At 43.1% G+C, this 245,186-nt stretch overlaps 2 protein-coding genes across 3 annotated transcripts; one reads left to right on the forward strand and one right to left on the reverse strand.

Annotated features, from left to right (window-relative positions):
- Positions 1–9,016: 9,016 nt before the first annotated feature.
- On the forward strand, positions 9,017–67,212 carry LOC115144070 (E3 ubiquitin-protein ligase rnf213-alpha-like). Its single transcript, XM_029684761.2, has 68 exons — positions 9,017–9,105; positions 11,302–11,416; positions 12,526–12,683; positions 16,366–16,814; positions 16,909–17,115; positions 17,364–17,573; positions 21,071–21,238; positions 21,484–21,689; positions 21,858–22,150; positions 22,426–22,682; positions 22,804–23,025; positions 23,330–23,519; positions 28,387–28,442; positions 28,659–28,812; positions 29,355–29,510; positions 29,655–29,753; positions 29,835–29,957; positions 30,317–30,506; positions 31,815–31,988; positions 33,831–33,983; positions 34,122–34,720; positions 34,824–34,983; positions 35,108–35,325; positions 35,565–35,702; positions 35,932–36,093; positions 38,921–40,211; positions 40,480–40,664; positions 40,756–40,911; positions 41,301–44,903; positions 44,997–45,127; positions 45,231–45,326; positions 45,467–45,591; positions 45,721–45,843; positions 45,976–46,433; positions 46,561–46,705; positions 46,991–47,126; positions 47,258–47,449; positions 47,538–47,668; positions 48,342–48,499; positions 48,968–49,177; positions 50,165–50,352; positions 52,740–52,860; positions 53,471–53,571; positions 53,799–53,978; positions 54,064–54,230; positions 55,196–55,298; positions 55,430–55,544; positions 55,660–55,846; positions 56,512–56,708; positions 57,606–57,728; positions 57,874–57,984; positions 59,472–59,714; positions 59,939–60,032; positions 60,806–60,840; positions 60,931–61,034; positions 61,142–61,298; positions 61,615–61,789; positions 62,192–62,286; positions 62,462–62,710; positions 62,860–62,989; positions 63,136–63,216; positions 63,412–63,592; positions 63,825–64,026; positions 64,140–64,217; positions 64,328–64,525; positions 64,774–64,866; positions 65,140–65,318; positions 66,152–67,212. The coding sequence occupies exons 2-68, from the start codon at positions 11,314–11,316 to the stop codon at positions 66,300–66,302; spliced, it is 16,023 nt and encodes a 5,340-aa protein (XP_029540621.2). The 5' UTR covers positions 9,017–9,105; positions 11,302–11,313; the 3' UTR covers positions 66,303–67,212.
- Positions 67,213–73,729: 6,517 nt separating this feature from the next.
- On the reverse strand, positions 73,730–146,947 carry LOC115144076 (eyes absent homolog 2-like). Of its 2 annotated transcripts, none has more exons than XM_065004125.1 (17): positions 146,507–146,947; positions 118,542–118,610; positions 113,877–113,917; positions 113,420–113,544; positions 111,429–111,542; positions 107,720–107,796; positions 104,827–104,992; positions 104,202–104,323; positions 102,704–102,721; positions 100,901–100,984; positions 86,782–86,871; positions 83,685–83,743; positions 82,432–82,592; positions 82,099–82,213; positions 76,722–76,843; positions 76,070–76,170; positions 73,730–75,699 (listed from the first exon to the last, which is right to left on the reverse strand). In XM_065004125.1, the coding sequence occupies exons 4-17, from the start codon at positions 113,520–113,522 to the stop codon at positions 75,619–75,621; spliced, it is 1,413 nt and encodes a 470-aa protein (XP_064860197.1). In that variant the 5' UTR covers positions 113,523–113,544; positions 113,877–113,917; positions 118,542–118,610; positions 146,507–146,947; the 3' UTR covers positions 73,730–75,618. The 2 variants fall into 2 exon arrangements, with proteins under 2 accessions (XP_064860197.1, XP_064860194.1); XM_065004122.1 differs by having other exon boundaries at positions 118,474–118,610.
- Positions 146,948–245,186: the final 98,239 nt, after the last annotated feature.

A 245,186-nucleotide genomic window follows, 5' to 3' on the forward strand; every position in this document is an offset into this window, starting at 1 on the left:
GCACTTGGCTGTACTCAGTCCAGACCAGGAATGGCTGTTCTGCTCCTTCCAGCCAGTGCCTCCACTCCTCCAACGCCATCTTCACCGCCAGGAATTCTCGGGTTGCCAACATCGTAGTTCCTTTCAGTAGTGGCCCAACTCCAACATCCGAAGCATCCACTTCCACCACAAATTGACGCTAGGGGTCCGGATGGATGAGGATGGGTGCTGTTGTGAACCGATGCTTCAGGTCCACAAAGGCTTTGTCGACAGCTGGAGATTTGAACGGTACCTTGGGAGAAGTGAGTGCTGAGAGGGGGGCCATTGTGGCCAGAGACTCCTCTATGTACTCCTCCATAGCTTTGGTCTCCGGGCCAGACAGAGAATACAATCGACCCCGAGTTGGTGTAGTGCCTGGGAGAAGATCAATGGCACAATCCTAAGGATGGTGCGGGGGAAGGGAAGTAGCACATGCCTTACTGAACACTTCCAGGAGGTCATGGTAGTCTGTGGGGATAGCAGAGACATCCGCAGTCTTGCTAACATCCAGAGGAAGACGACTTGAGGAAGTCTGTGCTGCTTGAGGGCAGTGGGAATGGCAAAATGGGCTTACAACCCAGGATGGAGCTTGTGGTCCAATCAATCATTGGATTGTGCTTTAGAGGCCAGGAAAATCCCAAAACAACCAGAACATGGGGAGATGCAATGAGGAGGAACTGTATTGTCTCACTGTGGTTACCAGAAACCCGTAATTGAACGGGCACAGTACTATGGGTGACTTGCCCTATAGAGAGGCTGTCCAGTGCCCTAGCATCCATGGGCACAGAGAGAGGCTGCGTGGGAATACCAAGCTCAAATACCTTTCTCACTTCTGCCATGAATTCCTCCAGATGACCACAAATGGCAGATTGTTTCTCCCAAACTGCCGTAGCCCAGGAGAGCGCCCTTCCCGACATTAGTGTAATAATATTCGCTATCTTCGATCTGTCTGATGGCAACGAAGATGGCAGTAGCTCAAAAATAAGCGAGCACTGAGAAAGAAAACCCCGGCAGGTACCAGGATTCCCCGAATATCACTCCGGAGGTGGTAAGCGGGGTTCTCTGGGAGCCGGGATAGGCTGTACAAACTCACCACAGATAGGGGAAAACTTACGGGGTGATTGGGTTTTTCAGAGGTGGAAGGTAGCCTCTGAGCTAACTCCCTGATTTGCTCCATAATAGCCTTTAACCCATGATCGTGGCGTTCCGTCAAGGAACTGAGCCCTTCCAAAAGGCCCTGTAGCAACTCCTGATGTCTCCCAATGGTGGCTCCCTGCAGGGAGACAGCGTGGCGGAGCTGGTTCAAGTCTGCTGGGTCTGTCATGGCCAGTTTGTACTATCAGGGCACAAGGCGAGACCCAGATGCAGACACAGGAGGCAGATGGTTGGAGTCTTACAATGTTGAATAATCCAGAGTGGCAGAATGGCAGACAGGCTTGTGGTCAAGGCAGGCAGAAAGGTCAGGCAGGCAGGTACAGAGTCAGAAACAGGCAAGGGTCAAAACTGGGAGGACTAGAAAAAGGAGAATAGCAAAAGGAGTACGGGAAAAACACGCTGGTTCACTTGGCTAAACATACAAGACGAATTGGCACAGAGAGACAGGAAACACAGAGATAAATACACCGCTTCAAGTTCCATGGTGTCCACATCACCAACAAACTATCATGGTCCAAACACACCAAGACAGTCGTGAAGAGGGCACGACAAAGTCTATTCCCACTCAGGAGACTAAAAATATTTGGCATGGGTCCTCAGATCCTCAAAAAGTTTTACAGCTTCAAATCAAATAAAATCTAATCAATTGTATTGGTCACATACACATGGTTAGCAGATGTTATTGCGAGTGTTGTGAAATGCTTGTGCTTCTAGTTCAGACAGTGCAGTAATATCTAACAAGTAATCTTAACAATTCTACAACTACCTAATATACACAAATCTAAGTAAAGGGATGGAATAAGTATACATACATATAAATATATGGATGAGTGATGAACAACGGGCATAGACAAGATGCAATAGATGGTATAAAATACAGTATATACATATGAGATGAGTAATGCAAGATATGTAAACATTATTAAAGTGGCATTATTAAAGTGACTAGTGATCCATTTATTAAAGTGGCCAATGATTCCAAGTCTGTATGTAGGCAACAGCCTCTCACAGTTAGTGATGGTTGTTTAACAGTCTGATGGCCTTGAGATAGAAGCTGCTTTTCAGTCTCTCTGTCCCAGCTTTGATGCACCTGTACTGACCTCGCCTTCTGGATGATAGCGGGGTGAACAGGCAGTGGCTCGGTTGGTTATTGTCCTTGATGATAATTTTGTCCTTCCTGTGACATCGGGGGCTGTAGGTGTCCTGGAGGGCTGGTAGTTTGCCCCCGGTGTTGCGTTGTGCAGACCGCACCACGTTCTGGAAAGTCCTGCGGTTGTGGGCGTTGCAGTTGTCGTACCAGGCGGTGATACAGCTCAACAGGATGCTCTCAATTTTGCTGTTAAAATACAACAATAATAGTTATTCTTAACGGGAACAAACTGATTGAAGCAAGATGCTTTTTGAGGCAAACACACTCACACAGTTCTGGGTTGCTCATCTACAGCAGGAAGTGGTCTCCTACCTGACTGATAAAGCAGTAGATGTTCTGGTCCAGTTTGGCACCACATACCTATGTGAGTCAGGGTTCTCAACTCTGACATACTTAGAAAACAAGAACAGAAACAGTTTCAAGGCTGAGCATGAAGTCAGTGTTGTACTGTCAAAAACAGAGCCCAGAATATACATGCTCTCATTAGGACTGTGTGTATGTGTTTTCTGGTCCACATCTGTGTGATGTGATCAATCAGTTAATTCCAGTTCAGAATAAAACATATGTATTGTATTTTAACAGCAACAATTCCAACATCGACTTTCTTTCAACAATAATGTCTACAGTAAATATACAGTAGGCCTGATCATTTTTCATCTGTACTGTTATTTAGGGTTGCACTATCAAAAAGCCTGTGTGTGTGTTCTGTTATTCATCTGTGTGATGTGATTAATCAGTTTATTCCAGTTCAGAATTTAAATTATTTACTGTATTTTAATAGTTCCAACCTAGACAGATATGTAAGTGTTTTTAATGGGGGAAAATAAACATGAATAGATATTTAATTTAATTTTTATTTGTTTATTGCGTTACTTTTAGGCATAAGGGCAATTTTTATTAGGCAAGTCAGTTAAATAAAAAGTATTATTTTCAATGACGGTGGGTTCAGAGGTTGAACGACAGAGTTGTACCTTGTCAGCTCGCGGTTACTAGTCCAACGCTCTAACCACTATGCTACGTACGCTACCGCCCTGAAATGTGCTGATATTTATTGTATGTATAGTTGCATATAAACTTGGGTCCGATGGAAAAACAGAATTTCTCATGTGCGTCCCAGGCTGAAAAAGTTTAAGCACCCCTGATATACAGTGCCTTGCGAAAGTATTCGGCCCCCTTGAACTTTGCGACCTTTTGCCACATTTCAGGCTTCAAACATAAAGATATAAAACTGTATGTTTTTGTGAAGAATCAACAATAAGTGGGACACAATCATGAAGTGGAACGACATTTATTGGATATTTCAAACTTTTTTAACAAATAAAAAACTGAAAAATTGGGCGTGCAAAATTATTCAGCCCCTTTACTTTCAGTGCAGCAAACTCTCTCCAGAAGTTCAGTGAGGATCTCTGAATGATCCAATGTTGACCTAAATGACTAATGATGATAAATACAATCCACCTGTGTGTAATCAAGTCTCCGTATAAATGCACCTGCACTTTGATAGTCTCAGAGGTCCGTTAAAAGCGCAGAGAGCATCATGAAGAACAAGGAACACACCAGGCAGGTCCGCGATACTGTTGTGAAGAAGTTTAAAGCCGGATTTGGATACAAAAAGATTTCCCAAGCTTTAAACATCCCAAGGAGCACTGTGCAAGCGATAATATTGAAATGGAAGGAGTATCAGACCACTGCAAATCTACCAAGACCTGGCCGTCCCTCTAAACTTTCAGCTCATACAAGGAGAAGACTGATCAGAGATGCAGCCAAGAGGCCCATGATCACTCTGGATGAACTGCAGAGATCTACAGCTGAGGTGGGAGACTCTGTCCATAGGACAACAATCAGTCGTATATTGCACAAATCTCGCCTTTATGGAAGAGTGGCAAGAAGAAAGCCATTTCTTAAAGATATCCATAAAAAGTGTTGTTTAAAGTTTGCCACAAGCCACCTGGGAGACACATCAAACATGTGGAAGAAGGTGCTCTGGTCAGATGAAACCAAAATTGAACTTTTTGGCAACAATGCAAAACGTTGTTTGGCGTAAAAGCAACACAGCTCATCACCCTGAACACACCATCCCCGCTGTCAAACATGGTGGTGGCAGCATCATGGTTTGGGCCTGCTTTTCTTCAGCAGGGACAGGGAAGATGGTTAAAATTGATGGGAAGATGGAGGGAGCCAAATACAGGACCATTCTGGAAGAAAACCTGATGGAGTCTGCAAAAGACCTGAGACTGGGACGAAGATTTGTCTTCCAACAAGACAATGATCCAAAACATAAAGCAAAATCTACAATGGAATGGTTCAAAAATAAACATATTCAGGTGTTAGAATGGCCAAGTCAAAGTCCAGACCTGAATCCAATCGAGAATCTGTGGAAAGAACTGAAAACTGCTGTTCACAAATGCTCTCCATCCAACCTCACTGAGCTCGAGCTGTTTTGCAAGGAGGAATGGGAAAAAATGTCAGTCTCTCGATGTGCAAAACTGATAGAGACATACCCCAAGCGACTTACAGCTGTAATCGCAGCAAAAGGTGGCGCTACAAAGTATTAACTTAAGGGGGCTGAATAATTTTACACGCCCAATTTTTCAGTTTTTGATTTGTTAAAAAAGTTTGAAATATCCAATAAATGTCGTCCCACTTCATGATTGTGTCCCACTTGTTGTTGATTCTTCACAAAAACATACAGTTTTATATATTTATGTTTGAAGCCTGAAATGTGGCAAAAGGTCGCAAAGTTCAAGGGGCCGAATACTTTCGCAAGGCACTGTAAATAAATGTGTGACACTGTCACGCCTTGGTCATTATATTTTGTGTTTTTGGTATATGTTTGGGTAAGCCAGGGTGTGACATGGGTTTCGTATTGGGGTTTGTAGTAATTGGGATTGTGTTGATTAGGGGTGTGTCTAGTTAGGCTTGGCTGCCTGAGGCGGTTCTCAATTAGAGTCAGGTGCTTCTCGTTGTCTCGGATTGGGAACCGTATTTAGGTAACCTGTGTTCACGTTGTATTTCGTGGGTGATTGTACCTGTCTTTGTGTATTCACCAGATAGGCTGTATAGTTTCACGTTCCGTTTGTTGTTTTGTACTCTCAGTTATTTCATGTATCGCTATTTCCTTTATTAAAGCACATGAGTAACCTACACGCTGCATTTCGGTCCGACTCTCTTCTTTCAACAGACAAACGCCGTTACAGAATCACCCACCACTCACGGACCGAGCAGCGTGGTAACTGGCAGGAGCTAAAGGACGACGTTATGGACAGCAGAAGTATGGATTATACGACGTGGGAGGAAATCGACAGGTGGGCGGCCGACCCAGAGCAAGTGCAGGAGCCCGCCTGGGATTCCCTACAGCAATGCGAAGAGGGCTATAGACGTATGGAGTCGAAAAGGAAAGCACGGAGGCGCAGAGCGAAAACCGAAAGTAACGGGGAAAGCGCAGAGAGAGAGTGGCTGAGTCAGGAGTCAGACCTGAGCCTACTCTCCCTGTTAATCGTGAAGAACAGTTGCAGTGGGAGAGACTGCACCATTTGGAGATTTGGACATGGGAGGAGGAATTAGACGGTAAAGGACCCTGGGCGCAGCCGGGAGAATATCGCCGTCCCAAGGAGGAAATAGAAGCAGCTAAAGCGGAGAGGCGCAGGTATGAGGAAGCAGCACGGCGACTCGGTTGGAAACCGGAAAGTCACCCCAAAAAATGTATTGGAGGGGGGCTAGAAGGGAGAATAGTTATGCCAGGTAGGAAACCTGCGCATACTCCCTGTGCTCACCGTTGGGCTAGAGAGACCGGGCAGGCACCGTGTTATGCTATGGAGCACACGGTGTTTCCAGTGCGGGTGCAGAGCCAGCTGCGACACATACCAGCTCTTCCTATTGGCCGGGCTAGAGTGGGCATCGAGCCAGGTAAGCTTGGGCAGGCTCGGTGCTCAAGAGCTCCAGTGCGCCTGCACGGTCCGGTCTATCCAGAGCCACCTCTACACACCAGTCCTCCGGTAGCAGCTCCCAGCACCAGGCTTCCTGTGCGTGTCCTCGATCAAATACCACCAGTTGTTCAGCACAGCCAGAGCCTTCCTTCCCTCCTATGCCGCCAGTGCTCCCCGTCTGCCCAGCGCTGCCAGTGCTCCCAGTCTGCCCAGCACGGCCAGTGCTCCCAGTCTGCCCAGCGCAGCCAGTGCTCCCAGTCTGCCCAGCGCGGCCAGTGCTCCCAGTCTGCCCAGCGCCGCCAGTGCTCCCAGTCTGCCCAGCGTCGCCAGTCTGCCCAGCGTCGCCAGTCTGCCCAGCGCCGCCAGTGCTCCCAGTCTGCCCAGCGCCGCCAGTGCTCCCAGTCTGCCCAGCGTCGCCAGTCTGCCCAGCTCCGCCAGTGCTCCCCGTCTGCCCAGCGTCGCCAGTCTGCCCAGCGTCGCCAGTCTGCCCAGCGTCGCCAGTCTGCCCAGCGCCGCCAGTGCTCCCAGTCTGCCCAGCGCCGCCAGTGCTCCCAGTCTGCCCAGCGCCGCCAGTGCTCCCAGTCTGCCCAGCGCCGCCAGTGCTCCCCGTCTGCCCAGCGCCGCCAATGCTCCCAGTCTGCCCAGCGTCGCCAGTCTGCCCAGCGCCGCCAGTCTGCCAGGATCCGCCAGAAGTGCCAGACAACCAGTCTCTTCCAGATCCGCCAGACAACCAGTCTCTTCCAGATCCGCCAGACAACCAGTCTCTTCCAGATCCGCCAGACAACCAGTCTCTTCCAGATCTGCCAGACAACCAGTCTCTTCCAGATCTGCCAGACAACCAGTCTCTTCCAGATCTGCCCGACAACCAGTCTCTTCCAGATCTGCCAGACAACAAGTCTCTTCCAGTTCCGCCAGCCAGCCAGGATTTACCGGAGCCTACTACCTGTCTGAGCTTCATCTCAGTACTGGGATTCCTCACAGTCCCGGGCTTCCCCTCGGTCCCGGGCTTCCCCTCGGTCCCGGGCATCCCCTCGGTCCCGAGCTGCCTCTGCCCCTCTGTCCCGAGCTGCCCCTCTGTCCAGAGCTGCCCCTCTGTCCCGAGCTGCCCCTCTGTCCCGAGCTGCCCCTCTGTTACGAGCGGTTCCTCAGTTATGTGGGGATCTGGGTGAGAACTATTAGGCCATGGTCGGCGGAGAAGGTGGATTATCCCAGGACGCGAAGGGGAGGAACTAGGACATTCATGGAGTGGGGTCCACGTCCCGAGCCAGAACCGCCACCATGGACAGACGCCCACCCGGACCCTCCCTATGCTCTTGAGGTGCGTCCCGGAGTCCGCACCTTAGGGGGGGGGGTTCTGTCACGCCTTGGTCATTATATTTTGTGTTTTTGGTATATGTTTGGGTAAGCCAGGGTGTGACATGGGTTTATATGTTGTGTTTCGTATTGGGGTTTGTAGTAATTGGGATTGTGTTGATTAGGGGTGTGTCTAGTTAGGCTTGGCTGCCTGAGGCGGTTCTCAATTAGAGTCAGGTGCTTCTCGTTGTCTCGGATTGGGAACCGTATTTAGGTAGCCTGTGTTCACGTTGTATTTCGTGGGTGATTGTACCTGTCTTTGTGTATTCACCAGATAGGCTGTATAGTTTCACGTTCCGTTTGTTGTTTTGTACTCTCAGTTATTTCATGTATCGCTATTTCCTTTATTAAAGCACATGAGTAACCTACATGCTGCATTTCGGTCCGACTCTCTTCTTTCAACAGACGAACGCCGTTACAGACACAAAAAAAGGAAGTGTAGAACAACATTGCCCATCCTGCACTGCAATAATATATTTCAAATGATTGTTCCGAAGTTTGCCCCCACAAAAAAAGTATTTTCCTATGAATGAAGTCGTACAATTTTCTTGGTCATTTTCTACGAATTAAATCGCACAAAAATGTGTCTTTTCACACGAATTAAGCCACGTAAAATTGACAAAAACGCACGAAATCTACTGAAATACACGAATTGAGTGTGAGATTGTGTTGCAACATAACATAGCTGGCACTCTGCTATCATCGTCTTTTCGTATTTCACCAACTCTCCATTTTGCAGCTGTTCTCTTATTGAATTAAACACCAATATTATTACTTTTGCCTCAGGGGATCGACTTCTGCTCGTACCCAAAAGCATATGGTATGTGGCTATTTGGCAAGTATACCGTTTTTTAAACAGTTTTTTAAACCCTAAAGTTTACATGATGACCAAACCATGGTGCGCATGTTGGTTTTGTCTATGCCACCAAGTTCTATTTTAGCGCCAACTGTAGTTATATGTTACACTACGGCGCTATGCAGGCGACTGTTGATGCGCGCGAGTAGTTTGGATGAAATGATTGAGAACGCATATGTGTACATTTATTTTGCAATGATCGTGCACGCAACCCGGGCGGTCAGGTTAGCATATTAGGCTTACACACTAATGCCATATTATGGGGGTATTACCTAAAAATAATGTAAGAAACACCTCGTTGTAGCCTATACATTGCACATGAATGATACATTTATGTGTTTTTTTCATGTACAGTTTTATCTTTATTGAACCCGTCCTCAACCCACCCGCACAATATTTCATGACCCTACATCCAGTCAACCTGGCATATCTACAATAATAGCAGGGCGTAGTTCGTTTAAACCTATTTCTCAAGAAGAATGCACGGAATAAATCAGTTACAGGGAAATGAAAGTAGTCGTGTAGTTCTCGTCACCTTCTCTCCGGAAAACGAAACTTATTCGAATGTATTGGTATATATTCAGCACAGATTGTTCAGTACGGACTACGCAGACACTGATATGGCAGCTTAATGAGTCGGTAAACCGGTAAGATCATGCTTGTTGGAGTGACTATCTGATAACTTCCCATGTAAAAAGTGAATGTACATAATTGTATGTTATTAATTTGTCAATAACATTGGACGTGAGTGGGCAACAATGTGTGTTAAAAAATATGTTATAACGGGTGTGGCCGGGAGCAGCAGTGTTGACATTAAGTTAGTCGTTAACCAGATCTTGGGATAAATGTTAACATTGGTAAAGCTCCAACCTTCCACAAAAAAATATTGTTTTATTGCACTAGTAGTTTGGTCACAACCTTGTTGTTGACAGTATAGAAGGAGACAATAGTTCATTTTTAATAGTAGCCATAGCCCCTAGATTAGCCTAGTTGATAGTTGTGCGTCGCGCACGCCATCGCGCTCTTGATGAAGGCATTTTCATTAAATAGTACCCTCAAAACCCCAATCTTAGCGTCAACAGTGAAGAGGCGACTCTGGGATGCTGGCCTTCTAGATAGAGTTCCTCTGTCCAGTGTCTGTGTTCTTTTGCCCATCTTAATATTTAATTTTTATTGGCCAGTCTGAGATATTGCTTTTTCTTTGCAACTCTGCCTAGAAGGCCAGCATCCCGGAGTCGCCTCTTCACTGTTGACGTTGAGACTGGTGTTTTGCGGATACTATTTAATGAAGCTGCCAGTTGAGGACTTGTGAGGCGTCTGTTTCTCAAACTAGACACTCTAATGTACTTGTCCTCTTGCTCAATTGTGAACCTGGGCCTCCCACTCCTCTTTCTATTCTGGTTAGAGCCAGTTTGTGTTATTCTGTTAAGGGAGTAGTACACAGCGTTGTACGAGATCTTCAGTTTCTTGGCAGTTTCTCACATCGAATAGCCTTCATTTCACAGAACAAGAATAGACTGACGAGTTTCAGAAGAAAGTTATTTGTTTCTAGCCATTTTGAGCCTGTAATCGAACTCACAAATGCTGATGCTCCAGATGCTCAACTAGTCTAAAGAAGGCCAGTTTTATTGTTCTTTAATCAGTACAGCAGTTTTCAGCTGTGCTAACATAATTGCAAAAGTGTTTTCTAATGATCAATTAGCCTTTTAAAATGATACATTTGGATTAGCTAATACAATGTGCCATTGGAACACAGGAGTGATGGTTGATGATAATGGGCCTCTTTACGCCTATGTAGATATTTCATAATAAATCCGCCGTTTCCAGCTACAATATTAATTCACAACATTAACAATGTCTACACTGTATTTCTGATCAATTTGATGTTATTTTAACAGAAAATAAAGTGTTTTTCTTTCAAAAACAAGTACATTTCTAAGTGACCCCAAACTTTTGAATGGTAGTGTATGTTCGTATTACCAGTAAAACTTAATCAAAACCTATTTCTTTCACTTACTTGCTGTGCTGTTTCGTTGTTCATTTGTTCAGTCTCAACCAGGATTTCATCATACATGTCAAGCAGTGAAGTTTCAGCTCTGTCTGTCCGTGGCCTCTCTTCCTCGGTGTGCACTGTCACTGTGTCTGTTTCCTTCTTGTCCAGCTCTGTCTGTCCGTGGCCTCTCTTCCTTGGTGTGCACTGTTACTGTGTCTGTTTCCTTCTTGTCCAGCTGTGTCTGTAACATGTCACATAAACCCTGTTTCTTCTCGAAATCCTCGTCAACCCACTGTACTGTCAGACTCATTCATAATGCTCATGGGACTGACATAGCTGGTCCAAATGTCAGTCGTTGAAGCTAATACCAGTGACTCCCATAGCAAGTAGCTTGTGGATGTGCGTGTCAACAACACCGTGTAACTCCGGTAGGGCAACATCTGAAAAATAGCGGCCCCCCCAAAACTCTTAGTCTAACCATAACTTTCTGAATGAGGAGTAATTGAAAGTGAAAGAATGTTTGTCTGACTGCTGGGGGGAAAAGGGATACCTAGTTATTTGCGCAACTGAATGCATTCAACCGAAATGTGTCTTTTGCATTTAACCCAACCCCTTTGAGTCAGAGAGGTGCGAGGGGCTGAATTAATCTATGTCTACATCATCAGCGTTGTTGTTGGGGGTTAACTGCCTTGTTCAAGGGCAGAACGGCAGCTTTTTCTATCTTGCCGGCTTATGAATTCAAACCAGTGACCTTTCGGTTACTGGCCAAGAACTCTTAACATATAGGCTACCTGCTGCACGTTATATGATAATGGTTTCTCATAGTGATCATGTTTATTATTTCAAACAGATAGGGTTCATCATGATGAAGTGCCCTGCTTGTGGTCACATGCTGGCAGAATCTTTTAAATTCTGCTGTGACTGTGGATTTAAGTTACCTGTCCAATCCCAAGTTTGCACCTCAGGTAATATATTATTTATATATGATTTATTTTGAAATATTAATAATCATGAATCAATATCTATTATTTGTCATTTGTTTGACCATCTTTACATTATTTATGTATTCATAATCATAATATTTGGATGTCATTCAGGAATATCTAACCATTCAAGATGAGCAACTGCACCCCACCCCACAGTAGGCTAGTTACAGCACAAATGTTTTATTACAACTGCACCCCACCCCACAGTAGGCTAGTTACAGCACAAATGTTTTATTACAACTGCACCCCACCCCACAGTAGGCTAGTTACAGCACAAATGTTTTATTACAACTGCACCCCACCCCACAGTAGGCTAGTTACAGCACACAATGTTTTATTACAACTTGCACCCCACCCCACAGTAGGCTAGTTACAGCACAAATGTTTTATTACAACTGCACCCCACCCCACAGTAGGCTAGTTACAGCACACAATGTTTTATTACAACTTGCACCCCACCCCACAGTAGGCTAGTTACAGCACAAATGTTTTATTACAACTGCACCCCACCCCACAGTAGGCTAGTTACAGCACAAATGTTTTATTACACAGGGAATACAAAGTTCACTTAATCTTGATAAACTACAATTGTATCCTAGTAAAAAGCCAACTGCATATCCTGCAGGTCTACAGCATGCATGTATTTAGGGCCAGTGATATGCATGCTTTGGACCATGGCCATATTCCCCACTGGGCGCAAAGGGCACATGCCCAGGGACCCTACATCCAGGGGCCCCCACTGATTTTGTTATAATGTTTGAGTCACTCAGATAACATAAGAACACAGCATAAGCCATGGACAAATGTGTAGAATTACAGGAAATAAACTTTAAAACTACAAACGTTTCTCTCTACAGCCAAGAGGGGACCCTCTAAAGTGATCTATCCTAGGGCCCCAGATTTGATTAGTCCAGCCCTGCCTAGGACCAGGAGTTTTAACTGATTATGTGACCTGACCAAGAAAAACCCTGGCCCTATGCATAATATATGGAATTGTCCAATAGGAAATAAATCCAAACTATTAAATGCAAGATAGCTTGAATGTTCGTATCATGTAGTTCACCAAATGAATGTGTCTTCAATGTCAGGTAACTGCCAGGTAACCACTGCAGAGCATCAAACCTCTGCGGCGGTCAGTGAAGCAGAGCCCCAGCATGAGAATGAGCCACTGACATTGTCCGCGAACAAAACTGACACACCTCTAAAACACTCCAGTGAAGATCCAACGGGCAATGTCAAGGAAAAGGTGCCTGTATTACAATTGTAAATGTTGAAAATGGAATTCATGTTTCATTACAACAACAAAAAAATGTGCCAAATATCCAGTAGATTATAGAGTATAGAATGTATATGCAGTAGAGTATAGAGTGTATATGCAGTAAAGTATAGAGTGTATATGCAGTAGAGTATAGAGTGTATATCCAGTATAGTATAGAGTGTATATGCAGTAGAATATATAGAGTATAGAGTGTATATGCAGTAAAGTATAGAGTGTATATGCATTAGAGTATAGAGTGTATGTGCAGTAGAATATAGAGTGTATATGTATTGGAGTATAGAGTGTATATCCAGTAGAGTATAGAGTGTATATGCAGTAGAGTATAGAGTGTATATGCAGTATAGTATAGAGTGTATATGCAGTAGAGTATAGAGTGTACAGTGCCTTGCGAAAGTATTCGGCCCCCTTGAACTTTGCGACCTTTTGCCACATTTCAGGCTTCAAACATAAAGATATAAAACTGTATTTTTTTATGAAGAATCAACAACAAGTGGGACACAATCATGAAGTGGAACGACATTTATTGGATATTTCAAACTTTTATAACAAATCAAAAACAGAAAAATTGGGCGTGCAAAATTATTCAGCCCCCTTAAGTTAATACTTTGTAGCGCCACCTTTTTCTGCGATTACAGCTGTAAGTCGCTTGGGGTATGTCTCTATCAGTTTTGCACATCGAGAGACTAAATTTTTTTCCCATTCCTCCTTGCAAAACAGCTCGAGCTCAGTGAGGTTGGATGGAGAACATTTGTGAACAGCAGTTTTCAGTTCTTTCCACAGATTCTCGATTGGATTCAGGTCTGGACTTTGACTTGGCCATTCTAACACCTGGATATGTTTATTTTTGAACCATTCCATTGTAGATTTTGCTTTATGTTTTGGATCATTGTCTTGTTGGAAGACAAATCTCCGTCCCAGTCTCAGGTCTTTTGCAGACTCCATCAGGTTTTCTTCCAGAATGGTCCTGTATTTGGCTCCATCCATCTTCCCATCAATTTTAACCATCTTCCCTGTCCCTGCTGAAGAAAAGCAGGCCCAAACCATGATGCTGCCACCACCATGTTTGACAGTGGGGATGTGTGTTCAGGGTGATGAGCTGTGTTGCTTTTACGCCAAACATAACATTTTGCATTGTTGCCAAAAAGTTCAATTTTGGTTTCATCTGACCAGAGCACCTTCTTCCACATGTTTGGTGTGTCTCCCAGGTGGCTTGTGGCAAACTTTAAATGACACTTTTTATGGACATCGTTAAGAAATGGCTTTCTTCTTGCCACTCTTCCATAAAGGCCAGATTTGTGCAATATACGACTGATTGTTGTCCTATGGACAGAGTAATTTTGCACGCCCAATTTTTCAGTTTTTGATTGTTAAAAAAGTTTGAAATATCCAATAAATGTCGTTCCACTTCATGATTGTGTCCCACTTGTTGTTGATTCTTCACAAAAAAATACAGTTTTATATCTTTATGTTTGAAGCCTGAAATGTGGCAAAAGGTCGCAAAGTTCAAGGGGGCCGAATACCTTCGCAAGGCACTGTATGTGCAGTAGAATATAGAGTGTATATGTATTGGAGTATAGAGTATAGAGTGTATATGTGGTAGAGTATAGAGTGTATATGCGGTAGAGTATAGAGGTAGAGTATAGAGAGTATAGAGTAGAGTATAGAGTGTATATGTAGTAGAGTATAGAGTGTATTTGCAGTAGAGCATAGAGTGTTTATCCAGTAGAGTATAGACAGTATATGCAGTAGTGTGTGGAGTATAGAGTGTATATCCAGTAGAGTATAGAGTGTATATTCAGTAGAGTATAGAGTGTATATGCAGTGGAGTATAGAGTATAGAGCGTGTATGCAGTGGAGTATAGATTGTAGAGTGTATATCCAGTAGAGTATAGAATGTATATGCAATAGAGTATAGAGTGTATATGAGGTAGAGTATAGAGTGTATATGCAGTAGAGTAGAGTGTATATGCAGTAGAGTGTATATAGTGTAGTGTGTATTCTGTAGAGTATTGAGTATAGAGTTTGTATGCAGTAGATTATAGAGTGTATATCCAGTAGAGTATAGAGTAGAATATAGAGTGTGTATGCAGTAGTGTTTGGAGTATAGAGTGTATATCCAGTAGAGTATAGAGTGTATATTCAGTAGAGTATACAGTGTATATTCAGTAGAGTAATGAGTGTATATTCAGTTGAGTATTGAGTATAGAGTGTGTATGCAGTAGAGTGTAGAGTATACTTTCAGTAGATTATAGAGTGTATACCCAGTAGAGTATAGAGTGTATATCCAGTATTGTATAGAGTGTATATGCAGTAGAGTATAGAGTTTATATGCAGTATAGTATAGAGTGTATATGCATTAGAGTATAGAGTGTATGTGCAGTAGAATATAGTGTATATGTATTGGAGTATAGAGTGTATATCCAGTAGAGTATAGAGCGTATATGCAGTAGAGTATAGAGAGTATAGAGTAGAGTATAGAGTGTATATGTAGTAGAATATAGATTATAGAGTGTATTTGCAGTAGAGCATAGAGTGTTTATCCAGTAGAGTATAGACAGTATATTCAGTAGTGTGTGGAGTATAGAGTGTATATCCAGTAGAGTATAGAGTGTATATTCAGTAGAGTATTGAGTATAGAGTGTGTATGCAGTAGAGTATAGAGTATGGAGTGTGTATGCAGTAGAGTATAGAGTATGGAGTGTGTATGCAGTAGAGTATAGAGTATGGAGTGTGTATGCAGTAGAGTATAGAGTATACTTTCAGTAGATTATAGAGTGTATATCCAGTAGAGTATAGAGTGTGTATGCAGTGGAGTATAGAGTGTATATGCATTCGAGTATAGAGTGTATATTCAGTTGAGTATTGAGTATACTTTCAGTAGATTATAGAGTGTATATCCAGTAGAGTATAGAGTGTATATCCAGTACAGTATATAGTTTATATGCAGTAGAGTAGAGTGTATATCCAGTAGAGTATAGAGTGTATATTCAGTACAGTATAGAGTCTATATTCAGTACAGTATAGAGTATAGATTTTATATTCAGTAGAGTAGAGTTTATATGCAGTTGAGTATAGATCGTAGAATGTATATCCAGTAGAGTGTAGAGGGTATATGCACAGTTTTTTTTATTTGTTTTGTTTGCCTGAAATGTGTTATATTTGAAAATACAATTCTATAACACTTTTGTTTGTACATAGAGTGAGTATAGGGTGTATATTCAGTAGTGTATACATTATTCAGAGTGTATATGTAGTTGAGTATAGAGTGTATATGCAGTAGAGTAGAGTGTATATGCAGTAGTGTGGAGTGTGTATGCAGTTGAGTATAGATTGTAGAGTGTGTATCCAGTAGTGTGGAGTGTGTATGCAGTAGAGTATAGATTGTAGAGTGTGTATCCAGTAGAGTGTAGAGGGTATATGCAGTAGAGTAGAGTGTATATGCAGTAGTGTGGAGTGTGTATGCAGTAGAGTATAGATTGTAGAGTGTATATCCAGTAGAGTGTAGAGGGTATATGCAGTAGAGTATAGATCGTAGAGTGTATATCCAGTAGAGTGTAGAGGGTATATGCACAGTTGTTTATTTGTTTTGTTTGCCTGAAATGTGTTATATTTGAAAATACAATTCTATAACACTTTTGTTTGTACATAGAGTGAAGACTCCCCCAGCAACACTGAGCTGACAACAGACACACATCAGAAAGAGGAGTCGTCTGGGAGTGAGAGCTGTGCAGCGGTGGATGTCCCCCCTACAGGAACTCCACCTAAGAACACTGCCACTCCTGCTGCCACTCCAACTGTACCCTCCAAACTTCCAACCTCTCTTACCCCATCCCCGTACCAGACAACCACGGAAGACCAACCCGAGGGTCCATCAAAGGTAAATGAAAGTGAACCGCTGGACGAGTCAAACACAAGCCAAACCCAACCTAGTTCAGTAAAACAAGACTTGCCTGAGAAGAATGCCTCATCCACACATGAGACAACAGATCAGAACACAGGACCTGCCTCAGTCCCAACTCAACCAGTAAGACAGCTGTCATATAAAGAAGCTTTGATGGGAGAAACCACAGAGACAAAAACAGTAACGAGGAAGCAGAGGTAATCAATATCTCTCTATTGGATTATGATTTATCATATATATTTATATATTGAACTGCATCTTTTGAAACACGTTTGTACTTTTATCAATAAGCGTGGAGAATCAAGACAAGAGGCTTCCAAGCAAACATAAGGAACCAGAGAAGCAGAGTGATTATGGTGGTGGTGATGCTTCTAAGTCATCTACTGCTGATTTCCCACCTGAAAAGGAAGATAGTCCACCAAACCACAGCAATGACGAAGACTTCCAGCAGGTGGAATCGCCCAAAAATAAGGACAAGCAAAAAAAGCCAACCCAAATGTAAGTTTATATATTCAATTGGTCCTTTCAATTAAACCATGTTACTTGTCAAATCAAATTAAACTATTCAATGCACATTTTACATTTCACAACAGACTTCATGGGAAATGTAAGGAACAAGTAATGCTCAAACTATTACATTTGTTGGGGGAATTAATATTATAACACAATGTAATTATGAAAGCAGTTTGTTTTAGATGTTTTGAAGTTCAGAATATTTTGACATTTGGGAACCTCCTGCTTTCCAGGAGCCCTGAAGGGAGCAAGGATGCTGGAGTCATGAATGAACAACAGACATCCAGTAACCAGAGTGACAAGTGTACCAAGGATGAAGCAAACTCACAGCCGTGTGTTGACCAATCCCAAGTATCAACTGATGACCCAACAGATAAGTCAAACACAAGCCAGGAAGAAACAAAGAACGAAAACACGGAAAAGCAGTCACAGCCTCCCCAATTGTAAGTGTCTGTCATAGATTGAATGTGTCTAATACAGGCCTACTGGCTGTGACCATACAGTCGCATTTGACCACCCTTTGACTTGACTGATTTGGTCAAACGGTAAGGTGATTTATCCTCATGACTCCTGTAATGAAAGTGTCTGTCCTGTGCCTGTTTTACACTGTTTAATGATCGAGATGAATCTTATGGCTTTGAGATAAATACAGAGCAAGTATCAGAGACGAAGAGGCTGGTAGTAGGAAATCAATTACATGTATTGAATTAGAAAATGAATGAATTTTCCCAAGTTGATATAATAAGACATGAACCGAATGCATCAGTAATTATTATTTCCTGTAACTTTCTAACGAGGCAATGAGATGGGACTGCCCCGGTCTCATCTGTGTGTGCTGTAGCCGTTAGGGATGCTAATGATTTTTGTCTTCTGGTAGATGGAGAAAGGCTTTCCCAAAAACTAGAAAGTAGCTAATACCTACCTGGCAGAATTATATCATGATTTTTTTTTTGAAATCCAGTGGGTATTTGTCTTGCAAACTCTATCATCACATGTGCACTACAAAAACACAGCTAAACAACAGCCTCTTGCTAGGTGTGCACTGGAATTAAAGGGTAACTACTGTACACTCAGGGTTGAAAGTAAGGCGGTACGGTCGAGTACAAAATAAATAGTGGGGGTATGCAGTACCGGTAAAACATGAGGCTATCACAATTAATTATAGTAAAATGTCAAGAAAACTGTAGACTTTACACCATTATTTATCATTGCCGCATGATAGAGGCATGAAACATGTGTGAATGGACTTGAAAACGGTTGGTATAGGCTATGCTCCAAAATGCAGTGTGATTTGATGAGAACGATGACACTTTGCTAAGACAGAGATGATTGGCTGACACTGAGACGTTTGCAGACAGCAGTGGACACATCCATTCTGGTCTAATGACAATTTGCAAATGTCTTTAAACTTTTTGGTGTTTTGTATAAAAGATGTCTCTTTTGTCTCTTTTGGGCAATTATTGTTTGACAATCAGATGAAGACATATGGTTCTGTTTCTGCCACAATAAAAGGTAATACATTTTAAAAGGATAAATGAAAAATCTTTACGACTAGGCTCACACGCAAGCGCGTGCACACATACTTTAGGAGGTCCCGTATTGGGAAGAAATTAAATCTACTTTCACCCCTGACTACACTCCAAAATCAAAATATCTTACATTTTTCCAATACCTCAAATTGTCTCCTGATGTGGTGTAAGCATTGTTGTTTTTCTAACAAAAAAAGCGTGATTTCTAGAAATAACTGAAAATCAAAACCTGGTATAACAAAAACACCCCAATTTTTTTGTTGTGAAAAACTAAACGGAATTTGGAAAAAACCCAACATAGATTTGATAGAGTTCCCACTTCCGCAGGTGGTGAATTAGCAGCAATTGAATTAGGCCAATATGTCATGTTAGTGCAGGTAAAGATGAAGGCAAATCTCTATTGAACCCCACAAAATCATTCTTTAGGCCTATTTTATAACAATAATAGCCTAATTGTCAACCCAAAATTCATGACAATCACTGGATTAGGTTGCATATCAAAATATCTTAATATGGATATAGATGTAACAACTTATTTATTGAATACCATCTCGGTAGTTTATTACACTTCTTATTAATCATTGTGAATTACCTTATAAGATTACAAATTTTTCTATTGTGTGACGCCACAATAAAGGTTTTCGAGTGCCACCAAATCATGGTCGAGTGCTACCAACTGAAAAAGCAGTGCTACCAAATCATGGTCAAGTGCTACCAACTGAAAAAGCAGTGCTCCCAAATCATGGTCAAGTGCTACCAACTGAAAAAGTAGTGCTACCAACTGAAAAAGCAGTGCTACCAAATCATGGTCGAGTGCTACCAACTGAAAAAGCAGTGCTACCAAATCATGGTCGAGTGCTACCAACTGAAAAAGCAGTGCTACCAACTGAAAAAGCAGTGCTACCAACTGAAAAAGTAGTGCTACCAAATCATGGTCGAATGCTACCAACTGAAAAAGCAGTGCTACCAAATCATGGTCGAGTGCTACCAACTGAAAAAGCAGTGCTACCAACTGAAAAAGTAGTGCTACCAAATCATGTTCAAGTGCTACCAACTGATAAAGCAGTGCTACCAACTGAAAAAGTAGTGCTACCAAATCATGTTCAAGTGCTACCAACTGAAAAAGCAGTGCTACCAAATCATGGTCGAATGCTACCAACTGAAAAAGCAGTGCTACCAAATCATGGTCGAGTGCTACCAACTGAAAAAGCAGTGCTACCAACTGAAAAAGTAGTGCTACCAAATCATGTTCAAGTGCTACCAACTGATAAAGCAGTGCTACCAACTGAAAAAGTAGTGCTACCAAATCATGTTCAAGTGCTACCAACTGAAAAAGCAGTGCTACCAAATCATGGTCGAGTGCTACCAACTGAAAAAGCAGTGCTACCAAATCATGTTCAAGTGCTACCAACTGAAAAAGCAGTGCTACCAAATCATGGTCGAGTGCTACCAACTGAAAAAGCAGTGCTACCAAATCATGGTCGAGTGCTACCAAATCATGGTCGAGTGCTACCAACTGAAAAAGCAGTGCTACCAAATCATGGTCGAGTGCTACCAACTGAAAAAGCAGTGCTACCAACTGAAAAGTAGTGCTACCAAATCATGGTCGAGTGCTACCAAATCATGGTAGAGTGCTACCAAATCATGGTCGAGTGCTACCAAATCATGGTCAAGTGCTACCAACTGAAAAAGCAGTGCTACCAAATCATGGTCGAGTGCTACCAAATCATGGTCGAGTGCTACCAAATCATGGTCAAGTGCTACCAACTGAAAAAGCAGTGCTACCAAATCATGGTCGAGTGCTACCAACTGAAAAAGCAGTGCTACCAAATCATGGTCGAGTGCTACCAACTGAACAAGTAGTGCTACCAAATCATGGTCGAGTGCTACCAACTGAAAAAGCAGTGCTACCAAATCATGGTCGAGTGCTACCAACTGAAAAAGTAGTGCTACCAAATCATGTTCAAGTGCTACCAACTGAAAAAGTAGTGCTACCAAATCATGTTCAAGTGCTACCAACTGAAAAAGTAGTGCTACCAAATCATGGTCGAGTGCTACCAACTGAAAAAGTAGTGCTACCAAATCATGGTCGAGTGCTACCAACTGAAAAAGCAGTGCTACCAAATCATGGTCGAGTGCTACCAACTGAAAAAGCAGTGCTACCAAATCATGGTCGAGTGCTACCAAATCATGGTCGAGTGCTACCAAATCATGGTCGAGTGCTACCAACTGAAAAAGCAGTGCTACCGGGGGAAAACATTAGTCTGGAACCCTGCTAATATTTTAAACTGTCACAGATACATCTTCACCAAACATTAGTTCAAACTACCCCTCATTCTTTACTCAAGTCTTTGTTATGGGAACCTTGATATTTACTGATACTGGGTTTTGTCTTTTTTTTCTCCTTACAGCCCAACCAAAGTGCATCATGGTCCTGGTAAGGATAACCTTACCATTTATTTTCACGCTGTTGTATCCAAGCGTTTCAAGTTGGACCCATCAAAAGACATAGTTTATTTGAGATCAGGAAGTCTTTTTGAGACCTGGAATACAAATGGTTTGAAAATGGAAATCACAGGGTAAGGATTCATTTTTTTCTCCCTTTGTTGACACCAATGTATTTCATGTCTAATAATTGATGTGACTTTTCATATCATTAACTCTGATTGGTATGTCTTAGACAAGTCATTGTATTATATGTTTCTGCGACTAGTTTTTGGAGTGATAGTGTGAAACAGTTGTCCGACAATAAACATTGTAATTTCTTATGAGCTGATAACTTCATTTCGAAAATGTTGCTTATTTTTCATCATCTACTTTAAAGGAATTTAGGAGAGAATGGATTTCTTGTTGAAGGACGAATGGTGACCCCTAAAAAGAATGTTGGTGTCTCCATACCTTACAAGTATGTTGTCTGCAAGAGAAAAGACAACTCATATGAGTATAAATATGAGCACATCTACCTAAAGGATGCAAAGCAACATGTCAACAGGTGCCTGTTCGTCAAAGAGGATCTTTTGACACATGACGGTAATGTTCAACTATTATATAACTAACAAGACACCACACACACACACACACACACACACACACATACACTATGCTAATCAGGGTGCCTTTTCCACATCTATGTGGAATGTATATGAAATGACATTGAAGCCATAAATACTATACTGATCAACAAAAAAAATCTCATAGGGGAGTGGCACCAATATGATGATATCATACGCACAGAACCTGACCAAAGTTGGATATCACACTTCAAAAACAAGTTTGCATGGTGGGATGTCTACAAGGAAAAGGTAGTGACGGGCAGACAGCTGGCTGGAAAGGTGATGCTGGGAAACATTTTTAATCTCCTTCAAACATGGAGTGACGTGAACATTAGGAACTTCTTTACTCAACTCCAGCAGTTCTTCACCAATTACAAATCCCCCTTCCTCCATGTTGATGGTCCAAAGAAATGGGATCTGCCATATGGAGAAGAACAGGTAGATTTGCTTTCCTATTTTGAGGAACTGTCATTAAGTAGCTTTTGTGAACGAAATTGATATATAACTTGTGTTCATAAATGCTTTTATATTTATTGTTAACTGCATATTATGAAGACACACAAATTAAAATTTCTGTTACCTTGCTGTTGTTTCAGCTATTCTGTCAGCCATATTGTTATTTACATGTTGATGACTCAATCGCAAAATACTTGGGAGTTGTTATCGTATGAATGTAAATGTAAGGACTCTTTATTGTATATTCCTTTTTTCAGGTGAAAACCCTTTTGAAAGAGTTCATGCAGCAAGCTTTAGATGGTGGGAACCAAAAGGGGAATGAGAAGCGTGAGGATGTTTTTTCTGATCCTCTGAAATTAGGAGTTATTATCCTGGTTGTCCACATCAATTACAGTTTAGATGTCAGTGGACATATTTCTAAACTGTGTGAGTTACTCTGCCTGCCTAAAAAGCCAAGAGAAGTTTTCCTTGCATACTGGACAGATTTCAAACAAGGGCTACCAGGTGACATCAGGTGAGAAATCATTTTCTTTCCTCAGCCACCGAAAGTAAAGACCTTCCTAATGTTTCTAATCTAATGAACAAAATGTCAATATCTTGAACTGAAGATGGATGTTGTCTACTTCCTCCTTCAGAGTTTCGGAGGCAATTGAGACTCTATTCAACTTTGCAAGAAAACATGGAGTTGGAAAGTGGATCTTGGTTATCCCCCTCCTGCATCTGCTTAGAGGGGACAGCAAGCCTTTTGAGGCTGCTCCTCTGACCATGAATCCAAAATGTGATATCTGGGCGGGGTTGAAAGGGATCAAAACACCAGAAGGCTACACAGACTCGATGTTTGAAACACAGGGATTGAGGTAATTGGGAAGGCTTCACTTAAGATTCAATTGGAATGAATGGACAATAAAATTGTTAAGTCTAAACCAATTACAACAACAGGTTGAAAAAAATGTATACTAGTACTATTAGTAGAAATTAAAATCAAATCCTATAAGTATATCTGGAATCATATCTTTCACATTGCAGTCCAGATCTTAATTATAGGTCTACTTTATTCTGTGCACTTAACCAACAATTCTAATATTTATTTCCTATGACACTGTATTAGTTTTGTCCATGGTGCTGTTTTAAATCTCTGAGTTTTGCCTTCTTGAAAATTAGGGATTCCATCCAAATCATGGAAAAACACAAGCATCTTGTGGCGATGGACTGTCTCGTTACTCGCTCTTGGATGTGTCTGTTGGGGCTGGATAACTTGTTCAACTATGCATCAATCATCCCTCTTGATGTCTTGGACACACTTCAACACCTCCAGTTTAGTCTGACTTCCGGGGAGAACTATAAATATGAGGTACATATTTCCCTCCCTTTTGAAATGTTAAAAAGTGTTTTGTATTTCTTTGTTGTACGTTAGTTTTATGTCATACTCAACAGTAGGAGTTCATGTGACTGCACTAAAAAGCTATGCTATAAATGGACATTTGATTTATTAGATCCTACATCTTACAACATGCTATTATGAACTTACTACGTGTGTGTGTGTGTGTGTGTGTGTGTGTGTGTGTGTATATACAGTCGTAGTCGGAAGTTTACACTTAAAACTCGCTTTCAACCACTCCACAAATGTCATGTTAACAAACTATAGTTTTGGCAAGTCGGTTAGGACATCTACTTTGTGCATGACACAAGTAATTTTTCCAACAATTGTTTACAGACAGATTATCTCACTTACAATTCAATGTCAGAAGTTTACATACACTAAATTGACTGTGCCTTTAAACAGCTTGGAAAATTCCGGAAAATTATGTCATGGCTTTAGAAGCTTTTGACAGACTCATTTACATAGTTTGAGTTAATTGGAGGTGTATATGTGGATGTATTTCAAGGCCTACCTTCAAACGCAGTGCCAATTTGCTTGACATCATGGGAAAATGAAAAGAAATCAGTCAAGACTTCAGAAAAAAAATTGTAGACCTCCACAAGTCTGGTTCATCCTTGGGCGCAATTTGCAAATGCCTGAAGGTACCAGGTTCATCTGTGCAAACAATAATATGCAAGTATACACACCATGGGATCACGTCATACCGCTCAGGAAGGAGACGTGTTCTGTCTCCTAGAGATGAACGTACTTTGGTGCGAAAAGTGCAGATCAATCCCAGAACAACAACAAAGAACCTTGTGAAGATGCTGGAGGAAACAGATACAAAAGTATCTGTCTATCTAAAGATAGCGAAGGAGTCAGGCGCAGGACACAGATAAGAGTAACAATCACTGATTTACTCATCCAAAACGTAACAAAATCCCGTTCCAAACAAGGAACAAAACAGGACTCAAAATACAACACACCGGAATACACGAAAGACAATCACATACAAACAGAAAGGGAAACCAGAGGGTTAAATAAGGAACATAATTATGAGATGGGAACCAGGTGTGTAAACAGACAAAACAAAATGAAACATGGATCGGTGGCGGCTAGAAAGCCGGTGACGTCGACCGCCCGAACAAGGAGAGGGAACAACTTCGGTGGAAGTCGTGACAATATCCACAGTAAAACGAGTCCTATATCGACATTACCTGAAAGGCCGCTCAACAAGGAAGAAGCCACTGCTCCAAAACCGCCATAAAAATACCAGACTACGGTTTGCAACTGCACACAGGGACAGATTGTACTTTTTGGAGAAATGTCCTCTGGTCTGATGAAACAAAAATAGAACTGTTTGGCCATAATGACCATCGTTATGTTTGGAGGAAAAAGGGGGAGGCTTGCAAGCCGAAGAACACCATCCCAATCGTGAAGCATGGGGGGTGGCAGCATCATGTTGTGGGGGTGCTTTGCTACAGGAGGAACTGGTGCACTTCACAAACATAGATGGCATCATGAGGTAGGAAAATTATGTGGATGTATTGAAGCAACATCTCAAGACATTAGTCAGGAAGTTAAAGCTTGGAAGCAAATGGGTCTTTCAAATGGACAATGACCCCAAGCATCCTTCCAAAGTTGTGGCAAAATGTCTTAAGGACAACAAAGTCAAGGTATTGGAGTGTCCGTGACAAAGCCCTGACCTCAATCCTATAGACAATTTGTGGGCAGAACTGAAAAAGTATGTGCGAGCAAGGAGGCCAACAAACCTGACTGTGTTACACCAGCTCTGTCAGGAGGAATGGGCCAAAACTCACCCAACTTACTTTGGGAAGCTTGTGGAAGGCTACCTGAAACGTTTGACCCAAATTAAACAATTTAAAGGCAATGCTACCAAATACTAATTGAGTGTATGTAAACTTCTGACCCACTGGGAATGTGATGAAAGAAATAAAAGCTGAAATAAATAATTCTCTCTACTATTATTCTGAAATTTCACATTCTTAAATTAAAGTGGCGATCCTAACTGACCTAAGACAGGGAAATTTTACTCAGATTAAATGTCAGGAATTGTGAAAAATAGAGTTTAAATGTATTTGGCTAAGGCGTATGTAAACTTCCGACTTCAACTGTACATACATAAATACATACTAACATACAGTACCAGTCGAAAGTTTGGACACGCCTACTCATTCCAGGGTTTTTCTTTATTTTTATTATTTTCTACATCGTAGAATAATAGTGAAGACGTTAAAACTATGAAATAACACATATGGAAACATGCACTAACCCAAAAAATGTTAAACGTATCAAAATCTATTTTATATTTAAGATTCTTCAAAGTAGCCACCCTTTGCCCTGATGACAGCTTTGAACACTATTGGCATTCTCAACCAGCTTCATGAGGTAGTCACCTGGAAATAATTTTAATTAACAGGTGTGCCTTGCTAAAAGTTGATTTGTGGATTTTCTTTCCTTTGTAATGCGTTTGAGCCAATCATTTGTGTCGTAAAACGGTTTTGTGGTAAAAGACCAAGTCCATTTTATGGAAATAACAGCTCAAATAGCAAAGAGACACAACAGTCCATCATTACTTTAAGACATGAAGGAAAATGTTTATAACTTTGAAAGTTTCTTCAAGTGCAGTCGCAAAAACCATCAAGCGCTATGATGAAACTGTCTCTCATGAGGACTGCCACAGGAAAGGAAGACCCAGAGTTATTTAGAGTTACCAACCTCAGAAATTGGGAATTAACTGCACCTCAGATTGCAGCCCAAATAAATGCTTCACAGAGTTCAAGTAACAGACACATCTCAACGTCAACTGTTCAGAGGAGACTGCATGAATCAGGCCTTCATGATCTAATTGCTGCAAAGAAACCACTACTAAAGGACAGCAATAAGAAGAAGAGACTTGTTTGGGCCAAGAAACATGAGCAATGGACACCAGACCGGTAGAAATCTGTCCATTGGTCTGATGAGTCCAAATTTGAGATTTTTGGTTCCAACTGCAGTGTCTTTGTGAGATGCAGAGTAGGTGATCTCCGCATGTGTGGTTCCCACCGTGAAGCAGGGAGGAGAGGGTGTGATGGAGTGGGGGTGCTTTGCTGATGAAACTGTCAGTGATTTCTGCACTGATACGCCATCCCATCTGGTTTGGGCTATTTGACCAAGAAGGAGAGTGAATGAGGGCTGCATCAGATGACCTGGCCTCCACAATCACCCGACATCAGCCCAATTGAGATTGTTTGGGATGAGTTGGACTGCAGAGTGAAGGAAAAGCAGACAACTAGTGCTCAGCATATGTGGGATCTCCTTCAAGACTTTTGAAAAAGCATTCCAGGTGAAGCTGGTTGAGAGAATGCCAAGCATGTGCAAAGCAGTCATCAAGGCAAAGGGTGGCTACTTTGAAGAATCTCAAATATAATATATTTTTTGATTTTTTTGGTTACTACATTATTCCATATGTGTTATTTCATAGTTTTGATCGATTCACTATTATTTTACAATGTAGAAAATAGTACAAATAAAGAAAAAACTATTGAATGAGTAGGTGTATCCATACTTTTGACTGGTACTGTACACTTTTTCCACATTTGTTACGTTTCAGCCTTATTCTAAAAAGTGTTAAATAAAAACAATTCCTCAGCAATCCACACAGAATACCCCATAAATACAAAGCGAAAATATATTTTTATAAATGTTTGCAAATATTTGCAAATTTACAGAAATACCTGATTTACATAAGTATTCAGATCAATGATACTCAAAGTTGAGCTCAGGTGCCTCCTGTTTACAATTTTCATCCTTGAAATGTTTATACAACTTGATTGGAGTCCACCTGTAGTAAATTCAATTGATTGGACATGATTTGGAAAGGCACACACCTGTCTATATAAGCTCCGGCCCCAACGTTTACAGTGCATGTCAGAGCAAAAACCAAGCCATGAGGCACAGATCTGGGGAAGGGTACCAAAAAATGTCTGCAGCATTGAAGGTCCCCAAGAACACAGTTCTTAAATGGAAGACGTTTGGAACCACCAAGACTCTTCCTAGAGCTGGCCTCCCGGGCCAAACTGAGCAATCGGGGGAGAAGGGCCTTGGTCAGGGAGGTGACCAAAAACCCGATGGTCACTCTAACAGAACTCTAGACTGGTCAAGATCGAGGGAAAGATGAGCAGAGCAAATTACAGAGAGATCCTTGATGAAAACCTTCTCCAGAGCTCAGGACCTCAGACTTGGGTGAAGGTTCACCTTCCAACAGGACAACGATCCTAAGCACATAGCCAAGACTACACAGGAGTGGCTTCGTGACAAGTCTCTGAATGTCCTTAAGTGGCCCAGCCAGAGCCCGGACTTGAACCCAATCGAACATCTCTGGAGAGACCTGAAAATAGCTGTGCAGCAACGCTCCCCATCCAACCTGACAGAGCTTGAGAGGATCTGCAGAGAAGAATGGGAGAAACTCCCCAAATACCGGTGTGCCAAGCTTGTAGCGTCATACCCAAGAAGACTCAATGCTGTAATCGCTGCCAAAGGGGCTTCAACAAAGTTCTGAGTAAAAGGTCTGAATACTTATATAAATGTGATATTTATTTTATTTTAACAGGGCTGTAACGTAACAAAATGTGTAAAAAGTCAAGGGGTCTGAATACTTTCCGAATGCACTGTATAGATTTGTGTGTGTGTGTGTGTGTGTGTGTGTGTGTGTGTGTGTGTGTGTGTGTGTGTGTGTGTTTACATTGTTATTTGTACTCCTGTGAAAAATGTTGAAGCATAAAAGCGGCCAGCATCCTGAAACAGTTTTGGATTCATGCCATTCTGTCATACCATCTGCCATTCTTTTTACTGACAGGCTGTGAAGGATTTGTTGTCACGGCTCTTCAGCAGAGTTAAGGAACAACAGCACAGGTAACAACACCTGTCTCAAAACAAACATAATATTTAGAGTTGTTCTCAATTCCATCTGAGTAGCAAAGGAATTCAAATTGAAATACATGAATTGATAATTGTCTGTTATTTCCTAGAAGGATTAGACACACCAGTCTTGCACATCCTCACCATGACATGTTTCAAGGTTAACATTAAATGCTTGTTCACCATCACTAACCAGCGTGTTGTTTTCAGCCATGACAACAGATATGGAGACTTTTGCCTTAAAGCAGCTGTGAGCCTTCTGGAGACCATTTGTAAGAATATGAAAAGTAATTTGAACCATGAGATTAATTTGGTTTGCCTGGATCTTGTCAGTCTGATTGCAGAAACGGCCTTCCATCTCCAGGTATATCCAAACACAACCATGAATTCAATCTTTGCCTTTGCTTTTACAGTGCATTTGCACTTTTACAGTGCATTTGCACTGTTACAGTGCATTTGCAAGATCTTTACTCCAGGTGGACATACAGTGTTACAAACTGATGTAAATCTCACAATGTGCTGCACATATAAACATATATATAATTCAATATCGTGCAATAAATGGTAAACAAGATGGCCTTGCTTGAAATGTTAATAAGCATTTAATATTGTAATGTACCTATTTGAATCTCTCAAAGCCATTTTTCGAGTAGAAGTTGTATGTCTCTAAAACCCTATACTGTACATAACTTGAATTATATAGGTTTTTTAGAAGGAAAGAGTCAACATTGTGGTTCCTAAAGCAAAATGGTCTGCATTTATTTTCAATACAGTCTGGCTTCGCTTAACAAAACAGATTTAATGTAAAGGCAGGCTGAACTGAATTGTAATATAATGAGTGATTTGTCCAAGAGATAAATATTTGATGAGTCTGAATATTTTTGTTATGAATTACTATTCTTGTAGACAAAGGAAGTGACAAATAACCTTTTGGAAAACACGCGCAAAGAGAAGTTAAAGGAGACCATGGCCATCATAAAGGAATGGCTGCGAATCACATTCAAGAACAAATTGGTTAAAGATCTCAATAACATTGATTTTGCATACATGTATGAGACTAAGGTAAGAGTTTTTGTTTTACCAAATTAAATAATTGATACAAATAAATATTATATTTGTATTATTATTATTGCAGAACAGTTGGAATTGGAATTGTAGTGTTTGATAAAAGGAAAACTGAAGTGTAGTGAAAACCTTTTCCTGTAGGTCTGGAACAAGCTGATCTCACTTAAAATTGGTTCAGAAGAATTCACCCAATATTGGAGAAATACATTCTTGAATGATTTTGAAGGAAAACTCAAACAGGTGAGAGGGGTACATCTACAGGTTCATCAATGAAAAAGATATGTATGTACATAATTCATTCATATTTTGTATGGCCATCAGGAAACATCCATGCATCAAATTGAAATATATATCAATAAGATTGAGGAAGTGAGCAGGACTCTGCCATTCTTGGAGAACTCATTGGAGAAATGTGCTTTGGAAGCAGTCACAGTCATTTGTCAGGCAAGATGAATAACATCATTATTTTGAAAACTTTCAAATCAAATTGTATTGGTCACATACACATGTTTAGCAGATGTTATTGTGGGTGTAGAGAAAAGCTCTTGTAGAAATGAAGTTTCACTTTCAATCTGGAAATGTACATTTACGTCATTTAGCAGGCGCTCGATTTACACGAGACATTAGGGTTAAGTGCCTTGCTCAAGGTCATGTTTTTTTTTTACCTAGTCAGTTGAGGGATTTTAACCAGCGACCTTTTAATCGCTAGGCTACTTAATCATTAGGCTGTGCATTGAGTTTGTCGGGAAGTAATGATCAAACAAATGCTTTTTTTATCTCCAATTTTCATTTGATATGATCAGGGGATTTCTCAGGAGGCTCTCTTTGAACGGTTGAAAAAACTTGACTTTAGCAAGTTTGAGAGGCTAATATCTACTATTGTGATGAAGTCCTGGCCCAAGACTGGCAATGGAGAATACCTGGAAGGGGAGGACTGTGTAGTGGAACATCTTCTCAACTGGTCCATGGCCAAAAGTGTCTTTCAAGTCCAAGGTGAATTTTCTCAAGAAATTCCACTGCTCTAACCATTTCCACATACAATCAAGGCTAACATTGGGTGGGAATGTTCAACACAGTTGTATATGGAAAAATTGATATACAATGGCTATTAAATGTAAAACTGTCACTTCCAAATGTTCCTTAAGAGCTACACTATACAGTATATACAAAAGTATTTGGACACCCCTTCAAATGAGTGGATTCGTCTATTTCAGCCACACCCGTTGCTGGCAGATGTATAAAATTGAGTACACAGCCATGCAATCTCTATAGACAAACATTGTCAGTAGAATGGCCTTACTGAAGAGCTCAGTGACTTTCACCGTGGCACCATCGTAGGATGCCACCTTTCCAACAAGTCAGTCCGTCAAATTTCTGCCCTGCTGGAGCTGCCCTGGTCAACTGTAAGTGTTGTTATTATGAAGTGGAAATGTCTAGGAGCAACAACGGCTCAGCCGCAAAGTGGTAGGCCACACAAGCTCATAGAACGGGACCGCTGAGTACTGTAGCTCGTAAAAATGGTCTGTCCTTGGTTGCAACACTCACTATTGAGTCCCAAACTGCCTCTGGAAGCAACGTCAGCACAAGAACTGTTCATCGGGAGCTTCATGAAATGGGTTTTCATGGCCGAGCAGACGCCTAAGAGCGCCGCCATTGGAAGAGCGTGTTTCCAGAAGTGGAAACGCGTTCTCTGGAGTGATGAATCACGCTTCACCATCTGGCAGTCTGACGGACAAATCTGGGTTTGGCAGATGCCAGGAGAACGCTACCTGCCCCAACGTATAGTGCCATTGGTAAAGTTTGGTAGAGGATGAGTAATGGTTTGGGGCTGTGTTTCATGGTTCGGGCTCGGCCCCTTAGTTCCATTGAAGGAAAATCTTAACACTACAGCATACAATGACATTCTAGATGATTCTGTGCTTCCAACTTTGTGACAACAGTTTGGGGGAGGCCCTTTCCTGTTTCAGCATGACAATGCCCCCGTGCACAAAGCGAGGTCCATACAGAAATGTTTTGTCGAGATCAGTGTGGAAGAACTTGACTGGCCTGCACAGAGCTCTGATCTCAACCCAATCAAACATCTTTGAGATTAATTGGAATGCCGACTGTGACCCAGGCTTAATAGCCCAACATCAGTGCCTGACAGCAAAGGGGGGACCAATTCCATATTAATTCCCATGATTTTGGAATGAGATGTTCGACGAGCAGGTGTCCACATACTTTTGGTCATGTAGTGTATTTACATTTTGAGTGCATTTTCCAAATGTCCACTTAAACATACTAACTATGTTTGGATTACAGGTGAAAATCTGAAAATGATTGACCATTTGTCAGACGATGCTAAAGAGCGGATGGTTGTGGCAAGCTCTGCGTTCAGTTCTGTCTCAGATAAAGTCATCAACGGCAACATCCAGATGAAGACACTCAGTAAAGTCCTCTCAAGGAGAACAACATTCATTGAGCTTTTGAAGATAGGTGATTGTCAGAAGAATATACCAAATTAAAACATTTAAGTATAAATATTGCTTTAATCCTACTGTAGTAGACAAGAAAACCTCCCCAGATCGATAGTTTAATAACATCCAATAAAGAGTTAATCTACTGTGTCATTGGGAGGTTGGTTCTGTTTAAGGCCCAAATTATAGGAAAAATATTCATAGTATTATAAAACTGACTTTTTTAGTTTTTAGTCTTGGTTTGGTTTCAGGTCTTCATCACTTCACCTTACATCAAAATAAGTCCCCCAAATGACTTTCCAGCAACTCTTGTATAAACAGTGCATCCGGAAAGTATTCAGACCCCTTTACTTTTTACACATTTTGTTACGTGACAGCCCTATTATAAAATGGACTACACATTTTTGTTCCACCTCATCAATAAACCATAATGACAAGGTAAAAACAGAAATTTTGCAAATGTATTAAAAATAAAAACAGAAATACCTTATTTACATAAGTATTCAGACCCTTTGCTATGGGACTCGAAATTTAGCATCCTGTTTCCATTGATCATCTTTGAGATGTTTCTACAACTTGATTGGAGTCAGCCTGTGGTAAATTCAATTGATTGAACATGATTTGGAAAGGCACCTGTCTATATAAGACCCCACAGTTGACAGTGCATGTCACAGCAAAAACCATGCCATGAGGTTGAAGGAATTGTCCGTAGAGCTCCGAGACAGGATTGTATTCTTAAATGGAAGAAGTTTGGAACCACCAAGACTTCCTAGAGCTGGACGCCCGGCCAAACTGAGCAATCAGGGGAGAAGGGCATTGGTCAGGGAGGTGATCAAGAACCCAATGGTCACTCTGACAGAGCTCCAGAGTTGCTATGTGGAGATGGGAGAAACTTCCAGAAGGACGACCATATCTGCAGCACTCCACCAATCAGGTGGAGTGCTGGTAGAGTGGCTAGATGGAAGCCACCCGTCAGTAAAAGGCACATGACAGCCCGCTTGGAGTTTGCCGAAAGGCACCTAAAGGACTCTGTGACCATGAGAAGCAAGATTCTCTGGTCTAATGAAACCAAGATTGAACTATTTTGGCCTGAATGCCAAACGTCATGTCTGGAGGAAACCTGGCACCATCCCTACGGTGAAGCATGGTGGTGGCAGCATCATTCTGCTAGGATGTTTTTCAGCGGCAGGGACTGGGAGACTACTCAGGATCGTGGGAAAGATGAACGGAGCAAAGTACAGAGAGATCCTTGATGAAAACCTGCTCCAGAGCACACAGGACCTCAGACTTGGGTGAAGGTTCACCTTCCAATAGGACAACGACCCTAAGCACACATCCAAGATAATGCAGGAGTGGCTTTGGGACAGGTCTCTGAATGTCCTTGAGTGGCCCGGCCAGAGTCCGGACTTGAGCTTGTAGAGTCATACCCTAGAAAACTCAAGGTTGTAATCTCTGCCTAAGGTGCTTCAACAAAGTACTGAGTAAAGGGTCTGAATACTTTTGTAAATGTGATATTTCAGTTTTTGTTTGATAAATTAGCAAAAATGTCTACAAACCTGTTTTTGCTTTGTCAATATGGCGTATTGTGTTTAGATTGATGAGGGAAAAAACGATATAATCCATTTTAGAATAAGGCTGTAACATAACAAAATGTGGGCACGTCACTTTCCGAATGCACAGTTTATTGCTAAGTATGCATGCTTGCTCTCAATGCCAAAATGGGACTTTTATTTAGATCTGAGGTTAAGTGGTTATTACTCAAAACGTCTGTGGAGGTTCTCCTGGTTACTCTTTAATAGAACCACAATGAGCTCAAAGTATCGTCTTCATTGTTTGTTTTTTATTATATATTTTTTTACAGATGGCCTGTGTGAAGATGGTCGTTGTAAGGACGACACCACTATGAACAGATTACTGAGATTTAGAGAAGAAGAAATGGAGAATGTGAACAGTTACAAGAAGATGGTTGAGGGCCTAGTTATAATTTGTCTCCAACTCCAGGAGCATCTGAAAGGTGAGTTAAATGATATTTGATAAGGGTATACATTAAAGCTTATGTTATTGGTACTGTTTATCAAATATTTGTTAATGTATGACTGCATGATGTAACAGTCTTGGTCATGGTTCTCATTGATGTCATATTAATCCACAGTCAATGTGAAAGAGCTGGAGCTCAAAAACCAAGAGAACATAGATCAGATGACGCTGGATGAATTCATGGAAGTTCACAGACTTGACGGGCACACCTCTGACGTAACTGGGGAGGTTACATACTTTAACCTCTGTAATGCCACCAGTCAGATGGCATTTAAACTAAATGCTGTCAGGGAAAGCTTCATTTTTGCTGGGTGCTTGGAGGATAAAGCCAAAGAACTTTCCCACAAACATATTGACACTGACGAGATTGAGGTGTACACTCTTGATGTGATCCACACCAAAATATTCCAGGGTTGCTATGATAATTACAAGAGGATCTATGAGAGTTTGAAATCTGGCACTTTATCATTGGAGGATGTGGATAGGATCTTTGAAGTCTACAAAGACAAGTACGATGAGATGAAAAATGATCTGGAGATCATGTGCAGAATCAACTTGTCTGATGATCAAAGATGGATCAGGAGGCGAATCAAGCAGATCCAACAGTACCATGACCTTCATCAAGCATTGGATTCAGCCAAGGTCATTATGGATGTCAGAGACACAATCTGTCCTCAAGGGGACTTCAAAGTGCTACAGAGTTTGCTGGATGTGGTGAGTAAGGAAAATTCTGTTCAATCAATGCACCTTTGCCAGCATTAGGCTACTACTGTATATTTATATATACGTATATATATATATATTACAATGTTTCCAGAGTAATGCAGACTTTAAGGAGAAGAGTCTGAATCACATTGATGACAATTTGATGGAGACTAAAAAGGTTCTTGAGGACATCACAGAACCTCGCAGACTGTGTCTTCAGGAGCTTGGCCTTTGGGGGAACTTTGTCAAATGGGTCAAAGAAGCTCTTGAAGGTAAGGTCATATCAAGACAGAAAGAGCAGCACCAGTAGTAGCCACCTAGGTTGTTTACCATTACTAATTCAAAACGTTTTTTACATGGAAAAAGGGATAAATGTTTAATGTTTTGCCATTGCAGATATCAATGAGCTGAAGGTGTTTGTCGACCTGGCCTCCATCTCTGCTGGAGAGAACGACTTGGATGTGGACCGTGTAGCCTGTTTCCATGACGCTGTTCTTGGTTACTCCTCGATGCTGTATGGGTTACCCCAAAATGCTGACTTTAATGCCTTCAAGGAGGCTTTGACAAAACTATGGAAGGCGCTTGGAAGTGACAGCAACATACCAAATAAGCTGGTAAAATGTTCTGACAATTATGACATATTTAGATTTAATATTTGGGGAAAAGCTTGTCGAACCAGAAAGACTAAGGCCACTATTTGATTAATTGCGCAGTGGATTTGCAGAGCAGCATTTACTGGCCTGAATACATACACATCTAAATGATATAATCCTTCGCAATCTTAGCATGCCATTGGGCTTGGAACTTGAACTCATGTTTTAAACCACATTCTATTATTGTTTCCTCCCTGCAGCGGGATACTGCACGCCATTTGGACTGGTTGAAAACTGTGAAGGACAGCCATGGGTCTGTGGAACTCTCTTCTCTTTCCCTGGCCACGTCCATCAACACAAGAGGCATCTATGTTATTGGTGCACATAACCAGAAGAAGGTCTGTTCAATCATTTTTTAAAAATAATTAAAATGTTTTTAGACACAATTGAATGATTATTTTACATTTGTTTGTTTAAATATTGTCATTATGGAGTCAATGTCTATATTTGTACTCATACAATGTCTTCAATTTATATTTGCCATTGACAAATATCTGTAAGCACTCTCCTGAATACCTGCAGCGGTAGATTGACATGTTGGATCTTGTCCATTGTTTTCTCCTTTAGCTGAGTTTAGACACTGCCCTGAAGCTACAGGTTCCAGACCAGCAGGAGGAAGGTCAGATGCGCAACTACTCCTTAGAAGACCTGAGAGATCTGCAAAACAAGCTCATGCTGATGTCTGGAAAGGGGGTGCAAAGCCAGAGTGAGGTGGATCACTTTACTGAGGTAAGGGGATTGGACACCAAGTGAACCATCACAAAACTGAAATGATATTTTACTGAAATGTTTTATTAATTAGATTATCATGCTACCGCAGGCTCCTTACGACATGCATTGACATATTACAATACATATGGTTCTCTTTCAATTATTCACTTCAATATCTCACATGTCAGGATTCACTAGGAACACCTATTCTCGAAATAACCTATCAAAAGCATCTGATGGAGACAGACAGGTAGTGGGGAATGAGGTGAGTCCCTCACCTTCCTTAAAAGCCCTCCTGCCCTCTGGTTACTCTTCCTCATGAAGATAATTACTCTCTAGCTCTCCTCAGATTGACTGGATCCCTGTTTTGCTGCTGAACTGCTCACAAGTGAACTGTGAATGATATCAAGCATAGGTCTTCAGACCCTGTCGAGAGGTTGACTACTGACCTGAAAGATGTTTTGTTTTGTTTAGAAATTCTCTTTCTACTTCTCAATCTATGTTGGTAGATAGCTTCTTGGCTAGCTATTGAGACTCGGTTAGCCCATGTTGCGATGCTAACCTAGCTAGCCTGATGAGAGGCAAGGGTGGAGGGACAGTCTCTATTGTTACTAATGCTCTCAGCTGTAAGGACACATGATTTGGCGACTCTGGGTCTTTTGAGCATCATGCTCTACTGTTTATATGTCAGCCACCAGTGCTGGCAATAACCCTTTATTGGCCACTAAAGCACTGCCCCACTTTCTTTACTGATTTCCCTGAACTATTGTCTATTTTCCTTGAGAACTATGATACAATCATTGTGTTGGGTGATTTTAATATTCATGTTGACAAACAGACTTGACTCCAAGGCCATTGAATTTCTGAATCTTTTGAGCTCTATGGACTTATCCAACATGTTACTGGGCCCACCCATAACCACAGCCATACTCTGAACCTGGTTATTACCAAGTGGCTTTGTGTTGACATATCCTCTGTTGTTGATGTTGCTTTATCTGATCGCCACTGTGTATTTTTTACTACCTTGTTGCCCATAGCACAGAGCAATACTGAACGCATTGTTAAAAAACACTATCTATCTCAGAAGTTGCTACAGATTTTATTGAGTGTATGAACAGTACTCCAACACCTATTCTGCCTCCTCTTGTGATGATTTAGTTGATAACTTTAATAGCAAATTAAGGGCAACCATTGCTCCAGTAAAGTTGAAAAAGGCCACATCCAAATGGAGAGCCCCTTGGATGAGTGAGGAAACAAATACATTAAAGAGAAATTGCAGAAAGGCAGAGCGGAAGTGGAGAAAGTTGCAGGTCCATTATGATATTCTGAGGGAGCAATTTGGCATATATAACAAGGCAATTAGAAAGGCCAGACGGGCAAATGTTTCTAACTTCAGAATGATTTGAGAGTGCTCTTCCCGATAAATATTACCCCCGGTTATTTCAGAGATAAGATAACAAACATTAGGCTGGGTATCAGTCAAGCAAGACCTGATGAGAAGTTTGATGATATGTGCCCTAGTCTACCACGCAAAGGCACTATGGAGTTATTCTCCCTGGTTGACACAGACATGCTCAGGAAAGTGAGGAAAGTGATATCACAACTTAAGTACCTGCCTTCTCAATCCTATCCCCACCACCTTCTTCAAAACTGTTTTTAGTTGCCTATCTGAAGAAGTGCAAGCTATTGTTAATCACTCCCTGTTCACAGTCACTTTCCTCACTGTACTAAAAACTGCTATGGTGAAACCCCTTCTGAAGAAAAGTTATCTAGATTCTTCTGCTCTTGAAAATTTTTGGCCAATTTCCAACCTTCCATTCTTAAGCAAACTTCTGGAGAAATTGGTTTTCAAACAACTAAATGATTTTAAAAGTGCCAACTGTCTTTTTGAAAAATTCCAATCTGGTTTTCGGGCCCACCACAGCGCAGAGACAGCCTTAATTAATGTGGTAAATGATCTTAGAGCCAACACAGATGCCAAACAGCTCTCTGTCCTTGTCCTCTTGGATTTAAGTGCTGCATTCGACACTGTTGACCATGATGTCCTTCTGGACAGACAGGAGAGGTGGGGTGGCCTCTCCGGTCCAGTTCTAAATTGGTTTAGGACCTATTTAACCAGTCAAGAGTTTTTTGTCACCGTTGGTGAATATAACTCAGAGAAAATACTTATCACGTGACGTTCCACATTGTTTTATTTTGGGTCCGGTAAAGCACATCAAATTTTACATTGCACATTTTAACTCACGGGCTATAAATATAAAACACCAGGTAAAAAACCTAGGTGTTATTTTAGATTCTGAACTCAATTTCGAATCACACATTAGGAATGTGACCCAAATACACAGATGCCCTTCCTCACCTTCTTGGTGAGTACTCCCTCGATTTCGGGCCTCTGAGGGTTGCTGATGTTGGGCCTACGGAGAGCATGTCTTTGCGATATGGGAGTTGGCTATATCCCCAGATGTCAAATATAGAAACAAATAATTGAAAGAGAACATAAGGTTACTCGCGTAACCCTGGTTCTCTGAAATTATGAGTGATATATCGCACCGCATTCCCATGCTTGCAAGAGCGCAAGGAAGAAACACATGCTTGAGAATAATCAGAGGACTGGAGAGTGGCTCCTTTTAAGGAAGGTGAGGGGCTCACATGATTCGCACTCTACCTCTACCTGTCAGATGCTTGTGCTAGGTTCTTCAGAGAGTAGGTGTTCCTAGCGAAACCCCACATGTGAGATATCTCACTCATAATATCAGAGAACCTGGGTTATGCAAGTAACCTTACGTTTCATGTGCAGAAACTGAACTGAATGTTTAGACACCAAATTGCCATCTTATCTTCTCAGGTTTTTGACAGTGTTCAGAGGCTAGCTGTAGCATTTGTAGATCTTTATGCTGCTGGGAACCCACTTTTTAGGGTTTGGGAGGCCAAGATTCACTGCAATATGGAAAGTGACACTGGTGTCACAATGGACTTCAACCTTGGCAACATCCTACGAAAGATCATGGTGGAGGGCAATGCAGTCAAACAGCTTACAGACCTGTGCAGGAAGATAGAGATGTGTTTAGATGACTGGAATAGATTCATGGACAAACAGAGATCTCAGCACTATTACCTCAACTATTACACAGCAGAGCAGATAGTCTACCTTTGTAATGTTTTGACCGAAAATAATCTGAACAATAAATTGGAGGAAAACGTCTTGATGATGCTCTCTTTCATCAAACCTGACTGCTCTGTGTCAGAAGTGTGGGAGTCATGGATGACTTTTCAGAACCACGCCATGAATACAGCTGGGCAAGAGGAAGACACCAGTTGTCAGACTTTTATTAACCTTCAAAGTGACATGGAAAACTTAGATTCCTCTTTTGCAAGTGACAGAAAATATACCATTGATGTTCTACAGAGCGTTGTAGACCAGGCTGTTGGTTTGCGAAAACTGGATCTGGTCTGGGATGCCTACATGAAAGACATGAGGAACATTATCCAGTACTCTTTAGACATCAGAAGCCTTGGCAGTCTGCTAGAGGTGTTGGCCAACAAACAAAGCCAGGAACAAGAGGAGGAAGAGGAGCTTTTAGAAACAAGTGAGAATACAGTCAGTAGAAAGCTCCCGAAAGGCTTCTTCACTGGGCAACCTAATCTCATTATCTGCCCACAAGATAAAATCTTGACTGTAAGCGTCTGCTTATATATGACCAGTGATGATGAGCAGCTGCCTACTTACGATGAAGTTCTCCTGTGTACCTCTGCCACATCATATGAGCAAGTGGAGCTTTTCTTCAGACGATGTCTCACACCAGGCTACATGGGGGAGAAGATCTATGCCTTGCTCTTCGCAGACCAGTTGAGCTATGAGGTGAGCTATGCAGTGGAGAAGTTCTTTCAGAAACTGAGTTCATGCTTTCGGAGCAGCTATAGGCTGGTGATCATCTGCAGCGCAGAAAGAGAGCACAACTACATTCCCTCTGCCTTCAGTCACTTCAAACGGGACATTGTCCCTCAGGAGTCTCCTGGACGGATACAGAAATACCTGTCCCGGCACTACACTGTCCCCTCACACCAGGCCAGTGCTGCATCTGTGTTCAAAGGTAGACACTTTGTTGGGATTGTGTCTTCCAAGAGGGCTGGAGTTGGTGAGTTTATTGAGTTTTGTCACTTTACATGATCCTATGGTGTCTGATATTGGTTTTCCATTGTAATCTTGGTAAAAAATAATATAATTTTTTAAGTGATTTTTTTAAATCCGAAAATTATTTGATATTTTCACGTGTTGAATTTCATGAACAATAATGCATTCATACTTACAATACTACTATGAGTTTTCAAACAGAAATTATTCAATGACCGTACATTTGACCTAAATCTTTGAAGAGCTGAATCAAATGTTTTATTTATCCGCAGGAAAATCTCTGTACATACAAAGGTTGTATGATAAACTGGAGGGAACCATGAGAATAGGAACCACATTCCACAAATGCATTCGCTTAATTGAGCCCAAGGTTGATGAGCATATCATTCTTCGGTCCTTGTTTGACACACCAGAGAAGACGGAACACAAAGTCTTTCATTTTGATGTCACATCCTCAGTAAGGATACTTGGTATTGTTAAGATATTGAAAATGTTTATATATTTTCTGTTTCAAGTGCTTATATATGCTTGCTATTTATGTTATTCAGGTACAGAAAGGACTGCATGAATTTCTGTTCAAACTGTTCTTCCTGCGTTACCTGGCCGATTCGGATGGGCTAATGTGGAAATGCAGCAGCAAGGACTTGTATGTCATGGAGACACTACAATCCACACATGAACTGCCCAGATCTGCCTCAAGAGCTGTAAGTGACAATCTATTTCCATTTTGTCATGTCATGTGAAACGGTTGGATGTATACAGTTAAATGTCCCTACCAAACCACCAGTGGCTAGCGTGTTAACATTAAATTATAACTCGATATTGAAGGGGATACATCACCCAAATTACGAAATCACGTAATCTTTTCTTTACCTTGAATGTCATCCCTATGGGGTGGAGTTCTATAACCAAATATTTGGCTTTGTTTACTTAGATACGGTCACCTACGGCTAGCATTAACATGGTTTTCACACAGCAATTGTAGTATATCGTAAAACTAGTTATTATATACTTTTTGTGTTAGACGTCCCATTTGTGTTGTGTAGGGAGGGTTTGTCAAAATACTTAATATGGCATGTATTTGTCGGTCTAGGATCCGATGGGACACGTTCCTCTCTTTGAGGTCTTTCCAAAGGTCTTCTGCCGTCCCCCAAAAGAGGTTATGTGGTTGGAAATGAGAAATGGAGATGATCCAGAGCTGAAAAGTGAAGACCCACTCATGGATGCCCAGTGTTTTAGGAGCGAGGCCTTTCAAAGACCATACCAGTATTTAACACGGTTCCATAGGGGTGAGAATCTTGACAGCTTCACCTACCAAAGAGTTGAAGGAACTCATGCAGAGTGCCTTCAAATGCTCTTCATCTACTGTGGCATAAGTGATCCGTCCTGGGCAGAGCTGAGGAACTTTGCCTGGTTCCTCAATCTTCAGTTGCTAGACTGTGAGACATCGGCCTTCTGCAACTTTCAGTTCATTGGAGACACTCTTAGGGGATTCAGAAACTTTGTGGTTGACTTTATGATCTTGATGGCCAAGGACTTTGCCACTCCATCTCTCTGCATCACTGACCAGAGCCATGCGAGGCAGCAGATGGACCTCAATGGACTCAACGAAAGGGATCTAGCCCCGTTCCTCATTCGAAAGAGATGGGAATCAGAACCGCATCCATATATCTTCTTCAATGATGACCATGCATCCATGACCTTCATTGGATTTCACCTACGGGAGAACAAGAAGAATGGGGTTGATGCCATTAATCCATCAACAAATGTGGTGATCAAGAGAAACATTATGACCAAAGATCTGTACAATGGCCTCAGACGTCAAAGAGTTCCATTTAACATTGACTTTGACCAACTTTCTCGGGCAGATAAGATTGTGCGTCTATGTAACGTGCTGGGGATCAAGTGGCCAACAGACCCTGATGAAACATATGAACTCACCACCGACAACATACTGAAGATGATGGCAATTCATATGAGGTTCAGATGTGGCATTCCAGTCATCATAATGGGGGAGACTGGTTGTGGGAAGACACGACTCATCAAGTTCCTGTGTGAGTTGAGAAGGAGTGGAGCGCCCACCGAGAACATGAAACTGGTCAAAGTTCACGGAGGAACTACATCTGACATGATCTACACCAAAGTGCACGAGGCAGAGGCTGTTGCGGTTGCCAATAAGGAGAAACATGGTTTTGATTCTGTTCTTTTCCTTGATGAAGCTAATACCACGGAAGCTATAAGCAGCATTAAGGAGATCCTGTGTGACAACACTGTGCAAGGACAACAACTTGGCTACCAAACTGGACTGCAGATCATTGCTGCATGCAACCCTTACAGGAAACACACAGATGAGATGATCAAGAGGCTGGAGAAAGCTGGTTTGGGTTACAGGGTCCGAGCTGAAGAAACTGAAGAAAGACTTGGATCAATCCCTCTTCGGCAGCTGGTGTATAGGGTCCAAGTGCTGCCCCCGAGCATGATTCCTCTGGTGTGGGACTTTGGACAACTCAATGACCACACAGAGAAAATGTACATCCAGCAGATTGTGCAGAGAGTTGTGGGAACAAATTCAATCAAACGAGTATCCATCAAGTTGATCACTGATGTACTGTCGTCATCGCAGAGATTTATGCGACAGAGGAAAGACGAATGCAGCTTTGTCAGTCTCAGGGATGTGGAGCGCTGCATGCAAGTTTTTGTGTGGTTCTATAAGAACCACTCAATGTTTTCTGAAGAGTTAAGGGCACTCTTCCAGAAACAACCCCGGGGGGAGAGGAACAGGCGTGACCAGGTACCCCCACCTGCTAGTGATCCAGTTGATTGGTCGCTGTTGATGGCTGTTGGTGTGTGTTATCAAGCCTGTTTAGAGACAAAAGGTGAGTACCAGAAAGAAATCTGCAAATTCTTTCCCCGTGTCCTCCCCCAAAAAATGAAGCAGGAAATCTCACTCATGCAGGATCTTCTCCTAAGTGGGGTCCCAATGGGAGAGACAATAGCGAGAAACAAGGCTTTGAAAGAGAATGTCTTCATGATGGTGATCTGCATTGAGCTACGAATCCCCCTGTTTTTGGTTGGCAAGCCTGGGAGCTCCAAATCTCTGTCCAAAACTCTGGTTGCAGATGCCATGCAGGGCCAAGCTGCACATTCCGAGCTGTACAAAAGACTGAAACAAATTCATCTGGTATCCTTCCAGTGCAGCCCTCACTCCACGCCAGAGGGAATCATCAATACATTCAAGCAATGTGCCCGTTTCCAAGAGAGCAAGAATTTGGAGGAGTACATCTCTGTTGTTGTGCTAGATGAGATCGGATTAGCAGAAGACTCCCCCAAAATGCCTCTGAAAACACTGCACCCCTTACTGGAGGAAGGCTGCATTGATGACGAGCCATTGCCCCATAAGAGGGTTGGATTCATTGGTATCTCCAATTGGGCCTTGGACCCTGCTAAGATGAACAGAGGCCTCTTTGTGTCCCGTGGTGACCCAGACCAGAATGAGCTATTCGAAAGTGCGAAAGGCATATGCTCATCTGACAAGATGATTCTGGAGAAGGTTAAGCACCTCTTCAAACCCTTTGCCAAAGCATATATGAAGACTTGCAAGAAAGGCAAAGGGTTTTTCGGCTTACGTGATTACTACAGTCTGGTCAAGATGATGTTTGCCATCACCAAGATCTCTAAGCAGAGCCCTGGTGTGAACCAAATCATTGAAGCAGTCCTGAGGAACTTCAGTGGAAGGGATGATGTGGATGCAGTGTATATATTCACCAAACAGCTGTGGGGCAAATCGAATAAACCTGATTTGGATGGGATCAGCACTATTGATCTAGTGAAACAAAACATAATTCCAATTTGCCAAGACGAGGAGTGCCGATACCTTCTTGTCCTCACCAAAAACTATGCCGCCCTCCAGATTCTCCAGCAGACATTCTTCTCAGACCAGAGCCATCCAGAGATCATCTTTGGTTCCAGCTTCCCAAAGGATCAAGAGTACACTCAGATCTGCAGAAATATCAACAGAGTGAAGATCTGCATGGAAACTGGCCAGACTGTTGTGCTTCTGAACCTTCAGAATCTGTACGAAAGTCTCTATGACGCTCTCAACCAATACTATGTTTCACTTGGGGGTCAGAAGTATGTCGATCTTGGATTGGGAACCCATCGTGTGAAGTGCAGAGTTCACAAAAAATTCAGGCTTATTGTCATTGAAGAGAAGGAGGTGGTCTACACACAGTTCCCGATTCCCTTGATAAACAGACTGGAGAAGCACTACCTGGACATCAACACTGTCCTCAAGAATGAAGGGAAGGAGATTGTCAAACAACTTCAGGAATGGGTCAAAGTGTTTGTCTCTTTGAAAAGCCAGAAATCCAAGACAAACAGATATCTTCCAATGGATGTCTTCATTGGCTACCACTCAGACACATGCTCCTCTGTAGTCCTTCAAGTTACAAAGAAGATGAAAGATGAATCTGACATTTCTGACCCTCAAAGAAGAGTCCTGGATGAAGCCAAGTTCATCATGCTGAACTGTGCCACTCCAGATTCTGTCATTCGTCTGGATGGGACCAAATTGTCTGATGTTGAGATAGAGAAACTGACACAAATATATTTTGAGGAGCAGAAGCACAAATCCCTGGCTGACTTCATTGCATCTCACACACGGCTGGAGGAATGGTGCCATGCCCACTTTACAGAGGTAATTCACTTGACTATTTTATCTTTTGAAGAATATGGATTGCATTGAATGCATCTTGTATTCTTCTCACATATCTTTTGGCTCTTTGTGAAGGTCACAACGTTTTCCCGGCAATTGACAGCAGGAGATATAAAACAGCTCCAGAATATCACAGAGCTTTGCGACATCAAGCTGCTCTCACTGCAACAGTTTGACACAGAGCACTCCTTCCTCAAAGAAATCAGGTCTGCTTCAAAAGTTCAGCTTGTTTTTTTACATTTGTATTAGTGTTACTGTGTAGATCATTCTTGAGAAAGATATTAGAAAATAACTTTGTTCCCTCTCTAGACAATTTCTTGACTCTACCTCTGCCGACAAAGTCCTCATCATCCAAACTGACTATGATGAGGCTTCCCAGAGCATGAACATTCTTGCATCTGCCAAGTGAGTCTTTTCTTTTTGGACTTGTCATCACAACTATTGGATATTAACTAGTGGGATAGATTTGCAAGATCCTGTTATATATATAGTGTAGTTTTTTGTGTCCTTTTTTAAATTGAAACTTTTTTGGTTTTTATCTCTAGGTATTCATCCATAAATGAAATCAACAAACCAAAAGCTAATGGTGGCAATGGAAGGGTGTTTGTGTACTTCGTTACCAAACTGCCTCGAATTGAAGGTGGAACCTCCTATGTTGGATTCCATGGAGGTGAGATTTAAATGTTGTATAACATCCTGATATGATAATATGACCTAGCACTCCACAGAGAAAAGGATATCCATTCTGAAATGTTTTCAACGTTAAAGAGCAAGTTCCATCCACTTTGTTTTTGCAAAGGACCCTGGAAATCAGTTCACATTGATGACCTTAGAAGATCCAAAGAGTTTGTATCAGATGTCCAGTTCCTGAGAAACCTACCCATCAGCCAGCTGTTTGAGGACATGAAAGAGCCCTGTTATGGTAAATTAACTTGAATTGCTATTACACTCATTAGCACTAATGCCATAGTTAATAACAATTCTTTTCAATTAGAAATAACTGAAAATAATTGTTTGAAAGTAACAGTTTTCATGACTTTCTTTTTTGATGAAGCAATGCAACCCGATACAGACACAGACTTCCAACCACCTGCACCAGAGCACTCTGTAAGTATAATGGTGGTGTTTGATGAAGCAATGCAACCCGATACAGACACAGACTTCCAACCACCTGCACCAGAGCACTCTGTAAGTATAATGGTGGTGTTTGATGAAGCAATGCAACCCGATACAGACACAGACTTCCAACCACCTGCACCAGAGCACTCTGTAAGTATAATGGTGGTGTTTGATGAAGCAATGCAACCCGATACAGACACAGACTTCCAACCACCTGCACCAGAGCACTCTGTAAGTATAATGGTGGTGTTTGATGAAGCAATGCAAACCGATACAGACACAGACTTCCAACCACCTGCACCAGAGCACTCTGTAAGTATAATGGTGGTGTTTGATGAAGCAATGCAACCCGATACAGACACAGACTTCCAACCACCTGCACCAGAGCACTCTGTAAGTATAATGGTGGTGTTTGATGAAGCGATCAAAAACATGGATGTACTAAATGTTGCATAAGTTTGTATAACGTTTATAGGTATGGGTGAGTGTTATTCATCTGAGCATGTTGTTGTTGTTATAGGCTGTGTTTGAAGTCACAGATCTAGTGCGAAGCTGTGTGCAGAGTGCAGTAAGCATGCTCAGAGATCAGGAGGACAGTGGAGCTCTCAGCACCAGGAGGGTGGAGATCCTGCTAACACTTCTGGAAGATAGTGAGGACCTGAAAGGTTAGGAACTAACCCACAGTATTCCAGTGTTTTACTGTAGCTCCAAGACCCAAGCACTGTTTCAATGGTCCAGATCTAGAACTTTTATTACAAAATGTTATTACTTTTATTACAATATTCATTTTATTACATGAGGGGTTCTAGATCTATGTGTTGAATTTTGTTTAGATATTTTTGGCCCGAGACAGACTTAGCTCAGATCGTAACGGCAAGCCAATAATATAGCCAAAGTTAATTGACTTTTACATGTATTGATATACTTGATCTCGGTATTGTGCCCTAAAGCTGTGTTCCTGAAAACCCTGAGGAGCCGCCTTCACTCTCTTCTGGAGAACCACGAGAGAAACATCCCCTCCCCCAAGAACTGGGTGTTAACAGAGGCATCCAACATCAATGCTCTTCAAGAGGGGGGAACTTTCACGTATGTTAATCAATGATACTGCACTGTTAACTCAGCTCACATAAAGTCCATCATTTCATTCATGTTCAAATGATAATTTGTTCTCATCGTTTAGGAGTATAGTCTGTCCATATGCTGTATGTGTTCCACAGACAAACTCTGTGGAAGAAAATCCAAGCAGTGGTCACACCCGTTTTGGCTCAGTTGGTCTCAGTTATCGACAGGGACTGTAATCTGGACCTCCTCCTAGACGTCAACTGTGGGGAAGAAGTCAAGAAACTGTGGCTGGAGATATTCGGCAACAACGAGATGCTTGATATTCCTCTTGTCAAAGTGGATTCCAAGTAGGTGGTTTTGCTCATGCGCGATGTAGCAAGAGTATTTATGTGTTACCACGAGGTCCAACACACTGTATTTGTGTAATTCCTACAGTTCTGAGTCTAAGACCATTCTGGTACAGAGCCATATCACAGCTGAGAGGACCATGCACTCCAGTATGCCCTTCAGCTGGAGGATCAGAGATACCCTGGATGAACTAATGATGCAAACTCAGCAGTACGAAAGTAAATAATCAAATTCCTTCTTTTTTTTCTGAAAGATACATTTAAATTGTTCTTAAATGCAGTTATCAAAACTTACCAAGGGAGACTCAAATGATAAGTGTGTCTTAAAGTTCTTAATTTGCTGTAGTATGTGTGTTAATGTGAACTGGGTGGATCAAGCCCTGAATGCTGATTGGTTGAAAGCCGTGGTATATAAGCACTCCCAAGTGGCGCAGTGGTCTAAGACACTTTATCTCAGTGCAAGAGGTGTCACTACAGTCCCTGGTACGAATCCAGGCTGTATCACATCCGGGCGTGATTGGGTGTCCCAATTGGGTGTCCCCGTTTGTGATATTTGCCCAAAAATACCACGGCTAAGGGCTGTTGCGTCGTGCATAAGAACATCCCTTAGCCGTGGTCAATTGGCCATACCTACTCCTCGGGCCTAGTTGGTGGTCAATTGGCCATACCTACTCCTCGGGCCTAGTTGGTGGTCAATTGGCCATACCTACTCCTCGGGCCTAGTTGGTGGTCAATTGGCCATACACACCTCCTCGGGCCTTATTGCTTAAACAATGATCTGAAACATTAGAAAGGTTTTCACTACGTTTGTGTGTTTCTTAACTCTGATCACTCACTTACAGTATTTTTAGTTGCAGAACTTGCATAAACTTCACAACATTTTTCTCTGAAGGACACAGTCCTAGGCAGTTCGAGGAATTCTTTCCGAAAATCCCCCTTGGTCAGTATATGGCTACGATGGATGAAAAAATGCAGAGGGAATTTTTTCAAAGGTACCTGCAGGATTTCATTGCCATGACGATGAAAGTGTCTTCAGCGGGGGAGTTAAAGGTATGTTATTGCACAGTTCTTTAACATGTTCATACAAATAGTAAATCGAACAAAGCGCTAATGCTGCAATTAGACGAGGGATGCAAAAAAATAAATGCAATATTAGTCGGCATAGCAGGACAAGAAAGCAAATAAGAGGGTGACAGCAAAAGCAAGCCAGCACAACGCTCTGCATTACTATTGCGATTGCAGTAAACAAACAGTGCAAATCAACATCCGGTAGAAGGCAATACTACGGCAGATGGCAAAAGATTCCTGTCTACCGTGGCTGACGGCGTTCACTGCCAGTGTCAACGGCATTTATCTCATAGAAAACAATGACATCCGGTTTGCTGTCTACCTCCTACCATCTAAACACAGTATTAGCCTCCATTTAGGAATGGGTAATTCATATTTATAGTCAGATTTGATATAATATGCCTACACATCAATTAGGTGATCTTAATGAATATGTAACACTCTTCCCAGCTTCTGTGTGACGCCCTGAACAGCTGTGTGAATGAGCTCCGGAGGCGACGAAAAGCTCCAAGTGAAGAGATTCCATCCATACCCCTGATCCACTCGGCCTACCACATGTACCGCACCCGCCTTCAGAACCTGTCCAGGATGATGTCCCTGCAGCCACAGGTGGCCCTTCACTTGCAGCGAAACCCACAAGTGAAGGATAGCCCAGTGATGGTAGGTTCAGAGATTTTCCACACACTGCTACATTTAGTTATGTGAAATCCGTGTTTAGGGGCAAAATGTTTGTGTTTATGAGTGCATGATAGTAGTTGAACTTTTACCAGTGTATTGAAAGGAGGCTTCCTACATGCTATTAGAAATGTCATATTATGAAATGGTTCGTTCCGGCCAAGCAATCTGATTGGTCAAATGTGTGTTCCAGCCGTGTTGTTATTGAGCACTTTATCACTTTGTGATCAGTCCGCCTGTGGCTTGTTCCTAGTGATCGACCGCATCACGTTGTGATCAGTCCGCCTGTGGCTTGTTCCTAGTGATCGACCGCATCACGATGTGATCAGTCCGCCTGTGGCTTGTTCCTAGTGATCGACTGCATCACGTTGTGATCAGTCCGCCTGTGGCTTGTTCCTAGTGATCGACCGCATCACGATGTGATCAGTCCGCCTGTGGCTTGTTCCTAGTGATCGACTGCATCACGTTGTTATCAGTCCGCCTGTGGCTTGTTCCTAGTGATCGACCGCATCACGTTGTGATCAGTCCGCCTGTGGCTTGTTCCTAGTGATCGACCGCATCACGTTGTGATCAGTCCGCCTGTGGCTTGTTCCTAGTGATCGACCGCATCACGTTGTGATCAGTCCGCCTGTGGCTTGTTCCTAGTGATCGACCGCATCACGTTGTGATCAGTCCGCCTGTGGCTTGTTCCTAGTGATCGACCGCATCACGTTGTGATCAGTCCGCCTGTGGCTTGTTCCTAGTGATCGACCGCATCACGTTGTGATCAGTCCGCCTGTGGCTTGTTCCTAGTGATCGACCGCATCACGATGTGATCAGTCCGCCTGTGGCTTGTTCCTAGTGATCGACCGCATCACGTTGTGATCAGTCCGCCTGTGGCTTGTTCCTAGTGATCGACCGCATCACGTTGTGCCAGACCTGCTCTTGTGTTATTGCTTTAGTAACCATTTCTCTGCCTCACTCTAACAACAGGTTCTGGACGTGTACGCAGCAGTTGCCTGTGTTGAGCAGCTGGGGCCTCCTGTGTTGGACTCTAATACCCAGTGCCAAGACTGGCTGACGCAGGTGAAAAGACTGCAGGGGTCTATGGAGCTGGTCTGCTCCCAGGGAAGCCTGAGGCAGTATGGAGAGAGGAGCCAGGAAATGTTTAACTACATCCGGTGAGAGAAATGGCCATTTGAAAGATTAGAGAGAGGCAAACATTAGACTTTTTGAAAGTAGACTTTTTATTTTATTATACAATTCTGAAGAAAAACTTTTTTGATGCAATAACGCAAGAACACATGATATTCAAAAAACAAGCAGCAGCAGGTCCAGTCCTTCAGAAATGATTCCCACCCCTTGACATTTTGTTGTGTTACAGCCTGAATTTTGAATTTTGTGTCACTGGCCTACACACAATACCCCATAATGTCAAAGTGGAATTATGTTTTTAGAAGTTAATTTAAAATGAATAGCTGAAATGTCTTGAGCCAATAACTATTCAACTCCTTCATTATGGCAAGCCTACATAAGTTCAGGAGTAATTATTAGTCACATAACAAATTGCATGGACTCACTCTGTGTGCAATAATAGTGTTTAACATGATTTTTGAATGACTTCCTCATCTCTGTACCCCTCACATACAATTATCTGTAATATCCCTCAATCGAGCAGTGAATATCAAACACAGATTCAACCACAAAGACCAGGGAGGTCTCCCATGCCTCGCAAAGAAGGGAATCTATTGGTAGATGGATTTTTTTTAAAGCAGAAATGAAATATCCCTTTGGGGATTGTGAAGTTATTAATTAGGCTTTCGTTGGTGTATCAATACAACCAGCCACAACAAAGATACAAGCGTCCTTCCTAACTCAGTTGCCAGACTAAAAGGAAACCGCTCAGGGATTTCACCATGAGGCCAATGGTGACTTTAAAACAGTTACAGAGTTGAATGGCTGTGATAGGAGAAAACTGATGATGGATCAACAACATTGTAGTTACTCCACAATACTAACCTAAATGTGTCGTGGAAATTCATACTGAGAGAGACTTTGTCATTTCTTCAAACAATCATCTTTATTTAATATCGATTAATTATTGCAATAATGAAACTAGTCAAACCAACACTCTTGACTGTTGGGCCGAGCAGCCTAACCTTTACAGAAATGCAGAGTTTTTTATATAGCCGACACTAAGAAGGCTTAGTCATGGCTGGTTCCACCCCTCCCATTCAGATCAAGAGGCATCATAAGCCAATCTGGGTTCATTCGGTCGTTATCTGCAGGGGGTTGTTGTCTTAACTCCACCCTGGCTTAGTTTCCCAGTTGCAAGGATGATTTTGAGACAATGAGGGATTGTTCTACTCCTAAACTATCCCTAGTAAAACACATTCTTGTCTATGCAATGCAGTCATTAACTCATTTGCCATCTCTAGTGACCATGCGCCCAGATTAGCTGCAGGGAACTAGAGTGGAGACCATAAAAACACAGCATTTGTAGGACAGAAATGTCTTACAATTAGTTACATATTAATTGTTAACAATTAATATCAAATAAATCACGAAAATACATAATTATTCTATCACAATTGACAGAGTGAAAATAAGTAAGTAAAACATAATTAAAACAATTGGCAAAGAAATGAACTTTATGTCCTCAATACAATGCGTTATGTTTGGGGCAAATCCAACAAAGCACATCACTGAGAACCTATCTTAATATGTTCAAGCATGGTGGTGGCTGCATCATGTTATGGGTATGCTTGAAATGGTTAAGGACTGAGGAGTTCTTTAGGATAAAAATAAATGGAATAGAGATAAGCACAGGCAAAATCCTAGAGGGAAACCTGGTTCAGTCTGCTTTCCACCAGACACTGGGAGACATTCACCTTTCAGCAGGACAATAACTTAAAACACAAGGCCAAATATACACTGGAGTTGCTTACTAAGAAGACAGTGAATGTTCCTGAGTGGCTTGGGACTACAGTTGGGACTTAAATCAGCTGAAAATCTACGGCAAGACTTGAAAATGGCGGTCTAGCAATGATCAACAACCAACCAACTTGACAGAGCTTGAAGACTTTTAAAAATTATATTGTGTAAATATTGTACGATCCAGGTGTGCAAAGAGACTTAGCCAGAAAGACTTACAGCTGTAATTGCTGCCAAAGGTGATTCTAAACATGTATGATCTCAGGGGTGTGAATACTTATGTAAATGAGATATTTCTGTATTTCATTTTCAAGATTATTTTTAATGTTTTATATTTAAGTCATTATGGTGTACTGTGTGTAGATGAGGGAAATAAAATCATATTTAATCCATTTTGAATTCAGGCTGTAACAGAACAAAATGTGGAATAAGTCAAGGGGTGTGAATACCTTCTGATGGCACTGTATATGAATACCTGTATTCATTTGTGAGTTTGGCCGATAGGTTGCGTCTTTGACCTTTCTTTTTGATGTAGACTGTATGATAAACTTTTATTACAATGTAATTGTACTTATCCCAGATATGTCTAATACCCCCAGAATTAATAACGATTTGTCCTTGTTTCTGTTTCCAGTAATAATTGGAACCACATCTGCATCCTCTCTCTGTTTGTGGAACACATGCTGCTAGGCTTTGAGTTTGAGGAGAGGGAGCTCAAGCCTCTGGTCCTTGATCACACTCGTACCTTAGGCAAAGTAAGTTTATCTGGTATATTTTGTTTTGACTAACTTAACATGCTACTGAACGATATTCTATATCACCATTTTCGCATTTGTACTCTAAGTTTTTTCTTATGTATGGTTTATTTTCATCCCATATTTGAGGTTTCACACCCTTCAGACTTCATTTGCCCTATGTGATCTTGAGCTTTGTAAACAGTTCTATCCAAATAAACATTGTGCTTATTTTAACTTGTGGGCTAAATCAGGCTCACACAGAATGTTTATTGGTAGACTTAAACAAATCTACTGGTCATGGGCTTACAAAACAAATACACCTGTACCATGTCAGATATAGAGTTGAAATGTATACACCTCACACTCATGGTTATGGGCTTAAAGAAAGTTCAGATGTATTCAATTTTGAGTTTGCATCCCAATATTACTCTGTATATACATCACAGAAGACTGAAATATAACAAAGCTGTTTATCATAGAAACACCGGATTTCCGGCGTTTATTTAAAAAAAAGTTTATTCATTATGAAAAATATGAATAAGATTCCACCCATGAGGCCGCTAGGTTATTAGACTGCAGGAAAGGGCTACTTCATTTATTGGACTGCTATTTGTATCTTGTATGACAGATTCTGTCAAAAGATTCGGACGTGAAATCTGAGGAACCCTTTGCAGCCGTCATTAAAATACTGAAGTCATGCAAGAAAGGAGCACGTGATCTCATTTACAAGTTGGTTTCTTTATTTTGTTCTAAATGGTATTCATATCATTTCTCTATGTTATTGGCTGTCGCTGATAAGCTGTCCCTTACGGAAAGAGCACATGAATTTTACATGTGAACACATTTAAAGTTTTCCAAAAACATTTGAAATTAGATTTTCCACATGTGAAATCATGTGGTTTTTCTGTAAGGGATATACAGAATTTGATGGTATTACCATATGTTGTTTCACTTAGGTTTGATCTCCAGTGCCCTGTGTGTATGGGGGAACCAGAGGACCCCGTGGACCTGCCCTGTCACCATATTTTCTGTCTGACCTGTGTCAGAAGACGTGTCAACGTGGGCCAGATGTACTGCCCCATGTGCAAACAGGAACTCCCAGATGACTTTGAGGTGAAAGTGTCTGAAGACGTACGGTGGGTGTGTTTTACAGTTTTGACTATGGATACCGGGACAGTACTTTCTCAGTGAGTGTCTAATCTGTCTCCTATGGCTTTGCAGAGCTTCCATCACCCTAAATGGCCAGTTCAGACGGAGTTGCAGTGCGTTTTTCATAAACCTCGTCACTACTGTGTGCTTCAAGGACAACATCCCCCCATCAAAGGGTGTCATCCTGCAGCTGTTGTCCTTCCTCATGGTCGAGACAGACCCGATTCCACTCATCAGAGGTACCCCCCCCAAACACACACACGTATATACAGTACCAACTCAAATCAAATTGTATTGGTCACATACATGGTTAGCAGATGTTAATGCGAGTGTAGCGAAATGCTTGTGCTTCTAGTCCAACAGTGCAGTAATATCTAACAAGTAATCTAACAAATTCACAACGACTACATGCGTAATGTAGGATATGTAAACATTATTAAAGTGGAATTATTTAAAGTGACTAGTGATACCTTTATTAAAGTGGCCAGTGATTTGAGTCTGCATGTTGGCAACAGCCTCTCTATGTTAATGATGGCAGTTTAACAGTCTGATGGCCTTGAGATAGAAGCTGTTTTTCAGTCTCTCGGTCCCAGATTTGATGCACCTTTACTGACCTCGCCTTCTGGATGATAGTGGGGTGAACAGGCAGTGGCTCAGTTGGTTGTTGTCCTTGATTATCTTTTTTGTCCTTCCTGTGACATCGGGGTCTGTAGGTGTCGAACCCACAAATGCTGATGCTCCAGATTCTCAACTAGTCTGAAGAAGGCCAGTTTTAATGCTTCTTTAAGCAGGACAACAGTTGTCAACTGTACTAACATAATTGCAAAAGGGTTTTCTAATTATCAATTAACCTTTTAAAATGATATACTTGGATTAGCTAACACAACGTGCCATTGGAACACAGGAGTGATGGTTGCTGATAATGGGCCTCTGTACGCCTATGTAGATATTCCATTAGAAATCAGCCATTTTCAGCTACTATAGTCATTTACAACATTAACAATGTCTACACTGCATTTCTGATCAATTTCATGTTATTTTAATGGACAACAAATGTGCTTTCCTTTCAAAAACAAGGACATTTCTAATCTAAGTAACCCCAAACTTTTGAACGGTATACACACACACACACACACTTGACAGATTGGATTACGACTCAATAAGTGTTTGTAGCTGTGCTCTAATTTTATTGTCTTTGTACCAGCACAAAGTCAGATACACACCAAAGATTTCTCACCATTCGATGAGTCTCTGGACAAAAATCCTGTGGTGAGATCAGTGATACTCAAACTCCTGCTCAAGTACAGGTGAGTGAACCTGAAAAGCTGCTTATGTCATTGTAATGTTGTTGTAACCAGTAACGCAATTCAAGGTTTCAGAATAGGTATGGTGTTAACAGATTTTCCTGAATTTAACTCATTTGTGTTTTGTTTTTTAGCTTTGATGAAGTCAAGGAATATCTGCAGCAGCATTTGACATCGATAGAAGAGAGCAACATTGTCGATGCAGAAGATAAAAATGAACTGTATGCGTTGTACATTAACTGCCTTGAGGTATGATCTGATTGGGTGTCCATGCAGGCAGTCAAGACTGTTGCCCAATCAGAATAACAACATAGACCACAACTGCAGTATGACTATATGACTATTATACAACTTTCTTTCACAGGACTCATTGTTGGAAAGAATGCCACAAGAAAACACCTGCCTTCAGGAAGAGACTGAGTTCTTGCATCACTTCCTGGACTCTGTCACTGACTCGGCTGAGACGGTCACAATAGAGTACCTGCAGCAGATCGCTAGGGTCCGCCTGTGCCTGGGCAAGGCTGCACACCTTCTCCATAGCATGCTGTCTGGTGAGAAAATGTATTAAAAAGCTCAAATCAAATCAAATGTATTTGTCACATACACATGGTTAGCAGATGTTAATGCGAGTGTAGTGAAATGCTTGTGATTCTAGTTCCGACAATGCAGTAATAACCAACGAGTAATCTAATTCCAAAACTACTACCTTATACACACAAGTGTAAAGGGATAAAGAATATTGTATGTACATAAAGATATATGAATGAGTGATGGTACAGAACGGCATAGGCAGGATGCAGTAGATGGTATCGAGTACAGTTTATACATATGAGATGAGAGTATGTAGGGTATGTAAACATTAACCCCCGAGCCCCAAGTTCTGCTCCATGTTGGTTAAAAATTGGGCTTGTTGGTATAAATTAATTTAAAAAAAAAATTTTTTTTTACAATATAAAGATTATTGAAACCACTGGGCTCAGATCTGATGAGATTACCAAAATTAAAAATCAGATTTATTTTTCGAAGGTCCACACACCAAAAATGGACTTTAAAATGATTTTTAAATATAGGGAATTTATAGGCAATGAGAGCAAAAACAAACACTGTGGCTGTTAGGCCATCACAAGTGTGTGTCATGGGGAATGTTGAAAACACTTGCAATAAGTTTGTCTGACTGATCCAAGACATGTCTTGAAAGAAGTGTCTGGTCTTTCAGGGGTATGTGCAAGTCCTCAGGATGTGGTTGAGGAGTTTCTTCGTGCTGTTAGGAACCTGTGTGAGAGGAGTGTGAACGACTGGTACCGGGTCTACCTGATCCGCAACATCAGCAGACAGCAGGGTGTAGAGTGTGTCCAGGGGATGCTGAAGGAAGCCGAGTACAGGTGGCTTTTCCCTGAAGAGATACATCAACAGGTACATAGTAACATACGACTTTCTTAAATGTTTTATAAACCACATTTTTAACTGTTTGAAAAAGCCTGTATTTATTTTCCTTTCATTAAAGTACTTGTCAGGTACATATTAAAGTGATATGGAAGACTACGTATATAGCATATGACCTCTCTGTAAATGAAGCCCCGCAACGAAGAACCATATATGTGACTGGTTACAGGATCGGGAGCGTTTGACGCTCGTTCGCACTTCACAGTAGGACCTCGTGTCTGGCATGGTGGAGTTGACCATACGTTTACATGTATTTCTTAAAGAGACGGATGGGGCTAAGGCTTAAGAGGGTGTGAAAAATGCTGAATGGGAGTAAAAGAAGAGCTCTCTAGCAAGTGTGAAAATTGCATCAACATTTTTCAAAGGGCATTTTCTCCAACTTGTCTCCTAAGTGTAGCAGCATAACTTTACAAGGTTTTCTCCAACTGCAGTGTATGATATACCATTTCCAACTGCAGTGTATGATATACCATTTCCAACTGCAGTGTATGATATACCATTTCCAACTGCAGTGTATGATATACCATTTCCAACTGCAGTGTATGATATACCATTTCCAACTGCAGTGTATGATATACCATTTTGAAGCTCTAACATTTGAAATAACCCCCCTACAGAGAAATCTGGCCACATATATGTGCATTATGAAAAATTCCGATATTGTGAAATATTTGACATTTTCTATGTGTATATACCACATTGTGTCATTATTCAAGTCATCACACTTCTATCGTTTAATTATACCTGCCTGTTTTTTGATTTCATATTTATTTTCCATACTTTTTATAAGGATTCATGAAGTTGATATATATATATATTTTTTAACACATACTGTATATGGTTGTTAATCTGCGGGATTGTGTGCAGAATGAAGATGGTGGTCAGATGGACCAGTATCTGGTCTATGGAGAGCAATACCTGGCTGTACGGGAGGCTGTTGCCAAAGCAGTATTAGAGGGCACTGTGGAGGACATAGAGAAGAAGTGTGAGGTATTAGTGCAATTCCACTCAGCTCTCTAACAGTGTCTCGTGCATTACTATTACTAACCAGTTTGAAAGCATTTCTAATCATCTGAGGTAATGCATCATTGATAAGTGGATAATCCTCAGCTCTGCATCTTTGTCTTGTTTATAGAGATGTACTGCACCCCCAAAGAGGCGGACCTTGTATATCCTGCTGGCTCTTTTCAGAGAAGTCACCAGTCTGTACCGAGCAGCCAACACAGGCCTCCACCCCAGCCCTAAGGTAAGAACACAGGCCTCCACCCCAGCCCTAAGGTAGGAACACAGGCCTCCACCCCAGCCCTAGGGTAGGAACACAGGCCTCCAGCCCTAAGGTAGGAACACAGGCCTCCAGCCCTAGGGTAGGAACACAGGCCTCCAGCCCTAGGGTAGGAACACAGGCCTCCACCCCAGCCCTAGGGTGGGAACACAGGCCTCCACCCCAGCCCTAGGGTAGGAACACAGGCCTCCACCCCAGCTCTAGGGTAGGAACACAGGCCTCTACTCCAGCCCTAAGGTAGGAACACAGGCCTCCACCCCAGCCCTAAGGTAGGAACACAGGCCTCCACCCCAGCCCTAAGGTAGGAACACAGGCCTCCACCCCAGCCCTAAGGTAGGAACACAGGCCTCCACCCCAACCCTAAGGTAGGAACACAGGCCTCCACCCCAAACCTAAGGTAGGAACACAGGCCTCCAGCCCTAGGGTAGGAACACAGGCCTCCACCCCAGCCCTAAGGTAGGAACACAGGCCTCCAGCCCAGCCCTAGGGTAGGAACACAGGCCTCCACCCCAACCCTAAGGTAGGAACACAGGCCTCCACCCCAACCCTAAGGTAGGAACACAGGCCTCCACCCCAACCCTAAGGTAGGAACACAGGCCTCCACCCCAAACCTAAGGTAGGAACACAGGCCTCCAGCCCTAGGGTAGGAACACAGGCCTCCACCCCAGCCCTAAGGTAGGAACACAGGCCTCCAGCCCAACCCTAAGGTAGGAACACAGGCCTCCAGCCCAGCCCTAGGGTAGGAACACAGGCCTCCACCCCAACCCTAAGGTAGGAACACAGGCCTCCACCCCAAACCTAAGGTAGGAACACAGGCCTCCAGCCCTAGGGTAGGAACACAGGCCTCCACCCCAGCCCTAGGGTAGGAACACAGGCCTCCAGCCCAGCCCTAGGGTAGGAACACAGGCCTCCAGCCCAGCCCTAGGGTAGGAACACAGGCCTCCACCCCAGCCCTAGGGTAGGAACACAGGCCTCCAGCCCAGCCCTAGGGTAGGAACACAGGCCTCCAGCCCAGCCCTAGGGTAGGAACACAGGCCTCCAGCCCTAGGGTAGGAACACAGGCCTCCAGCCCTAGGGTAGGAACACAGGCCTCCACCCCAGCCCTAAGGTAGGAACACAGGCCTCCAACCCAGCCCTAGGGTAGGAACACAGGCCTCCACCCCAGCCCTAGGGTAGGAACACATTGGACTCTGTTGTTGATGATAGAAACGGGGCAACTAGTGACATTTCAACGTTAGATGTTCATATCATGTTGCTAATTTAAGTTAAATGTGACCTTTTCGTAGATTCCTAAAAAGTCCCCCCAAATCTCAATCAAGCCATCTTGATTGTCCCAGAAAATATGGTTGATTGTCCCAGAAAATGTTAGGATGAAATGTCTCATATGCCTAACTGAACCCTCAGTCCATACACAGAGGTTATATTTAACCATAATGGCTGTCCTCCCTCAGAAATGCCAACAACTTGAGTACTTCATCCAGGGTTCAAGGTACCTAGATCCCAAGCCAGTGAGGGACTTTGCCATGGCATTGGTGCAGAACAGGATGGGAGAACTGAATGTCCATAATGGCCGTCCCGGTGCAGAGCACGTCCTTATAGAGCTGACTGTCCACCTGGCCGCTGTGTTGCTCACTGGGACAGAAGGGGTGCTTACACCTCTTCAGCAGCTTGGCCTGACTCCTAACAACATGCAGGTATGATCCATCTCACCATCTCATACTGGCTGCATCCCAATTGTCCACCCTTCTCCCGAAGGGATTAAACAATGGTGGGATCTCACTGTAGCCAATACGTACACCAATCCAATGCTTTTTCAGCAGAAGGGTGGAGAATCGAAACGCAGCCATTGTTCTCATAAACATGTTATTCCAAGTTGAATATGGGAGTTCTGTCTTTATCGGACTGTCTATTCCAACAGAGAGCCTTCATTCCCACGATGCCTGAAGACATGCTGGCTATGGCCCAAAGGGTTTTAACACAGACTGGAGGCCTTCAAGCACTCACCTGGTATTGTAAGTACAGTGCCCATATAAATGTTGGTGTGCCCTATAACTATAAATTCTGCTTTCTCAATTCACCTGTGGCATTGATTTTGTTAACCTTTTACTGCAGTGGGCTAAATCAGTGTTTCTTGGTAGTCTTAAACAAATCTACTTTGAAACAAATGTATACACCTCACACTCATGGTTATGGGCTTAAAGAAAGTTCAGATGTATTACATTTTGAGTTTGTATCCCAATATTACTCTTTATATACATCACAGAAGACTGAAATATAACAAAACTGTTTATCATAGAAACACCGGATTTTCAGCAGTATTTTTTCGGTATGTTTATTAATTATGAAATTATGAAACATATTCATAACATTCCATCCATGATGCCACTAGAGGGCGATTTTGTCATTTGACTGCAATATGCTACAATATGTAAAGCTTGCCTGAATAATAACAAATGACTTATAGATTTACAAAACACTTTCTTAACTTCTGTATATTTTGTTAGAGCTCACTTCATCCACTACCAAGAACAGCTTTCAGGTTGCAGTAGTGTCCTAATGTAGAAGTATCTCATACTGATCCCTACTAAACAACAGCTATTGAAAAATTGCAGCATAGAACACATATTCTAAGCATTATAGTAACACATTATAATGACTCATACATGCACATGACAAGTATATAAAGCATTATACCTGTTGGTAAAGTGTTACCGAATAATTCAATGATGAGTTGTGTTGTATACTGAGTAAAACATTGCAAAACTTTGACCTTTGTTCTCTACAGCCTGTCCTGAAGGACACCCTTGTGCTGTTGGTGAGGTAAGCACAGTTCTTAATGTATAATTAAATTGACAAACATTCACAATGTTAAAAAACTCCACAGCAGACTAATTCACCCCCTCTTTACAGTGTGGTCGCCCCACCCAGCTGGCACGCTGTCTAGAGTGTGGGGCAGTAGTTGGAGGGAAGAACCATGCTCCTGTCAGAGGTTTCAGTGCTATGGGACTGCAGCGGTAAATTTGTTCCCTGTGGTGCTTACAAAAAGGGCTTCCTGTTCATATTGTTGCTAAAGCATCAGATTGACAGATCCCATGTTGAATGACTGAACTTGTCCTCTTAGGGGAGATCTGACAAGGACTGGTCACATCCTAGGAGATCCTCAGAGGAGGGACAACCCAGACTCCCAGGACACCAAAAACATGTCCCTCACCCCCTTCACCCTCGTCAGGCTGCTCACCCATCTAGCCATGCTGCTAGGGGCCTCAGAGCACCCACAGGTACGCCTGCTTGTCTGCCAATGCCAGCCCACTCATACCAAACTACAAAATAGTGGTTATAGAGTTATATAGAGTAATATAGAGTTGTTGTTTATCATTCAAGTTCAAGTCGTTTATTTGCCATTATCTACTCAATTAGTGTATAAATAATTAAGCTTATCTACTAATTATACGGTTTTGATGTTAGTAAAATACAAAGGAGATGTAAAAAAAGAAGACATATAGAAGATGAAAATACTAAAAGACAAAATATATAAAAGATGACAACTGCGGACTGCAGTATTTCACAATAATAAGATATCTCTCTTCTTTCTAGTCCGTCCAGCAGATCATCCAGCCTCCAGTTGCTGACCCCTGTGGATTTCTGGTCCTTCACCTGCTAAAGGATATGGATCATGTGACCAAAGCCCTGGGGAAGGGAACAGATGGCACGGTCACCGCCATCCACCTGATAATCAGATCCATCCTGGAGTCACCACAGACCAATCCATGTAAGGCCTTTCATTAATGCTCTCATAAGCCCTCTGACAGGTATACTTTATTATCTGATTTTAACTCAATCAAGTTTTTAATTGTATACACACAATCATATTTGAACACAATCAAGTATTTAAGTGTATATTCACAATCATATTTTAACTTGAATAGGCTAATAAAGTATCACATTTGTTACTGTGAGCGAGAGTTGCACTTTTTCCTTTCAAATACCAATGTGATTTTTTGGTTGCATCTCGTCTCACTTTGGTTGAGCGCCTCCCACTCGTCTCCAAACATTTTGAAACAATGAAAGTCAAAGCAAGTTAATTGCTTGAAATGAAACAAAATCTAAATCACATACCTGCGTACTTATAACACAGATACGAGTAGCTACCTCATGGACTCTTTGTTTCTAGGGATGGCTGGCTGTGATTCCCAACTGTCAACTAAAGAGGCCAGAAATACCTGGGAGACAACCGTTGCTACCGACATCATCACTCCTCAGTTGAAGGTGAAACCTTTGGATAACATTTGAAGTTAGCTATAGTTTGATTAAAGATCTATTTGATAAAACATATATTCCAGCTATATTCCAAGTCAAAGATAAGATTGCACCTTTGAAGGGACAAAGAGTTTCACTTTGTGTGTGTCTGTATGTACATACCTGTGTGTGTTTGACATCACAGCATCTTGACCAGCGGCTGAGAGAGGTGAATGCCACAATCAGAAATGACTCGCGTGTCTCCTCTAACTTCATCATGAGGGTGACATTCGGGGATGAGTGTCCGTTGTCCTCGCTTCCTCGGGGCTCCCAGGTCCACTGTTCAGGAGTGTGGAGCTGCAGAGAGAGGGTGTCCCTACTCAGCCTCACCCACATCGTAGAGCAGAACGACGGAAAGGACAAGCTCCCTCTACTATGGAGGTTCCTACAGAAGGTAATCGTCATGAAACCTGTGTTCTTTCTTCCTATTGTAAATAGATTTTCTAAATCTTGCAGCTAGTTTGAATAGTTTCTGAGTGAGTCTGTGACATTTAACTCACATGATCTCCTGCCTTTTCCATATATTTTGGGGAATTTTCGCAGGAGGCAGAGTTCCGGCTGGTGAGGTTCCTTCCAGATATCCTGGCCCTGCAGAAGAGTCTGGTGAAAAGGTTCCAGAGGTCATCAGACTTGATGAATGACTCCATTAGAGAGTTCATCCAGAAACAGTCAGGTAACGTCAACTGTCCATCAGAATAATCCATCCTTCGCACTATGCAGCATAGTTATCATCATATTATTGCCGATTTTCCAATTTGAGACTAACTTATGAAAAGCAGAATTGAGTGATATAATTTATGGGGTTTTGTCTTCTAACAGCACCGATGAGAGTGTGCTATGAGAAACGAATCCAGATCTTCCTGAATACATGGAACTTGCTCAGATTGTCAGTAGCCACCAGTGAGTTACCCTTCTTTGACTACAGTCTTCTGTAAAGCAGGACAAAGTTGGCCGTACAACTGGAACATTGTCTGTGCCCGAAATGGCACCCTATTCTCTACGTACGGCCCCGGTTGGAAGTAGTGCACTATGTAGGCAATAGGGAACAATTTTGGACATAATCATTTTTTTCACTTTGTGTGTTTGGATGTGCAGGTGAAATAAAGATCCCAGAAGAGTTCTGGAAGGAGAATTTGGACCAGGACAGTGACCTCCAATACCTCCTGCCACGGCGCCAGGGTCCAGGCCTGTGTTCCACCGCTCTGCTCAGTCACCTGGTGGCCCTGCACAATGAGCTGCTTCACGCTGTGGACCGCCACACTGGGGAAGACACCAGGTACAGCACTGCCAAGGAACCAATCACCCCTCCCATGCCACCCACCCCCATCCCAAACAAACCACACCCACCCCCAACCTTCACTCTAAACACAATAATGAAAATATATTTTTTTAAGGTAGAATGGAAATGAAAGATATTTGGAACTAACACTGGATTTGTTTACTGCACAGCCGTCAGCCAGTTCATCCAGGGATATTAAAAGGTCTCAAAGTACTTTCTGCTCCAACAGCTACAAAGTGAGTCTCTCAGAGCTGACAGATCTGCATGTGATCCGCTATGAAGTGGAGAAGGACCTGCTGCCCCTGGTGCTGTCAAACTGCCAGTACAGCCTGGAGCGCGGCAAGGAGACCCTGTCTGAGTACGACCTTCCCAAGATCCAGCAGCAGGTCCTAACCCGCTTCCTGCAGGGCAAACCCCTCATCACACTAACTGTGAGTCCTGGCTTCTAATTAAGGCCCCAGACCCTCTGGTGCTTACAGATCTGAAATGACTGGAAAAACGAAAGCAATGCATCACTTACTGAATCCAATGTGTTGACTTTCAGGGAATCCCGATTTTGGTCACCAGACATGAAAGAGATTACGAAAGCATTTTGAAAACAGTGAAAGGAAAAGTGTCTCAGGTAAGTTTTACGGAAGCATTATTATTACTTGTATTTGTTGACACACCATTGTGACATCATGTGAATACATATCACATTTCAGCGGTACAATGTCATCGTTGTTTTCCCAGGAGCGTCTGCCGTCCCTGACCCTCACAGCCCTGTCCAGGGATCTGGAGTCGTACAGTGAGGTGTGTGATGCCCTGAAGGCTATGGAGCTGGCTCTGGGCTTCCTGTCCATGACTGGGGGAGACACCCACATGCCCTTGGTGCGTTACCTGGAGGACACGCTCAGGATGAGCGAGCAGACCGAACCACACTTCTTAAAGGTGACCATGTTTATTTGATATTGTGTGTCAGATTGATGAGCTAGAAAGAAATACAGTACAACCTCTAAGATACAAACCTAAGAGTTAGACTGCCTGGTCAACTGAACAGGCAAACTTCCCTTCTAATGTGTTCTTACTGTACCGAGATTCAATATATCTGTCTATTTGTATCCAGTGTACCAGTCATTGTTGCCAGTATTCCGTACATGTGTCTAACGTGTGTGCTCTGTGCGGCCCCATTTCCTTAGGCTCTGGGCAGATGCAGTCTAAAGCACTGTGTGGCTCTGTGGCAGCTCCTCTCTTCCCTCAAATCAGAGAACATGCTGAAGAGTCTGAAGAGGGTAACCAACAGCTTATCACACATACTGTAGTAATACGTGACACAATCATCCTAAAAACAACTCGCCGGCTCTATCATTGCAATCATTGCTGAGAGATGTTTCAGTGTTTTTCAACCCTAACATATTACTTTGGTCAATTTTAAGTAACGATTTGCACAGATGAGGAAGGGTGAATCTATAGCCATCGTTGGGGTTGATTCCCAATCATGCTGTATGGTACCACTGTTGGTCTGGATAGCTCTGAGATTCCTTCCTCTATCTTCCCTCCTGAAGGACCCATTCTCTGGGGTCTCGGCTGAGTACCAGAAGCACCTGGAGGAGGAGCAGAAGAAGCTGCTCCAAGGTTTCATCACCGTGGGGAACATCAACACCTGGCTTCTGGAGATGCACGAGTTCCTCCTGCTGAACCTGGGGAGCCCTCGTGCCTCGGATACCTATGGACCACACTGGAGGTGAGGATAGACAGCAAGTGTGGGCGGGAACAGGGGCTACTCCCGAGGAGAGACAGCAAGTGTGGGCGGGAACAGGGACTACTCCCAAGGATAGACAGCAAGTGTGGGCGGGAACAGGGACTACTCCCGAGGATAGACAGCAAGTGTGGGCGGGAACAGGGGTTACTCCCGAGGAAAGACAGCAAGTGTGGGCGGGAACAGGGACTACTCCCGAGGATAGACAGCAAGTGTGGGCGGGAACAGGGGTTACTCCCGAGGAAAGACAGCAAGTGTGGGCGGGAACAGGGACTACTCCCGAGGATAGACAGCAAGTGTGGGCGGGAACAGGGGCTACTCCCGAGGTCTTCCAATTCCAAACCATCATTGTAACTCTCATTTTTCATGAAAGGGGACATTTGCATTTTAAGTGCATGTGACATGCAGCTACCAAACACATACATTAGCCTTGGATGTGAAGCCACATTCACAATGGGAGGGCTAAAGTTGCAGATCGAAGAAAGGCAGATGTGACTTCACATATTTTGATGGTATTTGATCCCCTTGACTGAACAACATTGTCTTGTCTACTCCCGCTCGCCCTCTATGGTCTACTCTCCACCGGTCCTGGGAACACTCATTAGGCACACCTGGACTCCATCACTACCCCCTTTATCTAGCATCACTCTTCAGGCAGTATTGGTTCAGACGCTGCGCTTGTTTTTGTAACACTCCATGTTCGGTATTATTAAAATCACCATCTGCACCTGCTGACCTGCTTCCTGACTCCCTGCGTTACAGACACAGTTCCGAGGTCTGAAATCACAACCTGTTTTGTCTTCTTTCTCTCATTCTAGTGTCAAAGAGACTTTGGCTGCATACATGGACCGGAAAGAAGTACAAGTCCCTCCTGACGTGGAGGCTTCCTTCCCCGACGAGATACTCCTCTCACAGATTGTGGAGACCTGGAGATTTACTGTGACTTACAAACAAGAATGGATGATGTAATGGATTCCACCTGAAGGTGATTTGTAAAGGACTACACTGGATCACCGGGGAAATGTTAGAATAGAACACAAGTGCTTCTGATTGTATGCTGTATAGATGTATGTCCTTTCTCCAGTGATCTCACAGTATGTGCCACACTGACACACCATACTTAGATACTAAGAGGATTTATAACTGGTATGTGGGGAATCTTGCCGTTCTCCTTACAAAACCTGCCTTGAATGCAACATTTTCTCAGGAAAACATTCCAAATATCATTTTTTGCTCAGACTATGGGGTTGGTTCAATCCGTATCGCTGATGTTCAGGGCAATAGCGCAATTGAATATTAAAGGCGGTGTTACTGTGTTCACAGAGACAGCATTCACGGTAAATATGTCGGCTCAATTGGAAATTACCTTTACATTTTAAGCGCGCCATAGTGGTGGACTTCGGGTAAACGGATTGAATCAAGCCTTGTTTAAACCAAACTGTGTTTACATAATGTTTTATGCAATCATTTTTGTTACTAGATGTTTATTTTGTGGGAAATATTTTTTACATTATTTGAGAGACTAACTCCAGTGCCGTTTTTATGTTTATGTTATTGCTCTTATCTTTTACATTGTACTTTTAAATGGGTTTATATTTTGGGAGAATATTGGTGGTTGGTGTTATTTTAAAGTTAATATTTCCAAACATTGAGTTCAGATCAGTGCAATAAGCATCCGCTTGAGGGTGCTATTGGCCCACATTTTGTCATTTACAGTCCTGAAGATCTAAAATCAAGTTAGTTAAATACATGACCTAATCATTTTATCTGCCTGGTTTTAATGTATTCTGGTTGAATATGACTACATTATCTTCTTCCATTTGTTTAAAAAATGTGTCCAAATCATGGCATCTTGAAATAAAAGGGCTGGTGCTGTCAAGAGGGATGTTTGTCACTCCTTTGCTGGTCATATACTTAATGTACAAGCCTAGATAATACCCTCATTTCACTAACTTGCCATTGCCAATGGGTCATATTTAATTTATTTGAAGGTTTGCTTAGATAACTTATAACCTATTTAAGCAGACCTTCAAATTGTTGCGTAAAATTTTAATTCATAAACTGTTAATACATGATTACATGTAATTGGTTAATGTATTCATTTAGCATTAGTAAATATTTATATGTATAAACCATATTATAAATAAGTGTTATATGTACATCATTAATGACAGGCCTTGTATTAAATATTGTATAATTATTCCTCATTTAATGGTTAACAAACTGTCTAAGGGGAGCGATCAGAGAGTTCATGCAATCTGTCTTGAGATGTCCTCTAGAGACTGTAAACAAGGTGACTTTCCACCGAGTGCACAGACGTGGAGCTCGCAGCGACAAGACCAAGGGTCCCTGGCCGATCAACGCAAAAATGAAACACTACCAACAAAAGGAGCTGATCAAAAGCAGAGGAAGGGAGCTTAAAGGGACCAAACTCGGTCTGAATGATCCAAGAGGCTGTATCCTGTACAGAGGCAACAGAGGGAAAGGTTTTTAAGCGTGCCTTTCTCATTGTAGACAAACTCTTTATAGACGGACAGCTCTTCAGAGACAGCTCCATAACACCATGGTGGTACTAAATTCTATCGGGATGTCAGGTTACGGGAAAAATTATTGGGACTAAAAATATCTGAACACTATGAAGTTGATATGTGCACAAACACACTCTACCCGCTGGTTTACACATATGGACGCATACACACACACTTGATCTCTCTCCTCTCACTCTCTCGTTCTCTATTGTCTAGAGCGTCTTTTGTTTGTATATCTTTTGTATGTCTTTGTCTACATGTTTATCTATGTTTACAACAATGGGAAGATATCAGAACAGGGACGTTGGGAAATAATAGCATATTTTATGGGATACATTTGTACTGTAGTGAACCCGTTTCTATAATAATGCAAGGTCTCTTTCATAATCATGTGAAAAGTCAATTGCTATGAAAATACTCGGATGTGTTTTTCTATGAAAATTATGTTAAATGTAACTATGATGCAACTAACAGGCTGTACCTGTTGTGGAGTCCCAGCGTCGTCTGGGTTTTGCCGGTGTAAGCGTCATTGTAAATAAGAATTGTTCTTAACTGACTTGCCTATTTAAATAAAGGTAACATATATATATATATATTAATGATGGTGATACAGTATGGATTCCAATTATCATCCTGAATATTAAAGCTATACTCACTTCATGTTACGCACATAGACTCCGATCGCATTCTGTCTCCTATCAATACTTTAAAAAACTTTGATGAAAGAAAGAGACAGGAATGTAGTCAAGACGACTAGCTTGATTAAGTCTCCTCCATGTATATCTCACTAGGTCAGGGAATTTTAGTCTCCAAATATTCACTATTTTTAATGTGTCCATAATATTTGTGATTTCCTTAAGGCCACGGTGATGATAGTTTGTAGAGTGATGACCTTTACGGTCCATTGAGGTACTTAACACTGTGTTATAGTCTCCTACCATGATGATTTGATCATTTGTTGCCTGTAAGTTCAATAAATTGGTATAAATATTTTCTAAGAAGTATGGATCATCCTGATTTGGACCATATAGATTAATGAGCCAAGTCTATTTTTAACACCCACTGTCATATACATTTTTTGTTCATCACACACCTTTTGAGTTCCTTTGTCCATGACAGAAAATGATTTCACCACCCCTTTCCTTTTTCCACGCAACTTCATCTAAGGATGTAGAGTGAGTTTCCTGTAAACAGTATATGTTATATTCCTTTTCTTTTAGCCATGTAAAGACTGATCTTCTTTTTTTATAATCTACTAAACCGTTATAATTATAACTGGCTATACTTATTTCACCCCTTACCATAACTAGATTCTAGTCTCAGATTACATCCAATTGATTACAGCATTAACCTAAAACTGGAGGAGGCAGGTGGCAGTGGGAGGAGGTAGGGAACTGATCTGTCTGCCCAATTTAAAGGATCAAAACTGGAGGAGGCAGGTGGCAGTGGGAGGAGGTAGGGAACTGATCTGTCTGCCCAATTTAAAGGATCAAAACTGGAGGAGGCAGGTGGCAGTGGGAGGAGGTAGGGAACTGATCTGTCTGCCCAATATAAAGGATCAAAACTGGAGGAGGCAGGTGGCAGTGGGAGGAGGTAGGGAACTGATCTGTCTGCCCAATATAAAGGATCAAAACTGGAGGAGGCAGGTGGCAGTGGGAGGAGGTAGGGAACTGATCTGTCTGCCCAATTTAAAGGATCAAAACTGGAGGAGGAATACAAAATCGCATAAATAGGAAAGTATACCAGTTTCATTTGAGGACCAGGATGTTGACAGCTGTGCCAAACATATTGCAAAATAATTGGGAAGAGATTTTTGATGTACCAATTCCATGGTGCAGGGTGTATCTCAAAGTTGTTCTCACCTGAGGTGGAGTATCTTATGATAAGCTACAGACCTCACTATTTACCCAGAGAGTTTTCATCTGGGTTTTTTCGTAGCTGTCTATATACCACCACAGAGCGAGGTTGGAACTAAAACCACACTAAATGAGCTGTATTCTGCCATACGCAAACAGGAAACCGCTCATCCAGAGGTGGCGCTCCTAGTGGCCGGTGACTTTAACGCAGGGAAACTTAAATCAGTTTTACCGAATTTCTATCAACATGTTAAATGTGCAATCAGAGGTAAACAAAATTCTAGACCACCTCTACTCCACACACAGAGATGCGTACAAAGCTCTCCCTCGCCCTCCATTTGGCAAATCTGACCATAACTCTATCCCCCTGATTCCTGCTTACAAGCTAAAATTAAAGCAGGGAGCACCAGTGACTCGGTCTATAAAAAAATGGTCAGACGAAGCAGATGCTAAACTACAGGACTGTTTTGCTATCACAGACTGGAATATGTTACGTGATTCTTCTGATGACATTGTGGAGTACGCCACATCAGTCACTGGCTTTATCAATAAGTGCATCGAGGATGTCGTCCCCACAGTGACTGTACGTACATACCCCAACCAGAAGCAATGGATTACAGGTAACATCTGCACTGAGCTGAAGGGTAGAGCTGCCACTTTCAAGGAGCAGGACTCTAACCTGGAAGCTTATAAGAAATCCCACTATGCCCTCCGACGAACCATCAAACAGGCAAAGCATCAATACAGGACTAAGATTTAATCGTACTACACTGGCTCCGACGCTCGTCTGATATGGCAGGGCTTGCAAACTATTACAGACTACAAAGGGAAGCACAGCCGAGAGCTGCCCAGTGACACAAGCCTACCAGACGAGCTAAATAACTTCTATGCTCGATTCGAGACAAGTAACACTGAAACATGCATGAGAGCATCAACTGTTCTGGATGACTGCGTGATCACGCTCTCCGCAGCCGATGTGAGTAAGAGCTTTAAACAGGTCAACATTCACAAGGCCGCTGGGACAGACGGATTACCAGGACGTTTACTCATGCACTGACCAACTGGCAACTGTCTTCACTGACATTTTCAACCTCTCCCTGTCTGAGTCTGTAATACCAACATGTTTCAAGCAGACCACCATAGTCCCTGTGCCCAAGAACACTGAGGTAACCTGCCTAAATGACCACGGACCTGTAGCACTAACGTCTGTAGCCATTTAATGCTTTGAAAGGCTGGTCATGGCTCACATCAACACCATTATCCCAGAAACCCTAGACCCATTGCAATTTGCATACTGCACCAACAGATCCACAGATGATGCAATCTCTATTGCTCTCCACACTGCCCTTTCCCACCCGAACAAAAGAAACACCTATGTGAGAATGCTATTCATTGACTACAGCGCTATGTTGAACACCATAGTACCCTCAAAACTCATCACTAAGCTAAGGACCCTGGGACTAAACAGCTCCCTCTGCAACTGGATCCTAGACTTCCTGACGTGCCGCCCCTAGGTGGTAAGGGTAGGTAACAACACATCCGCTACGCTGATCGTCAACACAGGGGCCCCTCAGGGGTGCGTGCTCAGTCCCCTCCTGTACTCCTTGTTCACTCATGACTGCATGGCCAGGCACAATTCCAATACCATCATTAAGTTTGCTGATGACACAACAGTGGTAGGCCTGATCACAGACAACGATGAGACAGCCTATAGGGAGGAGGTCAGAGGCCTGACCATGTGGTGCAAGGACAACAACCTCTCCCTTAACATGATCAAGACAAAGGAGATTATTGTGGACTACAGGAAAAAGAGGACCGAGCACACCCCCATTCTCATCGATGGGACTGTCCACATCACCAACAAACTATCATGGTCCAAACACACCAAGACAGTCGTGAAGAGGGAGGGCATGACAAAACCTATTCTCCCTCGGGAGACTGAAAAGATTTGGCATGGGTCCTCAGATCTTCAAAAATGTTACAGCTGCACCATCGAGAGCATCCTGACGGGTTGCATCACTGCCTGGTATGGCAACTGCTTGGCCTCCGACCGCAAGGCACTACAGAGTGTGGTGCGTACGGCCCAGTACGTCACTGGGGCCAAGCTTCCTTCCATCCAGGACCTCTATAACAGACGGTGTCAGAGGAAGGCCGTAAAATCTGTCAAAGTCTCAAGCCACCCTAGTCATAGACTGTTCTCTCTGCTACCGCACGGCAAGTGGTACCGGAGTGCCAAGTCTAGGTCCAAGAGGCTTCTAAACAGCTTCCCCCAAGCCATAAGGCTCCTGAACAGCTAATCAAATGGCTACCCAGACTATTTGCGCCCCCCACGCTGCTACTACTCTCTGTTATTATCTATGCATAGCCACTTTAACAACCCTACCTGCATGTACATAATTATCTCAAATTACCTCGACACCGGTGCCCCCGCACATTGATACATTGACTCTGTACCAGTACCCCCTGTATATAGCCCCGCTATTGTTATTTACTGCTGCTCTTTAATTATTTGTTTTTCTTATCTCTTACTTTTTTTAAAAACTTTTTTTGTTTGTATTTTCTTAAAACTCCAGTGTTGGTTAAGGGCTTGTAAGTAAGCATTCCACTGTAAGGTCTGTTGTATTCGGCGCATGTGACAAATACAGTTTGATTTTATATGAGTTGATATATAAAAGGACACAAGATTCAATACTAAAATGATCATACAGAATTCTTGCCACCAAAACAATGTTGAATATTTGGGGCATACAATAATCGCAGCTCTGCAGATTTTGTTGTGAGGATACAGATTCAATAGACCATTTGTTCTGGTATTACCCTTATGAAAAACCATAACATTAATCTAAAATTGACCCTAGAAATAGCATTGTCAGGAGATCTGAAGAGACCTGGTCAGTTAATTATTGATATACTAATACTCTTAGTAAAAGTATTTATCTTCAACTCACAATCTGTGGATTCTATTTAATTAGATAGATTTAAATTGTATGTTAAACATCACAGCATAATTGAAAGATATATGGCGTGTATAAATCCAAAGAGGATGGCCAACAGAGATAGGTGGGATTGGCTGAGGTTTCGGATATGGAATTGGAGACAAATGGGAGTGGAGTTGCTGGGTGGCGGATAGAATGACGGTCAAAGATAAAAGTCCAAAAATAAAGTCCAAATAAAACAAAACAATAAGTACGTTTGAATGACACTGAGGGGCAGCGTTGGTACAGCTAATGACTGTTTGCTTGAGGCTGATACTGCGCAGGTGTTTGTACACATGCATGTACACAAACTCTCATTCAAATGCACACAAGTGCACATACACGGACACACACATGTAAAAAGTGTCAAACATGCACTCAAACATATTCAATTGGCTGTTATGATTTTTGTTGTCCTTGATGTCTTTAGTTTATTGAATTGTTGTTTTGTTTTCCATCGTCTTTGTTGGTGAATTTGGGGGGGTTCTAGGATGGTTGAGGGGCAGGTCACGGGTACTGTGGGGGGGGGGGTCTTGGAGGGCTGGTGGCCCAGCTGTTGAGAGCTTGGGCCGATGGCTTATACTGCAGGTCGCTGGTTCGGGTCCCCGTTTTTGACCTTGTGGGAGATCTGTCGACGTGCCCTCGAGCAGGGCCTTGACCCTGGATGCTTCTGTGTGTGGCTCTGAATGGGAATCTTTTGGGTGACTGGTGTGGTGTAGTTGTTAGATGACTGGTGTGATGTAGTTGTTGGGTGACTGGTGTGATGTAGTTGTTGGATGACTGGTGTGATGTAGTTGTTGGGTGACTGGTGTGATGTAGTTGTTGGATGACTGGTGTGATGTAGTTGTTGGATGACTGGTGTGATGTAGTTGTTGAGCGGCTTCACTGCAAGTATATTGTATGTTTTAATATTTAATTTAAAGATATATATAATAAGTATACCGTCCAAAGACCTATTACCTGAACATTCAGGAATACAGTTCAAATGTGTCGTCAGGGAGCCATTCAATCTGAATTAAGATACACTTTTCTCAGAATGTAATTAATTTATCTTTATTCATCTATTATAATTGTCCGTCGAAACAATAAAACCTTATATACAGATCATAGCTAAGCTGACAGTGTAACAGGCACATGCAAGTCCAAAGACTATCGTAGCATTTTCCTTACATACAAGTTATACATAAACATTCATGGAGAAAGATGACAACAAATGTACACCCAGCAACTTATGAAGCAGAAAATGTGTTCCTTAATAAAAAGATTCAATCGCTAGACTAAGTCCTCTCCAAGACAAATGTATATGCTGAAAGAGACGTTTCACAAGGTATGGATAGTTGATTTTTCCTGTGCTTTGTCAAAGGATTGCTTCGTTTCCATACTCATTTATTAAGATGTTGTTAGTTTTAGTAATGATGTTGGTCTCTGTCTGTCTGAACATCTAGCTGGCCTAGCTGCTCTTACCAATTTATATTTTATTTTCATAAAAGGGCACGGTATGGATAAGATAATTGACTTCTCATTTTTTGGTATATTAGATTCAAATGTCATCATCCAGAAGAGGTATGGCACCTTCAGTAGGGTTGGGAGTATGTGGTCCGGTTTATATAGACTGCATAAGAATGCTTGTTGCAAATGAATAGGATATTAAATTAAATGATTAATGACACATATCATAGGGCAATGGACTATGCATTAAATGTTATGGTGATGTTAGGAAAGGAGATGCTATCTCATCAAAAAATGATAATTGTCGCTGGGTAAGTTTTGCTCAAATCTTTTCCCATTATTACTTTTTTAGGTCTCAGCTCATAATATTAGACTATTAATTCATCAATAACCTGCTGAATGAGACAGATCTACTATTGGGGCTGTAGTTATACTATAAATTAACATTCTATCAAAAAAGCCATGTGAAACAATTGAGTCAAGGTAGGATCTAGCTATCTCTAATAACTTGCTGGTAATGTCCAATCCTCATTTTATACTGAATAAAAATATAAACACAACATGTAAAGTGTTGTTCCCATGTTTCATGAGCTGAAATAAAAAATCACAGAAATGTTCGATGCTCACAAAAAGTATCTCTCTCTCAAATTCATGACACGTGTGGCAAATCAAGAAGCTGATTAAACAGCATGATCATTACACAGTTGCACCTTATGATGGGGACAATAAAAATGTCCAGCACAATATCAGTGTCTACATACTGTATGTGAAAACAGTGCATTTCTACATTTTGTAAAAACAAATCAAGTTCTACCCGATGACATCATCAAAAGTTTAAACATTTAAAAACAGTGATTTTCAAACACTGTGAGATTCGCAGTGACATGGGGAGCAAGACAATATCCTCCCCCAGGCTAGAAGCACGTTGCAGGTTTAGAGAATCACTGTTTTCTTACTTTTAATCTTCGCCTGTGATGCTACAGATAATATTTTTTTAGGACCTTTCTTCTTAACTTTCAACCAGATCATTAAAAAAATAGGTTTTCACATATCTAGACTCTGGTATGGTGCTGGAGATAATGGAAATGAGGTTGAAGAGTGGCCTAATTGCCCTTTAACGATGTCCTCTTATCTATCCCATTCCTAATAAGAAAAGTGAGCACACAACACAACTATTCATCCTCCATATAAGGAAAAATGCACTTATATCACCTAGATTGTTATTTTCAGTGCAATGCTCTAAAGTTGAAAAGTGGGATACCTTTCATATGTAAAAGTCTCTGTGTAAAAGGATGAAAGCACATATAATATTTCCAGTAACAATTGCGATTCCCTGCAAGATACAAAGATTGGTCCCTTATTCTTGGCTTCTGTGTTGTGGTGAATTGACGCCGCCCTCAACCCCAAATTGGTCCATTGGACAGGAAGTGGCATCACCAGGCAGGAATTGGCTAAGGGCATGATGGGATAGTGCCCACTAGAGGTAGTCCAGCTCCAGTGCATGACTCAGAGCCTCCAGGTCAGGCCGACACGACACTCTCCAGAAGGGCATGTTTTTCTGCAAGACACAAATGGATATGTTGAAAATGTTGAACACTGGCTAAACTAGCTAGCTAATGTAACTAGCTAGCTAACATTGCTCAGTGAGCCACGCTCAAGTTACCAAAGCTCAGCGAGCTAATACAATCTTATGGTGTGTAGGAAAGGGTAGAAACCCACGTCACTGGTCAAACTAATACCAAACACAATTCCATGCTTTAGGATAGAAATATTATTTTTGTTTTTCAAATGATAAGCAAATGTTTGAAATAATATGTGTGGGGGGATATTAGATTTGATCTGACGTCTTTGCACTAGCATGAAAAATAAGGCAGAGGGAAATATATTGTGCACCCACCCACCCCTTTTCCTGGTTACACGTGTCTCACCTTCTTGGCTACAGACTCCTCCTCCACTCCATCCCCTATTACCACGTACACCACTCGCCGACCAAACCTCTGAGCCACACGCTCGAAGCAACTCTCCTTCCCTGGAGAATAGGTAAGGGTTGATATGATTAAGAGTAACACATAAGTGTGTTCAGATTGTTACAAAATGAAGTGTTAATTAAGACTTTGTGAAACTGTAATGTTGTATACTACGTCTCAAACACTAGGAACTTTAAAAAACAAGATTTTTTAATAGTAATTTTTTACTTTGGTAGGACTACGTATGCTGCAATTCAGCTTTTAGCTGCAAATGTGTACAATTCAAAATAAACCTTACATTCATATAAAGTGCTAAACGTAAGTGTAAACAAATTAAAATGACACTTTTGGTAAAAATGTCAGGAAAGTAAACAGATTGCACAATGCCAGCTGGTAGATAGTAAACAGGCTTGTATACAAATAGTTATACACTACAGTTTGTTCAACGACGGTGTGAAAACAAATCAACCCAGCTGTCAATCAACCCAGCTGTCAATCAACCCAACTGTCAATCAACCCAACTGTGTTCCTTCCCTGAGACGATCAGTTTCTCTTTTTAACTCTAACAACTGATAATCTATGTATCCATATCGAGTGCGGCACACTGCCTCACCTGTCTTGGTGGCACTGTAGATATTCTCTATAGGGAAAGCTGAGCCCAGTCCGTAGAGCAGGACCTTGGACAGGGCTGGGATCAGCTGGGTGGTAGTCACCAGCACATTCACACAGTTTGGTCTGAAAACAGAGAAATGTCAACACATGATATCAATATGTTATGCTAGCGTACCTGTAAATGTTAGCAACGGCTCGCAAAACTAACTCCAACTTCCTTCAAACTGCACGCAGAGTTAAAAATGGTATCCACAAGTTCATCTGTGTAACAATATGCGCCGAGAGTCGGGAAGCAAGTTCAGGGAGCAGAGTGTTTTAATAAATTAAACATCATAACACAAAACCAAGAACCTCGAACAACACAGACATGAAACAGAAACAGTGACGCCTGGGGAAGGAACCAGAGGGAGTGACATATATAGGGAAGGAACCAAAGGGAGGGACATATATAGGGAAGGAACCAGAGGGAGAGACATATATAGGGAAGGAACCAGAGGGAGTGACATATATAGGGAAGGAACTAAAGGGAGTGACATATATAGGGAAGGAACCAAAGGGAGTGACATATATAGGGAAGGAACCAGAGGGAGTGACATATATAGGGAAGGAACTAAAGGGAGTGACATATATAGGGAAGGAACCAGAGGGAGTGACATATATAGGGAAGGAACCAGAGGGAGAGACATATATAGGGAAGGAACCAAAGGGAGTGACAGATATAGGGAAGGAACCAAAGGGAGTGACATATATAGCGAAGGAACCAAAGGGAGGGACATATATAGGGAAGGAACCAGAGGGAGTGACATATATAGGGAAGGAACCAAAGGGAGGGACATATATAGGGAAGGAACCAAAGGGAGGGACATATATAGGGAAGGAACCAAAGGGAGTGACATATATAGGGAAGGAACCAAAGGGAGTGACATATATAGGGAAGGAACCAAAGGGAGTGACATATATAGGGAAGGAACCAAAGGGAGGGACATATATAGGGAAGGAAGCAAAGGTAGGGACATATATAGGAAAGGAACCAAAGGGAGTGACATATATAGGGAAGGAACCAAAGGGAGTGACATATATAGGGAAGGAACCAAAGGGAGGGACATATATAGGGAAGGAACCAAAGGGAGGGACATATATAGGGAAGGAACCAAAGGGAGTGACATATATAGGGAAGGAACCAAAGGGAGTGACATATATAGGGAAGGAAGCAAAGGGGGGGACATATATAGGGAAGGAACCAAAGGGAGGGACATATATAGGGAAGGAACCAAAGGGAGTGACATATATAGGGAAGGAACCAAAGGGAGGGACATATATAGGGAAGGAACCAAAGGGAGTGACATATATAGGGAAGGAACCAAAGGGAGTGACATATATAGGGAAGGAACCAAAGGGAGGGACATATATAGGGAAGGAACCAAAGGGAGTGACATATATAGGGAAGGAACCAAAGGGAGGGACATATATAGGGAAGGAACCAAAGGGAGGGACATATATAGGGAAGGAACCAAAGGGAGGGACATATATAGGGAAGGAACCAAAGGGAGTGACATATATAGGGAAGGAACCAAAGGGAGGGACATATATAGGGAAGGAACCAAAGGGAGGGAGATATATAGGGAAGGAACCAAAGGGAGTGACATATATAGGGAAGGAACCAAAGGGAGGGACATATATAGGGAAGGAACCAAAGGGAGTGACATATATAGGGAAGGAACCAGAGGGAGTGACATATATAGGGAAGGAACTAAAGGGAGTGACATATATAGGGAAGGAACCAAAGGGAGTGACATATATAGGGAAGGAACCAGAGGGAGTGACATATATAGGGAAGGAACTAAAGGGAGTGACATATATAGGGAAGGAACCAAAGGGAGTGACATATATAGGGAAGGAACCAAAGGGAGTGACATATATAGGGAAGGAACCAAAGGGAGGGACATATATAGGGAAGGAACCAAAGGGAGAGACATATATAGGGAAGGAACCAAAGGGAGTGACATATATAGGGAAGGAACCAGAGGGAGAGACATATATAGGGAAGGAACCAAAGGGAGTGACATATATAGGGAAGGAATCAGAGGGAGAGACATATATAGGGAAGGAACCAAAGGGAGTGACATATATAGGGAAGGAACCAAAGGGAGTGACATATATAGGGAAGGAACCAAAGGGAGTGACATATATAGGGAAGGAACCAAAGGGAGTGACATATATAGGGAAGGAACCAAAGGGAGTGACATATATAGGGAAGGAACCAAAGGGAGTGACATATATAGGGAAGGAACCAAAGGGAGGGACATATATAGAGAAGGAACCAAAGCGAGTGACATATATAGGGAAGGAACCAAAGGGAGTGACATATATAGGGAAGGAACCAAAGGGAGGGACATATATAGGAAAGGAACCAAAGGGAGTGACATATATAGGGAAGGAACCAAAGGGAGTGACATATATAGGGAAGGAACCAAAGGGAGGGACATATATAGGGAAGGAACCAAAGGGAGGGACATATATAGGGAAGGAACCAAAGGGAGTGACATATATAGGGAAGGAACCAAATGGAGGGACATATATAGGGAAGGAACCAAAGGGAGGGACATATATAGGGAAGGAACCAAAGGGAGTGACATATATAGGGAAGGAACCAAAGGGAGTGACATATATAGGGAAGGAACCAAAGGGAGTGACATATATAGGGAAGGAACCAAAGGGAGTGACATATATAGGGAAGGAACCAAAGGGAGTGACATATATAGGGAAGGAACCAAAGGGAGGGACATGTATAGAGAAGGAACCAAAGGGAGTGACATATATAGGGAAGGAACCAAAGGGAGTGACATATATAGGGAAGGAACCAAAGGGAGTGACATATATAGGGAAGGAACCAGAGGGAGAGACATATATAGGGAAGGAACCAGAGGGAGTGACATATATAGGGAAGGAACTAAAGGGAGTGACATATATAGGGAAGGAACCAAAGGGAGTGACATATATAGGGAAGGAACCAGAGGGAGAGACATATATAGGGAAGGAACCAAAGGGAGGGACATATATAGGAAAGGAACCAAAGGGAGGGACATATATAGGGAAGGAACCAAAGGGAGGGACATATATAGGGAAAGAACCAAAGGGAGTGACATATATAGGGAAGGAACCAAAGGGAGGGACATATATAGGGAAGGAACCAAAGGGAGGGACATATATAGGGAAGGAACCAAAGGGAGTGACATATATAGGGAAGGAACCAAAGGGAGGGACATATATAGGGAAGGAACCAAAGGGAGGGACATATATAGGGAAGGAACCAAAGGGAGTGACATATATAGGGAAGGAACCAAAGGGAGGGACATATATAGGGAAGGAACCAAAGGGAGGGAGATATATAGGGAAGGAACCAAAGGGAGTGACATATATAGGGAAGGAACCAAAGGGAGTGACATATATAGGGAAGGAACCAAAGGGAGTGACATATATAGGGAAGGAACCAAAGGGAGTGACATATATAGGGAAGGAACCAAAGGGAGTGACATATATAGGGAAGGAACCAAAGGGAGTGACATATATAGGGAAGGAACCAAAGGGAGGGACATATATAGGGAAGGAACCAAAGGGAGAGACATATATAGGGAAGGAACCAAAGGGAGTGAAATATATAGGGAAGGAACCAGAGGGAGAGACATATATAGGGAAGGAACCAAAGGGAGTGACATATATAGGGAAGGAACCAAAGGGAGTGACATATATAGGGAAGGAACCAAAGGGAGTGACATATATAGGGAAGGAACCAAAGGGAGTGACATATATAGGGAAGGAACCAAAGGGAGTGACATATATAGGGAAGCAACCAAAGGGAGTGACATATATAGGGAAGGAACCAAAGGGAGTGACATATATAGGGAAGGAACCAAAGGGAGGGACATATATAGGGAAGGAACCAAAGGGAGAGACATATATAGGGATGGAACCAAAGGGAGTGACATATATAGGGAAGGAACCAGAGGGAGAGACATATATAGGGAAGGAACCAAAGGGAGTGACATATATAGGGAAGGAACCAAAGGGAGTGACATATAAAGGGAAGGAACCAAAGGGAGTGACATATATAGGGAAGGAACCAAAGGGAGTGACATATATAGGGAAGGAACCAAAGGGAGTGACATATATAGGGAAGGAACCAAAGGGAGTGACATATATAGGGAAGGAACCAAAGGGAGTGACATATATAGGGAAGGTAATCAGGGAGTTGATGGAGTCCAGGTGAGTCTGACGAAGCACAGGTGTGTGTAACGATGGTGACAGGTGTTATATGAACCTACTGTTTACATTGTTTACTATTTTCTGAATTTAGCTCAATCATATATAGATTTATTTTATTTTATTTCACCTTTATTTAACCAGCTAGACCAGTTGAGAACAAATTCTCATTTACAACTGCAACTTGGCAAAGATAAAGCAAAGCAGTGCGACAAAAACAACAACACAGAGTTACACATGGAATAAACAAACGTACAGTCAATAACACAATAGAAAAATCTGTATACAGTGTGTGCAAATGAAGTAAGGAGGAAAGGAAATAATTAGGCCAATAGTGGCAAAGTAATTACAATTTAGCCATTTACACTGGAGTGATATATGTGCAGATGAGGATGTACAAGTAGAAATACTGGTGTGCAAAAGAGCAGAAAAATAAAAACAAATATGGGGATGAGGTAGGTAGTTGGTTGGAAGGGCTATTTACAGATCAGTAACCTGCTCTGACAGCTGACGTTTGATTTGATTAGGATCTATTTTAGTCTTCATTTGGAGTAATCTTCCAAGAGTCCTTAAACATTAAAATACAATTTATAATACGATCACATTTTCACATATAACACACTGTTACAACAGACCTAATACACTGCCATACTGACCAGATAAATACTCTGACAGTCTGAACAGATTGATTGGTTCCTTCATCTACCACAGTCCTGCAAAACCTTCACATTCATTATATTTAAGTACTAGTAAATAATTGTTTGAAGTTATATTGAAAGGTTTCTGGTTTGCTCAGAGAAATTATTCAATTTCTTTATTGCTCTGAATCGAAATGTTATTTTGCCTATTTCTCTTTTCTGCCAGATAACACATAGATGGTGGACAATCTATTCCTAGTATTTACTGAATGTCTGTCTCTAACCAACTGAATACGGTTGTGAATGGAGTTTGGCCGTTTTAAACAGTGTACATTGTGAAATAAAATAAGCATGTTTTTTCCAATTATCTTGTTGATTGATGACCACCCAAGAGCATTGTGCATGACTACAACAGAATAATCATATCTCCACCTTAAAACATGGAGTATCTAGGGCAGTTGAGAAGGGGGGTGTCCTAACCTGGAGTTTATGAGGGCCAAGGCCTTGAGAGCCTGAGTCAGCCACAGATCTGTTAGAACCTCCATCTCCCTCCGCAGCTGCAGCCACTCCTCCCGCTTGGGACTGCCCAGCAAACCTGACACAATCACAATCACACACCAATTATTCATTATGATCATGGTTATATAAAGCACAAACTAATTCAACTTACATTGTGAATTTTATATCAGCTGACCACCAGAGAAGATCACACCTACACCTACACACACACACACACACACACACACACACACACACACACACACACACACACACACACACACACACACACACACACACACAAACAGAACCCACCTCCCACGTTGTTCTTAAAAGTGTTGTAGATCTCCTTCACCCTCCGGTAGCGAAAGGCCAGTTTCCTCATCCAGTCAGCCCCACCGTGGACACCTGAGCCCAGGCACAGAGTACCGGCCCCCGCAGGGCTCTGGAAACCGTCTGTGACAAAATTATACGTGCTGCAAGAAAACAACAAAAAGAGAGCATTAAAGAGAAGCATGGCCCTGGGCTATGGGCAGATCAATGTACAACTCTGGTTGAGGGCCACAGTGTCTCCTGACCCCTCCTGTCTCAGCCTCCAGTATTTATGCTGCAGTAGTTTATGTGTCGGGGGGCTATGGTCAGATCAATGTACAACTCTGGTTGATTTTTGGTGGCTGTCTCAGTGGGACTTGACCAGTGCCTGTAGATACATGGAGGAGTATAATATAATTACTGAAGTAGCTGGTGTAAAGAATAAATAGAGGAATGCATTATGCAAAACCTTTTTCCAGTGGGAACCTGGACGGGAACAGACATATTATTTTTGACATCTAAAATCCTATAATAAAGAAAGTGAGGGTGAGACCATGCAAGGATAAAACAAGACTGAATTTGAATTTTACACAATACACAACAGATCAATATTAGACACCTGAAACCCCACCTCTTTAAGGAATACCTAGGATAGGATAAAGTAATCCTTCTCACCCCCCCCCCTTAAAATATTTAGATGCACTATTGTAAAGTGGCTGTTCCATTGGATGTCATAAGGTGAACGCACCAATTTGTAAGTCGCTCTGGATAAGAGCGTCTGCTAAATGACTTAAATGTAAATGTAAATATATAAGTGGGAGAACGTGTAGTATGCACATCCAGTTAGGTTAATACATATTGAAAAGAGTAACGTGCCTGAAAGCACTCAAAAATGGGGGAAGGGATGCACATATTGTTAGGCATTTGAGAAACATCTAGCACTTTCTGAAATATTCATTTGAAACCTATCCTAAAATTCTTCATCAATTTATGTAGTTACATTTCTGGAATGAGGGAGACAGAGAGAATGTGTTATTTTGATTAGATGTTGAAGAATGATGATATTGTTAACGCTGATATATTGTGTTGACGGAGAGAGAGTGAGAGAGAGAGAGAGAGAGAGAGAGAGAGAGAGAGAGAGAGAGAGAGAGAATATTATATATTTTCAATATACCTCCACTGATCCTTTTGTAAAGCCACTCAGTGCTGGTTTAAGTATGGGGCGAGCTAAATTCAAGATGAAAGCTGTACAGTACCTCAGGTCCTGCCCATTGTCGTCTGACGCCACGTCATCAATATGAACTTGGTCACATTCCTGGGAAAGGAGAGGGAAAGATAGTGGATATGTTAGAGAAGGAGATCCGTTTCAAAGCTGTGCATGGGCAGGTTTCTTCTTAAGGGAGCCTCAGGGAGCGATAGAACAAAAAAAAAGAAGAAAACAAAAGACAACAGGGAGGCGGAAATAAGCTGCTGAGACATTCAGGCGCCAGTATGGCAGCGTACCAACTCCACCTGACACCACCATACTCCACTAATAAACCCCACTAAGATTTACACCATATCAACCTCTTTTACATACCAACTGCCAAAGAACCTTCAGATCTATGTCCATTAAATACAGGATTTTTGTAGTATTAAATATACTGTAGTATATAATATTAATACTGTATACTACAGTATAGTAGTACATATACTGGATGTAAATGGATTTCTGGATCGTTGGTGTGTGGAAGTTGCTACAAGCTGTTACAAGGTACAAACTACTGTGGAAAAACAGCTAAGTTTCTTCCTCAGACAATTCTTGAAAACGACTTTCCCATGGTGCTCTACTACAATACACGCACTATCCTCCCACCTCTTCACTAAATCCCTTTGAATCTCCACTTCAGATCTGCTATTCTCATCTCTTCCCTTCTTTAATTCCCTGACTCCTACTTCAGTAACTACTGTCTCCTACCTCTTCTCCCACACGGCTACACCGGACTGACAGGCCGCGCTATCGCCTTTCAACCGGCCTGAGACACAGGAAGACGCTACCTCATCACGCTCTTACATCTCAGCCTCACTCCTTCCCCAATACTGCCGTAATGCTCCTCCAATGCTGCGACCCAGCTCCCCCAGACACAGAGGGAATTGTTAACACGACCCACAACAGGCTAAGCTAGGGTTTTATGAGGCAGCTCTAGAACCCAGTACATCTCAACACGTCCCAAGCTAAATTGATTTAACGACATGAATGGCCGTGGACAGAGTAGTACATATCTGGCTATGTAGGGCTGGGTTTCGATGATGAATATAGACAGAGCTATCTGTGCAAAATTAGAAATATGACATGTTTCTGACTTCTCACAGGAGCTAGTTAAATGAACTACTATTCTCTTCTGTTTCATCAAGAAGCAGGGCAACTGCGGTAGAGCTCTTATGTCTTCATTGCCTACAGCTTACTTAGCCTGTGGCATCTATCATCTCTCTATTAGCAGCTTCCAAACCTGTAGAAAGATTCCTCCATAAATCAACCACAGCACACGACTAACAAAGATGGCCGCCACTATAGGCGAACTGTATGCATGAGGAACTACAGCGGCGGGCAAAAAGAAGGACCTTTAAAAGAGGGGTTTGAGAATGGCTTGGTCAGCCGTCCTCCCCTCAGGTGTTTCTTCTCCCCACAACAAATGTTCCTTTCAGAGACAGACACACACCTACAATTAACAACTCACAGTGTTCCTTCTCCCCACAAGCCCAATTGAATCCTCGTCTTTGTCAGAACAAGGCAGTGGAATGCACAGAGAAAAGCTTACATGTCGTTCATGCTGGTAGAAAATACACAAGTTTAACCCTATCCCAAATTCACTTTAACAGTTAGGCTTTCAACTGGAATATACAATATATATCCAATTGTTCATTTGTAAATAGGGAGGTGCCGGGAACAAAAAGTGAGCTGAGAGGGGGGTGACCCGGGGGCCTTTGAGGTACAGGAATGTATATAAACATTTTTTTAATAAACTTTATAATAAAGCCTTGCACGCATTTACCTGAAATGAGCAGTAGAGTAGAGGCACTTGCAGAAGGTGCAAACATGAGGAAAACCTTTTGAAGCTTACGGTCCTGGAAAAATGTGTCCTTTAATGAACGCATTTCATGCAATTCCACATCATTTTAGATGACTGCTGTCTTTAGCAGAATCTTTTTTAATATCTCACACATTTTACAAACTGAGAATCTGAGATCAATAAAAACAAACTTGTCTTAAATCCATCAGTAGCCTAGGTGTGCGGAGACACATATTGTACAATATGAGGAGGATAGTCCTAAAAATGCTGTCCAGTTTCACTGACTCACCCAATGATGTGCAGCTCACTCACCAGAGATGGCCGATGATCTCGTGCCTATTTGATAGTTAATAACAGTCCTATTTGGTAGTTGATAACAGGCCTATTTGATAGTTGATAACAGGCCTATTTGATAGTTGATAACAGGCCTATTTGATAGTGGATAACAGGCCTATTTGGTAGTTGATAACAGGCCTATTTGGTAGTTGATAACAGGCCTATTTGATAGTTGATAACAGGCCTATTTGATAGTTGATAACAAGCCTATTTGATAGTTGATAACAGGCCTATTTGATAGTTGATAACAGGCCTATTTGATAGTTGATAACAGGCCTATTTGATAGTTGATAACAGGCCTATTTGATAGTTGATAACAGGCCTATTTGATAGTTGATAACAGGCCTATTTAATAGTTGATGACAGGCCTATTTGATAGTTGATAACAGGCCTATTTGATAGTTGATAACAGGCCTATTTAATAGTTGATAACAGGCCTATTTGATAGTTGATAACAGGCCTATTTGATAGTTGATAACAGGCCTATTTGATAGTTGATAACAGGCCTATTTAATAGTTGATGACAGGCCTATTTGAATATTGTCATAAGAGATGTCACTGAACCTTGACATATACTTGACATATAAGAAAATCCCTCTAGAACTGAGCTGTCTATCATTGTCTATATAAAACATATCATACTGCTTATAGTTAGGGCCAGGCATCTTTTCCAGACCATATGACCTGACCAGGAAAAACTGAGCTCTAACTGCAGCCTTGAGTTTGTGGGGATGAGGGATGGGGGATGGAGGGATGAGGGATGCGGGATGGAGAGATCGAGGGATGGGGGATGGAGGGATGGGAGATGGAGGGATGAGGGATGGGGATGGAGGGATGAGGGATGGAGGTGGGAGGATGGAGGTATGGGGGATGGATCTAATAAGCAATAATATGTATGATGGATGATGGCTAATAAGCAAGAGTATGGATGATGGATAATGTCATTCATTGGGTAAATAAATCTCACCTCCAGGTCGTTGAAGAATAGTCGTGAGTCGGCCAGGTTAAAGATCATCTCTTCCATCCACAGGCCCAGCGACACTGCCTTGGATGAGTCCTGACAGGAGACACATAGACATTAAATTACAAAGTTAATACAGCTGTATGTACCAGAATGTACTGTCATAACTCTACTTCCACGCTTTGTTTTCACTCAGGGCTCTATTCAATCTGTACTGTTGAAATGTAAAGGTCATTTCCTATTGAGCCGACATCTACAGCGGTTAACGTGAATGCAGTCTCTGCTAATGTGGGAACATTGCCGGCTATTTGCATTGTGTTCTTTTACGTTGCTGCTGCTCTCTGTTTATCATTTATGCATAGTCACTTTAACTATACCTATATGTACATATTACCTCACATTGACTCTGTACTGGTACCACCTGTATATGGCCTCGCTACTGTTATAGCCTCGCTACTGTTATAGCCTCTCTACCGTTATAGCCTCACTACCGTTATAGCCTCACTACCGTTATAGCCTCGCTACCGTTATAGCCTCACTACTGTTATAGCCTCACTACTGTTATAGCCTCGCTACTGTTATAGCCTCGCTACTGTTATAGCCTCGCTACTGTTATAGCCTCGCTACTGTTATAGCCTCTCTACCGTTATAGCCTCACTACCGTTATAGCCTCACTACCGTTATAGCCTCGCTACCGTTATAGCCTCGCTACCGTTATAGCCTCGCTACCGTTATAGCCTCGCTACTGTTATAGCCTCGCTACTGTTATAGCCTCGCTACTGTTATAGCCTCGCTACTGTTATAGCCTCGCTACTGTTATAGCCTCGCTACTGTTATAGCCTCTCTACTGTTATAGCCTCTCTACTGTTATAGCCTCGCTACTGTTATAGCCTCGCTACTGTTATAGCCTCGCTACTGTTATAGCCTCGCTACTGTTATAGCCTCACTACTGTTATAGCCTCACTACTGTTATAGCCTCGCTACTGTTATAGCCTCACTACTGTTATAGCCTCGCTACTATATATAGCCTCGCTACTGTTATAGCCTCTCTACTGTTATAGCCTCTCTACTGTTATAGCCTCACTACTGTTATAGCCTCGCTACTATATATAGCCTCGCTACTGTTATAGCCTCGCTACTGTTATAGCCTCGCTACTGTTATCGCCTCGCTACTGTTATAGCCTCTCTACTGTTATAGCCTCTCTACTGTTATAGCCTCACTACTGTTATAGCCTCGCTACTGTTATAGCCTCGCTACTGTTATAGCCTCTCTACTGTTATAGCCTCGCTACTGTTATAGCCTCTCTACTGTTATAGCCTCTCTACTGTTATAGCCTCGCTACTATATATAGCCTCGCTACTGTTATAGCCTCACTACTGTTATAGCCTCGCTACTATATATAGCCTCGCTACTGTTATAGCCTCTCTACTGTTATAGCCTCTCTACTGTTATAGCCTCACTACTGTTATAGCCTCGCTACTATATATAGCCTCGCTACTGTTATAGCCTCGCTACTGTTATAGCCTCGCTACTGTTATAGCCTCGCTACTGTTATCGCCTCGCTACTGTTATAGCCTCTCTACTGTTATAGCCTCTCTACTGTTATAGCCTCTCTACTGTTATAGCCTCACTACTGTTATAGCCTCACTACTGTTATCGCCTCGCTACTGTTATAGCCTCGCTACTGTTATAGCCTCGCTACTGTTATAGCCTCTCTACTGTTATAGCCTCACTACTGTTATAGCCTCGCTACTGTTATAGCCTCGCTACTGTTATAGCCTCTCTACTGTTATAGCCTCTCTACTGTTATCGCCTCGCTACTGTTATAGCCTCACTACTGTTATAGCCTCGCTACTATATATAGCCTCGCTACTGTTATAGCCTCGCTACTGTTATAGCCTCTCTACTGTTATAGCCTCTCTACTGTTATAGCCTCGCTACTATATATAGCCTCACTACTGTTATAGCCTCGCTACTGTTATCACCTCGCTACTGTTATAGCCTCGCTACTGTTATAGCCTCTCTACTGTTATAGCCTCTCTACTGTTATAGCCTCACTACTGTTATAGCCTCTCTACTGTTATAGCCTCTCTACTGTTATAGCCTCTCTACTGTTATCGCCTCTCTACTGTTATAGCCTCACTACTGTTATAGCCTCGCTACTATATATAGCCTCGCTACTGTTATAGCCTCTCTACTGTTATAGCCTCACTACTGTTATAGCCTCTCTACTGTTATAGCCTCTCTACTGTTATAGCCTCGCTACTGTTATAGCCTCTCTACTGTTATAGCCTCTCTACTGTTATAGCCTCGCTACTGTTATAGCCTCGCTACTGTTATCGCCTCTCTACTGTTATAGCCTCTCTACTGTTATAGCCTCGCTACTGTTATAGCCTCTCTACTTAGAGGAATGGACATTCAGATCAATAGAGCTAACAGAGGTGTCATAAGAGCTTTGGTATGTAATTATGCCCGTGTTTAGTCTGCCTATCTAACAGTCATTATTTTCTCCCTATGTCCAAACAACCTTCTAAAGACACTGGCAGTCCTTCTCTCTGATTGACAGGGCAGGTTCACTAAACTGCACCCTTCTCTCTCTCTCTCTCTCTCTCTCTCTTCTCTCTCTCTCGCACTCTCTCTCGCACTCTCTCTTTGTCACACATACACAGACACACAGTTCTTTAAGAATTCAGGAATGAAGAAGAGGCGCTTTACTAAATGATTATATATCTTCCGCAGAAGAAACAGAGAAGCAGTTTGCAAGAAAACATTCCTGTACAGTGTTGTTGTGGGGAGTGTCTGGGCACCGGCAGGGCAGCTTGCTGTGTGCTGTACTCGCACTGTGGCGGTGCGTCAACAGCTTGGCAGTGTGTCAGAAATGAAGGACTGAGGCGTCAGCCAAAGGTGAGTGTCAGATTAGGGTTTGGAAAGATGACAGCCTTCTTCCCACCTCCAATTGTGAATGAGGAGGCGAGGGGGCAGAAATAGAGGGACGGGAGGAGAATGAGGGAAGGTGAAGGAGACGGAGGAGGTGTTTCGTTCAAATGGAGTAATTATCCGTAATCACCCTCTCTGCTAAGCATAAGGCTTCTTGAATACTTCTTGAATGCGGAGGGAGGTAGCAATGAAAAACACAAGAGCTCCAGCTTTACTCTTCCTGCTAATCACAGGCAGGAATTCACAGAGAACAAGAACACATCAGAAAGGAGAAAAACATCCAATCCCACCCCCCGTTTGGGGACTTTTGTCTTCGTGCAGAGAGGAAATTCATACGCTAAGACAGAGAGAGAAAGAGTACGGCGCCGAAACCGACGTATGATCAATGAGATGCCGTCTGATCACTAACGTAGAGAATAAAATCTTAACGTGCTCTAGAGTTCTCCTCGGCTTTTCAAAGGCAGTGAAAACATTCTTTCAGCGAGACCATTTGTTTTCCACATCTTCCAGAGTCCAAGCGTGCCTTGCTTGCCTTAACACAGGCCCAACACTTGTTTACCTCGATGAGTTTGGTCGTACCACAATGACTGTCATGGGGAATGATTTATAGTCCGTCTGGACTAGACACTCCATTACATTTGGAAGATGAATTGGGGTCCTTTTTCTTCAAGAGAGGGAAACCTGAGCTAACATAAACATTGGTCGTTGTCTGACAGTGAGCATTATTGTGAGAAAGACGTTTCAAACTCGCTCCTACATAATTGAAAACCAATTCCTGGTTTGTACATAATCCCACTAGGCCTATACACTCTCAATTTTGGTCGAAATCTTTTTGGAGATTTGAGAAATTTTCCCCCTCCACCCCCTTCCTCCCCAAAAACTTTCTTTCCCTATCTTACATGTCTGAGTTTTGATGTCAGAGCATGTCGGATTAAAGTTCGCCGATTCAGCTGGGAAGCTGCTGGGTGGAATCAGGAATTTGGCACATCAGTCAAACGTCAAACCTTCCACCCTCTCCTTTCCCCCCGACGATACAAAGAAAAAGAAACAAGGTTGTGCAAAAATGGTGAAGCGCTTAGGTCTAATACTCTCTCCTCCTCTCACTACTCTCTTCTCCTCTCACTACTCTCTCCTCCTCTCACTACTCTATCCTCCTCTCACTACTCTCTCCTCCTCTCACTACTCTCTTCTCCTCTCACTACTCTCTCCTCCTCTCACTACTCTCTTCTCCTCTCACTACTCTCACATCTCCTCTCACTACTCTCTCCTCCACTCTCACTACTCTCTTCTCCTCTCACTACTCTCTCCTCCTCTCACTACTCTCTTCTCCTCTCACTACTCTCATCTCCTCTCACTACTCTCTCCTCCTCTCACTACTCTCTCTTCCTCTCACTACTCTCTTCTCCTCTCACTACTCTCTCATCCTCTCACTACTCTCTCCGCCTCTCACTACTCTCTCCTCCTCTCACTACTCTCTCCTCCTCTCACTACTCTCTCATCTCCTCTCACTACTCTCTCCTCCTCTCACTACTCTCTCCTCCTCTCACTACTCTCTCCTCCTCTCACTACTTTCTTCTCCTCTCACGACTCTCTCATCTCCTTTCACTACTCTCTCCTCCTCTCACTACTCTCTCCTCCTCTCCTCCTCTCACTACTCTCTCCTCCTCTCACTACTCTCTCCTCCTCTCACTACTCTCTCACTACTCTCTCCTCCTCTCACTACTCTCTCCTCCTCTCACTACTCTCTCATCTCCTCTCACTACTCTCTCCTCCTCTCACTACTCTCTCATCTCCTCTCACTACTCTCTCATCTCCTCTCACTACTCTCTCCTCCTCTCACTACTCTCTCCTCCTCTCACCACTCTCTCCTCCTCTCCTCCTCTCACTACTCTCTCCTCCTCTCACTACTCTCTCCTCCTCTCACTACTCTATCCTCCTCTCACTACTCTCTCATCTCCTCTCACTACTCTCTCATCTCCTCTCACTACTCTCTCCTCCTCTCACTACTCTCTCCTCCTCTCACTACTCTCTCATCTCCTCTCACTACTCTCTCCTCCTCTCACTACTCTCTCCTCCTCTCACTACTCTCTCCTCCTCTCACTACTCTCTCCTCCTCTCACTACTCTCTCATCTCATCTCACTACTCTCTCCTCCTCTCACTACTCTCTCCTCCTCTCACTACTCTGTCCTCCTCTCACTACTCTCTCATCTCCTCTCACTACTCTCTCCTCCTCTCACTACCCTCTCCTCCTCTCACAACTCTCTCCTCCTCTCACTACGCTCTCCTCCTCTCACTACTCTCTCCTCCTCTCACTACTCTCTCCTCCTCTCACTACTCTCTCATCCTCTCACTACTCTCTCCTCCTCTCACTACTCTCTCCTCCTCTCACTACTCTCTCCTCCCCTCACTACTCTCTCATCTCCTCTCACTACTCTCTCCTCCTCTCACTACTCTCTCCTCCTCTCACTACTCTCTCCTCCTCTCACTACTCTCTTCTCCTCTCACTACTCTCTCCTCCTCTCACTACTCTCTCCTCCTCTCACTACTCTCTTCTCCTCTCACTATTCTCTCATCTCCTCTCACTACTCTCTCATCCTCTCTCTTCCTTTCCTCCTCTCTCTCCTCCTCACACTACTCTCTTCTCCTCTCTCCCTCTACTCTTTCTCCTCTCACTACTCTCTCATCCTCTCTCTTCCTTTCCTCCTCTCTCTCCTCCTCTCACTACTCTCTTCTCCTCTCTCCCTCTACTCTCTTCTCCTCTCACTACTCTCTCCTCGTCTCTCTTCTCCTCTCACTACTCTCTCCTTCTCTCTCTTCTCCTTTCACTACTCTCTATTCTCCTCTCTCTACTCTCTTCTCCTCTCGCTACTCTCTCCTCCTCTCACTACTCTCTCCTCCTCTCACCACTCTCTCCTCCTCTCACTACTCTCTCCTCCTCTCACTACTCTCTCAACCTCTCTCTTCCTTTCCTCCTCTCTCTCCTCCTCACACTACTCTCTTCTCCTCTCTCACTCTACTCTCTTCTCCTCTCACTACTCTCTCCTCCTCTCACTACTCTCTCATCCTCTCTCTTCCTTTCCTCCTCTCACTACTCTCTTCTCCTCTCTCCCTCTACTCTCTTCTCCTCTCACTACTCTCTCCTCCTCTCTCTTCTCCTCTCACTACTCTCTCCTTCTCTCTCTTCTCCTTTCACTACTCTCTATTCTCCTCTCTCTACTCTCTTCTCCTCTCACTACTCTCTCATCCTCTCTTCCTTTCCTCCTCTCTCTCCTCCTCTCGCTACTCTCTCCTCCTCTCTCCCTCTACTCTCTTCTCCTCTCACTCCTCTCCTCTCTTCTCCTCTCACTACTCTCTCTCCTCTCCTCTCTCTTTTCCTTTCACTACTCTCTCCTCCTCTCCTCCTTTCTCTCCGCCTCTCTTCTCTTCTCTCTCTCCTCCTCTCACTAACCTCTTCTCCTCTACTCCTCTCTCCCCTCTTCTCTCTCTTCCTCTCAATACTCTCTTCTCCTCTCCTCCTCTCTCTTCTCCTCTCACTACTCTCTTCTCCTCTCCTCCTCTCTTTCCTCCTCTCACTACTCTCTCCTCCTCTCTCTTCTCTCTCACTACTCTCTTCTCCTCTCCTCCTCTTTCCTCCCCTCACTACTCTCTCCTCTCTCTCCTCCTCTCACTACTCTCTCCTCCTCTCTCTTCTCTCTCACTACTCTCTCCTCTCTCTCCTCCTCTCACTACTCTCTCCTCCTCTCTCTTCTCTCTCACTACTCTCTCCTCTCACTAATCTCTCCTCCTCTCTCTTCTCTCTCACTACTCTCTTGTCCTTACCTCCTTTCTTCTCCTCTCACTACTCTCTCCTCTCTCTCCTCCTCTCACTACTCTTATCCTCTCTCTCTTCTCCTCTCACTATGCTCTCCTCCTCTCACTACTCTCATCCTCTCTCTCCTCCCCTCACTACGCTCTCCTCCTCTCCTCCTCTCACTACTCTCTCCTCTCATATCCTCTCTCTCTTCTCCTCTCACTACTCTCTCGACCTCTCTCCTCCTCTCACTACTCTCTCCACCTCTCTCCTCCCTCCTCCACTCTCTTATCCTCTCAATACTCTCTCCTCCTCTCGCTACTCTCTCCACCTCTCTCCTCCCTCCTCCACTCTCTTCTCCTCTCAATACTCTCACTACGCTCTCCTCCTCTCACTACTCTCTCCTCCTCTCACTACTCTCTGCTCCTCTCAATACTCTCTCATCTCCTCTCACTACTCTCTCCTCCTCTCACTACTCTCTCCTCCTCTCACTACAGTCTCCTCCTCTCACTACTCTCTCCTCCTCTCACTACTCTCTCCTCCTCTCACTACTCTCTCCTCCTCTCACTACTCTCTTCTCCTCTCACTACTCTCTCATCTCCTCTCACTACTCTCTCATCTCCTCTCACTACTCTCTCCTCCTCTCACTACCCTCTCCTCCTCTCACAACTCTCTCCTCCTCTCACTACTCTCTCATCCTCTCACTACTCTCTCCTCCTCTCACTACTCTCTCCTCCTCTCACTACTCTCTCATCTCCTCTCACTACTCTCTCCTCCTCTCACTACTCTCTCCTCCTCTCACTACTCTCTCCTCCTCTCACTACTCTCTTCTCCTCTCACTACTCTCTCATCCTCTCACTACTCTCTCCTCCTCTCACTACTCTCTCCTCCTCTCACTACTCTCTTCTCCTCTCACTACTCTCTCATCTCCTCTCACTACTCTCTCATCCTCTCTCTTCCTTTCCTCCTCTCTCTCCTCCTCACACTACTCTCTTCTCCTCTCTCCCTCTACTCTCTTCTCCTCTCACTACTCTCTCCTCCTCTCACTACTCTCTCATACTCTCTCTTCCTTTCCTCCTCTCTCTCCTCCTCTCACTACTCTCTTCTCCTCTCTCCCTCTACTCTCTTCTCCTCTCACTACTCTCTCCTCATCTCTCTTCTCCTTTCACTACTCTCTATTCTCCTCTCTCTACTCTCTTCTCCTCTCACTACTCTCTCCTCCTCTCACTAGTCTCTTCTCCTCTCTCCCTCTACTCCCTTCTCCTCTCACTACTCTCTCCTCCTCTCTCTTCTCCACTCACTACTCTCTCCTCCTCTCTCTTCTCCTTTCACTACTCTCTCCTCCTCTCACTACTCTCTATTCTCCTCTCACTACTCTCTATTCTCCTCTCTCTACTCTCTTCTCCTCTCATTACTCTCTCACATCATCTCTCTCCTCCTCTCACTACTCTCTCATCCTCTCTCTTCCTTTCCTCCTCTCTCTCCTCCTCTCACTACTCTCTCCTCCTCTCACCACTCTCTCCTCCTCTCACTACTCTCTCCTCCTCTCACTACTCTCTCATCCTCTCTCTTCCTTTCCTCCTCTCTCTCCTCCTCACACTACTCTCTTCTCCTCTCTCACTCTACTCTCATCTCCTCTCACTACTCTCTCCTCCTCTCACTACTCTCTCATCCTCTCTCTTCCTTTCCTCCTCTCACTACTCTCTTCTCCTCTCTCCCTCTACTCTCTTCTCCTCTCACTACTCTCTCCTCCTCTCTCTTCTCCTCTCACTACTCTCTCCTTCTCTCTCTTCTCCTTTCACTACTCTCTATTCTCCTCTCTCCTCCTCTCACAACTCTCTCCTCCTCTCACTACTCTCTCATCCTCTCACTACTCTCTCCTCCTCTCACTACTCTCTCCTCCTCTCACTACTCTCTCCTCCTCTCACTACTCTCTCATCTCCTCTCACTACTCTCTCCTCCTCTCACTACTCTCTCCTCCTCTCACTACTCTCTCCTCCTCTCACTACTCTCTTCTCCTCTCACAACTCTCTCCTCCTCTCACTACTCTCTCATCCTCTCACTCTCTCTCTCCTCCTCTCACTACTCTCTCCTCCTCTCACTACTCTCTCCTCCTCTCACTACTCTCTCTTCTCCTCTCACTACTCTCTCATCTCCTCTCACTACTCTCTCATCCTCTCTCTTCCTTTCCTCCTCTCTCTCCTCCTCACACTACTCTCTTCTCCTCTCTCCCTCTACTCTCTTCTCCTCTCACTACTCTCTCCTCCTCTCACTACTCTCTCATCCTCTCTCTTCCTTTCCTCCTGTCTCTCCTCCTCTCACTACTCTCTTCTCCTCTCTCCCTCTACTCTCTTCTCCTCTCACTACTCTCTCCTCATCTCTCTTCTCCTTTCACTACTCTCTATTCTCCTCTCTCTACTCTCTTCTCCTCTCGCTACTCTCTCCTCCTCTCACTAGTCTCTTCTCCTCTCTCCCTCTACTCCCTTCTCCTCTCACTACTCTCTCCTCCTCTCTCTTCTCCACTCACTACTCTCTCCTCCTCTCTCTTCTCCTTTCACTACTCTCTCCTCCTCTCACTACTCTCTATTCTCCTCTCACTACTCTCTCTACTCTCTTCTCCTCTCATTACTCTCTCACATCATCTCTCTCCTCCTCTCACTACTCTCTCATCCTCTCTCTTCCTTTCCTCCTCTCTCTCCTCCTCTCACTACTCTCTCCTCCTCTCACCACTCTCTCCTCCTCTCACTACTCTCTCCTCCTCTCACTACTCTCTCATCCTCTCTCTTCCTTTCCTCCTCTCTCTCCTCCTCACACTACTCTCTTCTCCTCTCTCACTCTACTCTCTTCTCCTCTCACTACTCTCTCCTCCTCTCACTACTCTCTTCTCCTCTCTCCCTCTACTCTCTTCTCCTCTCACTACTCTCTCCTCCTCTCTCTTCTCCTCTCACTACTCTCTCCTTCTCTCTCTTCTCCTTTCACTACTCTCTATTCTCCTCTCTCTACTCTCTTCTCCTCTCACTACTCTCTCCTCCTCTCTCTTCTCTCTCACTACTCTCTCCTCTCTATCCTCCTCTCACTACTCTCTCCTCCTCTCTCTTCTCCTTGCACTACTCTCTCCTCCTCTCACTACTCTCTATTCTCCTCTCACTACTCTCTATTCTCCTCTCTCTACTCTCTTCTCCTCTCATTACTCTCTCACATCATCTCTCTCCTCCTCTCACTACTCTCTCATCCTCTCTCTTCCTTTCCTCCTCTCTCTCCTCCTCTCACTACTCTCTCCTCCTCTCACCACTCTCTCCTCCTCTCACTACTCTCTCCTCCTCTCACTACTCTCTCATCCTCTCTCTTCCTTTCTTCCTCTCTCTCCTCCTCACACTACTCTCTTCTCCTCTCTCACTCTCCTCTCTTCTCCTCTCACTACTCTCTCCTCCTCTCACTACTCTCTCATCCTCTCTCTTCCTTTCCTCCTCTCACTACTCTCTTCTCCTCTCTCCCTCTACTCTCTTCTCCTCTCACTACTCTCTCCTCCTCTCTCTTCTGCTCTCACTACTCTCTCCTTCTCTCTCTTCTCCTTTCACTACTCTCTATTCTCCTCTCTCTACTCTCTTCTCCTCTCACTACTCTCTCATCCTCTCTTCCTTTCCTCCTCTCTCTCCTCCTCTCGCTACTCTCTCCTCCTCTCTCCCTCTACTCTCTTCTCCTTTCACTACTCTCTCCTCCTCTCCTCCTTTCTCTCCGCCTCTCTTCTCTTCTCTTGTCTCTCTCCTCCTCTCACTAACCTCTTCTCCTCTACTCCTCTCTCCCTCTTCTCTCTCTTCCTCTCAATACTCTCTTCTGCTCTCCTCCTCTCTCTTCTCCTCTCACTACTCTCTTCTCCTCTCCTCCTCTCTTTCCTCCTCTCACTACTCTCTCCTCCTCTCTCTTCTCTCTCACTACTCTCTTCTCCTTTCACTACTCTCTCCTCCTCTCCTCCTTTCTCTCCGCCTCTCTTCTCTTCTCTTGTCTCTCTCCTCCTCTCACTAACCTCTTCTCCTCTACTCCTCTCTCCCCTCTTCTCTCTCTTCCTCTCAATACTCTCTTCTGCTCTCCTCCTCTCTCTTCTCCTCTCACTACTCTCTTCTCCTCTCCTCCTCTCTTTCCTCCTCTCACTACTCTCTCCTCCTCTCTCTTCTCTCTCACTACTCTCTTCTCCTCTCCTCCTCTTTCCTCCTCTCACTACTCTCTCCTCTCTCTCCTCCTCTCACTACTCTCTCCTCTCTCTTCTCTCTCACTACTCTCTCCTCTCTCTCCTCCTCTCACTACTCTCTCCTCCTCTCTCTTCTCTCTCACTACTCTCTTGTCCTTTCCTCCTTTCTTCTCCTCTCACTACTCTCTCCTCCTCTCACTACTCTTATCCTCTCTCTCTTCTCCTCTCACTACGCTCTCCTCCTCTCACTACTCTCTCTCCTCCTCTCACTACTCTCATCCTCTCTCTCCTCCTCTCACTATGCTCTCCTCCTCTCCTCCTCTCACTACTCTCTCCTCTCTCATCCTCTCTCTCTTCTCCTCTCACTACTCTCTTGACCTCTCTCCTCCTCTCACTACTCTCTCCTCCTCTCTCTTCTCCTCTCACTACTCTCTCCTTCTCTCTCTTCTCCTTTCACTACTCTCTATTCTCCTCTCTCTACGCTCTTCTCCTCTCACTACTCTCTCATCCTCTCTTCCTTTCCTCCTCTCTCTCCTCCTCTCGCTACTCTCTCCTCCTCTCTCCCTCTACTCTCTTCTCCTCTCACTCCTCTCTTCTCCTCTCACTACTCTCTCTCCTCTCCTCTCTCTTCTCCTTTCACTACTCTCTCCTCCTCTCCTCCTTTCTCTCCGCCTCTCTTCTCTTCTCTTGTCTCTCTCCTCCTCTCACTAACCTCTTCTCCTCTACTCCTCTCTCCCCTCTTCTCTCTCTTCCTCTCAATACTCTCTTCTGCTCTCCTCCTCTCTCTTCTCCTCTCACTACTCTCTTCTCCTCTCCTCCTCTCTTTCCTCCTCTCACTACTCTCTCCTCTCTCTCCTCCTCTCACTACTCTCTCCTCCTCTCTCTTCTCTCTCACTACTCTCTCCTCTCTATCCTCCTCTCACTACTCTCTCCTCCTCTCTCTTCTCCTTTCACTACTCTCTCCTCCTCTCACTACTCTCTATTCTCCTCTCACTACTCTCTATTCTCCTCTCTCTACTCTCTTCTCCTCTCATTACTCTCTCACATCATCTCTCTCCTCCTCTCACTACTATCTCATCCTCTCTCTTCCTTTCCTCCTCTCTCTCCTCCTCTCACTACTCTATCCTCCTCTCACCACTCTCTCCTCCTCTCACTACTCTCTCCTCCTCTCACTACTCTCTCATCCTCTCTCTTCCTTTCCTCCTCTCTCTCCTCCTCACACTACTCTCTTCTCCTCTCTCACTCTCCTCTCTTCTCCTCTCACTACTCTCTCCTCCTCTCACTACTCTCTCATCCTCTCTCTTCCTTTCCTCCTCTCACTACTCTCTTCTCCTCTCTCCCTCTACTCTCTTCTCCTCTCACTACTCTCTCCTCCTCTCTCTTCTGCTCTCACTACTCTCTCCTTCTCTCTCTTCTCCTTTCACTACTCTCTATTCTCCTCTCTCTACTCTCTTCTCCTCTCACTACTCTCTCATCCTCTCTTCCTTTCCTCCTCTCTCTCCTCCTCTCGCTACTCTCTCCTCCTCTCTCCCTCTACTCTCTTCTCCTTTCACTACTCTCTCCTCCTCTCCTCCTTTCTCTCCGCGTCTCTTCTCTTCTCTTGTCTCTCTCCTCCTCTCACTAACCTCTTCTCCTCTACTCCTCTCTCCCCTCTTCTCTCTCTTCCTCTCAATACTCTCTTCTGCTCTCCTCCTCTCTCTTCTCCTCTCACTACTCTCTTCTCCTCTCCTCCTCTCTTTCCTCCTCTCACTACTCTCTCCTCCTCTCTCTTCTCTCTCACTACTCTCTTCTCCTTTCACTACTCTCTCTCTCCTCCTCTCCTCCTTTCTCTCCGCCTCTCTTCTCTTCTCTTGTCTCTCTCCTCCTCTCACTAACCTCTTCTCCTCTACTCCTCTCTCCCCTCTTCTCTCTCTTCCTCTCAATACTCTCTTCTGCTCTCCTCCTCTCTCTTCTCCTCTCACTACTCTCTTCTCCTCTCCTCCTCTCTTTCCTCCTCTCACTACTCTCTCCTCCTCTCTCTTCTCTCTCACTACTCTCTTCTCCTCTCCTCCTCTTTCCTCCTCTCACTACTCTCTCCTCTCTCTCCTCCTCTCACTACTCTCTCCTCCTCTCTCTTCTCTCTCACTACTCTCTCCTCTCTCTCCTCCTCTCACTACTCTCTCCTCCTCTCTCTTCTCTCTCACTACTCTCTTGTCCTTTCCTCCTTTCTTCTCCTCTCACTACTCTCTCCTCCTCTCACTACTCTTATCCTCTCTCTCTTCTCCTCTCACTACGCTCTCCTCCTCTCACTACTCTCTCTCCTCCTCTCACTACTCTCATCCTCTCTCTCCTCCTCTCACTATGCTCTCCTCCTCTCCTCCTCTCACTACTCTCTCCTCTCTCATCCTCTCTCTCTTCTCCTCTCACTACTCTCTCGACCTCTCTCCTCCTCTCACTACTCTCTCCACCTCTCTCCTCCCTCCTCCACTCTCTTCTCCTCTCAATACTCTCTCTTCCTCTCTCCTCCTCTCGCTACTCTCTCCACCTCTCTCCTCCCTCCTCCACTCTCTTCTCCTCTCAATACTCTCTCTTCCTCTCTCCTCCTCTCACTACTCTCTCCACCTCTCTCCTCCCTCCTCCACTCTCTTCTCCTCTTCTCCTCTCAATACTCTCTCTTCCTCTCACTACTCTATTTTCTTCTCACTAATCACTCCCTGGTTCCTTGTTTACATCACGGCAAACCGCAGAGGGACAGTGAGAATTCAAAACACAGTCACGGCCAAAAGAAACATTACTATTGTTCCCGTCATCAGCTGCCTGTCCATTATGTAAAAGTGAATCAGCTGTCAATCAAACAGTGGGACGTGGGTTGGCCAAACAAGTCCACTGGGTTATATAAAGAGACAACAGGGTAGAGAAGGAAAACACCAAGCGTGTGAAAAGTCAAGGAGAGAGCAAAGGACAACAACACTACTAAAAGAGTTACGTTTCAACAAATTAATCCTAACTTCCACATGAGCAGAATTTCCGCTTAGTCCCATTGACATCAATGTGTGACTAAGACAACATTTCACTGGAAGTTAGAATTCACCTCGAACTGAAAGTGCATAGTTTATCTCATCAAGGATTAGTTCAATAAACCAGCAAATACTTTCAGGGTTATTTCATCTAAAAAGCGATACAGAGAGAATATTCACCATGTCACATGAATGTATGTTGACTGTTTTGTACCTTGCCAAATCGGGTGGAGAAGCTCCCTGTGAGCAAAGAGTGGAAAATGATGATGGTCTCGTCTAGGTCCCACACAAACACACGCTGGAAAATAATACAATAATAAAATAATACAAAAGACAATTTGCTGAATATTAACATCATATCTACACTGGGAAGAAAATGACAGTGAGGGTTAAACATACAGCCTGATTAATCAGAAGAAAATTAACTGGGAAAATGTGTTTGTAAAACTGATAGCATAAATGATAATGTACTGATGATCTCAGTGCAGTCGTGAAAGTATTACTCTACTTTTGTCCATCTGTCCAATTGTCAACAAACTTTGGCCTTAATGTTTTGTGTGTGTGTGACTTCCATGGAGTGTAACATTACCTCTATACCTGAGTCCAGGGGGGGCTGTAACATTACCTCTATATCTGAGTCCAGGGTGCTGTAACATTACCTCTATATCTGAGTCCAGGGAGTGTAACATTACCTCTATATCTGAGTCCATGGAGTGTAACATTACCTCCATATCTGAGTCCAGGGGGCTGTAACATTACCTCTATATCTGAGTCCAGGGGGCTGTAACATTACCTCTATATCTGAGTCCAGGGGGCTGTAACATTACCTCTATATCTGAGTCCAGGGGGGGCTGTAACATTACCTCTATATCTGAGTCCAGGGGGCTGTAACATTACCTCTATATCTGAGTCCAGGGGGGCTGTAACATTACCTCTATATCTGAGTCCAGGGGGCTGTAACATTACCTCTATATCTGAGTCCAGGGGGCTGTAACATTACCTCTATATCTGAGTCCAGGGGCTGTAACATTACCTCTATATCTGAGTCCAGGGGGCTGTAACATTACCTCTATATCTGAGTCCAGGGGGCTGTAACAGTACCTCTATATCTGAGTCCAGGGGCTGTAACATTACCTCTATATCTGAGTCCAGGGGGGCTGTAACATTACCTCTATATCTGAGTCCAGGGGCTGTAACATTACCTCTATATCTGAGTCCAGGGGGCTGTAACAGTACCTCTATATCTGAGTCCAGGGGGCTGTAACATTACCTCTATATCTGAGTCCAGGGGGGCTGTAACAGTACCTCTATATCTGAGTCCAGGGGGCTGTAACATTACCTCTATATCTGATGCCAGGGGGCTGTAACAGTACCTCTATATCTGAGTCCAGGGGCTGTAACATTACCTCTATATCTGTGTCCAGGGGCTGTAACATTACCTCTATATCTGAGTCCAGGGGCTGTAACAGTACCTCTATATCTGAGTCCAGGGGGCTGTAACATTACCTCTATATCTGAGTCCAGGGGCTGTAACATTACCTCTATATCTGAGTCCAGGGGGCTGTAACAATACCTCTATATCTGAGTCCAGGGGCTGTAACATTACCTCTATATCTGAGTCCAGGGGGCTGTAACATTACCTCTATATCTGAGTCCAGGGGGCTGTAACATTAGCTCTATATCTGAGTCCAAGGGGCTGTAACATTACCTCTATATCTGAGTCCAGGGGGCTGTAACATTACCTCTATATCTGAGTCCAGGGGGCTGTAACATTACCTCTATATCTGAGTCCAGGGGGGCTGTAACATAACCTCTATATCTGAGTCCAGGGGGGCTGTAACATTACCTCTATATCTGAGTCCAGGGGCTGTAACATTACCTCTATATCTGAGTCCAGGGGGCTGTAAACATTACCTCTATATCTGAGTCCAGGGGGGCTGTAACATTACCTCTATATCTGAGTCAAGGGGGCTGTAACATTACCTCTATATCTGAGTCCAGGGGGCTGTAACATTACCTCTATATCTGAGTCCAGGGGGGGCTGTAACAGTACCTCTATATCTGAGTCCAGGGGGGCTGTAACATTACCTCTATATCTGAGTCCAGGGGGCTGTAACATTACCTCTATATCTGAGTCCAAGGGGGGCTGTAACATTACCTCTATATCTGTGTCCAGGGGGCTGTAACATTACCTCTATATCTGAGTCCAGGGGGGCTGTAACATTACCTCTATATCTGAGTCCAGGGGGCTGTAACATTACCTCTATATCTGAGTCCAAGGGGGCTGTAACATTACCTCTATATCTGAGTCCAGGGGGCTGTAACATTACCTCTATATCTGAGTCCAGTGGGGGCTGTAACAGTACCTCTATATCTGAGTCCAGGGGGCTGTAACATTACCTCTATATCTGAGTCCAGGGGGCTGTAACATTACCTCTATATCTGAGTCCAGGGGGGCTGTAACATTACCTCTATATCTGAGTCCAGGGGGCTGTAACAGTACCTCTATATCTGAGTCCAGGGGGCTGTAACATTACCTCTATATCTGAGTCCAGGGGCTGTAACATTACCTCTATATCTGAGTCCAGGGGCTGTAACATTACCTCTATATCTGAGTCCAGGGGGCTGTAACATTACCTCTATATCTGAGTCCAGGGGCTGTAACATTACCTCTATATCTGAGTCCAGGGGGCTGTAACATTACCTCTATATCTGAGTCCAGGGGGCTGTAACAGTACCTCTATATCTGAGTCCAGGGGGGCTGTAACATTACCTCTATATCTGAGTCCAGGGGCTGTAACATTACCTCTATATCTGAGTCCAGGGGGGCTGTAACATTACCTCTACATCTGAGTCCAGGGGCTGTAACATTACCTCTATATCTGAGTCCAGGGGCTGTAACATTACCTCTATATCTGAGTCCAGGGGCTGTAACATTACCTCTATATCTGAGTCCAGGGGGCTGTAACATTACCTCTATATCTGAGTCCAAGGGGGCTGTAACATTACCTCTATATCTGAGTCCAGGGGGGCTGTAACATTACCTCTATATCTGAGTCCAGGGGGCTGTAACATTACCTCTATATCTGAGTCCAGGGGGGGCTGTAACATTACCTCTATATCTGAGTCCCGGGGGGGCTGTAACATTACCTCTATATCTGAGTCCAGGGGGGGCTGTAACATTACCTCTATATCTGAGTCCAGGGGACTGTAACATTACCTCTATATCTGAGTCCAGGGGGCTGTAACATTACCTCTATATCTGAGTCCAGGGAGCTGTAACATTACCTCTATATCTGAGTCCAGGGGAGGCTGTAACATTACCTCTATATCTGAGTCCAGGGGGCTGTAACATTACCTCTATATCTGAGTCCAGGGAGGCTGTAACATTACCTCTATATCTGAGTCCAGGGGCTGTAACATTACCTCTATATCTGAGTCCAGGGGGGCTGTAACATTACCTCTATATCTGAGTCCAGGGGGAGGCTGTAACATTACCTCTATATCTGAGTCCAGGGGGGCTGTGGGTCACTGACTCTTTTCCTGCCCCTCAGTTTCCCATCTGAGCTCCGTCTGGCTGGCACCGCCTCCGGCTCTTTCCCTGGGGTGGGGGGGCTAGGGGGGGGGTGGTACTCTCCTGGAACACACACGCACACACACACACAGACACACACACACGCACACAGACACACACACGCACACACACACATATACACACACACACACACACGCACACACACACACGCACACATCACATCAATGAAAAGGTCTAAAACACCAAACAACACGACACTAAGATGAATACAATGTTAAGAGGATGATAATACAATGTTAAGAGGATGATAATACAATGTTAAGAGGATGATAATACAATGTTAAGAGGATGATAATACAATGTTAAGAGGATGATAATACAATGTTAAGAGGATGATAATACAATGTTAATACAATGTTAAGAGGATGATAATACAATGTTAAGAGGATGATAATATAATGTTAAGAGGATGATAATATAATGTTAAGAGGATGATAATACAATGTTAAGAGGATGATAATATAATGTTAAGAGGATGATAATACAATGTTAAGAGGATGATAAGTCATTTTCCAACAAAGGGAAAGGGGAGCAATCGTCTTTACCTGTTTGAGACTCTGGGCTGTGATTGGGCACCACAGCGGGGTGTTCTGGATGCTGATAAGGTATGGATGTGGTGATGGCACTAGGGCTGAGGTACGGGCTGTTGTAGTGTGTGTTGTAGTACGGTGAGTACTGGCTTTGGCTGTAGCTGGAGTACCCTGAGAAGTCCTGATGGAGGGAATATGATCACATTTAAACACTTGTTGTAGTACCCTGAGAAGTCCTGATGGAGGGAACATGATCACATTTAAACACTAGGTTGGAGTACCTTGAGAAGTCCTGACGGAGGGAATATGATCACATTTAAACACTTGTTGTAGTACCCTGAGAAGTCCTGACGGAGGGAACATGATCACATTTAAACACTTGTTGTAGTACCCTGAGAAGTCCTGACGGAAGGAATATGATCACATTTAAACACTTGTTGTAGTACCCTGAGAAGTCCTGACGGAGGGAACATGATCACATTTAAACACTAGGTTGGAGTACCCTGAGAAGTCCTGACGGAGGGAATATGATCACATTTAAACACTTGTTGTAGTACCCTGAGAAGTCCTGACGGAGGGAACATGATCACATTTAAACACTTGTTGTAGTACCCTGAGAAGTCCTGACGGAGGGAATATGATCACATTTAAACACTTGTTGTAGTACCCTGAGAAGTCCTGACGGAGGTAACATGATCACATTTAAACACTTGTTGTAGTACCCTGAGAAGTCCTGACGGAGGGAACAAGATCAATATTAAACACGGAGAAAATACACAGAATATTACAAATGATCACATATTGGGCTTCACAGTTCAAAGGCTCCGGAACAGCTTCTACCTTTCTGCTTTTCTCCCCTACCGACAGTTGAAGTCGGAGGTTTACATACACTTGGTTGGAGTCATTAAACTCGTTTTTCAAACACTCCACAAATTTCTTGTTAACAAACTATAGTTTTTGCATGCCGGTTAGGACATCTATTTTTCTAACAATTGTTTACAGACAGATTATTTCACTTATAATTCACTGTATCACAATTCCAGTGGGTCAGAAGTTTACATTCACTAAGTCGACTGTGCCTTTAAACAGCTTGGAAATTCCAGAAAATGATGTCATGGCTTTAGAAGCTTCTGATTTACATCATTTTAAGTCAATTGGAGGTGTACCTGTGGATGTATTTCAAGGCCTACCTTCAAACTTAGTGCCTCTTCGCTTGAGATCATGGGAAAATCAAAAGAAATCAGCAAAGACCTCCACAAAAAAAATTGTAGACCTCCACAAGTCTGGTTCATCCTTGGGAGCAATTTCCAAACGCCTGAAGGTACCACCTTAATCTGTACAAACAATAGTACGCAAGTATAAACACATTGGGGCCATGCAGCCGTCATACCGCTCAGGAAGTAAACGCGTTCGGTCTCCCGGAGATTAATGTCATTTGGTGCGAAAAGTGCAAATCAATCCCAGAACAACAGCAAAGGACCTTGTGAAGATGCTGGAGGAAACAGGTACAAATGTATCTATATCCACAGTAAAACATGTCCTATATTGACATAACCTGAAAGGCTGCTCAGCAAGGAAGAAGCCACTGCTCCAAAACCGCCATAAAAAAGCCAGACTACGGTTTGCAACTGCACATGGAGACAAAGTTTGTACTTTTTGTAGAAATGTCCTCTGGTCTGATGAAACAAAAATAGAACTGTTTGGCCATAATGACCATTGTTATGTTAGGAGGAAAAAGGGGGAGGCTTGCAAGCCGAAGAACACCATCCCAACCGTGAAGCATGGGGGTGGCACCATCATGTTGTGGGGGTGCTTTGCTGCTGGAGGGACTGGTGCACTTCACAAAATAGAAGGGTAGGGAAAATTAGGAGTTAAAGCTTGGTCGCAAATGGGTCTTCCAAATGGACAATGACCCCAAGCATACATCCAAAGTTGTGGCAAAATGGCTTAAGGGCAACAAAGTCAAGGTATTTGAGTGGCCATCACAATGCCCTGACCTCAATCCTATAGAAGGATTGTGGGCAGAACTGAAAAAGCGTGTGCGAGCAAGGAGGCATACAAACCTGACTCAGTTACACCAGCTCTGTCAGGAGGAATGGGCCAAAATTCACCCAATTTATTGTGGGAAGCTTGTGGAAGGCTACCCAAAATGTTTGACCCAAGTTAAACAATTTAAAGGCAATGCTACCAAATACTAATTTAGTGTATGTAAACTTCTGACCCCCTGGGAATGTGATGAAAGAAATAAAAGCTGAAATAAATCATTCTCTCTACTATTATTCTGACATTTCACATTCTTAAACTTAAGTGGTGAACCTAACTGACCTAAAACAGGGAATTTTTACTGGGATTAAATGTCAGGAATTGTTGAAAAATGAGTTTAAATGTAGTTGGCTAAGGTGAATGTAAACTTCCGACTTCAACTGTATTTGTACATATTACCTCATTCAATCACCCCAACTACCTCACACCCCAGTACACTGACTCAGTACTCCTTGTATGTAGCCTGTATAAAGCTTCATTATTGTTATTTTATTGTGTTACTAGTTTCTTTTGATCTAATTGTTAATTGTCATACTTTAACTGCATTGTTGGGAAAGGGCTCGTATCAGCATTTCACAGTAAAGTCTACACTTGTTGTATTCGGCGCATGTGACAAATAATTTGTATTTTTTATTTTATTTGAAATAAGACTGGATTATCTGGATTTATCAACAAAACATTTTTTTTTACGATGTCCTCATGAAGGACATTATTGCAGAAAGTTTGAAAATGTGTGACACATACAATTGTAGGTTGCAGAAGTCCAAACTCATTTCATACTATCCCAGCTATTTGGATACTTTGTGTACTGCAAGAGAAAGCTGGTTTTGTTTGTAATGTCTTGCCTATTACATCTGGTACTGACCTGTTGTGTGGTGTTGAAGGGAGTTGAGCCTGTGATGGGGTTGGCTCCCTGGAAAATCCCAGATGAAATACTGTTACCTGGAAAACAACATTAAACCAACGTTAAAAACAGACTCACGTTGACAGATGTTGGACGTCTACTGAAAGTTGCAATGGAAAAATATGTTTATTGTTATTTTATCCCTTGAAAGAGATAAAACAATGCAAGACAGACAAAGGTAACTGAACAGAAATAGCAGACTTATCATTCGAGTATATCAGTCAATTGCCACTCATTTTGGGGCAACACAATAGAATTTGTAACTATGTATACTTCTACTGTGAGACAACATTGGCCCTAGAATGTTTTTTCAGAAATCCTGGTTGGAAGATTCACGGAATAAGAAGGGAATAAGCTGTGAAATCTGAAAGCCTCTGACCATAATGTTTGGAAAACATGAGAAAGGGGAAAGTTAGTGGACTTTTGAGCCCTAGTTGGCCTAACATATAGAGATATTGTCATAGAAAAAGAATCCTGCAGCAACAGGAATTTTACGTTTAGTCCATAATGTTGCTTGATCGGTGGTTAGATGAGGCTACATGTGCTATACCGTTAATATAACCATGTTTTAGTGCAGGTTTTCAGTGAATTTATGTATATCATGAAGCTCATCTTCATTTCCTGAGGCGCAGGAAAATTGTCAACAACAACATATTGAGCAAATGAAGATCCTACACCTGTATCATAATGTAATCAACTTAACACTTATCACTGAAGTAGCTTCACGACTTTAAAACACTGACTTGCCTCAACCCCTCCAGTGACAAGCCAGTCCTCAGGGAGTATTGATTGATGAGTCCCAACAACAACAATGCAGGCGGAGGAGCCCTGGTGCGCTACCTAGCTACTCCATCAGTGTTATCAACTCTGCTGAAGGAATGCTTTCCTCTGGGCTCTTTTCCCTGGCCACACTTGTTTGTTACCCCTCCATCCATCCATCCATCCATCCATCCACCCCAAGACTCAACGATAGATGAATGACTACCCAGAACCACCCGGGAGTCATCTAGGACCACACAACATAGTCTTCAAAGCAACAACAACACAAACCAGAAGCTTTCCAAATAAATAGTGGACTTTCTGGTTCTGATTTGGTTTCTCCTCTGTAGTGTAGTGTGTAGTGTAGTGTGTAGTGTAGTGTGTATGGTGTGTTTGTGTGTGTGTGTGTGTGTGTGTGTGTGTGTGTGTGTGTGTGTGTGTGTGTGTGGGAGGGAGGAAAGGTCTAGTGGTCTCGTACATGGAGTTGCCATGGGAGCTTGTGTCAAGTCACTCTAGATTGTGTTTACCTGTATTAAAAAAAATGACTTGACACAGCGTTTCCCCATGTATGACTTAACACAGCGTTTCCCCATGTATGACTTAACACAGCGTTTCCCCATGTATGACTTAACACAGCGTTTCCCCATGTATGACTTAACACAGCGTTTCCCCATGTATGACTTAACACAGCGTTTCCCCATGTATGACTTAACACAGCGTTTCCCCATGTATGACTTAACACAGCGTTTCCCCATGTATGACTTAACACAGCGTTTCCCCATGTATGACTTAACACAGCGTTTCCCCATGTATGACTTAACACAGCGTTTCCCCATGTATGACTTAACACAGCGTTTCCCCATGTATGACTTAACACAGCGTTTCCCCATGTATGACTTAACACAGCGTTTCCCCATGTATGACTTAACACAGCGTTTCCCCATGTATGACTTAACACAGCGTTTCCCCATGTATGACTTAACACAGCGTTTCCCCATGTATGACTTAACACAGCGTTATTAATCAGCTGTCATGATTTCAGACAGCTGGAATAACAGTGTTTCAGTCTTTCTTTCTGAAGGCAGCGGCAGCCATCGAAGCTGGAACAGACTATCATTTATTCCAAGCTTAAACTACAAATTACAGACCAAGACAAACACCATCCTCTTTGATGATGTATCAATGTGGATTCTAGAATCCTCTTCTGTCAACTGTTCAACTCGCCCAATAAGAAACGCTCATTTTTGTTTTTCATTGCAAAAGGTTTTGCTACGGTGTGTACTACAGTGGCCTTGCATCCCCTGTCAGTGGGTCCATGCAGTTCTTCCATTAGGCTCACAACATGCACCTTAACCTCTAGCCTCTGACGGAGCAGGGTCAATTTCACGCTGCTTTGAAATCCATCAAGTCCCACTGAGCCAAGCATGCTCTGGGCGCCAAATAACTGGGGAATGTGTGGAGCACAGACACACACATAGACACATGTACGCACTCACGCACGTGTGCAGACACACACACAAGCATACAAACGCACACATGGATGCACGTACACACACACACTTTCTTTGACTCTTTCTCTCTCTCTCTTAAACACCCACATGCCCCCTCACCATCACCCCCTCACGCACACACCCACATGCTGGTCTGAGCCCGGGCTGTGTGTTGTGGGTGTGGTGGGAGGAAGGGGGCTGACGCCAGGCACCCAGACCGCAGCTAATCGAGAACAGGTGTGGAGGAGGACAGACGGCACTGCTACGGACACCCACCTGGAAACGCCAGGACCTCACTCACTGGCCCGTAGTGATGGAGAGATCAGAGAGAGAAAGAAAGAGAGGGAGCGAGCGAGCGAGCGAGTGAAGGTATATGGACTGGCCATAGAAAAGAGGATATATCTCAGCAAGTGAGAGAGGCAGAGTGAGTGTGTGTGTGAGAGAGATAGAGAGAGAGAGAGAGAGAGAGAGAGAGGGGGAGATCAGAGAGAAATAGAGACAGAGAGGAGGAGGAGAGATCAGAGAGAAATAGAGACAGAGGGGAGGAGGAGAGATCAGACAGAAATAGAGAGATAGAGAGAAGAGGAGGAGAGATCAGAGAGAAATAGAGAGAGAGAGAGAGAGAGAGAGAGAGAGAGAGAGGGAGGAGAGATCAGAGAGAAATAGAGAGATAGGAGGAGGAGAGATCAGAGAGAAATAGAGAGAGATAGAGGAGGAGGAGAGATTAGAGAGAAATAAAGAGAGAGAGGAGGAGGAGAGATCAGAGAGAAATAGAGAGAGAGAGAGGCGGAGGAGAGATCAGAGAGAAATAGAGAGAGAGAGAGAGAGGAGGAGGAGAGATCAGAGAGAAATAAAGAGAGAGGAGGAGAGATCAGAGAGAAATAGAGAGAGAGGAGGAGGAGGAGAGATCAGAGAGAAATAGAGAAGAGAGAGAGGAGGAGGAGAGATCAGAGAGAAATAGAGAGAGAGAGAGAGGGAGGAGGAGAGATCAGAGAGAAATAAAGAGAGAGGAGGAGGAGAGATCAGAGAGAAATAGAGAGAGAGGAGGAGGAGGAGAGATCAGAGAGAAATAGAGAGAGAGAGAGAGGAGGAGGAGAGATTTGAGAGAAATAGAGAGAGAGAGAGAGGAGGAGGAGAGATCAGAGAGAAATAAAGGGAGAGGAGGAGGAGAGATCAGAGAGAAATAGAGAGATAGAGAGAAGAGGAGGAGAGATCATAAAGAAAGGACCAGAGAGAGGTGGAGAGATCAGAGGGAGTACTGACTGTGTGTGTGTGTGTGTGTGTGTGTGTGTGTGTGTGTGTGTGTGTGTGTGTGTGTGTGTGTGTGTGTGTGTGTGTGTGTGTGTGTGTGTGTGTGTGTGTGTGTGTGTGTGTGTGTGTGTGTGTGTGTGTGTGTGTGAGAGAAAGAGAGAGTGACTGACCGTGTGTAGAGTAGCCATAGAGAGCCTGGCTGGGGGGAGTGCTGCTGTAGTTTGAGTAGTTCAGGAGACTGTTCTGTCCTGGAGAGAGGCTAAGGCCATCCTCTGTCTTAATGTCTGCAGAGGAAACGACAGACATAATTATTATCCACACTAGATTCAGTTACTGACACTGGTCACACTGGGTTTTACAGAGAGGCATGCTGGAAAACTGGATCTAGTTTGAGGCCCTGGTGTAAATGCATGTGAGGAATGTGTTGCACACAGCCTGCAGGCCTCTAGTTTGAGGCCCTGGTGTAAATGCATGTGAGGAACCTCTTTAAGGAATACCTAGGATAGGATAAAGTAATCCTTCTCACCCCCCTCCCCCCCTTAAAAGATTTAGATGCACTATTGTAAAGTGGCTGTTCCACTGGATGTCATAAGGTGAATGCACCAATTTGTAAGTCGCTCTGGATAAGAGTGTCTGCTAAATGACTTAAATGTAAATGTAAATGTAGGAATGTGTTGCACACAGCCTGCAGGCCTCTAGTTTGAGGCCCTGGTGTAAATGCATGTGAGGAATGTGTTGCACACAGCCTGCAGGCCTCTAGTTTGAGGCCTTGGTGTAAATGCATGTGAGGAATGTGTTGCACACAGCCTGCAGGCCTCTAGTTTGAGGCCCTGGTGTAAATGCATGTGAGGGATGTGTTGCACACAGCCTGCAGGCCTCTAGTTTGAGGCCCTGGTGTAAATGCATGTGAGGGATGTGTTGCACACATTCTGCAGGCCTCTAGTTTGAGGCCCTGGTGTAAATGCATGTGAGGGATGTGTTGCACACATTCTGCAGGCCTCTAGTTTGAGGCCCTGGTGTAAATGCATGTGAGGGATGTGTTGCACACATTCTGCAGGCCTCTAGTTTGAGGCCCTGGTGTAAATGCATGTGAGGGATGTGTTGCACACATTCTGCAGGCCTCTAGTTTGAGGCCCTGGTGTAAATGCATGTGAGGGATGTGTTGCACACATTCTGCAGGCCTCTAGTTTGAGGCCCTGGTGTAAATGCATGTGAGGGATGTGTTGCACACATTCTGCAGGCCTCTAGTTTGAGGCCCTGGTGTAAATGCATGTGGAGTTGTTACACTTTTTGACTCATCACATTCGCTGCTGCTACTGTTTACTATCTATCCTGTTGCCTAGTCACTTCATCCCTACCTATATGTACATATGTACTGGTACACAGTGTACAGTATATAGCTGAGTTATTGTTACTCATTGTGTATTTATTCATTGTGTTATTATTATTATTTTATTTTAAGGGAAGTTATTATTTTTAATATTATTGATTATTTTGTATTTATATTTTCACTCTGCATTGTTGGGATGTAACTAAGCATTTCTCTGTTAGTTTAAGCATGTGACAAATCAAATGAAATACAATTTGATTCCTATTCACGATACCTATTCACGATATCTATTCACGATATCTATTCACGATATCTATTCACGATACCTATTCACGATATCTATTCACGATACCTATTCACGATACCTATTCACGATATCTATTCACGATACCTATTCACGATACCTATTCACGATATCTATTCACGATACCTATTCACGATATCTATTCACGATACCTATTCACGATATCTATTCACGATACCTATTCACGATATCTATTCACGATACCTATTCACGATATCTATTCACGATACCTATTCACGATACCTATTCACGATACCTATTCACGATATCTATTCACGATACCTATTCACGATACCTATTCACGATACCTATTCACGATATCTATTCACGATACCTATTCACGATACCTATTCACGATACCTATTCACGATTCCTATTCACGATACCTATTCACGATACCTATTCACGATACCTATTCACGATACCTATATTCACGATACCTATTCATGCTGCCTTAGAAGCTTTACAACTTTCAAGGTCCTATCTCCCCTCTTCACCCCCGTATTGAAGGAAATGTCTGTACTCACTGTAGGAGGGCATGCCGTAACCCTGGGCATGGTGAGTGTATGGTGGGTAGGGTCCCGCAGGCTGGAGGCCGGGGCTGTACTGGGGCTGTCCGTACGCCGACATGACAGCTCTCAGATCAGCTGATCTGGGAGGAGGAAGTAAAGTTGGTAAGCAACGTGGGGACTATATTTATTGTACAAATTGCCTAGTTTTTGAGAATGTTGGCTGCTGAGCTTATGCTATGCTATGCTTTGCTATGCTATTCTATGCTTTGCGATGCTATGCTTTGCTATGGTATGCTATGCTATTATTTGCGATGCTATGCTTTGCTATGCTATTCTATGATTTGTGATGCTATGCTTTGCAATGGTATGCTATGCTATGCTTTGCTATGGCATGCTATGCTCTGCGATGCTTTGCTATGGTATGCTATGCATTGCTATGCTGTGCTATGCCTAAGATGTCATCAACACTCACTTGCAGATAAAGTAAGAGTTTGATATGGAGTCTTAGAGGCCCTAGAGGGAAAAATACATGAGAGAACAGAGAAATGTATAAATACCAATATCAATTATATTTCATTGAGAAATTAGAATTGCAATAAATATGATGAGATATGATTTCACAGTGATATAAGGCTTTATAAAATTCCAATACTTAACCATAATACAATAGAATGAAATTTGATTGTAAGTTATATACGAGATCTGGGGCCTCATTTATAAAGGTGGGTTCTCACAAAAAATACTCTAAACCTTACGTGCAACTTTCCCCCACAAAGGATGGTATTGATTAGTTCTGAACTTGACGGGAAAGTGTGCGTATGTCCACGTAAATCTCAAACCAGCATGGGCACAACTTCCAGTGTCTGATCAATCGAATTGCAAGCAAATATTGTTATTTTGGGGGAAATGGAGGTGTTTGAGGCATGGGAATTATAATAATGGTAAGCTAATATGAACATTAAAACATTGGCCTAGTGATAAAGAAACCATGCATTTGCCGTTGGTAAATACAGTAGATTGCTTAGCAGCATATCATCTAATATATTTATTGAACTTTTATTATATACTGTAGATCTACATCTGAATCAAATTTGCAGGACATGTCTCTCCTTTTCTGAAATGACTGGGTTATTCTGTTACACAATGTCATGCCCTGACCATAGAGAGCCTGTTATTCTCTTGTTGGTTAGGTCGGGGTGTGACTAGGGTGGGTCATCTAGGTAATTATATATCTATGTTGGCCTGGTATGATTCCCAATCAGAGGCAGCTGTTTATCGTTGTCTCTGGTTGGGGATCATATTTAGGCAGCCATTTTCCCTTTTGTGCTTTGTGGGATCTTGACTATGGATGGTAGCCTGTTTGCAATATTATTAGCTTCAAGTTTAATTTTTCTTCTGTTTTGTTTGGTGCGTTTATCATTTATTAAACATGTGGAATTCTACACAATAGCCTTGGTCTACCCATTTCGAGGAGCGTGACACACAACAAATATGAGGCTACATTTTATCCATCGCTCATTCAATAGCCACACTTCCAATCTTTATCCATCTCTCATTCAATAACCAAGCATGCTACCATGTATCCATCTCTCATTCAATAACCAAGCATGCTACCATGTATCCATCTCTCATTCAATAACCAAGTATGCTACCATGTATCCATCTCTCATTCAATAACCAAGCATGCTACCATGTATCCATCTCTCATTCAATAACCAAGCATGCTACCATGTATCCATCTCTCATTCAATAACCAAGTATGCTACCATGTATCCATCTCTCATTCAATAACCAAGCATGCTACCATGTATCCATCTCTCATTCAATAACCAAGCACGCTACCATGTATCCATCTCTCATTCAATAACCAAGCATGCTACCATGTATCCATCTCTCATTCAATAACCAAGCATGCTACCATGTATCCATCTCTCATTCAATAACCAAGCATGCTACCATTTATCCATCTCTCATTCAATAACCAAGCATGCTACCATGTATCCATCTCTCATTCAATAACCAATCATGCTACCATTTATCCATCTCTCATTCAATAACCAAGCATGCTACCATGTATCCATCTCTCATTCAATAACCAAGCATGCTACCATGTATCCATCTCTCATTCAATAACCAAGTATGCTACCATGTATCCATCTCTCATTCAATAACCAAGCATGCTACCATGTATCCATCTCTCATTCAATAACCAAGCACGCTACCATGTATCCATCTCTCATTCAATAACCAAGCATGCTACCATGTATCCATCTCTCATTCAATAACCAAGCATGCTACCATGTATCCATCTCTCATTCAATAACCAAGCACGCTACCATGTATCCATCTCTCATTCAATAACCAAGCATGCTACCATGTATCCATCTCTCATTCAATAACCAAGCATGCTACCATGTATCCATCTCTCATTCAATAACCAAGCATGCTACCATTTATCCATCTCTCATTCAATAACCAAGCATGCTACCATGTATCCATCTCTCATTCAATAACCAAGCATGCTACCATTTATCCATCTCTCATTCAATAACCAAGCATGCTACCATGTATCCATCTCTCATTCAATAACCAAGCATGCTACCATTTATCCATCTCTCATTCAATAACCAAGCATGCTACCATGTATCCATCTCTCATTCAATAACCAAGCATGCTACCATGTATCCATCTCTCATTCAATAACCAAGCATGCTACCATGTATCCATCTCTCATTCAATAACCAAGCATGCTACCATGTATCCATCTCTCATTCAATAACCAAGCATGCTACCATGTATCCATCTCTCATTCAATAACCATGCTACCATTTATCCATCTCTCATTCAATAACCAAGCATGCTACCATGTATCCATCTCTCATTCAATAACCAAGCATGCTACCATGTATCCATCTCTCATTCAATAACCAAGCATGCTACTATTTATCCATCTCTCATTCAATAACCAAGCATGCTACCATGTATCCATCTCTCATTCAATAGCCACACTTCCAATCTTTATCCATCTCTCATTCAATAACCAAGCATGCTACCATTTATCCATCTCTCATTCAATAGCCAAGCATGCTACCATGTATCCATCTCTCATTCAATAACCAAGCATGCTACCATGTATCCATCTCTCATTCTATAGCCACACCTCCAATCTTTATCCATCTCTCATTCAATAACCAAGCATGCTACCATTTATCCATCTCTCATTCAATAGCCAAGCATGCTACCATTTATCCATCTCTCATTCAATAGCCAAGCATGCTACCATTTATCCATCTCTCATTCAATAGCCAAGCATGCTACCATTTATCCATCTCTCATTCAAATAGCCAAGCATGCTACCATTTATCCATCTCTCATTCAATAGCCACACTTCCAATCTTTATCCATCTCTCATTCAATAACCAAGCATGCTACCATTTATCCATCTCTCATTCAATAGCCAAGCATGCTACCATTTATCCATCTCTCATTCAAATAGCCAAGCATGCTACCATTTATCCATCTCTCATTCAATAGCCAACAATGCTACCATTTATCCATCTCTCATTCAAATAGCCAACCATGCTACAAGCATGCTACCATTTATCCATCTCTCATCCAATAGCCAAGCATGCTACCATTTATCCATCTCTCATTCAATAGCCAAGCATGCTACCATTTATCCATCTCTCATTCAAATAGCCAAGCATGCTACCATGTATCCATCTCTCATTCAAATAGCCAAGCAGGCTACAAGCATGCTACCATTTATCCATCTCTCATTCAAATAGCCAAGCATTCTACAAGCATGCTACCATTTATCAATCTCTCATTCAATAGCCACGCATGCTACCATTTATCCATATCTCATTCAATTGCCAAGCATGCTACCATTTATCCATCTCTCATTCAATAGCCAAGCATGCTACCATTTATCCATCTCTCATTCAAATAGCCAAGCATGCTACCATTTATCCATCACTCATTCAATAGCCAAGCATGCTACCATTTATCCATCTCTCATTCAATAGCCAAGCCTGCTACCATGTATCCATCTCTCATTCAAATACCCAAGCATGCTACAAGCATGCTACCATTTATCCATCTCTCATTCAAATAGCCAAGCATGCTACAAGCATGCTACCATTTATCCATCTCTCATTCAAATAGCCAAGCATGCTACAAGCATGCTACCATTTAACCATCTCTCAATCAAATAGCCAAGCATGCTACAAGCATGCTACCATGTATCCATCTCTCATTCAAATAGCCAAGCATGCTACAAGCATGCTACCATTTATCCATCTCTCATTCAAATAGCCAAGCATGCTACAAGCATGCTACCATTTATCCATCTCTCATTCAAATAGCCAAGCATGATACAAGCATGCTACCATTTATCCATCTCTCATTCAAATAGCCAAGCATGCTACAAGCATGCTACCATTTATCCATCACTCATTCAAATAGCCAACCATGCTTGAAAGTAAATAGACCGGTAGCCTTGATAGTCTGTGACAGTCTGGATAGGCTACATTATTTGCTGTGCGATTGAAGCGAGACATCATGGCCTAACTTATTTAATCTCAGAGCCTATACCAAGGCATGAGATAGAAACATAATCATCTATTGATAAATTAAATATTGACCAAGAATTTGTCTTTTGCATAGAAGTGTGGGATATAGCATTTACTTTTAAATTGCTTGAAAAAACAATGCGTTTTTTATTTTTTTTAAAGATTTACAAATTCTGCCCTCACCTCTACAGAAATGTAATCAAATTTGCTTTTGCGATTTCTTTTAGTAACTATCATGGCCCAGTTCCAACATCTCCAAATCATTCAGCAAATGATGACATTTTTATTACCATAAAATGTGGATGGAGGGTGTTTTCCAGGCAGGGTTTTAGCGCTAGTTCGCGAGCCCACAAATATACTGTAGTATGGCTCTGATTTATCAATGAAAACATGCATATATTTTGCGTGCAACAGTTTGATAAATCCCAATCATTTGCTGCGCACGGAAATGTTATAATGTCCACGTATTGAGAATTGAGTAAGACATTTACGAACGGTTGATAAATGAGGCCCCTGTTGTTTCTTCAAGGGAAAATATATGTTGTAAATGTCTTCACTGTTACTTGACTCTGGAGAGAGTGTTTTCTTCCCTGGTAAGACACAGTCACTCAAGGTCCTCGCCGTCAGCTTTCCTGTGAAAACAATAGTGAATAAGCATCAGAAGTATGTAGGGGATTGACAGATAGCAACATGCCTCGGGCACTGACTTGCTTGGAAGTTTGAACAGAACTCATATTTCGGTGAAAAGAGGGAGTGGATAATTAACCTACTCGGAATGTTAACAAAGTGATTTGGGTTTTGGAATGAATGGAGTTCCTGACAGACAGAGAGACAGACGGACAGACAGACATGCTACAAGTCGAAGAAAGGTTTATATAAGGATGCACCATTAGTGATGCCACTGTCAAATGCCTGCTGTAGTTTCTTCTTCCTCGGCAGTCAGAATGGCTGTTTGTTGGTAAGAACTTGACAGATTCCATAGTTTCCTGGGAAAGCACTGAAGAATGCCCCACTTCTCTGCTTATCTCTGTCTCGGCACCTTTTTGGCACCCGTACTGTACTACATCACATCAACATGACTTGGGAGAAGTAAACTAGGCCAAGTTAACCGCGTAATCACACAGAACAGAGTTGTTTGTGACCTAGAAGCACATATAAACTATAAAGTCAACTCAGGCATACTGTAACATTGATGTGAAATGCCAATAAACACGAAGCACCAATATATCCAGACTCAGTTCAGCAGAATCATGCATTGCAATTATTGCATAACCCTTAATATACATGTGCAATAAACTAAGACAATTAGACAAGCATTAAAATGGCTTCCAATAGATGAGAATGAGAGTCTGTGAGAGAGCAAAGGAGAGACAGAGAATGAGAGAGAGGGCAGGGAGAAAGAGAGAGAGAGATAAATAGAGTGATAAGAGAGAGAGATCGAGAGAGGTAGAGAGACAGAAAGAGAGCGATAGAGAGAGAGAGAGAGAAAAAGAATGAGAGAGAAAGGAGGAAGTCAAAGGTCAGTGGATCAGGGGTCACAAGGTCAATACCAACATTCATCATTCCAAACACAGGAAGTTGTCCCTGGAGTGTATCTCTTTCTACTCAGTAGACCCCAAGACCTACTGTTACTCTCTCTCTCACCCTCTCCCTCTCTCTCTCCCTCTCCCTCTCTCTGTCTCTCTCTCCCTCTCTCTCTCACCCTCGCTCTCCCTCTCTCTCTCTCTCTCTCTCTCACCCTCTCTCTCTCTCTCTCTCTCCCTCTCTCTCCCTCTCTCTCTCTCTCACCCTCTCCCTCTCTCTCTCTCTCACCCTCTCTCTCTCTCTCCCTCTCTCTCTCTCCCTCGCTCTCTCTCTCTCTTTGTCTCTCTCTCGCTCTCTCTCTGTCTTTTTATCTATCAATCGCTTTCTCGCTCTCTTTTTATTTCTCTTTTCTCTATTTTGTCTCTCTCTCTACCTCTTTCAGACTACTGTTCAATGAGAATCTCAAAAGGGGACATAACCAAAACAAACCATATGCTGACCATGTACTCTGTGTTTCTAACAACTGCTCAATCAAAACCAGTATCCAGGTTTCCTTGGTAAGAAAAACAAACAGATAAACAGAGTCTCAAACAAAAAGAAACGCACTGCATATTCATTTGAACAGGATCTCATCTTGTGGCTCAAGAAGATTGAATGACCTAACTTCAACATGTGATGAAATGCTAACTTCATGACAGAGTAGCTCCAACGTGTCGTCAGTCATTCTCCTGCATGTATTTGACATACTATGCGACTGTAAATATAACAGAACGCTGGTCACTTTTCCCCTCAAGTTTCATACCTACTTTACAGTGGCTTAAAAAGGGTTTATTTACATAGCAATTACATACGCTGACACATATCCATGTAGACACATACATTTGAAGTCGGAGGTTTACATACACCTTAGCCAAATATATTTAAACTCAGTTTTCACAATTCCTGACATTTAATCCTAGTAAAAAAGTCCCTGTCTTAGGTCAGTTAGGATCACCACTTTATTTTAACAATGTGAAATGTCAGAATAATAGTAGAGGGAGTGATTTATTTCAGGTTTTATTTCTTTCACCACATTCCCAGTGGGTCAGAAGTTTACATACACTCAATTCATATTTTGTAGCATTGCTTTTAAATTGTTTAACTTGGGTCAAACATTTTGGGTAGCCTTCCACAAGCTTCCCACAATAAGTTGGGTGAATTTTGGCCCATTCCTCCTGACAGAGCTGGTGTAACTGAGTCAGGTTTGTAGGCCTCTTTACTCGCACATGCATTTTCAGTTCTGCCCATACATTTTCTATAGGATTGAGGTCAGGGCATTGTGATGGCCACTCCAATATCTTGACTTTGTTGTCTTTAAGCCATTTTGCCACAACTTTGGAAGTATGCTTGGGGTCATTGTCCATTTGGAAGACTCATTTGCAACCAAGCTTTAACTTCCTGACTGATGTCTTGAGATGTTGCTTCAATATATCCACATACTTTTCCTGCCTCATGATGCCATCTATTTTGTGAAGTGCACCAGTCCCTACTGCAGCAAAGCCCCCCACAACATGATGCTGCCACCCCCGTGCTTCACGGTTGGGATGGTGTTCTTCGGCTTGCAAACCTCCCCCTTTTTCCTCCAAACATAACGATGGTCATTATGGCCAAACAGTTCTATTTTTATTTCATCAGATCAGAGGACATTTGTCCAAAAAGTATGATCTTTGTCCCCATTTGCAGTAGTCTGGCTTTTTAAATCGCGGTTTTGGAGCAGTGGCTTTCTTCCTTGCTGAGTGGCCTTTCAGGTTATGTTGATGTAGGGCTCGTTTTACTGTGGATATAGATACTCTTGTACCGGTTTCCTCCAGCACAAGGTCCTTTGCTGTTGTTCTGGGATTGATTTGCACTTTTCGCACCAAAGTACGTTCATCTCTAGGAGAACGCGTCTCCTTCCTGAGCGGTATGACGGCTGCGTGGTCCCATGGTGTTTATACTTGCATACTATTGTTTGTACAGATGAACGTGGTACCTTCAGGCGTTTGGAAATGGCTCCCAAGAATGAACCAGACTTGTGGAAGTCTACAATTTTTTTATGAGGTCTTGGCTGATTTCTTTTGATTTTCCCATGATGTCAAGCGAAGAGGCACTGAGTTTGAAGGTAGGCCTTGAAATACATCCACAAGTACACCTCCAATTGACTCAAATTATGTCAATTAGCCTATCAGAAGCTTCTAAAGCCATAACATCATTTTCTGGAATTTTCCAAGTTGTTTAAAGGCACAATCATTTTAGTGTATGTAAACTTCTGTCCCACTGGTATTGTGATACAGTGAATTATAAGTGAAACAATCTGTCTGCAAACAATTGTTGGAAAAATGACTTGTGTCATGCACAAAGTAGATGTCATAACCGACTTGCCAAAACTATAGTTTGTTAACAAGAAATTTGTGGAGTGGTTGAAAAACAAGTTTTAATGACTCCAACCTAAGTGTTTGGAAACTTCTGACTTCAACTGTATCCCAATTGGTACATAGGACTAAGAACTGTTCAACCGGTTTGTGGTCATTGAGTTAATAGACTTTCAATTGGTCAAGAAATTCAACACAATAGTGCTATTGTACTGACAAGTCCATGAGCAAATGTGTGTTTGTTTTCAACTTTCAACATAAGTAAATAGTCCTGACAAGGCAATTGCTGTGCCAATTGAGCGTCTTACAAACACAAAATAAGGTGTGAACCACTTCTCAGATTTACATGAGAATAAGTAATGGTTGAGAGAGAGTAAGGTTGACAGTAAGAGAGAGTAAGGTTGACAGTAACAGAGAGTAAGGTTGAGAGTAAGGGAGAGAAAGGTTGACAGTAAGAGAGAGTATGGTTGAAAGTAAGGGAGAGTAAGGTTGAGAGTAAGAGACAGTAAGGGAGAGGAAGGTTGACAGTAAGTTTGACAGTAAGAGAGAGTAAGCCTGACAGTAAGGGAGAGCACGGTTGACAGTAAAGGAGAGTAAGGTTGACAGTAAGGTTGACAGTAAGAGAGAGTAAGGTTGACAGTAAGGGAGAGGAAGGTTGACAGGCTGAGGAAGGTTGACAGTAAGGTTGAGTGTAAGAGAGAGCAAGGGAGAGTAAGGTTGACAGTAAGGTTGACAGTTAGAGAGAGTAAGGTTGACAGTAAGGGAGAGTAAGGTTGACAGTAAGAGAGAGAGTAAGATTGACAGTAAGGGAGAGGAAGGTTGACTAAGGTTGACAGTAAGAGAGAGTAAGGTTGACAGTAAGGTTGAGAGTAAGAGAGAGTAAAGTTGATAGTAAGTTTGACAGTAAGGTTAAGAGTAATATAGAGTAAAGTTGAGAGTAAGGTTGACAGTAAGGGAGAGGAAGGTTGACAGTAAGATTGACAGTAAGGGAGAGTAAGTTTGACAGTAAGGTTGAGAGTAATAGAGAGTAAAGTTGAGAGTAAGGTTGACAGCAAGTTTGACAGTAAGGTTGAGAGTAAGGTTGACAGTAAGTTTGACAGTAAGGTTGAGAGTAAGGTTGACAGTAAGGTTGACAGTAAGGTTGAGAGTAAGAGAGAGTAAAGTTGAGAGTAAGGTTGACAGTAAGGTTGAGAGTAAGAGAGTAAAGTTGAGAGTAAGGTTGACAGCAAGTTTGACAGTAAGGTTGAGAGTAAGGTTGACAGTAAGTTTGACAGTAAAGTTGAGAGTAAGGTTGACAGTAAGGTTGAGAGTAAGAGAGAGTAAAGTTGAGAGTAAGGTTGACAGTAAGGTTGAGAGTAAGAGAGAGTAAAGTTGAGAGTAAGGTTGACAGCAAGTTTGACAGTAAGGTTGAGAGTAAGGTTGACAGTAAGTTTGACAGTAAGGTTGAGAGTAAGAGAGAGTAAAGTTGAGAGTAAGGTTGACAGTAAGGTTGAGAGTAAGAGAGAGTAAAGTTGAGAGTAAGGTTGACAGCAAGTTTGACAGTAAGTTGAGAGTAAGGTTGAGAGTAAGGTTGACAGTAAGTTTGACAGTAAAGTTGAGAGTAAGGTTGACAGTAAGGTTGACAGTAAGGTTGAGAGTAAGAGAGAGTAAAGTTGAGAGTAAAGTTGACAGTAAGGTTGAGAGTAAGAGAGAGTAAAGTTGAGAGTACGGGTTCGTCATGGTTGAAGGAAAAAGGTAACAGCTCTTTCTACCCCTCTGATGTTGACAGTGTGCTCTGTGCCTTCAGGGCACCTCAATCTGCTCATGCAGAACCCTACTGCCTGACCTGTGTCCTCAACACTGACATCAGACTGACAGAGACAGAGGAGAGACATGACAGATAGGCGCAAGAGGGATATTAGCAACTGCAACAGAGAAAGAGAGGGGGATTGAGAGAAAGGGGGAGGGATGGAGGGATTGCGAGAAAGAGAGAGAGGGGAAAAGAGAACTCTTTAACTAGAACATTTGAAAGAGGATGAGAGTTAGGTTGTGAAGTCAAATGTTGAATAGGAGACATGACAAACAAAAGTCCGTCTGTACATCTACAGCTCTCCAAAATTAGTGGATTAGCCATAAAACCTGACTCCTGAGAATCCGGTCCTCTTATGTGTCAGTCACAAGCCATTTCAATTAACAACAATTCTTTTGACAGATACATTGCACATAATGATGAATCACATGTTATGGCAACTCCAGCTGACGCAGCCGACCTCCCAGCTTCTCCAAACACGGCGACGTGAGTCATTGCAGCACGGGCTGTTTTCATAGTAAATAATAGTATTCCTACTGTGGAGGGGCCAAAGGACTCGAAAAACCACTTATATTCCTGTTTTAATGACCGAAAGGGAAACATAAACACGGTCGGACATTAAAAGTGTCGGGGAGCCGGGGCGACGTATAGGCAGTCAGCAGTGTGACGTCAGTGGACAGCCGCACGGTCGGACATTAAAAGTGTCGGGGAGCCGGGGCGACGTATAGGCAGTCAGCAGTGTGACGTCAGTGGACAGCCGCACGGTCAGACATTAAAAGTGTCGGGGAGCCGGGGCGACGTATAGGCAGTCAGCAGTGTGACGTCAGTGGACAGCCGCAAGGTCGGATGGACACACTGGAGCAAAATATTAAAAACGGTGCCGCTTTAGTTTACAGCCCCGTTTCACCTGGTATCTTCCTGGTATTTACTGAGAAGGTAGGTGGTAACAATGTGTACTTTCTGGTGCTTCAAATAAATCAACATCATTTGTATCCATCTACCTGGTAGCAAATGGTTCATAATGGTACTTGTATGAATTGAATTCTTAATAAATCAACATCATTTGTATCAATCTACCTGGTAGCAAATGGTTCATAATGGTACTTGTATGAATTGAATTCTTAAAACCTAATTAGAGCCGGCTAAGTTATTATTATCTAATATTGTGTCATATCATTTCTCAATAAATATCAACTAAACAATCGACATGAAATAATAACCGGAAACGAAAAGCCTCACCAGCGAATCACAAGGCCACATCTGACCTCTCCCAGTCAGCTGACACATAAGAGTAATCCCACCACACCATACAAGGAAAACCCACTTGTTGACTCACGGCTGTACAAAGGCGATATAACACTAAGCGGTATGCACTATGAGGCAGACCGACCACGGCAGCGGGGAACTGAACATGGGAACCAGGAGCGCCCAGTCCGAGCCCCTGGACTTCCCCTCTCGTCCCTGTGATGCGCAGGGCGCTTCCTGGTAGAGTCCAGCGGAGCCCAGCGACGGAGCCAAAGGGCATGGGAACACAGGGAGATCTGTCCGGTTCCAGTTGAAACCCAAGCTAAAACAAACCTCAACAGGGCCATGGCCCCATCGGCCTCAGTCGGCCTCGGTTCACCTGCAGACTTTTGCAAGAGCTGGCTTTTTTTCACGGGTATCGGATTCTGCAGTACTGTAGGACATGTTGCATCATACATATATATCTCTCTCTGAGGTTTGGAATGACAATGGTTGGATGTTTTTCTTTGCCTGATTAAATGATAGTGTGTCTTCTTTTGTTTAAAAAATGTCTGTCTATGTACAGTGTTAGGTACTGTACTTACAATACTATAATGCATGTAGTCTACTCTGAAAAACCTGTGTGTGTTTCTACGCACATGTGTCGTCTGTGCGTCTATGTGTGATGGATGACAGGCAAGTTGCACAATGGCAATGACCTCTAAATGAGCTGACCTCTCCCTGCAACATAACGGCTGCATGTGACATGCATTACGGTGACTGACTACCTCATAATGACACCATATGGACCTCCACTTGGAACCCTAAGTTCTGCCCCAATGACTGCCTGGGGGGACTGAATACACTGTCGCACACAGACAGACCCCCTGCTCTCTCCTCAACAAAGGCTCCTGAACAAGACTTCAGTATTGCAGTCCTGACATGACTCCCTGCTGGAAGTTCGTGCCATCTGCTAGTGATGTCCTCTATGACCTTCTTCCGGCCCTTTGGCACAGAACTACAGCGCAGTTAGACAGAAGAAACACTGAGGACAGTACAGAACATTAAAGAGATAGGCCTACGTGAAAACAGATCTTGTAATACGTCAATTGTGCAGAATCTAGGTAGTCTGCAGTACATTAGGGAGGAACTAGGCATACATACCTAACTAGAGGCATGTACAAGCCATAAAGTAATGTTCAGCAGAGACGACACAACCACAGAGAGTTTACAAAGTGGACAGTCAAGTCACTGTATTGTCATTGAAACACCACATAAAACTCTGTCATAAACCAACAATCCCCTCAACCTCTGCATAGCCAAACCACATAGAGACTAGAATAGAAGAGAATACCACCGTTATTGTCCACACAAGGCAACTTTCCACATGGACACTCAAGTTTAAATTCTGTGGACACACACACACAGACGCACTCACTCACACACACGCACTCGCTCGCACGCACGCACACACACACACACACACACACACACACACACACACACACACACACACACACACACACACACACACACACACACACACACACACACACACACACACACACGCTCACTGGGCCTGTCCCCACACAGAGCCTGCGGCTTCACCCTGTCTGCAGCCTTTGAACCGCATGGCTCGTAAATAAGGCTGGCTGCCACACTGTGTGTGTGTGTGTGTGTGTGTGTGTGTGTGTGTGTGTGTGTGTGTGTGTGTGTGTGTGTGTGACAGAGACTGGGAGCAGATGTGAGAGGTTGATTACAGTCCAGTAATGGGCTCCTGAGAGCAAGGACTCCTACACAGGGATGACCTCAGAGCCCAGGGATTTCATTAACACTAAAACACTGGACACACACACACACACTGAGAGAACACGAGCCCCCCTAAAGTTGGGAGTGGAGGAGGTAGCCCCTAGATACTGACCTTGGGTCAGTTTTATTTCCCCTACCAACGGTTCAGGTTAGGATTTGAGGAGGGGAAGCTGATCCTAGAGCTGTAGCTAGGAAAAACTTTCTCCTAGTTTCTCCTAGTTCTCCTAGTTTCCCCAGTCCTAATCCCTGTTCCTAGGATTCAATTCAAAATAACCTGAATCATTGTAATTTTCCCCCCCAGGTGAGTTGTTAAGAAGTCATTGACATTATTTTACTATTACAACTTGGTTGATCAAGAAGTGAACATTCTTCAAAAAAGTGGCCAGGGAATCTTAGCCAGTGTAATTAGTAAGTCTGCTTTGAGACAGGCGTTATTTTTTGGTGTGGGTGAATACATTCAGAAAGATGAAAGTGTCTTAATGTCAGTAATGTCCTGGTTTTTATTGATTCATGTGTTTGTTGATTGATATGATCAGGACAAGCTCAGGGACTGAATACACCAATCAAAAAACACATATAGGCATCCATCCATATGGCTCAGGATCATCTCCTGTTTTGGCAAACCCGCTCTACATGACCACATATACAGCTGGGCGGAGCATGACAAGGCAGGCTAAATGTGTGAGGAATCCAAGGCTGCGTTTAGACAGGATGCTCTCTTTTGCACAATTATTGGCCAAAGAGCTGATCTGATTGGTCAAAAGACCAGTTAGTTGGAAAATATCAGAATTGGACTGCCTGTGTAAACAAAGCCAAAGATTCCTAAGTGAAGCATATATCTAGACTCACAAAGAACATGAAACGCACCAATAATATTGAAAGTGTTTAGTGGAATAATCTAGAAATAGTTCAAGTAATGAACCCATCGATTAATGTTACTCAGTTAAAACAAGCTGCAATTAGGCTCTGCTCCGTTGTTAATTAAAAACAACAAATTAACCAATTAAATCCAATGTAACAATCAAATGAAAAGAGAAAATGGCAATTTTCTCACAGTTCCTCCCTCTAGTACCTGTTGCTACTTGGTGTGTGTGTGTGTGTGTGTGTGTGTGTGTGTGTGTGTGTGTGTGTGTGTGTGTGTGTGTGTGTGTGTGCATGAGCGTGCGTGCATGTGTAACACTAGCTGAGAGACTTGGTGGCCTTTTCTTTTCCACTTGACGGAGTCTGAGCAACAAACCTGCTTTTATGCCAGCTGCACCCCCCTTACCCCCTGTAATCGAGCCCCCTTTCATTCAATCACGCTACCATGGCTCTCTTGGTGTCTGTCTCTCCTTCTCTCTCTTGCAATCAACCTACCCCTAATGTACCCCATTCTAAAACAGCCCCCCCTACCATCAGAGCCTCTCTTGCCCAGAATCAGTGCCCCAGGAAAGGGTCAGGGAGAGGGACAGCTTGCAGACCTCCCGGAAGCCTCCTTAAAACGGGTATGGGCCAAAGCTGTGGGTGACCCCAGTCAGATGGTGGTCTGCTCCCAGGTAAAACATCTGGTCTACTGATGGAAAGGGACGGGAGGGGAGTGGTGGTCACACACACACAGGCACACAAATACAGTCAGGCATATATGCATGCTTAAAAGCAGGGAAGCAGGCAGGCACGTAGGTACACAAACACACACACACGCACACACACACACACACTGAGCCGGTCTCTTTGTTAGTCATTTGGACAAAAAGTTCTGCCATCCACCCTTTCCCCTCCATCTACACAGTTGATGACAACGCCCGCCCTAGTTGGTAGCAGCTGTCCAGAGCTACCCAGCACACACACACACACACACACACACACACTGGTACGAAGCATACAGCCATTACCCAAAGACATGTCAGCATTAGTGCCTGGCTGAATGATCTACCTGTAGTTTCTTTGACGTGGCAGAACATGACCACATTAGGAGTAGCATTAGGAGTAACTGCACATTGTAACTGATCATAGTAACTGCACATAGTAACTGCCCATAGTAACTGATCATAGTAACTGCACATTGTAACTGCTCATAGTAACTGCTCATAGTAACTGCGCATTGTAACTGCTCATAGTAACTCATCATAGTAACTGCACATTGTAACTGCTCATAGTAACTGCACATTGTAACTGCTCATAGTAACTGCTAATTGGGGAAAATTCATTAGTTTCATTTTAAAATCTGAATGTGCCAAATCCCATGGTAAACAGTCCATTGAAACTCAATGTAATAACACAGATGTCAACGACAGCTATTTGAACTAATCATGTATAATATTGTATTGAATATGTTATGTTAGCTAGGTGTCAATGACAGCTATATGAACAAATCATGTATACTATTGTATATAACATTGTATGTTAGCTAGGTGTCAATGACAGCTATATAAACTAATCATATATACTATTGTATATAATACTGTATGTTAACTAGGTCAAAATGTATGATGCAGAGTAGAATTTGTGAATATCCTCAATTCCGGAGCTTCATTCTATTGGAAATTGTGAAATAGTAAAGGTACAGTACCTAGCTACACAATAGCAGTGGGAGCTGGTTGAACGCAACAGCATGGTTTTTTTGTGTGTGTGTGTGTGTGTGTGTGTGTGTGTGTGTGTGTGTGTATGTTTGGTCGTGTGTGAATGCCTCCATGTGTGCAGCTCTAAATGAAATAAAGAGTGTGGCGATAGCCAGAGGGACAGCTGTTGTCTGCTGACAGACCAGGGGTTTAGCTGGGAGAGGACACACACACTTGAGAGTTGGAACGCCGCAGGCCTCCCAGGGTGCTCCCTAGGGTTTAAAAGAATTGTATGTGTCTGTGTGTGTGTGTGTGTGTGTGTGTGTGTGTGTGTGTGTGTGTGTGTGTGTGTGTGTGTAGGTGGATAGTGTTACCCGAAGCCTCTTCACAAACTGGTCAAGCAGAGCCAATGAGACCCACCATCTCCCTCAAATCTCCCTTTCTTCATTTCAGAATATTCACTCAGTGTTCCCCTCCTTACACTCCCCATATTCACTCAGTGTTCCCTCCTCACACTCCACATATTCAATCAGAGTTTTCCCGCCTCACACTCCCCATATTCACTCAGTGTTCCCCTCCTCACACTCCCCATATTCACTCAGTGTTCCACTCCTTACACTCCCCATATTCACTCAGTGTTCCCCTCCTCACACTCCCCATATTCACTCAGTGTTCCCCTCCTTACACTCCCCATATTCACTCAGTGTTCCACTCCTCACACTCCCCATATTCACTCAGAGTTCCCCTCCTCACACTCCACATATTCACTCAGTGTTCCCCTCCTCACACTCCCCATATTCACTCAGTGTTCCACTCCTTCCACTCCCCATATTCACTCAGTGTTCCCCTCCTTACACTCCCCATATTCACTCAGTGTTCCCCTCCTCACACTCCCCATATTCACTCAGTGTTCCCCTCCTCACACTCCCCATATTCACTCAGTGTTCCCCTCCTCACACTCCCCATATTCACTCAGTGTTCCACTCCTTTCCCCATATTCTCAGTGTTCCCCTCCTTACACTCCCCATATTCACTCAGTGTTCCCCTCCTCACACTCCCCATATTCACTCAGTGTTCCCCTCCTCACACTCCCCATATTCACTCAGTGTTCCCCTCCTCACACTCCCCATATTCACTCAGTGTTCCCCTCCTCACACTCCCCATATTCACTCAGTGTTCCCCTCCTCACACTCCCCATATTCACTCAGTGTTCCCCTCCTCACACTCCCCATATTCACTCAGTGTTCCCCTCCTCACACTCTCCATATTCACTCAGAGTTCCCCTCCTCACACTCTCCATATTCACTCAGTGTTCCCCTCCTCACACTCCCCATATTCACTCAGTGTTCCCCTCCTCACACTCTCCATATTCACTCAGTGTTCCCCTCCTCACACTCTCCATATTCACTCAGTGTTCCCCTCCTCACACTCCCCATATTCACTCAGTGTTCCCCTCCTCACACTCTCCATATTCACTCAGTGTTCCCCTCCTCACACTCCCCATATTCACTCAGTGTTCCCCTCCTCACACTCTCCATATTCACTCAGTGTTCCCCTCCTCACACTCCCCATATTCACTCAGTGTTCCCCTCCTCACACTACCCATATTCATCCCACACAATAGACCCATTGATCTTGGCAATCACGGATTACAGTCTGCCTGTATTGTGTTCGCCTCTCTCTCTCTAAAGCCTGAATTAAATGATAATTGTAGGGTTTATTGGGTAAAGGGTAGCTGCAGAGACACGGTGAGACACCCGAGGTATGATGTTTTGATAACTATGAGATTATAGTAACATATTATAAGGGAATCGTAAATGCTTATGATAAGTTTTATAACACATTATAAATGCATCACCGGGTGTTATAATTTTTTTAAGTAAAATGTTACTAAGGTTTTAAATCAAAAGAGTGAAGTTTCTGAGAGGTATTTTAAAGGAGAACACTTAGTTTGTTGTATACATTTCTATTTTATTTGCTCATTAAGATTGAAATAGTTATATTTAAAACCCAAGAAACAAAAACATATATATATCTTTTTTTAAGCTATTCTTGTTTTAATTATTCATTGTGAAATCTAAAACAAGTGTCCCAGCAGACGGAAACTGTGGTCTGACTTCTTTGGTTGCAGCCTATGGATCGAAGGCTGAAACCCGGAGGACCGAAGGCTGAAACCCGGAGGACCGAAGGCTGAAACCCGGAGGACCGAAGGCTGAAACCCAGAGGCGTTATGCTGGTGGACAGTTTACACACAGTTCAGTCCAGTTCATTTCAATTATTTGACTGAGTTGCATTAAACTAGCCTCATGTTTTAAAATCATTTTAAAAATCCCCAATAAATTGACAATTGAATGTGACCTAAACATATCTGCTTTCATGGCCATTAGCTGTTCCCAGTAAATAGAACACAAAACCATGATGAACTACTTAATACACTTTTAAGACATCTGGGTTGCAGGTTACCAACCCAAACAAGTGATGCTACCCTTAATTCAATTATCATTAGATTATTGAGAACTATGCTGAAACAGTGTCAGCGCATTGCAAGGGACATGATAAAGAAAAACTAATAGAAGATAAAACTCTATTCTGGTTGACAGATTGAATCTGAAAATAAAGCAGCATCCTTATAAATGCATATCAGATAAGTACAAAATCTGTTAAATTGCAGTTCATAAGTCCCTTTCAAAACACATTATTTTGACTTATTCAAGATATCCGCATGTGCTGCTTTAGACAGTCCCAAATTTTTATATTTATCAGGAGTGGATCCATTATATTTATCAGGAGTGGATCCATTATATTTATCAGGAGTGGATCCATTATATTTATCAGGAGTGGATCCATTATATTTATCAGGAGTGGATCCATTATATTTATCAGGAGTGGATCCATTATATTTATCAGGAGTGGATCCATTATATTCATCAGGAGTGGATCCATTATATTTATCAGGAGTGGATCCATTATATTTATCAGGAGTGGATCCATTATATTTATCAGGAGTGGATCCATTATCAGGAGTGGATCCATTATATTTATCAGGAGTGGATCCATTATATTTATCATGAGTGGATCCATTATATTTATCAGGAGTGGATCCATTATATTCATCAGGAGTGGATCCATTATATTTTATCCATTATATTTATTGGAGTGGATCCATTATATTTATCAGGAGTGGATCCATTATATTTATCAGGAGTGGATCCATTATATTTATCAGGAGTGGATCCATTATATTTATCAGGAGTGGATCCATTATATTTATCAGGAGTGGATCCATTATATTTATCAGGAGTGGATCCATTATATTTATCAGGAGTGGATCCATTATATTTATCAGGAGTGGATCCATTATATTTATCAGGTGGATCCATTATATTTATGGATCCATTATATTTATCAGGAGTGGATCCATTATATTTATCAGGAGTGGATCCATTATATTTATCAGGAGTGGATCCATTATATTTATCAGAGTGGATCCATTATATTTATCAGTGGATCCATTATATTATCAGTGGATCCATTATATTTAGTGGATCCATTATATTTATCAGGAGTGGATCCATTATATTTATCAGTGGGAGTGGATCCATTATATTTATCAGGAGTGGATCCATTATATTTATCAGGAGTGGATCCATTATATTTATCAGGAGTGGATCCATTATATTTATCAGGAGTGGATCCATTATATTTATCAGGAGTGGATCCATTATATTTATCAGGAGTGGATCCATTATATTTATCAGGAGTGGATCCATTATATTTATCAGGAGTGGATCCATTATATTTATTTAGGAGTGGATCCATTATATTTATCAGGAGTGGATCCATTATATTTATCAGGGAGTGGATCCATTATATTTATCAGGAGTGGATCCATTATATTTATCAGGAGTGGATCCATTATATTTATCAGTGGAGTGGATCCATTATATTTATCAGGAGTGGATCCATTATATTTATCAGGAGTGGATCCATTATATTTATCAGGAGTGGATCCATTATATTTATCAGGAGTGCATCCATTATATTTATCAGGAGTGGATCCATTATATTTATCAGGAGTGGATCCATTATATTTATCAGGAGTGGATCCATTATATTTATCAGGAGTGGATCCATTATATTTATCAGGAGTGGATCCATTATATTTATCAGGAGTGGATCCATTATATTTATCAGGAGTGGATCCATTATATTTATCAGGAGTGGATCCATTATATTTATCAGGAGTGGATCCATTATATTTATCAGGAGTGGATCCATTATATTTATTTATCATATTTATCAGGAGTGGATCCATTATATTTATCAGGAGTGGATCCATTATATTTATCAGGAGTGGATCCATTATATTTATCAGGAGTGGATCCATTATATTTATCAGAGTGGATCCATTATATTTATCAGGAGTGGATCCATTATATTTATCAGGAGTGGATCCATTATATTTATTAGGAGTGGATCCATTATATTTATCAGGAGTGGATCCATTATATTTATCAGAGTGGATCCATTATATTTATCAGGAGTGGATCCATTATATTTATCAGGAGTGGATCCATTATATTTATCAGGAGTGGATCCATTATATTTATCAGGAGTGGATCCATTATATTTATCAGGAGTGGATCCATTATATTTATCAGGAGTGGATCCATTATATTTATCAGGAGTGGATCCATTATATTTATCAGGAGTGGATCCATTATATTTATCAGGAGTGGATCCATTATATTTATCAGGAGTGGATCCATTATATTTATCAGAGTGGATCCATTATATTTATCAGGAGTGGATCCATTATATTTATCAGAGTGGATCCATTATATTCATCAGGAGTGGATCCATTATATTTATCAGGAGTGGATCCATTATATTTATCAGGAGTGGATCCATTATATTTATCAGGAGTGGATCCATTATATTTATCAGGAGTGGATCCATTATATTTATCAGGAGTGGATCCACTGCATTTATCAGGAGTGGATCCATTATATTTATCAGTAGTGGATCCATTATATTTATCAGGAGTGGATCCATTATATTTATCAGGAGTGGATCCATTATATTTATCAGGAGTGGATCCATTATATTTATCAGGAGTGGATCCATTATATTTATCAGGAGTGGATCCATTATATTTATCAGGAGTGGATCCATTATATTTATCAGGAGTGGATCCATTATATTTATCAGAGTGGATCCATTATATTTATCAGAGTGGATCCATTATATTTATCAGGAGTGGATCCATTATATTTATCAGAGTGGATCCATTATATTTATCAGGAGTGGATCCATTATATTTATCAGGAGTGGATCCATTATATTTATCAGAGTGGATCCATTATATTTATCAGGAGTGGATCCATTATATTTAGGAGTGGATCCATTATATTTATCAGGAGTGGATCCATTATATTTATCGGAGTGGATCCATTATATTTATCAGGAGTGGATCCATTATATTTATCAGGAGTGGATCCATTATATTTATCAGGAGTGGATCCATTATATTTATCAGGAGTGGATCCATTATATTTATCACTGGAGTGGATCCATTATATTTATCAGGAGTGGATCCATTATATTTATCAGGAGTGGATCCATTATATTTTTGGATCATTTATCAGAGTGGATCCATTATATTTATCAGGAGTGGATCCATTATATTTATCAGGAGTGGATCCATTATATTTATCAGGAGTGGATCCATTATATTTATCAGAGTGGATCCATTATATTTATCAGGAGTGGATCCATTATATTTATCAGGAGTGGATCCATTATATTTATCAGGAGTGGATCCATTATATTTATCAGGAGTGGATCCATTATATTTATCAGATCCATTATATTTAGTGGATCCATTATATTTATCAGGAGTGGATCCATTATATTTATCAGAGTGGATCCACTATATTTATCAGGAGTGGATCCATTATATTTATCAGGAGTGGATCCATTATATTTATCAGGAGTGGATCCATTATATTTATCAGGAGTGGATCCATTATATTTATCAGGAGTGGATCCATTATATTTATCAGGAGTGGATCCATTATATTTATCAGGAGTGGATCCATTATATTTATCAGGAGTGGATTATATTTATCAGGAGTGGATCCATTATATTTATCAGGAGTGGATCCATTATATTTATCAGGAGTGGATCCATTATATTTATCAGGAGTGGATCCATTATATTTATCAGGAGTGGATCCATTATATTTATCAGAGTGGATCCATTATATTTATCAGGAGTGGATCCATTATATTTATCAGGAGTGGATCCATTATATTTATCAGGAGTGGATCCATTATATTTATCAGGAGTGGATCCATTATATTTATCAGGAGTGGATCCATTATATTTATCAGGAGTGGATCCATTATATTTATCAGGAGTGGATCCATTATATTTATCAGAGTGGATCCATTATATTTATCAGAGTGGATCCATTATATTTATCAGGAGTGGATCCATTATATTTATCAGAGTGGATCCATTATATTTATCAGGAGTGGATCCATTATATTTATCAGTGGATCCATTATATTTATCAGGAGTGGATCCATTATATTTATCAGGAGTGGATCCATTATATTTATCAGGAGTGGATCCACTTATGTTTATCAGGTGGATCCATTATATTTATCAGAGTGGATCCATTATATTTATCAGAGTGGATCCATTATATTTATCAGAGTGGATCCATTATATTTATCAGGAGTGGATCCATTATATTTATCAGGAGTGGATCCATTATATTTATCAGGAGTGGATCCATTATATTTATCAGGAGTGGATCCATTATATTTATCAGGAGTGGATCCATTATATTTATCAGGAGTGGATCCATTATATTTATCAGGAGTGGATCCATTATATTTATCAGGAGTGGATCCATTATATTTATCAGGAGTGGATCCATTATATTTATCAGGAGTGGATCCATTATATTTATCAGGAGTGGATCCATTATTTTATCAGGAGTGGATCCATTATATTTATCAGGAGTGGATCCATTATATTTATCAGAGTGGAGTGGATCCATTATATTTATCAGGAGTGGATCCATTATATTTATCAGGAGTGGATCCATTATATTTATCAGGAGTGGATCCATTATATTTATCAGGAGTGGATCCATTATATTTATCAGGAGTGGATCCATTATATTTATCAGGAGTGGATCCATTATATTTATCAGGAGTGGATCCATTATATTTATCAGGAGTGGATCCATTATATTTATCAGGAGTGGATCCATTATATTTATCAGGAGTGGATCCATTATATTTATCAGGAGTGGATCCATTATATTTATCAGGAGTGGATCCATTATATTTATCAGAGTGGATCCATTATATTTATCAGAGTGGATCCATTATATTTATCAGGAGTGGATCCATTATATTTATCAGGAGTGGGAGTGGATCCATTATATTTATCAGGAGTGGATCCATTATATTTATCAGGAGTGGATCCATTATATTTATCAGGAGTGGATCCATTATATTTATCAGAGTGGATCCATTATATTTATCAGGAGTGGATCCATTATATTTATCAGGGAGTGGATCCATTATATTTATCAGGATTGGATCCATTATATTTAGGAGTGGATCCATTATATTTATCAGGAGTGGATCCATTATATTTATCAGAGTGGATCCATTATTTATTTGGATCCAGAGTGGATCCATTATATTTATCAGGAGTGGATCCATTATATTTATCAGAGTGGATCCATTATATTTATCGAGTGGATCCATTATATTCATCAGAGTGGATCCATTATTTTATCAGAGTGGATCCATTATATTTATCAGGAGTGGATCCATTATATTTATCAGGAGTGGATCCATTATATTTATCAGAGGGAGTGGATCCATTATATTTATCAGGAGTGGATCCATTATATTTATCAGGAGTGGATCCATTATATTTATCAGGAGTGGATCCATTATATTTATCAGGAGTGGATCCATTATATTTATCAGGAGTGGATCCATTATATTTATCAGGAGTGGATCCATTATATTTATCAGGAGTGGATCCATTATATTTATCAGGAGTGGATCCATTATATTTATCAGTGGATCCATTATATTTAGTGGATCCATTATATTTATCAGGAGTGGATCCATTATATTTATCGGGAGTGGAGTGGATCCATTATATTTATCAGGAGTGGATCCATTATATTTATCAGGAGTGGATCCATTATATTTATCAGGAGTGGATCCATTATATTCATCAGGAGTGGATCCATTATTTTCATCAGGAGTGGATCCATTATATTTATCAGGAGTGGATCCATTATATTCATCAGGAGTGGATCCATTATATTTATCAGGAGTGGATCCATTATATTTATCAGGAGTGGATCCATTATATTTATCAGGAGTGGATCCACTGCATTCATCAGGAGTGGATCCATTATATTTATCAGGAGTGGATCCACTGCATTCATCAGGAGTGGATCCATTATATTTATCAGGAGTGGATCCACTGCATTCATCAGGAGTGGATCCATTATTTTCATCAGGAGTGGATCCATTATATTCATCAGGAGTGGATCCATTATTTTCATCAGGAGTGCATCCATTATATTTATCAGGAGTGGATCCATTATATTTATCAGGAGTGGATCCATTATATTTATCAGAGTGGATCCATTATATTTATCAGAGTGGATCCATTATATTTATCAGAGTGGATCCATTATATTTATCAGGAGTGGATCCATTATATTTATCAGATTGGATCCATTATATTTATCAGAGTGGATCCATTATATTTATCAGGAGTGGATCCATTATATTTATCAGAGTGGATCCATTATATTTATCAGGAGTGGATCCATTGCATTCATCAGAGTGGATCCATTATATTTATCAGAGTGGATCCATGCATATTTCATCAGAGTGGATCCATTATATTTATCAGGAGTGGATCCACTGCATTCATCATGGATCCATTATTTATCAGAGTGGATCCATTATATTCATCAGAGTGGATCCATTATTTTATCAGGAGTGGATCCATTATATTTATCAGAGTGGATCCATTATATTTATCAGGAGTGGATCCATTATATTTATCAGGAGTGGGATTCATCAGTGGTGGATCCATTATATTATCAGGAGTGGATCCATTATATTTATCAGAGTGGATCCATTATATTTATCAGGAGTGGATCCATTATATTTATCAGAGTGGATCCATTATATTTATCAGGAGTGGATCCATTATATTTATCAGAGTGGATCCATTATATTTATCAGGAGTGGATCCATTATATTTATCAGGAGTGGATCCATTATATTCATCAGAGTGGATCCATTATATTTATCAGAGTGGATCCATTATATTTATCAGAGTGGATCCATTATATTTATCAGGAGTGGATCCATTATATTTATCAGGAGTGGATCCATTATATTCATCAGGAGTGGATCCATTATTTCATCAGGAGTGGATCCATTATATTTATCAGGAGTGGATCCATTATATTTATCAGAGTGGATCCATTATATTTATCAGAGTGGATCCATTATATTTATCAGGAGTGGATCCATTATATTTATCAGGAGTGGATCCATTATATTTATCAGAGTGGATCCATTATATTTATCAGGAGTGGATCCATTATATTTATCAGAGTGGATCCATTATATTCATCAGGAGTGGATCCATTATATTTATCAGAGTGGATCCATTATATTTATCAGGAGTGGATCCATTATATTTATCAGGAGTGGATCCATTATATTTATCAGGAGTGGATCCATTATATTTATCAGAGTGGATCCATTATATTTATCAGAGTGGATCCATTATATTTATCAGGAGTGGATCCATTATATTTATCAGGCGTGCATCCATTATATTTATCAGAGTGGATCCATTATATTTATCAGAGTGGATCCATTATATTTATCAGGAGTGGATCCATTATATTTATCAGGAGTGGATCCATTATATTTATCAGGAGTGGATCCATTATATTCATCAGGAGTGGATCCATTATATTTATCAGAGTGCATCCATTATTTTCATCAGAGTGGATCCATTATATTTATCAGGAGTGGATCCATTATATTTATCAGAGTGGATCCATTATATTTATCAGAGTGCATCCATTATTTTCATCAGGAGTGGATCCATTATATTTATCAGGAGTGGATCCATTATATTTATCAGAAGTGGATCCATTATATTTATCAGAGTGGATCCATTATATTTATCAGAGTGGATCCATTATATTTATCAGGAGTGGATCCATTATATTTATCAGGGGTGCATCCATTATATTTATCAGAGTGGATCCATTATATTTATCAGGAGTGGATCCACTATATTTATCAGAGTGGATCCATTATATTTATCAGGATTGGATCCATTATATTTATCAGGAGTGGATCCATTATATTTATCAGGAGTGGATCCATTATATTTATCAGAGTGGATCCATTATATTTATCAGAGTGGATCCATTATATTCATCAGTGGATCCATTATATTTATCAGAGTGGATCCATTATATTTATCAGTGGATCCACTGCATTTATCAGAGTGGATCCATTATATTTATCAGGATTGGATCCATTATATTTATCAGAGTGGATCCATTATATTTATCAGAGTGGATCCATTATATTTATCAGGAGTGGATCCATTATATTTATCAGGAGTGGATCCATTATATTCATCAGGATTGGATCCATTATATTTATCAGGAGTGGATCCATTATATTTATCAGAGTGGATCCATTATATTCATCAGAGTGGATCCATTATATTTATCAGGAGTGGATCCATTATATTTATCAGGAGTGGATCCATTATATTTATCAGGAGTGGATCCATTATATTTATCAGAGTGGATCCATTATATTTATCAGGAGTGGATCCATTATATTTATCAGAGTGCATCCATTATATTTATCAGAGTGGATCCATTATATTTATCAGGAGTGCATCCATTATATTCATCAGGAGTGGATCCATTATATTTATCAGAGTGCATCCATTATATTTATCAGGAGTGGATCCATTATATTTATCAGAGTGGATCCATTATATTTATCAGGAGTGCATCCATTATATTTATCAGGAGTGGATCCATTATATTTATCAGGAGTGCATCCATTATATTCATCAGGAGTGGATCCATTATATTCTTCAGGAGTGCATCCATTATATTTATCAGGAGTGGATCCATTATATTTATCAGGAGTGTATCCATTATATTTATCAGAGTGGATCCATTATATTTATCAGAGTGGATCCATTATATTTATCAGGAGTGGATCCATTATATTTATCAGAGTGTATCCATTATATTTATCAGGAGTGGATCCATTATATTTATCAGGAGTGGATCCATTATATTTATCAAGTGCATCCATTATATTTATCAGAGTGGATCCATTATATTTATCAGGAGTGGATCCATTATATTTATCAGGAGTGGATCCATTATATTTATCAGAGTGGATCCATTATATTTATCAGAGTGGATCCATTATATTTATCAGAGTGGATCCATTATATTTATCAGAGTGCATCCATTATATTTATCAGAGTGGATCCATTTATTTATCAGGAGTGGATCCATTATATTTATCAGGAGTGGATCCATTATATTTATCAGGAGTGGATCCATTATATTTATCAGGAGTGGATCCATTATATTTATCAGAGTGGATCCATTATATTTATCAGAGTGGATCCATTATATTTATCAGAGTGGATCCATTATATTTATCAGGAGTGGATCCATTATATTTATCAGAGTGGATTCATTTTATTTATCAGGAGTGGATTCATTTTATTTATCAGAGTGGATCCATTATATTTATCAGAGTGGATCCATTATATTCATCGAGTGGATCCATTATATTTATCAGGAGTGGATCCATTATATTCATCAGGTGGATTCATTTTATTTATCAGGAGTGGATCCATTATATTTATCAGAGTGGATCCATTATATTCATCAGGAGTGGATCCATTATATTTATCAGAGTGGATTCATTTTATTTATCAGGAGTGGATTCATTTTATTTATCAGGAGTGGATCCATTATATTCATCAGGAGTGGATCCATTATATTTATCAGGAGTGGATCCATTATATTCATCAGGAGTGGATTCATTTTATTTATCAGGAGTGGATCCATTATATTTATCAGGAGTGGATCCATTATATTTATCAGGAGTGGATCCATTATATTTATCAGGAGTGGATTCATTTTATTTATCAGGAGTGGATTCATTTTATTTATCAGGAGTGGATCCATTATATTTATCAGTGAGTGGATCCATTATATTCATCAGGAGTGGATCCATTATATTTATCAGGAGTGGATCCATTATATTCATCAGAGTGGATCCATTATATTTATCGGAGTGGATCCATTATATTTATCAGGAGTGGATCCATTATATTTATCAGGAGTGGATCCATTATATTTATCAGGAGTGGATCCATTATATTTATCAGGAGTGGATCCATTATATTTATCAGGAGTGGATCCATTATATTTATCAGGAGTGGATTCATTTTATTTATCAGGAGTGGATTCATTTTATTTATCAGGAGTGGATCCATTATATTTATCAGGAGTGGATCCATTATATTCATCAGGAGTGGATCCATTATATTTATCAGGAGTGGATCCATTATATTTATCAGGAGTGGATCCATTATATTTATCAGGAGTGGATTCATTTTATTTATCAGGAGTGGATCCATTATATTTATCAGGAGTGGATCCATTGCATTTATCAGGAGTTGTTTCTTTGTATTCATCAGGAGTGGATCCATTATATTTTCAGGAGTGGATCCATTGCTAAGATAAAGTCAGGAAGAGCAGAGCTTCCTATGAAAATATTTATCATTCCACAAACCTTTGGCTATAGAGGAGTTTGGATTTAATTTGTGTTTTCTTAAGAGGGGGTGCCTCACAGTACAGGATGGGGAATTCTCCTCGATCCAGGACTTTAGGCTCCTGCTTATTCACGATTTATTAGACTCAAGTAATAGGAACCATGAAGGGAGAGGGTTCCGCGAAGCAGAAGGCTGTTCTAAAAATGGGGCCTAATGTTATTAAGATACGAAACACCGTGTTAAATCAAACCCCCCAGCACAAACTGCCTTCGGTTTGTGGTCCACTTTTTTTAATTCCCCAAATGTTATTTGTGGGGGTATAAATTCAGATAGAGATCAGGTTTCTGATGATTTATATTCAGTCTTTTGCTTCGATAAAACAACTCTGTGGTTGATGCAGTGTTTGCTCCACAAGTATATTTCAGATAATTGACTTGGATAGAGAATATTTGGAGACAATTGGGAAAAAGAGTTCATATGTGAGTCCTATTTCATTAGATGAATACTTGGTTGTTTTCTGAAATACAAAATGGTGGGATGTAATCTAGCTGCCAATGCAGTTTCATGGAAAATAAACACAAACAGAGATGGATTTGCTCAAAACAATTATATTTGATAGATATGAAATGAATACTCTTCCTGGGTCTAAACCACATGCCCTGTAGGCCTATAGGAAGGAGGGCATCATTGAGTACAATTTCAGCCAATATAACTGAATGATACTATCTTCAGTTAACTGAATAAGTTAAGTACTGTACTATCACAGTCGGCCGGTAGCCTCGCGGTTAGAGAGGCAAAGCCAGAACCTGGAGGATTGCCAGGTCGGAGCCCGGGTCCGACGTGAAAAACCTGTTGGTAAATGAGCTGGCAACCTAAGAGTTGCTGGTTTCAAAACCTAGATGCTGTTGTGCCCGTAAGCAGGACACTTATAACCCCCCACAACAGCTGCCCAGTGTGGCAGCCCCCCGCACCTCTCCAAAAACCTCTATTTGTGTCTTTCAGAGGGGTTGGGTTAAAATCAAAAGGCATATTTTTGGTTGGACTGTGTGTGTCTTTCAGAGGGGTTGGGTATTTTTGGTTGGACTGTATGTGTCTTTCAGAGGGGTTGGGTATTTTTGGTTGGACTGTCTGTGTCTTTCAGAGGGGTTGGGTATTTTTGGTTGGACTGTATGTGTCTTTCAGAGGGGTTGGGTATTTTTGGTTGGACTTTGTGTGTCTTTCAGAGGGGTTGGGTATTTTTGGTTGGACTTTGTGTGTCTTTCAGAGGGGTTGGGTATTATTGGTTGGACTGTGTGTCTTTCAGAGCGGTTGGGTATTTTTGGTTGGACTGTCTGTGTCTTTCAGAGGGGTTGGGTATTTTTGGTTGGACTGTATGTGTCTTTCAGAGGGGTTGGGTATTTTTGGTTGGACTGTATGTGTCTTTCAGAGGGGTTGGGTATTTTTGGTTGGACTTTGTGTGTCTTTCAGAGGGGTTGGGTATTTTTGGTTGGACTTTGTGTGTCTTTCAGAGGTGTTGGGTATTTTTGGTTGGACTTTGTGTGTCTTTCAGAGGGGTTGGGTATTTTTGGTTGGACTGTGTGTCTTTCAGAGCGGTTGGGTATTTTTGTTGGACTGTGTGTTTTTCAGAGCGGTTGGGTATTATTGGTTGGACTGTGTGTCTTTCAGAGCGGTCGGGTATTTTTGGTTGGACTGTGTGTCTTTCAGAGCGGTTGGGTATTTTTGGTTGGACTGTGTGCCTTTCAGAGCGGTTGGGTATTTTTGGTTGGACTGTGTCTTTCAGAGCGGTTGGGTATTTTTGGTTGGACTGTGTGTCTTTCAGAGCAGTTGGGTATTTTTGGTTGGACTGTGTGTCTTTCAGAGCGGTTGGGTATTTTTGGTTGGACTGTCTGTGCGATCGACCAATAAAGTGTATTAAAAGTACATTAAATGTTAATATATGAATTAAATATATAAAGGTCAATAGATATATGATCAATAAATGTATCATATAATAAAAGTCTTATGGAAATGTATGTATTGTAATATTTGATCACCTCAACAATTCAAGTAAATTAATATCCATGTGCAAGTGATGACTGAACGTTTATTCCATACAGTATTAGGTGTGGAGCAAAATGTCAATGGAACTCTTGTCTGCATTTCTCAGACACAAAAAAATGCTTTTGTTATTTTTTTGTGGTCCGAGCAAGAAGGAGAGATCCAGACTGAACGCTTCTGAACGAAGCTGTCGTGATCTACGAGTGTTTAAAGGTGATTGGAATGGCTACCAAAACACAGAGGGCCATTTTAGATCGGAGCTATGAAGGGGTCCTTGAGAAACATGAATACCTGTCTTTGGAGAAATCCTTAGTGTGGTTCCCTGAAATTACTTAATTAGTTTCCTGGCAAGAAAAAGGCCTCCGTGATTAGCTGTATTCTTCAGTACTTAGGCCAAGCACAAGTGTTGAAAGGATTCAACTACCACCAAGGAAAATAAAGAGCTTTAAAGAAGTAGGACCGAATGGTATACTCCCCCAACACAACGTTAGTATAGAGACAGACCATTTACTCCCAACACACACACACACACACACACACACACACACACACACACACACACACACACACACAGTGATTTGGCGTAAATAAAACATGAAAAACTTAGATTTACAAATCAGTAGATAGACAAGTCACACCCAGTCAGTCCTTGGACTGTAACGCTGCCATGGAGTAAAAAGGTTATGCTGTTTAAAAAATGGATTTTACTCAATCGGGGTCTCAACTTACTGTTGAGTGTTAGAATAGTGGAATACACAATCTGCAATTTCATCAGTTTTTCTCTTCTTATGTCAGTCACTGACAGTCACTCGAAGCCATGTCAGATAACCATTTTGTGATTGGTAAATTAGTTTAGCCTGCTATCTAAACTTGTAGTAATCATGGTTAAATTACCGCCAGGGGCCCCCATTAATTTGTTAGTCACTCGCACCCAGATATCATATTAAAAAAAGACAACCATTTCTCTCTCCAACATGGCAAAATGTATAGAATTGCAAGGAATTAGATGTAAAACTGCTAATTTTTCTCTCCACCCTTTTCAAAATGAGTAGAATTGCATAAAATGAGATATACAATTGCTAAATCTTCTCTCAGACCCATTGGCACAACGTGTAGAATTCCAGCAAACTTGCTTAGCTAAAAGGCTAGGGCTCAGACTGCATGAGTGGGTATGGATGTGGGTACACAGACCCGCGAGCCACTGCGGCCCCTCGTGATGAGTTCCGATTTTCTGAAGGCACAGTGATGCCGAAACGTTGGTGATTTACCCAATAAATGACTGGGAGTTTATATACGGAGTGTGTGACTCTCTTTATTCATTTATTTTTATAGTTCCGAATTTTTGTGGCCATCAAAGTTGCCCATCCCTGCACTAGCCTATAATATACAACAATTATATAATTATAGCGATCAGAACTCATTTAAATTGTTGTTGAAATGATATAACAAATATAGGTCTAGGTCTACTCTATGAGCTATACTGTCAAGTAGGTGTTGTGTGAGCTTTAACCTGCAGTGTAATGTATTTCAAAAAAATTCCAAATAAGGAAAGTAGCTTACTGTACTGTACATTCTGATTGGAAATAGAATTGAAATATATTTGTCTCACAGGCTCCTTCATTATATGCATAGTAGTTTACTGCAATGCAAACTTCTAGTAATATATATTTTTAAATGTAAATACACGGAGGAAAGGACACTTCTGATAAGAAACATCAGTCACTGTCCCATAAGGAAACTTCTGATAAGAAACATCAGTCACTGTCCCATAAGGAAACTTCTGATAAGAAACATCAGTCACTGTCCCATTTATATGCTGTGAATTCACTTTTCAAGAGAGTAGGCATTAGGCTAGCCTGAGTGATGAAGTCAAATGGATATTGGTGATATTTACTAAAGAAAGATGCTAAAAATACTATGCAATTTTACCAATAATGTTCAAAATGAAGTTTTGTGGGAACTGAAGTGGCCTACATAGTCGGTCAGTTGAAACGGCTAGATGTTTAACAGAGCCGATGAGTTGGTTTAGGCCCAAAACCAACAAATATTATGAGTATCATCATTGTTATATGTATTGCCCCGCTCTGGAAAACTACTGCTTGAAAAACAATACTGGCCTAATTTAACTTTAGTTGAACTTTTTCTGTAGAATTGTATCCTATAACCTATAAAGATAATTCAAGTGCTCAAAAAAATCGATTACTGCACACAGAATGAACATAGGCTATTCATTTTTCTGAACAGGCAATAATACTTTTGAAAAGCAATATGATATTCATACTCATATGAATCCACTTACCATGATTTAGGTCGAGAAAAAGAATCCGGTAGTTGTTCAACACTGTTCTCTCTCCATATGGCGTAGCGTGTTGAAATCTCTATAGCAAAACGTTTCTACAGATGAAACTGGAACGTTCAATAGTCAAACTCAAAGCACGATAAGTCTTTACTCACTGTGGATGCCTATTTATTCTTCTTCAAAGTGATGATGACTGCAGATTTTAGAAATGTGTGCGCACTTAGTTTGGATTTCTTGAATCGTTCGTCTACTACGGTCTAATAAACCGAAATGACAGCTTTCCAGCGAATCTAAGGCTGCGTTTTCATCCGAAACATTGAACCCGTTTCTTGATAAGTGTTTCATACACCTTCAGGAGCGCGTGTTTGCTTTGGCGCTGGTAAGGAAGTGATGATAAGGGTAAATGAAAAAATGTTGGTTCCTCCTCCTGAGGGTTTTCTCAATACCCGCGAGCCGAGTGCTCTACAGTGTGTGTGTGTGAGTGTGTGTGTGTGTGTGTGTGTGAGTGAGTGAGTGTGATCCCGCGCGCGCCTGTGCTTGTGCCATTACGCAGGAGTTGCTTTCAATTGGTTCTCTATATTCTTCAGTTAACAAAATAGCTCAGGCGGAGTTGAGCTCTTCCTCTATCGCTTTATCTCACCTTTGTATCTTTGTTTGGTAAAGAATGCCTCTCTCGACCGTTGTTTACACAAAGACGACGAGAATCTCACACGCTTAGGGCTTCTCTGGGAGTCTGTTATGGTGTTGACATTATGTGTGGATTAATCATTTATTCTAATGACCCTAGGGCATTGACTGGTTTCTAAAGGTCCTTAATGTGTGCATATTGTGATATATCTTAGGCCCACTATAGTGTGTGTTCACAATAATTGGTTTATACATGTCCATGCATTAAAATAACAACTTGAAGCACTTTAATACCTTATTGCCTTATAAACGTGTCTTTCATAGCGCCTTATAGAATATAACATTATTTACCTTCCTACAGAAATGTGAGGTACAGTCACACTTTAATATAAAGCATATACATATATTTTGTTGTTGTTGTTGTTTTTGTTTTTTTGTTTAGAATTTTACCCCCTTTTTCTCCCAAATTTCGTGGTGTCAAATTGTTTAGTAGCTACTATCTTGTCTCGTCGCTACAACTCCCGTACGGGCTCCGGAGAGACGAAGGTTGAAAGTCATGCGTCCTCCGCGATACACAACCCAAACAAGCCGCACTGCTTAAAGCATATTAAAGCATAAAGCATATTAAAGGCTTAATTAAGCCTTCATAAACCCATTATAAAGCCTACCTAAATGCTTCAAGAATCATTTGTTAATGTCATTATAGGGTGGCAAAAGGGTTACGCCACAATTTGCAACGCACTACATTTAACATTTACATTTAAGTCATTTAGCAGACGCTCTTATCCAGAGCGACTTACAAATTGGTGCATTCACCTTATGACCTCCAGTGGAACAGTAGTGCATCTAAATCGAGGCCTACCCATCATACCATCCTGTGTATGTTCATTAACAAATGATTTGTTACCTTATGGAGGCGTCATTAGGCCTTTTGAAGATATATTTCATTCAAAGTGTGACCGTTGCAGTTTAATAATGCTCTGTAACTGCATATAACAATGTACTTGTAAGGCAATATAACACCTCATAAACAAATCATGTTATTATATACCCTAATGTTTAAAAATAAAAAATACTACAAATAATGCTTTACGCTATTAATGTTATTTGTTAACGGTTTATGAAACCCTAACTAAATGTGTCTTATTTGAAATGACACAAATACACTATCCCCACTGTCAATAAGCTTTGGTATGCACTGTAAACAAAATAACATAGCTAGCTATATCTTGACTGTGGTTAAATGGGCAATCCAAGATTAATTGGGACATATATTTCTTGATTTATACAGTCATTGATTCTTGAAAAAACATACCTTCCAAATGTTTCATTAAGTTTTAAAGAAAATAATAACATATTGACTGAATGTAAACATTTGTATATGGAAAGTCTCAACTAAATATTTCTCAACCAATATTGTATAATGTAAAAATTCAATCAATAGCCTGGGCATTTATTTGCTTCAATCAGGGCTCTACTTGATGTGTGTGAGGGGCCCCCCACCTTGCGGCAACACATTTTAGTGGTACCCCCTTGATAGCGGAGAGGAAACAAAGTAGTTTTAAGTTCATTTCCTGCTATTCTACACATTTTGCCATATGGGGCGTAGAGAAAATGTTGACATTTTAAAGCACATTTACTGCAATTCTATAATAATTTTGCCATGGGGCGGAGTGACATTTTTGAAGTTTTAAAGCAAATCTACTGCAATTCTATAAATTTTTACCATGACTTATGCCATGTTAATATGATATCTGAGTGAGAATTACTAACTAAATCAATGTGGGCCCCCTGGAGGTTGAGCCGGTTGGTATTCGACCATGATACTACAAGTCTAGACTAAAAATTGTTAGCTGACATGGCTAATTTAGTGGCTGTCGGTAACTGACATAACAAGAGAAAAACTGCTGATGCCCAACCAAATGTTGATATTGCACCTGGTGTATTTTACTGTTCTTACTCTCAATAGTAATATATATTAAACATTGGTTAGTGTGCCCCCCAGCAGTCGGGGGACCTAAGTGACTGCTTGTGAGACAGGCTTCTTTCTGAGCCAGGCGTCTACTTCCTTCCTTACCCCCCCACCCCACCTTGCAGTGTCGCCCTCTTCTGATCCACCTCAGACAACGTTTGACTTTTTCACTTTTTCACTTAACTCACTAGTTTTGGATCAATTCCAAAATGCCAGGCTGCTGCCTCGCCCAAATTTTGCTCTGCGAATCTGATCACTGCTAGCTTGAATTTGATGTGTTATCATTTTTGTCGCACCATGGCAATGAAGACAGAATTCTTATTTAATTGTTTTATGCACATGACCATGGGAATATCAGAGCTGTGTTCATGGTAACCTCGTAAACAATGAATTTTGTCCCGCCGTTTATTTGTTGAAATGTGTGCCGATGCCCAGCTATTAAAAGGGACAGGCAGCTATTTGAGACAGTGTTTATTTGTTGAAATGTGTGCCGATGCCCAGCTATTAAAAAGGACAGGCAGCTATTTGAGACAGTGTTTATTTGTTGAAATGTATGCCGATGCCCAGCTATTAAAAGGGACAGGCAGCTATTTGAGACAGTGTTTATTTGTTGAAATGTGTGCCGATGCCCAGCTATTAAAAGGGACAGGCAGCTATTTGAGACAGTGTTTATTTGACATTTTACAGTATATATTAGGCTATATCATAGACATAATCATGAGAAAATTAAACTCACTGCTGCCACCATGTTTCAATTTGCTTTGTGTTGTTCTGGACAATATAAAGTTAGGCAGACATTCTTTGAAGGTTGTGGTTACTACTGGTGATGGAGAGGCGAGAGAAATTGTCTGCCATGTTTTTTGTTTTGCTCAGGGCTCAGAGTTGGCTTATTGATATTTTGATGTAATCTTGCCCACCAGCTGGCTCTCTCTCTGTAATTCGAGCTTGGGGACAAGGTACATTTTGATAGCTGGCTCTACTTCCATATGTAGTGCGATTAACAGGGAACTGTCAATGTCCTGGATCCCCATTTCAGATAATCAGATTGCAGATTCTCCGAACCCGTTTAATAAGTATATATTTTATATTACATGTCCAGGCACAAAAGACAGAACCTTAAACCATGCCAGAATTGGGGCACAAAGGCAGGCGGTTGTCTAGGAGTCGTGTCGGAGTCGAGTCCTCACCAGTCTGGATGTATATCCTGTAATATGAGGAAGTCTGTCGCTGGGAACCTGCGAACGGCAGGCCTGGCAAAAGAGGAAACAGGAAGCTCTCTCTGACACCACTTTGACACCTCGAGAACGACGAAGTTAACCAGCAGGAGGGAACGCAGGCAAGAGTTTCTCATACATGCTAATTCCCATGTATAGACACAAAACAAGGAATACAGGACTTAATTTCCTCCAGTTAGAGTATAACCATGTGTACATTCTCCCAATTCAGCATTGCTTTTGATGCGTTCGTGATGAATTTCAATAGCCCTCCGACAAATGTGTGAGTTTCCTATATTAGTACTCTGTTGTGGAACTGAAAACAACACCGAGGAGAGAGCAGAGAGAAGTGGTTGGGGCGGGGATATGGAAAAGTCCCATTACCTAGGACTCTGGGATGTACCGTGACCCACACATGGACTTTGTCTGCTTCTGATTCATTTGCATTCTTCGTTAGGAATGTCGGCGGGGAAATTAAAGCGACTATTGTATCTTCTTCCTCTGAAGAGCTTGGGTGGCTCGCTGTTGCAATGTCACATGGCTTAATGGCCCTGATGATGTCCTTACTCCCTCAGAAAACCTATTCAAATACTTTGCTACATAAAGTAAAATGTGTGTTAAACAATAAATTCAGCCTCAAAACGTTTTTCTAATGGGCATACTGAAAATTCCAGGAGGAGGATAGGGGGAGAGGAGAATGTAAACAGGGAAAAACAGATGGACTCACACCCCTCACAGGGCGTTTACACAGTGTGGAAGCTGTTGTATAATAACTACCACCCCATCACACCCCTCACAGAGCGTTTACACAGTGTGGAAGCTGTTGTATAATAACTACCACCCCATCACACCCCTCACAGGGCGTTTACACAGTGTGGAAGCTGTTGTATAATAACTACCACCCCATCACACCCCTCACAGGGCGTTTACACAGTGTGGAAGCTGTTGTATAATAACTACCACCCCATCACACCCCTCACAGGGTGTTTACACAGTGTGGAAGCTGTTGTATAATACCTACCACCCCATCACACCCCTCACAGGGTGTTTACACAGTGTGGAAGCTGTTGTATAATAACTACCACCCCATCACACCCCTCACAGGGCGTTTACACAGTGTGGAAGCTGTTGTATAATAACTACCACCATATCACACCCCTCACAGGGTGTTTACACAGTGTGGAAGCTGTTGTATAATAACTACCACCATATCACACCCCTCACAGGGCGTTTACACAGTGTGGAAGCTGTTGTATAATAACTACCACCCCATCACACCCCTCACAGGGTGTTTACACAGTGTGGAAGCTGTTGTATAATAACTACCACCCCATCACACCCCTCACAGGGTGTTTACACAGTGTGGAAGCTGTTGTATAATAACTACCACCATATCACACCCCTCACAGGGTGTTTACACAGTGTGGAAGCTGTTGTATAATAACTACCACCCCATCACACCCCTCACAGGGTGTTTACACAGTGTGGAAGCTGTTGTATAATAACTACCACCCCATCACACCCCTCACAGGGCGTTTACACAGTGTGGAAGCTGTTGTATAATAACTACCACCCCATCACACCCCTCACAGGGCGTTTACACAGTGTGGAAGCTGTTGTATAATAACTACCACCCCATCACACCCCTCACAGGGCGTTTACACAGTGTGGAAGCTGTTGTATAATAACTACCACCCCATCACACCCCTCACAGGGTGTTTACACAGTGTGGAAGCTGTTGTATAATAACTACCACCATATCACACCCCTCACAGGGCGTTTACACAGTGTGGAAGCTGTTGTATAATAACTACCACCCCATCACAGCCCTCACAGGGCGTTTACACAGTGTGGAAGCTGTTGTATAATACCTACCACCCCATCACACCCCTCACAGGGTGTTTACACAGTGTGGAAGCTGTTGTATAATAACTACCACCATATCACACCCCTCACAGGGCGTTTACACAGTGTGGAAGCTGTTGTATAATAACTACCACCCCATCACACCCCTCACAGGGTGTTTACACAGTGTGGAAGCTGTTGTATAATAACTACCACCCCATCACACCCCTCACAGGGTGTTTACACAGTGTGGAAGCTGTTGTATAATACCTACCACCCCATCACACCCCTCACAGGGCTGTTGTTTCACACACAGTGTGGAAGCTGTTGTATAATAACTACCACCCATCACACCCCTCACAGGGCGTTTACACAGTGTGGAAGCTGTTGTATAATAACTACCACCCCATCACACCCCTCACAGGGCGTTTACACAGTGTGGAAGCTGTTGTATAATAACTACCACCCCATCACACCCCTCACAGGGCGTTTACACAGTGTGGAAGCTGTTGTATAATAACTACCACCCCATCACACCCCTCACAGGGCGTTTACACAGTGTGGAAGCTGTTGTATAATAACTACCACCCCATCACACCCCTCACAGGGCGTTTACACAGTGTGGAAGCTGTTGTATAATAACTACCACCCCATCACACCCCTCACAGGGCGTTTACACAGTGTGGAAGCTGTTGTATAATACCCCTCACACCCCTCACCCCTGTTGTATAATAACACACCCCATCCCCTCACAGGGTGTTTACACAGTGTGGAAGCTGTTGTATAATAACTACCACCCCATCACACCCCTCACAGGGTGTTTACACAGTGTGGAAGCTGTTGTATAATAACTACCACCCCATCACACCCCTCACAGGGTGTTTACACAGTGTGGAAGCTGTTGTATAATAACTACCACCCCATCACACCCCTCACAGGGTGTTTACACAGTGTGGAAGCTGTTGTATAATAACTACCACCCCATCACACCCCTCACAGGGTGTTTACACAGTGGGCGTTTACACAGTGTGGAAGCTGTTGTATAATAACTACCACCCCATCACACCCCTCACAGGGTGTTTACACAGTGTGGAAGCTGTTGTATAATAACTACCACCCCATCACACCCCTCACAGGGTGTTTACACAGTGTGGAAGCTGTTGTATAATAACTACCACCCCATCACACCCCTCACAGGGTGTTTACACAGTGTGGAAGCTGTTGTATAATAACTACCACCCCATCACACCCCTCACAGGGCGTTTACACAGTGTGGAAGCTGTTGTATAATAACTACCACCCCATCACACCCCTCACAGGGTGTTTACACAGTGTGGAAGCTGTTGTATAATAACTACCACCCCATCACACCCCTCACAGGGCGTTTACACAGTGTGGAAGCTGTTGTATAATAACTACCACCCCATCACACCCTCACAGGGCGTTTACACAGTGTGGAAGCTGTTGTATAATAACTACCACCCCATCACACCCCTCACAGGGTGTTTACACAGTGTGGAAGCTGTTGTATAATAACTACCACCCCATCACACCCCTCACAGGGTGTTTACACAGTGTGGAAGCTGTTGTATAATAACTACCACCCCATCACACCCTCACAGGGCGTTTACACAGTGTGGAAGCTGTTGTATAATAACTACCACCCCATCACACCCCTCACAGGGCGTTTACACAGTGTGGAAGCTGTTGTATAATAACTACCACCCCATCACACCCCTCACAGGGCGTTTACACAGTGTGGAAGCTGTTGTATAATAACTACCACCCCATCACACCCCTCACAGAGTGTTTACACAGTGTGGAAGCTGTTGTATAATAACTACCACCCCATCACACCCCTCACAGAGTGTTTACACAGTGTGGAAGCTGTTGTATAATAACTACCACCCCATCACACCCCTCACAGGGTGTTTACACAGTGTGGAAGCTGTTGTATAATAACTACCACCCCATCACACCCCTCACAGGGCGTTTACACAGTGTGGAAGCTGTTGTATAATAACTACCACCCATCACACCCCTCACAGGGTGTTTACACAGTGTGGAAGCTGTTGTATAATAACTACCACCCCATCACACCCCTCACAGGGCGTTTACACAGTGTGGAAGCTGTTGTATAATAACTACCACCCCATCACACCCCTCACAGGGCGTTTACACAGTGTGGAAGCTGTTGTATAATAACTACCACCCCATCACACCCCTCACAGGGTGTTTACACAGTGTGGAAGCTGTTGTATAATAACTACCACCCCATCACACCCCTCACAGGGCGTTTACACAGTGTGGAAGCTGTTGTATAATAACTACCACCCCATCACACCCCTCACAGGGCGTTTACACAGTGTGGAAGCTGTTGTATAATAACTACCACCCCATCACACCCCTCACAGGGCGTTTACACAGTGTGGAAGCTGTTGTATAATAACTACCACCCCATCACACCCCTCACAGGGCGTTTACACAGTGTGGAAGCTGTTGTATAATAACTACCACCCCATCACACCCCTCACAGGGCGTTTACACAGTGTGGAAGCTGTTGTATAATAACTACCACCCCATCACACCCCTCACAGGGTGTTTACACAGTGTGGAAGCTGTTGTATAATAACTACCACCCCATCACACCCCTCACAGAGTGTTTACACAGTGTGGAAGCTGTTGTATAATAACCACCACCCCATCACACTGTTGTAATAACTACACCCCCTCACAGGGTGTTTACACAGTGTGGAAGCTGTTGTATAATAACTACCACCCCATCACACCCCTCACAGGGCGTTTACACAGTGTGGAAGCTGTTGTATAATAACTACCACCCCATCACACCCCTCACAGGGTGTTTACACAGTGTGGAAGCTGTTGTATAATAACTACCACCCCATCACACCCCTCACAGGGTGTTTACACAGTGTGGAAGCTGTTGTATAATAACTACCACCCCATCACACCCCTCACAGGGCGTTTACACAGTGTGGAAGCTGTTGTATAATAACTACCACCCCATCACACCCCTCACAGGGTGTTTACACAGTGTGGAAGCTGTTGTATAATAACTACCACCCCATCACACCGCTCACAGGGCGTTTACACAGTGTGGAAGCTGTTGTATAATACCTACCACCCCATCACACCCATCACAGGGCGTTTACACAGTGTGGAAGCTGTTGTATAATAACTACCACCCCATCACACCCCTCACAGGGTGTATAATAACTACCACCCCATTCACAGGGCGTTTACACAGTGTGGAAGCTGTTGTATAATAACTACCACCCCATCACACCCCTCACAGGCGTTTACACAGTGTGGAAGCTGTTGTATAATAACTACCACCCCATCACACCCCTCACAGAGCTGTTTACACAGTGTGGAAGCTGTTGTATAATAACTACCACCCCATCACACCCCTCACAGGGCGTTTACACAGTGTGGAAGCTGTTGTATAATAACTACCACCCCATCACACCCCTCACAGGGCGTTTACACAGTGTGGAAGCTGTTGTATAATAACTACCACCCCATCACACCCTCACAGGTGTTTACACAGTGTGGAAGCTGTTGTATAATAACTACCACCCCATCACACCCCTCACAGAGTGTTTACACAGTGTGGAAGCTGTTGTATAATAACTACCACCCCATCACACCCCTCACAGGGTGTTTACACAGTGTGGAAGCTGTTGTATAATAACTACCACCCCATCACACCCCTCACAGGGCGTTTACACAGTGTGGAAGCTGTTGTATAATAACTACCACCATATCACACCCCTCACAGGGTGTTTACACAGTGTGGAAGCTGTTGTATAATAACTACCACCCCATCACACCCCTCACAGGGCGTTTACACAGTGTGGAAGCTGTTGCATAATACCTACCACCCCATCACACCCCTCACAGGGCGTTTACACAGTGTGGAAGCTGTTGTATAATAACTACCACCCCATCACAACCCTCACAGGGTGTTTACACAGTGTGGAAGCTGTTGTATAATAACTACCACCCCATCACACCCCTCACAGGGCGTTTACACAGTGTGGAAGCTGTTGTATAATAACTACCACCCCATCACACCACCCCTCACAGGGCGTTTACACAGTGTGGAAGCTGTTGTATAATAACTACCACCCCATCACACCCCTCACAGGGCGTTTACACAGTGTGGAAGCTGTTGTATAATAACTACCACCCCATCACACCCCTCACAGGGCGTTTACACAGTGTGGAAGCTGTTGTATAATAACTACCACCCCATCACACCCCTCACAGGGCGTTTACACAGTGTGGAAGCTGTTGTATAATAACTACCACCCCATCACACCCCTCACAGGGTGTTTACACAGTGTGGAAGCTGTTGTATAATAACTACCACCCCATCACACCCCTCACAGGGTGTTTACACAGTGTGGAAGCTGTTGTATAATAACTACCACCCCATCACACCCCTCACAGGGTGTTTACACAGTGTGGAAGCTGTTGTATAATAACTACCACCCCATCACACCCCTCACAGGGCGTTTACACAGTGTGGAAGCTGTTGTATAATAACTACCACCCCATCACACCCCTCACAGGGCGTTTACACAGTGTGGAAGCTGTTGTATAATAACTACCACCCCATCACACCCCTCACAGGGTGTTTACACAGTGTGGAAGCTGTTGTATAATAACTACCACCCCATCACACCCCTCACAGGGCGTTTACACAGTGTGGAAGCTGTTGTATAATAACTACCACCCCATCACACCCCTCACAGGGCGTTTACACAGTGTGGAAGCTGTTGTATAATAACTACCACCCCATCACACCCCTCACAGGGCGTTTACACAGTGTGGAAGCTGTTGTATAATAACTACCACCCCATCACACCCCTCACAGGGTGTTTACACAGTGTGGAAGCTGTTGTATAATAACTACCACCCCATCACACCCCTCACAGGGTGTTTACACAGTGTGGAAGCTGTTGTATAATAACTACCACCCCATCACACCCCTCACAGTGTGGGTGTTTACACAGTGTGGAAGCTGCTTGTATAATAACTACCACCCCATCACACCCCTCACAGGGCGTTTACACAGTGTGGAAGCTGTTGTATAATAACTACCACCCCATCACACCCCTCACAGGGTGTTTACACAGTGTGGAAGCTGTTGTATAATAACTACCACCCCATCACACCCCTCACAGGGCGTTTACACAGTGTGGAAGCTGTTGTATAATACCTACCACCCCATCACACCCCACCCCAGAGTGTTTCACAGGGCGTTTACACAGTGTGGAAGCTGTTGTATAATAACTACCACCCCATCACACCCCTCACAGGGCGTTTACACAGTGTGGAAGCTGTTGTATAATAACTACCACCCCATCACACCCCTCACAGGGCGTTTACACAGTGTGGAAGCTGTTGTATAATAACTACCACCCCATCACACCCCTCACAGGGCGTTTACACAGTGTGGAAGCTGTTGTATAATAACTACCACCCCATCACACCCCTCACAGGGCGTTTACACAGTGTGGAAGCTGTTGTATAATAACTACCACCCCATCACACCCCTCACAGGGTGTTTACACAGTGTGGAAGCTGTTGTATAATAACTACCACCCCATCACACCCCTCACAGGGTGTTTACACAGTGTGGAAGCTGTCATTTAATAACTACCACCCCATCACACCCCTCACAGGGTGTTTACACAGTGTGGAAGCTGTTGTATAATAACTACCACCCCATCACACCCCTCACAGAGTGTTTACACAGTGTGGAAGCTGTTGTATAATAACTACCACCCCATCACACCCCTCACAGGGTGTTTACACAGTGTGGAAGCTGTTGTATAATAACTACCACCCCATCACACCCCTCACAGGGCGTTTACACAGTGTGGAAGCTGTTGTATAATAACTACCACCATATCACACCCTCACAGGGCGTTTACACAGTGTGGAAGCTGTTGTATAATAACTACCACCCCATCACACCCCTCACAGGGCGTTTACACAGTGTGGAAGCTGTTGTATAATAACTACCACCATATCACACCCCTCACAGGGCGTTTACACAGTGTGGAAGCTGTTGTATAATAACTACCACCCCATCACACCCCTCACAGGGCGTTTACACAGTGTGGAAGCTGTTGTATAATACCTACCACCCCATCACACCCCTCACAGGGCGTTTACACAGTGTGGAAGCTGTTGTATAATAACTACCACCCCATCACACCCCTCACAGGGTGTTTACACAGTGTGGAAGCTGTTGTATAATAACTACCACCCCATCACACCCCTCACAGGGCGTTTACACAGTGTGGAAGCTGTTGTATAATAACTACCACCCCATCACACCCCTCACAGGGCGTTTACACAGTGTGGAAGCTGTTGTATAATAACTACCACCCCATCACACCCCTCACAGGGCGTTTACACAGTGTGGAAGCTGTTGTATAATAACTACCACCCCATCACACCCCTCACAGTGTGGAAGCTGTTGTATTAACTACCACCCCATCACACCCTCACAGTTTACACAGTGTGGAAGCTGTTGTATAATAACTACCACCCCATCACACCCCTCGTTTACACAGTGGGTGTTTACGTTTACACAGTGTGGAAGCTGTTTTAATAACTACCACCCCATCACACCCCTCACAGGGTGTTTACACAGTGTGGAAGCTGTTGTATAATAACTACCACCCCATCACACCCCTCACAGGGTGTTTACACAGTGTGGAAGCTGTTGTATAATAACTACCACCCCATCACACCCCTCACAGGGTGTTTACACAGTGTGGAAGCTGTCATTTAATAACTACCACCCCATCACACCCCTCACAGGGTGTTTACACAGTGTGGAAGCTGTTGTATAATAACTACCACCATCCACCCCTCACAGGGTGTTTACACAGTGTGGAAGCCTACCACCCCATCACACCTCACAGGGTGTTTACACAGTGTGGAAGCTGTTGTATAATAACTACCACCCCATCACACCCCTCACAGGGTGTTTACACAGTGTGGAAGCTGTTGTATAATAACTACCACCCCATCACACCCCTCACAGGGCGTTTACACAGTGTGGAAGCTGTTGTATAATAACTACCACCCCATCACACCCCCCTCACAGGGCGTTTACACAGTGTGGAAGCTGTTGTATAATAACTACCACCCCATCACACCCCTCACAGGGCGTTTACACAGTGTGGAAGCTGTTGTATAATAACTACCACACCCATCACACCCCTCACAGTGTGGGCGTTTACACAGTGTGGAAGCTGTTGTATAATAACTACCACCCCATCACACCCCTCACAGGGCGTTTACACAGTGTGGAAGCTGTTGTATAATACCTACCACCCCATCACACCCCTCACAGGGCGTTTACACAGTGTGGAAGCTGTTGTATAATAACTACCACCCCATCACACCCCTCACAGGGTGTTTACACAGTGTGGAAGCTGTTGTATAATAACTACCACCCCATCACACCCCTCACAGGGCGTTTACACAGTGTGGAAGCTGTTGTATAATAACTACCACCCCATCACACCCCTCACAGGGCGTTTACACAGTGTGGAAGCTGTTGTATAATAACTACCACCCCATCACACCCCTCACAGGGCGTTTACACAGTGTGGAAGCTGTTGTATAATAACTACCACCCCATCACACCCCTCACAGGGCGTTTACACAGTGTGGAAGCTGTTGTATAATAACTACCACCCCATCACACCCCTCACAGGGTGTTTACACAGTGTGGAAGCTGTTGTATAATAACTACCACCCCATCACACCCCTCACAGGGTGTTTACACAGTGTGGAAGCTGTTGTATAATAACTACCACCCCATCACACCCCTCACAGGGTGTTTACACAGTGTGGAAGCTGTTGTATAATAACTACCACCCCATCACACCCCTCACAGGGTGTTTACACAGTGTGGAAGCTGTTGTATAATAACTACCACCCCATCACACCCCTCACAGGGCGTTTACACAGTGTGGAAGCTGTTGTATAATAACTACCACCATATCACACCCCTCACAGGGCGTTTACACAGTGTGGAAGCTGTTGTATAATAACTACCACCCCATCACACCCCTCACAGGGCGTTTACACAGTGTGGAAGCTGTTGTATAATAACTACCACCATATCACACCCCTCACAGGGCGTTTACACAGTGTGGAAGCTGTTGTATAATAACTACCACCCCATCACACCCCTCACAGGGCGTTTACACAGTGTGGAAGCTGTTGTATAATACCTACCACCCCATCACACCCCTCACAGGGCGTTTACACAGTGTGGAAGCTGTTGTATAATAACTACCACCCCATCACACCCCTCACAGGGTGTTTACACAGTGTGGAAGCTGTTGTATAATAACTACCACCCCATCACACCCCTCACAGGGCGTTTACACAGTGTGGAAGCTGTTGTATAATACCTACCACCCCATCACACCCCTCACAGGGCGTTTACACAGTGTGGAAGCTGTTGTATAATAACTACCACCCCATCACACCCCTCACAGGGTGTTTACACAGTGTGGAAGCTGTTGTATAATAACTACCACCCCATCACACCCCTCACAGGGCGTTTACACAGTGTGGAAGCTGTTGTATAATAACTACCACCCCATCACACCCCTCACAGGGCGTTTACACAGTGTGGAAGCTGTTGTATAATAACTACCACCCCATCACACCCCTCACAGGGCGTTTACACAGTGTGGAAGCTGTTGTATAATAACTACCACCCCATCACACCCCTCACAGGGCGTTTACACAGTGTGGAAGCTGTTGTATAATAACTACCACCCCATCACACCCCTCACAGGGCGTTTACACAGTGTGGAAGCTGTTGTATAATAACTACCACCCCATCACACCCCTCACAGGGTGTTTACACAGTGTGGAAGCTGTTGTATAATAACTACCACCCCATCACACCCCTCACAGGGTGTTTACACAGTGTGGAAGCTGTCATTTAATAACTACCACCCCATCACACCCCTCACAGGGTGTTTACACAGTGTGGAAGCTGTTCATAATAACTACCACCCCATCACACCCCTCACAGGGCGTTTACACAGTGTGGAAGCTGTTGTATAATAACTACCACCCATCACACCCCTCACAGGGCGTTTACACAGTGTGGAAGCTGTTGTATAATAACTACCACCCCATCACACCCCTCACAGGGCGTTTACACAGTGTGGAAGCTGTTGTATAATAACTACCACCCCATCACACCCCTCACAGGGCGTTTACACAGTGTGGAAGCTGTTGTATAATAACTACCACCCCATCACCCCTCACAGGGCGTTTACACAGTGTGGAAGCTGTTGTATAATAACTACCACCCCATCACACCCCTCACAGGGCGTTTACACAGTGTGGAAGCTGTTGTATAATAACTACCACCCCATCACACCCCTCACAGGGTGTTTACACAGTGTGGAAGCTGTTGTATAATAACTACCACCCCATCACACCCCTCACAGGGCGTTTACACAGTGTGGAAGCTGTTGTATAATAACTACCACCCCATCACACCCCTCACAGGGTGTTTACACAGTGTGGAAGCTGTCATTTAATAACTACCACCCCATCACACCCCTCACAGGGTGTTTACACAGTGTGGAAGCTGTTGTATAATAACTACCACCCCATCACACCCCTCACAGGGCGTTTACACAGTGTGGAAGCTGTTGTATAATAACTACCACCCCATCACACCCCTCACAGGGTGTTTACACAGTGTGGAAGCTGTTGTATAATAACTACCACCCCATCACACCCCTCACAGAGTGTTTACACAGTGTGGAAGCTGTTGTATAATAACTACCACCCCTGTTGTATAATAACTACCACTTTATCACACCCTCACATCACACACCCCTCACAGGGTGTTTACACAGTGTGGAAGCTGTTGTATAATAACTACCACCCCATCACACCCCTCACAGGGCGTTTACACAGTGTGGAAGCTGTTGTATAATAACTACCACCATATCACACCCCTCACAGGGCGTTTACACAGTGTGGAAGCTGTTGTATAATAACTACCACCCCATCATCACCCCTCACAGGGCGTTTACACAGTGTGGAAGCTGTTGTATAATAACTACCACCATATCACACCCTCACAGGGCGTTTACACAGTGTGGAAGCTGTTGTATAATAACTACCACCCCATCACACCCCTCACAGGGCGTTTACACAGTGTGGAAGCTGTTGTATAATACCTACCACCCCATCACACCCCTCACAGGGCGTTTACACAGTGTGGAAGCTGTTGTATAATAACTACCACCCCATCACACCCCTCACAGGGTGTTTACACAGTGTGGAAGCTGTTGTATAATAACTACCACCCCATCACACCCCTCACAGGGCGTTTACACAGTGTGGAAGCTGTTGTATAATAACTACCACCCCATCACACCCCTCACAGGGCGTTTACACAGTGTGGAAGCTGTTGTATAATAACTACCACCCCATCACACCCCTCACAGGGCGTTTACACAGTGTGGAAGCTGTTGTATATAATAACTACCACCCCATCACACCCCTCACAGGGCGTTTACACAGTGTGGAAGCTGTTGTATAATAACTACCACCCCATCACACCCCTCACAGGGTGTTTACACAGTGTGGAAGCTGTTGTTAATAACTACCACCCCATCACACCCCTCACAGGGTGTTTACACAGTGTGGAAGCTGTTGTATAATAACTACCACCCCATCACACCCCTCACAGGGTGTTTACACAGTGTGGAAGCTGTTGTATAATAACTACCACCCCATCACACCCCTCACAGGGTGTTTACACAGTGTGGAAGCTGTTGTATAATAACTACCACCCCATCACACCCCTCACAGGGTGTTTACACAGTGTGGAAGCTGTTGTATAATAACTACCACCCCATCACACCCCCTCACAGGGTGTTTACACAGTGTGGAAGCTGTTGTATAATAACTACCACCCCATCACACCCCTCACAGGGCGTTTACACAGTGTGGAAGCTGTTGTATAATAACTACCACCCATCACACCCCTCACAGGGCGTTTACACAGTGTGGAAGCTGTTGTATAATAACTACCACCCCATCACACCCCTCACAGGGCGTTTACACAGTGTGGAAGCTGTTGTATAATAATACCTACCACCCCATCACACCCCTCACAGGGCGTTTACACAGTGTGGAAGCTGTTGTATAATAACTACCACCCCATCACACCCCTCACAGGGTGTTTACACAGTGTGGAAGCTGTTGTATAATAACTACCACCCCATCACACCCCTCACAGGGCGTTTACACAGTGTGGAAGCTGTTGTATAATAACTACCACCCCATCACACCCCTCACAGGGCGTTTACACAGTGTGGAAGCTGTTGTATAATAACTACCACCCCATCACACCCCTCACAGGGCGTTTACACAGTGTGGAAGCTGTTGTATAATAACTACCACCCCATCACACCCCTCACAGGGCGTTTACACAGTGTGGAAGCTGTTGTATAATAACTACCACCCCATCACACCCCTCACAGGGTGTTTACACAGTGTGGAAGCTGTCATTTAATAACTACCACCCCATCACACCCCTCACAGGGTGTTTACACAGTGTGGAAGCTGTTGTATAATAACTACCACCCCATCACACCCCTCACAGAGTGTTTACACAGTGTGGAAGCTGTTGTATAATAACTACCACCCCATCACACCCCTCACAGGGTGTTTACACAGTGTGGAAGCTGTTGTATAATAACTACCACCCCATCACACCCCTCACAGGGCGTTTACACAGTGTGGAAGCTGTTGTATAATAACTACCACCCCATCACACCCCTCACAGGGCGTTTACACAGTGTGGAAGCTGTTGTATAATAACTACCACCCCATCACACCCCTCACAGGGCGTTTACACAGTGTGGAAGCTGTTGTATAATAACTACCACCATATCACACCCCTCACAGGGCGTTTACACAGTGTGGAAGCTGTTGTATAATAACTACCACCCCATCACACCCCTCACAGGGCGTTTACACAGTGTGGAAGCTGTTGTATAATACCTACCACCCCATCACACCCCTCACAGGGCGTTTACACAGTGTGGAAGCTGTTGTATAATAACTACCACCCCATCACACCCCTCACAGGGTGTTTACACAGTGTGGAAGCTGTTGTATAATAACTACCACCCCATCACACCCCTCACAGGGTGTTTACACAGTGTGGAAGCTGTTGTATAATAACTACCACCCCATCACACCCCTCACAGGGTGTTTACACAGTGTGGAAGCTGTTGTATAATAACTACCACCCCATCACACCCCTCACAGGGTGTTTACACTGTGTGGAAGCTGTTGTATAATAACTACCACCCCATCACACCCCTCACAGGGCGTTTACACAGTGTGGAAGCTGTTGTATAATAACTACCACCCCATCACACCCCTCACAGGGCGTTTACACAGTGTGGAAGCTGTTGTATAATAACTACCACCATATCACACCCCTCACAGGGCGTTTACACAGTGTGGAAGCTGTTGTATAATAACTACCACCCCATCACACCCCTCACAGGGCGTTTACACAGTGTGGAAGCTGTTGTATAATACCTACCACCCCATCACACCCCTCACAGGGCGTTTACACAGTGTGGAAGCTGTTGTATAATAACTACCACCCCATCACACCCCTCACAGGGTGTTTACACAGTGTGGAAGCTGTTGTATAATACCTACCACATCTGTGTTGCCCGGTTTACCGCTCTCACCCCACTGCCCCATCACACCAGTCACCCTCCAAACCCTCTACCTCGCTCTCCTCTCTCTTTCTTTACACCAGATCTCTCTTCTCCTACAACCATCCTTTCCTCTCTCTTCTTGTCTCCATGTTCCCTAATAAACACACAAGTGACAACCAGTCCCCCCTTCCTCCTCCTCCTCCTCCTCCTCCTCCTCCTTCTCCTCCTCTCCCAGCAGTTGATCGACCCATCCCTCCCCACCTCCCTCTCCATCCATCCATCCCTCCCTCCCTCCCTCCCCACCACCCTCCCTTCATCCCTCCCTCCCTCCCCACCTCCCTCCATCCATCCATCCCTCCTTCCCCACCACCCTCCCTCCATCCATCCCTCCCTCCCCACCTCCCTCCCTCCCTCCCTCCATCCATCCATCCATCCCTCCCTCCCTCCCTCCCCACCACCCTCCCTCCCCACCTCCCTCCCAGTAAGTGGGACTACTTTCTCTCAGGGTGGTTCTGGATGTGTGTGTTACACAGTCGACTCCCACCTCTAACACCGGAGCCGAGCGCCCTCATCACCCTGCAGCCCTACGCTGCCAAACCTTGATACTGCTTCCCTTGTCTGGGGAATGTGGGAATGATTGCCTTAATTTTACAATGCGGAGCGCTCCCTTTGGTTCAATTTTCACCAACACCATAAAAACGCAGGAGTTGTAAGAGCAGCGGAGGCCATCTGGTTTTGTCATTGCCACGGCTTTAATGACCAGGTAATAACATTTCAATTTGACAGAAATTACAACAGATGTTTCAGGCCATAAACCTCAGATAGAGACAATTTCTGTGTAGGAATTTGTAACCTGTGAGCAAGGCCGTCCCTGCCACTTACCAAGACACAACAGCTTTCTGATATGAGTGTCGCAAATCACTGCACATGTACAGGAAACACAAGATCCAGACTAAATGATAAATATTATAAAACAAAGGAATTGTATTTATAGGATATATGAATATTTCACAAAACCTGCCATAACTGGTTTTGCGGCTAACAGGACAACTTTTTATATAATATATTATGAAAACGTAATTATTGCGAATTATGAAAAATAATTATTATCTGTATTAAGTAGATTGGACGTTTTGTTTGCTTATCCAAATGTATTTGTATTTTATCACATTTATTTGGTCATTTATCTGTATGTTTTGTTATCCTATGTAATTATTCATGTCATTATAATTATATGTAATTATAATAATGCAATCAATTTGTTCACCTTACTTTTCCACTGAGCTAAATAAACTGTCCTTGCCAGACATTGTTTCTTTGTTCAGCGGTGTGAAAACGGGATACTCTGAAAGACAAGACACACATCTCACCAAATACATGAACTGTGATACATAATCAGAAATTGATAGGATTATCTCGGAGGAAATGTAGAATTGAATGTCCTGGAGGCAGGTATTAATTTAATCTGTTTGCTTGCTTTCACACACATACACACATTACACGAGGTGTGTCAACTTGTGTTAAAATGGTTTTCATACCTGGCAGCTCACATAGAGACCAGAAAACAGCAATGATTTGATGCTGTCTGTTATCTCAGCAATAACAGCGTGATACTACTTTCCAAGAGTTTATCTAAAGTAAATTCTTCCAAAAATAAGTACAGTATGTAGTACTATAGATGTTGGATCGTAATTTGATCACCCTGTTGCTGGATAACTGGCCTGCAATGAAGCAAATATACAACTTAGTTATTTGAGGTTTCAGAAGACTTCTGATATGTGTCATTTACATTTTGACATTTCAGATTTGATTTTCCCTTATGTATCAACCCCTACAAAAATGTCCATTATAATCCACATAATAATTCACATTTCCTGTTGCTGCCAGATTATTTTCCTGCTGTAGGAAAATGGCTCAAATTAAGATCCTACATCTGTATCTTTCAATTATTATCAACAATAACAATTAGATGGTACTTTCCACTACTTTCCACTATTAGCTATGTAAACCACAATGTAAAAGATTATGAAGGCGTCTTGGAAGTCATAAAACCTTGTTAGTCGTTTATGACAACCCGTGAGGACTGCAGAAGATTAGAGGCTTCTCGGGCCGATGGCCATGATTGACACTTGTTCTCACCTTGGAGAGATTTATAACCCCCATATGATGATAATAAAGCCTGTCCACATCCAGCCAGTTAGCCTCTCTTATGATGGATGATCTCCTGTGAGAATTTCAGACAATTTTTCCCGCTCGTCCATTTCCTCCACGTCGGCCCAGAGGTGAGAAAGATACATTCACATTGCTTTTCAGGTTCCCACGGCAGTCAAAAATGCACCAGGCTGCAGGGCCCAGGCATGTTTTAGAATGAGAGGGGATTTTTTTTTTTTTAAGGGACAAGGCGTGTCAATGTACAACCTTTCTGAAGATGTCTCTGTGGGCCAGAAAGACAGTGTGAAATAGTTTCACACACAACACAGTCTCAGTTTACGTTGACTTTATGAAGTGTGTGTACTGACGGTGACACGGTCCTGACATACTTGGGTGATGATGTGTCTTTGAATAAAGCCACCTGAGATAAAGGGTTGTGGGAACAGTGAGAATAGTCCTGCTTCAGGCAGAGGCAACAGTGTTGGTGGGACAACAGGGCTTTGTGACGTAGCTTAAAACCTGTGTTTGTGGTTTCCCCCTAGTCAGGCTGCTTGTGCTCCTGTTGATGAGAAGCTATGGGCAAAGATGATGGGGTCGCTAGTGGGGGAATGTATTGTTTGATTTCCTTATAATCTCCTGGCCAATGACATGGATGAACTGAGATGATGTCAACATATTTTTGTTGCAATATAGTTCCAGGTAAGCTTACGCACTAGTGATATGACATTTGTAATTGCTTTCCTATAAAATTAGGAAAATGGCAGTTATTTCCTCCCGGTTCATTAAATATCCTGAAAGATATATCTCACACATATTCAATTTCTGCAAATATGTATCGTGTTGTAATTATGTTTAAATCAACTTGACTGGCCTGGGGGCGGTTGCATTGCGTGACAAAGGATATTTTTCTGGATCATTTTATTTGATATGAGCATGATCATACCATACTTACCATACTGCCAAGTATAATCACACCATACTTACCATACTGCCGAATATAATCACACCATACTTAACATACTGCCAAGTATAATCATACCATACTTACCATACTGTCGAATATAATCATACCATACTTACCATACTGCCAAGTATAATCATACCATACTTAACATACTGCCGAATATAATCATACCATACTTACCATACTGCCAAGTATAATCATACCATACTTACCATACTGCCAAGTATAATCATACCATACTTACCATACTGCCAAGTATAATCATACCATACTTAACATACTGCCAAGTATAATCCTACCATACTTACCATACTGCCAAGTATAATCAAACCATACTTAACATACTGCCAAGTATAATCATACCATACTTAACATACTGCCGAGTATAATCATACCATACTTAACATACTGCCAAGTATAATCATACCATACTTAACATACTGCCAAGTATAATCATACCATACTTAACATACTGCCAAGTATAATCATACCATACTTACCATACTGCCAAGTATAATCAAACCATACTTAACATACTGCCAAGTATATTCATACCATACTTAACATACTGCCAAGCATAATCATACAATTTCTTTGTTTCTGGAAAAACATATATTGTCCAACATGAATAACAAGCTCTCATGCAGTGTCGTGGCAACATACTGTTAAAATGCAATCAAAACAGGGGATTCCCCTACTGGAGTTACAGCCAACCAACTTAATAAAAAATATTGCATCAACAACTGCTAAGAAAACAAATCCTTCGTGCACACAAGACAGACATTTAGAGGTTATACTTATCTCTCTACTATCAAACAACAGTACTGTTGTTTTTCTCTATGCATTGTCTTAACAGTACATGACCAGCACACCAGACAGCCATACTGTATATAGACAGTGGTTGCATTGTTATCATAATTATATAGTCACTCTTTATACTGTCTCTGAACTGCTGTTATCTTGCTGTTATCTTGTTGATGGGAGCTATTGTGTGTTGTGATTCCTGTCTATGTGGTACTGAGGTATTGTGTCTAGATCGAGCAGAGTTTTATTTTGCATTCTGTGTGTGCGTCTCTCTCTCTCTGTGTTCTAGCTCCTACAAACAATGGGGGATGGAGAGCAGGAAGATAGAGTGGAGAGAGACAGAGAGGGATAGACAGAGAAGGGGAGAGACAGAGAGGAATAGACAGAGAAGGAGAGAGACAGAGAGGGATAGACAGAGAAGGAGAGAGACAGAGAGGGATAGACAGAGAAGGAGAGAGACAGAGAGGGATAGACAGAGAAACAGAGAGATGGAGAGGGATAGACAGAGAAGGAGAAAGACAGCGAGGGATAGACAGAGAAACAGAGAGATGGAGAGGGATAGACAGAGAAGGAGAGAGACAGAGAGGGATAGACAGAGAAGGAGAGAGACAGAGAGGAATAGACAGAGAAGGAGAGAGACAGAGAGGAATAGACAGAGAAGGAGAGAGACAGAGAGGGATAGACAGAGAAGGAGAGAGACAGAGAGGGATAGACAGAGAAGGAGAGACAGAGAAGGAGAGAGACAGAGAGGGATAGACATAGAAGGAGAGAGACAGAGAAGGAGAGAGACAGAGAAGGAGAGAGAGAGAAAGTGAAAGAGAGAGACAGTGAAGGAGAGAGACAGAGAGGAGAAATAGAAAGATATATATTGTCAATACAACCTATAATTATGTTTATTTGTTTTCCCTTTTGTACTTTAACTACTTGCACATCATTACAACACTGTATATATACATAATATGACATTTGAAATGTCTTTATTCTTTTGGAACTTTTGTAAGTGTAGTGGTTACTGTTCATTTTTTATTGTTTATTTCACTTTTGTTTATTTTCTACTTCACTTGCTTTGGCAATGTTAAAGCCCCTTAAAATGAATTTGAATTGAATGAGAGAGAGAGACAGCGAGGAGGAAGAGCTGATTTACCTCTCCTCTCTCTCTGGTTTCACCTGCTCTAGCCTTGCTTGTCAGAGTGCACTCTTCACCGGAGACATGTCTCACACACTCTCTCCAGCAGCCTCCGGCTATCTGGTCTGTCTACTACGCCTGGGGCCTGCTTTGATTACACTTTAAATCCCAAAAAAGAACGAGAGAGAGAGAGGGAGGGAGAAAGAGAGAGAGAGAGAGAGAGAGGAGAAGGAGAAGGGGGAGAGAGAGTGGGAGAGGATGAAGGGGGAGAGAGAGAGAGGAGAGAGAGAGGGAGAGAGAGAGAGAGAGGGAGAGGGAGAAGGGGGAGAGAGAGAGAGAGAGAGAGAGAGAGAGAGAAGGAGAAGGAGAAGGGGGGAGAGAGAGTGGGAGAGGATGAAGGGGAGAGAGAGAGAGAGAGAGAGAGAGAGAGAGAGAGAGAGAGAGAGAGAGAGAGAGAGAGAGAGAGAGAGAGAGAGAGAGAGAGAGAGAGAGAGAGGAGAGGGAGAGGGAGAGGGAGAGAGAGAGAGAGAGAGAGAGAGGGAGAGGGAGAAGGGAGAGAGAGAGAGAGGGAGAGGAGAAGGGAGAGAGAGAGAGAGGGAGAGGGAGAAGGGAGAGAGAGAGAGAGAGGAGAGAGAGAGAGAGAGAGAGAGGGAGAGAGAGAGAGAGAGAGAGAGAGAGGGAGGGAGAAGAGAAGGGGGAGAGAGAGAGAGAGTGAGAGGGAGGGAGAAGGAGAAGGGGGGAGAGAGAGAGGGAGCGAGAGGGAGGAGAAAGAGAGAGAGAGAGGGAGAGGATGAAGGGGGAGAGAGAGAGAGAGAGAGAGGGAGAGAGGTAGAGAGAGAGAGAGAGAGAGAGAGAGAGAGAGAGAGAGAGAGAGAGAGAGAGAGAGAGAGAGAGGTAGAGAGGGAGCATTGTTTTTATGAACGAGAGCAATATCGGGTACTTCTGCTCAGCTTCCTGAGTTTCAGAAGCCCCGCAGACTCACAATCTGAAACAGATTTGCATCGCAGGAGGAGAGAGAGTGAAAGAGAGGCCATGTATCAGTCACTCAGGACCTCCCTTCGCTGTTCCAGCAGGTCATACTATACAAAGGTCATAGGTCAAAATAACAGCTCAGTATGAACTTATGGTCGTGTTGAAGCACAACAATAAAAGTCATCTAAATATTCAATCTTGAGGTACACAAAAATCATTTTTTTAAATAATGCTGTGTTAAAATGTTGCCACGTTTTCTGACCGTCTTGGCGCTGTTGCTGTTTGTCCAACGTTTGGTGTATGACGGAAACAGTCGGACTGAATCAAATCACATTGCATCCCAAATCACTACTCATTATTGGATCAAGAGGAGTGATTATGCATCTTGACTTGCTCAAACTGATCCCCTTAAACATGCTGACTCACTGACTGACTGTCTGACTCACTGACTCACTGACTGACTCACTGATTGATTGACTGACTGACTAACTGACTGAGTCACTGACTGACTGACTCACTGATTGACTGACTGTCTGACTCACTGACTGACTCACTAATTGACTGACTGACTCACTGGCTGACTGACTGACTCACCGACGGACTCACTGACTGACTCACCGACTGACTCACTGATTGACTGACTCACCGACAGACTCACTGACTGACTCACCGACTGACTCACTGATTGACTGACTCACCGACTGACTGACTGACTAAATGATTGACTGACTGACTCACTCACTGACTGACTGACTGACTCACTGACTGACTGACTGACTGACCCTACTACTTCTTCTGGACAACTGATCTGGGTCAGTGTCATCAAATGGCAAGGTCAATGTCATTAGTCTGGTAAACGAGCACCACACCTTTTGTTTTCACTATGTCACAATAAGTATTATATTTAACTAAAACAATTATATTAACGTTAGAGCTAAGTGTGATTCAAAACTAAAGATATACTAAATATTCATAACATACAGTACATGTATTTCCCATAAATGTGTCTTTGAAGATAAAAAAAAAAAGATTAGGTCAATATTATATCTCCTTTTTACCCATAGCAGTTGTTAATATATTATTTATATTTAGGAGGCATGGGAGAGGATGGGAAAACACAGAAGTGGTTTTGGTCAATATGCAGCATGCAGCACATCTTCCTATTGATTGAATATTGTACAGAGGTGGGATGACATCTTGGTGTCATTGGTTTACCAATCTGCTTTGACTGCATTACCTTTGCTTGGAGTCCTAGCTTTAATACTTTTACTTCTTAAACACCCGATGCTCACAAGTTAAGATTGTGCATTACAAATCAATAGCAGAGGGAGAGAGAGAGAGAGAGAGAGAGAGAGAGAGAGAGAGAGAGAGAGAGAGAGAGAGTAATGAGAATGAGTTAAATGAGAAAAAGAGCCAGGTATAAAAATAAAGACCCCTGTTTGACGTCTCAGAGCCCCGGGGTCAATCTGGACCCAAACTCCCATAGGTTGTTTTCAGTTTTTTGTCTTGGAAGAGAGAGGGACGGGGTCATGGAGGGATTCTCCAGGTGACCTTTGGATTAACGCTTCAATGCCTGAGGTGGTGGGAGAGCTTTGAGAGTGTCGAAGGTGAGAAATGATTTTTAGCGGTGTTCATCTCCTCCTCCCCCATTTGCCAAGTGGCTCCAGGCTCTACAATTTGACTGCCTTACCTTGGTGATCATTGTCTTGTCTATGAGAAATCTCCTCCCCTTTCAGAGCGAGCAATGAGAGCCCTGCCACGTATAGAAGAAAAGAGGATGTAGTAGACTTTTGAACTTAGAGGAAAATGTGTAACACAAAAAAAATATAAAGGCTGTTTAAAGTGACTCACCTGAAATAGTGTTTTCACTCGTTGTAGTGTCTCAGTCAATGAGTGAAGACATTGTATAATGCATCATGTTGCTGTCGGTGCGTTGACACTCTCTTACACTCTCTTGTCTCTCTCCCGCTCTCACACCCTCACTTGCCTCTCTCCCACTCTCTCACCCTCGAATGTCTCTCTCCCACTCTCTCACCCTCGCTTGTCTCTCTCCCACTCTCTCACCCTCGAATGTCTCTCTCCCACTCTCTTACCCTCGAATGTCTCTCTCCCACTCGCTTACCCTCACTTGTCTCTCTCCCACTCTCTCACCCTCGCTTGTCTCTCTCCCACTCGCTTACCCTCTCTTGTCTCTCTCCCACTCTCTCACCCTCGCTTGTCTCTCTCCCACTCGCTTACCCTCGCTTGTCTCTCTCCCACTCTCTCACCCTCGCTTGTCTCTCTCCCACTCGCTTACCCTCACTTGTCTCTCTCCCACTCTCTCACCCTCGCTTGTCTCTCTCCCACTCTCTCACCCTCGCTTGTCTCTCTCCCACTCTCTTACCCTCGAATGTCTCTCTCCCACTCGCTTACCCTCGAATGTCTCTCTCCCACTCTCTTACACTCTCTTGTCTCTCTCTCACCCTCACTTGTCTCTCAATTCAATTCAAGATACTTTATTAACATGACAAGCTAAATTACTTACATGATCAAAGTACACATATAACAACAATTGTGGGACCAACAGCAATAAGGCATCAATAATAGTAGTAGTAGTGGAAATGGGATCACCTTTAATAACAACTACAACAACAATATGAATGAGAATAATAAGACATTAAAGAAATAGTAGTAGGCCAGGCTAAACCTGACTGAGACGCCACATGGTATGGTATAAAAGCCAAAACAAAACGGCAAATATTAGTGACATTACATTGCACTTTTCACTCTCACTCCTTCTCTCACTCTCTCTGTTTTCTCACACCCTCCTTTGTTTTGCATTGACCTTCCATAGTGTTCACATGCCGGAGCCTCGCAGTAGTCACAGGCCTTATTGGTTCCCTAACCCTAAACCCTAACCCACGCGTCAGAGTCTCAGCAGTCACAGGCCTTATTGGTTCCCTAACCCTAAACCCTAACCCACGCGTCAGTCTCAGCAGTCACAGGCTTTATTGGTTCCCTAACCCTAAACCCTAACCCACGCGTCAGAGTCTCAGCAGTCACAGGCTTTATTGGTTCCCTAACCCTAAACCCTAACCCACGCATCGGAGTCTCAGCAGTCACAGGCCTTATTGGTTCCCTAACCCTAAACCCTAACCCACGCATCGGAGTCTCAGCAGTCACAGGCCTTATTGGTTCCCTAACCCTAAACCCTAACCCACGCGTCAGAGTCTCACAGCAGTCACAGGCCTTATTGGTTCCCTAACCCTAAACCCTAACCCACGCGTCAGAGTCTCAGCAGTCACAGGCCTTATTGGTTCCCTAAGCCTAAACCCTAACCCACGCGTCAGAGTTTCACAGCAGTCACAGGCCTTATTGGTTCCCTAACCCTAAACCCTAACCCACGCATCGGAGTCTCAGCAGTCACAGGCCTTATTGGTTCCCTAACCCTAAACCCTAACCCACGCGTCAGTCTCAGCAGTCACAGGCTTTATTGGTTCCCTAACCCTAAACCCTAACCCACGCGTCAGAGTCTCAGCAGTCACAGGCCTTATTGGTTCCCTAAGCCTAAACCCTAACCCACGCATCGGAGTCTCAGCAGTCAAAGGCCTTATTGGTTCCCTAACCCTAAACCCTAACCCACACGTCAGAGTCTCAGCAGTCACAGGCTTTATTGGTTCCCTAACCCTAAACCCTAACCCACGCGTCAGAGTCTCAGCAGTCACAGGCCTTATTGGTTCCCTAAGCCTAAACCCTAACCCACGCGTCAGAGTCTCACAGCAGTCGCAGGCCTTATTGGTTCCATCCCTGTCTTGTGGGCTGTTGTAGAGCGAACGTGTTTACGACCACGTCTGTGAGCGACTGGCAGACACAGGTACACTGCAAAACCACAGCTAATTAGAACAAGATTGTGGGACTTACTGCATTACCCAGTGATTACTGCTGCTGTAGGCCAGACCGAGTTGTTAAAAAGACAACTTTACTGAGAGTAGAGCAGGACAGTACAACTGAAGCCTTAACTTAAAGGAGAGACAAGGAGATACATTGCTGATGATTCCACCTTGTTGAGGTACAATAGATGTATCTTACATGATGGATGGATCAATGGGTTCATGGATGATGGATGGACGGACGGAAGGACGGACGGAAGGACGGACGGATGGGTGGGTGGGTGGATACTGGAAATAAATAATGTGGCTAGCTTCATAAAACCACTATATACCATTTCACTGTGAGAGGTGTGTTAACGTTAAGCCAGTTTAGACCCCCACTATTTGAGAATAATAGTAGGTGGTGGTTGAACCTACAGTATGGTCAACCTGGACTCAGGGGTAGACATAATATAGTAAAAACAAATCCGGGACACTCAAATTAGAATGATACGTGTGTTACGTTTGGCATGATATGTTTTAATTTGTGAATATCCATCATCCATTTTGTATGACAATTTTTATGAATGGTTACGAATAACAATTCTTATGATATGTTACAAATTTATATTCTTATAATATGTTATGGGTTATGTTTAGGGTTACAGTTAAGGTTAGGGTTAGGAGTTAGGTTAAATGGTTAAAGGTTAGCTAACATGCTAGTAGTTGCAAAGTAACTAAAAAGTAGTAAGAAGTTGCTAACTAGCTAAAATGCTAAAGTTGTCCGTGATGAGATTCGAACAAACTACCTTTGGTTTGCTAAACGTTCATGTTATACAGCAACCCATCCACCTGGACCAAACATCCCTCCTTTTGTTTTTGCCTTAATTAAACTTCTGTTTTATGTAACCATACCAAACGTAACATATCATACTAATTTCAGTGTCACAGATTTTCGTGAACTATTTTACGTCTAGTCTATGAGACCAGCCTGGTATGGTGGAGCCTCCTCCTTTAACCAGATGGACTCTATCCATTACTGAAGCTCCCCAAAGCCCACAAGGATACCAGGAGCCTATCAATAATTCAGCTCCCTCCGATCAGGCTAATTTAATTATCTGACAAGTAAAAAGGGTTTTAAGAGCCTTTCTATTAGGCTAATAAACCATAGGGGATGGGTACAGATGCTAGGCTAATAAACCATAGGGGATGGGTACAGATGCTAGGCTAATAAACCATAGGGGATGGGTACAGATGCTAGGCTAATAAACCATAGGGGATGGGTACAGATGCTAGGCTAATCGCCAGGGGCCAGGATCCATTGACAGACAATGAGTGTTTAAAAAAAAACTAATTACAGAGCAGACATATTGGACTGTGTCCATTACGACCCTCCCCCTCGCCGTCGAGGCTCACCGTGATTGTGTCCCAAATGGCACCTTATTCCCTATATAGTGCACTACTTTTAACCAGGGCTCATAGGGATCGAGGGTGCCATTTGTAACACATCCCTTGTTGTCTTCAAGTTGGCTTTGATTGGCAGCTACACGTCTGCCTTGAATGGTTCAATATGTCATTGCTCCCTGTGTTGAACTAGCAAGCTGATTTATCTGTGTTAGTTTCACACAGCTGTATCACGTTTAGTCGATTGTAAAACATATATATATAGCTGTGTCATATGGTAGTTCCCAACAGTCTTGAACTGCCATTGAGTTGTGTTGTCCTCATTTCTTTCATACTTAGATCTTCTTTTCATCTCTCTGATTCATGCTGTTATTCCTCCTTTCCTCCCCTCCAATCCCAGCCGTCACTACACAATAAATACTCTATTCAAATCCAAACAATGCCTGTGTGGAATCTCTTCCATGTACTGTATACAGTTATACAGTATAACCACAAAGCGAATCTGACATATTGGAACATTTGGAGCTGTAGTAATACTAGTGTAGATATGAGCCCACGCAGCTGGGCTCGATGACAACGCCGACGAGAGAGTCTAAAGCCTATTCAGATTCCTGGATTGTGCTAATGGGACTTCTGGGAGTCATAAAGTCTTGCCGACTGCCCCAAATGTGTCTGAATGTCTCACTGTTTGAATCATGTTTTTACTCCTTCTAGTCCGAAACGTTGAGCTATGAATGTAGGCTATATGGTTCGCATTTGTATAAGAGTGATAGCAGCATAGCCTTGCTCTTATACACGCTGTCGTATTGAGATAATGTCTGAAAGTTTTGAACGTCTCAATGTGTGAATCATGTTTTCTACTCCTTCTAGCCCGAAGATTGAGCTACGAGGGGAGGCCATGGTTTGAAGTTGGAGCAGAGTTTGCAAAGTGATGCATCTATAGTACACTCACTGTGGTATTGTCTGGAGACAATGTCAGAGATTTTTTCCCGGAGCAGTCCATTTGAAGTGAATCTAGAGGGGCCATCCCCCCACTCCCAGTCAACTGTCATCACTTCCTTTGACCCGGATCAAAGCACTCACCTCAAACCTCCTTAAACACAGGCTGTTGCTGCTGGTCCAGCCCCCATCTGAGGCTGGGAAACCTGACCTGCCTTATTGATTGGACTTTCACTCTAGAGTCATTAGCTCCACTACACTTGGTGTCTTGCCTAAGAGATCTGCTGGTGGATTACTAGACAATGTTGAAAGGAGAGACTGACTTCATCTCCAGAGGAGAGAGGAGAGAGAGGAGACAATGTGTGCCATCTGAGAAAACATGGATTTTCTCTAAAAATACTTATTGAATTACCACTTGACCTGTGAAGGCATTGACATGACTTGCATGAAGTGCTGACTTTCTGCATGGACAGTTGTTTTGGATATCTTATTGTTGACCTTTTTACAAAATATTTCGGTCATTGATAAAAGAATCAGAATAAAGATTGATACAAAAGTACATATATAAGAATATATATATATATACAGTTTACATACACTTAGGTTGGAGTCATTAAAACTTGTTTTTCAACCACTCCACAAATTTATTGTTATCAAACTATAGTTTTGGCAAGTCGGTTAGGTCATTTTTCAAACAATTGTTAACAGACATATTATTTAATTTATAATTCACTGTATCACAATACCAGTGGGTCAGAAGTTTACATATACTTATGTTGACTGTAAAACAGCTTGGAAAATTCCAGAAAATGATGTCATGGCTAATTGATATCATTTGAGTAAATTGGAGGTGTACCTGTGGATGTGTTTCAGGGCCTACCTTCAAACTCAGTGCCTCTATGCTTGACATCATGGGAAAATCAAAATAAATCAGCCAGGACCTCAGAAGAAAAGTGTAGACCTCCACAAGTCTGGTTCATCCTTGGGAACTATTTCCAAATGCCTGACGGTACCAGGTTCATCTGTACAAACAATAGTATGCAAGTATAAACACCATGGGACCACGTAGCCGTCATACCGCTCAGGAAGGAGATGTGTTGTGTCTCCTAGAGATGAACGTACTTTGGTGCGAAAAGTGCAAATCAATCCCAGAACAGCAAAGGACCTTGTGAAGATGCTGGAGGAAACAAGTACAAAGTATCTGTATCCACAGTAAAACGAGTCCTATATCGACATAACCCGAAAGGCCGCTCAGCTAGGAAGAAGCCACTGCTCCAAAACTGCCATAAAAAAGTCAGACTACGGTTTGCAACGGTTTGCAACTTTTTGGAGAAATGTCCTCTGGTCTGATGAAACAAAAATAGAACTGTTTGGCCATAATGACCATCGTTATGTTTGGAGGCTTGCAAGCGGAAGAACACCATCCCAACCGTGAAGCACGTGGTGGCAACATCATGTTGTGGGGGTGCTTTTCTGCAGGAGAGACTGGTGAACTTCACAAAATAGATGTCTTCATGAGGGAGGACAATTATGTGGTTATATGGAAGCAACATCTCAAGACATCAGTTAAAGCTTGGTCTGAAATGGGTCTTCCAAATGGACAATGACCCCAAGCATACTTCCAAAGTTGTTGCAAAATGGCTTAAGGACAATAAGTCAAGGTATTGGAGTGGCCATCACAACGCCCTGACCTCAACCCTATAGAAAATCTGTGGGCAGAACTGAAAAAGCGTGTGCGAGCAAGGAGGCCTACAAACCTGACTCAGTTACACCAACTCTGTCAGGAGGAATGGGCCAAAATTCACCAAACTTATTGTGGGAGTTTGTGGAAGGCTACCCGAGACGTTTGACCCAAATTAAACAATTTAAAGGCAATGCTACCAAATACCAATTGAGTGTATGTAAGCTTCTGACCCACTGGGAATGTGATGAAAGAAATAAAGCTGAAATAAATCATTATCTCTACTATTATTCTGACATTTCACATTCTTAAAATAAAGTGGTGATCCTAACTGACCTATGTGATGAAAGAAATAAAGCTGAAATAAATCATTCTCTCTACTATTATTCTGACATTTCACATTCTTAAAATAAAGTGGTGATCCTAACTGACCTAAAACAGGGAATTTTGTTCTCGGATTAAATGTCAGAAATTGTGAAAAACTGAGATTAAATGTATTTGGCTAAAGTGTATGCAAACCTACGACTTCAACTCTGTGTATATATATATATATATATATATATATATATATATATATATATATATATATATATGTATATATATGTATTTATATATATTTACTATATTCTATATTATAGAATAATAGTGAAGACATCACAACTATGAAATAACACATATGGAATCATGTAGTAACCAACAAAGTGTTAAACAAATCAAAATATATTGTATATTTGAGACTCTTCAAAGTAGCCACCCTTTGCCTTGATGACAGCTTTGCACATTCTTGGTATTCTCTCAACCAGCTACATGAGGTAGTCACCTGGAATGCATTTCAATTAACAGGTGTGCATTGTTAATAGTTTGTTTGTGGAATTTCTTTCTTTCTTAATGCATTTCAGCCAATCAGTTGTGTTGTGACAAAGTAACGTTTCTGTACAGAAGATAGCCCTACTTGGTAAAAGACCAAGTCTTATATCATGGCAAGAATAGCTCAAATAAGCAAAGAGAAAGGATAGTCCGTCCTTACTTTAAGACATGAAGGTCAGTCAATGTGGAAAATTTCAAGAACCTTGAAAGTTTCTTCAAGTGCAGTCGCAAAAATCATCAAGCGCTATGATGAAACTGGCTCTCATGAGGACCGCCAAAAGTAAGGACAACCCAGAGTTACCTCTGCTGCAGAGGATAAGTTCATTAGAGTTACCAGCCTCAGAAATTGTCAATTAACTGGACCTTATATTGCAGCCCAAATAAATGTTTCATGGAGTTCAAGTAACAGACACATCTCAACATCAACTGTTCAGAGGAGATTGCGTGAATCAGGTCTTCATGGTCAAATTGCTGCAAAGAAACTACTACTAAAGGACACCAATAAGAATAAGAGACTTGCTTGGGCCAAGAAACCCGAGCAATGGACATTAGACTGGTGGAAATCTGTCCTTATGTCTGTTGATTCTAAATTTGAGATTTTGGTTCCAACCGCCGTGTCTGTGTGAGATGCAGAGTAGATGAATCGATGATTGCCGCATGTGTGGTTCCCACCGTGAAGCATGGAGGAGGAGGTGTGATGGTGTGTGGGTGCTTTGCTGGTGACAATGTAAGCGATTTATTTTGAAAACAAGGCATATTTGGAATGTTCCTCTGTCCAGTGTCTGTGTTCTTTTTCCCATCTTTTCTATTTATTGACCAGTCTGAAACATGGCTTTTTTCTTTGCAACTCTGCCTAGAAGGCCATCATCCCAGAGTCACCTCTTCACTGTTGATGTTGAGACTGGTGTTTTGCCGGTACTATTTAATGAAGCTGCCAGTTGAGGACTTGTAAGTTGTCTGTTTCTCAAACTAGACACTCTAATGTACTTGTCCTCTTGCTCAGTTGTGCATCGGGGCCTCCCACTCCTCTTTCTATTCTGGTTAGGGCCAGTTTGCGCTGTTCTGTGAAGGGAGTTGTACACAGCGTTGTACGAGATCTTCAGTTTCTTGTCAATTTCTCGCATGAAATAACCTTAATTTCTCAGAACAAAAATAGACTGACAAGCTTCAGAAGAAAGTTATTTGTTTCTGGCCATTATGAGCCTGTAATCGAACCCACAAAATGCTGATGCTTCAGATACTCAACTAGTCTAAAGAAGGTCAGTTTTATTGCTTCTTTAATCAGAACAACAGTTTTCAGCTGTGCTAACATAATTGCAAAAAGGGTTTTATAAAGATCAATTAGCCTTTTAAAATTATAAATTTGGATTAGCTAACACAACGTGCCATTGGAACACAGGAGTGATGGTTGCTAATAATGGGCCTCTGTACACCTATGTAGATATTCCATTATAAATCAGCTGTTTCCAGCTACAATAGTAATTTACAACATTAACAATGTCTACACTGTATTTCTGATTATTGTAATGTTATTTTAATGAACAACTAATTTGTTTTTCTTTGGTTAACAAGGACATTTCAAAGTGACCCCAAGCTTTTGAACGGTAGTGTATATATTCCATCTCTTTGGACTGAGACTAGAAATTCACTCTTTGATATTCGTTTAATGATTACGACATTATAGAGCTAGTACGAGATGAGATTGTTAGCCTTGGCGTAATCGTAAGAAGAAAAAGTATCAAACCAAAGATAAGTGAAGGTAGACAGTGAGGAGGGGATTGCCGAAGAAAAATATCAAACCAAAGATAAGTGAAGGTAGACAGTGAGGAGGGGATTGCCGAAGGAAAAGTATCAAACCAAAGATAAGTGAAGGTAGACAGCGAGGAGGGGATTGCCGAAGGAAAAGTATCAAACCAAAGATAAGTGAAGGTAGACAGCGAGGAGGGGATTGCCGAAGGAAAAGTATCAAACCAAAGATAAGTGAAGGTAGACAGTGAGGAGGGGATTGCCGAAGGAAAAGTATCAAACCAAAGATAAGTGAAGGTAGACAGTGAGGAGGGGATTGCCGAAGGAAAAGTATCAAACCAAAGATAAGTGAAGGTAGACAGTGAGGAGGGGATTGCCGAAGGAAAAGTATCAAACCAAAGATAAGTGAAGGTAGACAGTGAGGAGGGGATTGCCGAAGGAAAAGTATCAAACCAAAGATAAGTGAAGGTAGACAGTGAGGAGGGGATTGCCGAAGGAAAAGTATCAAACCAAAGATAAGTGAAGGTAGACAGTGAGGAGGGGATTGCCGAAGGAAAAGTATCAAACCAAAGATAAGTGAAGGTAGACAGTGAGGAGGGGATTGCCGAAGGAAAAGTATCAAACCAAAGAAAGTGAAGGTAGACAGCGAGGAGGGGATTGCCGAAGGAAAAGTATCAAACCAAAGATAAGTGAAGGTAGACAGTGAGGAGGGGATTGCCGAAGAAAAATATCAGGAGGACATTTTGCAAAGCACCTCTTAAGTTAAGAAAACTTTGGGTCTGAGGAGAAACAGCTGTGGGCAATGAACATTGGCATTGGGGATGAAAATACAGGCCGTTAATAAAAAATAATAACCGGCAGAGCTCATAATTAAAGGCCCCTGGCGAGATAATTCAGCAAATGAAGGGCTTGCAGCATCCCAGACACCCCTGTCACCACTGCTCCCTTCTCCCCGGTGTCCACCACAGAGGGGGAGCCTGGGATATCATACCGTCCCTGCCCCATCCCTCTATGGTGCCACACATGGACGCAGGCTCTGCCCTGTTGACATTGGCTCTGTGCCAGCAGTAGCCACTGGGGCTCTGAACAATCCTGAACGCTTTAGCATCTGTACACGTGTGGGTAGAGAAAACGGATGGGTTGCTTAACCCCCGATGTCAAGATGTCCAGGATACTAGGGAAAAACCCCTCTGGCTCTTTCTCTCATATGGGTCTCTGTGGTGTTGAGGGCTCATTTTACCCCCCCACACACACACATATGTCAATGGAGAAATACTGGGGCCAATATCCCTCTGCCAAGAAATAAGGAGGCAATAAAAAGTTGCAGATTCATTTTTTTTGTCGAGAAATAGTACAGGGAAAGAAAATAACAAGAAACATCAGCCATTGTCACTAAGTGCCATTGTCACTAAGTGCCATTGTCACTAAGCCTTGAATAGACACTGATGAATTGTCAGGTATTTTTCAATTTGCCTGTATTATCCGTCAGTCTAATTCCCCTGAGGTGTGTCTGTGGCATGAGTGGCATGAAGCCAAGCTCACTGTATCCTGTGATTTACAGTGTCAAAGGGAACAGAAATAAAGAGTGGGGAGGCTAACAGAAATCACCATCATCACAATAACCAACCTAGAATAAAACACCAGCTCAACTTTTCACGTGCAAAGACGTGAGGGAGAGAGGAAAAAAGGGGGGTAAAATGGAGAGGCGGCAGAAAAGGGAGAAGTGTAAGAACAGAGGAGAAGAGCACAGATATGACCAGTAAACCTATCCCGGTAGAATTAGTCATGCCATCGATGGCCTGGAAAATGGCCCTTATTACCCCCGCTTCAAATAATGTCACAGTCTAGTAGAGCTGTGTGTACCTACTTACGTTACTAGGGTTACAAAGCTATAAAATGTGTAACTGTATTAGCCACGTTTTTCCAGGGTAAAACATCATGACAACGGAGCAGTGTATCCTGGGTAGAACATCATGACAAGGGAGCAGTGTATCCTGGGTAGAACATCATGACAAGGGAGCAGTGTATCCTGTTTAGGACATCATGACAAGGGAGCAGTGTATCCTGGGTAGAACATCATGACAAGGGAGCAGTGTATCCTGGGTAGAACATCATGACAAGGGAGCAGTGTATCCTGGGTAGAACATCATGACAAGGGAGCAGTGTATCCTGGGTAGAACATCATGACAAGGGAGCAGTGTATCCTGGGTAGAACATCATGACAAGGGAGCAGTGTATCCTGTTTAGGACATCATGACAAGGGAGCAGTGTATCCTGGGTAGAACATCATGAAAAGGGAGTAGTGTATCCTGGGTAGAACATCATGACAAGGGAGTAGTGTATGTGTTTTGTGATCCACTACAAACAGAGACCACTCCGCCTTCGAGACGCAATTGATATAGCAACATTGGAATAGAATGGTTTCCTCAGGTGGCCCTGAGGGGGACCGTTCTTGTTGTTGTGGAAGGAGTCGGTTGGGGAGGAAGTCAAGGCTAAAATCTCACTGGGTTTCCATTTAGCCCATAGCTTAACCACGATCCTCAACGATCCTTTAAAGTTTAAGTAGACGACTGATTTGTAAACACTTCAGGGAGAAGATGATGTATACTCCTGTTCATCTGCAGGGTGACTGACAGGGGTGGTGGTCACTTACACACTACTAATGAGCCCAAGAGCACATCTCACAACCAATGCTGCTGTATTTGAAAGTTGCTGGGGCACTTGATATATTCAAAGCTGTCTACTTAGCTTTCCCTATATCATGTAGAACAGCTAACAGCTGGTGAAAAGAGTCAAACGATTTACGCTGTGAATGTTTTTGTATTGACCAGTTAATCAATGTAGGAATTAAAGTTAGTCGTCAAATAATAATACTATGTTAAGTTAGATTTATTTTACTAATATAATATTTAATGTTAATTGTTGTGTAATTTTCGGGCCTCACATAGTTATTCCAGGCATGAAAACATAACTTTTACCCGTATGTCTCCCATCTGATATTCCAGGCGTGCTCTGTAATGTCAGTGTTTACCGAGCTTTCGCCCGGAAAACCCCAAAACCCCGTCCTCACATTCATGTGTTGTTCATTACCCCCAATTCCTTCCTTAGACTCCAGACCAAGGACTTCTACCACTACCCCTTCTCCTTTCATATGGTTTGGAACCCTCGCTGAAAATACCCCCTCTCCCCCTCACCCTCCCAACCTCCCACCCACCCCCCCACACTCCTGTCCACTGGGCCTTCCCCAGGAGGAAGTCTGATTGACAGGGCTGGGTCCTCCAGGGGGATTATGGGGGACGAGGGGAGGATTAGGCGCACTGAGCTTCATTAACCTGAATGTTTACACAACCTGATCTCTCAGCTGATCTCTCGCAATGAGACCCCCCCCCCTCGCCAACATCACCTCCATCACCACCACCTTCAGTCCTTTGTCTCAGTGTTGGGCTTTTGGCCACAGACAGACTGGGTAACAACATTGAGCAGTGGTGGAGAGATTACTAGTTGTTAAACAGAATGATGGACTTCAGATTGACATTATGAAGAACTGGCAGTGAATACACCCTAGAATTTGGAAATGGAATTTTGTGAAATACCTCATAATGTTGTATTTGTATGTTATATTTCTATAGTTAGAGATCTAGTTAGAGTTCTAGTTAGATATATAGTTAGAGATATAGTTAGAGATATATCTAGAGATATAGTTAGAGATATACACTGCTCAAAAAAATAAAGGGAACACTAAAATAACACATCCTAGATCTGAATGAATGAAATATTCTTATTAAATACTTTTTTCTTTACATAGTTGAATGTGCTGACAACAAAATCACACAAAAATGATCAATGGAAATCAAATTTATCAACCCATGGAGGTCTAGATTTGGAGTCAAAATTAAAGTGGAAAACCACACTACAGGCTGATCCAACTTTGATGTAATGTCCTTAAAACAAGTCAGAATGAGGCTCAGTAGTGTGTGTGGCCTCCACATGCTTGTATGACCTCCCTACAACGCCTGGGAATGCTCCTGATGAGGTGGCGGATGATCTCCTGAGGGATCTCCTCCCAGACCTGGACTAAAGCATCCGCCAACTCCTGGACAGTCTGTGGTGCAAAGTGGCGTTGGTGGATGGAGCGAGACATGATGTTCCAGATGTGCTCAATTGGATTCAGGTCTGGGGAACGGGCGGGCCAGTCCATAGCATCAACGCCTTCCTCTTGCAGGAACTGCTGACGCACTCCAGCCACATGAGGTCTAGCATTGTCTTGCATTAGGAGGAACCCAGGGCCAACCGCACCAGCATATGGTCTCACAAGGGGTCTGAGGATCTCATCTCGGTACCTAATGGCAGTCAGGCTACCTCTGGCGAGCACATGGAGGGCTGTGCGGCCCCCCCAAAGAAATGCCACCCCACACCATGACTGACCCACCGCCAAACCGGTCATGCTGGAGGATGTTGCAGGCAGCAGAACGTTCTCCACGGCGTCTCCAGACTGTCATGTCTGTCACATGTGCTCAGTGTGAACCTGCTTTCATCTGTGAAGAGCACAGGGCGCCAGTGGCAAATTTGCCAATCTTGGTGTTCTCTGGCAAATGCCAAACGTCCTGCACGGTGTTGGGCTGTAAGCACAACCCCCACCTGTGGACGTCGGGCCCTCATACCACCCTCACGGAGTCTGTTTCTAACCGTTTGAGCAGACACATGCACATTTGTGGCCTGCTGGAGGTCATTTTGCAGGGCTCTGGCAGTGCTCCTCCTGCTCCTCCTTGCACAAAGGCGGAGGTAGCGGTCCTGCTGCTGGGTTGTTGCCCTCCTACGGCCTCCTCCATGTCTCCTGATGTACTGGCCTGTCTCCTGGTAGCGCCTCCATGCTCTGGACACTACGCTGACAGACACAGCAAACCTCCTTGCCACAGCTCGCATTGATGTTCTGCACTACCTGAGCCACTTATGTGGGTTGTAGACTCCGTCTCATGCTACCACTAGAGTGAAAGCACCGCCAGCATTCAAAAGTGACCAAAACATCAGCCAGGAAGCATAGGAACTGGAAGTGGTCTGTGGTCCCCACCTGCAGAACCACTCCTTTATTGGGGGTGTCTTGCTAATTGCCTATAATTTCCACCTGTTGTCAATTCCATTTGCACAACAGCATGTGACATTTATTGTCAATCAGTGTTGTTTCCTAAGTGGACAGTTTGATTTCACAGAAGTGTGATTGACTTGGAGTTACATTGTGTTGTTTAAGTGTTCCCTTTATTTTTTTGAGCAGTGTAGTTAGATATATAGTTAGAGATATAGCTAGAGATATAGCTAAAGATATAGCTAGAGATATAGTTAGAGATATAGCTGGAGATATAGCTAGAGATATAGTTAGAGATATATCTAGAGATATAGCTGGAGATATAGTTAGAGATATAGTTAGATATATATCTAGAGATATAGCTAGAGATATAGTTAGAGATATAGTTAGAGATATATCTAGAGATATAGCTGGAGATATAGCTAGAGATATAGTTAGAGATTTAGTTAGAGATTTAGTTAGAGATATAACTAGAGATATAGCTAGAGATATAGTTAGAGATATATCTAGAGATATATCTAGAGATATAGTTAAAGATATAGTTAGAGTTCTATTTAGAGATATAGTTAGAGATATATCTAGAGATATAGTTAGAGATACAGCTAGAGAGATAGTTAGAGATTTCGTCAGAGATATAGTTAGAGATATATTTAGAGATATAGCTAGAGATATAGTTATTGATATATCTAGAGATACAGATAGAGATACAGTTAGAGATATAGTTAGAGATATATAGTTAGATATATAGCTAGAGATATAGTTAGATATATATATAGAGATATAGCTAGAGATATTGTTAGAGATATAGTTAGATATCTATTTATTATCTATTTAGTTAGAGATATAGGTTACATTTTTCTACAGGGGTGCAACTTTGGTTTTAAAAGTTGGGGGGACATATATATATATATATATATATTTTTTATCTCGTTGGATAAACACACCAAACAGCCTACATGACCGCTCGGAGATGCTGCCTCATTTTGTATCACATTCCAATGATAAAACCGGGGGGGGACAAAAATGCAATTCCAGAATGTGGGAGGGACATGAACCCAGTGAAAGTTGCACCCCTGCTTTTCTCAAAGAGAGAGAGAGAGAGAGAGAGAGAGAGAGAGAGAGAGAGAGAGAGAGAGAGAGAGAGAGAGCATTGTTTTGGTCCAATGGACAGGATGTGCTTCAGAGTTCAACTCAACTATAGACCTTCTGTCAACAGTTGAAAAAGATTTAGGCTGTACCATTGTAGCAGGCATTGCCGAGGCAGCCTCTATTATGCCTGAATGAGGACAAAGAGGAAAGGAATCAGTAAATTACTGCCCATCAAGTGGTAGACTTCAAACGGACTGACTCAAGCTTATTCGTTGCTACTCTCCAAGGACCCATTCAGCAGGACCGAGTTGTGCCTGAGCTCTTAAGACAACACTGGGAGCTATTTGCCTTGAGATTAAAGGCCCCTTCGTAGATAGCTAGGTGAGGACTGGCTCTCCCTAAAGAACTGTTAGCACAGAAGGACTGCCCACATTGTTAAGTTACTCTAGAGTCCGTGTTTTTTCTCGGCACTGAGGTGGAAAAGTACATTTGTGTTCCCCCTGGCTCCAGCAACACGTTGAATGGTGTGTGTCGACAGCCACAGGAATGCACTGCTCTTAGATGGGGCTATGGTAAACATAGAAACACAACTCAGTCCACACCAAAATCGCACAAACTCAATGAGGACTATCACATTTGGAGGCACTTATTTTGTCAAACGGTGTATTTTTGTATTTCTTAAGTGAGTCGCCCATGTGGGCCTGATGTTTCTGATGCTTGTGAACGTTCGGGAGAGGTCGGTCAGAGGTGAGTGCCTTCTCGACAAGAAGCTAATTCTCAGAGAGCACACACAAGAAAGAGAGCGCATGCGGCCAAATCATGACCGCCAGGACCAGTCCAGTCCACCTGGAATCTCAGACAGGAAAACAGAGGAAAAGAGAGGAGGAAAGGAAAGGGGAACGGTTGAGGAAAGAGAGGAGGAATGGTTAAGAGGAGGACATCTGGAGTTGATTTGGAGGGGCTCTGTGGACACGCTAGGCAGTGCTTGTTTTGACTGGGATTCCTGGGGAAGTTGCCGTTTTGTGTTTTTGAATATTAAGTGGGTTGTTAATTAAACACAGACACAATGAGTAGAGGAGACGTGGGGGTCAAGGGTCAAGGGGGGAGAGGGTGAAGGAAACAATACATGAAAATGGTCATTTCTCCTCTCAGAACCCAACCTGGGGCTGCAAGCTCCTTAAAGTTGAGTGAATTTGTCTGCCAGTTTGTGATCCAGTTCTGATCCAAACATCCAATAAGCAATATTATAAAACAGATAGTTTGGGCAATCTGATTAGCCGAGAGCATTTCGAAGGTGTGCTATTGCTGTGCAAACCTATAATGTGATTTCTGAAAAGTTGACAAAACTTTTGTCACTATATCCTTCCCAGTCATTTACTGCTGAACCGGTCCCTTCTTCTCTCTGAAACTACCAAACCAAACAGACAAATAGGAGACAGTGAGGTACAGTGCTGCAGGAGAAAGGGACTCTCTTCTGCCATATTGCATGTCCTGACAGGACAGCCCCATTTCAAAACACTTCAGTGGGGAAACCGTAACTCGATAGAGTCAGACCTCATTCCTGTCACTCCTCCAGGATAGGGATTGAGTGAAAACGACCTCATGGCAGACTTTACGCCCACCACCACTGAATATGAATTCACCATCAACCATCCGGAGTTGCCAAGCAAAACTCAGCACAGTGCAAATCATAGCAGAGAAGAGATATTGAGGCCTACTTGAGGCCTACCCCTTGTTGGCAAACACACAATAACCCACAAGAGTAAATCATCCAACCATCAAAAAAATATACAACTTCATACACACACCTCAATATTGTTATTATCCTGCTATGTTTTGCCAATTTTCTCACACAATGTCCATGTCGTTAGAGGGAAACAGCAAATATTCCAGGAGATTCCAAGAGGTTCCAGGAGGTTCCAGGAGATGAGAGATAAGAGCATAGGAGTTCGGAGGGAAATGTGGCTGCTGAGGTGAAACTCTAGATTTGGAGCATGGCTTCAGAGGCTCTGATGATAATTCGTAGTGATATGAGTTTGGTCGCGGCAGCTCCAACAGCAGTCTAGGTCCCCAGTAAGCATGGAAGCTGAATGGAATGCATTGGGATTGGGAAAGAGAGGTGACCATATTCATCATCATCATCATCATCATCATCATCACCACCACCACCACTTTCATCATCATCATCATCACCATCACCACCACCGCCTTCATCATCACCACCATCCTCATCATCATCACCATCACCATCAACATCACCATCACCATCATCACCATCTTCATCACCATCAACATCACCATCATCATCATCATCATCATAATTATCATCATCATCACCATCACCATCATCATCACCATCATCAACATCACCATCATCACCACAATCACCATCATCATCGCCATCATCATCATCATCATCATCATCACAGTCATCACCATAATCATCATCACCATCACCATCATCATCACTACATCACCATCATCATCATCACCATCATCATCACCGTCATCATCACCATCATCACCATCATCATCATCACCATCACCATCGTCATCATCACCATCACCATCATCACCCCCACCATCATCATCATCATCATCATCATCATCATCATCATCATCATCACCACCATCACCATCTTCATCACCATCAACATCACCATCATCATCATCATCATCATCATCATAATTGTCATCATCATCACCATCACCATCATCATCACCATCATCAACATCACCATCATCACCACAATCACCATCATCATCGCCATCATCATCATCATCATCATCACAGTCATCACCATAATCATCATCACCATCACCATCATCATCACCATCATCATCATCACCATCATCATCACCGTCATCATCACCATCATCACCATCATCACCATCACCATCGTCATCATCACCATCACCATCATCACCCCCACCATCATCATCATCATCATCATCATCATCATCATCATCATCACCACCATCATCATCAAATCATCATCACCATCAACATCACCATCATCATCATCATCATCACCACCATCATCATCAAATCATCATCACCATCATCACCATCACCATCATCATTATCAAATCATCATCATAATCATCATCCCCATCATCATCAACATCACCATCACCATCACCATCACCAACAACCTCACCATCATCATCATCAACACCAACATCATCAAATCAAATCAAATTGTATTAGTCACATGCGCCGAATACAACAGGTCACAGGCTTACTTACGAGCCACTAACCAACAATGCACTTTAAAAAAAAATTATGATCATTTTCACTGTCCTTTTTGCCAGTCCATACACAATTGGTAGAAAGGTACATGTCTAGAGGTTGCATAACTTGGGTATGCTTTATTTAACAGTCAACTAACTTCTTACCTTTTTTTTAGATATTACATTGAAAAATTATAATTTCAGAATAGTGATTTAAAGGTGCACTATGCAGAAATTGCTCTGCCATTTCCTGGTTGCTAAAATTCTAATAGTTTACCTGATGTCAGTTTATGTGACAACACAAGTGAAGAGGGTCATTGTACTACTCAAACCGCTGTGAAATAACTTTTCAATAACCAAAACGTTGGTATATTCAGCATAGAAATAGTATACATAGAACAGATCTACCGCTTCTTAGACTTTCTTTCAATGAGAATGACAGATCTACAACTCACATTGCTATGTGCATTTGGTCTTGTAGTCCAAAAAGTTACATATTGAAGCTTTAATAATTCAATTGTGAATTTGAGGGTTGCAGCCGGCCGCGACAGGGAGGTCCGTGGGGCGACGCACAATTGGCCTAGCTTTGTCCGGGTTAGGGAGGGCTTGGCCGGTAGAGATATCCTAGTCTCATCGCGCACCAGCGACTCCTGTGGTGGGCCGGGCGCAGTGCATGCTAGCTAAGGTCACCAGGTGCACGATGTTTCCACTGACACATTGGTGTGGCTGGCTTCCGGGTTGGATGCGCGCTGTGTTAAGAAGCAGTGTGGCTTGGTTGGGTTGTGTTTTGGAGGACGCATGGCTTACCACCCGTGTGCCTTTCCAAATCATGTCCAATCAATTGAATGTACCACAGGTGGACTCCAATCAAGTTGTAGAGACATCACAAGGATGATCAATGGAAACAGGATGCACCTGAGCTCAATTTTGTGTCTCATAGCAAAGGGTCTGAATAGTTACGTAAATAAAGTATTTCTGTTTATTATTCTAAATAAATGTGCAACAATTTCTTAAAAGCTGTTTTTGCTTTGTCATTAAGGGTACTGTGTGTAGAAGATAGATAAAACAAATACATTTACTCATCCATTTTAGAATAAGGAATTAACTTAACAACATTTGGAAAAAGGGAAGGGGTCTGAATACTTTCCGAATGCACTGTATATAAATGTTATGAGAATGGGCAGGAAGATGTGAAGTGTCATTTAAGAGAGTTTTAGCGGCAGGAAGCGTTTAGACCATTTGGCCAGTAACCTGAAGGTTGCTGGTTCGAATATCCGAGCCGAGAAGGTGAAAAATCTGTCAATGTGCCCTTGAGCAAATCAAATGTAATAATGTTACTTGTCAGATGCTTCGTAAACAACAGGTGTGGATTAACAGGGAAATGTTTACTTACAGGCCCTTTCCAACAATACAGAGTTAAGATAAAGATTAGAAAATGTTATAGAAAATAGAAATAGGTGCATGAGAAATAAATACCCAGTGAATATGTCAGATTCGCTAACGTGGTTATACTGTATAACTGTATACAGTACATGGAAGAGATTCCACACAGGCAGCGTTTGGATTTGAATAGAGTATTTATTGTGTAGTGACGGCTGGGATTGGAGGGGAGGAAAGGAGGAATAACAGCATGAATCAGAGAGATGAAAAGAAGATCTAAGTATGAAAGAAATGAGGACAACACAACTCAATGGCAGTTCAAGACTGTTGGGAACTACCATATGACACAGCTATATATATATGTTTTACAATCGACTAAACGTGATGCAGCTGTGTGAAACTAACACAGATAAATCAGCTTGCTAGTTCAACACAGGGAGCAATGACAGATTGAACCATTCAAGGCAGACGTGTAGCTGCCAATCAAAGCCAACTTGAAGACAACAAGGGATGTGTTACAAATGGCACCCTCGATCCCTATGAGACCTGGTTAAAAGTAGTGCACTATATGGTTTATTAGCCTAATAGAAAGGCTCTTAAAACCCTTTTTACTTGTCAGATAATTAAATTAGCCTGATCGGAGGGAGCTGAATTATTGATAGGCTCCTGGTATCCTTGTGGGCTTTGGGGAGCTTCAGTAATGGATAGAGTCCATCTGGTTAAAGGAGGAGGCTCCACCATACCAGGCTGGTCTCATAGACTAGACGTAAAATAGTTAACGAAAATCTGTGACACTGAAAGTAGTATGATATGTTACGTTTGGTATGGTTACATAAAACGAAAGGTTAATTAAGGCAAAAACAAAAGGAGGGATGTTTGGTCCAGGTGGATGGGTTGCTGTATAACATGAGCATGTTTGAATCTCATCCCCGACAACTTTAGTATTTTAGCTAATTAGCAACTACTTAGCATGTTAGCTAACCCTTCCCCTAACCCTAACCTTAACCTTAGCCCTAAACATAATCCCTAAAGTAACATATGATAAGAATTGTAATTCGTAACAATTCATAAAAATTGTAATTTGGAACATGTCATACAAAATGGATGATGGAAAAAAAAATGAAATGACTACATACAGGGAGTACCAGCACTGAGTCAATGTGCAGAGGTACGGGGTAATTGAGGTAGCTGCAGATGAAGTCAGAAGTTTAAATACACCTTAGCTAAATACATTTAAAAACAGTTTATCACAAATCCTGACATTTAATCAGAGTAAAAATTCTCTGTTTTAGGTCAGTTAGGATCACCACTTTATTTTAGGAATGTGAAATGTCAGAATAATAGTAGAGAGAATGATTTATTTCAGCTTTTTATTTCTTTCATCACATCACAGAGGGTCAAAAGTTTACATACACTCAATTAGTATTTGGTAGCATTGCCTTTAAATTGTTGAACTTGGGTCAAATGTTTCGGGTAGCCTTCCACAAGCTTCCCACAATACGTTGGGTGATTTTTGGCCCATTCCTCCTGACAGAGCTGGTGTAACTGAGTCAGGTTTGTAGGCCTCCTTGCTCGCACAAGCTTTTTCAGTTCTGCCCACACACAGTACGATCTTTGTCCTCATGTGCAGTTGCAAACCGTAGTCTGGCTTTTTTATGGCGGTTTTGGAGCAGTGGCCACTTCCTTGCTGAGCGGCCTTTCAGGTTATGTCGATATAGGACTCGTTTTACGGTGGATGTAGATACTTTTGTACCTGTTTCCTCCAGCATCTTCACAAGGTCCTTTGCTGTTGTTCTGCGATTGATTTGCACTTTTCACACCAAGGTACGTGTGTGTGTGTGTGTGAGTGCGTGTTTGTGTGTGTGTGTGTGTGTGCGTGTTTGTGTGTGTGTGTGTGTGTGTGTGTGTGTGTGTGTGTGTGTGTGTGTGTGTGTGTGTGTGTGTGTGTGTGTGTGTGTGTGTGTGTGTGTGTGTGTGTGTGTGTGTGTGTGTGTGTGTGTGTGTGTGTGTGTTGCGATGTAAGTGTAAGTATGTGTGCATGTGGTGGTAGAGCAAGGTACTTAACCCTCATTTGCTCCAGGGACACTGTACTACTATGGCTGACCCTGTAAAACATCACATTTCACTGCACCTATCTGGTGTTCAGTGTGTGACAATACCATTTAAAAAAAATGTAGTATTCTAATCTGCACTGCTCTCATCTGTGGTGTTCTCTTTCATGTTGTATTCTATTCTAATCTGCACTGTTTTAATCTGCAGTATTCTGCATCACACAGTACTCTATACTAATCTGCACTGTTCTAATCTGTAGTATTATCTATCATATAGTATTCTATTCTAATCTGCACGGTTCTAATCTGTAGTATTCTGTGTCATATAGTATTCTAATGTACCGGTGTAACATGTCCACATATGTAGATATGGAGCATATTTGTAGACCAATAATCAAAAGAACTGTTAGGGCAAGAGTTCAACCACCAAAGGGCCAAAGGTCTTTAGAAAATGAAAACGTTTCAAACCCTGATGGTTATTGAGTCACTGTTTACATGCTTCAGAACACTATAATAGGTTACATTTTCATTGTCACTGTTATTCCCAGATATTTTGTTCATCCCCAAAACAAAACTAAGCCCAGACAAAGCCCTTAATGCCGTTGCTTTAGCCAAGTATGATTGTTTGTTTATCTGGCAAACACTGTTATTTTCCGGACTAGGACGGTGTCCAAAATGGCACACTATTCCCAGTATAGTGCACTACTTTTCATCAGGGCTCTGGTCAAACGTATTTCCCCCTATGTAGGAAATAGGATGCCATTTGGGATTCAGACTAGCTCTGTACAGACTAGATCTAATGTACTCTGAATGTGCTCTCGTGGGAGTAGCAGAGAATTTGACCTCACTAATATCTTCATGTTGTAGCCAGAGGAATGGGAGGTCCTAGAAATCCAATTTACTAGATTTTTTATATCAGCAAGCCCAATGTTCTGCAATTGGGTCAACGTCCTGTGCAGTAATTCAGTTTAGATTCCAACCAGATTTGCAGCATTACATCACTACTCCACAACATGATTTGCTGACAGAGTAAGATAGGCTTGTCAAAGTAATAATGTAAAGTATATACAGTGCCTTCAGAAAGTGTTCAGACCCCTTGACTTTTTCCACATTTTGTTACGTTACAGCCTTATTCTAAAATGTATTCATTTGTTTTTTTCCCCCCTCATCAATTGTAACGGCTGTCGTGGGAAGAAGGTGAGGACCAAAGCGCAGCGTGGTAAGTGTTCATCTTATTTAATGAAAACTGAACACTGAATAACAAAACAACAAAGAAACAACCGGAACAGTTCTGTCTGGTGTAGACACACAAAGACCGAAAACAACCACCCACAAAACACAATTGAAAACAGGCTACCTAAATATGGTTCTCAATCAGGGACAACAATTGACAGCTGCCTCTGATTGAGAACCATACCAGGCCAAACACAGAAATAGAAAATCATAGAAAAATGAACATAGACAACCCACCCAACTCACACCCTGACCATACTAAAACAAAAGACAAAACAAAGGATCTAAGATCAGAACGTGACATAAATCTACACACAATACCCCATAACGACAAATCAAAAACAGGTTTTTAGACATTTTTGTTAATTTATTACAAATAAAGAAACGGAAATATGACTTGCTTTTTACTGAGGAGTAGCTTCCGTCTGGCCACCATACCACAATTGCCTGTTTTGTGGAGTGCTGCAGAGATGGTTGTCCTTAATGAATGTTCTTCCATCTCCACAGAGGAACTCTAGAGCTCTGTCAGAGTGACCATTAGGTTCTTGGTCACCTCCCTGACCAAGGCCCTTCTCCCCCGATTGCTCAGTTCGGCCGTGCGGACAGCTCTAGGAAGAGCCTTGGTGGTTCCAAACTTTTACCATTTAGAAGAGTCTTGGAGGCCACTGTTTTCTTGGAGACATTCAATGCTGCAGACATTTTTTGGTACCCTTCCCCAGATCTGTGCCTCGACACAATCCTGTCTTGAAGCTCTGCCGACAATTCCTTCGACGTCATGGCTTGATTTTAGCTCTGACTTGCACTGTCAACTGTGGGACCTTATATAGACATTTGTGTGCCTTTCCAAATCATGTGGACTCTATTCAAGTTGTAGAAACAGGATACATCAGAGCTCAATTTTTTGTCTGATTACAAAGGGTCTGAATACTTAGGAAAATAAGGTATTTGTGTTTTAAAATGTTAATACATTTACAAAAAACTAACTTTGTCATTATGAGCTTTTGTGTTTAGATTGTTGAGGAAAAGGTTTTATTGAATTCATTTTAGAACAAGGCTATAGCGTAACAAAATGTGAAAGAAGTCAAGGGATCCAAATACTTTCCGAAGCATGGCAACAACAAAAACATCACAAACTTTTTCAATCACAAATACGGTTTTGATATAGCAAAAGACTGTATCAGTATGACAATGAAAACCGATGTAAAGAAAATGCTTTTTTTTTCTCAACGTAAATAAAGCCAACATAACTTTTTATTAAGCAGGAAAAAGTGAGACGTTTGTTTGCAACATAAGCTCAAACAAACATACTACTCATACAGGTATGGTGGACCTTTTGGGGCAAAGTACAAAGGACTGTTTCTGTGTAGTCAGACTGCTGCCTGTTTGACCTTTCTTCAGTTCACTCTCCCGTATCTCAGTAATTTGGTCTTGCGGCTGTCCGTCATTATCTCATCATCCTATCAATCATCTCACCTGGGTCACCCGGGGGAGAAAGCACCGCCCCTGGGGCACCTTTGCCAGTAGACAAGCAGGTGAACCTCTAAATCAGCTTTAATTAGCTGATGACTAACAAGCTTGGTTGAGTTGTCTTCATGGGGTACAAATGACCGCCAGCCGAGTGCAGAGGGAAATATAGTAAATGATCCTTCATGATCGAAGGTATAGAAAAACTAGGCTGATGGACACAACTGATGGGAGCCATATTTAATGAACTTGCAAAGAATCAAACTATTGCACTAACAATAATCATTTCAGCAACATTATTAACATATATTAACATTAACATTATTAACATTTTAACATTTCAAACATTTTCCTTCTTCAAGGCAAGTGTAATAGAAGTCTTTCCATTGTATTCTACCATTTCTATCATGTATACATTATGTACAATACTAGTGTCTATCATGTATACATTATGTACAATACTAGTGTCTATCATGTATACATTATGTACAATACTAGTGTCTATCATGTATACATTATGTACAATACTAGTGTCTATCATGTATACATTATGTACAATACTAGTGTCTATCATGTATACATTATGTACAATACTAGTGTCTATCATGTATACATTATGTACAATACTAGTGTATATCATGTATATATTATGCACAATACTAGTGTATATCATGTATATATTATGTACAATACTAGTGTATATCATGTATACATTATGTACAATACTAGTTTATCATGTACACTACCGTTCAAAAGTTTGCGGTCACTTAGAAATGTCCTTGTTTTCCGTGAAAACATACATGAAATGAGTTGCAAAATAAATAGGAAATATAGTCGTTGACAAGTTTATGAATAATGATTTTAAATTCAAATAATAATTGTGTCCTAACTTTGCTTTCGTCAAAGAATCCTCCATTTAAAGCAATTACAGCCATGTATACCTTTGTTATTCTAGTTATCAATTTGTTGAGGTAATCTGAAGAGATTTCACCCCATGCATCCTGAAGCACCTTCCACAAATTGGATTGGCTTGATGGCCACTTCTTACGTACCATACGGTCAAGCTGCTCCCACAACAGCTCAATGGGGCTGAGATCAGGTGACTGTGCTGGCCACTCCATTATAGACAGAATACCAGGTGACTGCTTCTTTCCTAAATAGTTCTTGCATAGTTTGGAGCTGTGCTTTGGGTCATTGTCCTTTTTGTATGAAGAAATTGGTTCCAATTAAGCGCTGTCCACAGGGTATGGCAAGGCGTTGCAAAATGGAGTGATAGCCCCCCTTCCTCAAGATCCCTTTTACACTGTACAAATCTCACACTATACCACCACCAACGCACCCCTGGACCATCACATTGCCTCCACCAAGCATTCCGCCAGCATCTTTTTATTTTTTCAGCGTCTCTCAAATGTTCTTCTTTGTGATCCGAACACCTCAAACTTAGATTTGTCTGTCCTTAACACTTTTTTCCAATCTTCCTCTGTCAGTGTCTGTGTTCTTTTTCCCATCTTAATATATTTTTTTTTTGGCCAGTCTGATATATGGCTTTTTCTTTGCGACTCTGCCTAGAAGTCCAGCATCCCGGATTCGCCTCTTTTGACGTTGAGACTGGTGTTTTGCGTGTACTATTTAATGAAGCTGACAGTTGAAGACTTGTGAGGTGTCTGTTTCTCAAACTAGACACTCTAATGTACTTGTCCTCTTGCTCAGTTGTGCACCAGGGCCTCCCACTCCTCTTTCTATTCTGGTTAGAGACTGTTTAAGCTGTTCTGTAAAGGGAGTAGTACACAGCGTTTCTTGGCATTTTCTCGCATGGAATTGCCTTCATTTCTCAGAACAAGAATAGACTGACAAGTTTCAGAAGAAAGCTTTTGTGTCTGGCCATTTTGAGCCTGTAATCGAACCCACAAATGCTGATGCTCCAGATACTCAACTAGTCTAAAGAAGGCCAGTTATAATTGCTTCTTTAATCAGTACAGCAGTTTTCAGCTGTGCAAACATAATTGCAAAAGGGTTTTCTAATGATCAATTAGCCTTTTAAAATGATAAACTTGGATTAGCTAAGACAACGTGCCACTGGAACACAGGAGTGATGGTTTCTGATAATGGGCCTCTGCATACCTATGTAGATATTCCATTAAAAATCTGCCATTTACAAACATTAACAATGTCTACACTGTATTTCTGATCAATTTGATGTTATTTTCTGATCAATTTGATGTTATTTTAATGGAGAAATGTTTAGCTTTTCTTAAAAAAACAAGGACATTTCAAAGTGACCCCAAACTTTTGAACGGTAGTGTATATATTATGTACAATACTAGTGTCTATCATGTATTTATTATGTATAATACTAGTGTCTATCATGTATAAGTTAATAAGCACAACATTAGTGTCTATCATGTATAAGTTAATAAGTACAATATTAGTGTCTATCATGTATAAGTTAATAAGTACAATATTAGTGTCTTTCATGTATATAATATGTACAATACTAGTGTTGTCACTTATACTCCCTCTAGGTCATCAGGCTGCTGATTATCCCACACACCTGTCACCACTGTCTCGCGCACCTGCGCCTCATGACACTCACCTGGACTCCATCACCTCCTTGATTATCTTCTCCATATCTGTCACTCCCCTTGGTTCTTTCCTCAGGTGTTATTGACTCTGTTTCATGTTGTTGCGTTGTTTGTGTTACTTGTTTCATTTATTTATTAAAACACTCACTCCCTGAACTTGCTTCCCGACTCTCAGCGCACTCGTTACAAGTGTCTATCATGTACAATACTAGTGTCTATCATGTATATATTATGTACATATTGTGTAGAATTTTTAAAATGTTTTTATTTAACTAGGCATGTCAGTTAAGAACAAATTCTTATTTACAGTGACAGCCTACTCTGGCCAAACACAGGGTTTGGGACTCCAATCACAGCCAGATGTGATGCAGACTGGATTTGAACCAGGGGCTGTAGTGATCCCTCTTACGCTGAGATGCAGTGCCTTAGACCGCTGCGCCACTTGAGACCCCAATACTAGTGTCTATCATGTATACAGTATGTACAATACTAGTGTCAATCATGTATACAGTATGTACAATACTAGTGTCAATCATGTATAGTGTACGTACAATACTAGTGTCTATCATGCATACAGTATGTACAATACTAGTGTCTATCATGTATGTGAACAATGCTAGTGGGTCTCCTTCTTTGTTTCCACCACATACCGGTCTCTTTACCCTGTATGTTGTGTGCACAACAGTTACTGCTGGAGCTGTGCCTGGAGCCGGGCTGGAGCTGGACGGGCTGGAGCCGGAGCTGGACTGAGGATGGGGCTAGAGCTGGGCTGGAGCTGGAGCTGTGCCTGGAGCCGCGCTGGAGCAGGACGGGCTGGAGCCGGGCTGCGGATGGGACTGGGGATGGGGCTGGAGCCGGGCTGCGGATAGGGCTGGAGCTGGACGGGCTGGAGCTGGAGCCGGGCTGCGGATGGGACTGGGGCTGGAGATAGAGCTGGACTGAGGATGGGGCTAGAGCTGGGCTGGAGCTGGAGCTGTGCCTGGAGCTGTGCCTGGAGCCGGGCTGGAGCAGGACGGGCTGGAGCTGGAGCCGGGCTGCGGATGGGACTGGGGATGGGGCTGGAGCCGGGCTGCGGATAGGGCTGGAGCTGGAGCCGGACGGGCTGGAGCTAGAGCTGGACTGAGGATGGGGCTGGAGCTGGACTGAGGATGGGGCTGGAGCCAGGCTGGAGCTGGAGCTGTGCCTGGAGCTGTGCCTGGAGCCGGGCTGCAGATGGGGCTGGGCTGTGGATGGAGCTGGAGCCGGGCTGGAGCTGGAGCCTCTGGACTCCCAACTCAACACTGCAAATTTATTGACAGCCTTTAAAAATATTTACTGCTCCATTTCCTCTCCCCGCGGGCACCCAGGCTCTAATCTCCTTCCCCGTTTATTAGATCATTTGTCAAAGCCCATAGCTTTTCTTCTCTCTTTTCTTTTTGTCATCCCCTCCTTCCCTTCGGTGAGAGTTATTGTGCAACCAACTGGCTGGGCAGGCTAGGCTGGGAGATTAACTCTTTCCCTGCCTTCCCTTAAAAAAAAAAAAAAAATTCAACAAAATGTACAGCTGATTAAGCTCCTCTGTATAGCCGGCCCCCGTCCCAGAAGGACTGCTGCAAAACATTTATGCAAGGCCAGACACACAGACTCTTATGAGAAACACGTGTTCCTCCACAGCCCCATACCCAAAGGTCCCAGCGGAGACTACTACTGATCAGAAAGGAGAGCTGCTGCAGTTCATTGGAGAGTTGTGTGGAACTGGTAAGAACATCAGAAAGGACAAAGCGGTGGTGGGTTTCATCTGGCCGTGGAGCACGTAGTAAAATAAACAAGGCCAAGTGGATGTGACTCAGGAGACCTTGTCGCCAGGCTACCGGTGTTGACGTCGAAACTCACCAAATCATAAAATCTTCGCGGCATATTGGACAATTCAAAGTTAGCTCTGAGCTCATTCCCTGTAGCAGTCTGTGGAATCACCATTTCGCCATTTCTCGCACGTGTGTCTGAGGCTAAAAATGGAAAGTGAGGCTAATTTACTTTCCCCCAGCATGCAGCAGTGTGTTATTACCGAGGTGTACTGTGAGGAGGCGGTTGGCAACTGGGACGCGTCGGCTCCAAAATGGCCGCCAAACTCTGTGTGCGATTCCTGCCACGCGCCCACAGAGTACACAGGCATGGCCACAGGTATGTCCCCGTCGCCCCGGGCAACCCCTGGGCCGGCCAAGCAGCTGTCAGAAACTCTCGGGCTCTCTCCTCACGCTAACAAGATGTGACCAGAGCCGAGCAGCCAGCAACTTGGGGGATTTGTTCCATTCACACACACACACGCACGCACGCACGCACGCACGCACGCACGCACGCACGCACGCACACACACACACACACACACACACACACACACACACACACACACACACACACACACACACACCATTCTGATATATGGGCCCTTTCGGGTTTCAGCCTCAACTGCCTAGCTGAATGGGCTGTGTGGTGCAGAGTCTCTTGGTTTGTGGCTGTGGAAAAGATCATGTCAAATTGGGACTTCGTTAAATAAGTGTGGGCAGGTGCAGTGAGAGTGGTTCCCTGTCCCTCTGTCCTGTCACCATAGAGAGTGGTTCCCTGGTCCACTGTCTGTCACCATAGAGAGTGGTTCCCTGTCCCACTGTCTGTCACCATAGTGGTCCCTGTCCCACTGTCTGTCACCATAGAGAGTGGTTCCCTGTCCCACTGTCTGTCACCATAGAGAGTGGGTCCCTGTCCCACTGTCTGTCACCATAGAGAGTGGTTCCCTGTCCCACTGTCTGTCACCATAGTGGTCCCTGTCCCACTGTCTGTCACCATAGAGAGTGGTTCCCCGTCCCTCTGTCCTGTCACCATAGAGAGTGGTTCCCTGTCCCACTGTCTTTCACCATAGAGAGTGGTTCCCTGGTCCACTGTCTGTCACCATAGAGAGTGGTTCCCTGTCCCACTGTCTGTCACCATAGTGGTCCCTGTCCCACTGTCTGTCACCATAGAGAGTGGTTCCCTGTCCCACTGTCTGTCACCATAGAGAGTGATTTCCTGTCCCACTGTCTGTCACCATAGAGAGTGGTTCCCTGTCCCACTGTCTGTCACCATAGAGAGTGATTTCCTGTCCCACTGTCTGTCACCATAGAGAGTGGTTCCCTGGCCCACTGTCTGTCACCATAGAGAGTGGTTCCCTGTCCTTCTGTCTGTTCCCATAGAGAGTGGTTCCCTGTCCCACTGTCTTTCACCATAGAGAGTGGTACCCTGGCCCACTGTCTGTCACCATAGAGAGTGGTTCCCTGTCCTTCTGTCTGTTCCCATAGAGAGTGGTTCCCTGGCCCGCTGTCTGTCACCATAGAGAGTGGTTCCCTGGACCTCTGTCTGTCACCATAGAGAGTGGTTCCCTGGCCCTCTGTCTGTCACCATAGAGAGTGGTTCCCTGGCCCGCTGTCTGTCACCATAGAGAGTGGTTCCCTGGCCCACTGTCTGTCACCATAGAGAGTGGTTCCCTGTCCCTCTGTCTGTCACCATAGAGAGTGGTTCCCTGGCCCTCTGTCTGTCACCATAGAGAGTGGGTCCCTGGCCCACTGTCTGTCACCATAGAGAGTGGTTCCCTGGCCCACTGTCTGTCACCATAGAGAGTGGTTCCCTGGCAAGAAAGACTAATACATCACTAAGCTCTTGACTATGTCCACTACATAGCCTCGTCATTAAGATCTTGACTATGTCCACTACATAGCCTCGTCATTAATATCTTGACTATGTCCACTACATAGCATCGTCATTAAGCTCTTGACTATGTCCACTACATAGCATCGTCATTAAGATCTTGACTATGTCCACTACATAGCATCGTCATAACGATCTTGACTATGTCCACTACATAGCATCGTCATAACAATCTTGACTATGTCCACTACATAGCATCGTCATAACGATCTTGACTATGTCCACTACATAGCATCGTCATTAAGATCTTGACTATGTCCACTACATAGCATTGTCATAAAGATCTGGACTATGTCCACTACATAGCATCGTCATAACGATCTTGACTATGTCCACTACATAGCATCGTCATAACAATCTTGACTATGTCCACTACATAGCATTGTCATAACGATCTTGACTATGTCCACTACATAGCCTCGTCATTAAGATCTTGACTATGTCCACTACATAGCATCGTCATTAAGATCTTGACTATATCCACTACATCAAATCCAATTTATTTATATAGCCCTTCTTACATTTACATTTAAGTCATTTAGCAGACGCTCTTATCCAGAGCGACTTACAAATTGGTGCATTCACCTTATGACATCCAGTGGAACAGCCACTTTACAATAGTGCATCTAAATCTTTTAAGGGGGGTGAGAAGGATTACTTTATCCTATCCTAGGTATTCCTTAAAGAGGTGGGGTTTCAGGTGTCTCCGGAAGGTGGTGATTGACTCCGCTGTCCTGGCGTTGTGAGGGAGTTTGTTCCACCATTGGGGGGCCAGAGCAGCGAACTGTTTTGACTGGGCTGAGCGGGAACTGTACTTCCTCAGTGGTAGGGAGGCGAGCAGGCCAGAGGTGGATGAACGCAGTGCCCTTGTTTGGGTGTAGGGCCTGATCAGAGCCTGGAGGCCCTACATCAGCTGATATCTCAAAGTGCTGTACAGTAACCCAGCCTAAAACACCAAACAGCAAGCAATGCAGGTGTAGAAGCACGGTGGCTAGGAAAAACTCCCTAGAAAGGCCAAAACCTAGGAAGAACCCTGGGGGGTGGCCAGTCATAGCATCGTCAATAAGATCTTGACTATGTCCACTACATAGCCTTGTCATTAATTGTGAATGAGAGACAACCAGAGTTAATCAAAATTGTCTACCACATTTATTCCACTCAAAACAGATGGATTAGAAAATTGTGTCAATGTATTTGCTTTTAAATGAAATGAGGAGATGTCAACTATGTGAATATAGTGTTCAAATAAATACACACAGTAAGGAATGAGTGTGGTGTATTTAAGTAATAATGTACAAGGGGATGTGGTATATGGCCAACATACCACAGCTAAGAGCTGTTCTTATGCATGACGCAACACGGAGTGCCTGGATACAGCTCTTAGCCGTGGTATATTGGCCATATATCACAAACCCCCGAGGTGCCTTATTGCTATTATAAACTGGTTAGCAATGCAATTAGAGCAGTAAAAATAAGTGTTTTGTCATATGCGTGGTATACAGTGTGATATACCACAGCTGTCAGCCAATCAGCATTCAGGGCTTGAACTACTCTGTTTATAACAGATGTATTTTTCATGTTGGATTAGTCAATGTTTGTCCAGTGGCTTGAAAACATGATTTACTTTGTGATGCATATTTCATATATTTTTTAAATGTATTTATTATGAGTTTAAAAAAAAATATATATACATATATATATAATCAGTAAAGGAAGAGAATGTGATTCTAAAAGTAAAAAGGTTGCTTGGAACCAAAAATTGGCAGAAAATATCATTTGAATATGAAAACAATGAAGCTTTGTTGAAATGTTCTTTAACTAAGAGAAACATTGACAATATCACAAGGTTCATATAGAATCATGCGTAACACAGCCGAAGTGTGTGTGTGTGTGTGTGTGTGTGTGTGTGTGTGTATGTGTGTGTGTGTGTGTGTGTGACATACAGTTATTTTCAAGATTATATTGATTGGCTCAGGTGTATAAACAAAGGCTTACATAATCAACAGACAGGGGAAAATATTTTCAAGATCCACAAACAGTCAAAGTGATTTACTGTACACTTTGTGAAGGAAAGTGATTTTATGTCAAATCTTGTTTTCATCAAAGACCAATAAACATCATGTTTATTCAAATATACCAATATGGAGTTTTCCAATGGAACCTGAGAAAAGGTGAGTCAGAGAAAATCATTTCCTCCAACTAAACTTTATGGAAATTAGTTTGTGTTGAGTCGAAGGGCAGGTGGTTTTCAAATTCCCAAAATACAACTTAATAGAGTTTATCATTTATATAATTTTTCATGGATGTTATGACATGGTAATGACAAACTGTCAATCTCATGCCATGAGATGCGTCATTAGGTGTCATGTTAAGGTTAAATGGCATACTGGAATAGGGACCGAGGTATAATGACTTGCATTATGATTGCCTGACTGTTACAGGGATGTCTTGAGTGTAGATCAGTAGGCGCGGCCTTAGCTTTTAAGGGGCCTTGATGAGATCTTGAGGCGAATGAAAAAACAAATAAATCAACATTAACATATGACGTCATTGTGTTCTGATCAGGAGGGAGTCATAAACACGTGCCTTTTCCCTCAGCACCACATAAACTGTAGTCCATTAACTGACAGACAGACAACTCACTGATTCAGAGGTATACAAATGATGTCAGTCTGCATAGCTATATCGAGGTGTTCGGGCCCATGAGGAAAGCTGGGTAGGACGGCTCAGTGAAGGTAGCGTGAACCTTGTGCAGGAGCTTCGCTGTTTCCTTGGTTACGATGTAAAAGGAGAGCGAACCCCCCAGGTTATCCAGGCACGCTCCTACTCTCTGTGAAACAGTGGACACAAGGGTTTTCTCTGACTTTGTTCCGTTATGAAATACATGATAGGTATTTCTATGACACATCATAACCCATGACTTATCAGTGGTTCCCAACACCTCGTATTGACTCTCTCCTTCTCAGATTCCCTTGTGTGTGAGTCCTGTATAGCATGCCTGGCTCTTCCACTCTGCCTCCCAGTAAGAATGCCCTGAAACGTCCTCTCTGCACAGGACCTGAGGATGCCCTTCCTTTGGGTGGATCTTCAATGCTGTGTCTGTCACAGTTTGGATGTCCTCAGCAAAGAAAGTATCAGCCATGCATACTTTGTAGAAGGTAAGAGTGCATTTTATAAGTGTTTGAACAAAGTCCTGAGTTACTAACCATAGATTTTGCAGTTTACAGCTTGGGTGAGTCCTTCAGGCTGTTGCTCCATAGATCCAGACAGTTTAACTCCGATAGGGGTGAACACAGGGCCAACGCCAGGTCCTCACAGCAGTCCTCAGTAAGATGACAGTCTCCAAACCTGGAAAGAGAGGTGGAGAGTGGGTAGAAAGGGGGAGGAGAGAGCGAGACAGGCAGAGAGAGAGTGGGAATGACAGAGAGTAACAATCAGAGACAGGGGGGACAGTGAAAGAGAATGGAGAGAGGATGGAAAATAAAGATACATGGAAAAGTAGGTTAGGGGGAGAGAAAAGTAGGTGGGGAGGGGGAGAGAGAAAGTAGGTGGGGAGGGGAAGAGAGAAAGTAGGTGGGGAGGGGAAGAGAGAAAAGTAGGTGAGGAGGTGGAGAGAGAAAGTAGGTGGGGAGGGGAAGAGAGAAAGTAGGTGGGGAGGGAAATAGAGAAAGTAGGTGAGGAGGGGGAGAGAGAAAGCAGGTGGGGAGGGGAAGAGAGAAAGTAGGTGGGGAGGGAAATAGAGAAAGTATGTGAGGAGGGGGAGAGAGAAAGTAGGTGGGGAGGGGAGAGAGAAAGTTGGTGAGGAGAGGGAGAGAGAAAGTAGGTGAGGAGGGGGAGAGAGAAAGCGAGAGGCAGATGAGGAGAGAGATAGAGGGAGGGAGAGGGAGGTTTTTACAAGAATGCAAGGACAAGTCGTTCTACAGAAACATCTAAACACACACTCACCACTCCATACAGAGCATTGCGTTATTCCCTGGGTTACCTCATAATTTGTAAAGCACAGTGTGTACCCGCCAGTGCTTTGCAAAGACACTGGACTCCCGAGTCTCTCAGGTCATTGGAGCTCAGGGCCAGCTCCCTCAGTGGTGAGTCTGTAGAGTAGAGCGTGAGAGCCGCAGCCACAGCCCCACACACCTCCTCAGAGACGCCGCAGGACACCATGCTTTCAACAAGACAAAGGCACTTCCATTTTAGATTACTCATTGGGTACATCATAGGCAAATGTCATTAGTGGTTTTCGTCTGCATCTGATACACCATATACACAACTGATGTACAGTTGCTCACAAACATGAGAAAGACACTTTTGAGGCAAAAAATCTCTTCATCTCCAGAATCCCGCAGGTTGTTGTCACTGACATTCAAAGTGCTCCAGCTTTGTTTGGTTTGATCTGATCACTGAGGCCATATCTTTATAAGCCTTCTCAGTTAGATGATACATCTCCAGTCTTCAGAGATTAGAGATGAGGGAAAGATAGAGAATTTGAAGCGACAGTGTACATCCAAACAGTGAGTATAATTCACCTTAGCACTGTATGTAAAATCTCTCTCTCTCTCTCTGCACCCTATGCAGCTCTCATTCGCTATTTATCTTAATCCCCTCTTTCGCTGTCACACTTGTTCAGGAAACTGTTGATCATGAAGGATCAACAGTGGACTCACCTTAGTGTCTGTAGTATACAACTTTTATGCACTTTTAGGAAGTGCAATCATCAAACCACATTCATTCAAGTGAAATTACTCACATAACTTTCTTGTATAACTTGATGAGAGGCAAGAGCCTTGAGTGGCTCTCTAAGTGCGCGTTGTAGGCTTTCAAGTCGAAGACCTCCAAAGTACTATCTGATACAGGGCTAAGACAGGGCTAAGCATTGTGGGGCCATTAGTTCCCTCTTTGAGTTCAAGGTGGTTAGAACCTCTTCCTGTAGAGCAGCTCAGCCAGACAGTGAAACAAATTGATGTATCTCTCTGGAACTAAATTTGCATTGCTTTTGTGCATAACATGCCCGCATCCCTTTGGGCGGGTATGTTCACAGATCTTGTGCTTGATGTGCTTAATTGTTTCCATGATGTGGTTGTTGGTCTCCTCGATGCTGTCAAAATACCCATCCACTGTTGTCCAGAGGCTCTTCGAGAGAGTTTGGTTGCTCTCACCTGAGATTCCAAGTAGAAAGTAGACAAAAAGGTCCAAGTGTCCTTTCTCGGTCACCAAGGACTTGTCCACCGCATTTCTGAGTAAGCCTGACAGTGTTGTGAACACATTGCAACTTTCAAGCTTCTCATGATTTGTTCCCTGAATCTTTCTGAACTTGAAGCTCACTTTTTCATACTCGGAAATTACATGACCTGGAAAATAGGTATACTTTTCATCATCAAATTCCTCTTTTTCACCAATTGTCATTGGCAACCCAGGAGGTATCTGCTTCGAATATCTTAGTCGGATACTTTCTGCTGGGATAAGAAGGCTCTGATTGGTCTTGACAAATGTACTGAACACATGCAAAGCAGCAAATAGTTCCTGAATGCTGAGATGCACAAAACAGAACATCTGCTCGTCATACAGACCTGACTCAACCTTGATGATATCGGTGCACAATTCAGAACATACTGAGGCTGTGTCCACATCAATGCCACAAGCTCTGATGTTATCTTCATAGAACAGGAGTCCACCACTCTTCAGTTGATGGAAGGCAAGCTCTCCAAGTTTAAGAAGGAGTGCTTTGTCATCTTCTGAGAACATTTTGGGATTTCTCTGATCTCTACCATGGTACTTCTCATTCTTTACACTGGTAAGAATGAGAAGGAAGTGGATGTACATTTCGGTCAGAGTCTTGGGGATATCTGTCTCTGTTCCAGTGTTTGACATAATTTCTTTAAGGACAATGGCTGAGATCCAACAGAAGATGGGTATGTGTCACATGATGTGCAGACTTCGAGATGACTTGATATGGGTGATGATCTTGGTTGCCAGCTTTTGGTCACGGACGGCTTTTATGAAGTACGGCCTTATCTCTGTGAACCGATCAATATGCTTGTGTGGAATCTTACTCGCTGCAGCCGGCCGTGAGGTGATCCAGATGTGTGCATCGTGAAGCAAGTGACCCGTGAGGAGGTTGGTCCTCAAAACATTGTGAAATCGAAAGGAAGTTGACTCTCATCCATCCCGTTGAAAATAATCAAAACTTTCAGGTCTTTGAATTTGCTTTCTTCAATGTCTTCAACCTCTGGGTGGAAGATCTGAAGAAGCTGAAGCAGACTTTTGTCATCGTTCATCAGATTTAGCTCTCGGAATGGAAGGACGAAGGTGAAGTGAAAATCCTGATTGCTGTGTCCCTCAACCCAGTCATGAACAAACTTTTGCACTGTAATCGTTTTGCCTATTCCAGCAATCCCAGTGGTCAAGGCAGTCTTGATCTTCTGGGCTTGAGACGAATTGAAGATGTCATCACTGGATTAGAGTATAATGTGAATCCTCCATTCTGGATGCTTTCTCAACCAATACCACCCCGGGCTCAAAACGGATGCCTTCAGTTCTACCCACTGTGAGGTGGAGTTCTGTGTAGATATCTTCAAGACGGGCCAGGCTTTTTGCAATTCCCTGATGTATGTACTTGTACTTGCTCTTCAATTTGCTTTGTGTTTTCTTTGGGCTTCCTCCCAGGGGCCCTCTGTTTTAGACACTGGAGACCACAGTGAAAATGACAATGTCAGAATAGGAAGTCATGCAAAATAGGAATCACAATGGCAATGACCCCCTTGACACGATCCCTTATTAAAGGTCCAATGCAGCTGTTTTTATCTGAATATCAAATCACCTTACTGTGATTATTTTCAATTCCAATGGTCAAAAATGTCTTCTTAGCAAATAGCAATTACTCAGGCAAAATGTTTGCTTGGACTGTCTGACAGTGGTCTGAGTGGAGAGAGGAAAATGGAAAACTAGCTGTTATTGGCAGAGAGGTTAGGAATTCTCTTTCTTATTGGTTTAATTTACCGCGGGTCACCAGATCGGCCAAAACTCCATCCCACCAAAACAGGCAGAAATTTTAGGCAGTCTCACACTAAAAGTGGATTATTTTTATTTACCAGGTGGCGTGGCGAGAATCTGTCTCCTCACCACGCGCTCTCACCACTGGCGTCCCCAGGGCTCTGTTCTAGGCCCTCTCCTATTCTCGCTATACACCAAGTCACTTGGCTCTGCCATAACCTCACATGGTCTCTCCTATCATTGCTATGCAGACGACACACAATTAATCTTCTCCTTTCCCCCTTCTGATGACCAGGTGGCGAATCGCATCTCTGCATGTCTGGCAGACATATCAGTGTGGATGACGGATCACCACCTCAAGCTGAACCTCGGCAAGACGGAGCTGCTCTTCCTCCCGGGGAAGGACTGCCCGTTCCATGATCTCGCCATCACGGTTGACAACTCCATTGTGTCCTCCTCCCAGAGCGCTAAGAACCTTGGCGTGATCCTGGACAACACCCTGTCGTTCTCAACTAACATCAAGGCGGTGACCCGTTCCTGTAGGTTCATGCTCTACAACATCCGCAGAGTACGACCCTGCCTCACACAGGAAGCGGCGCAGGTCCTAATCCAGGCACTTGTCATCTCCCGTCTGGATTACTGCAACTCGCTGTTGGCTGGGCTCCCTGCCTGTGCCATTAAACCCCTACAACTCATCCAGAACGCCGCAGCCCGTCTGGTGTTCAACCTTCCCAAGTTCTCTCACGTCACCCCGCTCCTCCGCTCCCTCCACTGGCTTCCAGTTGAAGCTCGCATCCGCTACAAGACCATGGTGCTTGCCTACGGAGCTGTGAGGGGAACGGCACCTCAGTACCTCCAGGCTCTGATCAGGCCCTACACCCAAACAAGGGCACTGCGTTCATCCACCTCTGGCCTGCTCGCCTCCCTACCACTGAGGAAGTACAGTTCCCGCTCAGCCCAGTCAAAACTGTTCGCTGCTCTGGCCCCCCAATGGTGGAACAAACTCCCTCACGACGCCAGGACAGCGGAGTCAATCACCACCTTCCGGAGACACCTGAAACCCCACCTCTAAGGAATACCTAGGATAGGATAAAGTAATCCTTCTCACCCCCCCTTAAAATATTTAGATGCACTATTGTAAAGTGGCTGTTCCACTGGATGTCATAAGGTGAACGCACCAATTTGTAAGTCGCTCTGGATAAGAGCGTCTGCTAAATGACTTAAATGTAAATGTAAAATTTTAATTAACTAGGCAAGTCAGTTAAGAACAAATTCTTATTTACAATGACAGACTACCCCAGCCAAACCTGGACGACGCTGGGCCAATTGTGAGCCGCCCTGTGGGACTCCCAATCACAGCCGGATGTGATACAGCCTGGATACGAACTAGGGACTGTAGTAACGCCTCTTGCACTGAGATGCAGTGCCTTAGACCGCTGCTCCACTCTGGAGTTTATCATCATTTTCTCTATTTCACAGTAGTATCCCAACCTCATAGTGTGGAAATATATATAAAACACAAACAAATAGGCAGGAAAAGGCTCATTAACCGTGTGCATGTAAACATAGTGATTCTGGCCTGTGCTGACACTACACAATGTAGTAAATCAAAACACAACCAGTCACTGACTATGTTATCCACCCAATAATGGAAAAATCCCTCAGACTTCACCAATATAATTCATTATATTCCGTTCTATTCAGTTTTGTCATGTTCTTCTGAAACTCACCATTCTTATGCTTCTCCTCCAGTGATATAGCGAGATCATTCCTGAGCAGGGTTTCACTCCTCAAGACATGCAGCATGACGGACAGGGAACCATCACTGCCTTATTTTATAATCACCAGGTCGACAGTGTCTGATTTATCCTTACTATTTGGGACTCTAGTGGCTTTAAAAGTTCATCAACCTTCAAAGCAGAATTACTTTCCCATTTTCCCTCAACTGTAGTGTATGATATACAATTTTCTAGCTTGGAGTCTCTACTTTTATCCAATGTAAAAAACACAATTTCAAATGTTGCTACATAAGACTGAATCAAGCCGGTCGGTCACCGATATAAACACAACATGCAACAATTTCAAAGATTCTACTGAGTTACAGCTCATATAGGGAAATCAGTCAATTGAAATCAATTAATTCGGTCCCAATCTGTAGATTTCAAATGACTGGACAAGGGCGCAGCCATAGGTGGACCTGGGAGGGCATAGGCCCACCCACTTGAGAGCCAGGCCCATCCACTGGGGAGTCAGGCCCAGCCAATCAGAATCAGTTTTTCCCCACTAAAAGGCTTCATTACAGACAGGAATACTCCTTAGCACCCCCTCATACGATCCCACAGGTGAACAAGCCGGAGATGTGGAGGTCCTGGGCTGGTGTGGTTACGCGTGGTCTGCGGTTGTGAGACCAGTTGAACATACTGCCAAACTTTCTAAAACAACGTTGGAGGCGGCTTATGGTAGAGAAATTAACATTAAATTATCTGGCAACAGCTCTGGTGGACTGCAGATGGCGCCAACGGAGATGGCAGCATCGCGACTAGCTCTTAGAAAACATTTCACTATTTTGATTTTTTTATGTACTATTTTTTACATTAGTAGCACAGGAAATGTTTTGTGTCATTACATACAGCCGGGAAGAACTATTGGATATTAGAGTGACGATAACTCACCAGAACTACCATCATTACGACCAACAATACGACTTCCCTGGAGTAGATCCTTTGTTCAGTTTCCACAGTGTCACGATCTGACCTTAGTTCCTTTGTTATGTCTTTGTTTTAGTTTGGTCAGGGTGTGAGTTGGGGTGGGTAGTCTATGTACTTTTTTCTATGTTGTGGTTTTGTGTTTGGCCTGGTATGGTTCTCAATCAGAGGCAGGTGTCGTGCGTTGTCTCTGATTGAGAATCATACTTATGTAGCCTTTTACCACCTGTGTTTTGTAGGTGATTGTTTTCTGTTTTGTGTCTTCACCAGACAGGACTATTTCGTTGTCGTTTCGTTCTTTCACTTTGTTGTTTTGTTATTCAGTGTTCAGTTGATTTATTATATATTAACATGGACACATACCACGCTGTGCATTGGTCCTCCTCTTCTTCCACCAACGACGGCCGTTACAGCCAGGGCAATCATACTTATTCCAGAGGCTGACCCAAAACTTTGCCGGTGGAGGAGAGGCACTCGAGCCGGCCTGCTGGTTCGACTTAGGAGGCGCGCACACCACCCACCGCTTCCGAGTATATTACTCGCTAATGTTCAGTCTTTGGAAAATAAAGTTGATGAGCTTCGAGCAAGGATTTCTTTCCGGAGAGACATCGGGCCTGTAACATACTTTTACTTTTAACATGTTTCACAGAAACATGGCTCTCTCGGGATGCTCTATCGGAGTCAGTAAAGCCAGCAATATTCTCAGTACATCGCGCAGACAGGAATAAATATCTCTCCGGGAAGCAGAAGGGAGGAGGGATGCGTTTCATGATTAACAACCCATGGTGTAATTCTAGGATACAGGAACTCAAGTAATTTTGTTCACCCGACCTAGAATACCTCACAATTAAATGCTGACCATATTACCTCCCAAAATAATTAATCTCCGTCATCGCCACGACCGTTTTACATCCCATCTCAAGCCGAAACCTCGACGTCCCTCAAAGAACTTCACTCGACTTTATGCAAACTGGAAACCACATATCCGGAGGCTGCATTTATTGTAGCTGGGGATTTTAACAAAGAAAATCTGAGGACTAGGCTGCCAAAATCCTATCAACATAATGACTATCCTACTAAGACTCTCGACCATTGCTATTCTAACTTCCAGAACGCTTACAAGGCCCTCCCCCGCCCTCCTTTCAGCAAATCTGACCACAACTCCATATTGCTCCTCCCGTCCTATAGCCAAAAACTCAAATAGGAAGTGCCTGTGCTTTGTGCTATTCAACTCTGATCTGACCAATCGGAGTCCACACTTCAGGATTGTTTTGATCATGTGGACTGGGATATGTTCAGGGTAGCGTGCGAAAATAATCAAGATGCATACACGGATACAGTGATTGAGTTCATAAGGAGGAGGAGATGTAGTATCCACTGTAAATGTTAAAACCTACCCTAACCAGAAACCATGGATAGATGGTAGCATTTGCACAAAACTGAAAGAGCGAACCACCACATTTAAGAATGGCAAGGCGACTGGTAATATGTCAGAATATAAACAGTGTAGTTATTCACTCTGCAAAGCAATCAAACATGCTAAATGTCAATATAGAGATAAAGTGGAGTCGCAATTCAACGACTCAGACACAAGACGTTTGTGGTAGGGACTTCAGACAGTCATGAACAAAAAGAAAACCAGCCACGCCACTGAGATCGACGTCTTGCTTCCAGACAGGCTAAACACATTTTTTGAAAGCATTGAGGATAACACAGTGCGGACTGTGGGCTCTCCTGCTCTGTGGCCTATGTGAGTAAAACATTTAAACGTGTTAACCCTTGCAAGGCTGCCGGTCCAGACGGCATCCCTAGCAGCGTCCTCAGAGCATGCGCAGACCAGCTGGCTGGTGTGTTTACGGGCATATTCAATCTCTCCCTATCCCAGTCTGCTGTACCCACTTGCTTTAAGATGGCCACCATTGTTCCTGTACCCAAGAAGGCAAAGGTGACTGAACCTAATGACTATCGCCCTGTAGCACTCACCTCTGTCATCATAAAGTGCTTTGAGAGACTAGTCAAGGATAGTCAAGGATCATATCACCTCTACCTTACCTGCCACCCTAGACCCACTTCAATGTGTTTACCGCCCCAATAGATCCACAGACGTTGCAATCACCATCACTGTGAACACTGCCCTATCCCATCTGGACAAGAGGAATACCTGTGTAATAATGCTGTTTATTGACTCTCGCTCAGCATTCAGCACCATAATACCCTCCAAGCTCATCATTAAGCTTGAGGCCCTGGGTCTGAACCCCGCACTGTGCAACTGGGTCCTGGACTTCCTGATGGGCTGCCCCCAGGTGGTGACGGTAGGAAACATCTCCTCCACTCTGCTGATCCTCAACACTGGGGCCCCACAAGGGTGCATGCTCAACCCCTTCCTGTACTCCCTGTTCACCCATGACTGCGTGGCCAAGCACACCTCCAACTCAACAAGTTTGCAGATCACACAACAGTAATAGGCTTGATTACCAATGATGACGAGACAGCCTAAAGGTAGGAGGTGAGGGCTCTGGGAGTGTGGTGCCTGGAAAACAACCTCTCACTCAACGTCAACAAAACAAAGTAGATGATCGTGGAATTCAGGAAAGAGCAGAGGCTGCACCCCCCTATCTACATCGACGGGACCTCAGTGGAGAAGGTGGAAAGCTTCAAGTTCCTTGGCGTACACATCACTGACAAACTGAAATGGACCACCCACACAGACAGTGTGGTGAAGAAGGAGCAACAGAGCCTCTTTAACCTCAGGAGGCTAAAGAAATTTGGCTTGTCACCTAAAACCCTCACAAAGTTTTACAGATGCATAATTGAAAGCATCCTGTCGGGCTGTATCACCGCCTGGTATGGCAACCGCACCGCCCACAACCACAAGGCTCTCCAGAGGGTGCTGCAATCTGCCCATCGCATTACCGGGGGCAAACTACCCGCTCTCCAGGACACCTACAGCACCCGATGTCACAGGAAGACATAAAAGATCATCAAGGACATCAACCACCTGAGCCACTGCCTGTTCACCCCGCTATCATACAGATGGCGAGGACAGTACAGGTGCATCAAAGCTGGAACCGAGAGACTGAAAAACATCTTCTATCTCAAGGCCATCAAACTGTTAGACAGACATGACTAGCACATTAGAGGCTGCTACCTATAGGCATAGACTAGGAATCACTGGCCACTTTAAGGAATGGAACACTAGTCACTTCTTCTGGATCAGTGTCCCTTCCACAGGACGGTTGAGCTAACATAGGCTAATGCGATTAGCATGAGGTTGCAAGTAACAAGAACATTTCCCAGGACAAAGACATATGACATTTTGTTGACGTTGAGTGAGAGGTTGTTTTCCAGGCACCACACTCCCAGAGCCCTCACCTCCTCCCTTTAGGCTGTCTCGTCATCATTGGCAGAAAGCTTAAATTCTTGTTAATCTAACTGCACTGTCCAATTTACAGTAGCTATTACAGTGAAAGAATACCATGCTATTGTTTGAGGAGAGTGCACAATTTTGAACATGAACTGTTAATAATAAACAAATTAAGCACATTTGAGCAGTCTTGATACAACATTTTGAACAGAAATGCTTTATTGGATAAGTCTAAAACTTTGCACATACACTGCTGCCATCTGGTGGACAAAATCTAAATTGCACCTGGCCTGGAATAATACGTTATGGCCTTTCTCTTGCATTTCAAAGATGATGGTACAAAAAAGAATGGTTGTTTTTTTCTTTGTATTATCTTTTACCAGATCTATTGTGTTATATTCTCCTACATTCCTTTCACATTTCCGCAAACGTCAAAGTGTTTCCTTTGAAACAGTACCAAGAACATGCATATCCTTATTCAGGGCCTGAGCTACAGGCAGTTAGATTTGGGTATGTCATTTAAATCAAACATTGAAAAAAAGGGGCGGCTTCTTAATCAATCTTGCATTACTCATCTCATATGTATATACTGTTTTCTATACTATTCTACTGTATCTTAGTCTGTTCCGCTCTGACGTCTCTCGTCCATATGAATGTACAGGGGTTCCTCCTTTAAAAGTTGGGAGCTTACAGCTTAGAGGTACCCAGCGCCATGGCTTCATTGCTCCAGACTACCGTAAGTGAGAGTCATATCATATCGAGTGGATCCAACGACGAATTTGACGCGAGCCACCCGTCCCTGGTGAATTTCTTCAGCAAAGATGGCTGACAAAACATTATGGTGGAGGCAAATTTAAGTAATTATAACGTCATAAAGAGTCAAGCAAAAAAATTACAATTGAGAGGAATATGTTAGTTCATGTAGAGACAAACGATTGTGCATATTTTTTCGTCACAAAGTTAATTTACAAAAATCGCTATTTAGCAAGTTTTTTTCCAGTCATATCCAATACCACGATATTTGAATGATGTATTACAATTATACACTTCAACAGTGTTTACCACTCCTGCTCCTGGAACATCAATGATTACACATTGTAACTATGCAATAGACTAGGAACAGGATTTAAGTAAAGGCAGATTTGTAATTGATATATACAGAATAAAAAAGAGTACCAGTCGTCTTAATTCATTCCTACTTAGATTTGTGTGTATTGGGTATATTGTGTGTATTGGGTATATTGTGTGTATTGGGTATATTGTGTGTATTGGGTATACTGTGTGTATTGGGTATATTGTGTGTGTATTGGGTATATTGTGTGTATTGGGTATATTGTGTGTATTGGGTATATTGTGTGTATTGGGTATATTGTGTGTATTGGGTATATTGTGTGTATTGGGTATATTGTGTGTATTGGGTATATTGTGTGTATTGGGTATATTGTGTGTATTGGGCATATTGTGTGTATTGGGCATATTGTGTGTATTGGGTATATTGTGTGTATTGGGCATATTGTGTAGGTATATTGTGTGTATTGTATGTAATTTGTTAGATATTACTTGTTAGATATTACTGCACTCTCGGAGCTAGAAGCACAAGCATTTTGCTACACCAACATCTGCTAATTATGTGTATGTGACCAATACAATTTGATTTGATTTGGACAATCTTGCAGTCAGCATGCCAAGTGCACGCTCTCTCAAAACTTGAGACATCTGTTGTGTGACCAAACTGCACATTTCAGAGCGGCCTTTTATTGTCCCCGGCACTAGGTGCACCTGTGTAATGATCATGCGGTTTAATCAGCTTCTTGATATGCCACCTGTCAGGTGGATGGATTATCTTGGCAAAGGAGAAATTATCATATTTAGGTAGGTTGTTTCTCCACCTGCATTTGTGGGATATTATTTTTGTGTTTTGTGCATGTGCACCACGTAGTCACGTTTCGTTGTTAGTTTATTTGATTTATTATTTGGTTTTTGCTAAGTTTCACTTTATAATAAATATGTGGAACTCAACATCCGCTGCGCCTTGGTCCGTCTCTCCTCACGTACGTGACAAATAGGTATTTTAATAACCTTTTCTGTTTTTATTGATCTATACAACTTCTATGTTATAGAGTGATAAATTATGCTGGCTCATCTAACCAATAGGCGGCGCTATCATCGTTCCTAGGATGGTAACTGTTCTGTGAGCAATAGAGAGAGTTAGTTGAGTATTGGTCTCCATGATAGATAGTGGTGTAAATCAGAATTGAGTATTGGTCTCCGTGATAGATAGTGGTGTAAATCAGTATTGAGTATTGGTCTCCGTGATAGATAGTGGTGTAAATCAGTATTGAGTATTGGTCTCCGTGATAGATAGTGGTGTAAATCAGTATTGAGTATTGGTCTCCGTGATAGATAGTGGTGTAAATCAGTATTGAGTATTGGTCTCCGTGATAGATAGTGGTGTAAATCAGTATTGAGTATGGGTCTCCGTGATAGATAGTGGTGTAAATCAGTATTGAGTATTGGTCTCCGTGATAGATAGTGGTGTAAATCAGTTCCTAATAAATGAAAAGCAAATATTACATGCTGTGTCCTCCAATTACATGTTGCTCTATTCAAGATACTACAGACTACTTCCCAGTATTCCAAATAATAGATAGACATCTGTAAATCCACAAAACATGTCACTGCAACTCTCCTGGGTCATTATTGAGACAGGCCAATTTGCTTACCATAAGGACTTTAAACTTTGACAATGAATAAGCCTTTGTAGTATAACAGACTTGCATTGTTGATAAACAGTTCAATATAAACAAAAATATGTATGATGTGTAACTATTTGTCATTTTGAAGTGTTTTTCATGGTTGCAAAGGGAAGGGATGCAAATGCCACCAAGATTCAAGAACGACCTTAGGCCTACTGAAATACGTGTTGGTGGCTACGGCTTGCTCACTCTGAGAGAAACCTTAGTTGACACTGAGAAAGAGAAGTGAGGCAACCAGGATCACTAAGAACAATTACTTGCTATTGTCTACCTCAGAAGTAAAGCAAACCCATATTACAAATGGTCTTCTCATAACACAACATACTTCTCATTTCCTTCCCAGTGCATAGATCAATGCTGTTGCTTGGTCGCTAGCTCAGGTTGGCTATCCTACCCTCAGACAATTCGAAAAGTCTATTTTGAACTACAGTACAACTCCCGCAGCTTTGTTTGCCTGCTAGATTAAACGTCACACCCGAGTCCCTCGAGCTGAAGACTCACAGGATTGTGAAATATGCATTTTATGTTAGATTATGTGTTTGTTTGTTTTACTAAACATTGCCAGCCAGTACTTCACCACCTGGTATTGACCGGTAAGCTTTCTAAAGAAAGTCATTATAGATCTGGTGGGAGTTGTAGTTCAAGTGTGAAATGAGACACAGTTGTAACTTTTCAGCTTCAGGCTTCTTCCTGGTCATCAAATATGTAAAATATGTGGAATAACAAGTCACATAATAAAATTCACTCTGTGTGCAATAATAGTGTTTAGGATGATTTTTGAATGACTACCTTATATCTGTACCCCACACAGACAATTACATTTAAGGTCCCCGAGTCGAGCAGTGAATTTCAAACACAAATTAAACCATGGAGGTTTTTCAATGCCTCGCAACATTGGTAAATGGGTAAAAAATATCCTTTTGAGCATGGTAAATTTATTGTATCAATACACCCAGTCACTACAAAGATACAAGCTTCCTTCCTTACTCAGTTGCCTGAGAGGAAGGAAACCACTGGTTTGCTTGTTCCGACTGGCCGTTGGACTGGGAGTGGAACCCGGAGGACAGGCTGGCCGACGACCCAATGAGGGTGCAGAACGCCTTCCAGAACCGGGATGAGAACTGAGGACCCTGGTCGGAGACCATGTTTGCCCATGGATCCGGAAGATGTGCTGCACCATGAGCTGGGCTGTCTCTTTAGCTGAGGGTAGCTTTGGGAGAGGAATGAAGTGGGCATGTTTCCACTTTGTCATTACGGGGTGGACATTGTGTGTAGATTGGTGAGAAAAGAAAACAAATGTAATCCATTTTTAATTCAGGTTGTAAGACAACAAAATGTGGAACAAGTCAAGGGTATGAACGCTTTCTGAAGGCACTGTAAGTATCATTTAAAAAAATATATATTCCACTTGTGAAATGTAAGCCCATCAATAAATTGTACAGTTATAGAGGGGCAATACAGTAAATCAGAATTTTACGATAACTCATATCCTAGACTATCTTTGTACCCATACAGAATCATGAAAAAGCTTTTCAAAAGACCCTCACTTTATTCTAACCCGAACTGGCTGAAGTATCTCTCTGTCTAGAACTGGCTGTAGTATCCCTCTGTCTAGAACTGGCTGTAGTATCCCTCTGTCTAGAACTGGCTGTAGTATCCCTCTGTCTAGAACTGGCTGTAGTATCCCTCTGTCTAGAACTGGCTGTAGTATCCCTCTGTCTAGAACTGGCTGTAGTATCCCTCTGTCTAGAACTGGCTGTAGTATCCCTCTGTCTAGAACTGGCTGAAGTATCCCTCTGTCTAGAACTGGCTGAAGTATCCCTCTGTCTAGAACTGGCTGTAGTAACCCTCTGTCTAGAACTGGCTGTAGTATCCCTCTGTCTAGAACTGGCTGTAGTATCCCTCTGTCTAGAACTGGCTGAAGTATCCCTCTGTCTAGAACTGGCTGGAGTATCCCTCTGTCTAGAACTGGCTGAAGTATCTCTCTGTCTAGAACTGGCTGTAGTATCCCTCTGTCTAGAACTGGCTGTAGTATCCCTCTGTCTAGAACTGGCTGTAGTATCCCTCTGTCTAGAACTGGCTGAAGCATCCCTCTGTCTAGAACTGGCTGAAGTATAGAGTGTGTAGAGTATAGAGTGTGTTTAGAGTGTGTAGTTTTATGTCGTCCTTAACATAGGAGACTCTGCTAGCTAGCCAACAGCTAGCCAACGTCTACCGAACAGAACTTCTGCACTCAACAATCCGGTCGCATTTCGCTTCGCTCCACAGGTAGTATCACATTTTTCATTTCATTTCATTACAGTACAACGGCTTGATTTGTTTGATCGTAGCTAGCTACATAGCTAGCTACATAGCCGTCTTTGTATCAAAGATAATTGTGTAGTCTAGAGCGATTTCCTAGGTTAACTAGCCAGCTATTGTCGTTCTTTTAACGCAACGTAACGTAATCAACACTGCTAGCTAGCCAGCTAGCCCCGAATAGCAGCACAGTAGAAACTATTACACTCAACGGAACGACTTGATTAGTGTAGTGTCAACAACGCAGCCAATGCCAACTAGCCTACTTAGTCAACAACGCAGCCTCTGCCAGCTAGCCTACTTCAGCAGTACTGTATCATTTTAATCATTTTAGTCAATAAGATTCTTGCTACGTAAGCTTAACTCTCTGAACACTCGTGACGTGTAGTCCACTTGTCATTCCAATCTCCTTTGCATTAGCGTAGCCTCTTGTGTAGCCTGTCAACTATGTGTCTGTCTATCCCTGTTCTCTCCTCTCTGCACAGACCATACAAACGCTCCACACCGCGTGGCCGCGGCCACCCTAATCTGGTGGTCCCAGCGCGCACGACCCACGTGGAGTTCCAGGTCTCCGGTAGCCTCTGGAACTGCCGATCTGCGGCCAACAAGGCAGAGTTCATCTCCGCCTATGTCTCCCTCCAGTCCCTCAACTTCTTGGCACTGACGGAAACATGGATCACCACAGACAACACTGCTACTCCTACTGCTCTCTCTTCGTCTGCCCACGTGTTCTCGCACACCCCGAGAGCTTCTGGTCAGCGGGGTGGTGGCACCGGGATCCTCATCTCTCCCAAGTGGTCATTCTCTCTTTCTCCCCTTACCCATCTGTCTATCGCCTCCTTTGAATTCCATGCTGTCACAGTTACCAGCCCTTTCAAGCTTAACATCATTATCATTTATCGCCCTCCAGGTTCCTCGGAGAGTTCATCAATGAGCTTGATGCCTTGATAAGCTCCTTTCCTGAGGACGGCTCACCTCTCACAGTTCTGGGCGACTTTAACCTCCCCACGCCTACCTTTGACTCATTCCTCTCTGCCTCCTTCTTTCCACTCCTCTCCTCTTTTGACCTCACCCTCTCACCTTCCCCCTACTCACAAGGCAGGAAATACGCTCGACCTCATCTTTACTAGATGCTGTTCTTCCACTAACCTCGTTGCAACTCCCCTCCAAGTCTCCGACCACTACCTTGTATCCTTTTCCCTCTCGCTCTCATCCAACACTTCCCACACTGCCCCTACTCGGATGGTATCGCGCCGTCCCAACCTTCGCTCTCTCTCCCCCGCTACTCTCTCCTCTTCCATCCTATCATCTCTTCCCTCTGCTCAAACCTTCTCCAACCTATCTCCTGATTCTGCCTCCTCAACCCTCCTCTCCTCCCTTTCTGCATCCTTTGACTCTCTATGTCCCCTATCCTCCAGGCCGGCTCGGTCCTCCCCTCCCGCTCCGTGGCTCGACGACTCATTGCGAGCTCACAGAACAGGGCTCCGGGCAGCCGAGCGGAAATGGAGGAAAACTCGCCTCCCTGCGGACCTGACATCCTTTCACTCCCTCCTCTCTACATTTTCCTCTTCTCTCTCTGCTGCTAAAGCCACTTTCTACCACACTAAATTCCAAGCATCTGCCTCTAACCCTAGGAAGCTCTTTGCAACCTTCTCCTCCCTCCTGAATCCTCCTCCCCCCTCCCCCCTCCTCCTCTCTGCAGATGACTTCGTCAACCATTTTGAAAAGAAGGTCGACGACATCCGATCCTCGTTTGCTAAGTCAAACGACACCGCTGGTTCTGCTCACACTGCCCTACCCTGTGCTCTGACCTCTTTCTCCCCTCTCTCTCCAGATGAAATCTCGCGTCTTGTGACGGCCGGCCGCCCTACAACCTGCCCGCTTGACCCTATCCCCTCCTCTCTTCTCCAGACCATTTCCGGAGACCTCCTCCCTTACCTCACCTCGCTCATCAACTCATCCCTGACCGCTGGCTACGTCCCTTCCGTCTTCAAGAGAGCGAGAGTTGCACCCCTTCTGAAAAAACCTACACTCGATCCCTCCGATGTCAACAACTACAGACCAGTATCCCTTCTTTCTTTTCTCTCCAAAACTCTTGAACGTGCCGTCCTTGGCCAGCTCTCCCGCTATCTCTCTCAGAATGACCTTCTTGATCCAAATCAGTCAGGTTTCAAGACTAGTCATTCAACTGAGACTGCTCTTCTCTGTATCACGGAGGCGCTCCGCACTGCTAAAGCTAACTCTCTCTCCTCTGCTCTCATCCTTCTAGACCTATCGGCTGCCTTCGATACTGTGAACCATCAGATCCTCCTCTCCACCCTCTCCGAGTTGGGCATCTCCGGCGCGGCCCACGCTTGGATTGCGTCCTACCTGACAGGTCGCTCCTACCAGGTGGCGTGGCGAGAATCCGTCTCCACACCACGTGCTCTCACCACTGGTGTCCCCAGGGCTCTGTTCTAGGCCCTCTCCTATTCTCGCTATACACCAAGTCACTTGGCTCTGTCATAACCTCACATGGTCTCTCCTATCATTGCTATGCAGACGACACACAATTAATCTTCTCCTTTCCCCCTTCTGATGACCAGGTGGCGAATCGCATCTCTGCATGTCTGGCAGACATATCCGTGTGGATGACGGATCACCACCTCAAGCTGAACCTCGGCAAGACGGAGCTGCTCTTCCTCCCGGGGAAGGACTGCCCGTTCCATGATCTCGCCATCACGGTTGACAACTCCATTGTGTCCTCCTCCCAGAGCGCTAAGAACCTTGGCGTGATCCTGGACAACACCCTGTCGTTCTCAACTAACATCAAGGCGGTGGCCCGTTCCTGTAGGTTCATGCTCTACAACATCCGCAGAGTACGACCCTGCCTCACACAGGAAGCGGCGCAGGTCCTAATCCAGGCACTTGTCATCTCCCGTCTGGATTACTGCAACTCGCTGTTGGCTGGGCTCCCTGCCTGTGCCATTAAACCCCTACAACTCATCCAGAACGCCGCAGCCCGTCTGGTGTTCAACCTTCCCAAGTTCTCTCACGTCACCCCGCTCCTCCGCTCCCTCCACTGGCTTCCAGTTGAAGCTCGCATCCGCTACAAGACCATGGTGCTTGCCTCACGGAGCTGTGAGGGGAACGGCACCTCAGTACCTCCAGGCTCTGATCAGGCCCTACACCCAAACAAGGGCACTGCGTTCATCCACCTCTGGCCTGCTCGCCTCCCTACCACTGAGGAAGTACAGTTCCCGCTCAGCCCAGTCAAAACTGTTCGCTGCTCTGGCCCCCCAATGGTGGAACAAACTCCCTCACGACGCCAGGACAGCGGAGTCAATCACCACCTTCCGGAGACACCTGAAACCCCACCTCTTTAAGGAATACCTAGGATAGGATAAAGTAATCCCTCTCACCCCCTCCCCTGAAAAGATTTAGATGCACTACTGTTCCACTGGAGGTCATAAGGTGAATGCACCAATTTGTAAGTCGCTCTGGATAAGAGCGTCTGCTAAATGACTTAAATGTAAATGTAATGTAAATGTAAGTATCCCTCTGTCTAGAACTGGCTGAAGTATCCCTCTGTCTAGAACTGGCTGAAGTATCCCTCTGTCTAGAACTGGCTGTAGTATCCCTCTGTCTAGAACTGGCTGTAGTATCCCTCTGTCTAGAACTGGCTGTAGTATCCCTCTGTCTAGAACTGGCTGTAGTAACCCTCTGTCTAGAACTGGCTGTAGTATCCCTCTGTCTAGAACTGGCTGTAGTATCCCTCTGTCTAGAACTGGCTGTAGTAACCCTCTGTCTAGAACTGGCTGTAGTATCCCTCTGTCTATAACTGGCTGTAGTATCCCTCTGTCTAGAACTGGCTGAAGTATCCCTCTGTCTAGAACTGGCTGGAGTATCCCTCTGTCTAGAACTGGCTGAAGTATCTCTCTGTCTAGAACTGGCTGTAGTATCCCTCTGTCTAGAACTGGCTGAAGCATCCCTCTGTCTAGAACTGGCTGTAGTATCCCTCTGTCTAGAACTGGCTGAAGTATCCCTCTGTCTAGAACTGGCTGTAGTATCCCTCTGTCTAGAACTGGCTGAAGTATCCCTCTGTCTAGAACTGGCTGTAGTATCTCTCTGTCTAGAACTGGCTGTAGTATCCCTCTGTCTAGAACTGGCTGTAGTATCCCTCTGTCTAGAACTGGCTGAAGTATCCCTCTGTCTAGAACTGGCTGTAGTATCTCTCTGTCTAGAACTGGCTGTAGTATCCCTCTCTCTAGAACTGGCTGAAGTATCCCTCTGTCTAGAACTGGCTGTAGTATCCCTCTGTCTAGAACTGGCTGTAGTATCCCTCTGTCTAGAACTGGCTGTAGTATCCCTCTGTCTAGAACTGGCTGTAGTATCCCTCTGTCTAGAACTGGCTGTAGTAACCCTCTGTCTAGAACTGGCTGAAGTATCCCTCTGTCTAGAACTGGCTGAAGTATCCCTCTGTCTAGAACTGGCTGTAGTAACCCTCTGTCTAGAACTGGCTGAAGCATCCCTCTGTCTAGAACTGGCTGAAGTATCCCTCTGTCTAGAACTGGCTGAAGTATCTCTCTGTCTAGAACTGGCTGTAGTATCCCTCTGTCTAGAACTGGCTGTAGTAACCCTCTGTCTAGAACTGGCTGTAGTATCCCTCTGTCTATAACTGGCTGTAGTATCCCTCTGTCTAGAACTGGCTGAAGTATCCCTCTGTCTAGAACTGGCTGGAGTATCCCTCTGTCTAGAACTGGCTGAAGTATCTCTCTGTCTAGAACTGGCTGTAGTAACCCTCTGTCTAGAACTGGCTGTAGTATCCCTCTGTCTAGAACTGGCTGTAGTATCCCTCTGTCTAGAACTGGCTGAAGTATCCCTCTGTCTAGAACTGGCTGTAGTATCCCTCTGTCTAGAACTGGCTGTAGTATCCCTCTGTCTAGAACTGGCTGTAGTATCCCTCTGTCTAGAACTGGCTGAAGTATCCCTCTGTCTAGAACTGGCTGAAGTATCCCTCTGTCTAGAACTGGCTGTAGTAACCCTCTGTCTAGAACTGGCTGTAGTATCCCTCTGTCTAGAACTGGCTGTAGTATCCCTCTGTCTAGAACTGGCTGAAGTATCCCTCTGTCTAGAACTGGCTGGAGTATCCCTCTGTCTAGAACTGGCTGAAGTATCTCTCTGTCTAGAACTGGCTGTAGTATCCCTCTGTCTAGAACTGGCTGTAGTATCCCTCTGTCTAGAACTGGCTGTAGTATCCCTCTGTCTAGAACTGGCTGAAGCATCCCTCTGTCTAGAACTGGCTGAAGTATCCCTCTGTCTAGAACTGGCTGAAGTATCCCTCTGTCTAGAACTGGCTGAAGTATCCCTCTGTCTAGAACTGGCTGTAGTATCCCTCTGTCTAGAACTGGCTGTAGTATCCCTCTGTCTAGAACTGGCTGTAGTATCCCTCTGTCTAGAACTGGCTGTAGTAACCCTCTGTCTAGAACTGGCTGTAGTATCCCTCTGTCTAGAACTGGCTGTAGTATCCCTCTGTCTAGAACTGGCTGTAGTAACCCTCTGTCTAGAACTGGCTGTAGTATCCCTCTGTCTATAACTGGCTGTAGTATCCTCTGTCTAGAACTGGCTGAAGTATCCCTCTGTCTAGAACTGGCTGGAGTATCCCTCTGTCTAGAACTGGCTGAAGTATCTCTCTGTCTAGAACTGGCTGTAGTATCCCTCTGTCTAGAACTGGCTGAAGCATCCCTCTGTCTAGAACTGGCTGTAGTATCCCTCTGTCTAGAACTGGCTGAAGTATCCTCTGTCTAGAACTGGCTGTAGTATCCCTCTGTCTAGAACTGGCTGAAGTATCCCTCTGTCTAGAACTGGCTGTAGTATCTCTCTGTCTAGAACTGGCTGTAGTATCCCTCTGTCTAGAACTGGCTGTAGTATCCCTCTGTCTAGAACTGGCTGAAGTATCCCTCTGTCTAGAACTGGCTGTAGTATCTCTCTGTCTAGAACTGGCTGTAGTATCCCTCTGTCTAGAACTGGCTGAAGTATCCCTCTGTCTAGAACTGGCTGTAGTATCCCTCTGTCTAGAACTGGCTGTAGTATCCCTCTGTCTAGAACTGGCTGTAGTATCCCTCTGTCTAGAACTGGCTGTAGTATCCCTCTGTCTAGAACTGGCTGTAGTAACCCTCTGTCTAGAACTGGCTGAAGTATCCCTCTGTCTAGAACTGGCTGAAGTATCCCTCTGTCTAGAACTGGCTGTAGTAACCCTCTGTCTAGAACTGGCTGAAGCATCCCTCTGTCTAGAACTGGCTGAAGTATCCCTCTGTCTAGAACTGGCTGAAGTATCTCTCTGTCTAGAACTGGCTGTAGTATCCCTCTGTCTAGAACTGGCTGTAGAATCCCTCTGTCTAGAACTGGCTGTAGTATCCCTCTGTCTAGAACTGGCTGTAGTATCCCTCTGTCTAGAACTGGCTGAAGTATCCCTCTGTCTAGAACTGGCTGAAGTATCCCTCTGTGTAGAACTGGCTGTAGTATCCCTCTGTCTAGAACTGGCTGAAGTATCCCTCTGTCTAGAACTGGCTGAAGTATCCCTCTGTCTAGAACTGGCTGAAGTATCCCTCTTTCTAGAACTGGCTGATGCATCCCTCTGTCTAGAACTGGCTGAAGTATCCCTCTGTCTAGAACTGGCTGGAGTATCCCTCTGTCTAGAACTGGCTGAAGTATCTCTCTGTCTAGAACTGGCTGTAGTATCCCTCTGTCTAGAACTGGCTGAAGCATCCCTCTGTCTAGAACTGGCTGTAGTATCCCTCTGTCTAGAACTGGCTGAAGTATCCCTCTGTCTAGAACTGGCTGTAGTATCCCTCTGTCTAGAACTGGCTGAAGTATCCCTCTGTCTAGAACTGGCTGTAGTATCTCTCTGTCTAGAACTGGCTGTAGTATCCCTCTGTCTAGAACTGGCTGTAGTATCCCTCTGTCTAGAACTGGCTGAAGTATCCCTCTGTCTAGAACTGGCTGTAGTATCTCTCTGTCTAGAACTGGCTGTAGTATCCCTCTGTCTAGAACTGGCTGAAGTATCCCTCTGTCTAGAACTGGCTGTAGTATCCCTCTGTCTAGAACTGGCTGTAGTATCCTCTGTCTAGAACTGGCTGTAGTATCCCTCTGTCTAGAACTGGCTGTAGTATCCCTCTGTCTAGAACTGGCTGTAGTAACCCTCTGTCTAGAACTGGCTGAAGTATCCCTCTGTCTAGAACTGGCTGAAGTATCCCTCTGTCTAGAACTGGCTGTAGTAACCCTCTGTCTAGAACTGGCTGAAGCATCCCTCTGTCTAGAACTGGCTGAAGTATCCCTCTGTCTAGAACTGGCTGAAGTATCCCTCTGTCTAGAACTGGCTGTAGTAACCCTCTGTCTAGAACTGGCTGTAGTATCTCTCTGTCTAGAACTGGCTGTAGTATCCCTCTGTCTAGAACTGGCTGTAGTATCCCTCTGTCTAGAACTGGCTGTAGTATCCCTCTGTCTAGAACTGGGTGTAGTATCTCTCTGTCTAGAACTGGCTGTAGTATCCCTCTATCTAGAACTGGCTTAAGTATCCCTCTGTCTAGAACTGGCTGTAGTATCTCTCTGTCTAGAACTGGCTGTAGTATCCCTCTGTCTAGAACTGGCTGAAGTATCCCTCTGTCTAGAACTGGCTGTAGTATCCCTCTGTCTAGAACTGGCTGTAGTATCCCTCTGTCTAGAACTGGCTGAAGTATCCCTCTGTCTAGAACTGGCTGTTGTATCCCTCTGTCTAGAACTGGCTGTAGTATCCCTCTGTCTAGAACTGGCTGTAGTATCCCTCTGTCTAGAACTGGCTGTAGTATCCCTCTGTCTAGAACTGGCTGAAGTATCCCTCTGTCTAGAACTGGCTGTAGTATCCCTCTGTCTAGAACTGGCTGTAGTATCCCTCTGTCTAGAACTGGCTGTAGTTTCCTTCTGTCTAGAACTGGCTGTAGTATCCCTCTGTCTAGAACTGGCTGTAGTATCCCTCTGTCTAGAACTGGCTGTAGTATCCCTCTGTCTAGAACTGGCTGTAGTAACCCTCTGTCTAGAACTGGCTGAAGTATCCCTCTGTCTAGAACTGGCTGTAGTATCCCTCTGTCTAGAACTGGCTGTAGTATCCCTCTGCTCAGAACTGGCTGTAGTTTCCCTCTGTCTAGAACTGGCTGTAGTATGTTTGTGTATTTGGTTTGTGTGTGAGTATGTGTATCTGGACTGGGGTCTAGTTCTGGCAGCCCTTGCCAATCCAAACAGAGTAATTCCTTCCCAATCAGAAACGCTAAATGCATTTGACTCGGTGCCCTGCCCAGAGTAAACCTCCACTGGCTGGTTCAGATGGATACAGTCACAGTTCAAGGCCAGTGGGAGGGGAGGGGAGGGGGGTCAGAGGTGACGTGGACGTTCAGGGGCTGTGGCTGCCGTGTGTGACCTTAATAGCAGCACACAGTTATCTGTTGTTGGAGCCATCAGGGCTTACATTTACATTTAGAGGGGAAGTACTGCAGGGTTTGAGGGGAAGTACTGCAGGGTTTGAGGGGAAGTACTGCAGGGTTTGAGGGGAAGTACTGCAGGGTTTGAGGGGAAGTACTGCAGGGTTTGAGGGGAAGTACTGCAGGGTTTGAGGGGGAAGTACTACAAGGTTTGAGGGGAAGTACTGCAGGGTTTGAGGGGAAGTACTGCAGGTTTTGAGGGGAAATACTGCAGGGTTTGAGGGGAAGTACTGCAGGGTTTGAGGGGAAGTACTGCAGGGTTTGAGGGGAAGTACTGCAGGGCAGTTGATGATGACATTACATCGCCACAGAGGATGGACTATAGAAACATTGATAACTGTACAATTACACAGGGATGTGCTATCACAACAATGTGAAAATGTCACTTGATTTTCAGGTGAATGACTCGTAATAATGTTAACGTGCTACTGTAAATATGCTACATTTTGTTTACATCAGTGTTTGACACATCGCTGTCACATTGCGGCTTCCCACTGGGCAAAACATGGTTCAAGATAGTTTCATTGTTATTACAGTATGTACAGTTCAATGTATTAACATACACCTGTTGCATGAATGCAGCTAATTGGTTGGATTTTCAAAAAGTCATCAACCTGCATAGTTTTCTGTCAATTTAAACCCAGATTTCAACCAGAAATCAACAAGACTCAGGTTGAATTCAAGTTTGTTGACTGCTCAATCAAATATCAAACAAAATTGGATGGCTTATCTGACGTCTTTGCCCAGTGGGTTGAGAGCTAAGTAATTGGGTAAATAACACAGTGGTAGAACACCAGGATGAAGCTTGGAGGCTTGGTTTGCTTCAGCCTAGGGAGTTTCAGTATTTCGAAAGAGAGTTTACTAACAGTGAGAGCACTCCACAGCCTAATGAAAATCCATACCTCAAAACATTTAGCTGTGTGTGAGAGAAGGAAATGTAATAAGACACATAACACAATTTCTGAATTACAGGAAGGCCTAATCGAACCAGCCAACATAATGGAGGAGCATATGTCTTTGTTTGTCTATTCCTTTATTTAGTATTTTTGCGTAACGAAAAATGACTGTATTACGATGGTGACCTAGGAAATCCCCAGAAATCTATTTCTTGCCCCGTATTAAGTTCAAATCTGTTTTTCTTTTCTGACCTGCATTTCCAAACAGCGAATCAATCATGTGGCCGCAGACGTCTACACAAAGGTACCATTCCACAAACTAATGGTCACTCTCCAACGAGGACGTCGATGGTAAACTAATCTTAGCGCTGGAAGGCACAGGAAGCCAATCTTGTTAGCACTCAATGAGCTATCTTCCAAGGAAACTTTTATCTTCGAACCACCCTGACAAAAAGCCTAAGAGCAAGTCTAATGTCACTTACCACTTCTGTGTTGAGACCTACTATACTTACGGATGAGTCGGTCAATAACAGACTGAAGACATTATCAAGCAGCGCAGGGGCTCCAACCGGTTGTTTTCTCCCATGGCCCCAAACAAAAATAGATAAAGGGTCTCGGTAGACCCCCAATAGAATATTAGGCCTAAACACAAAGGGTATAATAATAATGTGATGAGTGCTTATATTTGTCCTATTAGTTAATGTAGCTAGTGGTACCTAATGTCAGATCAATTGCACATGAAAATGTAAATATTGATTAACATGAGAGTAGCTACACATTGCACCTTTGTTGGTGACATGGCATTGTAAAAGTAGGTTATAATATCGATTTTGTGATTGATATGTGATTTTCGTGCATCGTTGTCTTTTTGGCCTGCCATTTTCGTGAAATAAATCCAAAGTATTTTTTAAAGTGGGGAACCAGTTTGGAAACCTCTGAACTAGAAAAAAAGGAGTAGTTATTTTGAATTAAGGTAATGTTGCTTAAAACTAGTATGGTGACTTTTACTTTTACTCAACTTAATTAAGAGTCTATTGATGCACCTGTGTGTCAATCTAAGTAATAATTAAAAATCCCCATCAAAATCTGTCAGTTTAAAGATAGAGATATCCGTTTTTTTTCATCAGCCTATGTCAGCCTTTCACATCTGCGGTGGAAGGTGGCCGTGCTACAGTGGTGTTCGTCAGACCATGAGACACATCCCAAAAATCGGTCTTACGGTCTTTGAAGGGTTACCTTCAGACGGGTCCCATGAGTCCCGTGGGACTCTACAAACATTTTCGTGAGAAGACCGATTTGCATGCAAATGAATGGAAGTATGGAGGTAGTTTTGTGCCAACAAAAATAAGGGGTTAATTAAATATGTGTCCCAAAAAAACAAAACTATTTCCTGAGCTTTCTTATATCTCCTAGATATAGGACAGACACTTCAAAACCTTGATCTTTCTTATATCTCCTAGATATAGGACAGACACTTCAAAACCCTGATCTTTCTTATATCTCCTAGATATAGGACAGACACTTCAAAACCCTGATCTTTATTATATCTCCTAGATATAGGACAGACACTTCAAAACCCTGATCTTTATTATATCTCCTAGATATAGGACAGACACTTCAAAACCCTGATCTTTATTATATCTCCTAGATATAGGACAGACACTTCAAAACCCTGATCTTTATTATATCTCCTAGATATAGGACAGACACTTCAAAACCCTGATCTTTATTATATCTCCTAGATATAGGACAGACACTTCAAAACCCTGATCTTTATTATATCTCCTAGATATAGGACAGACACTTCAAAACCCTGATCTTTCTTATATCTCCTAGATATAGGACAGACACTTCAAAACCCTGATCTTTATTATATCTCCTAGATATAGGACAGACACTTCAAAACCCTGATCTTTATTATATCTCCTAGATATAGGACAGACACTTCAAAACCCTGATCTTTATTATATCTCCTAGATATAGGACAGACACTTCAAAACCCTGATCTTTATTATATCTCCTAGATATAGGACAGACACTTCAAAACCCTGATCTTTATTATATCTCCTAGACCATCTTAAAACAATTCCATATGTTCAATTGGTTAAATAGCCCTTGAATGAGTAGGTGTGTCCAAAATCAAAAAGTGTTAAACAATTCAAAATATATTTTAGATTTTTCAAAGTAGCCACCGTTTGCCTTGATGACAGCTTTGCACACTCTTAGAATTCTCTCAATCAGCTTTTCCAACAGTCTTGACGGAGTTCCCACATATGCTGAGCACCTGTTGGCTGCTTTTCCTTCACTCTGAGGTCCAACTCATCCCAAAACATCTCAATTGGGTTGAGGTCGGGTGATTGTGGAAGCCAGGTCATCTAATGCAGCACTCCATCACTCTCCTTCTTGGTCTTAAAGTAATGATGGACTGTCATTTCTCTTTGCTTATTTGAGCTGTTCTTGCCATAAAATGGACTTGGTCTTTTACAAATAGGGCTATCTTCTGTATACCACCCCTTTTATTATTATTTCACCTTTATTTAACCAGGTAGGCTTGTTGAGAACAAGTTTTCACTTGCAACTGCGACCTGGCAAAGATAAAGCAAAGCAGTTCGACACATACAACAACACAGAATTACACATGGAATAAACAAACATACAGTCAATAATACAGTAGAAAAATCTATATACAGCATGTGCAAATGTGCAAAGGTAAGTCAATAAATAGGCCATGGTGGCAAAGTAATTACAATATAGCAATTAAACACTGGAATGGTAGGGTGTGCAGAAGATGAATGTGCAAGTAGAGATACTGGGGTGCAAAGGAGCAAGATAAATAAATAAATACAGTATGGGGATGAGGTGGATTGGATGGGCTATTTACAGATGCAGAGATCTGTGAGCTGCTCTTACAGCTGGTGCTTAAAGCTAGTGAGGGACGTAAGAGTCTCCAGCTTCAGAGATTTTTGCAGTTCTTTCCAGTCACTGGCAGTAGAGAACTGGAAGGAAAGGCGGCCAAAGGAAGAATTGGCTTTGGGGGTGACCAGTGAAATATACCTGCTGGAGCGCGTGCTACAGGTGGGTGCTGCTATGGTGACCAGTGAGCTGAAATAAGGAGGGGCTTTACCTAGCAGAGACTTGTAGATGACCTGGAGCCAGTGGGTTTGGCGACGAGTATGAAGCGAGGGACAGCCAAATAGAGTGTACAGGTCGCATTGGTGGGTAGTATATGGGGCTTTGGTGACAAAACGGATGGCACTACGATAGAGTGTTGGAGGCTATTTTGTAAATGACATCGCCGAAGTCGAGGATCGGTAGAATGGTCAGTTTTACGAGGGTATGTTTGGCAGCATGAGTGAAGGATGCTTTGTTGCGAAATAGGAAACCGATTCTATATTTAATTTTGGATTGGAGATGTTTAATGTGAGTCTGGAAGGAGAGTTTACAGTCTAACCAGACACCTAGGTATTTGTATTTGTCCCACATATTCTAAGTCAGTACCGTCTAGAGTAGTGATGCTGGACGGGCAGGCGGGTGCGGGCAGCAAACTGTTGAAGAGCATGCATTTAGTTTTACTTGCATTTAAGAGCAGTTGGAGGCCATGGAAGGAGAGTTGTATGGCATTGAAGCTCATATGGAGGTTAGATAACACAGTGTCCAAAGAAGGGCCAGTGGGATACAGAATGGTGTGGTCTGCGTAGAGGTGGATCAGAGAATCACCAGCAGCGAGAGCGACATCATTGATGTATACAGAGAAGAGTCAGCCCGAGAATTGAACCTTGTGGCACCCCCATAGAGCCTGCCAGAGGTCCGGACAACAGGCCCTCCGATTTGACACACTGAACTCTATTGGAGAAGTAGTTGGTGAACCAAGCGAGGTAATCATTTGAGAAACCAAGGCTGTTGAGTCTGCCAATAAGAATGTTGTGATTGACAGAGTCGAAAGCCTAAGCCAGGTCGATGAATACAGCTGCACAGTAATGTCTCTTATCGATGGCGGTTATGATATTGCTTAGGACCTTGAGCGTGGCTAAGGTGCACCCATGACCAGCTCTGAAACCAGATTTCATAGCGGAGAAGGTACGGTGAGATTCTAAATGGTCGGTAATCTGTTTGTTTACTTGGCTTTCAAAGACCTTAGAAAGGCAGGGTAGAATAGATTTACGTCTGTAGCAGTTTGGGTCTAGAAGGTCTCCAATGTACTCTCTTCCTACCATAGCTTTGTCTGTACATTATGCCTTGAATCTATGCTATCATGCCCAGAAACCTGCTCCTTTTACTCTCTGTTCCGAACGTGCTAGACGGCCAGTTCTTATAGCCTTTAGCCATACCCTTATCCTACTTTTCCTCTGTTCCTCTAGTGATGTAGAAGTTAATCCAGGACCTGCAGTGCCTAGCTCCACTCCCATTCCCCAGGTGCTCTCATTTGTTGACTTCTGTAACCGTAAAAGCCTTGGTTTCATGCATGTTAACATTAGAAGCCTACTTCATAAGTTTGCTTCATTCACTGCTTTAGCAAATTCTGCCAACCCGGATGTTCTAGCTGTGTCTGAATCCTGGCTTAGGAAGACCACCAAAAATCCTGAAATTTCCATCCCTAACTATAACATTTTCTGCAAAGATAGAACTGCCAAAGGGGGCGGTGTTGCAATCTACTGCAGAGATAGCCTGCAGAGTTCTGTCTTACTATCCATGTCTGGGGTGGCAGGGTAGTGGTTAGAGTGTTGGACTAGTAACCGGAAGGTTGCAAGTTCAAACCCCCGAGCTGACAAGGTACAAATCTGTCATTCTGCCCCTGAACAGGCAGTTAACCCACTGTTCCCAGGCCGTCATTGAAAACAAGAATTTGTTCTTAACTGACTTGCCTGGTTAAATAAAGGTAAAATACATTTAAAAAAGTACCACAACACAGCTGATTTGGTTAAATACATTAAGTAGGAAAGAAATCCCACAAATTCACTTTAACAAGGCACACCTGTTCATTGAAATCCATTCCAGGAGACTACCTCATGAATGTGGTTGAGAGAATGCCAAGACTGTGCAACGCTGTCATCAAGGCGAGGGGTGGCTACTTTGAAGAATCACAAATAGAAAATATATTTTCATTTTTATTTGTTTTACACTTTTTGGGTTACTACATGATTCCATATATGTTATTTCATAGTTTTGATATATTCACTATTATTCTACAATGTAGAAAATAGGAAAAGTAAAGAAAGACCCTTGAATGAGTAGGTGTGTCCAAACTTTTGACTGGTGCTGTATATAGTAGCTGTAAAAAGTAAAAGTGTATTATCGTTCATGCCTAACTAATGATTGCCGTAATAAAGGTCTGTTTTGTCAGAGTCATTTTTGGTATCCATGATCAAAACAGTTCAGTAAAAAACATAACTAACCTCTTACAAGTTTATTGTGCACATTGTTACAGAGAAATTAATTGAGTAAAAATAATACACAAATATGTAATATGATATACATTGAGTGTGCTAAACCTTAGGAACGGTCCATGACATAGACTGACCAGGTGAAAGCTATGATCCCTGAATGATGTCACCGGTATATCCAATGAGTGTATATGAAGGGGAGGAGAATTGAGAAGAATTGTTAAGCCTTCAGGCAATTGAGAAATGGATTGTGTATGTGTGCCACTCAGAGGGTGAATGGACAAGACAAAAGATTGAAGTGCCTTTGAATGGGGTATGGTAGTAGGTGCCAGGCACACTGGTTTGAGTGTGTCAAGAACTGCAACACTGCTGCGTTTTTCACACTCAACAGTTTCCTGTTTTTATCAAGAATGGTCCACCACCCAAAGGACATCCAGCCAAGCATTGGAGTCAAAATGGGCCAGCTTCCCTGTGAAATGTTTTTGACACCTTGTACACACACACACACACACACACACACACACACCACCACCACCACCACCACCACCAGCACCAAGGTGAGGCTGTCTAAACAGTGGGCTGAACCATGAGGGTCTCACCAATGGACATCAAGGTGAGGCTGTCTAAACAGTGGGCTGAACCATGAGGGTCTCTCCAATGGACATCAAGGTGAGGCTGTCTAAACAAGGCTGAACCAAGAGGGGTGATCAGATGCTGCTGAAAGGAAGGCCATTTCCCCCTTGGCCGAGGACGTCTACATTCCCCTCTGCCTCCTTGGACTTCTTCTTGCAGGTATCATTGTTCAGCTCATCCTTGGGTTTGAATGTTTTATATCCTGGAAGGTACTTCTCCTGTTTAAAAAGGTTTATTGAAAATAGATGAAAACTTAGATCTAGCAAATCTAAACTGGGCTCCCAATCTGCAGAAGAGATGGAAGGGGCCTCAACTGATGCACAGTCGTCATATAGCTCAAACAATAACAAAAAATGTCAATTTTTAGGATTTTTGTATTTGGCAGCCTATGGTTAAATTGCTAATTAATGACATCCTACAGTAACTATGTCTATAGGCCTGATTTAGCACCTTGCTATCCTCTTTCTACACAAAATGAACTGATGCAAAATCCTTACCAGCTCAGAGCCGGGTGGAAACAGCAGTCATTATGATGTCATGATGTAGCTCTTTCTGGGTGTAGATCATGCGACCCCGTCTCTCTCTCCTAACCCAGGTTTTATTATCTCAGGTCATAAATTCCTGGCAGAGACTCTCTCCCCCAGGTCATGCAGGAAGAGCGGGACAGAGCACAGAGAGAGGACAAAGGAACTGGTGCGTTTGCAGTGGTCAGCTGAGGCGGGCAGGGCATTTGGTCAGCTGAGGGCTCTGTTTACCTCGGCTCGCGTGCTGGCTCATCTGGATCCCTCTTTGGCGTTCATAGTGGAGGTTGACACGTCCGAGGCTGGGATAGGAGCCGTGCGTCTCAGCGCTCGGGTACGCCACCAAAGCTCCGCCCCTGTGCCTTCTTTTTCTCAGCTCGGCAGTGAAACTATGACATTTGGAGTTGTTGGCTGTTGTCAACGCTTTGAAGGCGGGGAGACATTGGCTTGAGGGGGCTAAACACCCTTTTCTCATCTGGACTGACCACCGCAATCTGGAGTACATCCGGGCTGCGAGGAGACTGAATCCTCGTCAGGCAAGGTGGGCCATGTTTTTTACCCGTTTTGTTTTCACCCTTTCTATCAGACCAGGTTCCCAGAATGTTAAGGCAGACGCACTGTCCCGGATGTATGACACAGAGGAGCGGCCCATGGATCCTACTCCCATACTCTCGGCCTCTTGCCTGGTGGCACCGGAAGCGTGGGAGCTGGACGCGGACATCGAGCGGGCGTTACGTGCAGAGCCCACTCCCCTCCAAAGTCCAGCTGGGCGTCTGTGCATTCCGTATCCTGTCCGCGACCGTTTGATCTATTGGGCCCATGTGTCACCCTCCTCTGTTCATCCGGGCATTGGTCGGACAGTGCACTGTCTTAGTGGGAAGTACTGATGGTGAGGGTTTATGTCTCCTCCTGCTTTGTGTACGCCCAGTGCAAGGCCCCTAGGCACTTGCCCAGAGGTTACAACCCCTACTCGCTCCACACCGGCCGTGGTCGCACCTGTCGGTGGATTTCCTAACAGATCTTCCTCCATCACAGGGTAACACCACGATCCTGGTCGTTGTGGATCGGTTTTCTAAGTCCTGTCGTCTCCTCCCTTTGCCCGGTCTCCCTACGGCCCTACAGACTGCGGAGGCCCTGTTTACACACGTATTCCGGCACTACGGGGTGCCTGAGGACTTAGTATCTGATCGAGGTCCCCAGATCACGTCAAGGGTCTTGAGGGCGTTCATGGAACGTCTGGGGGTCTTGGTCAGTCTTGCAGGTATCACCCTGAGAGTAACGGGCAGGTGGGGAGAGTGAACCAGGATGTGGGTAGGTTTCTGCGGTCCTATTGCCAGGACCGGCCGGGGGAGTGGGCGGCGTTCGTGCCCTGGGCAGAGATGGCCCAGAACTCGCTCCGCCACTCCTCCACTAAGCTCTCCCCCTTCCAGTGCGAACTGGTGTACCAGCCAGTTCTGGCGCCTTGGCATTAGAGCCAGATCGAGGCTCCTGTGGTGGATGACTGGTTTAGGCGCACTGAGGAGACATAGGACGTCATTCATGTGCACCTTCAGCGGGCCGTGAGGCGCCAGAAAACTTGCGCAGATCGCCACCGCTGGGAGGCCCCGGTGTCTGGCTCTCGACCCGAAACCTGCTCCTCCACCTGCCGGAAGCTGGGCCCGAGGTTTGTGGGGCCATTCAAAGTCCCGAGGAGACTGAATGAGGTATGTTACAGGTTACAGCTTCCCCCCGATTATCGAATCAACCCCTCGTTCCATGTGTCTCTCCTCAGGCCGGTGGAGGCTGGTCCGCTCCAGGAGTCTGAGGTGCGGGAGGTTCCTCCACCCCCTCTGGACATCGAGGGGACCCGGCGTATGCAGTTCGATCCATCCTGGATTCGAGGTGTCAGGCGAGGGACCTTCAGGGAGGGGTGCGGTCCGGGGAGCCGCGCGTCAAGGGGGGGGGGGGGGGTACTGTCACGACATCTGTTGAGGTTGGTCCCTCACCTTGTTCTGGCGGCGTTCGGTGGTCGATGTCACCAGTCTTCTAGCCATCGCTGATCCATCTTTAATTTTCCATTGGTTTTGTCTTTATATTCTACACAACTGGTTTTCATTATCCAATCACGTGTTCATGTGTTTAACCCTCTGTTTCCCCCATGTTTGTTGTGCGTGATTATTTCTATGTTCAGTTCGGTTCATGATGGCTGCTTTTTCGACGAGTGCTGTGTTTACCCGTGCGTTATATTTACCATTGGTTATTGGTCAAGTGTATTTGTTTACCTTGTGCCAGCTACACTCATCTTCTGACACCACGTTTAGATCCTGAATCAGGCAACTTGAAGCTGTTTCAGCACTGGGCTTGACGACCTCGTCTTTCAGGTCCTTTCGGAGCAACTGTATGGCGGAGGGTGATTCAATACTGCCGATTGGCTCCCACACATCTATCTCATCAACCCATAGAGAGATTGTATTAGACGCTGGAGAATATGGGTATTTATCACCGAATATCTCCACATGGCACACAGACTTAGAATGTCGTCTTGTTTCCAATGAAAGCATTGGCATATGACCGTGTCATTCAGGGTCCCTGCTGAAAGATACACCATAGCACCACAAGGTAAATAAATGATTTCAGCAATAACATTATTTTCCATGGTTTTCCATTATCCATGGTTATCATAGATTCAAGATAATATTGACATTATTAATAAGCTCAATCAAAAATCTCTCTAACTTTAGGGCATCTGTATTTGGTAGGCTATCCTATAGTTATTAAACCACAAACACAGACAACAGGTCTATTTCAACAAATAGGTCTACCTTGATATACAGTACCTTAACTTCAAAAAATTGTTTTCCAAAAGATTTCTTCCTTTAAAATGTTGAATGAGAATTATTGCATTTTTCTCACGTAAGGTACATTTTTTCCCCATATTTGTGTTTTATTTGAGAAGATTGTGATCTTAAAGATATTAAAATATTGAAACTGAATAAAGTGGTGTCTTTATTGTTTGGTATCTTGAGAATTCTGTGAATTAATTCTGTGTGATCAAAATCCAACAGTTCAGTAGTATCAACAATTCACAACAATACACACAAATCTAAAAGTAAAATAATGGGATTAAGAAATATATAAATATTAGATTGAGCAATGTCAGAGTGGCATTGATTAAATACAGTAGAATACAGTATATACATATTGTATGAATAAAACTGTATGTAAACATTATTAAAGTGACCAGTGTTCCATTTTTTAATTGACCAGTGATTCCATGTCTATGTACATAGGATAGCAGCCTCTAAGGTGTAGGGATGAGTAACTGGGTTGTAGTCGGCTAGTGAAAGTCACTAAGTTCAGGGCAGGGTGCTGGGTGGAGGATGGCTGGCTGGATGGCTATTTAACAGTCTGATGGCCTTGAGATAGAAGCTGTTTTTCAGTCTCTCGGTCCCAGCTTTGATGCACTTGTACTGACCTCGCCTTCTGGATGATAGTGGGTGAACAGGCTGTTATTCGAGTGCTGTAGGTGTCCAGGAGGGCAGGCAGTGTGCCTCCGGTAATGCTTTGGGCAGACCGCACCACCCTCTGGAGAAACCTGTGGTTGCGGGCGGTGCAGTTGCCGTACCAGGCGAGGATACAGCCCGACAGGATGCTCTCAACGGTGTATCTGTAAAAGTTTGTGAGGGTCTTAGGGGCCACGCACATTTTCTTCAGTCTCCTGAGGTTGAAGAGGAGCTGTTGCGCCTTCTTCACCACACTGTGTATGTGGGTGGACCATTTCAGATTGTCAGCGACGTGTATGCCGAGGAACTTGAAGCTTTTCACATTCTCCAATGTGGTCTCGTCGATGTAGATGTTGGCATGCTCCCTCTGCTCTCTACTGAAGTCCGGAATCAGCTCCTTAGTTTCGTTGACGTTGAGGGAGAGGTTATTTTCCTGGCACCACTCTGCCAGGGCCCTCCCCTCTTCCCTGTAGGCTGTCTCGTCATTGTTGGTAAAGTATATACAGCGTATATATACAGTGCCTTCGTAAAGTATTCAGACCCCTTGACTTTTTCTACATTTTGTTACGTTACAGCCTTATTCTAATTGATTAAATTGTTTTTGTTTCTCATCAATCAACACACAATACCCCATAATGACAAAGCAAAAACAGGTTTTTAGAAATGTTTGCATATTTATAAAAAATATATAAACTGAAATATAACAATTACTTAAGTATTCAGACACTTTACTCAGTACTTTGGTGAAGAAACTTTGGCAGCGATTACAATCTTGCGTCTTCTTGGGCATGATGCTACAAGCTTGACACACCTCTATTTGGGGAGTTTCTCCCATTCTTCTCTGCAGATCCTCTCAAGCTCTGTCAGGTTGGATGGGGAGTGTCGCTGAACAGCTATTTTCAGGTTTCTCCAGAGATGGTTGATCGGTTTCAAGTGCGGGCTCTGGCTGGGCCACTAAAGGACATTCAGAAGCTTGTCCTGAAGCCACTGCTGCGCTGTCTTAGCTGTGTGCTTAGGGTCATTGTCCTGTTGGAAGGTGAACCTTCACCCCAGTCTGAGGTCCTGAGCTCTGGAACAGGTTTCCATCAAGGATCTCTCTGTACTTTGCTCCTTTCATCTTTCCCTCGATTCTGACTAGTCTCCCAGTCCTTGCCGCTGAAAAACATCCCCACAGCATGATGCTGCCACCACCATGCTTCACCGTAGGGATGGTGCCAGGTTTCCTCCAGATGTGACGCTTGGCATTCAGGCCAAAGAGTTCAATCTTGGTTTCATCAGACCAGATAATCTTGTTTCTCATGGTCTGAGAGTCTTCAGGTGCATTTTGGCAAACTGCAAGTGGGCAGTCATGTGCCTTTTACTGAGGAGTGGCTTCTGTCTGGCCACAAAGGCCTGATTGGTCGAGTGCTGCAGAGATGGTTGTCCTTCTGGAAGGTTCTCCTATCTCCACAGAGGAACTCTAGAGCTCTGTCAGCGTGACCATCGGGTTTTTGGTCACCTCCCTTACCAAGGCCCTTCTCCGATTGCTCAGTTTGGCCGGGAGAACAGCTCTAGGAAGAGTCTTGGTAGTTTCAAACTTCTTCCATTTAAGAATTCTGGAGGCCACTGTGTTCTTGGGGACCTTCAATGCTGCAGAAATGTTTTGGTAGCGTTCCCCAGTTCTGTACCTTGACACAACCCAGTCTCAGAGCTCTATGGACAATTCCTTTGACCTAATGGCATGGTTTTTGCTCGGACATGCACTGTCAACTGTGGGATCTTATATAGTACTGTGCAGCTGGCTTCATCGACCTGGCCAAGGCTTTCGACTCTGTCAATCAGCATATTCTTATCGGCAGACTCAGTAGCCTCGGTTTTTCTAATGACTGCCTTGCCTGGTTCTCCAACTACTTTGCAGACAGAGTTCAGTGTGTCAAATCGGAGGGCATGTTCAGGGTTCAATTCTCGGGCCGACTCTTTTCTCTGAATATATCAATGATGTTGCTCTTGCTGCGGGCGATTCCCTGATCCACCTCTACGCAGACGACACCATTCTGTATACTTCTGGCCCTTCCTTGGACACTGTGCTATCTAACCTCCAAACGAGCTTCAATGCCATACAACACTCCTTCCGTAGCCTCCAACTGCTCTTAAACGCTAGTAAAACCAAATGCATGCTTTTCAACCATTCGCTGCCTGCACCCGCATGCCCACCCTGGATGGTTCCGACCTAGAATATGTGGACATCTATAGGTGTCTGGCTAGACTGTAAACTCTCCTTCCAGACTCATATCAAACATCTCCAATCCAAAATCAAATCTAGAATCGGCTTTCTATTTCGCAACAAAGCCTCCTTCACTCACGCCGCCAAACTTACTCTAGTAAAACTGACTATCCTACCGATCCTCGACTTCGGCGATGTCATCTACAAAATGGCTTCCAACACTCTACTCAGCAAACTGGACGTAGTTTATCACAGTGCCATCCGTTTTGTCACTAAAGCACCTTATACCACCCACCACTACGACCTGTATGCTCTAGTCGGCTGGCCCACTGGCTCCAGGTCATCTACAAGTCCATGCTAGGTAAAGCTCCGCCTTATCTCAGTTCACTGGTCACAATGGCAACACCCACCAGTAGCACGCGCTCCAGCAGGTGTATCTCACTGATCATCCCTAAAGCCAACACCTCATTTGGCTGCCTTTCCTTCCAGTTCTCTGCTGCCTGTGACTGGAATGAACTGCAAAAATCGTTGAAGTTGGAGACTTTTATCTCCCTCACCAACTTTAAATATCTGCTGTCTGAGCAGCTAACCGATCGCTGCAGCTGTACATAGTCCATCGGTAAATAGCCCACCCAATTTACCTACCTCATCCCCATACTGTTTTTATTTATTTACTTTTCTGCTCTTTTGCACACCAGTATCTCTACCTGCACATGACCATCTGATCATGTATCACTCCAGTGTTGATCTGCTAAATTGTAATTATTTGCCTACCTCCTCATGCCTTTTGCACACAATGTATATAGCCTCTTTTTTATTTATTTGTATTTCTACTGTGTTATTGACTTGTTTATTGTTTACTTTATGTGTAACTCTGTGTTGTCTGTTCACACTGCTATTGTAACGGTTTTCTTTAGGTGAAGTAGAGGCGGACCAAAACGCAATATTGATTCATGTTTAATAAAAGAAGATAAACACGAACACTACAAAACAATAAACGTGGAAAACCAAAAACAGCCCTATCTGGTGCAAAACACAGAGACAGGAACAATCACCCACAAACACACTGTGAAACCCAGGCTACCTAAATATGGATCCCAATCAGAGACAATGACTAACACCTGCCTCTGATTGAGAACCATATCAGGCCAGACATAGAAATAGACAAACAAGACATCCAACATAGAATGCCCACTCAGATCACACCCTGACCAAACAAAACATAGAAACATACAAAGCAAACTATGGTCAGGGTGTGACAGCTATGCTTTATCTTGGCCAGGTCGCAGTTGTAAATGAGAACTTGTTCTCAACTAGCCTACCTGGTTAAATAAAGGTTAAATGAAAAAAATATTTAAAAAATAGACACATTCCAAATGATGTCCAATCGATTGAATTTACCACAGGTGGACTCCAATCAAGTTGTAGAAACATCTCAAGGATGATCAATGGAAACAGGATGTATCTGAGCTTTGAGTCTCATTGCAAAGGGTCTGAATATTTATGTAAATAAGGTATTTGTGTTTTATTTGTAATAAGTTTGCAATATTATATACAAACCTGTTATCACTTTGTCATTATGGGGTATTGTGTGTAGATTGATGAGGGAAATGTTTAGTTTAATACATTTTATATTAAGGCTGTAACGAAACAAAATGTGGAGAAATGGAAGGGGTCTGAATACTTTTCGAATGCACTGTATCTACAATACAAAATCCATGTGTTAGTGTGTGTAGAGTGAGCATATTATCATGTGTATGTGTGTCGGTGCCTATGTGTGTGTCTCTTCACAGTCCCCGCTGTTCCATAAGGTGTAATTTTGTCTGTTTTTAAATCTGATTCTAGATTGCTTCAATAAAGCTTTATGCTACAATTTACCACAGTTGCTACTAATACCACTACTATTGAAGTAACTACCACTACTACTACTACTACCACCACCCCCACTACTGCTACAGTAACAACTATTATAGTACCACTCTATTACTACTAGCCCATTATAACCCAATATAATACCTCCACTCCTACAAACCATCCCAAAATAGGTCACTATGACTAACCCATAGCATATGACAACCATATTACTACAATTTCTAACGCCGTCTCTACCACAACCACTTCTTTAAATACCACGAAAAACACATCAAAAGAAGCAAGCAAACCACATTTTCTTCAGGAAATGTAATT

The sequence above is a fragment of the Oncorhynchus nerka genome, linkage group LG2, assembly GCF_034236695.1.
Source record: "Oncorhynchus nerka isolate Pitt River linkage group LG2, Oner_Uvic_2.0, whole genome shotgun sequence".
In the NCBI taxonomy this organism is placed as follows: Eukaryota; Metazoa; Chordata; class Actinopteri; order Salmoniformes; family Salmonidae; genus Oncorhynchus; species Oncorhynchus nerka.

Bases quoted from the DNA above. Each gene is read 5' to 3' on its own strand.
- LOC115144070 (XM_029684761.2), top strand. From the start codon at position 11,314: ATGATGAAGTGCCCTGCTTGTGGTCACATGCTGGCAGAATCTTTTAAA. The intron at 23,520-28,386 runs GTACATATTTCC...TTTTACTGACAG, and splicing joins GGGAGAACTATAAATATGAG to GCTGTGAAGGATTTGTTGTC. The intron at 57,729-57,873 runs GTATTAGTGCAA...TCTTGTTTATAG, and splicing joins ACATAGAGAAGAAGTGTGAG to AGATGTACTGCACCCCCAAA.
- LOC115144076 (XM_065004125.1), bottom strand. From the start codon at position 113,522: ATGTCGGCGTACGGACAGCCCCAGTACAGCCCCGGCCTCCAGCCTGCG. The intron at 76,844-82,098 runs GTTAGGACACCC...CTCTGTTTTCAG, and splicing joins TTGGCCCTCATAAACTCCAG to ACCAAACTGTGTGAATGTGC. The intron at 75,700-76,069 runs GTGAGACACGTG...TGTGTCTTGCAG, and splicing joins AGGAGTCTGTAGCCAAGAAG to AAAAACATGCCCTTCTGGAG.